This window comes from Pelobates fuscus, chromosome 5, assembly GCF_036172605.1.
Source record: "Pelobates fuscus isolate aPelFus1 chromosome 5, aPelFus1.pri, whole genome shotgun sequence".
Classification (NCBI taxonomy): Eukaryota; Metazoa; Chordata; class Amphibia; order Anura; family Pelobatidae; genus Pelobates; species Pelobates fuscus.
Window position 1 is genome coordinate 108229048 of NC_086321.1, and position 222711 is coordinate 108451758.

The 222711-nt window shown below is 38.6% G+C and overlaps 1 protein-coding gene across 1 annotated transcript; it reads left to right on the forward strand.

Annotated features, from left to right (window-relative positions):
* Positions 1 to 12876: 12876 nt before the first annotated feature.
* Positions 12877 to 133199, forward strand: PRDM6 (PR/SET domain 6). Its single transcript, XM_063456944.1, has 8 exons — positions 12877 to 13078; positions 15164 to 15632; positions 36787 to 37094; positions 87045 to 87172; positions 97317 to 97441; positions 103532 to 103874; positions 118409 to 118585; positions 132336 to 133199. The coding sequence occupies exons 2-8, from the start codon at positions 15173 to 15175 to the stop codon at positions 132448 to 132450; spliced, it is 1656 nt and encodes a 551-aa protein (XP_063313014.1). The 5' UTR covers positions 12877 to 13078; positions 15164 to 15172; the 3' UTR covers positions 132451 to 133199.
* Positions 133200 to 222711: the final 89512 nt, after the last annotated feature.

Consider the following 222711-nt stretch of genomic DNA (forward strand, 5'->3'; position numbering starts at 1 on the left):
ATATGCACATAAAATCAAAATGTATGGCACAACACCACCAATAAAATCATGTAAACTTAGCAACTGGTACAAATACTCTCCTTTTTCCATTTATATATGTTTATCTAAAGTAATACCACTGCAAACATATGTCACACGGATAATGATACTGTAAAATGAGAGACTCCCTATAAGGCAAAGGATGATGCAAAGATTCACGATGGTATTTAGGGTTCTGCAAATGGCAAGTTCTATTTTTATCCAGTGACAGCTCCCACATTATCAACTAATTAAGGCAGTTCACGCATGAATGTACACACATAGTCCACACAATTACTTGGTTAATTCACTTGAACGGATCCGATTATGTGACAAGTGGACCATTGGTAGTATTATTTTCTGTTTACTATCAATAGTTACAGTAGTTTAAAATTATAGGAAAACAAAAGGTTACACTGATTGTATTCTATAAATCTTTCTTTTATTAATGGTCTATAGACCAGAATGAACATTTAAAGGACCATCTCAATTAAGTGGTCTGGACAGTAGTGTATCCTGGTTTTGTGCTGCCCTAGGCATGACAAAACTCAGGCACCCCCTCCCCCCACCACCCCGCCTTCTAAATACACATTCACTGACAGACACATGTACACTCAGTGTCAGACATACACTTTCACTGACAGACACACATACACTAGCTAACAGACATACACACTCACTAACAGACATACACACTCACTAACAGACACAAACAGTCACTAGCAGACACACACAGTCACTAACATACATGCATACACTCTCACTAACAGACATGCATACACAGTAACAGACACACATACTAACACACTCACTAACAGAGACAGACATGCATACACACTAACAGACATGCATACACACTCACTAACAGACACACACACTAACAGACACACACACACACACAATTTAACAGACACACACATAGTAACACACTCCCTAACAGACACACACACTAACAGACACACACACACACACACACACTCACTAACAGACACACACATAGTAACACACTCCCTAACAGACAGACACACATACACTAACAGACACACACACTAACACACTCACATGTTTTTAATTCAATCTCCCAGCCTCCCTACCTTTGGGAATGCTGGGGTGGTTTATCACTTTTCCTCGTGTCCAGTGAGGCTGCTGGGTGGCTGGCCGGTCACTGCAGTCGGCGAGGGAGTACTGAACTTCCTGTTCAGCTCCCTCGCGCGCCGCGTAGGGGTGCCAGGGCCGGAATGACGTCATATTCTGGCAAGGAGGATTAGTGCTCCCTCGCCGTCCGCCCCCGGTGCCAGCCTGGGGGACCCTAAGGTGGCCACCCGGGACCCAGGACAAGAGGCTGGCAAGGCATTTGTCAGGGCAATCGGGGGGCGGCTTTTTTTTGCCGCCCCCCAGAAAATGCTGTCCAAGGCAAATACCTTGTTTGCCTCGGGGTAAACACACCCCTGGGTCTGGATGCAGTTGTTCTGGGATTTTAACCCTGCAATGCAAAACTACTATAGTTGCATTGCAGAGTAAACATACAACTAGTGGTTGTCTTCCAGACAGCCACTAGACGCGTTTCCTGTAGAACAATCGAAACATTGAATTCAATACTTTAATATGAGAAGCATTCACAGCGCAGCGGCATTCGCAGCGCATGCACACCAGTCTCCAATGCTCCTTTATGAGGAGTATTGGATTGCCGTCAGTGAGAAAGCCAGATGAAGTTGCGGGAAGCTCAGCAGCCGGCAGCACTTAGATATATAGATTTTTAAAACTGCCTATTGCCAGCAGACAGCTAAAAGTAAACGGACAAAGGCAGTCTCTGTGTGGCGAAATTTGGGTCCCCAAGGTCTACTGTGTTAATAGCACTATACCCACACTCCATGTGCAGTGGGGATGCGTTGACGAATGAGATACAGGTTCTTTAGGACCGCCTTTTAATAAATAGGCCTTTAATTATGTTCCTCTTAGTGCTGGACATTGTCAATTAAGAGAAGAACCAAATACAAATCTTCATTCTAAAGCTTCTCGTGGGGAAGAGGGGGGTAATTGAGATTTAGGGTTCAAATAATAGAATATTTTTTTGTGTGTTGATTGAAATGATGAGTTGCTACACAATGCTGTTGTGGAGTAAAATTCATATCAGGCTCAGCCAACAACTATGCAATTGTCTAGAGTCAGTCATTTCCCACTTATGCATTATGGCAAGTGGTTGCCTCACTATGCCATTACATCAGATATGAAATTTTACTCCCATCAGCCTCAGCCAGAGACTCATCGAGTTATCATGTACATAAGTAAAAACAACCTGAAATTAGTTATGGTTTTATCCTTTAGCAGAGAGCAAGAGAGTTAAATTGCAGGTCTATTTACTAAAATACATATTGTAGTGAATTCAAATTCAAATGGCAAAATCCAGGCTAAAGTAGTCAAGCTGTGGCTGTAGTTGTACTAAGATGAAGTTGCAGTAAACTAATGTGGTTATGATGCTAGAATGACCTTTTAAATGGATACTATAGTGCCAGAAATACAAAGCTGTATTCTGGCATTATCGCTCCCCCTGCCTCCTCTCTTCCTCGCCCGGATAAATAAATGGATAAAAAACCTTTATTTACTTACCTGATCTCAGCGCCGATGTCCCTTGGCGCTGTACTGACGCCTCGCACCTTCCGACCCTCCTAGACCTTCCCATAGGAAAGCATTGAATTAAAGTTTTTTATAGGGGGGGAAATCTGATGCTGGGTGTCCTCATGCAGAGCGTGAGAACGTCCAGCATCAGATACCAGACCAAAGTTCTGTTTCAATCCAGGAGGCACTCTAGTGGCTGACTTAGTGCTGCAATGTAAATATTGCAGTTTCTCCTTGGAACTGCAATGTTTAACATTACAGCACTAGGTGTAAAAGGGACACTGCACCCATACCACTTCAATGAATGTCCCTTTAAGGTAAAGGTCAGCGAAGGCAACCTCTGACACTCCAGGTGTTGAGGACTACATTTCCCATGATGCTTTGCTAACCTTATGGGACATGTAGTACACAACACCTGGAGTGCCATGGATCCAGCCCTTCTGACAGCATATTTGTGACATTCTGCTGAGCTAAGAAAAGAAAGTGAAGTCAAATGGAATTTTGAATTTAAAGGAGCACTACACTGCCCAAACAAAATCCCTGTTTAGAAGATATACCCCAGTGAAAACATGCATCCTTTTAATGCTGCATTTTTTTTTTCCATTGGTGGTATATATAAAAATGTCTTTATAAAAATAGCTTGCAAAAACTACAGATCTCTTTTCTGCACCATTTGCAAGCCCAATCGCAGACTTACCAATGCAGCTGAATGAGACAGGTGCATATGCCATCTAAGTTTTCAGAGTTTATTATTCAAAGTTGCATAATCACATACCGTGTTTCCCCGAAAATACACCCTACGCCGAAAATAAGCCCTAGCTGAAATTTCGGGGTGGGCTGCAATATAAGCCCTACCCCGAAAATAAGACCTAGGCATTGCACCTTTGCGGCCCGGCGGGACTTCCTTCTTCTATGAGGAGGAGGGGGAGGAGCGTTGCGGGCCGCGGCATCGCGCAACGTGATGACGACGCGCGCAGCGCCGTCAGTCTGCCTTCACAGATCTTCAGCGGAAGGATCCATTTCCGGGCGGTGAGGCACCCAGTGGTCGGACTCGGCGGGCAAGGAAGGCATCTTTGAAATGTGAGTAGATATTTTATGTCTGGGACTGAATAAATTAAAGGGGGGGGTTAATTAATTAAAGGGGGCGGTGAATTAATTAAAGAGGGGGTGAATTAATTAAAGGGTGGGCTGGATTAATTAGAGGGGGTGGATTTATTAAAGGGGGTGGATTTATTAAAGGGGGTGTATTAATTAAAGGGGGGGTGGATTAATTAAAGGGGGGTGGATTAATTAGAGGGGGTGGATTAATTAGAGGGGGTGGATTTATTAAAGGGGGTGGATTAATTAGAGGGGGTGGATTAATTAGAGGGGTTGGATTAATTAAAGGGGGGTGGATTAATTAGAGTGGGTGGATTAATTAAAGAGGGGGTGGATTAATAAGAGGGGGTGGATTAATTAGAGGGGGTGGATTAATTAGAGGGGTTGGATTAATTAAAGGGGGGTGGATTAATTAGAGTGGGTGGATTAATTAGAGGGGGTGGATTAATAAGAGGGGGTGGATTAATTAGAGGGGGTGGATTTATTAAAGGGGGCTGTATTTATTAAAGGGGGTGGATTAATTAGAGGGGGTGGATTTATTAAAGGGGGGTGTATTAATTAGAGGGGGTGGATTAATTAGAGGGGGTGGATTCATTAGAGGGGGTGGATTCATTAGAGGGGGGTGGATTTATTAAAGGAGGGGTGGATTAATTAGAGGGGGTGGATTAATTAGAGGGGGTGGATTTATTAAAGGGGGTGGATTAATTAGAGGGGGGGTTCAATGTACATACCGGTACCGTAAATAAATAAGCCCTACCCTGAAAATAAGCCCTAGTGTGTTTTTTGTGACTAAAATTAATATAAGACCCGGTCTTATTTTCGGAGAAACACGGGTAGCTGAAACGAGACTTGCGTCCATCAAGTTCAGCCTTTCTCACGTTTGATTTTCTTGTGTTTCCAAAGTAAGGCAGAAAGCCCAGTCTGAGGCACTTCCAATTTTGCAACAAACTAAAATCCTTTTTGACCCCAGAATGGCATTCAGATATCTCCTTGAATGAAGAAGCTATTACCCCACTAATTAAAAATTATTTCCCTGTATGTTATTTTTTCACAAGTTTTTATCTAATTGCCTTTTCACAATCTTTATAGACTCTGATAAAACCACCTCTTTAGGCAGAGAATTTCACATCCTTAATGTTCATGAATAGACTTTCAGACGATGGTTTGTATTGGCCCCGCATACATTTGTATAATGCTATTATATCCCCTCTGAGGCACCTTTTTTCCAAACTAAAGAGATTTACATTTGTTAACCTTTCTTCATAACTAAAATACTCCTTTCCTTTTATCAATCTTGTAGCCCAACTCTTTCTAGTGCCATAATATCCTTCTTTAGAAAATGTGCCCAAAATTACACAGCATATTCAAGGAGTGGTCTTAACAGTGATTTATAAAGAAGAATTAATTTGCCTATTTATACATGACAGTACCTTACAGGCCATAGCAACCGGCGATTGACATTGAACATTGTTGCCTCGTTTGTTGTCTATAACAATTCTCAAATCCTTCTTGTGTGTTGTTATTCCTAATTCGCTACAATTTAGAGTGTAAGTTGCTTGTGAATTCTTTACCCGAAGTGCATAACTTTGTATTTTTCTACATTCAATTTCATCTGCCATTTGAGTATCCATTCTGCCAGTCTATCTAAACCCATATGCAGCGACATATTATCTTGCTCACATTATATTACTTTACAGAGTTTTGTGTCATCTGCAAACACTGAAACATGTCTTTCGACGCTTATTTGAAGATCATTCATAAACATGTTAAATAGATGCGGTCCCAGAACAGAACCCTGAGGTATACCACTTACCACCTATGTCCAGCTTGAAAATTTACCATTAATGACAACTCTCTGTACTCTATCTTTAAGCCAATGTTCTACCCAAGAACAAGTATTTTCATCTAGACCGATTTCTTTTAGTTTGAACACTAACCTAGTGAGTAGGAAATAGAAGTGGGTCATGTATAGAGTCCCGCAAGGGGAAACTAACATGAGGAGAGCTCCACTGTATAAGAAATGAGGAAGGGGGGCCCTAACTTTAATCAATCTAAGGATAAAAAGGGATATGCAAACAAAAAGTATAACTTGAAAAAAGGGGGATCTACTAAACGGTGCCCAGGGGATCAATTGTCTGGAGTACTAGCTAGCATCTAAGTTCCAGTTCCCTTAGTGTCCAAATGACGGGAAGGTAGTGTAAACGAAGTTTGGGAGGGAAAGAGGCACAGGGTCTCCAGAGAACAAGGGACCGGGTAATTTGGTCTAAACGCAGATGAAAATAAATAGATCTCTCAATTCACCCTAAGAGTTACCTCGACACCGTGGTGTGACCACTAGTGTCTACCGGAACCAACTCTCCCGACTCAAGTTATAAATAAATAAATAAACACCTAAAATTCAATAACCATAGTGGTAACAAAAATAGAAAAGTGCTACTTGATTTTTGGGTGTTTATTAATTTAATGGACCCTCATGCATACATTTTCTATTTTTTCTTTAAGACTTTTTTTCTTTATGCTTTTACTATGCATTGAAAGCAAGCTTCAATATTAGCACTTTGACAGCAGTCTAAACTCTTGTTGTTAAAATGTCATAGTATTGCAGTAACCATGCCTTAAAACGTTTTTTGTACATATGTCATTCTTATCGCATTCACCTTATCCTGGTTCTGAAATGGTTATTAGGAAACGTATCAGTCATTCTAAATATATTTTCTATTCAAACCTTTTTCAAGAAGTATAATGAGTACATTTTCCTTTTAGCTGTATTAAGAAATCATATACTGAGGTTTTTTTTTTTTTTTTTTCTGATTTATAAACTGAAGATACATAGAAATGGATTTTCAGAATTAAAATTAGGTAATGGAAGGCTTCCAGAAGCAGTCCTGTTTATAAGAACAATCTATTAACCCCACTACCAGCAAGGCGTTTGGAACTGAATAGAGATGAATGCCCTCTAGCGGTAAACCTGTGCAAATACCGCATGTAAACTCACAGGTGCTTTGACAAGAGGCTACTAGCCTTTAAGGCCTGTCAATAAAAAGAAGAGACTCAGTGGTTTATTCACTAAACAGAGAATTGCAGCTGGTGTGAAAACTGGATGGCAATGTGAATCTTGTGGCTAGAACAGCTCAAGTAAAGTCACAGATTGGCTATTCTTGCAATTTGATCAATTTGATTTTCCCCACATTGTGCACTGCTATAGTCTGTGTATTCTCTATGTTTGATTGTCTTTTTCAAATTCTTGACTTTGCCAAGGGATGAAATGGTTTATATAGATCATATGACCTAGAGGGTTTCCTTAAAATATCACAGTATTTTTTCTGTTTAAACATATTGATTGTTGTTATGAATCTAAAATGTATAAATGTACAGCATTAATTATGTAAACCATGTGTGTCTATGTGTATGTGCGTGCTTGTGTGTTTGTTTTAAATTATTATACACAATATTTTATTTTGATAGAAATTGATGTAAAGCACAATTTTACATTGATACACGAGAATCTGAGAAAGAAAGAAAGAAAGAAAAAGAAAGAAAGAAAAAAAAAAGTGGCTTCATGGAGGCAGACACACAGAGATCAGACCGACAGACAAACAAACAATGCGGAGAAACATAATGCAATGAGAGACACCACAAGCAGAAAGTGAGAAACACAAACAGTAAGAGAACACAAATACAAACAGATAGAAAGAGCAGAGAGACAGAGAGAACAAATAGAATATAGACATGGAGAACAGAGACAGACATACAGACAGACACAGCCGAGGGACAGCAGAAAGACAAACATACAAAACGTTGAGGGACAGACTTACAGTCGGAGGAAGCAGAAATAAAAAAGAGGGTACTGTTGGACACTAAAGACACATTATTATTATTTTTTTTTACCAGTTTAGACAGCAGCACAGAGGTCGTGTTAAGAAATGATCACAGTCAGTAAAGTATACAGATATAAGACCTGAGTGACAATCAGGATTTGCATGTATGATTGATTGATTGCACCTAGTTTTTAATATCCAGGCTCCTGCTGTGAAATGGGTGGGACAAGGGACAGCACGAGGGCTGGGGTGACACGGGTCCCCATTTCTCCCAGTAGAATAAAATGTCTATATTAATGAATTATTAACTCTGCCGACCATGACCTTAAAACTATAATCAGAAGATGCTTTGGGGACAAAGGAAAAGCTGTAGAATTCTGTATTGGACTCCTGTCAAACGCCAGCAGCCCATTTGTCTTTGGTAGGATGGGGAGAATTAATTAATATGAAATGCAAACTTTTTAATTGAGTGTCAAACGAAATCAGATGAGATGGGACCCTGGATGGGAGCTGGGGTGGTTCTCCTGCGGGGTCTCTGCTCTCCCGGGGAAATGATAAATTCAAGGAGTTAATTTATTGATCCCATATCCTTTCTATGCTGCTGTTATTGTACGGGTCATAAATCAATGGAGAAAAAACATCCCCAGGTCTCCTCTCTGATCTCTCTCCTAATAATACACTTCCACACACCTTGTTTCTACAAACCAAATTTCCCAGCTATGTCCCTAATCGATCAGCTGGGGATGAACATTAGTTTAAGACTTTGATAGCCTGTTAAGTGGCCACAAGTAGGATTTTTACTCTGTGCTAGAGATTACGTGTTATATGGGAAGCAGCAAGTCAGTTCTCTAGTAAACGTTTAATAATAAAATGTAATATGTGAAAAGCGAAGATAATGGACAAGCTACATTTTAAAAAACAAACAAAAAACAACTAATCAATAGAACGAAACCTGCCATGTTTATATACCATCACTCTCAGCCAGCCAGGATCTCGCAGCGCGTGGTGGGAGTATTAGTCACTCTAGAGTGACCACATATTATATATCATTGGCAAGGATGCTGGTATATATCATATGTAAATAAATTATATCGAATGGGCCAAGTTAAAGGGGGTTTGAGAGGGATGAGGCATTAAATGCAAGACTTCAAGAAGGTTCTCCAGTGCATGACAAAGAGAGAATGGAATTAATTATTATTATTATTATTATTATTATTATTATTATTATTATTATCTTTACTGTGATTATTATTTTTATTATTTAACTCCACTGCAACGATTAACACATAGGAAACAAATACCATCAAATAAGACCGGGCTAGGTTGGATGATTGGTGTTATAGTCCTCGGTGGCTGGAATTTTTTGTTTTCCTCTAGCGGGGATCAGTCATTTTTATTAGTAATTGTATTTATCAGTAATTTCCACATATTGCAAAAGTTAAGAAGTCAAAACTAAGAAGATCCGCCTGTGCGAGATCGGTGATAGCAATGGGTGTAATACAATCAATCATGTTTACGCAGAGGGACAATGTATCAAGGCAAAGTTAGGGCAATATGCAGCAATCACCATAGTAACCAATGCGCCAGTGTGCAGTTTGCTCCCTATTTAGCATTTAGCGCCAGTTTTACCTTCACCATGGCCCAGGGAGGGCAGGCTAGCTATTGCCAATAATGGCCAGTCGTGTCCTCTGATATAGGAAGCTAGCAGCTGGGAACTTCTGGGTAACACTGCTCTAAATACTAACGAGGATCACCAACAAACTCAGCGGCCAGACGACATGAATACATATAATACAGTACACAATTTATCCCATCACACGTCTACCCTGTCCAACTCAAATACTTAGAGAGATTTATCAAAATCTCTGTTCTAAATAAAAATGTATACAAAAATGTTAAACAGAATGTGCCTGCAGGTTCCACTGGGTTCCATGGTGATTGCCACAATAATTTATACCACATTCGAAAAAAGAACACCTTGATAAATCTCCTCACTACTACACTATGTGACTGTACCACTATCACTCCACTAATGCACTATGTCACGGTCCCACTCTCACTACACCACTACACAATGTCACTGTTTCACTCTCACTACACTATGTCTCTGTCTTACTTTCACTCCACTACTACACTATGTCACTGTCCCCCTATCACTTCACTACTACACTAGGTCACTGTCATACTCTTACTGCACTACTACACTATGTCACTGTTCCACTATCACTCCACTACTACACTACGTCACTGTCCCACTCTCACTCCACCACTACACTATGTCACTGTCCCACTCTCACTCCACTACTACACAATGTCACTGTCCCACTCTCACTCCACTAGTACACTATGTCACTGTCCCACTCTCACGGCACTACTATACTATGTCACTGTTCCACTATCACTCCACTACTACACTGTGTCACTGTCCTACTCTCACTACACGTCTTCACTATGCCACTGTCTCACTACACTGGTTTACCTTCACAATGGATTACCCATATAAAACGTTACGTAATCCAACTACAATGTAACTATTCAGTCACAGTCGTTCTCTATGACATCACTTATACTCTCAGTACTTCATTGATAAATATTTATAATATGCTAAAATGAACTATCTCAGTGCTGTTTGACACCACAGCTACATAATACTCGACACTTTTTGTAATATTACCTACCATTACCACCATATAATAACACCTTCTACACAGCTCCTATACAAAGCTGCTGGGCTATACCGCGGGTGCACTCAATACTATAAATACTATATAATAAACACCATATGTAAAAGCATATAATAAATACTATACAAGTAAATGACATATATAATATATAATACTCACTGGCACCTTTTAATGTATATACTTCTAGTATTTATATCATAGGTTAGAAATTAGCTGTTATTTGTTACTCTTTTGCTGTCATTGTACAGACTTTCAGCCTCAATATGTCACCCTATATACCATTAGCACACAATACCAGCCAAGACTGCAAATATACCATCTGAAAGAGAGGAAATGCACACATACCGTACATATCATGCACCAATGTGTGTACTGTATGCGTTTTATAATTTGTACATAAAGTAACATTTTATTCCGTTTATTGTTTATAATCCCCAGCTATAATACTGAGTCCTGACACGTTCAATAAGATTTGTAAAGGGCTGAGTGTGTAGGATATATTATTTCTAACTCTTGCTGGGATTTACAGATCTGGGGTAACATTTTAAGCAGATTTAGAGAAATGCTAGAGAAGATTAATATATAAAAAATTAAACTATTAGGAAAAAAAATTATAAAAAATTTGACACAAATTTAGAGAAATTCCAGAACAGCTCGTTATAGAAAATAATTAAGAATCTGTTATTAGTTTGACTATAATTCAAAGAGTATTTGAGGGACATCATAGAGCAAATTGAATTGGAATTCAAACTTTAATTTAATTCAAGCTTCTGATAGTTTAGAGAAGATTGGAGAGAGAGGGGAATCAAAGCTGTGATGATAATTCCATGATTTAGGGAGAACTTGAAGGTGATCCTTAATTTGAAAGAGTAGCAAAAAAATAAAAAAAATAAAAAACACAAAACAGTATGACCTTTGCTGTTTCAACAGACTCGTAAATGATCCATACTGCAAAATGATAAACCCCCCACAAATAATCATGTAAAAATTACAATGTAAGGAGAATTATGAAGAAATAACTGAACAGTTTAATGGTCAAAATAACAAGAATTAAACAGATATTGGGGGATAGCAGACTAGGGAACCCATCAGGGAGAATTACAAGCTTAGTTAGTGTTTAGCAGACTTTGGACAAATTGCTGTAAGGGAAGGCAGTGTGCTGCTCGACTTTCAAGTTGGTTTAAGTTATTAGTGATTTCACTTGCAGAATCTGTCAACCCCCAAACTCTGTTTTCCTTGGTCATAGGTGTTATCAATCCACATTGAGGGAGACTGATCACCTTGTCAAAATGAAGGAGCCGAAACGTTTCCAGCAATGCTTAGTTCATATTTGTGCGAAAGGTGTCATAAAACAGAGTGTGAGACAACACAAACATTCCTTCTGTCTGTGTGTGCTACCCACACTAAAAAAAAAAACACTATGAGGGTTTAGATTTACTAGATTCGGAATATCCATCCAGTCCTATTTAAAATCTAGTTAGTGCAAATGTAGTCTAGTGGCAAATATTCTCCTTTAAGGTATTTTTTTAAGGAAACTGAAATAAACTTTATTGCACTGGTGAAATAAAATATAATATTGCATGTACAGTCAGTATATCATTAAGCTGTGCTGCAATACAATATTTTTTTTTAACTGGATAAAGATTTTTAGAACTATAATTCATGTGATTATATTAACTAATATATTTTATATTATTTGAAAATGTTATTGGAAATTCAGTTCCCACGATTTAGAATATTATACCAGTGACGCCCATGTAATATATTGTCATCAGGTGTGATATACGGGCCGTCTTGTAGAAATCAGCCTAATGTATAAATACGTACATATACAGTGAATTTTAAATATAAAGTGTAGTTTGTTCTATGCTCAGAAATGTCTATGTTTTACATTGTAGCAGCATACGTTATATTATGATTGTTATAACTGACATACTTGTATTGGACTGCGGTAACAATGCAATAAAATAACAATTTTCACAAGTAATGTATAATAAATATCACAATGACACATTTCCAAAGAGTCTTCAGATAAGAAATTAAATCTAAACTGTGAAGAAACTGTTAATTCAATAAATTGTATTATTAACGAAAGGAAATAAATTCACTCTCTCATAAATTAATTTAAAATAAATCTGATGTTCAATATTCAGCGTTTCAAATACATCTTTAAAAATAACACACACACACACACACACACACATATATGTATGTATACACACTCTATCTCTCTCTCCTCTCTCTCTCACACACACACACACAGATATATTCATACACATACACATACACATACATACTCACTCACACATACACACACATAATGTTGAATACATAGATGAGTAGAGAAATGTTTTTTGTTTTTAAATTCAGCTATATTGACCTACAGTTTATACAGAGTGACAGTACTTAAATATATCCCTAAATAAAATAAATCATAAGCTTTAGCTATAGATGAAGGTACAATTGTCCCAAATCGTGTTTAGTGGAATAGAAAGCAGAGCATCCATGGGAGCTATTAAGTTACCTGCATTACAGAGTGGTCCTGTGTTAGTGAAGGGTTAACCTCTCACTGTGTCCCCCCTCACTGTAGGGCTGTAGACACAGACACTGGTACAGCCCACGTGTGCAGCAGGAGTGTGTCAGAGAGCAGCACAGCATCCAGCACTGCACAGTGTGATCAGACCCTGCCCAGCTCTCACACAGCCCACACTGCACAGCCTGGCTCCCCATCAGCCTCCCCAGCAACTTCCCAACCAGCCTCCTCACCTCACTCTGGAGGTCCCCGGCAGAGATCTGGACTTGTACACGTTTCTGGGGGATATTTCTTGGAGGGATCACCCCCAGGTGAGTGGACACTGTGTGTGTGTGTGTGTAACATGTGACAGGGATCGGATTGCTGCCTGCTGATACTGTAAACAGAAACACTCCGTCCCTGGTTGTAGAATGACGTTGTAGCCAGGGTAGTGTGAAGGGTTAATGTGTGGAATGCAGTGAAACATCTGAGTTCCAGATTGAAAGATCCGGAGTATTCGAACGTTTTAGAATCTTTTAGGTTTAGGTATAGCAGTAATCGGGGATATCATTAGGAGATAGTAGGGTCTGATTACAAACAGACATGCTGTGCTAAGAGCAAGTCACTGACATGTAGTACTGCTAGACCCACATACATAGCTTTACTGATAATATGTGAATGGAGATGTATATAGTACTACTACACTCCACTGTATATGGTACTACTACACTTCACTGTACATTACACTGGGGCAATACCTCACAGCTGCTGAAGGTACAGAGCTGTTTTACTTTTCTCTGAAACACAAACAATAACACATGGTTACCATAGGCTGCTGCTCCAATAATCTAACTTCCAGCAAAACTAGGAATTTAGTGGGGAATTATTCCCATAGTCTGCTCATGGGGCACATGGACATACTTATATTTTAAAAATTGGATGTTATTATGTTTATTTACTAAACTTCGAATTTTAATGTTGAATGTATTATAATGACCAAGTGTGGGAATGAATAGAATTATTTATTGTCTGATTGTGAAAGGTATGGGATTATTATTGTGTGCATGTAGTGGGATATAATAATGGGGGCGTCAGATGTATTCTATGTAGTGGGAGATATAGTGCTGAACAGGGGATGCATGCTATATAGTGAGATATAGTGCTGAACAGGGGATGCATGCTATATAGTGCTGAACAGTGGCAGGCAGGGAATGTGCAATTTATAGTAGGGGCACTACATCTATACTTTATAGTGGGGGATTATAGTTCAGGGTAGGGAATGTAATCTGTATATTAGTAGATTATAGTGGAGGACAGTGAATGTAATTTGTGTAGTGGGAGATTATAGTGGGAGGTTATAGTGGAGGGCAGTGAATGTAACCGGTGTAGTGGGAGATTAAAGTTGAGGGTAGTGAATATAATCAGTGTATTAGTAGATTATAGTGGAGGACACTGAATGCAATCTTTGTATGGGAGATTATAGTGGGAGATTATAGTGGAGGGTAGTGAATGTAATATGTGTATTAGTAGATTACAGTTTGAGGACAGTGAATGTAATCTGTGTATTAGTAGATTACAGTTGGAGGACAGTGAATGTAATCTGTGTATTAGTAGATTACAGTTGGAGGATAGTAAATGTAATCTGTGTGGTGGGAGATTATAGTGGAGGGCAGTGGGTGTGCTTTTGTAGTGGGGAATTATAATTGAAAGCAGTGTATGTATTCTGTGTAGTATGAGATTATAGTGGAGGGTAGTGGATGTGATTAGTGTAGTAAGATCTTATAGTGGAGGGTAGTGGATGTGATTAGTGTAGTAGGAGATTATAGTGGAGGATAGTGGATGTGATTAGTGTAGTAGGAGATTATAGTGAAGGGTAATAGATGGGATTAGTGTAGTAGGAGATTATAATATATAAATGGGTGGTATTGATTACAGTGTGGTCACAGAGAGCAGGGGATGTGATTAGTGTAGTAGGAGATTATAGTGGATGGTAGTGGATGTGATTAGTGTAGTTGGAGATTATAGTGGAGGGTAGTGGATGTGATTAGTGTAGTAGGAGATTATAGTGAAGGGTAATAGATGGGATTAGTGTAGTAGGAGATTATAAAATAGAAATGGGTGGTATTGATTACAGTGTGGTCACAGAGAGCAGGGGATGTGATTAGTGCAGTAGGAGATTATAGTGGAGGGTAGTGGATGTGATTAGTGTAGTGGGAGATTATAGTGGAGGGTAGTGGATGTGATTAGTGTAGTAGGAGATTATAGTGGAGGGTAGTGGATGTGATTAGTGTAGTAGGAGTTTATAGTAGATGTAATGGGAGATTATAATATAGAGATGGGTGGTATTGATTACAGTGTGGTCACAGAGAGTAGGGGACTTGCCCTGGACTCAGGTATTGTTGTTGTGCTCTGAACAGGTCCTGGCCATGCTGAAGCCCGGTGAAGGTGGAGGTTCCGCTTTCCTGAAGGTGGACCCAGTGTATCTCCAGCACTGGCAGCAGCTCTTCCCTCAGAACCATGTGAAGAGCGGAGTCCTCAGTCATGTACCCCATTCTGAGCGGACCGGTCCCCTGCCAGAGAGCCCTCGCCTGCGCCCAGCCTCCCTCTCTTCCATCTCTTCCTCCAGCTCCTCCACCCCATCATCTGCACCTCCTGCCCCGCCTGCCCCCCTGGCACCCGGAGTACCTTCCATGGCCACAGTTATTGGATCACTTCCTAACCCAGAGCTCACAGTCCCCCAAAGGAAGGACTTGGGGGGCTCTAAGTGTGGAGAGGGGCCACTTGGGGGCTTCCAGTGCAGCCCTGAGGAGTTGGACTACTATCTGTATGGACAACAACGGATGGAGATCATCCCGCTGAGCAACCCAACCAGCGACCCCAATAACCGTATGTACCCCAATAACTATGTGTACCCCTAATAGCTATTTGTACTCCAATAGCCATGTGTACTGCAATCACCATGTGTACCCCTAATAGCTATGTGTACTCCAATAACCATGTGCACTCCAATAACCATGTGTACTCCAATAACAATGTGCACTCCAATAACCATGTGTACTTCTAATAGCTATGTGCACTCCAATAATCATGTATACTCCAATAACCATGTGCATTCCAATAACCATGTGTACCCCTAATGACTATGTGCACTCCTATAACCATGTGTACTCCAATAATTATGTGTACTCCAATAATCACGTGTACCCCTAATAGCTATGTGCACTCCAATAACCATGTGTACCCCTATAAACAGATAACACCTCTATCTCTGCAGCTCACATACACATCCATCCATCTATCATGGAATTACCTGCACTGGGCAAGAATACAGGCAGGCAGGACTCTCACCTGAGGCATGTGTGCGGCTCTGATGGGGCAAAGTGCTACATGTTAAGATAGATTCCATTGGTTTCCATGGTGATTGCTCCTTGTTTAGCTTTTTGCCCCGGAATAGCACCGTCATTTGCAGTAACATCCAAATGTTGCCACCGACATTAAACACAAAGGATTTACTGCCTGGTATTACAGGGTTATTTACTAAAGGGAGAATTCAAAGAGAATTTCCAGTTCAAGGCCAGAACAGACAAGCTGAAAGCATAGCTGAATTAGGGATTTCTTTTCCATTTTGGCTATTTTGACCTCAAATCTGAAATTCACTTTAAATTCTCACTTTAGTGAATAACCCTGTTAGTTTCCATAGGTTAAAAGGAAAAGCTATGAAACTGCTACAGACTAAAGTAGTACAATGTATCTCTAGTGACATAGAGAAAGACAGCTGTATGGGTGAGTGCAAAATGCTATATATTGGGACAAAGAAAACTGACATCCACGGATTGTGGGAGAGGATCATGGTTTTAAAAATACATTTTCTTTAAAAATCGGTATTTTCATTATGACTCTTGTATGTTATGATCATGCTGTAAATAGCAGGTAATTCTGATAACTGTATATTAATAGCATTGGTTTCTTTAAATTCTGTATAGAATGTGTGAAATATTACACAGGTGACTGTATGTGCATTGCTCAACGCCAGGTATAGCTATAAATGTACAGGCATCTCTGGGGTACTCGGGTTTCTATGGTGTAAATATATATTATGGAAATCTAGATTGTGTTCTCAGCAGATGGGTAGTTACACTTCTGGATGTGACTAAGTAATGAGAGAATATCTCACGTTTTCTCTGCTAGTAATAATTCTACAATATTTATTGGGTATTTGTTATTTTTAGGTTTGTGTTATTAGTTAGGTTTGTGTTATTTTTTTGGCTATTTGTTATTTGTTAGGTATTTGTTAGTAGTTAGGTATTTGTTAGTAGTTAGGTTTGTGTTATTTGTTGGGTATTTGTTAGTAGTTAGGTTTGTGTTATTTGTTGAGTATTTGTTATTAGTTAGGTATTTGTTAGTTAGGTTTGTGTTATTCGTTGAGTATTTGTTATTAGTTAGGTTTGTGTTATTTGTTGGGTATTTGTTAGTAGTTAGGTTTGTGCTATTTGTTGGCTATTTGTTATTTGTTAGGTATTTGTTAGTAGTTAGTTTTGTGTTATTTGTTAGGTATTTGTTAATAAGATTGTATCATCTCAGGCATACACAGATCGAATGCTTGATATACTGTATATATTTAAGAATACATAATACACACACACACACTTACGAAACTTGCTCAAAAGTAGCAAAATACGAATTCCCTCAGTTTAGACCTGCAGAAGGACATAGCCATGTGTGATTTTCTAACAGTATCAGTAAATTGTCAGTAATATGTATTGATTTGCTCAATAAGATTAATAATTTAAATATATAATTTAATCGGCTATTCGGTTAGTGTGGAGATAAAGCCAGATTTTTTTTACGTTATTATATCATTATTATAAGGCACTGGAGAAAGGAAGGACAGACTGACTGTCTCCTCGGTGGCCAGTACCTGCCGTGCACTACTACCAGGGGGGGGGCTGGCTGTGCTTCGTGGGAGTCGTAGTTCACAGCTGGCTGTTGTAGATCGTAGGGTAACGCGTGTGCTATACCAGGTGTCATGAACTAAGCTACTATACACAGCATGGACAGTGGGTACACTGACACTATTACATGGGAGATTCATTGTATTTTATTGTAGATTATAAATATAAGATGCGTTTATGTCACTGCCTTGACTTTCTTTTTACTTAATTTAATAAAGTAATTTTAGAATAATTTACTTGGCCTTATAATTTTTTCTTGTACAAAATTAATATTCATTATAATTATTAATAACAATAATAATAATAATAATAATAATAATAATAATAATAGTGGTGGTATTATTATCCGTACAGTATTTAAAATACCCAGTAGTTAATATAGGCTGGCATGCAACATATACATTTTTTTTAAATCACAGGGTATTAGTTTTGCAAAAGCGAATTTGATAATAAGTGTGGAGGGATTTCAGAGTTCCACCCAATGTTTATTGGACATTTTAGGAATCAGTGAATTGTCTTTACCCGCAAACTCTTTTTCTTATTAAATTCTGCTTAAATCGTCACATCATTTCAAATAGAAATTATAGCTTGTGCCATTCTTAACACCGAATGAATTTAAAAGCAAATTGCTAAATTTAGACCAAAAATTGCAGTCTGAAAAACAAAAACAAATTTACAGTATTTTTGCAACGCAAATCTTTCGGTTTATATACAATTCACTGTCTATTTAACAAACAATACAATAGTATATTTTTACATCAAATAATATTTGTCTAGTAAGGAATTATTAATAAAATATTAATATTTAACAAGACTGGGAAAAGAACAATCACTAATACAAAATAACCGAAAATGATTACTTTTTTATTTTATTTTTTATTATATTTATATTATTTATCTATCTATATAACACACCATCAAATATAAAACGTATACATATATACTGTATATATACCATACATCACATACTATGTAAAATATACACAGTAGATTCTGTCTTTGATGCTCGTATTTACGTTCAGACCTTATAAGTCCAGTACAAGATGTGATTAAAGTTGCATTATATCTAATAACGAAAAAGAAGACTTCAATCAATGTAATTGTAATAGTAACCGCTTACTGTAATTGCAATCCGGTGTCTTGTCAGAATGAGGTGACAGGAGGTGATTTGGGGACCATTATAATAATATATGACATGAAACACACTTACCTTATATTAGTTACAGTCTCATTATCTTACTTTTATTAAAGGGAAATCCGATATTTGCTCAATCCATCGCTCATAGATTTAATACCCTGAAATAATGTAATATTTTATATAATGTAATATAATATATGATACAATGAAACAATGTAATACAGTATCTTAACAATGAAAGCAAACATAAATATAAATATAATATAATATATGTATATATATAAATAAATAATTGTATATATATACTAAGAATAAAAGATAGACAATAATTAAACACACACACACACACACACACACACACACAAACACACACACACTCAAAAAAAAAAAAAAAAAAACCCAACAAAATGACTTTTACTGCAGACAGTTTATTTAAACGGTGTAGCCTGGGATCAGTCAGCTTACAGTAGAGATCTGAGTGATTGAGTTTAAAAATGTTGGTGCTGAATTTCAACTTGGATTTCACTGTTTGAACGTTTTCCTGAGCTGTTTCTTGAGAGTTCCAACCAGTTCTGTCAGTCAAGGGGTTAATTCTTTATCTCTCCATCCATCCTCATTGACGTCCTATCAGTCAGTCTGTGGGGCTAACTCTCATAGTAAATGGATAACAGATCATTTTCGCTGGCTCGATACACCAAGAAAGGTGCTAAAATCCATCATCTTAATTCCTAATGGGAAAAAAAAAATGTAAAAATAAATAAATAAATGGAAATTAAAATTTATCCCCATAATTCCTAATGAGATAAAGAAATTGAAAAAAAAATAAAATAAATAAAATCTATCACGAAAAAAAAAATGTGCAAGCAACCCCCTCTACCCTCCCCCTCCAGCTCTACCCCCCCCCCCCCACCCAAAAAAAGTCACAATACTTATTAATTTATTTAATATATTTAGAGTGATGTAGGAGTTTGTAACCAGGAATACGATTAAACACAGCGATATCTGTGATCCTAAGTATGTACTAACATGTGACTGCCCTGTGTGATATTTATGTTAGCACACAGTATCTGTACAGAGAGGTTGAGGAGCATTATAACTAAGCAGAGGCCAGGGGCCCAGACAGTGTGTATTAGCTGAATGCCCCCTCACAGGGCCCAACAAGATCTGTTTTCATGAATGTCAGTATGAGAAACCCTAACATTATAATAACATAATAGTTTTCATATTCAATCAGTGAATAAACCTTCAAACCCAATCTAATGGAATCATATTGAATTGGATTGATACATTTGATTATTAGTAGTATTATGCTAATTAAGTGTAAGTGTAGCAATATATTACATATATGTATAGATATAATTGTTTTCATTATTATTATTATTAGTAGTAGCAGCAGTAATATAGGAATACTCGATACCAATATTTATTAATTACATTAATTATTCTTATTAGATGTGTAGTAGTCAGGACTGGCATGCTATATATGTGATTTAACACACCAACATGGTATCCCAGGGGTCCTGTTAAAGTAACTACTGTATATATAGCAAGGCTGCGTGCTGGCTTCAGCCTACTTTATTGAAGGGTGATTATACTTTAAATCTCACATTCAAGATGTCAGTACACAAATTAACCCCTTTCATAAAAGCATTGCGATTGGAGAAGGAGCTAGGGGTTTGTTTGAACAGCTCGCCTTAACCAGTAGAATCCTGTTTGAATCCCTGAATCTAACACTATCTCCAGGCTTCTTCCTATCTCCTTTTTATGTGCCTGCCCTGTGCCTTCTCTCTGCCTGTAGTCTGGGGATATACAGCAAGATCACAGGGCAAGTGGACCAAAGTATCTCCTCGCTGCTAAAACCTCCATCTGTTTATCCAAGAGAATCAAACTGTGTGTGAAGCTAGCTTTCGTTCTGACCTGTATCTCTTCTAAGCCAGCAGCTCCCTGATGAAGTTATAGTATGGCAGAGGCTGTCCTCTCTGTTACTTGCTATAGAAGTAACTTGCCATATAAGTGGCTCTGTGAGATTACCTGCTGGCTGCATGCTGTTTATATTTGCCTGTAGACATGGATCATACAGTGTGATATTCTGATTTTCCAACCCCCTCAATAGCACACAGTGAATGCAGTCATATATTAGATTGAGGTTAGAAAAGGTGGTGGCTGTTTATTTAAGGTGATAAAATGGTCCATCAGCAGTAATCTCCATCGATATGTGCCACAAGGAGATGAAGGATGAGGGGACAAGCCACAATTAATTGCCCTATAGTTTTGTAGGACAGAGTGGAACCAGCACAGAGTCAGCATCGATTTATGTTTCCAGCTCCTATTCATCATTTCTACATTGTATATGGGGGTCTCTGAGGGGCAAGGAGCAGGGTTTATACACACAATATTCTAGTTTTAACCTTCTCACACTGACACCAAACATTTCATTCATTAATATAATCAATTGTAAGGAAAATAAATAAATAACTTTTCTATTTTTTCCCCTGCATTTACTTTATTTTGCCTTATTTATAAAATATAAACAGATGCAGACAGACCATTCTAATGCATGACATTTGTAGAGAAGAATTGTTGCATATGATCATGTCTTCATAATGTCCTGCTGTCAGGTCAAGCTACATACATCCACCATAAAACCTGATAAAAGGTCATTATGGATGTAAAATGATGTAACATAATATGGACATAAAATAACATGTTCCTATGAAATACTACAGGGTGATGGGTATATTAGTACAATAAATAAATTTATTTATGGATCCCTATAAAAGATGCACTTTGCAAGGCATCAGTGGTTTCTAAGCAGCACTACAATATTAACTTTCTCTAAATGTCCCCAAAATAAAACAAAATATAGCAGACATAAACATAGTGTATGAGTACATTGACATGACAGTTATATAGCACAATTTTAAGCAGATCATATTTTAAATGAGGATGGGATTCCTATACAAATATGAGAAATGATATTAACACATTTTTTAAGGAAATATAAACATGCTCATATTTGAATTGCCTCCCTTAGTACCAATTACTTAGTTCATAGTATTACTTGTGTTGGACATGGCCAATTGTAGCCTAAATTATCCAATCACCACTGATTTAACAGGACATATGCATATATTTTTATAGGAATGCAAAACCCTGATTACATCAGATGATGTAAAATTATATAAAATTCTCCTTTGGTGTAGAAACACGTGATCATGTGACAGAACAGGATGACTTTCAATTACACTGATATCGATTAAAGCAAATATTTCATTGGGAATTATGGATAAATTCACCAGTATTTAAAAAAAATGTATCATATAGTATTTAGACACAAAATTAGAGTTTTGCTGAATAGGCATACTCCTTTTAAATGTACAAATATTACAATAATATAGAAAGTACATACAGCAACATTCAATAAAGCAATACACTGAGTTACAAAATCTAAAGTAAAATAGACAAGCTAAGGTTGTTAAATAATTTTTTATAGATCAGCTGTTTTCTTTTTTATTTTGTTATTCAGATTTAATTTGCTACAAAAAACCTTGATAATATTTTGCTATAACTGGACATGCAGAAACAGAACTAATAAATATTATGCAGAGATCGTCTAGATTTTAAGCTCATTTGAGCAGGGCCTTCTTCATCTCTTGTGTCTGTCAATATATTTTAACTGTCAATTACTTGTCATCTAATTTTTTAGATATCCCTGTGTAAAGTACTGCAAGAAAATAGTGTTTCTATATAAATAAAAATAATAATGTTAATAATAATAATAATAATATCAGGAATTCCACAGCTCAGTCTAGTAACATGACCCATACTTATTCAACTGTCCAGCAAAGTGGACCTGTTAATGTTTTGACACCGATGTGTCTTCATCAAGCCCTATTATGGGCTTATATCATGTAATAATAAATACATTAGAATACATTGTGGATCATGTTGAATATAGACAATTTCATGACGACACTGCCAATAGCTATCTCTCTCTCTCTTTCTCTCTTTCTCTCTCTCTCTATATATAATGTAACGTAGACATACTGCACATTATAATTAAGGTAACTGAACAAGGCCCTATGTATGCATTTTGCAAATTAGAATTACATAGCACTACAGTAACACAAACAGCAGTTTGTGATTTAAATGATTTATACATCACTTGGAGTGTGGGGATTAACTAGAACTAAACTATGTTTTTTTTTTCTTTGCTCAATTTATGTTTAAAAACACTCAAAGACAGTTAAGTGCAATTTCAATAACATCACAATGTATCAAGTGAGCAGTTCTAACTGTACATTGAGAATGTCTAAATTAACTCTCCGCTGTCCACAAGCAGAATCAACTGAAGAACGCAATTTGGAAGACTCTCACCCCACCCACAGTAAACGCCAATGTTGGTGGAAAGTTCTTTCAATGTTAATCTACATGAGGCAGCATCTTGCTTTTTTTAACTTTGAAAAATCACAGGGGTGCGGGGTCACAGAGAGCTTAATTAAGATTGCACGAGATATTTTATGATGACTACAGTACCATGGCCTGAAATATAGAAACACTAACAAAACTATAAAAGGCAGGTACATGTCTGAAAGACTATAAAAACAAAAAACATAAAAAAAAAAGTTGAAAAATTACACTTTAGTAAATAACCCACTTTAAGTGCTAATTTTAATGTTAATACAAAGAATGTTTGCAAATGAGATTAGCTCGGCCTGATGAGGGCACAGTGAATCTACCCCTATGTGAGGGATGGAAGTGAAAAACTCGGCAATGCATACCATTGCATAAACACAGTAAATATTAATATATTATTTTAATTTTGGATTTACATATCTGCTAATATTTAAAATGTATTTATATTTCTTTTGTTAACACCATTTATGAAATTTAACTTTTCAGGACTGTGATAAAAGTTTTGCCTAATGTCTTATTACAAAGTGGTTAAAGGAGAACTATAAAGTTGGCTTGCAGTACATCATAAAGCACAGGGTCTAAGCCTCTTCTGCTAAATGGGAATCTATCTGTCCGTCTGTCCGTCTATCTATTTATCATTCAACCATCCATCTGCCCTCTGCACACGTGTTTTTTCACGATCTTAGTATGCCCTTAGTATGACCAAGCCCATCAGTGTTAGTTGGTTGAAATAGATGAGGTTGCAACTGCGTGTCTTTACCTTATAGCCACCTCGAAGAGTCTTCCCAAAACACCAAGTCTGTTTCTTGTTGGTTCTTTTTTTATTTTTTAGAAAATTTGTAAATACATGTGTATAGTAATACAATTTACTAACAACCCACTTGATCAATTTCATCTAGTGCTATACACAAAAACTTAGTAAGTACTCGCTAACATCTAATTTCTCAACACTTTTTCAGTGCATGTCTCTCTTTGTACATAAGCAGCACTTGATCATTGGGCTGTGGGAAACAGAATACATGACAGACTTGTGTAAGGCGTGTTGAGTTAATTTACTTTTCACTGAATTGAGAACAAAATTGAAATATGCAGCAGTGTTAGTTTTGCCAACTAACAATTTTAGTCAAATTTTAGTTGACTCAAATTTTTGAGATTTAGTCTACTAAAACTAGACTAAAACTAAAACAATTCAGATGACAAAATACGACTAAACCTAAAATGGCTGTTTAGTTAAAAGACTATGACTAAAACTAAATTGAAATTTGCCGCCAAAATTAACACTGCACAGAGGGGCTGTGGAAGGGGCGAAAGAGACAGACCAGAGCTTTGGAGAGAGACACCTAGAGGGGCTGGGAAAGGGGTAAAAGAGACAGATAGAGGCGTTAACTAAACCCGTTTTTAGTTGTGTCTACTAAGATCTACTAGAGATTTAATCGACTAAAAGTAGACTAAAACTAAAACAGTTCAGATGACTAAAATACAACTAAAACTAAAATTGCTTTTTAGTCCAAAGACTATGACTCAAACTAAACTGAAATTTGATGCCAAAATTAACACTGATATGCAGGCAAAAATTCAAATATGAAAATAGGAATCCTTGGTGTATATCTACATTTATATGAAAGGATCATTTCTGTTTAATTTTTAGGCATGTTGTTTGTTTTGCACTGCACGTTATAGGTGATTGTTTGTTTGACTTTGTGCAGGCAAATATCACTGATTTAATGCATTCATTTTTCAATATTTGTTTTTTATGGAGTTTATTTAGTAGTCTTCCTGAGCTCAGGCATGGTATTTAATTATCATTATATGAGTTATATAGTAGAGGATTATAGTTAAAGGAACTAACCAAATATTATAAAGTGGTTATGGTGCCAATAATGCCCTTGTGCCCCTATAGTCTGACTGTTATAGAAAGATTTGACTTATTACTTGGGGTACATGAGGTCCTGCTTACCAACGCCAGTACAGCCGACAGAAAGCCAGAAGCTTTGGAGCATCCATTAGTTCTCCTGAGCTAAGTCCTGTAGTGCAGTGCTATCTCTTTGGCCGAGAGCATCAGCTGATCACTCTCTGCCAATGAGCTAAGTCCTGCATACCTGGGCTTAGCTGAGACAGAGTGCTTTTGTCTTTCTGTCTGCTGTAGTAGAGCAGCACCCGGTCAACCCAAAGTATGAAGGCAATTATATTTTTGTTTTTTTGTTTATATTTAGGGCCTAGAAGATTGAGGCCAGATATTTACTCCAGTGCTATCTTTCTCTATTATGTTCCATGATTCATTAATTGTTGAGCTATTTTGCGTTAGTATTTTATGGAATAAGCGACTGGCTTCATAGTGTTGACGTATCTCTGGGCACCCCAAGCCTCTATCTTTCCTTCTTTTAGCTAATTGTTTTATTTTGACTCTTGGTTTTCTCCCTTTCCATGCAAACTTTATAAAGGCTGTGTGTAACATGTCTAACCAGCTTTCTGGAAAGTTGAGTGGTGTCATCGTCCATAGATAAAACCATTTTGGCATTATATAGGCCTTGAGTATGTTAATTCTTCCTGACCATGAAAAGCCCATTCCTCTCCAGTCTAACAAGTTTTTATTTGTCTGTTTTAGTAGAGGAATGAAATTTGCTTCCACTAAATATTTTAATTCTTGAATTATGGCTATACCTAAGAAATCCAGGCTCTTTCTCTTGTTTATTAAGCCTAGATTTCCTGTTAGATACTCTGTTACAGTCTTGGTCATATTTTTAGCAATAAAGGCTGATTTATCTATGTTTATTTTATACCCAAAGACCCTTGCATACTTGTTTATTTCCGTTAGACGTTCTGGGACCGAGGATTGAGGCTCTTCTAATGATAGTAAAATATTGTCTGCATATATGGTCACTTTAACTTGACCAGATTTTGATGTGTAGCATTTGATTTTGGGATTTTTCCTTATGGATATTGCCAAGGGTTCTAAAATCAGGATATATAAAAGGGGAGACAGGGGACACCTCTGTCTAGTCCTGTTTTTTATATTAAACCAATGAGAAGAGAATCGTGAGCCTCTAACTTTGGCCGGTGGAGATTCATACAGAGCTAAAATCTATTTCAGTACAGGGCCCTCAATGCCATATTTTTTTAACGCTGTCATCATAAAACCCACCTGACTCTGTCAAACACCTTTTCTGCGTCTGTTGGCAGAAGTGCAATTGGTGTTCCACTCCTCTCTATATAATCAATGATGTCTATTATTCTTCTTAAGCTGTTAATTGATGATCTTCCGGGAATAAAGCTGACCTGGTCAGAAGATATGAGAATTGGAATGATGTTTTTAATTCTTTCTGCTAGGATTGATGAAAACTTTTTTAAATCTGAATTGATCAGAGAGATTGGGCAATAATTGCTAATTAGCTCTGCATCCTTATTATTTTTAGGGATAGGAACAATGTTTGTTTTAACAGCTCTCCTGGGCATTTACCCGTATTCATTATTTGGTTGAAGACTTTGGTGAGTTTTAATTTAAAGCTCCCTTTTATCCATTTATAAAAAAATTTTGTAAAACCCTCTGGGCCTGGCAAAGTTTTTATTTTGAGTTTATCTATTGCTATCGTTATTTCTATTTCGGATATTGGTTGATTTAATTCTCTCTGTTGCTCTGGTGTAATTTTCTGGATTTTGATGTTTTTTAAAAAGTTTTCCTCATCCTGCTTATTCCCGAAGGTTTCGCTGGGCAGATTGTATAGTTTGGTGTGGAATTCTTTAAAAGCTCTGCCTATCTGGTCTAGGGCTAATAAGTATGTATCTTTATCTTTTATTTTCACAATTACTCTCCTATTCTTTTCCATTTTTAATCTGTTTGTCATCATTTGTTCTGGTTTATCGCCCTCATAAAGGACAATACATAATTTTAATTTGTGAGATCAATAATATAATTTTCCCTTTGGTCAACCTGTATGCACCAAACAAAGCCCCAATTAAGTTTATCACAAAAGTGTTAAAAATGATTGACCAGATTAAACAGGGAGGACTACTTATAATGGGTGACTTCAATTGCGTCTTGGACCCTATAAAGACAGAAATAATGTGGGGAGGAGAATAATAAAAAAATTGAGCTTCTAGGACAGGGGTCCTCAAACTCCGGCCCCCCAGATGCTGCTGAACTACAACTCCCATGATTCTCTGGCTATGTATGTAACTCAAAGAATCATGGGCGTTGTAGTTCAGCAACATCTGGGGGGCCGGAGTTTGAGGACCCCTGTTCTAGGAGGTTCTAAAACACATTGAAGCAGTATAACATCAGAGACATTTGGTCCACGCTACACCCTGACAAAATTGATTTTACATGTTACTCTAAAGCATTCAATTCCTATTTGAGAATCGACTTAATTCTCAGCAACGTTTCTATGCTTTATTTGAACAAAAAAGTTGAGATTAAAGATATCACATGGTCAGACCATAGTCCCTCGTTAACAGAATATAAAGATATTTTTTATTTATATCGTAGAGACTGGAGGCTAAACAATTATATACTTTAAAAAAAAAGTCAAATTTAACAGAGATAACTAATATAACAAAGCTATTATTTCTGGAAAACAGTGATAGAGAGGTATCATACGATATAGTTTGGTGCGCACATAAAAGTGTAGTGCGAGGCCACCTAACTAAAATGTCAGCTTTAGCTAAAAAGAAATAAGCTCCATTACTAGCAAAATCATATATTATTCTGTATGAGCTTAAAGCCAAAAATAAAAGGACAGCCTTAAATGAAACAGCAGAGAAAATAAAGAACATAGAAAATTCTATTAACAAACAACTAGCAAACAAAGCAGCCAGAAACCTAGAATTTTTTCTCAGTACAAGTTCCCTATTTTAGAACTGCACGGTAACTGAACATTGCTCTATATTTCAGTTTATTTAATTTTCCATAAACATTGAGGCTTTTTAATATATATATATATATATATATATTTTAAATAATACAAGTCAATATTTTGAGATCAAATTAAAGACTCCATTATCTAACAGTTTATAAAATCCACCCCTCAGTGAAAATTGTGTTTAGCAGTGAAATCAGTGGATTGCAGAAGTTTGTACGATGTCTTGTCCATACAGCACAAGATTTGATAAATAGCCCCCTAAGGATGAGGATCATGTTATGAAGTTAAATTAAAGACTAAAGAAATGAAACGGCTCATTGTGCATCACATAGTCACTTCTGTAACAGATTAACTCTTACAGTCAACAAGTAACTACCTCACTATAACCCGTGGACTACTAAAGGACACTCAGGGCTCACATTAACCGTTTGTTTTCAGAAGTGCCTCATTCATATTAATCCAGGTACACAGTGTCATATCAATGTCACATTTAACTATTTTAAAGGGCAATAACATTAAAAAAACATTTTAATATTTATGGTACATATTGATACATGCTATTTTAGAAAGTTGTGATTTCCTTAGCTATTTAATCTATTATACCATATGTGTTTTTGTGCTGGTTAAAGAGTCATTTTAAGCTGTATAACATATTTATATTAATTCAAAACTCAAGGTGCAGAGAGTACCTTGCACCAACTCTCAGCTACTAATTTGGATGGGTGGATTGCTTTCCTGGTGTATGGACAATATCTGGGTTTTGGAATCCAAAAACAAAAAAATGTTTATATTTGTTGGGGAGGATGGGGTATTCAAACTCAAGTGAACTACCCAGTGCAGCTTATACCTTGTTTGGATATCAGACAATCAATGCTCCAGTTTTGCATTTCATGATCTTCTCTTGTGTCTCTAACCGCAGTTGGACTTCAGGTGTGTGAGCAGGTGTTTGCACATCATCCGAGAGGTTAATTCCTTTTAAGGCCCCTATACTATACCTACAGGCAGTTCATTCTACATCTCGCTTGTGTTTGGCCCCATTTTGACCTATTTTCACAGACAACCATAAGAAGAGTTGTCAGATCCACCAGGCTTTTCTAGACACAAATAATATATACATATAGCTAGGCAACACATGCTTTGTTCTGTTCTGTGTGTAGAATTTAAATGTTGCAGGAGAGAAATTAAGGCCTTCAGTAATCCTTCAGCACATTAATGTTATTGACTGCAGGGCAGCTCTTTTCATGCAGTGCTTGTCAACAGGAAACAATAATATGCGACCAGGAAAACTCAGTAGATCTGGCAACTCAAACTATAAGCCAGAGAGCTTTTATATTTTTGATGATACATCAACACCAATACTCTGCTTGCTCGAACGCTGGTATACCTGGTACATCTTTCCATCTAGTACATAATTATATAGAGAAATGTGGGCCAAACACATGTTATGTCATGTTAATCATTTGATGTCAGAGAGTTTTCAAAAAATACTGCTCTTGTCTGACTGCATTATTTTAGCACAACTCCTGCAAATTATTACCCTGGTCCTGTACTTGGCACCAGGGTCTTGTGTTTGTGGCACTTCCAGCAGACATTTTATCAAATCACATACATCTAAGTTTTATTTACTGAACATGGAATTGTAGGGATGTAATATGGGAACTGCAAGTTTTACAACAAAGTAGCCAAGTTGGGAACAGATAAGTTGGTAAAAATGTTTGAACCAATCTAGGTATGCAGTTACTTTGCTAGTTCACCACTATTCCCAGATGAGTACAAACCTTCTAGTGTATGGATTGGAGTTTGGCAGGGCATAGTTGAATGGGCAATTTCCATATTTTGAAGAAACAGTCTGCGTGTTGGCAGTTTTAATAGGCCTGAAGAGATACTTTAAGCAACACACCAAATGCAGATCACTATGGTGGTTATGCAACCTTGAGTACTCTGGCAGGATACGCCAGTGCTCTCGGCCAATCAGTGTCCATTGGGTTTGATGCAGTAGGTGTTCATCGTATGGAAGTATTAATCCCCCATCATTAATGTGGCCGGGTTTGGCGCAACACCTTGGCACAGGAAAGAACTTACATTAAAGGGAACCTACGGACATCAGAATGAAGGTGTTATGGTGCCCTTTCAGCCATTTTTATAAATGAAATGTTTTTATATTACACTGAGGGACAGTGTCAGTGGACTCTATGTAACATAAGCACCACAGTGAGCAGCAGCAGTTATGGGGCTTAGAGTGCCCTTACATATTGCTTCTGTTCTGTAGATGTTTCTATTACTGTAGAAAATAGTAAATAAACTGTTTCCTGAATAGCGTGTATTAAGACCCATAAACATAACTAGGAACCCGTTAGGGTTCACCTAATGAATCCTGGTTTGGTAGCTGTTTGTTAGGACTCTAAGCCTCTATCTCCATTGGATGCCTTGGCATGTAACTCCAAAGATGGGAACCACACATTTTCTAGAGACATTGTCTAATCTTCTGGTCAGTTCTTCCCCTTTTCCGAAGAATCTAGCCTTCTACATGTAAGAGACAGCCCGAGTTTGCCTATGGTGGATCTTTTTCTTCCCTGTTCAATGAGATAGACATAGAGATGTTTCAAGTGTACTTGTGCATTCTAGCCACCACAAAGTAGTGTGATAATGACCTTAATTTTGTTTATTAGATATTTATAGATAAAGCAAGTGTCACAACTGGCAGCAACTGTCAAAACTTGACTATGAAAGGTAGCATTAGTATTTAATTTAAAAATATGCAACCCTATTACGAGGCATATATAATAAAGTATTTTATTTTTTAGTGTTTGACAAAAGAAATAATACATTATTATTATTATTTTTTGTTATACATACCTTTGTTATACATACCTTTGTTTGTCATACCTTTAGTAGCAGATGTCTCACTTTTATCTGCTTTGTGGTAAAAATAGTTTAGTTTCTTACGTCCTGTAAAATTTTCTGCTGTTTAGTAATTTTTTTTATTGTAAATTAAAGATTTTCATAGATTTTTTTTTCTGAATGAAAGAACTGGATATAAGTATCCTTTATTGACCCCCATGTCACCAGGAGTGTTCCTTCAGAGCCCCCTTAGACAATGTCTAGTTTTACTATTTTAACCTTAAATGTGAAATTCACTTTCAATTGACCTTGACTTCAAACCTTAGTGTATACACCTGACAGACTATTGCAAAATAACATAAAATGAAATTTGACAAAACAACAGGTGATAAACAAACAGAACTAAAACAAAATTCACACGGGTATACTCAATCTTAACAATAACCAAATAATGTGTATTAAATTATGTATATACATACTCTCTCTGGAGTAAAGTTATTTTGTATTTCAGTACCAGGAAAACCTCAAAATAAAACAGAAATACAACAAAAAAGTGTGTAATATGTCTTAATGGTTTTACAGACTGTTAAGTATATAGGTGTCTCACTCACATTTATATGAGCTACTGAGAGCTTGGGATATTTGTAGATCCACAATTTTATGTGTCCAGTATGACTCCAGCATATAGAATAAAACAGAGAGGGTCTAATAGTGCAATACGTTAAAATATCTAATATATATTTAACAAATTTCACTATTAGATCTACATATATACCAAGACGGGGATTGTACCGTCAAAGCGCTAAACAGCAGAGCTCTCAGTAGCTCATAAAAGTGTGAGTAAAACACCTATATACTTAACTGTTTGTAAAACCTTTAAGACATATTACACACTTTTTTGTTGTATTTCTGTTTTATTTTGAGGGTTTTCTGGTACTGAAATACAAAATCACTTTACTCCAGAGAGAGTACGTATATACATAATTTAATACACATTATTGGGTTATTGTTAAGATTGAGTATACCCGTGTGATTTTTTTAGTTCTGTTTGACGCGGTTTATCACCTGTTGTTTTGTCACATTTCTGTATCTTACGCAAGGTTTGGGAATCCTTGTAGATTTACTGCTGCCTGTTCACATTATAGCGAGTGCCTACACCTGCCTTTTTTCTGTACATAAAATGAAATTTAGCACATGAACACCCCCCTTTACCTTTCCTGCATCCAGTATAAGTTTTCAACCCAAAAAGTCATGTTTTTTTTTCCTTTACTTCATTCTTTTTTATGCACCTTATGGGGGCTGAAACATTGCTAGTGGACTCCTAATAAAAATAGTTTTTTTTTGGAGTTTGTGAGAACTTGTTCATTTGTGCTTCTTTTACATCAACATTGGAAGTGTCACCCTGATCCCTTGGACAATCATCATTTCCCTATCCAGTTGGTGAGTGGTATCTCCATTGTATTCTACACATTAATGCAATGACAGTCAGGGCTGGATTTATATATCAGGCACCTATAGGCACACAATTCCAAGGTGCCTGTAGTATTCTCATATTTGTTGTAAACCAATTACCTGTCAGAAATCCATGCTTCATTATCATTGGTCACTAACGCCTGTCAATCAAAATCACTGTAAAATTAAAAAATGATTGCCAGTTTCTGTCTGCTGCTGAAGGACAGCATCCTTGCTGTATGTTTACACAAGCTTAATAAAGTCTGCATGTTCAACTAAAGTTTACCAGTATCCTGTGCTTCCTTACACACCTTACATAAGAGTGCAAATATCACATGGTGTCGGAGAACAAGAATCACTTGAGCTAAGATGAATGCCGCAAATAATTTACCTGAAGCATGGCGCAAGCTTAGACAGCATGCAGAGCTAATGTTCAGAGGAACCCTGAAAAGAAATGGTGAGGACAAAAATGTGGTTGTCTTCTCCTGTGGGTGGACGAGTAAGGACAAGATACATGGCTATTGTCTACAGATGAAACAAGTATGTTAAAGTCATATTACGATTGCTTCACAGCAAATGTTGAGCCCAAAGTAAATGTGATATTTGTACGTTATAATCCCATGAGAAAATGCAAGCCTTATGAACAGTCTGTGACAGACATGCGCCTCCTTACTAAAGACTGTAATTATGCAAACAGTGACAAAATGATCTGCAACAGTATTGTGTTTGAGATAAATTCACAGAGAAGAAGGGGAAAACTTTTGATCGCGGTCTCTAAGTTAGCACTTGAACAAGCAATAGATGATGCTGGATCTCGCAAATTGGCTCAGACGCAGTTAAAGACTATTTCAAACAGCACAAGCACTCCACATGAACATGATGTGCACGCTATTTCCCACCATACATTAACAAGCACAGCTTTGAGGAAACATAATAACAAACACACATAGAAATACAGTGAACATTCACAATCTAGTAATGTTGCTTCAAAGAATTGGGCTATTGTGGAAACCTAGTCTCATACTGATTAATCCGTCTGTACTGCAAAAGGAAAGGTGTGTAAAATATGTGGGAAGTTAAACCACTTTGCAAACTTCTGTCGTTCCAGCCATGACAAAAGGGTCCTTGCAATATTTAAGGCAAAGTCAATCATGGGTGGGTGCAGAGCGCCCAGACACTTTGTAGATAGAGGCAAATCGGTGGGTGTCCAGTGCTAGACTCCAACCATCACATTAGGTCCCACCCCTCTCAATAGGCTGGCAAGCTGTTTGAGGCCAAAATTAGTGAAACATAGGATTAAGGTAAAGGGTTTATTCAGGATTAGACTTTGAGTGCTGGAGTTTGAAGAGTTATTTATAAAGTACTCACCCTCCTGTGTCTTCTGTAGATTAGTCAGATTGATGACATTAGAGCTACAGGAGTGGTTATACAGTTAGTATCACTAAAAGTTTCACCTGCTGCTCCTGCAAGGTATTTCCTGTGTGAGAAGCTGCTAGAGGGCAGATAGGAAATTATCCCTTCCACTTCCTGTCGAGCCTCTTACACAGACACTGGAGGCGCTGGGATAGCACTGAGTTTTACACCCTCTATAACTGTTCCTGCAGCTCTGAAATTAGTGCTGACTGGACTGCAGAGGACACTGGCCAAGGCTCCTGGTGCCTATCTCTCCCCACCAGCCTACTTAAGCTCAAAAAGGCATATTATAAGTGATGAAGACAGGTGCCCCATAGTGGTCAAGTGCATGATTTCCCATTAGGCAGGTACCTGCTTTGCCTAATGGGAAATTCTGCCCTGATGGCGGTATCATGCGAAGGAGCATAATCAGAGAGAGATACTGTTTATATCACATCTTATGGAACTGGGAAATTTGTTCCATTTTATTAAAAAAAAACATTTATGGAAATATAGTGTAAAAAGAATGACAAAGAGGACAATTGCATTGGACACAATACTGCTTTATGGTATGTGTGAGCATAAATGGTGTTGTGGTGCATGTAGGTGTCTTTAAGATAATTTGCATTAGAGGGCCTGCAGATGTTTCTGTTATGCTGTTGCTCAATTTCATGTAAAGTTATTGTCATAGTTGGATCATAGGTGTCCAGGACGGCAACCAGACCACATTACTAGCTCTAGCCTAAAACACAATCAGCATCAGTGCTACCTAGTTAGCCTTTCAGCCAGGCTTCCAGCACGTCCCAATTAAAGCAGTATTTTTTTTATGTGGACACCTGTCACTAACAAGTACATTGAGAAGAGCAATGGATTTTACCAAGGACTCTCAACAGATCTCGAGGGAAGGACAATGACATTTGATCACTATTGACCTGAACGGGATTGAACAGAAGTGCTTTCATTTGCCATATATGTTGACAGTGAAAAGCCATTATTTTTAAAGTCATTTTAGCAAACATTCTGCTTATCATGTGTCCAAAACAATGTATCAAAACAACTGATTAAAAAAAATATAATAATAATAATTACAGCAAAACATATATTTACTGCACCTTAACAAGTACTCAGATGTTAACGTAATATATATAAAAACAAAAAAAAAATGAAATAAAGACTTGTATGGAAAGAGGAAATATTTTTTTTTAATCTTCCTATTACAATACAGTCCTGCAAATATTGTTTACACTTTAGTTTTTATATTTAGTTTTATTCTTCAATTATGTTTGCCCAATCATAAATGCCCTAAGACTTAAGCTTTTCCATCCCTCTATTTCGTTTTCATCCTCAATTTGCACACTTTGCTGACATTTATCTCCTACATGTGCAGAGTCACAAGATGAAGTTGACAACATCATGCAGGATGACACTTTAATCGATGCCTAGCTATGTTTGTTAAGCACACTTGCTTAACACACACACTTGCTGTAACATTTATGATTCTGACTTTACATTGTTCCTCTGTTCTCATTGGATGACAGTTATTATAGACAGCCAATGAAAGGTTTTGGAGATTGTGAGACACTGTTATCAGGGAAAAAAATACTACCATTTAGGGGAAAAGATAATAGCTATTTAAATATAGACCAGAGACCGAAAAAGAAAAGGAAATTATGTGTCTGCTCAGTAACAAAATAAAACCAAAAATATTTAAAAATCCTGAGAGTTTTTGAAGAGTTACTACCATCAGTTTGTGAACTCAGGTGCCTCTTTATATATGAAAATTAAGCAGCACGCCATAACCTAAAAAAATAACAATTTAGCTGTCACATGTAAAATAAACAGAATGCTATGTTTAAATCCACAGCTTCATATCTTGTTTTCTATAAGTGTTTGGTATCAGGCCTCATTACCTGCCGAATATCTTCTCACTTAAATAGCATTGATTTCCGTCAGTATGTCTGTGTTTTCTAACAACTCCTGCTACAATAGTTTACTAGTCGATATCAGCTGTATTTGTTTTGCATCCATCACTACATTATCTTACCTACAGAATTCTTCTAAAAAAGAAAAAATGCCCATGAGAAAGCAAGGGGCCCATAGTGACAAAAGATAGACTTCCTACACAAAAAAAAATCACGGCTCCAAAGATTTGTAGGATAGATGATTTTTATATTATGTGTGTAGACAACATGTCTCCAAGAAAACCATTAATTACCATGAATTCATACTGTACGAACCTAATTTAATTCAGTTGAATCTCATTCTTTACAGAAATCAAGCACGCAATGTAACACAGAGAAATTCTAGATACTAATTGCTAGCACTAGATAGATAATATTATATATTATGTACTTTGAATAATACACATAATACCGCACACAGGAAACCAGATATAGAGTTACCTTCAAATTCCCATTGTAGTATAGAGCAAAATTAAGTACTCACAAGGCCCTAGGAAGGTTTCCAATTTATAGTCTCGCTCTTCATTCTTCCATTAGGTTGCTGAGTTCAACCCCTGTCTAACCCCAGGGATCTAGGCGACCATCTTAGCTTGCTTTATGGTTAATACTGCTCTGAGTATAAAGGATACTATGTGGATTATGTAACATAAAAACTTTATCGGAGCATGATGTTGGCAGAATAAATCTATCAGACAACCTTGAAACTGCTGGTCTTCCCATTATCATCCACAAACATTTCATATCACTTCCACCTTTTTTATATGGTTACCTCATGAGTAACTGTCTTTATACATTTTTGTTTTGTATTACTGCACTAGAGCATGAGGAGTCCTGAAAGCCAAGGATGGAGTGATATCTGACCCCTCATGTTGTAGACAAAATGACTGACTAATATACAATAAAAAACAGTTATTCTAATATTTACACCCAAGGCCACATAGAATTACATAACTGTGAATAAATTGTTGCATATGTATTCATAGTAAGAAACATATAACATTGCAATTATTTGTTTTTGTTTCATCTTTGAAGGCTGTGACATGTGTGCAGATAATCGCAATGGAGAATGTCCAATGCATGGGCCTCTGCACTCCTTGCGTCGTCTAGTGGGCACCAGTAGCACTGCATCCGTAGCTCCTCCACCTGAGATACCTGAATGGTTACGAGACCTTCCACGGGAGGTGTGTCTTTGCACCAGCACTGTTCCAGGTTTGGCTTACGGCATCTGTGCAGCTCAAAGAATTCAACAAGGTACATGGATTGGGCCCTTCCAAGGGCTTCTTGTTTCTCCTGACCGAGTGCAGGCCGGAGCTGTACGAAACACACAGCATCTCTGGGAAGTAAGTGAATTCTTATTATTCTCTTTAGCACATGAGATATTAAAAGGTCATATCACCAAATTATTATGCAAAATAAGAAAGTTTGAGAACATGAGTTTGTGAAAGTACCACCAGTTTTCACACAATGGGACTGAAGGGGACAGGGTGATTTCTTTGCAAAATAAATAATTTGTTCTGCTAAGACAAACATTATAAAAGAGTTATATCCAAAAGATTTCAACATCTGAATATGAAATATAATGTTCCAACATACCAAATTACAATAAGTGAAATTAATCTTTTACAAATTTTTGCCAAATATGTCCACTGAATATCAATGTTAGTCAATTGAATCTTAAATAGTGATGATTGAGATTTCGGGGCTATTCTAAAGTCTATCCAATGCAATGTGTCTACTATGTATATATATTCTGAGTAAACGCCAGTACATGGAAATAGAAAATCCTTGAAAATTGGAAAGAAAGCAAAGAACAAGGTCTTTCTTTAGATAATTAATTACAGAACAAAACAAAAGTATATAAAATACACTTTTTTTTCCAAGCGTTTTAGAGAGTTTTCTGAACAGATAAGCTTTAAACTAAAATCTCTAATAAAAGGTCACATCTGGGCATGTCATTGTACAATCTGGGAACTCGAGACCCAGCCATCAGGTTATATTTGGTGTGCAGATCATGGTAAATCAACAGCCAAATCTGTGGGTGATAAATGTATCTCGATGTGCCAATGTCATCGTGTGCCTATAGTCTTAACGGTACCTGTCCTAATGGCTTTAATGAAATATCTAGAAACGAGAGGCAGGTATTCATCAGAAGGCAATTTCTAATTTGCCATGCAAAGGTAGTTGAGGAATTAGAAGGGTTGGTGTTAGTTGTAGGGTGGAAAAAAAGTTTAATTGGCATGAAGTAGGTATATGAATTTTGGAGGGCCTACTGCTCATTGGTTTCCACATCTGCAATAATTTTGCAATATGTATTATAGAAATTGGTCTGAAAATCAAAGTCTTTATTCGGAACAGGTTCTTGTAATTCCTTCACTTACTAATGGGAGCACACATTGGGAGTAGCAATTAATTTGCTGACACAATCTGTGACAACTTTTCCCAATAAGTGATTTTTACACCCATAACATTCGTTCTTTGAGGTAGGAATGTTTTTGATAAATTCAAACGTAAATACGTTCATGAAAACATGGACCATAATTTGTAGTCTGCCTAGTTTATGCTAAGCTAACGCTATGATAATTTCTAAAATATAAAATAGATTGTTTTCTGAGTTATTTAATCCAATGCATTGATCATCAATGTTATCCACATAGAGATTGAATTCTAGAAGATGAAATCAGGTCTGTTTGTGCAGATTAAGAGACAGATTGTTTCTTACTTCCCTTGAGGCAGGAATTGAACTCTGGCCAACAAGTGGAAATCTATCTTTGGATCCAACATGGTAACATGATATTTATTGCTTTTTGTGTCCCATTTCAATACTTAAATGCAGTATCTGTACACATCCAAGAGACAGTTTGCCAAAAATGTAATGTTTTATTCTAGCTTTTCCTACAGGATATTTTAAGATAGAATGGATCATAAACCTTTTTCATACCAAGTACCACTCATTACTGTTGTTACTTGGTCTTAACTTGTCCTGGCCCATATCTTTATTATGGGTTTTTAAGCAGGACCCAATGGTGGGAGTCATCGCAATGTTTATCTGCTCTTAGAGTATGGGCTTGGTTAGCATCAAGTACATGTAGAGATTGCCTGTTACACTTAAAAATATAATTTCAGAATATTTACCTGCACCTTCTTTGTGTTAATTAATTTTTCACCAGTGTAATTATTTTGTATCTAGTAGACTGTTTATTGATCATGTTATTTGGTTAACAATTATTTCCAAATGTGTCGTTTCTTTTTTTTTTTTACTCATAAAACAGGCAGACCGGATTGTATGTTGCATGTCAGAACAAGACCCAGGCATAGCAGCCAAGTTTTGCTTTAGGACAATATGTATGTGTGACTGGTTTGAAGTACCGTAACTTCCAGATCAAGTGTTACATGTACAACCTTGATTAGGCAGATGCTTTTTGCTCACTAAATTGTGCTGGTTCTCTTATTGTAACAAATGTGGACAAGGTTTAAGCCCTGTGTCATTTAGTGCGAAAGAATAAAGTTGTGCACCAGTAGTTTGTAAAACTATAAGATTCACTTTTTAGCAACTCTTCATTGCATCTTAGATTCAAGCTCAAGGTTCTACTTTAGCTCTCAATGAGTCAGAGTTTTATAACAAGAACCCCACTCATAGAGATTGCTTCTATGCTCATCGCAATCAGTTAGTGACACGTAGGTAATTTGTAAAATGACTGTCGGTAAAGTTAGTGACTTGCAACTGTTTCCATGCTAGAAAATCCCACTGATAGTGATAGTGGCAACTGTAACTTTTAATGTCTCCCCATCAATTAATAACAAATGATAAACACTAGACTTGTGTACGGCAGAAATTTTTGGTTTGTTGGAATCAATCCAGACAAAAATACATTTCCTTTATTCTGAAATTTTTTGGTCCATTAGTCAAAATTCTTCCGATACTTTTTTCATAATGGCAAGATTAGGAGATAATTAGAGATCATTTCAGTCTTGCCAATGTAAATAGAACAAGGGGCAGGCAATTTACCGATTAAAAGTAGATCGAGTGGGTTGTTTGAGGGACTGGGGTTTGATGGAATAGAAGAAAAGGATACACCCCTTGTGGATTTGAGCAGAAGATTACTTTTTAATGGCAGAGGAGGAGAGAAAACCAATCAGAATAGGATTGAAAATGAGACGATATGTAGATCATGAATGTATGTAAAAATAAAATATTGCAAATTAAAATGTAATTATAATAGACTACAGCATAAGATTGTCTCATTCTGTTTTGTTAGGGTACATGACTAACCAATTCATGTACAATGAACCTGGGAACATTCATCGTATCAGCTGCATTGCCAAATTCTACCTTCTCTGACCTCATAGCAATCGCCTGACTGTACCACGAAAACACATTGCACCCATTGAACAAATTACCCTGCATTCATCAAAGTAATGTGACTTAGTTATATGTGCGTATGTATATATAACTGCATATGTTTATATTTATTTCAAAGAGGTCCCACCTGTGAAGGAAGTTTTTCCCGTTACCAGCATGAGAGCCGAATCACTTTTCAGCTTTTGACGAGTTGTGTTGCCATGGTTGTATGTTAAAGTCTATATGTCTATTTAAGGTTACATGCACATGCAGTTCAGTGAGAGGAGTTTGCTTTGAAAGATTAGTTTAATGAATGAATGTAATGCTTTGCCTGATTAATGTATTTACATTCTTTGGGTACTTAACATTGGAGGCTCGTTGCTACACAGTGGTCAAAATTAGATTAAAATGTTCCCTGGAGAGGGGTGGAATTTTTATTAAAACATGATTACAGTGGTCCTGCCATAGTTTTTGTCTCTAAAACTTGGTAAAACATACATACTTACTCTGGCAGTGGGATATTATGAACCCTGGAGCACTGACAACAGATCTCCTTAAAACAAAGTTACATTGCAATACAGATTTAATTTCACTGTTATTCTTGTCCTTTCTCCACCCCATCCATTACTGCTAGCTCTTTCTGTATCTTTTGATTCCAAGACTCCAGCAAACTTTTCTGCTCTCCAATTCTTTTATTTTCCCCATTTTCCCTTTTTGTGTCTATATCACGTGTGCTACTTTTTCTGTTGTATAAATTGCTGTTTTTTGGTCTTCCATGTCTCCCCGTGCAATAATGTATCTATAGTTTCTAATTTTATATGGTTCCCTTTTACAAACAATAATTATAGAGGTCATAAAATGCAGTTTTATATGAAACGATATACCAGTTAGCTTAGTGTCTTCACCCCTTCAGCCCAGTGCTCGAATCTACTACCCCATGTTTTTAATGTTAGCTTTAGTTATCCATTCTGGTATGTTTTCAGTATTCTCTACCTGTTTCTTACCGTCATGCTGAGTACACATTCAGCAACAGAGAAGCAGTTCAGATGGACGCCCTAGTACCGTAATTATTTCCTAAGTGCCTGTAAACTCTCTTCACTGTACAACCAGAAGGTCCATCCATCTGTGGCTGGTGTAAAGAGCCCAAAAGCTGCAGCTTGCAATGTAAATGTATGTAATTTAAATTGCATTTTGTGGCATTTGGATGATAACAGCAGTCTAATCAGGGTAGAATTTAGTAAGTTGAAAATTTGGGGGTGAGGGTTCTGATGTTCCTAACTTGGTAGCTAGTTCTATTTTAATGAATGCCATAGGGATAGGGCAGTGATATCTAGTCTAGCCTCACCAGGTACTGCAGACCATAATCTGTAACAGCTGGTTTTCCAAAGGTTGGCTATTACTGAGCCAATGTTTACCGCAGAACATATGGTAAAATCAGACCCACCATCCAAAAAAAAGACAAAATAAAAATACTAGTTAAAAAAAATTATAAATAGGAACAAAGGAAAAAATTGTTAGATATCCAACGTGGAAAGCCAACGAGATTGGTCCATCTTCCTAACGTTCCATTTTCAACAGATTTAAAACTTCATGTGTTATATAGAATCATAAGTGAAACCTCATATGTTTCAAAGGAAAGCAGTGTGGGGCACATTAAGCAAACATTCAGGCTGGATGCATGAAGTGTGTGCCAACAATACTTTTATGCTGTATGAAAATTCCTTCTCATTTTAATTTTGAAGTAATGGGAACAATCCTTCTCTAATGTTTGTACAATGGAAGGCAGAGACTTTCTCAGCAATTAGGCATTATGGATGAGTGTGAGATAATTTTCCCCTCCTGTGTTTGCTAATAAAGAATTGAAAAGGCACATTTGAATCCAGCATGTAGGAAAACATTATCTCAGTTATTAATGTGTCTTTATTCCCAGGAGATAAATTAATCTAGTTGCATATGGTTTACCCCTTCTGCTTAATATCACAGTTTTATAGGACTAGACTGCAGGAATGCACGCACTGTAGCTTACATTTCTTTTTGGGAAAAAAAAAAAATCCGGAAGTTTAACAAGAAAATAACTTACACTAATTGAAGTGCTTTCGAAACTGTTCAAATATATTTAAATGTTGGAATATTTAAATCTTAATATTTAAATATATTTTTGTGTTCAGGTATATGTATATATATTTATTTGGGTCATTTTCAGTGTCTCAAACATAGTCCCGATGAAGGTTTTCATAGATGAAAAGAAATGTCGGCCATTGTTTTTTGGATTTAAAAAGATTGGATTTTTTAAAGATCTCGACTGCTAGCATAAATTTGGACTAATATATATAATATAATAATTCTTGTTTTCAAAGTGCCAACATTTTTGCAGCTCCATCCAACAGTAAACAAAAACGTTCAAGTATATGATAAACAAACAAGTAGCACAGAGATCTGAAAAATTAAAATCTATAACAATTCCCATAGACTTTAATGGTGAGTTCTGAAGATAAATAATTTGGAAAGTCTTTCTAACGGTATTGAAACATTTGGAAAGCGTATTAAATCAATGCCCACGTTAAATGTCTTGACTATAATAAATGTGTTTGGAAATGCGTTTGTATAAATACATTAGTTGACATCTAAATTACTTTTCAGTTGCAACAATGACTAGAAGCAGTTCATTAAATTCCTTAATGACTACATCTCCAGCCTAAACCAAATGTTCCTCCTTGGTCGTGTGAAATGTTGGGAGGTGTGCTATCAAAACTAATATACGTCAGTAAAGTACAAATTACTGTTTTACTTGAGACATTTTCAATGTCTCAAACCTATTAAGACAACATTGCAAAATCCTCGACCATTGCCCTGCATGTCTTGGCTAACCATTGCGTAGCTCTTCAACAATTTCTTTACTATATTTTCCAAATACTCTGCCAAATATAAGCCAGCCTGAAGCTCTTAGATATGGAGCTTGGGTGCCAACAGTACCAAAAGTAAGACCAGTATTTTACTATCTAGCTTTCCCAAGTTGCTGTTACGTGTATTGACATAACAGCAATTTATATGCCCTGTAACAGTGGTCAATTAAAGAAGAAACGTTATCTGTCTCTGTAGGCAATTGTAGAACTTCTATGAAAATATAAATTGGTTACCTGTATATAAAGTGAGACTGAACTTTAAACCCCAAGTACACAATTTGACAAGTCTGTTATTTCTTAAAAATAATAAGTTTCTGAGACATAATTAAGGTGACAATATCTTTTTCAAAGGGACACTTATAGAAATTGTTACCTTGCAGAATGTTTCTTATAGCTCCTTCCAACATTAGGGCCCTTTATTACAATCCAGCAAAAGTAACCAATACGTAGCATTTTCTGAGTTTTGTGAATATCATGCAACCATTATTAAATTAATCACAAACCATGATGGGTCTGCCCGAAGATTTGGAAGGTCAACCTGGCATGAATGCATGGGAGGCTGCCCACCAATCATTTAGGCTACCCAACTAAGGGCAAGCTATGCAGACTACACTCTGAACTTGGTTCAAATGTGTTGATGCACTCATTCTATGCTGGGTGCTGTCCACTAGCACTCACTTGTCCACTCCACTCCTTACCTAAAAAATTGCAGGCAGAAACTCCTGGTATGACAAACAAAACAAAAACAAAATAGATGTGTATTATTCCACTTTACCATAAACACACCCACACACACAGTGGTACTGAACCTTTTTAAATTATGTAGCTTCACGGGTTCCCCCTACTCCCCCCCAATTTACCACCCATTATTGAACAACAAGATACACACAATGCTCTCACAGGAAATATAAGAACCTGGCGCCTTGGGATGCCTCCCCTGATCAAGGTTGGTGGGCTATCACCTTCTTGACCTCCTTCCATCAATTATATGGTACAGTCTGTTATGTAATCTGGGACAGAGAAAAGGTGGATATAGTTAGTGTAGAAGAAAGGGGACATACCACAGTGTTAGAAAGACCGAATCAGCAAGAGCAGTTGGACAGTGTACCAAGTCACCTTTACCTTTACTTATTTCATTGTCAGCCAGTCCACACAACTTTTGTTCTCTTAGATTTTTCTTAAAGGGACACTTTAGTCACCAAAACAACCTTAGCTTAATTAAGCAGTTTTCGTGTATAGATCATGCCAATGCAGTTTCACTGCTTAATTCTTTGCTATTTAGGAGTAAAATCAGTTTGTTTATACAACCCTAGTCACACCTCTCTGCATGTGACTTACACAGTGTTCCTAAGCACTTCCCTTAAAGTCATGTAAAGTTTATACTTCCTTTATCTAAAATTCTGCTTAATTTAGAATTTCTTATCTCCTCCTTGCTTGCTACACCCAGCAGGAGCCTCCTAAATGTAATTAAAGCTCAGCTTACAGAGCAGGAGATAAAAACTTTTAATGAAAGTTACATCTGATTAAAAGTGAAACCATTTTTTATCATGCATACTGTGTGAGTCACAGCGATGGGAGGTGTGGCTAGGGCTGCATAAAAATAAATAAAAGTGATTTAACTTCTAAATGACAGATAATTGAGCAGTAAAACTTCAGAGGCATGATCTATACACAAAAACTGCTCTGCTTCATTAAGCTAAAGTTGTTTTGGTGACTATAGTGTCTCTTTAGGTTTCCATACTTAAAGGGAAACTCCAGTGCCAGGAAAACAATCCGTTTTCCTGGCACTGCAGGTTCCCTCTCCCTCCCACCCCCCAATCTCCGGTTGCTGAAGAGGTGAAAACCCCTTCAGTAACTTACCTGAGGCAGCAACGATATCCCTCGTCGCTGCTTCTCCCTCTGCACCGCTCCTCCTTCTGACTGCGTCGGCCGGTGGGCGAGACTGATCCCGCCCACCGGCCGGGGAGACCTAATGCGCATTAGCGCCCTCCTTAGGAAAGCATTGAAAATGCATTTCAATGCTTTCCTATGGGGAAATGAGCGACGCTGGAGGTCCTCACACAGCGTGAGGACGTCCAGCGATGCTCTAGCACAGATTTCCTGTGCTAGGAACTAGGAAGTGCTCTCGAGTGGCTGTCTAGTAGACAGCCACTAGAGGTGGAGTTAACCGGCCGCAAGGTAATTATTGCAGTTTATAAAGAGTAGTTATTCTCTTAGAGTAGGGTTAAGAGTAGCGGGAGTTGGCACCCCGACCACTCCAATGGGCAGAAGTGGTCTGGGTGCCTGGAGTGTCCCTTTAATCCCCTCTACACAAAGCACAAAGAGCATGTGCAGCTCCATCATCCCCTGTGTTAATCTGACCCTGCTCACAAATGATTATTAGTATGTTTCACTGCAATGCTATACAATAAAAACATGAATTAGAAAAGAGGGTATAAAAGGCAGCACTCCGATAACATACTTCTTAAAATTGAATCTACCCAGAATTCATGTGCTGCAGATTTGCTAACCTGTGGAAGTCGATCAGACAAAAATACTGTGTCATTCCTCTATCCTTATAAATTAAGCCTAGACATGCCCCTTTAAGATAAACAACTTGTCAAGTTTATGTGTGTCTGCTTTATGTAAATTGCACTGCTGTCATGTCTCTGTGCATTTTTATGTTTTTGCTTCAGTAGAAGCACTACACATTACTCTATGCTCCCTAATTATTGCTACTTTAAAACACAGATTAAAATAAGGGTATTGATTATTTAATTAATCATAATAGTAGATAATAAAAGTATCCATTATGTGCTAAGGTTTTCTTAAGTGAATCGGATTTGACCAGGGCTAAATCTGTACTCTGACTTTTATGATTATTGGTGATCCCATAGAAACAAGATGCATTGATTTTAAAGGATTTCAATAGAAATGCCTGCAAATGAATCACGTAAATATAAACGAAAATAATTTGAAATATTTGCAAAGTATAGCAATGTAAAATCCATTATGATACTTTAATAAATTGACATTTAATAAGAGTTATAGTCAAATCATTCAGAAGTGCGTTTGTAGGTATTCCATTCACAAACGAAAGAGTATTTGCTGATGACAGCAAAAATCAATATCTGCATAAGTTGTTTATGACGTGATATGAATATTAATGCTAGGCTGGTGCCTTTGTTTTTATTTAACATTTTATACAGAAGTTTGTGAGAGCAACTGTGAAGATTCCATATGCTTCCAGTGCTTGGAAATCGATATAGAAGATTAAGATGCATGTATTTGTGAGATGTCAAAATCATCACATGTGCATGCTACATAGCAACTGTATTGTACAGCGCTACGGAATGTGATGGAGCTATATTAATAATAACATAACAATAAAATAATAACTGTATGCTTGCTATATAGAGCAGTGATTGGATGAAATTACTCAGCCACTTCCTGGTTGTTGTCTGCGTGAGCTGCATTGCTGCACATCATTTATATTTATGCATTATCTGCATAAAAATAAATAAATTAAAAATATGGCATCAAATTCAGCCTGGAGCACAGAAAAAAAACAAAAAACTGAAATCTAAATTAAATTATACTCTCATTATATATGTATTTGTTCATATATATTACAATAATCTGAAAATGTTGCACTATGCTAGGTTTTCTAAAATGAAATCATGTGTGAGGAGAGTAAGGAATGCTCGGGATTTCCTATAGCAACTTTATGTATAATTATAAGCAAGTGCTCACAAAATATATTTATGCCTTAATATGAGCTCAGTAAAAATGTTTAATATAAGCTTAGTTAGACGTTTTAAACACAGCTTGCTACATGTAATTTGAATGTAATGCTTTTATTTTTCTCCAAGCCGTTTTGTCACCTTTATTACACATGTGTGACAGGGATTGACCCGGAGTCTTGTCTGTGTAGGCCTCAATCCCCAGCCTAATAGCTTAAAGCCTGATTTACTTTCTATAATAAGGGCCAGGGTCAAACAGTTGTCAGGCAGTCTGCAGCAGTCTTCACATTGACTGCTTGAAGGCTGTTAACACAAAGCTTTTCAAAGGGAATTTACAACCCCTACTAGTGACAGCGGCCAATCAGTGCACAATAAATGTCACGTTACAGGGATTGAGCAGTAAGCAAAGCACTGACAGTTCCATGTTAACTCAGATCAATTACTCAAAGCCTCAGATATAGAAAGTGTTATTATTTCACAGACATCTCGTATTTAAATGTGGAAACATAGTTATCTGCAAAAGTGTTTGAATTGTTTTTTTCTATTTAGAATTAATATTGTTGATAAATAATGAAATGATATATTGTAGTCGTTTAATTTTTTAAATAAAACACTGATCCTCATGGTTGCCCCCTCTCCATTCTCATCATACGTGTGTTAAAGCAGCACTGGTACCCCCTCCTCCCTCTTCCGTCCACTGAAAAACGAGTACTTCATAAAGATAGATTGTTTATGAAATACTCATACTGACTGTGTTGGAATTTCACTTAGATTCCAACACAGTGTTAAAATATACTGAGACAAAGCAGGGGCTACTTTGTCTCGGTAAATTTAGTACATCTGACACTTGTAGACACTGGGTGGAGCTAATGCCGTCTAGAAGTGTCAATCCCCCAGCCGTCACCAGTGATGGATGCAGAGAATTGGTTATTCTATGAGGGATCCCGCAGTCTTGCTGTACTCTCACACATGCGTGAGATGTCCACAGTGATGTCGGATCCTGGCACTGAAAATGGCAAAGCCTTTGAGGGACAGGTTCAGGTAAGTAGAACTCACCTTTCCCTGCCCCCTGGCCACTGGACCTCCAACAGTGATGTCACCCTTGGGGGTCTTTGCAAATTATGCCAGGTCTCCAGACAGTGACGCTGCCTGTCCTCCCTAAATTCCATGTAGGTACCTTTCTGTACTTTTGTGTCAATTTGGGTCACATGATTTCAGATAATGAATATGATGAGTCATTAGATACAGATATCATTAGCTGTTGATTTCATTTGTTAGTTTCTAATTATATATATAAATGTATATTTGATCACTAAGTTTAGTTTACAATTTTTAGATTGATAAAAATGAATTAAAGATTTATAAAAAATTTGCTTCTTATGTAAAGAAATCCTCTCCACTCCTCAGGTCCACATACAGGGTCCTAGACGATGGGTACGAACTTCAGACACCCTAGTTGGGGTTTCTGGTAGCAGAAAAGATGATCTTACTAACCAGCCTACTTTACCATTCCTCACCATCTCAATCTCTGATAAAACAGATTTGAGAACAGCTTTGAAGAATGTTGGCTGAAAAGATAAATGGGTCTTGTCACCAAACAATGATTTGTGTTTAAGACCAGCTTGCCACAGTGTAGGTCAAAACAGCTAGGCTGGAAGAAATCATCAACTGAAACATTATTTTTTTTTTCCAAGTCAACAGTTTTGTCCTTATCTCAACCCTTTAGTAATTTTTTTTTTCTTCTGAAAATGTTATGTGTTCATGATTAAGGTTTTTATTGGGTCTGACGTTATTTGTTCCATGATACTTTCCCTCTCACATTAAGTGCACCCAGGTACATTACATATAATTTTTTAAAGACAGAGGTCGCTTTCTTCGAGTGCCATATATGTATAAACAACACAACCTTAAAGGACCACTCTAGGCACCCAGACCACTTCAGCTTAATGAAGTGGTCTGGGTGCCAGGTCCCTCTAGGATTAACCCTTTTTTTATAAACATAGCAGTTTAAGAGAAACTGCTATGTTTATACTGAGGGTTAATCCAGCCTCCAAAACCTCTAGTGGCTGTCTCATTGACAGCCGCTAGAGGCGCTTGCGTGATTCTCACTGTGAAAATCACAGTGAGAGCACGCAAGCGTCCATAGGAAAGCATTATGAATGCTTTCCTATGCGACCGGCTGAATGCGAGCGCGGCTCCTGCCGCGCATGCGCATTCAGACGATGACGTCGCAAGGAAGAAGGAGAGGAGGAGGAAAGCTCCCTGCCCGGCGCTGGAGAAAGAGGTAAGTTTAACCCCTTCCTCCCCCCCAGCTATTGCCAGCTCATCGGTCAACATTTAAAAACAATTGTTTGGCATATCAGGACATGGCACATTTTATATTATTTTGTAGATTGCTTGAGAGTGACAACAACATATCAGTTACTAGCAAAGGCATACGTGTCATTGAGTCATAATAACCATACTGACTAACCAAGCTTATCTGAAAATAGATCTTGTCTGACATATAATACCAAGGTTGAACACTTTGCTGATGTTGCATAATTTGCAAGACTGATTATAAACATAAAGTAAACTGGTGTTTTGTTTTTTAAAATAAAAAGATATGGTTTGCCGCGATGAGGTCATAAGTTGATGTAACACGTATTATGCTTAGGTAGTGTACGAAAGGGAATAACAAAATAATAACACTAATCTATTGCCATATATTAAAGAGATATTCAAGACATTTGTGCGGTGTCATAGCCTCAATAGGTGGTCCAAGGATGCCTATGGAGAGGTGCCTTCCTTAGCGTTACCTAGGAGGCTGAGTGTGCCCTCGCAAGTTGGCTGTTTTGGTAGTGTGAACTGTCGTGTGTTCGGTAGGTTGAGAATGGTGAGAATGGTGCTTTGACTGGCTTCGGTAAGCGTAATACCCCCTCTGTTTCCACTGCCTTCACCTGTTTGGGCAGTAGGAGTGCCATCAGGAGTTTTCTCACCAGATGTGATAGTTCTGCGTCAGGTATTTCTTCAGGTATTCCCCTTATCTTGATATTTAAACTTCGTTTTTGATCCTCCAGTGCTGCGAATCTTATTTCAGTATTGGCTTGTTGTTGCTGTAGCATGCCCACCGCCTGTTGGGGGAGTGCTGTGTGCTGTGCGTTTTGGCAGGTGTCTTGCTCCAGTGTTCCTAGTCGGCACGTCAGGCCACGCAGGTCTTAGCATAGCTGGGCCATATCAGCCTGTATTGTGCGCTGGAGGCCTGCCAGCAGTTCCTTGATGACAAATTAGCCGTTTAGTGCAGGGCTGTTCAGGCCGTTCAGGTTCGCTGCTTGACTCCGCCACCCAACTGGTATATATTAATGGTGGAACATGGTAGAATATTTTAACCCAGGTTAACCTTTTAGAGACCAATGCCCATGTTGGCACAATAATCAATTCTTTAAGGATCATTCTCAAATGGAATGTCCCACTGAATTAACAACTGCATGAGTAAATGGAGGTGCTAAGGCTAAACAAGTATGAAATTATTTTCTGGCATTGGATATTTGGGATTCATATTGTGATAATGGTTTGAGGGCAGCACATTATGCAATGAATATGCTACTACATTGTTTTGTAGAGAGGTATGTCCTAGGGGCACAAACCTACTCCTCCCCCTTATTGTACTGATATAATTACTAGACATTCCTACGCATAAGATATGTGAATGAACTATATCCTGACTTTTAGCTACATGTAAGCCAACTCACTGCATATGATGTTCAGAGACACATTGCATAGCTGAATGTGTCGTTTCAATCAAAAACACTTTGTAACTCTGTCTTTATAAATATTCTGTCAGGAATGACATGATCCAAGGGAGTGTTTAATCTATCTAATGTCTCAATCTGCAGCTAACTCCTTCCACATTGTGATGAAATTCTTAACAAATGTAATGACAGAGGAGCACATAAGGGCTTCATTTTTCTCCGAGTTCTGATATCAGCTAAACGTGCGTAGCGTGTACTTATAATTTGATTTAAATTCTGAGCAAACTCTCGGAAGATGAATGACTCATCAGGTCTTATTACTATCAGATTTGTGGTTTGAAAAAAAATCCTTTTCTGCTAGCCGTATGTGGAGAGAGTGAATTGTTTTCCTATATTGTAAGGCGTTCTGAATTTGTCCGTGTGTGTCTCACTAGAGATCTTTGTTCTCGTACTTGGACACGTTCATTCATAGCAATTTTCCATTTTTAGGACCTGTTTTCCAGGGTGGGGTGCAATTTGAAAGCTACAAAGGTACAGTCTGGAAAGTCAAAGTATGGCTTGGACCTTAAATGGACTCTATTGGCACCCAAACTAATTCATCTCAATGAAGTAATCTGGGTGCCATGGCCTGGTCTTCTTAACCCTGCAATGAAAACACTGTAAATGAAAACAATATTATGTAGGAATTGTGATATTTACATTGCAGGTTTAACATGCCTTCAGTGCCTATCTTTCTGACAGGTGCTTCCTCCTCAATAGCCGAGTTAAACTTGGTTAGTCAATCAGTTGACCATTTTATTGGTACAGTACAGCATTTTTCTCCCTATGTTTCCTATGGGGAAATATTTGATTGGCTGTGTTGATCAATGATGACCTCAGCCAAGGAGGCAGAGCTTTGACATGGACACCAGCACACTCATAAAATAAGGTAAGTATATCTTACCTCATAGGGGGACACATATATAGGTAGAAGAACACTATAGCGTTAGGAATACATGCTTGTATTCCTAACGCTATAGTGTTCCTTTAAATAGGATTTTTAATCTCTATATAGTTATCTGCACCTGAAGGGAATCTGTATGAATATATGCATTCCTTGCTGCTTTTAATTTATTTTCTCTGATTTTACTGTTCCATTACTGTACATACAACTCCCTTGCGAACATTCTTAAACCTTATTTTAAGAAAAGAAGGCAACTTTATGCAGTTTACGTCGCCTGCCTCTAACCATACAGTCAGTTTCTCTGCTCATCCTCCTCTGCTAACTCACATTGATAAATACAATTCTATAGCTCATATGTCCCTCCACCTACTCTAAACAGAACAAGTGAGAGCAATATGTTACCCACATATATCCTCCCAATAATGGATCCCATTGGAACAACTACAAAGAAGGAGAGGCGACACATCATTACCTATTCTGATTGCTGCGTTGTGAATGTTTATGTGTAAATTTAATTCCTCCATGACATATTTCAATATAGGCATTCTGGCCCTTTAAAGTTCATAAGGAACTGATATTGTTATCAGGGTAAGTATGGTGTGGTGAGAGATCAAGGACAGAACATTCAACCTAAAGTCTACATCTAGGTAAAAGTGTTTCAGTAAGGATGTTTTTCCATATTTGGATTATCACATGAATATCATGTACTGCTACTCTGAACATATCAAAGTATATTTGTCAACGTGTTCTGAAAATTCCACCATAAATGTGATCATATTTTTAAATAGTTTCTAAAGGTTATCTTAAAATCCTAGTCTTATCATACATTACACTTATTTGTATGTTTTTGTATTTTTTTAAGCTTCATACTGCGGCATATACAGACACTTCCACTGTATTCCTCTGTTGATGTGCTGGTCACATAAGCCCATATTCTAGCCTAAATGCTTACCTTACCACAAACACATGGGGCTAGCAGCTTCCTTTACGTTATTGGTGGATCCTGTGGCCTCTTGTACATTTATTCTGGGTCAAAACTTTCCTTACCTTACCACAAACACATAGGGTAAGTGAAGATCATGGAACTAGCTGCATCCTCTATTTTTTTTTAGAAGATCCTTTGGACTCCTTTATGCTTATTAGTGAAATCTCACAACTCAGGGTGAAGAGTGGGTGGCATTAAAGAGCCCTCAACATTTATATTAATCCCGAGACCACCACACATTTGGCAAGTGAAGCTGGTAGCTTCTTTATTGTAATGTGATAGCCCAGTGGTCAGAACTCAGGCCTTTATTTAAATAAAATGAGTATCTGGTAATGATGACACTAAACTAGAACTGTACTAGAAAATTAATAAAAGCTAAATATAACTTTTACATGATTAATAACTAGCTAAATAATTTGATGTTAGTATAGTTATTGGCAAGGTTAAGAAGGCTGAAGGAGATCTTGGACATTCAGAACCTATCACTCTACAAATATTTAGTCTATGTTCCGTGTGAACTCAACCAAGGAGAAATGCACTATTTTAGCCTCTTCTTTATTGTCTATTTTTTGCAAGAGATTTTTTTTCCAACATGACCAAAGGATTGACATGTCTCTTATGAATGAGTTCCTATTTGTCATCAACACATTGTTGACCTAAGGTTAAGATGCTTGTTCAAGAGGCTCAAGAACTGCTAACTTGTGCTTATGTACCCACTTCTAGCTGTCATACGAGTTGAAAGAAACAGAGGCTGTTACATAGAATCTCTGGATACAAGACCCGTTTGAAGAAAAGCTCTTAATCCATTGAAACATTTTTCAGTTAACCCTTTAATACCCCAGCATGAGCAATATACTTCACATTTCCTGACGCTGATAACTGATCATTTAAATGAATGCGAAACAAAGCTCTCTGTTCAACTTTAAAATAAAATAAAAATAAAATAACATAATTATGAAGCTCTTATTGAGTTTTTGATAATTATAGTCTAAAATGCAAAATACAGAAAAACCGTAAGCCATAAATTGGCTATAAAACAATTGACAAAATGTGAGTTGAAAATTTTAAATCAAGAGCTCCAGGGTTGCAGATCAAATAAGTATCAAGGAACTAATCCGCATTTGCATTAATTGCTAAGCTGTGCCAGGAAAACGTGCATTTTATACAAACAGAACAAAAAAAATACAAAAAGTAAACATGTAATAACAACAGAACTAAATGCTAACTTTTAGCTATAAGAATGTGCAATTTCAATCAAGAATATATTTAAAGGACCACTATAGGCAACCAGACCACCTCTGCTCAATGAAGTGGTCTGGGTTCCAGGTCCCCCTAGCTTTAACCCTGCAGCTGACAACATAGCAGTTTCAGAGAAATGGCTATGTTTACACTGCAGGGTTAATCCAGCTGCAAGTGGCCCTGACAGCCACTAGAGGCGCTTCCACAATTTACACTGAGTAAATCGTACTCTTTTGACGATGGACGTCCTCACGGAGTTCAGTGTCAAATAAGATCCCTTTAGGAAAGCATTGAATAATGCTTTCCAATGGGCGGGTTTAAATGCGCTGGACGCGCCTCTGGATGCGCGCGCGCCTCTGGACGCGCATGCACATTCGGCTCCAACCGGGAGCTGACGTTGGTGGGGGAGGAGAGGTCACCAGTGCCGAGGGAACCCAGCGCTGGATTTAGGTGTGTGACGGAAGGGGTTTTAATCTCTTCAGCCCCGAGGAAGGGGGGAACTCCAAGAGCTTAGAGTGCCAGGAAAAAAGGTTTGTTTTCCTGGCACTGTAGGATCCATTTAGATGTGCAGTAGTTAATATTGAATCATTTTTTTTTACCTTCTTTTGGATCAACAGCAGTAATACAGATATGGGAATTCCTGAACTTGACGGACGTGAGTATTTTTTCAGGTTATAATTGCTATGTAACTATGAAATAAAATAAACGTTAATTATTTTTTTAATCCCATTATTTTGCTAATGTAATATCAAATGGCCTGGTAGATTTACTTTACTAATAATCTTTTCACTTCATTTATCTCCCTGCATTATTTAAATTGCTCAGAACTAAATTGACACATTAAATATTAGCAACAAACCTCTTTAAGTATTAAGTAAAGTCCATTGATTTTAGGAGGAATTTACTTTGGAGATCATTTTCTAAACATGGCAAGTGAGAGTATGTCAAGCTGCTGGGAGCAGTTTATTTTATAAAGCTGTTGGAAGTACTTCTTTTCCTCCTTGACTTCAATGTGTCTTCCCAGCTTCAGAATTTTCACTAACACATTGTGGTCACATTGGTATGTAACAAAAATGCACAAAATCAACATATATAAATGGATATTAAAATGTTGTTTTTCATACCTAGGAATATATAAATCAAGTTTTGAGAAAGACCCGAGAGTCGTTCTTATTAGCATTTATTTGGTGCCAACATATTCTGTTGTGTTGTACAATCATGGAAAGGGAAAGTTCTACTCTCAATGGAAAGTTCCTATATTGTTAGCCTAATATTTACAATAATTCCCAAACTCTTTTACCCAGTGGTAAAATGGAGAACCGCAGAACCCCCTTTTGTTTTGTATATATTTGGAAGAATGCTGATGAGTTTCCAAACCCATTCACCAATGTTCAGCTCTATTTTGATTTTAGATTATTTTTTGGCAATATTGCATACAATTCCAAAAACTATATGTCCAATAGTGGAACTGCTGCTTTGAGACATATTACTACAAATTAAAAGAATACCTTAACTTTTCGAAAACAATACCAGGAAAACATGACTGTAATAATTGGAGCAAATGTTATATTGGTACAAAATCTGTTACTTGTGTGAGAACACATTATATCTATAATATCACCATGTAAAGCTATGCATTTCCACTATAAAGCGTTTGTCAGATATTTCAAATGTATGAACTCTGCAGCCTCTGTGACACACTGAATCACCAGTAAATATTTAGAGCTATATTTAACTACCTCATCTCTATCTCACATCTATATATAGCTAAACGTAGTTTTACTTTCTTTCTTCCTGTGTCCACTACTACAATGGCCATGTTCACCATCCATTCCAACCGTCTTCTGCAATCTACTGCAAATAGTTTATTTTTATTTTCTTTCAAGGTCATTTACTAATGTGATAATTATCAGAAATTCAAAGTAAATTCAAACTGATTTTCAAATTTAAGGCGAAAGTGGCAAAGCTCTATGTAGAGCAGACTGGGGGAATTTTTCCCACTATTTTTGCAGTAAATATAAATTAATTCTGCATACCTGCCAATTCTCACTTTAAAAAAAAAAAATAATAATAATAATAATAACAAAAATCAGTGTGTACTGTACTGAACATATACATTGTATAAATCCAGCTATCAGTGTGTAATGTACATATAGATTTCATGAACCCAGCAACAATCGGCGTGTACTCCTCATCAACCTATTGTTCTTTTGTAGTAGTTGGTCTCACCTGTTGTTAAAATATCCTTGATAAGGGGGTGGGGGTGGGGGGGGGGGGCGATTGCACAGACATCTAAGAGAGGAGCTCGGCTCCAGCATCGCAAAAAAGCTAAAAAATATACACTTGCCAGCTCCCACAATCTGACATTCCACGTCTCCACACTCAGATACCATTATGGGGCGAAAACATTAAAAAATCAGGTACCCAGAGCCACCGAGATATCTGGTTTTCATTTGTAAGGCCTACTCCAAAGGTTCCCTCCAAGATGGCGCCGGAGGCCCAGATCAAAGGAGAAGCCTCGGAGGAGTCCCGAGAAGAGGAAGAGAGGAATGCTTCATCGTCAGGTAACGGTATACAGCCAGAATCTGATTCGGAGGGGAATTCCTCGCCAGCAACACAAAGAGACATAACAAATCTCTTGCAGGACTTCAGGAAGGTATTGAGGGCTGACCTTCAGGAATCACAAGCAGACCTGGGTACGCTCAAACACAGAGTCAACAAAATCGAGTTCAGGGAAGCTGCACAAGACACCCAAATGTAGACCACCCAAGACCAACTAGAAACACTGACCAACCAAGTCCTGAAACTTACCCGGGTGTTTACAGTGCTAGACTCCAAACACAGGCACCAAAACATCCGCATTAGAGGTGTCCCCGAGAAAATTGGAGGGAATGAGCTGCTCCCCTTTCTGCAGTGAATGATGACCTCGATGGGCCTAAAGAGGAGAGAGCAACCCGTTTTTGGTATCTGCGTTCAGGATCTCAAATCAGTGTCGGCACCCACAGAAGTGCCCAAAGACCTCAGTGACAATGGATGTGGCAGCAAGATCAGCGATCATGTCCCGCTCCAGAGACATCTGCAACATCAGGTTAGAGGGCAGCACGCTCGCGATCTATGCGGACCTACCGTTCGCGGTGCTAATGGAGAAAAGGCAGCGGGCTCCGGTCGCTCCGGTCAAAGAGAAAAAAAAATCAAATACCGCTGGGTATAGACGGATCGCTGGAGGTCCCACAAGATGACACAATGATTACCTTAGCCTCCTCTGGAGACCCGGAAGCTTTTCTTCAGAGACTGAACCTGACAATGCCTAATCCAGGGGAGGTTGAGCCTGCTGGAACAAGTGAGCAGTGTACCTCTAAAGCCAGCACCCTGAGACATTACCAGCCGAGAACAGGGGTCCTTACCCAGTGCAGAAGAGTGGAGATAAGACGCCTAGTTCCTGCCTAATGTACTTACACCCACCTTTCAAAAGGCCTCTCAATAGCAATTAACCCCTATATAGGCCTCATAGCTTACATGCCTACCACTCTTGGTCAAAGTAAGACTAAACAGAATAGACATAGGTCTATCTCACCAGACATTCCCCACATGTATTGTAATGCTCAACCAAGTTTTAAGCTTGTTAGTTTATTGTGTCTCCTAATGTGACACTTATTGCCCCAAGCCCATATGTGAAGCCATACGATTGTCATGTTATTATAACTCAGAAAATGGAAAAGTGTTTTATTGCACATATAACACCAATAAAATACAAATTGAAAAAATAAAATAAAAATATGCTTGAAAATATTGTAAATTACTGTGGAATTTGTTGGCGCTATATAAATGGCAATAATAATAATAATAATAATAATAATATAAATACCAATAAAAATAATAGAGAATAACCCTGCTTACATAGTAGTTCTTAAACATATCTGAAACCCTCCAGCTAGAATATTATCCCTCTATCTTAAGGAAAAACCTTATATTTTAGGAAAATTATATTCTTGCATTCCCAACATGAAATAAATCACCTAGCATATGTTTCCTTTCACCAGCAAAAAGTCCTTTACCTACTATGTCTTTATTCAAGTTTATTTTTTGGCTGTTCTATATGTCTCTTCTATGTTCCACATTTGAGAGTTTCCTTTGTATACTTATCTATAATACATCATTATGGCATCTGTTTTGATTAAAATATATTACAATATCATAAAGATACATCTTTATTTTGTAAAATATATTCAGAGAGGAAAGTCATAGGTTATACCAATGTTTACATTTTATCTTCTTTGATTTTGCACTTCCATTTAAGGTATTGTAATTTTGATCCATTTTATTCTGCTTGTTAAAGGTGAAGGCAAAGGGACAACATATAGCATTAAGGGTGAATTTCTTAATCAAAAGTCATACCTAGCAGATAAACATGTTTTAATCATGTTTGTCTCTGTTTATGCAGCTCTAGCCACACCACTCTTAATTGTGACTCACACAACTTGCATGAAAAAAGGTGAAATTATTCCAGCACAATGTGCTTACTTTAGAAGTTCTTATCTCCTTTTCTGTTAGTTGAACTTTAGTCACACAAAGGAGTCTCCAACAGACTCTAGCAAGCTATTAACAGAGTAGGAGAAAATAAATTCAAAATTAAACACACCATGCAGTTAAGGGAGATAACATTTTTGACTGTTACGAAGTGTTTAGGGAGACTGTGTAAGTCAGGGAAGGTGTGGCTATGGCGGCATAAGCAAAATGATTTGGCATGACACCAAAACCACTTAATTAAACTGAAGTTGTTTTGGTACCTAGCATGTCCCTCTATTCCCGGGCACTAAAGATAATGTTGTACTAATCGGTACCTATTCATTTTTAATGTAAATTCTGAAAAATCTGTCCTCTTTCAATATATATCCTGAAGTACATTTTAAAATACTTTCTGTGCTCACCTGATTCCAGCAGCAATCTCCCTCGACGCTGGATTGCCGCTCCACCTCCTCCGACATCATCCGAAGGTGGGGCTAATGCACATGCGTGATGAATGCATTAGGCCCTCCCCATGGGAAAGCTTTGCCTCAATGCCTCCTATGGTTATTTAACTGATGCCAAATGGTCATTTGCAGAGCTTGAGGACGTCCAGCGTCAGGCGACCATAAGTCGCCTAGCCACCAGGAAGTGCCTATAGTGACTGTCTGATTGACAGCCACTAGAGGCAGTCTTAGTCCTGCAATGTAATCATTGCAGTTTCTCTAAAACAGCAATGATTTAAATTGCAGGACTAAGTGTGACAGAGACACTACACCCAGACCACTAAAATGAGATGTAGTGGTCCGTGTGCCTATAGTGTCTCTTAAGGAGAGGACATTATAAATATGGTAAAAAAAAATCATAAATCAAATACTATGCAGGTGTGTAGGCTTCAAAAAGCAATTCCTTATAAATATTTAAGTAAAACAAACAAAAAAAACCTGAAAATTTCCATATAACTTTACACTGTAAACGTTTAATTAAACAGACTACATTGTTTGTCATTCCTTCATGGAACAAAAGACTTTAAAACTTCCGCAGGCCTTTGGCACTTAACCTCTCAGTTTCTGTAAACCAGTCTTTAACAATTTTAATTCTGGATAATGTTGTAGCTGAAAAACTACATATCTTTCATAAAATATTATTTTTTTCTTAATAAAAGAAAGACACGTATAATTAATTTTTTTTTAAAATATGCTTTCTTGCCAAGTTACACTCAGATGGTATGGTAACTATTTTAAAAATATTTTGGTTTTCAATATCTCACATATAAGATAAATCTCTTTTACAAACATTGATTCTGACTGAGATGTCAGTGGTGTTCGATTAATGGATAATATTTTACAGGGTGATCAGGGGAATGGCGAGTGAGAACACAGTCAGCAAGGCAAGTATATGATGTTATGGTTGCTCACTTGGGTCAGACTATATATTATCTGAAGAAGTAAAGGTTAATTCTTTCTGTCACAGCATTAAATTTACTGCCTCTCTCCTTTACATTACTGAGTGATCTCCAATGATACGCTAACTTGCAGTTAAGAATGCCAACTGTACCGAAAGTGAACAGAGCTCTTTAATGAAGGACAAGGAGCGATCGTGTTACAAAAAGCATGATATCGGATTATATATCTTTTTATATTAATGTATTTCACTGAACAAGATATAACATTATTTGGGGGAAGATGTTTGGCAATCTATTTGTGCAATGTGGTATATCATCTATGTTGGTATGCTTAAATGTTTGAGTTGTGTTTCTTGGATTGTCCCGTATTTTCCCTGCTGACAGAGCACAGTGGAAAATTATTATCGAAACAAAGACATGGCAGTGTTGCTGTAATGAAATTCCTTGTATAAGGTTGCGTTTGTGTAAAATAATCCCAGCAATTTTCACCTCAGGACATGTGAGCGTGGGAGTCTTATGTGTGTAGCTGTGTGACTGTGAGTAAATGTCTGTGTATGTGTGTGTGTTGCTGTGTGTGTGTGAATATCCAAGAGTATTTTTGTATGTGTGTGTCTGTGGGTCTGTTTCTGTATGTTTATCTCTAAGTGTTTTTCTTCATAAGTGTATCAGTGAATGTGCCTGTATTCATGTGTGTTGGTGTTCTTCACGGCACTGTGCGATCAATGAAATTATATATTTTTGGGGTTCTGATGCACACCCAGTCATCCCCAGCTTTCTGATGCCTCATTATGACATCATATATGACATGGAACACTTCCATTGGTCTCCTTTTATAAAATCAGGCTATGTGGTCCTTTTTGATGATGTATACACACTTATGACATCATGGCTCTCTGCAACCAATCACAACTTAGTATAGGACATATACTTACTGGTTGTCCTTGTTTTCTTGCCCAGACATAGTCATAGTTATTTTTATAGTTACCTTAGAGTGTGTTTATACTGTGTATTGAATTTACTGTTTTCTGATCTCGGCTTGTTTGACCATCCTGGCTCTATGTTATCCTAGACCTACACTTGGCTGTCTCTCGTTCATTCTGCCGGCTTGCAGACATTTACTTTATCTTAGACTTTATGTCTTAGACACCATACCAACGACGGACCAGTTTGTGTTCCTTTACTATTTCCTTTAGGTTTGCTTGTTAGGGTATCTCTATTCCTGACATTCGGTTGGTATATGTGATTACATGTATGTTTGAGTTTGTCTATTTGAGTGTATGCATGTATGAGTATCTACCTGTCTACATCTGTGTGTGTTTTTTGGTGACTTGCGTCTCTATCTATGTGAAACTCTGAATGCCTCTGTTTAAATGCAAGTGTGTTTACATGAATGTGCTAGTGAGTGCTCTTTTTATTTTTTTATTTTAATTGTTTTCCATTTTTAATTAACACCCCTAATTTTGTTGACCCTATAGTTTGAAAGATAAATGTCTTGAACTTAATTTTACTCTACACTTTATTATTTTCTCCTAGGCTATATATGGTGGGTTGTTTATAAAATAAATCAACAAATGACCTGCGTGTCAATATAAAGAAATAATAAAAATATTTTTACCAAAAAAAAATCAACAAAAATAGCTTTTGTTGATTTTGCATATTAAAAATTTAAAGGGGGCAATGCACATGTCTGGGCGGATTTCATTTTTCCTAGTCCTACCCTGATCACAGTCTTTAACCCCTTAAGGACACATGACATGTGTGACATGTCATGATTCCCTTTTATTCCAGAAGTTTGGTCCTTAAGGGGTTAAAGGATTACTAATATTCACAAACGAAGTAATTATTTCTCAGTGGCGTCTATTCCCTGTGGTTCTTTGTTTAGTGAACAAACCTTCTTTAATGCATCTTGTGTTAAAGGACAAGGCTCCTTATAGGGGAGGAAACCAAGGAATGTGAGAGATGTGTTAATTTCTCTTAGATTAAACATCTTGTCCACAATTTTTTTATGATTGATAAACATTCATCAATAGTTCTTAGATTGATTGGAAGTTAATTTGATAACTGTGCACAATGCACAGAGGGTGCTTGTCACCTGCCCTACCAATGTTTTCTTTTCTTTTTTTCAACAAATAATTGAAGTTTCTGTTAATTGAGTATTTGCTTTAATGTCACTGTGCAGCATGTTTAGCCCATGTGCTGCAGAACATCTCTACACGACTGTATGTATGCAACCAGCGGCCTCAAATCCAGAAAATGAATGGCCTCATACACACAAGCAATGAATATAGCAATATTTCTGCATTTCACATAACTATAAAGGTTCATAACATTTTATATCCATTGGTATGGCATTTATGCATACCAAGTTTTTCATATTGGTTAATATAAAATTCTAGTCTTGTCAGTCCTCCCCTTATCAATATCTAGAACAATCTTTACTAACTAAAGATATAACAACAGTCCTGGATTAATGCGTTTCTCATTTCTGATCCAATAGATAGAAAACTGGATTGTTGATAAGCCCTGAGGACTGGGTTGGGAAACTCTGATTTAGATTAGCACTATTATTATTATATTACATTCCCAGCATGCTTGAAGGGTTACTACAACCAAAAAACAGTCTTTCCACATAGCATTGTTTTTGGTAAGTGCTGGTGCCCTCCAAATTAGAATAAAAGAACACAGCTAGGCCAAGAAAGGCCATGTTTTCCCCTCAGCCTTATTATCCACTACTTATGTCACTCCCCCTTTATTTGATTGTGGGCTATCAAGGTGGGTGTACTGAGGGGAGAACATGGGTGGCACAGAGATGCAGAGGCATGCCACCTTTTGGACAACCTATGTTCAAACGCTGAGCCTGATGGTCCCTCAGCCTTATCCTTCTCTGCTCACATCACTACCCCTTGCTAGAGGGAGTAGGATATCAGGGAGGGCAGACTGAGGGGAGAACATGGGCAACAAGGATACAGGGGGCATGCCGCCTTTGAACACCTTTGGACATAATGTGCGCTATGGAACCTGTTGGCGCTATATAAATGGCAATAATAATAAAAAATAATGACGTCAGATATCAAATTTGCACTGGATTAATATTAGCCAGCCGGTTCTCTTGTCCAAGGCTGGCAAATGAAGATCCCATGATGCTGGAGTTACACCCCAGGCAACAGAAAGGTTAAATTATGTATGTATAGCGTTTCATAGGGAAATGCTACACATATAGACTCCAGGCACCATGATCATTTCAAATCACTGAAGTAGTCAGGTTTCTTGGAGCAACGTTTTAATAGAATCTTTTATCCTTCTGAAGTAAATTAATAAATTGAGTACAATAAATTTGCATAGTAGAAACCTTTATTCCTAAAAAAAAAAAAAAATACCAAACTCTAAAAGTATTATTCATGGTAAAAAGGTTTGATATGAAAGCAGAAATACTTCCGTAAAGTGACAAATGCAGTTTCCAGATACAAATGAATGCACAAATTAGAATCCAGAACAAATAAATAGTTTTGACCAACACCTAACATTGCTAATTTGCTACGATCCTGGACTACAGAATACATGTGAAAGTACAAAACACAGAAGCATGCTTGATGGCAGATTCCCTTTCAAGACAGACATTTGACCACATTAGCATGTCAATTATATCTTTATCTCTTTGAAGGAAGTTTTACCAATCCTGTCCAGATTCTTTCTTGGCTGTCAAAGCACTGCCTTTTGTTACAAATGGGATCTTGATATCTCCAAGATCTGTTAAAATACAACCTGTCATGTGTTTGTTTATATTCTGACAGTATGATATACACCAACCAGGTCAATGGAGCAAAAAAGTGTTTGGGTGTTCATGTCAACTTAGCCTAAAGACCATTAATATTAATATATTTTTTTTTTTTAAAAAGCAATAATGGCACAAAGAAAAGTGATACGCTCATGCTTGACACATTTTGCTCTCTCTGCTTAGACAGGGCACATTTAAAAAATATTAATCAAAAAACTTTTCTGTGTGTTTTCTTTTCTTTTCTTTTCATCAATCCATTTCTTGTCGCAAGGAAACAATTTAACTCTCTGGGTGGTTAACATTACCCCCTCCTCTGTCTTAAGAAAGTTAACTCCACAACAGATAATAAACAAATACTTAAACATAACTCTTGCTAAAGCGATTAACATAATGACTGAAAGTTAACCTATACTGTACACAAAACAGAAAACCATTGAAATAAATTAACTGCTTCTGTATAATTATCTATCTCCTAGTGAAGCAGATATATAATGGACTGTATTGTTCTTAACCCTATTTGCAAAGCATAGTGTTGAATATTCAGTTAATATAACGCAGTCAGGGTTCTTCGTTTAAATTATGAAATTTAGCAAAGTAAGCCTGAACGGCATAATTGAATCTAAAATAGCTCGTTTTTTAAAATTCTCCAATTCGGCTTTAGTCGTAGCTAAGCTATTTTAGCCTCAAATTTACAAGATAGCCAATCATCGTACTTTAGATATTTTAAGTTCCATTTCTCATAATGCCAAATACTTCACAAAACAGAAAGCACATTTGCTATGCAAAGTTTAGTCATCTCTTCTCTACCTCTACAGCACACTACAATTCACTGCAGCTAGCCTAGAAAAAAAATATATTTTCAAAATGTCTTTTTTTATTTCAAGTATTAAATAAGTGTTTTTTTTTTTTTTTTGGTGGCATTTGAGTAATTGCACAGTGCACAAATGCTGTGATAATTATTTCTGATATGTATATACTGAATTATTATTTTTTACTATCACACATCAATAATTCTTCTATGAGGCAATTTTATTCTTAAAAAATATAAGCAAGAAGCATTAGACCTTTAAAAAGTATATACATTGTTATTCAACGAACAGAAAACAGTGGGGAATTGACAATACAATTTTGCCTAAATAGTCAAACTGTAAAAATTCTCCAAATTAGCTATATTTTTTAGCTTTTGGTTCCCTTGATAATGTCTTAAGAATTCCACAATATAATATAATTCCTGTTGGTATGGTGAATTTTTTTATATTGTATTTTTGATGTTTGATTTCCGCTTATCAATGTTGTTCTACCCAGTATCTAAGAAAGACATTAACATGTGACAAAAACAATCCCAAAACAATTCAAAAGAAACCATAAAAAAATAAGTTATTCAGTTAAAATATCATTTTTACTTGAAATAATGTTGCAGAAATATTAAATTTTTTTAGATGTCGAGGGCGATAAATTGAGGATGGGGGAAATTTGCTACACACTGACATTTGATGTATAGACACGTAACTTGCTAAATGTAAGTTACAATATCAAATTTGGGTAAGAAAGCTATTCAGTTTAGCTAAAATAGTGCAATTCTTCACATTTAAAAAAAGCATTATCTTTATTCAGTTAAGTGCAGCACAGAGCAATCTATAGCTCATGGTTGTAGAAGTTGAAAGCCAAGAGTATTATTTATAATGCAAGAATTCAGGGAGAAACATTTCCTGGCGTGTGAAAACAAAATATCATAAGTGGTTACGTATATATAAAACAATAAATACAGAAGAAATTGGAAGCGAGAGGGAGGGAAACTAATATTTTTGTGCTAAACTTTATTTGCCAGTTTTCACTTCACCGCAACTCACTGTTTGATGAATAGACCCTTTTTTTTATTAGTAATTGGTTGGTGTAACTTATTTAGTGATATCTCAAGTAAAAAAAATAAACAATCTTATCTCTAGTGAAAAGTAAATTATCTAATCTCTTGTGATAAATGTTTTTCTTGTTTTACAAGACAGCCATCTAAAAAGGAACAAATCCAAGAATAATGAGGCTTAACGCTTAACCCTCACATGACTAACCTAGACATATGCTTAAAAACTTCCTTATTGGATTCTATGAAATACTATACTAATAACTATTTTTTTTAAGACACAGCGCACAGAAATTTTTTCTCTTTTGTTTTTTTTCATCGATCAAGTTTACTTTTCTGTTCTGGTTTCAGAGTGAATTTTGGGATACTACATGAACATTTGCACCTTCTAAGATAGCAAATTAAACGTGACTTCATTTTATTGTTATAGTAACTTTGAAAGATAACAGGGGGATTGCAAAGTTCTAAAACCTCTTTGGGCTTTTGCCCATATTAAAACGCTGGATCCAAAGCTGTTCCCTAATTTCATCCCTTAAACTCTGCAGTCCTGTATACGTCACACCCAATCTTGTATTTTTATTCCCCTATCTCCCTCTACCTCTGTGTGTCTCTCTCCCCATGTCCCTAGCATCCCCTTTGTCTGTTCTCTCTCTTTATCCACCTCCTGTAAATCCCTGTGTTTCTCATTCTAACCAACTTTTTAAAGCTTCTTTTGTCTCTCTCTCTCTCTTTCTCTCTCCCCTAAGCCCTACTACATATTACTCTAGCAATCTGCTGATGTTATGCTCTAAGGCTTTGATTAGTTGCCTAGTATAAAATTATTCAAGGGACACTCCAATTCCCAAATACAAAATAAATAAAAGTCAGTGTTTAGTAAATATACTCCCCCAAAAAAGCATGCATGCATTTAATTATGCATTTTTCATTGGGGTATATAGAAAAACAGTTCTCTTATCTGCTGCATTTACAAACCCTCCCCTTCTAACCCCACCCACACTTTCTGTGTCTGTCCAATCACAGACTTCCCAATGCAGCTCAATGAGAAGTCTTTGCAAGGCACGTGCTTTGGGCAATTGCTGTCTCTTGAGCTTAGTTTTACTCAGCAAGCGAATCAGGAAATAACAGAACCTGCTTTCTGTTTGAAAGCCAATGGGATGTAACCAAATACATTTATAAAAGTGTCAATTTCTGTTGAAATCTGCATTTTTTTGCAAAATGAAAAAAAATAAAAATAAAAAGAGGACACACACTTCACACATTAAGTTTTTCAGCAAGCTCAAATGCATTAGGGGTCTAGAGTGTTCCTTTAAATTACTACTATCCTACTACCTGAAGAGACCCAGGGCTGAAAATGCTGAAATCCATGGCTTTAACCCCTAAATTCACCCACTAATTACTCCTATGATAGACATACTGGGCTTGATTTACTAGTAAATGTCTTACAAAAAGGGCTGCTGTTTTGGAAAAGTTAAACAGCTTTCCTATTTACTAGCTGGTCTAATCCTATAGAGGCTCCATAGGCGTGCGCACGGGGTGTGCCGGGTGTGCCTGGGCACACCCTAATCCCTGTGCGCCGCGCATGGATCGAGGCCGGCAGGGAAGATCAAAATATATCCCCTGCCGGCTCAAGCACAACAGATTAGCCCAGAGAGAGAGGCTCTGAAGTGCTCCGTTCCGTTTTGGATACGGAGCAAAGCGCCTCCAGGCTGCACGCAGGGCAGCCCTCTCGCGATCTACGATATTTTCAGAGCGTTGCCGTGGCAACGCTCTGAAAATATCGGAGATCGTGAGAGGAAGGCATGGTCTGTACCCTGTGGAGGTACAGACCACATCACTAGCCCACTGGATCACCAGGGATGATCAGCAGCTTGCTCCCTCTTCCCCCCTGCAAAGTAAGGTAATAAGGGGAAAGGGGAGTAAATGTGTAGTTTTTTTTTTTAAATTTAAATTCTGAAGCAATCAAAATTAATTATATAATCTATATCCCACCACTTACTCACTACACCCTATATACACACTGCACTTACACACACTATACACCTTATATACACCCCCTGCACCTACACACTATACCCACTACACCCCCTACACCTACAAACTATACTCCCTATACATCCACACCACACCCCCTGCACCTACAAACTATACCCCCTATACATCCACACTACACCCCCTGCACCTACACAATACACCCCCTGCACCTACACACTATACCCCCTGCACCTACACACTATACCCCCTATAAAACACACTACACCCCCTGCACCTACACACTATACCCCCTATACATACACACTACACCCCCTGCACCTACACACTATACCCCCTATACATACACACTACAACCCCTGCGCCTACACACTACACCCCCTATACATACACAGTACACCCCCTATACATACACAGTACACCCCCTACACCTACACACTATAACCCTATACATACACACTACACCACTGCACCTACACACTATAACCCTATACATACACACTACACCCCCTGCACCTACACACTACACCCCCTGCACCTACACACTATACCCCCTATGCATACACACTACACCCCCTGCACCTACACACTATAACCCCTATACATACACACTACACCCCCTGCACCTATACACACTACACACTATACCCCCTATATACACACTACACCCTCTGCACTCACACACACTATATACCCCCTATACACTGCACTCAATCACTATACACACACTCTATACTCCCTATAAACACACGTATTACACTGCATACACACACAAAAGCACTACACACTCTATACCCCTCTATACACCTCCTGTGCACCCACTGTGCCCCTATGCACACACAACTCCCCTAAACACGCACTACACCCCCTATTATTACCACACCAATACACACATGTGCACAACACCTATACCCATACACACAATGGCACCCCCTGCAATTCCTAGATACAAGAAATACAGTCCTTACATGCAAACGCAACACACCGCTAGGCACAAACACTCTCTAAAGGCCCTATAAACACACACACACATATAATATACAGCCCAAAAACACACCTATACACTACAGGCCCCAGCTACATATTATACACCACGAACAGACCCCTTTACACTCTACAGCATAACCGGTCTCCTCTACACACATGCAATCACATAAAAAACATCCAAACATATATAACACAGCAGGGAGCATTCCCACACGTGCAAAACACACTTTAACAATACTTTTCCACTTGTGTTCTCCAGTACCCACTACTGGGGACATCAGAGACAAGTCACTTGGACTTTTTTTCCATCAGACAGCACTGAATGCTCTGGTGGGGTATCACACTAACATAACAATTGAGAGGGCGGGGGGTGCTTGTCTTGGTGGCTGATATAACGCGCCACATTTATGGCCCACCTTTCCTAGTGGGCTGCTCTGTCTGGGCTGACTTTTTGTCCCAGTCCAGCCCTGCTCACCGGCAGGAGAGGACCAGGGGAGCTCTAGCCAGCAGTTCCGCTGGGTTCGTCTCGCGAGGTCACACTAGGACCACCAGGGATCAGGCATGGCAGCACACACACACACACACTAACAGCACCCTAACACACACACACACACCGCAGTGTATGTGTGTATATATATATATATATATATATATATATACATATACACACACACATATATATACACATACATATATACGTGGCATGTGTGTTTGTGCTTTAGGGTGCACACCCTAATGCAATAGGCTGTGCATGCCTATGAGAGGCTCCCATGTTAAACAGACTCCAGATAATGTCAATAAGATTTTACTAATTGGTGGAAGGATATATGTTCTGAAAATATAATTTGCTGTATATCCTCTGGCTCTCAGAACCCACAGCAAGATCCCGAGTTCCTATGCCAGATAGGTCTTTGCTGAAGAGGCAAGGAAACATAGGAACCTGTTGTCTTGCCCTGTCCTGATACAATTCTGGAAATAGGCTCTTGACTTGCTTAACCCCTTAAGGACCAAACTTCTGGAATAAAAGGGTATCATGACATGTCACACATGTCATGTGTCCTTACGGGGACATGCAGTTTGAAATAGACACAATCACACTGCTCCACTCTCCATGTCACAGGAAATATTAGAAAACCCTCACTAAACATCTTGCTCACCAGCAGCACTCAACACTGGTTGCGTAGAGGAGATTAACTCAATGGAGTCTCGTATAGCTTCACTAAGTCATAGCTCTATGCAATATGTAGCGATTTGGTCCACTTAAATCACATTTACTACTGATCAGATCGCAGCAGGTGTTTGAGTTACTGGATGTCAGCTTCCACCAAACTCATTATTTATTGGAAGGTTCATTCTGCCATGGATCCATAACTTCCCTCTATTTATTTTCTGTTCTCCTCCTTCCTATTCCAATAATTCAGGTATGTGGTGGCTTATTAATGTAATAAGTTCTTAACATAAAAAACAAACAAACATATCTGTCTCAGTCTTGATTGAAAATCTTTTTTTTCTTTTCCACTCATAAAATAATGGCAAAAACTTCCATCATATCCTGTTGCAGTTTTGGAATTGAAAAATAAGAAAAAAAAAACCCAAAACTTAAATAAAAAAATAAATAATAATAGATGAATATTATTAGATGAAATATAGATGATAAAAAGAAAAAAGAACTGTTCTGCAATAATTAGTATATAAATATATAGCTCAGACCTTCTAGCCAATGGAATGAAAGCTCTTCACGTGGCACAGGCTTTTACAGGGCTCAGTTGGCTTAAAAGTCGTGCAGCACATTGTGATTGGTGGGTTGCAATGCAACCAATCAAAGTGCATTTCCAATACCTCTTGGAGTGTATAGTGATTTGTGGGGATGTGGTAGTAGTGCCATTGTGATGTACAATTTTCCCAAGTTGACTATGTCACCCAAGTCATTTGACTTTCATATCCATGTAATACCCATCACCATTATTACAATACTTTATTATAAATAGAACCGCACAAATAACACCGATATGAGTAAGCTGACATATTTTATTTCTCATATGAAGGTTTTATTCATGAAAAGATCATATAAAGTTCAGCATGACATGGTGAAATATAATTATTTATTTAGAAATGTGATCTAAACATTGTGGTTTTGCTTCTACAATACACTTGATGCTGGTACTAGATTTGAAACATATGTAGCCGTATAAAAAACTGTGCTGAAAGCTTCACTTTGATCTCCGTAATTTTTATGCTTAGAAAAATGATGCATAAAAATAGAAGGTACCCAAAGAAATGTCAGTGTTTGAACAGCTGTGTTGGTTCACAAAACAAAGTTAAGGTGAGGTATCAGCACAGGAAAATACACATTACTGATTTAAATGCACTTTATTGTATCAGGTTTACTTGGTTGTGTTAGATTTTTTTTGAAGGAGAATCTTTGAAACACAAAGCTTTTCATGGAATTATTATAGCCATTTAGCAACAGGTGGTGGGGTAGGTGAAAGCCTCCCGAGAATAGATTCTTATTGGTTGGGCACTGGCTTATTCTAACTAAATATGGATGGATAATGAAGACATCAAATGTCACATTATCTCAGCTGTAGAAGTTTGGCAGGGCTCAGAGACCCGTTAAAGTCCCCATTTTAGCAAAGCACTGCAAAAACAATTTCAGAAAAACCAGAGGTAGTGCACCCAAAGATACCTTGCACCCTAACCAATAGAAAAAGCTTTGCTGCTCAATATGCCCATAGTGTCCCTTTAAGATACTAGTGCCAATAAAAACACTAATTCTGGGTGCAGGAATAAAGTTTGTTTTCTAATTGCTTATGCGGATTGCAGTTTGCCTTCTTCATTGCAATAACATTTGTGTTGGGATATTGGATTGACTGTTAGTTCCCCAAATCATAATTCATATTCCTTAAAATTATAGGAAATTCAACAAATGTATGTAATCCTTGAATTATTGGAGTTTTTTGGGAAAAAAACATAAGATATATCCAGTTTATAATCCAAATCTAATCTAACATTATGCTGCTTGTTTAAATCAATGATTGGCACTAGTTTAGATCCCAAGGCAAGCCATTTCTAATTGGTTGAATCTGTCTTTCACTAAATGGCATGTGTGTCTGTATAACATTTTTACCTAGGTTAACAAGTGCCCATGGTCATTTGGGTCTTATGAGATATCAGTAAAGAAAAGAGGAACATCCCATTCCTATTCCATTCTCATTATTCCAATTCTTATTTCCATAACTGTGTTTTATAGTGGTTATGGTGCTTAGACTGCACTTTAAAGGGAAACTTTGCAATTTTGCAAAGTGGTGCATGTGCATAGGTTGACACTTTAAGCAGAATTCTTAAAACATTAATTTTGGAATTCTTAAAACTCCAACTTTTTTAACAGATAGTGAATCTTCAATATCTCTTACTACCCTCCATGTTCTTGGGATTTTATATATTCTATTATTATACAGCAACGCCATTATTAAAAGGAGTGTTTTCAAAAATAAACCTCTACGGATTGATTAGATTAGATTTACTTTTCCTTAACCCCTTAAGGACACATGACATGTGTGACATGTCATGATTCCCTTTTATTCCAGAAGTTTGGACCTCAAGGGAGAGTGTTCAGTATCAGGGTGTTAGTAGAATTTGGGAACAATCTATTGACCTGTCTTCCAGATTCAAATTAGCATATATAAGCACTGATAATTATTAGATTTTTTTCAGACAGTTAAAATAATGTATTTTAGAAAGGAATATGTGAATGCTGACCATACCTCAATTTCAACACTTAATAAAAATACAGGGCCATATTACGTGGACTTCTGGCCAGCAGGATGCATTTTATTAAGTATTTCTAAAATGAAAGGAACTATAGACACCATTGCTGGCCAATAGAAAGGAGTCTCTACTGGTTCTGGCCAAACTGAAGGAAATGTAAAAACATACAAATTCCCTATTGTGTTAAAATTAGTCTTGTCTATCTAGACTGGAGACCACATGCCCACATGTCACCACCAGAGAGTGTTCATTGTCTCATATCCTGCAGAGAACATACACTTAATAGTGATATTTGCATTTATCTGGTATGTCAGAGAGCAAAATTATCAATCAGATGAGATAGTCCCTTTGATCTAATGATACTTATTAAAACATATCTATACTGTAACTTTGGGACCATATCATCTCATGGTAATAGATATTTATTCCACTGACCACAACAATATCTATACACTTTAATGCATTCAGTTTGCAGTGTTGCAAATGAAATTAGCCATTTAGCAATGGAAGCCTTCATGTTCAGCAGAGAAGGATTATTATTATAATCTATTTCACCAGCCTTACAAAAAAAGTTTCATACATTTTCTCTGTAGCTGAAGATTCATTTTTTTAAGTTTAGCAAATTCTCCCCTACGGGCTGTCTTTAGTGTCTGACATAAAACATGGTGATAGTGCAAAGGTCTTGCTATGATAATAGTCTAGTTCTACTGACACTCAAGATTCTTTTCTTAGTTTTTCTATAGAATTCTACTCACTCCCAGCATTCCATTGGGTGATATTGTAACAGTATTCGAGATGCAAACAAACCGAACATATAAGTTCATTTTAACTACTAGAACTGATTTTACTCTCTGATCATATGGAATGTTTTGACTAATACTTTTAAATATTGAAATTGTATGTCATCTGAAACTCAGTGTGCAAGAGGTAGATTTGCCAAAGTATGGAGTGTCTGAGATCAGTGCTTTTTTTTTTAATACGGGTGATGGAAAAGAATGCAGTCTACTTATAAAAACATAATAATTTAGAAAGTGGTGTTTCATCAGAGATATAAAACTGTAAGCAATAGCGAAAAGAAGTAAAACCACAGGAGACCATTACTTCAATAAAATAAACATTTCTCCGTAACTTTTCATGGTTCATGAAAGAAAGGTTGTTTCTCCATCATATTTTGCTGTCTGATTACAGCTCCATCTGATTGCAAGCAGGAAGTACTTACTCTGCCACCACTTGTCAAAATCTCACAATGCTCTTGATCTGTGAAATGAAGCCTTGTTTATATACATTTAAAAAAAAAAAAATTCTCATGAATTTTGGTACGCCTTACGTTTGGGTTGCTAAATTATGGATGGGAAATATGTAGCTATTCAGTTATTTCTTGTTTTTTACACTATGACTCAATCTCACTTAGAAAAATTCTTCATTGAATTCTTTGTATGCTAGCCATATAAGTCACTTCAAATTATACACAAAATATGTTTTTAGACATAAAAGACATTCCACATGACAAATACCAGTTTAACTCTACACATAAATTTAATTAAGCAATAATGACCAGCAAATATATTGATTTATAGAAATTGTAATAATAGAAAAAAAATCATGTAAAAAAAAAAATCTTGCACATATATCTCACTTAATATGTTCACTTATCTGTTATGGAATGATTTGCTGTTGAACAGACAAAGAGAATGATGGGTAGAGTTGGTCATTCTTATGACTGGATTTTGATGTGAAAATCGGCATTTTCATCCATTAGTCTGAATACCGAATAACAAATGGGGAGCTGAACTAATGAACAAACGAATGGGCACCAAACAAAATTCTTCCATGCGCCATTCGTTTATTCGTTCATTCACAAGTCACATTTGGCCTTTTCGGGCTAATACATTACAGACATACAGAGTACTGTCTAATACTGTATGTATTACAAACTGGCGAACGAGTCACCCGAATGTACAAATGGCTCATATATTTATTATTACAGGTATGATGGGTGTGAGTCAAACGATTGGTCGTGCTCCAAATGAACTAGCCATTCATGTATTCAGATAAAGGGTTTGTCCTTTTTCAATACATTGCTTTAGCATAGGGACATAGGATGGGAGAGTAATAAAATGGGTTCCCCGAAATGAAAATAATGTCCGAATTTTGTCCAAAAATTAATGAGTCAATGGATGAAATTTAGTTTTGTCCAAAGGTAAACGGAAATTTCTCTAATGCCCATATCTAATGATGGGGAGATGCACGTATGCATTGCACATCTGTGCTTCTGCCTCTTGTGTACTATTCTAAACTATGTACTAACTATCCGCAACTAAATAAAAGAAAGGAAAAAAACAAAACAGAACCCACATAGATACTTAATTTTATTATCACTGATTCACATGCAGAGAGATGGTATTTGATGTAACCCCCTTCTATCCACCCTGCTCACCTTATTTGTAATGTATCCATGAGGAATAGCCAGACAACACATTATATTAAAATGTTGTAATTACACTCCACCCCCCCCCCCCAGATAATAGAAAGAGCATTCTGATAGAGATGGCTGCTCAGTTGCTTGTTTTACATGTTTAGTAGACATGCCATCTGGAAGTTGGGGCATATGGAGGTACATTACCTCCATTGTAATTATATGGGAGTCTTGTTGACCCCAAAGGATTTTTTTTTAATTTTATTTATTTTCTTACTATTTTAATGTGGCAGCTGGCTAGCAAGCACTAGTCAGCTGCCATATAATTAATCCTGACTTTTAACTATTTTTCCGCTGGCTAGTTCATCAAATTATCAATTTCACTTGTAAAAAGCAAGTGAATGATTACATGCGAATGGGCAACCTTTCAGATGCATTCAGTGCTACAGATTGGTTCAAATGCAAAAATCACACATTTTTCAAACTCATTTGAACCAATGTTAAACCATCGTTCGACTTCAGTAAATAAAAGAATTTCCAATGCAGTCGGAATTCAGCCTGCAATAACCCTGTTAATATATTAATTTCGACCATGTTTTAATAAAATTCTTTTGATGGGGGTGTCCTAAAAAAATACATATAATTTAAGGGGCTGGATCAGGGGTCCTGGAGCATTTTTGTGTTTAACTCTTTGAAAAGAAAAACATAAAAAGATAATTTTCCAATTTTATAATTTGATATGAATTTTAAAAACATACATTTAGTTAGTAGTTGACACCAGTTAGTGAGTAGGCACATAACTATATCCAAGATTATTGACTATTGTGTTTATTCACTAAACTCTGAATTGTATTGCGTTCAAATCAGAAAGGGACAATTTGGACAATTCTTCACCTTGGCTAATGTTGCAATTCGGATCTACCATCTATAATTCTGAGTTTATAAAATTGAATTTCAATGTAAAATTTTAGGCCAAAACTACTAAACTGAAAACAGCTGAAATGGAGAATTGTTGGTAGATAAAAAAAAATTAAATTCACTTTGAATCCTCAACATTTCATACTATACTACATAAACAGGGGAGGACTGACAAATCACAAGGCCCACTGGCAATATGCAATCAAAAAACCCTCTTCTGGTGCAAGGATTTTAGGCTACTACTACTCTTCTCCCCCTTCTTTGTGCAACTCTCCCACTGATATTATAAGCGAGCGGCCCTGCACCCAGTGCACAGTCATAACTCCCACAGTCACAAGGCCAGATTTACTTTTAATATAACACTGATTTTGAATGGCGTAACCTTTGCTGGCATTGCTTCCTCTGGTATAATAAAGAAATAAAGCAAATCTAATGACACATTTTCTCTGTGTTTGCTGGTGACATCATAAGTAGGGTCCCCAAGGTGTGCATTACTACAAGTAGCCTACACATGCATTGGAGGCTACTTGTGGGTTGCGTGTGTGGGATGTTGTTTTTGATATTGTGTTCCTCTATGTCTATGAGTTGTTACATAGTTACATAGCTGAAAAAAGACTTGTGTCCATCAAGTTCAGCCTTCCTCACATTTGTTTTTTGCTGTTGATCCAAAAGAAGGCAAAAAAACCCTGTTTCAAGCACTACCAATTTTGCAACAAACTAGGAAAAAAATTCCTTCTTGATCCAGAATGGCAGTCAGATTTATCCTTGGATCAAGCAGCTATTACCCTTTATTGAAAAATTATATCCTTGAATATTCTGTGTTTGCAAGTATGCATCTAGTTGCTGTTTGAACATCTGTATGGACTCTGATAAAAACACTTCTTCAGGCTGAGAATTCCACATCCTTATTGTTCTTACAGTAAAAAAATATTTTCTTTGCCTTAGACAAAATCTTCTTTCTTCCAGTCTAAACGCATGACCTAGTGTCCTATGTAAAGTCCGGTTTGTGAATAGATTTCCACACAATGGTTTGTAATGGCCCCCGATATATTTGTATAATGTCATCACATCCCCTCTGAGGCAACGTTTTTCTAAACTAAAGAGGTTTAAATTTGTTAACCTTTCTTCATAGCTGATATGTTCCAGAGGAGGAGCTCCATCTAACCCATGCACCCTACATGTGGCTTTGCACTTTTGACCCCATATCACTATCTCTTTACCAGCCCCAATTTTCCCTTTCTAAAATATTTTTATGGAGAATATCTTCTGTCTTTGCTACCAGACTGCTGTTCCTTATTTTCAAAATGCTCACAGTCTAGGAGCACTCTGCAGAAATCACTCTGCAGGAGAGGAGAGAGCAGGCAGGAAGTGATGTCATGTCCCACCCTAAACTCCCTTCTTCCCGTCACAGAGCACACCACACAGGTAGAGCATGGAGGAGACCTGGCAAAAAGGTCTCACTGAGAAGCTGGAAGAGTCACAACCTTTTCCTGAAATTAATGTAGAATTATGGCTGCCTGGCTGGCGAGATCTCTGATCTCCCCAGTCAGACGATGGGTGTTCATTCGTCCCCTGACTGCCTCGAGCCCTCAGTCCATGACTGATGTGCCTGAGTGGTCAGTCCGCCCCTGTATATAAATCAGTTATGTTCTCAAACTAGACTTCTTATTAATATTACGTTGTGTCTTTTGATCATTGTAATATGGCATGATTATCCTTGAAATAATAAAAAAAGTATTATATCCTTTTAAACTTTACATAATGGCACAAAATTGTGCAACAATGACTGTCTTTTACTAACAGTATATGCAGCTTATGACGGGTTTTTTACTACTCTAGAACTCACACTTAATAAATATAAGCTGATAGAGATTTGAGTGATTCTTTTAAACTAACTGTTTATTTAAGCCCTCATGAGAAGTTTAACCAACTTTAAACACAGCCTGGTATGTAGAACAAATACATTTATTGCAAACAGACTACATATTTAAGCTAATATCACACACATTTTAATCCTTTGTGTTTATCTTTTCTCTAATGTATTAAAGGGACCCTGTCTTGACATGCGCTGCCAGAACCCTGCTTTTTAGTGGCCAGAATTACATATATAGATTGTGTTTCCCAATCAAAAAAAAATAAAGAATTATATTTATATGATTTTTGGGTTTACTCACTAAACACTGAACTGTAATAAATTGATATCCAAATTGCGTACGTTGGGCTGAAATAGTGGATTTGGAAAAATTCTCCAGCTACCTATTTTAGCCTGATTTGTTTTAGAAGATGAAACTGCACAGTCAGTTCTGGTATTTCAATGGTTTATTTGGGTTTATTATATAACAGTGTATGACATTTGTAGTTCAGCCATCAGACCAATCTGTTCGCAGTTGGTGTATTCATTAAAAAACACGAATGAAGAAATTTTTGTTCCAGATTATAGAAACCGCTGTAAATTTCCTACAGTCTTGCATTGTCCGATCATTTGTGAGTTTTTTTTATGTAACTCTTTATTTTTGATGTGCATGTATACATCATGGATATTGCTTATGTACAATATAAAAATCAATAACGTGAGTAATATCCAGCAAGTAAACAATAAACTGCACATTTTGTAAGAAAAAAATATACAATATTTGTTAAATGCAAAGCAATGATAATCAGAGATAAAGAGCAATGAAGCATATCATTTGCATTGTGTCAGCAACAGGTATTTTAAAACAAGCTCAACAAGCAGATAATTTCAACTGATAAAGCCTACTAGAGCCCCCCTCCGACCCCCACATCAGACAACTAACATTTCTTAAATTAGTGACCACAAGACTCATGCTAGAGGTAGTGAAATGCTAGTTGAATGAAATGACCCCTCAGCCGGGTGTGGAAGTTGGAGGAGGAAGCAGGGCGGCGGCCATCCACCCCACTCCTCTTCCATGTAGGCTACAGATCACCCTCATGGTCTCCAAAATTCCCAGTCTCGGGGTCTGCTGCAGCACCAATTGCTGCACTTTTACTTTGCTGCAATGTCTAGGCTCAGATTGAGCATATGAGCAGCGATTATTAGCCCAGAAGGCCGGATTCCTCAGGAGCCTCTCCTGCATGCGACTGGTCAGCATGGCGGTCCATCCCCGCCTCCCCCGTTTTTGGGTTTCTAATCATCAAAGTAAATTGAGAATAAGAGCAATTAATTCATTAAGCGGTAATCTTGTGAGTGTGTGTCTCAGTCCTTTAACATTTAAAAAAAAAGATACTCTGTAATTCTTGCTACACTATTTTCTTTATAGCCTGTATGTAAAAATAAAAACATTAAGAAAATATGAATTTTATGGCAAATCTATAGAAGACTCAACAGTTACCAATATTTTAACGACCCAAATGATATGTTGCCTACCCAAAATAAACCCATACCCTGACCGAAGATGCTAAAATGAGCACATATTTTACACACATAGAACAACTTGCGTTTGAGAATGAACTGATTCTTAAAACAAATTTAATAGATGTTTAGCAGTATCCAAATTCAATATTTACTTAAATTTTTATATGAAAACTCATAGTTAAAACAAAATGATTTATGCTTAAATCATTCACAAAATATGCGTCATAAACTAATATAATTTTTTTCAAGCAAATATTTACTGTAACTTATAACGTATAACATCTTACAGCAATAAAAGTAATATGATTAATTTGCAGTGCTGCTGTGTAGCCATGGCTATGTTGCTAACATTTCGAGAAAATTGTTGTCAGGATGAAGATGCAATGAAGATAAGCATACATCGCCTGACAAATGGCAGCAGTTCAATTTCTTGAAAAATTGCAAAAATGTCACTTTTAACAGCTGGATGAAGAAATATTTCACTTTAATTTGGAAGAATATAAATTTTTTCACAGCAGGGCACTTTCGAAAAAGCAGAACTTCAAAGAAAGGTTGGGCTCACTAGTCTAACATCATCTGGCTCCAGAGAGGAGCTAAATGAATTAACTGTCAAGACATTTTGTTTCCACTGGCCGAGTTGTTTTCCGAGAGAAAAATAAAAAGGTTCAGTGGCCTTTTCTGATCACAGACAAAACCCGCATTATAGAAAGTCTGTATCTGCTTCTCTTAAATAAAGACCCCACAAAATGGCTAATGTCAATACTTTGTTCTGAGGAATAACCCAAGATGATAAGTGAGATACAATAAGTGAAAGTGAGAGGTCACTGAACATTTGACTAATTTCAAGATGTGTACAAATAAATGCAACATGAATAATGGTATATAAAGCTTAAGGAACAGCAATCAATAACTACTTTTACCAGTAAATTTATAGATTACAAAGGAAATTCTAATGTTAAAAAAGGGACAGTCATGCTTTAAGATAAATTCAGTTTATAAATTACGGTAAGTTTATTTTGAGAGCTTATCATATGTTCAATGTTTATATCATTGTCACTCTTTATTTTGATAAAAAATGCTGCTCCAGTGGGGTTTCAGGGCAATCTTTGGGTTATTTTATTTGCATTTTCTGTTCACTGACTGCGGTTTGCATTCTATCTGTACTCCGAGAGACTGAAAGCATGAAAAGAATTTGACATCGAACGTTCCTGTTTCTTTTTCTCCTGGCTATCCCTGTTTTTTCTATTCATGCAGCAATATAAATATATGAAATTCCCATAGCTTTTACAGAAACTGTGTTCCAGAAATGTGCCCAAACGCTTTGTTTTGCAATGAACTGGGACGTAGTGACAGAAACATGCCATTTTAACATGTGCAACCTGTCTCATAACACCCCTTGTGTCATGAAATTACTATCGTAGGTAGCTTTAATTAATTCACAGAAATGTGTATTCCTGGCCCTATGGCGTTAAAAAGGCTGGCCCTTGCCTCCCTTACAAATTGTTCAGACTTACTGTAACTCAATTGTTAAAAGCTGGACCCACCCTGATCCGCTTACTTGGCTGTCATCATAAGAATAGATTATCTCAACCAATCATAATGCTTTTTCATATGAAAGCATTGGACTGGCTGAGATTTTAAGTTCTGATGATGTCAGCTAAGGAGGCGAGGCAGGGTGCGAGCCAAACACCATGCTGGCCAATCAGCATCTCGCCATAGAGATGCATTGATTCAATGCATCTCTATGGGGAAAGTTCAACGTCTCAATGCAGAGCGTGGAGACACTGAATGTCAGTGCCGCACATTGTGCAGAACTGACTCAAGAAGCACATCCAGTGGCTGTCTGAGTGACTGTCACTGAAGGTGTCCCTAGAGAGCAATGTAAACACTACCTTTTCTAAGAAAAGACATTGTTTACAGCAAAATGCCTGCAGGCACATACTATAATCACCAGAACAACTACATTAAGCTGTAGTTTTTCTGGTGAATATAGTGTCCCTTTAACAAAATGTTAAAGGAAAACTGTAGGGTCAGGAATACCAACATTTAACCCAACAATTCATGTCCATGTCATATTCTAAAAAATGTGATCTTTTGCAAAATTTTCTAAAAAAGTCAAATGCCTTATCATCATAGTGGTATTTTGGGTAATTCTTACAAAAGAAGGGCAGAAAGAATTAATATAATTAATTAACATAATGATTAAACCTATACATTGTGCACATTAAAGTGAAAGCAAATAGATTTAAGAAAAGGCTCAGTCTGCAATTTATTCAGCATACTTGCTGTACATTATATTTTGGGTTTCAATGTTGTGGAGATAAACCTCAGATAAACTTTTGCATAAGAATTCTGCTTTTTCCCCTCATTATAATGTGAGGGCACTGTCTGGCTTTTAAAAAAAAATATTTTAAGTTCCAGATCAATTAAGCAACACAAAATAATGGCAAAACTTATCTAGCGGCCGTTAGCTTGTGCATTTTATTTCAGAAGTCCCTGTCTATATTTAGGGTGACCTAAGGTTACCTCTATCAGGGATTAGCATATCTGTAAACTTCAGCATCAAAAGGACATGTTTATTTACCAAGTGGTGCATAACTGCTACACAAGAGGTTTTCTCTGGTCAAGATCCCAAACTGCTTGTCAAAGCAAAGACTCCCAGATATCTCAGCCCTGCCTGTTATCTGCTCAGGAGAACATTTCCATTCTTGAAATATTACGACGGACAAGTCAGGAACGTTTTATAATGTGATATTTATTCTGCACAGCATATATGACACATGCCAAAAAAGTGTCTTAATTGTTATACCTACTTTAAAACTAAACACGTTTAAAACACTGCAATAAAATAATAGGTTAGGCAAAAAGAATGGCTCGCTGGATTTAATATTTAGGGCGTAATTCATCATTGTCCCGAAGATGTAAGTTGAGGGATAATAACAAAAGTGACTCTGTGACACAGTATCATTCCTGGTGATATCTCAACTCGTTCCTCTGATAAACTTGATAGGGGTGTTGTTTTACTTGTGCTTGTGGTTGTTCTCCTCTGATTAATGACTTCCTAAGGTGTTCATTTATCAAAACCCTCAGAATCCAAGCACATGCAGCCACATGTAGTAACAAGGACAATAAAGCCACTGTTTTAAATTATACATTATTCACGAGTGGATCTCATTTCCAATGTACTACATACAAATTTTATCCTGTACAATGCTTTGGGATCTTTATTGTAATTCATGACATATTGTGGTCTTTCATTCACCACACGGTTTCAAGGGTTTCTAATGCTCTAGATAAATTGTAACCTTTGGCATACTTTCCTCCCCAATATAATGAGAAATCTAGAATGACATAATAAACTAATCATTTTAGTTGTCTTTTGGTTTCATTTATATATCAGTTTATATTAGGTATTTACATTTGCTATATGTTTATGGGCAATTAGTTATATAGATCCCAGCCATATAAATGTATATGATCTACTGCATAATCATAGTTACTATCATTCCTTTAACAGGATATCACACATTCGGTTTTCATGGAAGACAGCACAGTTACTGTCAATATATAGGCACCAACCTCATATATTACAGGAAACCTTCATATTGAAAGTATTTTACCACAAATTACTCCGGGGAAGCTATAATATTTGTAAAAACAAATCTACTGAGTACAGATATAATGTACCTATCTGTGCATGAGACATTACAATGTGTGAGGGACAATACAGATACATTTGGTAGACAATTGGGGTTATTCACTAAACACTGAATTTTGTCCAGATGGATAACTTCCAGTGAAAATCACCGAATTCTGACCGTATTGGCAATTCGCATATTTATTAGATCCAAATATGGTGGCAATTTGGTCGGCCCGAGCAAATTAGCAGTAATTGCCATGATGTATTTCGACTCCAAAATAAAATCAGTGCTTTCGCACATGAATCCCATACAAAGTATAGGATTAAGAAGATTCACACCTTTTAATAAAAATCAGGACTGTTTGCATTTGGCACTGAAACAATTTTTGGATCTGTAGTCCCTCAACATCTGTAGAAGCAAAAAGGCAAACCTTTTCAGAGAGCATTTGTAGTTTTGTAGTTGTGGCAAACTGAAGTTAAACATAGGGAATAGAATGTAAAATGCATGATGTGTTGAAGGTTACATTGGCATGGTGAACTGGCATAAGCACCTTGTTAAGCTATTGATGAATTTGTTTAGGAATGTTATTATGATCGAGGCAAAAAAAGTTGGAGTGTTGCTTGGATAGAAATGTTTGCCACACTAGTGAATTGTATAGACTAAGGTCAATATTTTATCATCATTCTTTCTTAAAGGGACACTCCAGACCCACCCCTAAAGTACTTTAGTTTGCTGAAGTGCATTATATGTGAAGAGTATGTCCTCTTTTTTCATTTTACAAAAAGTGTGGATTTCAATAGAAATTGTCACATTTATAAATTAACCTGGTTACACCCCCCTGGCGCTCAGTCAGACAACCAATCCAGTTTCTTCCTTGTTAGTTAGCTCAGTGGAGCTACTCTCAAGAGGCAGCACTTGCCCAGAGCACCTGCCTTGCAAATATGTCTGAATTTGGAAGTTTGAGATTGGACAGACACATAAAGTCTGGGCGGGGTTAGAAGGGGATGGCTTCAGGCAAGAGATTTGAAGCTTATGCAAACTGCTTTTAAATATACCACCAATTAATCAACTAAAACAGTGATTTTTGTTCTTTGTATATTTTGTATTTGTGCATTGTCACTAAGAAAAAGTGCATTTTAGTTTGTGAAATATTAGTTTTAGTTATAGATTTACATTGTATGAAAGGATGTCAAGGCATGGTTTCGCATATCATGTAAATCTGTTGTTTCATGATGTGTATGTGGCACACAATGGAAAGAGTACCCTGAGCATATTCAATTACCAGGTATTAAGGGAATAAATGTGTACGTCACCTCCTGGAAAGACAATTGAGATAATCTTCTTATGCTTACCACCACTACATACATTGCTTTTTGGCTTTACCAAGGTGTAGGAAAGATACTTTGTACATAAAAGTCATCTTCAATTACACCAATCTTTATCTTAAATGAATCTTTTTTTCCCCACAAATGTACTCAGAAATACAGAAGCACAAAAGGGGCAATATGGAATGTTCTCACACAAAGCAAGAACACTGATAGCTAAGTCTGGCCCCCAATGTTGTGCGTATAACATTTCCCATGATGCTCAATCCACATGCCTAATTGTTATAAAATCTTGGTCTCTACACCCTTCTTTCTAAACTACCACGGTGCCTGGACTGTAGTGTTATATATACTCATATTGTTCTATGTTACTATTTAATATAGATCAAAGTAACAAATCAATCAAAATAAAACACTTGAATGTTTTTTCATCTGGAATTGTGTTCTGACCATTGAGGGTACATTGTAATTACTGGCTGTAAAAGCGTGTGACAGATTAGCTGCCAAACATACATACATAGTTCATTAAAATAACCATATTAATTAAATAGCTAAGCTTTTACAAACTCTATTAAATACAAAAATAACCACAACATATAAAAACGCATGTTCTTGAATTTGGTATATTCACTTTAACTCGATTCTATTAACATATGCTTTATAGTGCTTTGCCATAATTGAATGCCAAGCCTGTGAATGAAAAGAATTTTAGAACCTGCCTTACTACGTTGTAATGCAGGGTGCTGATGGCTGATCAATCATTTGTAGCCAGAGTTGTATTCATGGAACAGTTAATTGTTGCAAAATTCAGGCAAGAATAGTTGATTAAGAAATAAATCTCCAATTCAAGCTATAGTCACCACTTGGCTATACAAGACCAACTTTTGGTTTTAGTTCAGCACAATTTCTTTTTTCTTAAATAGACACCAAAATAGGGATTTGGAATATGTACACAGAACATGAACACAGAACAAGTACACAGAACAAGTATTTCTTAATAGTGGTGCTGCTAAACTTGCATAATTGTATACAAAAAGAAATAGCACTCACAGTTTAGAATCTTTCTAATCTACCTAAAATTGCCAATACCAAGTAAAGAATATAGTTGATCAAAACATATGGCAATAATGTGTTAAGTCCACCAGCATTTCAATGTAGCACATTATTGGTGGGTCCTTCTTTAATTTTAACATATACAGTAAACATTTTATCTGCATCAATTACTGCATTAATTGGTCTCATTCAATGCACATGGTTCTCATGTCTACCTAATGCTGTATTTTGTTAGAGTATTACACAAGAGTTATACAAGAGATTATATTCTTATCTTTCTTAATAAAGTATTAAAAAATAGTGTTATCCTGCTGGTGGAACAGTCTTTAACCCCATTAAGGACCAAACTTCTGGAATAAAAGGGAATCATGACATGTCACACATGTCATGTGTCCTTAAGGGGTTAAAGAAATACTCCTACCCTCTTAAACTCAGCTCAATGAAGTTGTTATAAGGGCCGTAGTGTCGGGGAGCTGTATTACCTTCTGGAGTTACACTTTTTTTCATTGGTTTAACCATAGATGGTTGTCCCATGCCATCAGTTGATGCTCTCATCATATCACTGGCCGTCCATTGGGAGAAATGATATGGACAGATGCACAGGTTAGATATAGAGGGAAAGACATGTAGACACTAAAATTGAGCTCAAATAGTTTTCTATCTTTGATACTGGGGCTTATATTTTGCAAATCACTCTGTCACTCACCACAGCTTACTGTTTAGAAAATAATTCTTGTACTAATTCTGTAATTATTTTTGGAACCCAGAAAACACTGCCTGGATATTTTTTTCCTGATTTTCATTTAAAAGTAGTCTACTTTTCCAAAAAACACCTGTAGTGCATGTGTGTTTGCAAGCGTTTGTATATGCATGGACAGATGCCCAGGGATTGAATCCAAACTCAGCATGAAAAGGGCAGAGTGTCAGGAACATAGTCCAACTTTATGTTAATGAGGCAGAATATTGTGGATATTGTGGATATAATCCAAATGCAAATTGAATGGGAAGATTCTCACTAATTTAGTCCAGACTCATTGTGAACAGGCAGAGTATCAGGGATTAAGGCCAGTCTCAACATGAATGGGCAGATTCTCAGGGATTTAGTCCAGATTCAAGATAAATGGCAGATTTTTAGTGTCACTAAATCTGGAACTGACTTCATATTTTCTGCAATGACCTGATAACATATGGCCCTCACAGTTTGGTCCAACATTAAAAACATTTTGTTAAAACAGCTGACGATTTGATGAAATTAGTATTTTTGAGAAGCTACTAATGACTTTGAGGGATTCTTCAATTTATTAATACTTCAGTGCGTCCTCTTTATAATGTCCAAAGCAGAAAGGGTTGGCATAGGGTGCTTAGAAATCTTAATTTTTTTAAAGCATTCCTAGCACCATTTCAATACAACAGTTTGATGCATTTAGATAATTCCCTTTTCTGTTCCCCACGAATTTCAGTTTAGTGGGTAAACACAATTGTTATTCTACATGGGGGGAGCAAAAAAAAAAAAAAAAAACAGGATGCAAAAGAGTACTGAGAATGGAAAACAGCTCAAGATGCTTGCCCTTTGGTGGGTGCCTGCCATTACAAAGAGAACCCAGGCCATTTGCATTTCAGACTGATCCCATCCAAAAGGGCAGTCCGGAACCAAAATACAGGCCGTCTCTCTCTGCACAAGAGACACAGTAACCACAGATGATTGTTTCAGCCTTGTTATACCTCGTCAGTCGATACCCCTCTAGGCACCGTGAGCCAGGTGCCCACATCTGGATTACCCTTTAAACTTGGGGAGAGCAAAAAAAAAAAAAAACAGGAGGCATACATAGCATAACATTTTCTTAATTAGCCACATTGTGTTTCCATTGAATAAAATAGCAGTCCTTTACTTTGTAAAATGGCATGTTAACCCCTTAAGGACACATGACATGTGTGACATGTCATGATGCCCATTTATTCCAGAAGTTTGGTCCTTAAGGGGTTAATACTGTTATTTTATTGCACCTAGCCACATTCAGTTGGTATGATGCGCTTTTTCCAGCTATGTATCCTAAAACATCTACGTGTAGGTGCCATATTTTAGTAACTGCCCATTAAACTTTATTCTTCTCTGTCAGTTCATTATTTTACAGAGCGAAGCCAAAGTAAGTGCGTGGGAAGCATTGCAAGATATTTGACTCTCTATAAATATGTTTAATATAAGAAAGATTGGATTGATAAGACAAGATAAATTTATAGTACATCACAACGTGTTTCTCTCACGCATCAACCAATCCTCAGGATTCATCCATAAACTAATGACATATGTCGGAGTGATAAATTCTTACAAAAGATATATTGAGGCACTAGATACACTGTGAAAATGATTGCTGATGAGTTTTTCTTCTAACTAATTGACCTTTCAACCTCATCTTTAGATATATGACCAAGATGGGACACTACAGCACTTTATTGATGGCGGAGAACCCAGTAAGTCAAGCTGGATGAGGTATGTCCGATGTGCCAGGCATTGCGGGGAACAGAATCTGACAGTTGTTCAGTACAGGTAATGTGTTCTTTATTCTACAGAATAACAGTATAAAAAGAATGTAGCTCAAATAAAAAGGTTTATTGTCTCCCATTAATACACTTTTATCTTATTATCACTCATCAGAATATGGGGCTTACATGAAGGTAAAATGGGATTGAGCATTTGTAAAGTCAAATAGATCAGATAAAATTGTATATTGCACAATTGTACATTGCTGCAGAGCTTGTTGGTGCTATATAAATGTCTGTTAGTCCACCCTTTGTACAGCGCTACGGAATATGATGGCGCTATATAAATAATAATAATAATAATATAACGGATGATAATAATACTAATGTGACCCACCCTCCCCAAAAAACAACAAAAGGTACATAAAAATACAAACATGTTAATCTTATACAAAACTGGGTGTTATAGTTATTATAATAAAAAATATAGTAGGACTTGTTTTCAACCTTCTCACAAAGTTGTACTAGCCAGCTGCAACTTGTTAGATAGTAAGCGTTTGAGCAGAGCCCCCCTAACTTACTGTTTCTGTGTGTCAAAGTGTTCTGTTAAAATTACTTGTTTGTCTTGTTTTACCTATTGTACAGCGCTGTGGAATATGTTGGTACCAGAGCCAGACTCTACAAGTTATAACTTGACATGTGCTTTCAAAGAGCTTACCTGAGATATCTGTCAGTTGGGGCTACAATTAGTGAGCTCTTAGTGGCCCTTTAAATTAATTTACATACCAATGATTTTCAGTATGCCTGAAAAACCCTGGTGTGGCCTCTTTGCTTGTCCCTCTGCTCAATGATCGATGCTGAGTTTGCCAGCTGCCCCGCACTGATCACAGTTCCTGGAGCTGCAGTATGAGAGGGAGATCTCATGCGAAAGTGGATTAGGGGATGGATTACAAGTTAGATTATTGGATGAATTATGAGTTGGATATTGGGTAGGATTATGGTTTGGGCTATAAATATGATTTGGGATTGGAATAGGGGTTGGATTAAGGATAGGATAATTATGGTACCCTATGATGATAAGGGTTGGATTAAGAGCTGGCTGTGGGTAGGAATAGTGGTTGCATTACAGTTTAGATTAGAGGCTGGATTGGGGTAAGATTAGGGGAAAGGTATACATCTTTATAACACTAGCAGAATACAAATATGGGGTATTTGCAGTAGTGAGAAGCGTGGTTTCTATATTTCTCTAAAATAAAACACGTGTGAAAAAACTCACAAGATGAATTATTGTAACCTAGGTTTGTTATAAAATTGTTAAATAAAATAGCCTGGGGATGTACTTTCTACAAATACATACTTTTGTGTAGCGGTTTTGGATTCAGTGACTAGTATAACAGTTGGAATCTTAACAGGCCAAATTTTGCAAAGTTTTAGCTTGAAAACCATAATTTACTGCTTGCAATATTTATTTTTTTAACTTAAAAATAAATTATTGAAATATACATACTGGGCATTTTAACAATCATGACTACCGTAATTAGTCAATCTATTTAGAGTTAGTTTTTTATTTGCACTTGTGTGTAAAATTGTGAAATGTAAAACTGAGAAAAATTGTGTTTTTTCCATTTTTTTATATTTTGTTTTAATTTAAAATAATAAAATGTATACATATAGCGTATTAATGGAAAGCTATATTTCTCCTTTAAATATAGATATACAATATGTGTGGGAACACTTAACCCCTTAAGGACCAAACTTATGGAATAAAAGGGAATCATGACATGTCATACATGTCATGTGTCCTTAAGGGGTTAAACATAAAGAGTTAAATTGTGGTAGTATTAAAGCATGGCACAAATGCCGAAAGGTTTAAAAATTTAAAATGTTGTTTACCTTGTTTTAAACATAGTTTTTTTTAGAACTTTTTAAAGGAAATAATGTAACACATGGATAACTGCATCAGTTGATTTCTGTAATTTTCAACACTATTCATTTTATAAAAGGCAAAATATTTAGTTGCCAGTGATACTGATTCATGATTTCATGTGTGCATTACAATTTAGAAAAAAAAAGCATAATACAGAATATACATGAACATTGTGAATTTGAATTAAATACTACATGAAATTTGAGCAGAGAAGTGGAAATATACATATAATGGAAGTTTATTACACAAAAAAAAATTCCAACTAGTTGAGTTCAAATAGCAATTATTTGCCATCCAAAATGAAGTAATGCATCCACCGACTTACAGTCAGAGAGAGTGAAGGGGAGATCGATAACAATGTTAGACATGATGGAATAAGCTCTTCATATTTCACATTACATTTCAGTAGTTTTGGACCATATTATAGTGTATTATACTATGATATACTCCACAAAGAGTTTAAATCACTGACTGAAATATTTCACTAAACATGAAATTTATCAGGTAATCTCAAATTTTAGGCCAAAATAGACAAACAGAAAAAAAACTCTCAATTTCATTTTTTTTTTCCTTCACGGCTAATTTTACCTAAAATTTACAATATTCTGGTCAATTGCAGACAATTCGTACATAGTGAATCACACAATTCAATTTATTTACAAAATTAGTTAAGGTATAAGTTCACACAGTTACACACAGTTACACATGTTTATAAGATTGACACGTGATTCACTATTATCCCATTCTTTTAGGCCCAGGTCTTTTGACTCTATGGAAATTTTTATCAAACTGTCATTGACACTGTTACGGCTAATTTTCAGCTCCATTTTTTAAAATTTGTTGGATATTTTCATCTGTTTTTTTTTTTCTTCTTGCATACCTGTTATTTTTTTTAATATATATGACATTCTTCCCTTTTTTCACTTTACTCCACTCTAAATTTAGTGGTCTTCTGAAATGGAAATTTCTGAAACCTGTTATTTTTTAGATCACTGAAAGAACATAATAAATATGATTAAAATAATTATAACATTTTAACATAATTTTTCAGAAACACTTTGATATATATTTCCCTATATATAGACTGTTGTCTTTTGTGCAATTCCAACTTTAATAACAACTGACATGACTGACCACCCGAAATGTGGGTCATCCATTTTGGTAACATATTAGTGTAGGGGAAAAAAAACCCTGATGCCTCAGGTATTAAAGATAGAAAGGAGTGACAAGCTTCCAATTACATTGGAACATAAAACAGAAACATAGGAAATGCAGCCGCCTATTAAAAGGACACTATAGTCACCAGAACAACTACAGCTTATTGAATTTGTTCTGGTGAGTAGAATCATTACCTTCAGGCTTTTCAGAGAAAATGCAGTGTTTACATTACAGCCTAGTGATAACTCCACTGGCCACTCCTCAGATGGCTGTTATAGATCCTTCCTGGGTCATGGCTGCCTAAAATGCATCCAAACATTCAGTATCTCCTCCCTCTGCATGCAGACACATGCTGAACTTTCCTCATTGATTCAATTCATCTCTATGAGGAGATGCTGATTGGCCAGGGCTGTGTTTGAATCATGCTGGCTCTGCCCCTGATCTGCCTCCTTGTCAGTCTAAGCCAATCCTATAGGGAAGCATTGTGATTGGATCAGGCCACCCCTTCTGATGATGTCAGCAGACTGCTTATATTTTTTTTAGACAAACAGCATGCAGATCTACAGCTTCTGGCTTGAATACAGTAAGATGTTACTCTATTTATGGAGGCATGAGGGGGCCAGGGGGGTAGATGGTGGTTTTAACACGATAGGGTCAGCAATATATGTTTGTGTTTCTGACCCTATAGTGATCCTTTAAGTGCTCGGAATGGGCAAGCTCTCCATCCCTCAGCAATAAGGCTGATATAAGTCTGGAAGTTGATATGGCAGTTTAGACATATAGAGACAGAGGGAAAATTTACTTCCTGGTCTCTTTTCCTCCCTGGAGAAGCCATTCCGCAAGTAACTGCATTTACCGAGGAGGTTCTAAAACCCATATTTCACAAGTATGATGTCATACATGTGTTTAAAACCTGTCCATTCTATATTTGAAGAAAACATGAAAACATGAATAAATACATTACACAAATTTGTCTTGATTGTCTTTATTATTTATTATTGTAAGTAGTCTCATATTTGCGTTGAAAAACATACAATAAATACTAGTGCAAAAAAGTACGATAAAATATAATAATTATCTGAATTCTAAGAACAGTCATGACCTTTCAAAACAAAAAGCATATTGTATTATAAAAGAAACTAAAACAGTTCTATTAATCTGACAGCATTCTATAAATCTTATTGTTCTAATGCGATGTTAATAACTTGGTAAAGTATACAATATCTCTGATCTCAGAACAGTGAACCAAGAATATTAAATAAACTGTTCTCAATCACTAGTGAGTGACTTCAGAGTAAAAAGAAGCATAGACTATTTTTTCATATGATCCGTGGATGTCCATTTCACAAAAAGTCAGCTGGTTTGAATTCAATGTGTTATGATTTCTAATATCTAAATGGAATTTTCTTCAAAGAGCTGTGTGATTGATTGACCCTCGGTTGAACGTTTTGTTTTTATTTTGAGGCTGACAATAATGTCCGTTGGCATGTGTTCTACTTCAACAGCGTTGGGACGCCATGAAACTATCTTTATGAGTCATCCAACCACAATACTAAATACATGTCAGCAAAGGAAATATTATACGAAAAGAAAAAAAAATCCCTTTGATGTACTTCTGCATGCAGAGAGTTGTGCGAGTTTTGGAAGCATTTTCCGCTTAAAAGAAACGGTGTATACTTACACTATTTTTTAGCTTACTCCAACCCTCATAGACCACCCATTGCTTGAAAACAGTTCTGCTTTTTCAGCACCAAACTGTGTCTTTCGGCTTTTAGTACATTAGTTGCTACTTTGTTTTGTTTATGTTTGAGCGAGCCAAAGTGAAAGACGAAATGTTTGTAATGGTGAAGTACAAAGATACTTGATTTTTGACAAGTTTTAGAAGTCACCGTTGACATTATTTTCGTTTCGTTTTATTTTTACATTGTTAGTCAAGAGGATTTTCTCTGCAACAGTTTGAATTAGGGTAGACGTTGAAAGCAAAGGAGCTAAAACGGTCCGAGACTGGAGTTTTTGTCAGATATTCATAGAAAGCAGTAGAAAACAAACACTTTTGCTTAGCAAGCAGGGTCCTCATGAGAAAATATAGCTGTAAATAGAGAGAATAACAAGATAAATGAAAGTTTTGCAGCTGCAAGTAAAATATTGAGAATCTGCACTTTTTTATTGATCTTTATAATCCTGTTGCCAAGAGCCACTTTGCGGTGACAAAATATGTTGACAACTGCATATCTCACAGCGGTGAAAAATGTGGTGAGTGATTCCCCCATGTCTGCAGTGTAACACTATGAACAAATTGCTCTGTTACATTCAATTCTTTATGGAAAGTTGAAAGTTAAGCTCTAGCATCCACTTTTATCTTGAACTTCGGACTAATATTTGCAGTGGTAATTCTTCACCCAGAAAATCAGTGGAGGGATAACATTTTTTTTACAAGTCTGCAGTTTTTCCCACTTTCACAAGCTTGTGTAAATAATGATGTTTCCCTGAGCTTAATCATTCGGTAGGATTATCTAGCCGATCGTCCATTGTACCTTTTGAAAGAAGACATCTTGAAATAGTAGATGCAAACTTGTCTAACTTGTGCAAACCATAAATAAATCACAAAATAATTAAACCAATACTACAAATTGGCATAATGTCACTAACATTGGTTATAAGAAAATTAAAAGGCAACATGTGCCAAATGTAAATTCGTAATCCAACTTTTTTTTATTATTGTCACTGATTCTAGAAATTAAAGTCATTGATTTTAGAAATTAAAGTAAAAAGACAAATTAATAAATATATATTAACATTCTTTATTTTTGCATTTTTGCATGAATCTGACACAAAATACATAAACATAGGTACAGATCTTAATAACAGGATTCACTTTTATGAGATCTATATATATAAAAAAACAATACTATAATGCAATAGACCAAATCTACTGATTTACAATTAGCAGAATTTAGTAGTAAAGGTTGATTAAAATCTAATAATTGAAAAGGGAGGGACTACCCAAATGATGACCCAATACACCTAATGGCAACAAAAGCTCAATTTGGGATAAACTACTCCCACTATGGGCAAGAATATAGAAAAATATAATGGACACTATAGTCACCAAAACAACTACAGCTTATTGTGAATATAATCATTCCCTTTTTCTTTTCATCAGTAAACACAATTGTTTCAGAGAAAATGCAGTGTTTACATTACAGCCTAGGAATACCTCCACTGGCCACTCCTCAGATGGCTGCTAGAGGTGCTTCCTGGGGCATGGAGACACTGGACTTTCCTCATCCTCAAAGGTTTAAAAATAATATCAGGAAGTATTACTTTACTGAGAGGGTAGTGGATGTATGGAATAGCCTTCCAGCTGAAGTGGTAGAGGTTAACACAGTAAAGGAGTTTAAGCATGCGTGGGATAGGCATAAGGCTATCCCAACTATAAGATAAGGCCAGAGACTAATGAAAGTATTTAGAAAATTGGGCAGACTAGATGGGCCGAATGGTTCTTATCTGCCGTCACATTCTATGTTTCTATGTTTCTATGTTTCTATCTCTCATCTTCATCTCTATGAGCAAATGCTGATTGACTTGTGCTGGCTCTGCCCCTGATCTGCCTCCTTGACAGTCTCAGCCAATTCGATGGGAAAGCATTGTGATTGGCTCAGAGAATCACTTTGATTATGTAAGCCAAGCAGGCAGATCAAGGACAGAGTAAGCAGCAGCAGGCTTGAATAAAAGTACGATTTTGCTACATTTGTCAGGGATGTCAGGGGGCCTAGATGGTGGTTTTGACACTACAGGGTCAGGAATACATGTTTGTGATCCTGACTCTATAGTGTTCCTTTAAGAGAGGGAGTGCAGGACTCTTCAGTGAGGTATTTTGATCTCACTTGTGGCATAAGGAGGGCCCACTCAGAGCTGGAGTGCTAGGTCCAGACAGGGGCCCACCATGCCCCTGTATGAACCTAGGTCCTAGGTCCTAGAAAACCTCACCTAATGGGTAATCCAGCTCAGTTGATGAAATCACACATGATTTTTGCCTTATGTTATAATTACCATATAATAACATTATTTGATAATATTTGTTAGTGAGATTTTCATACATAACATAATTTTAATTAAATATGTTTTATATATATTCCCCCTGAAAGAAAAGAAAAAAGAAAGGAAGAGAACTGGAGCCAATGATTGCAATACCTCCTAGATGGGGGTTTACCCCTGTTTAATACAATATACAAATAAGAAAAAAATGGAGGATTCAAAACTTACATATTGGAATGGAATACTAAAATGGTGAAATTACCATACTGAATTTAAAACGTAACTTTTAATAAGTCTGGGTAAGATGCTAGTGAAAACAAAAAATACCCCTGACGCGCGTTTCGCTTTTTCAGCTCATGATACCTTTGCACTCATATTCTGTAATGCAGCTAAAGACCGATTACAGAGTTTTGTAACTAATCAATCACATTGTGTATTACTATTATTGCAACTTATTATTGGAGCGGATAAGCCCATAATATCTTTGCACCTAATTCTAACAATGTAATATGAATGATCATAGTGTCAAAACAAGTGCCTTATCAAGGTGTCTGTTGACAACTTTTATCAGTGGGCAATTACAGCCATTATATGTCAATTTATGTTTTTATGTATTTTTCTTTTCTTTTCAATAGTACTATTTTTCTCTTTCCTTTTTGTTTCCAGTTCTCATTGTATAGTCCACTAGATGGACCTTTTACCCAGACTTAATAAAAGTTACGTTTTAAATTCAATATGGTAATTTCACCATTTTAGTATTCCATTCCTATACAGGGAGTGCAGAATTATTAGGCAAGTTGTATTTTGAGGATTAATTTTATTATTGAACAACAACCATGTTCTCAATGAACCCAAAAAACTCATTAATATCAAAGCTGAATATTTTTGGAAGTAGTTTTTTTGTTTGTTTTTAGTTATAGCTATTTTAGGGGGATATCTGTGTGTGCAGGTGACTATTACTGTGCATAATTATTAGGCAACTTAACAAAAAACAAATATATACCCATTTCAATTATTTATTTTTTACCAGTGAAACCAATATAACATCTCAACATTCACAAATATACATTTCTGACATTCAAAAACATAACAAAAACAAGTCAGTGACCAATATAGCCACCTTTCTTTGCAAGGACACTCAAAAGCCTGCCATCCATGGATTCTGTCAGTGTTTTGATCTGTTCACCATCAACATTGCATGCAGCAGCAACCACAGCCTCCCAGACACTGTTCAGAGAGGTGTACTGTTTTCCCTCCTTGTAAATCTCACATTTGATGATGGACCACAGGTTCTCAATGGGGTTCAGATCAGGTGAACAAGGAGGCCATGTCATTAGATTTTCTTCTTTTATACCCTTTCTTGCCAGCCACGCTGTGGAGTACTTGGACGCATGTGATGGAGCATTGTCCTGCATGAAAATCATGTTTTTCTTGAAGGATGCAGACTTCTTCCTGTACCACTGCTTGAAGAAGGTGTCTTCCAGAAACTGGCAGTAGGACTGGGAGTTGAGCTTGACTCCATCCTCAACCCGAAAAGGCCCCACAAGCTCATCTTTGATGATACCAGCCCAAACCAGTACTCCACCTCCACCTTGCTGGCGTCTGAGTCGGACTGGAGCTCTCTGCCCTTTACCAATGCATCCATCTGGCCCATCAAGACTCACTCTCATTTCATCAGTCCATAAAACCTTAGAAAAATCAGTCTTGAGATATTTCTTGGCCCAGTCTTGACGTTTCAGCTTGTGTGTCTTGTTCAGTGGTGGTCGTCTTTCAGCCTTTCTTACCTTGGCCATGTCTCTGAGTATTGCACACCTTGTGCTTTTGGGCACTCCAGTGATGTTGCAGCTCTGAACTATGGCCAAACTGGTGGCAAGTGGCATCTTGGCAGCTGCATGCTTGACTTTTCTCAGTTCATGGGCAGTTATTTTGCGCCTTGGTTTCTCCACACGCTTCTTGCGACCCTGTTGACTATTTTGAATGAAACGCTTGATTGTTCGATGATCACGCTTCAGAAGCTTTGCAATTTTAAGAGTGCTGCATCCCTCTGCAAGATATCTCACTATTTTTGACTTTTCTGAGCCTGTCAAGTCCTTCTTTTGACCCATTTTGCCAAAGGAAAGGAAGTTGCCTAATAATTATGCACACCTGATATAGGGTGTTGATGTCATTAGACCACACCCCTTCTCATTACAGAGATGCACATCACCTAATATGCTTAATTGGTAGTAGGCTTTCGAGCCTATACAGCTTGGAGTAAGACAACATGCATAACGAGGATGATGTGGTCAAAATACTCATTTGCCTAATAATTCTGCAGTCCCTGTATGTAAGTTTTGTATCCTTAATTTTTTTCTTTTTTGTATATTTTGTTTTATAGAGTTTAAGATTTAATATAGTTTTTGACTTATGTATTCTAGATGCACAAAAATTAATGCAATTAAAACGTTTTATGTGTTTATTAAAATATTTTTCCTATTGCGGGACATTGATTACCACAGGCCTAACTAGGATATTTGGCACCTGAGGTGGGATTGCCTGTTGGAATGTTAACATCTTATAGTGTGTTACTCCACCCCCTGTGTGTCTCTCTGCACCTCCCACCATCCTATGTGTGAACTTCTACCATGAGTTAATGGAGTAGCTATATACCATAAACGGGATCCCTCCATATTTGTAGATATTGGTACTATAGTGATTAAAAAGTTGGTAAATGCATATTCAATGGAGTAATATGTTATAAATAAATGCAGTTATTGCACAATAGGTTTACATGGCATCTGATTATCAACAATCATAAATCTGTTTAAAAAAAAACAACAGAACTAATGAATGACTGCATTCCAGAGATATATGATTACATTTCACAGTGGCTATATTTTTGTGCAGAAAATATCGATATTTGTTGTTGAAGTATAAGCACCGGGGACGGATGGCCAATAAAAATGGTGTGTCACTGGGCACATTTAATAAACACAAATTTTAATATTTGAGCCACACAGGATTTTTTAATAAAATATTTTCCAATATTAATAATATACTTGATCAAATTTACAATCATTTTAATTATTGCTTTTTTTTTTTTTAACAGATCAAATATATTCTACAGAGCTTGCATTGACATCCCCAGAGGCACGGAGCTTCTAGTATGGTACAATGATAGCTACACATCGTTCTTTGGAATTCCACTACAATGTGTTGCACAGGATGAAAATTGTAAGCATTTCTGCATCCACACCCTCCATTACAATGCAGCGACTATTTAAAGGGACACCGTGTGCACTAATTGACCCACATTTTATTTCATTACTAAAGTAAATGTTAAGTGAAATGCTTCATGCTATAATATTTTCTGCTCCCAAAGTATAATTGGCATGATACCTTGCCAGCTAGTGGCAGCTAGTGGGCAAAGACTGGAAATATTAACCACAGCTCAGGGTGGTTGAGCATGAGAACTGTAGTTCCCAGTCACCAGAGATACCACGGTTAGGTATCACTACATAGTTACATAATTACATAGTTACATAGCTGAAAAGAGACTTGAGTCCATCAAGTTCAGCCTTCCTCGCATTTGTTTTTTGCTGTTGATCCAAAAGAAGGCAAAAAAGAACCAGGTTTGAAGCACAATTTTGCAACAAGCTAGGGAAAAAATTCCTTCTTGACCCCAGAATAGCAGTCAGATTTATCCTTGGATCAAGCAGTTATTACCCTACATTGAAAGATTATATCCTTGAATATTCTGTTTTTGCAAGTATGCATCTAGTAGCTGTTTGAACATCTGTATGGACTCTGATAAAACCACTTCTTCAGTCAGAGAATTCCACATCCTGATTATTCTTACAGTAAAAAAAACCTTTCCTTTGCCTTAGACGAAATCTTCTTTCTTCCAGTCTAAACGCATGGCCTCGTATCCTATGTAAAGTCCAGTTTGTGAATAGATTTCCACACAATGGTTTGTATTGGCACCAAATATATCAGTACTCAAGTTGTTCTGAGCTTATAAGTCAGAATCTTCCCTCCTAAACCAAATTTAGGACAGACAGTCCCTATTTTGGGCTAGTTAAGGTTTATTCCTTCCATCCAACCATCCATTCATCCATCCATCCATCAGAATGGGGAGTACGTTGTCACTGGCATTAGAAATATTAAGGAACTCTGTATAATCTTTTTTGTCAAATACTTTTTATTGAAAGGTTTTAATTTTTAACAATAATACTCACTGTAAAACAATGAGATATATGGAATAAAGAGTAAGAATACATGTAAATCAAACAAAGAGAAACAGGGGGTGGGTGGGGGAGGGGAGTATCCATCCATTATAAAATTCATAACGTATGCTTCATGAAAAACACTACATAGTGTCAAATAAGGTGTAAAAGCACTCCACATACTCCGGCGATAAATGGTGTACTAACAGTTGCGTATACAAACAGAACAAGAGTAAAAGGAGAAGCACATAAACTACAATCATGAATTGTATTTTCGTTTGACATTATCCTCCCATATGTTCCAGTGGTAAGTTAATGATTCTGTTGTGTTTAATGGCAATCTGAGGTGCATCTCATAGCACTTATTCTCTAAGGCCAGTGTAAATACCTCTTTAATAGCAGGAACTACATCAGATCTCCAATAATCTGGTATTACCATAGTGATCTCTATCAAGACATGGCCTGCCATTATCTTATCCACTTTGGTAAAGTCTTCAGGAAACGACTTGAATAAACATAGTTCTGAAGTCAAAGTCACAACTGAAGGAGTAATATCCCTGGTTATTGTATGTACATTCTTCCACAATATTTGTAAAGGTGGACAATGCCACCACATATGGGAATATGTGCCTGTTTGCCCACAGCCACGCCAGCAGAGACTTGTAGAATTGAGGAATATTTTCTGAAGCCTGGATGGAGTCAGATAGCACCAATATAAAACTATATAGTGTTTCTCCAAATGAGCCGAACACTAGGTGATACATTTCAAATTTAAAGAAACAGACAACCAGTTATCCAGAGACATTTCTCTCTGGAAATCCCTTCCCCATGGGACTATGCGAATATTAATGCCTAGCATTAATATAGGAATAACATAAAGATCTAGTATGTTTTCTTCCTGGGTTATCAATATAATTTGTTTCTATTTGGGATTTCTCTAAATAAGTATATTTTTGGTCAAGTATTGGGACTTCAAATATCTCACTTAATCTGGCAACTACAATCTCATATTTAGTGGCATTTGAATCTTCTACATCATTTTTTAATCTAAATTTGTCAAATGGTAACAATGAATTATTTGAGAACAAATCGTCCAGATTATGTAGAGAGAGGGACCCCCAGAAATCAACATCAACCCCAGGAGTATCATATTTTAAAATGGACACTGGCATGGCGTTGGACCACAAAACAGTTCATTTTATCTGCCTAAACATTATATCCCAGGTCTTTAACATTGTCCTGGTTGGGGGAAGTATTTTCCTGATTTTAGGGTGCAAATTATGATGTAACCATAACAGTTCTTTAATCGAATATGGAGGTAACTTTTTTTTTTTTCAATTAATAACCACTGAGGTAGATCGGCAGTCAGATTAAACTTAAAGGCCTGTGCGGCATTCGTTGCAAATTAATAACTTTGAAAATCAGGTACACCCAAACCACCATTCGCTCTGAGATGTTGCAATATAGACAATTTGATCATACTAGGTTTGTCTGATCAAATATGTTTTATTATAGCCAAATTAAGTTTCTTAAAAAAGGAAGGAGGGATGGACAGTGGGATGGCCCTTAAAAAGTATAGTATTTTCAAGAGAATATTCATCTTTAATGAATGTATTTTACCCAGACATGATATCTCCAGCTCCCTCCATCTGTCCATCTCCTGCTGTAGTTCTGGCCAGACTTTTGCCAAGTTACATGCATGCATGTTTGACAGGTTTTTGGTTAAGCTAATGCCCAAGTAAGCCACATGTGATTCCCTCCACTCAAAACTGAAGGCATCCCTCAGACCATCCACGACAGGCCATGGAACATAAAAGGGCAAAGCCTGTGTCTTAGTTTCATTGAGTTTATTATAGGAAACATCTCCAAATTGTTTTAATATGTGCATCAAGGAATCAAGAGACCTTTCTAAGTTTTTCCAGTGAGTATGCATTTTTGTTATACTATTTTGAAACTATTGATAAAGTTCTTTACCATTTTAGTAACATGTAGACATTTGCATCCTGTTATAGCACTCAGCATCTCTCTGCGGTGTTCATTGTGCTATATGTCAAACAGGGCTGGATTTGCCACAAATTCCTGCCAAATATCTCCCTTACTGGCCAGCCAATTCTTCTGCTGTGTGACTGAGGCCAACAGGGGAGATTTCCATGGCAGGCACCTGCAGAGCCAGTGCTCGAACAGAGGGAGGAAGGCTCTCCCTCGCCTGTATTATATTTGGAGCATTGTCATGGATTACTGTGGCAACGCTATGATACATTTCCTGGCATTGGACAGAAGGAGCTGTCTGCAACCATTGGGGGTGCAGACATGCGGCATCTCCCACTAGATCACCAGGGAACCGAATTCCCCTCTCCCTGGCCCAAGGTCAGCCTCAGGGATAGGGGAATACACCTTTACACAGCCCCTGAGACCCAACTCCAGTCCCTGTCACTCCAGTAAATCACACGTCATCCCAGTACAGTCTCTGCCACACCATCACAGTCATGTTACCTTTCAATCCACTAAAGCCACTTTAATCCCACTACAGCCCCTGCCATCCAAGTATAGCCCCTGTCATCTCACAACAGTCCATGTCACCATACTGCAGCCCATGTAACCTCTCTATAGCCTCTGTCACTGTAGAATAGCCCTGTTACTCCACTACAGCCCCTGCCACCACATAATCTTATATGGTCAGAGGAAGCAATAAACTGCATTAATAGCTGCAATCTACTGCATCTACAATTAATAGAATGAAAGGAGACTGGGGTCTCAATGCATCATAACCTACCAAAGGAGCAATGGAGAGTTCGGTGCTTGAAAATTAAAAAAAAAAAAGTAAATAGTTGTAAAATGGCCATATTACACAATACAGATTGGAAATTCTATGTATTAAGGTTATGTATTTCTGATGGCCTTCTCATTGGTGTACACTGCAGCCCGTATTATGTTGTGATGTCTTACTGTTGAGGTATTTAAATAATACAAACAGTATTGCCAGCTCCCTAGCACTTTTTGAGTCATGTGATGTCATATTGGCAGGCTACCTAGGGTAAATGATGATATCTCAAAATGCGCAAAGGTCTTCTGATTGGACGTATGTTTGGTTGTATTTATCAGTGCACAAGGTCTTGACACTGGTTGGCCTAGCCAGCCGATATTACAATGACCCTTCTTTGGGACTTGTCCTGGCCAAATTGGGACAGTTGCCAGGCGTTCAACAAAATACAGTTATCTCATTCAGAGGTGACATCATACTCAACATGTATCCTGTAATTTAACAGCAATGCCAATTGGCACAGCGTATGTGGAAAATGAAAACATAGCTATGCAGCAATGTGAGTTTGTGCCATGCCAAGAATGATGAATAATTAAAATAATATTTTATTTTCTATGAAAAATAGTAGCCCATACGTGGCATGCACAGCAGTGGGGAGTAATTTGCTGTGTGTTAAATAGCCAAATTCAAGTTTTTGTTTTAAATTATAATCCATCCCATTAATGAATATTTACTAGACTGTAAAGTGTGTGCAATTTATGACCCGTGCTTTTTCTTTTTGAACATGGATTAGTGAAACAAACGGATGGGTTTCAGAAATCAATAGTCTTCTATGACTTTAAGAGCATCGTTCAAAAATATGAATATGAAAAATTGGGAGATGAATATTTAGAACAAAATATGGTTACCCTTATCAAACATAGTGTAAGATAAACTTTCTAAAATAATTGTTTATTTAAGTAGTAGAATGGAAGCGTGACAGCGTGCACCAATAAAAATACAGGCTGAACCATCTGGCCTTTTACATTTCAGTAAATAAAGTTTATATCCAAGAACAAGTGATGTGATCTTTTTCAGTACTTGACATTCTTATATGGCAATGCATATGAAAGCCAACTTTATAGTGCAGTCAATATTTACTTTTTAGTAATCATAGGAATATGGGTACAGTTTGTTCCAGCCATCTGCTATACAATATAATATTAACTACACTTTCAATGACGTTTTCTAATACATTGCAGATTATTTTACCTTTTTATCTTTGTATTTTTTTTTGTTTTACCATGAATTATTTAATTCAAATTGTGTTGCTATCAGTAAATTTTGGGCTAGTATTCTTATCAGAGATCATTTTATGTCTGGCTACTAAAGGAACACTCCGAGCACCATACCCACTACATACCTACCCCATTCCCCTGATTGTAAGGAGTCAAAATGTTTTAAAACAGTATGACTTCATACCTGGGGCCCTCCAGGTTCCACCTGCCACCTCTAGAGCTGAGAAAGAGTCAAAAACTCTCACCAGGAGCTTTTTGCTCTCTGAGATAAGCCCCACAGTGTATAACTAGTGCATTGGCTGAGAGCAAACAATTAGCATAATATTCTTTGTTGGAAAGTAGGCAGGACATGCATATAAACAGTCGATATAATGCTCAGAAGTGCATAGGAATTTTAGTTAAATAAATTCAGCATAGTCTTTAAAAAAGGCATGCTAGACACATGGCAAGACTAACTGAGGGCAAATCTCCCCAAATCAACCCAATATGTGAATTAGTTTAGTATTTTCTATTCACATCCTTTGAAAATGTTATGCTGTGTGGACTGATTTTATAAGTAAGGATGCTCAACTCTCAATTTCTGATAAATTGCATATTTGTTTTGATAGGAATGTACTGACCATCCAAATGATCTACAGTCAACTCTACTCAATAGATAGGCAGTACAAGATCTCTATCAGAAACCCATTTCAGTACCATTCATGTTTATGTACAGGACTCCTGTACTGACAATGACCATGATCTGTAGTTTAGACTGAGTCATTATTGAATAATATATCTAAATAACCTAACTTAGTGTTTCTCAAATCAGTCCTCAAGACCCACAAATGGTCCAGGTTTTGTTAGCATCCCCATTGGAATAAAACAGGGAAATACACAAATCCTGGACTGTTGGTGGACCATGAGAACTAATTTGGAAACCACTGACCTAACTACTACTGAGACAAATGTTCGCAAACGTATAATTATTTTATTTTGCGTTTTATTACCAGCTGCATGTTAAATGTTATTTTACTTGTGTCCTCTTTTGAATGATGTCCAATTTCTTTCTATTTTGTAGTGAATGTTCCGGCTCCGGTTATTGAAGCTATGTCAAGACAGGAGACACTACAACCGTTCAACAAAAATGGCAAGTTGCCTTCTTCCCCATTACAAAGGTCCGTAGTTTTCCCACAGACTCCATGCAACAGAAACTATTCTCTCCTGGATAAGTCCGGGCCCCTGGATACAGTATTTAATCAAATGAATGTTAAAAACCAGAGAGTGCTTGCCAGTCCGACTTCCACAAGCCAGCTCAACTCAGAATTCAGTGACTGGCACCTTTGGAAATGTGGCCAGTGCTTTAAGACTTTTACCCAACGGATTCTCCTACAGATGCACGTGTGCACCCAAAATCCAGACAGGTAAAACAAGAGATCAAGGACAACTTTGAATATTAATTAATACATTGCAAACTGAGAAAGCTAAAAATAATAGAACAGATTTGTTGGAAAATTATTGTCAAAAGCTGTTTGTTTTCATTGTAGGTATAAGAGCATATGATTTACATACTGTATTAGCTGCAGTGGATGGGTTACACAAAAACAATGAATGTAAATTTAATTTGCTTTCACTTCAACTTTTGAATGTTAAAGTAGAATAAATTAATTAGTGCTGCTAAATCTCTTACTAAAGTTTATTTAGTAATTTTTCACAAAAATGAACTGTAGTGAAATGGAAACTAAATTGCAAACTATAGACCAAAATATCCGGGGCCCAGATGTAATTCCATCAGGTGTAAAGAGTTAATAATTATCATATATCTTCACAAGATATAGTCGAACCTAATAGATAGGTTGTCTGCTCAAGAAATAAGCTCTGATAAATGTGCATCAAAAGAACATTTATTGTCCCTTTTCAATGACAAGCTTATTTAGTCATTAAAAAAGAACAAAAATAAAAGTCTTTGGGAGTGAATATGACCCCTGTACTCAGGCACTTACAGCTGTCATTTATTTATGTATCTGTTTATTTCCTTTTAGTGTAGTGCCAATCGATTTGACTGGCACCATGTCAGTCAGCACGACTTCATGGCTGTGCATGTCTGTAATTATGTATGTGTGTATCTTTGAATGTGTATCTGTGCGCATGTCTGTGTGCATTTGTGGGTGTTTTTCTTTTTTTCCCCTGAGTGTTTATCTGAACCTGCATGATACCATTTAAGGAATCTCCCCCTCCACTACACAGCCCCTATCCCCCCACAACCTGTATCTCCACATTACAGCTGTTATTCCCACTCAACACACAACAGAGCCTATTCCTCTCAAACCCACACTACAGCCCCTAACCCAAAGGCGTAATTAGAAACCACGGGGGCCCCGGTGCAAAAATCGCCATTATTGGATAGGGGCTGTAAAATATAAAATTTGGGGGTGGACAGATAACTGTCTACCACCTTGCCCCTCTGGTGTGGCTATTATAAATAAGAAAGCATGGGGCATATAGTGCACCCCAGTGCCTTCACCCATGACCAATTTGTGGAGGCCCAAATTATAAGAAACCAAGTGACTTATTGTTCCTTCCACCACCTCACCCACAGGCAGTGGGTGGGGGCTATTAAATGAAAAACACATTTGAAGACTCTAATATCCCCCCAGCCTCCACCCATGGATGGGGTGAGAGCTATAATAAAGTATACAAGGGAGTGGATATGCCCTTGTATATTGTCACCCAGAATTGTCACCACCCTCACAAAGTACCCAACCTATCCACTTCACCCTAATAATAGTGAGTGATTCCCAATTAATATAATACCTGTAAAAAAATATGAAACTTAGCATAATATGTCTTCTTTCTTATAAATCTTATTTTCTTCAGCCACCCCCCCAAAACAAATCCAAATAAAATTCCTAAATTCATATGTCCCAACACAACTTTTAAAATAAATAAAAGAATTGACTAGATTGCCTCCTTCTTCTATATTAATTTAAGATACCCAGCTTGCTGGGCATAAGTGAGGGAAATTTACAGTGATCTGTCCACGCCCTGTTATTTAATTTGAAGCCCCCACCTAATGACTGATGCCAGGTCCCCCCATATGTTAATAACAACTTGGCTGCTAATTTATTATTACAGCGAGCATCCAATGGCTGCTCCCTGTTAAGAGGACATTCCACCACGAGCAGCATAGCGAGGAGGAGCATGGGGAAGCTGTAAAATGTCCATTGTACTAAAGTGAGACGTTATATTGACCCACATGGGCTTTTTTTTAACTATTGCAGCCAGTGGGCAACTAGTCAGGAAAATAATTTATCAACAACTTTTAGCTGTCAAATCCAATAGGCTCATTTAACATTTGCTATGTGACCGTTCGATGGAATGAAATCATCAAAGTCTCTATTTTGAATGTAAAATATAGGCTTCAGATTCGTTATTTGGAACAATATTTATCGGCTTCCAGTAAACATTTAATAGGAGGAATTAAATCGATCCGAAATTATAAAACACCTATCGGAAGCCGATAAAATGTTTCGGAGGTCTGAGTTAGAAATTACCCAGCTTGGCCATAATTAACACAGTGAAGGAGGAGACTATATTTAAAAGAAGAAAAAAACACCACAATAAGAGGACATAGTCTTAAATTAGAGGGGAAAAGGTTTAAAAATAATATCAGGAAGTATTACTTTACTGAGAGGGTAGTGGATGCATGTAATAGCCTTCCAGCTAAAGTGGTAGAGGTTAACACAGTGAAGGAGTTTAAGCATGCATGGGATAGGCATAAGGCCATCCTAACTATAAGATAAGGCCAGAGACTAATGAAAGTATTTAGAAAATTGGGCAGACTAGATGGGCCGAATGGTTCGTATCTGCCGTCACATTCTATGTTTCTATGTAATCACAGTTTAGCTATTTTAGCCCCAATCTTAAAATCCTGTTTTTGGTTCATTATATTTTACTATTTAGTGAATAGATCCTTATGTTTTACCATATTAACGGTGTATATCTGGGCAGGCCTCTCATTACCCTGTTAACAATTTTTCCTGTTTTGCCATATAAATTATGACAATAATAATAACATATGTCTCCATATGCACACACTTATATATGTATGTATTTATTTATACATTTTTGTAAATGCACACTGAATAGCAAAGCCTTTTCAGCCAATATGTACAGTCCTATCGCGACCATTTTTTATTCTCCAAGGGCAAGAGAAGGCCAGACCAGACTTAGCATGGGCTCTTGACGAGACCCAGGTAAGGTGTCAAACTATATTGAAATGGTTTAACATCTAACCTTGGGATTGCTCCGGGTAACTTCTGGCACCATAACCACTACAATGGAATGTAGTGCTTATGGTATTTGAAGTGTTAATTTAATGCATTAAGGTTAATAGATGTCATAAGTATAAAAAAAGAATAGGCAGACGAAGCTTTCTCAAATGCCTTTATTTCTTATATAGACAGAGCTAGCTTTTCTGTGGTTGTGTCAGAGACATTGCAGGGTTCACTTATGGTGTGCAGGGTATTTGAACTTAATTAAGTACTAAGAGGGAATGAATTGGAATTTTTTGCTTAGTGCTATTTTTCTTCAGAGCATGCAAGGCTATAAATCGTATGGAGCTGTCAAAAAGATATACCTGCTCTAGCAGTGATGTGGAGGAAAACAGATGCCATTTATTCAATAAACTAATATCCATACAGAAGAAAAATGTTGACCAGATACCTTTGAGTCAAAGATGGCTTGAACGTTTGTCAATACAGAATTTTATGGCTGTGAACAGAAGATGAAGTTTAGCTGAACAAGTGAATTAAAAATTCTGTTACTTTGGCTAGTGGCATAGTATATATATATATATAATATAGGCATTACTTATGCATTAAAGTTTGTTTATATGACAGCGCAGATAGCTGGTAACTCAGGAAAAAATCTAATTAATGTAATCTGAAAATTCTGCCTTCTTTGCTTTTTTATTCTGGAAAAAAAGTTAGCAGTTTCTTAAGAAAATCCAAAATGACAACAGCACCTAATTAGAAATGATTTAATAGATACAAGTTAATTCCATGCTCCATGTAATTGTAATAATTTCACATAATTTTACTATACGTTCCCAAACACTCAAGGCTGGACTTATCCCGCCTTCCCTTATCGTTTCAAATTATTTTATTTAATTTTTGAATAATGCATAATTTATATTTAATAACATGTATGATAAATCAATGAAGGGTATTTGGAGATTATGCATTATAAATGTGGCTCTCCTTGATACCTGTTAATCATCTATGAAATTACACTTGTACATTATCTGTACGAAGTCATTCAACTCTAAACCTTACCTGCCAGATTATAGGAGTGAGTGACTGTGTCTTTGTGTGAGTCTTAAAGAGTCCGTGAATATGGGATATCCTAGGATTCCAACAGGTCAGTCTCTGCTTACTGTGAACAGTAAGAGTTATTAGTTATACCAGTGGATCATTCCTTAAATATTTTTTGTATTCCCCTTTTAACAATAATTAATAAGTTTAATAAATAAAAAGGGGGTACCATTTGGGGGTACCATTCTAATATTTTTCACAGTACACCATAAGGCCATATAGGTAACTGTGTAATATTTGTTTGTTCATATATTAAACTTAGCAACCTTGTATGGACTGTAAAATAAACTGGCAAGTTGTGATGATAAACTAAATCAGAAAAAAATGTGAGTAAAAGAGCAGAAACCCAAAAAATGAAAATTCTCATCTAACAAAGAAAATATGACACAGATATTGGCACTTTTCACCACAGCCAATCACATTAATTTATTGTATATCATATCAATAAGTTGTCTGACCTCAGACTAAATTCCCTTTATTGGCAATAGTTACTCATTGGGTAGGTATCAGCTATAACTAAATACTATCCATCCATCCATCCATCCATCCATTTATTTATTATTTATTTATAAAATATTTTACCAGGAAAGATACATTGAGATTTCTCTCGTGTTCAAGTATGTCCTGGGTCCATCTATCTATCTATCCATCCGTCGATCGTAAGATAGATATAGATATAGTGTGCCAAGATTTTATATAATATAAGTCCCATTTCCATCACTGAAATAAAGTTTGTCACTGAGTGCAGGTTTAGTTGTCCACAGTGTAACTGTATAAAGTTAGACTGGCTTCTTAATATTGCTGAATGTACATAGGACTTCATGTTTCTTCAAATGACTAATGTTTCTCTACAGCTCCATAACACCAAAAAAAGGCTTATTGATTTGACAGTATTTCAATGAGAGATTTATGCGCACATTAAAATAACCACTGTTAGGAGCTAATTGTATGTGCCGACTGCATTACTCAGATGTGATGGAACACGATTCCCCACAGAGTAATATGATATAGGAGAAAATATTTTAGAAGCAATTTTTTTTCTTCGATAAACATTAAGGAGAAAAGCTGTGGGACCTCAGAATTAAACTGCCGACTTTGCAAAAAAAAAATCTTCCTAGGCAGAGGTGTAAAATCCTATAAATAAAATTGACTTATGGTTGCATATCTGCTATGTTTACAGAGACAGCATTTTCATAGAGAGTTACAATCAATACTAGAGAACTGTGATCAACTTTCCGAAATACTGGAACATTACATTCTTCATGGAGGATAATTTGAAAAAGTAACACTTTTTTTAAAAAGCATTTTGCCAAGTCAGTATAGCTGTGCCTCAGAGACAAAAAAATAAACTTTATCATCGAGAGTTGTTTTTGAAAAATACTAAAAAAGTTATTTAGCACCTGCGGATTGGCCTGCAACATAAATGTCTGGCACCTTAATCTTTATATGAGACAGCTTATTAGGACAGCTTATTTTCTATTTTTGACTAAAATTTGTATTTTGCGTGCTAGTTTTTTCACACTTTCCAATTTAGTAAAAAATTGTGTAATATTTTTTTTGGAATATATTCCTTTTAAATTTTATTTAGACGGTGGTTGATATGCCCTACTTAGCTAACAATCAAAATAAATATTGTGTACTGCAAAGCATCTACAATAACATTATTTGTCTTTTAGTACTCAGCAATTTGATCAGATGATATACATGAAAGTCATGGGTATTGTTTTCCTAATTATATAAAATGTTATATTCTGATTGACGTTAGGGCTTCCTGATATGTATCATATGAATTAAAAGTCTGATTCAAACCTGCAAAAGAAGAATACATTTATAAAACTAAATTATAACCACTAAAATATAAAACTATTTTGAGGAACTGGAAATTCTTGAGCATGCGCTTGACTGACTGCATAACCTGAGATCTTTTGTTATTTTAGTGCTTGCTACCTTAAGTATTAGAGAACATAAGTAACATAGAGTGCCAGATGCATATTGTGACTCTTCCTTATGTTTAGTGATTGACAACCTGTGCTCCTGACTGTTAACAGTATCATTATCTAGAATAACATATGTAAATATCAGCTGGGTCTAGCACCTTGTTTAGAATGACCATAAACTGAGAGTGGTAAGTAGTCAGATCTGAAAGGAGTAACAGGCCTGCGATAGATGCATTGGGCCTTGTGGTCTGGATCCAGTCACCAAAACTATTCCACAAATCCATTTGTGGTGCTGTAAGGGTATATTTAGACCGAGTAATTACATAAATCACCCCGTCTTTTAGTCCTCAGATAGTTACCAATGTTATAAAATGTATAATGCAATAAAAAGATTCACCTTCATACTTATTTGACTGAGATACGTGATTGGCTATGCTTCATCTTAAAAACCTGACCTGTGAATGGTCTCTGCAGGATATATATGGGTAGCTCTGACACAGTGTTTCCAGATGAAGAGCCTGGCTTGGAACCCTTGAGTTCATGCCAACAACACCATCACTGTCTCCATCAAGAAGAAACTCCATATCTGGTAATTAAATAAAATTATCAGTTGGGGTCATAATCCATGAATCTGCTTAGTATTAAAAGCATATTATATTTATTAAGATGAGAACATTGGCTTAATGTTTTAAAGACAATGAAATGCGCCTTATGATTCTCATTATTCTAGTTTAAATTAAACGGCAAAGGAAATCTGTAAGGAATTTGGAGAGGATCTCTGCAATTATCCTTGCTTATCTCTAAACCCTTTACAATTTTGGAAGAATGAGAATCTCAAATCAATAAAGCAATCTTAACTTGTCTTACAGTAGATACCCCTCCAAGTCAGAGTTTGGTTTTGGCTGAAACTGATGATTGTTATTTGCAGATGGGTGAGCATTCTTGGTGCAAAGTCAAACTACATTTAATTTCTAAATTAACTTTCCTGTATCAATATCAACATATACTTACAGTTTAATTTTAGTCCCAATGGCTGTACTGACTATGACGACAGACTAGTAGTGGTAGTCTTTTTGAGATTTTATTGAGTTCTATGCTGTATTTCATCAAAGGTGAAGAATTCTCTATATAAACACATTGGGTATTTTTGAAGATAGACTAATTAAAATAGGTGGTAAAGATATTTACAGTGCATTATCAGGTAGGAAAGCCATGGCAATACATTTTACCGGAGGTGCCTATGATTTAGCAGTATTATATTTCTATGTCTGTTGATGTGCCTGATCTTCTTTAGTTCCAAATATTAGTCCTTGAATACTATAAATGACATTTGTCTTAAACCATGCTTTGGGTGTTTCATTTGTCAATGTTGATATACAGATCTAGACCCAATTCTTAGCAGTAAAAAGTAAAAAAGGTGAGTGAAGTAGAATTTTTCATTCATGAGTTGCCGCAGCTCCGGAACCAAATACATGTATCTACTAATCCAAGTTATCCTTAATACAAATGAATAAATGCATATCATGGGTTACCTTCTTGGTGCTGGAATCCTGGAGGGGCTTCACTAACTTTTTTTGGGTCGGTTTTCTTGGTAGTGTCTCCCCTGTTCAGCATCTGCAGGCGATCCTGCTCTCAGGTTTTTTGATTTTCTGTATTTCGCGTTATTCACATTTTATTTATTTTTATATTTTTGGACCTACACAGCATACATGACTGCTTTCTCAGTGTGATGCCATATGTATTTATATTTTCTATTCAAATAAATGTGCATTTTTTTCATAACTTTTTTCCTTTTGTAATGTTGGGGATTACTCACGAGTGCGGATCAACAATTTGCTTTGTGTGAAGTATCACTAGACCCAATTCTCCAAGCCTGGTTAGGAGGTGATTGTCAGTAGTCCACATCTTAAACGTGTTTTCCCCATCACCAGAAAATGAAACACATCATTAATAAATAATTTAAAAATTCTGTTTTGATTTCAATATTTTGAGAAATAACTTAAAAAACATTAGCAAGTAAATTCCGCAAGTCACAAATATATTTAATTTGTTGCATGTAATAATTTCTGTTATGCAATCCTGGCAAACCTTCATCTTGTTTACATTGTGGAATATTGTGATGTGCGTATTGAATAAGATTCAGTACCACAATCCTACTAAAGACTGAAAATATTCAAGTTGAGTGAAATAGTTCAGCCCGAGCAGCTAGATTTTAAATGTGTTCGATTTCATATTGAGTTTACCTTAACGAACAACCTTATCCGAAGTGAGAAAGAAGTAGACGTGATGCATTAAAGCCATCCAACTTGCCTTAAATATAGTTCCTTCTATATTGCATTATTGGATAGAAGCTGGTCTACGGTAATTTTAGTTTTATTCTGCCAGTTGGAGTTTTTAAAAGAAAACAAAAAAAAAAACAGCCAGAACTTTTGGCTGACTGTCAGGTAAGCTAGGCAAAATTTCAGAATTAAAAAACTGACTAGGAAATCGAATCAGACGCATTATACATTTCACAGTTTATTTTCATAACTTGGTTTATAAAATAAATTCAGTTTAATCTTCTCTTGTGTTTTTTTTTTTTTTTTAATACAAGTGAAGATAACAATATTTAAGTAGAGACTTCCACTGTCATATGTTCCAGTACATTAGATTTTGGGATCGGTGACAGAGTAACTTTAGATGACTATAGATTAGGCAACAATATAAAGATGAAAGAAAATGGTTGGTGAATTATACGATTATATTACAGTGACCCGAATGTTTTCCTTTTTTAGTTTGTCAAAGACTCTCCTTTAATTCTCTCGGTGTTGAGTCAGGGTGCCCTTAACCTCTTGGTAACTGAAATTGTTCTTCAATATAAAGTAACTTGAGTTTAAAAAAAAATTGATATGCATAATATTACGAAAAAGTACAGGAATACTGGAGTAAAGAAATACATTTTAAGCTGTGTCTTTTTTTACTGCTGTATTTTCAATCTAGAGAGGTTTTACCCAAAGGGTTTGGTATATCCGGTTCTATATTGTGTTTTCTGATACAGTTTCTGACAGCATGCCAATATGTGACAAAGCTTAGGATACATATGTCTCGTGTGAATTATTGTTATATCACACCTCATTAATCAAGTAGTTGACCAACAGTTACAGTTTGAGGGATAAAATAAGAATTAGTGGATTTTATTTACAGTCACACCGTTTTCTTTCAGGTTGGCTAAGATTAGATAACTAGAGGTCATAAACGCTAATGGGGCTTGTCACCATTATGAAATTTATTGTGAAGAGGAAATGAACAATACCCATGGATATTAAAAGGAAAACACATATATTTTTTTTCTGGCTTTAAATGCATGTGTGCATTTATTTTTATGCCACAAATAATGGATGCAGTGCCTAAAGAAATACATGACACAGGACGACGGCGACATGATGTGCAGAGACGATTACAGCCATGGATAACTTAGTCTAATATATAATCAGTGAAAGGAATAGAAAAGTGATGGAAAAATGAGAGGATCGTAAGAGCATTGTTGCAATATTTCACTTTATATCATAGTGTTATGTAGTATAAAATGAATTTAGAAAATAAAATAATGGTAAATTTAATACTTTGGAATGTTGCGTAACAGTGCCCTAGACAACAGTGGATCTAAAATAACTTCCTGCTCAGTCCACCAGTCCTCTTATTAGACTTGAATATCCCAAAGGTGGTTCTCAACATAGAGAAGGCCTTTTTTGAATCCTTTAATTATTCTACTGGATGCAGGTAGAATCCTGTAGCTAGTCAGGAATTTCAAAGGAAATGCATTGTTTCTGTCTAAAGTCACAACAAACTTAATTAGCTGTCAAAGTAAATGAGATGCCAATTGAAATCATTAATTGAATAAATTAAATCGTCGAGTATACTTATCACTTATTCAGTTAAGACACTCTTTTCATTATTGTGTTCAATGGAAAAACACATTATACATTGATTGATTTAGAGTTTCTACATTCGAAATCTTAAAGGAACACTATAGCGTAGGAATAAAATCATGCATTCCCATCGCTATAATGTCCCTATGTAGAGTAGTCCAACCCCTTTCTCCCCCATGTGCGATAAAAATACACTACTCTATTCACTTTTTCCCCAATGTCTAGACTCCCTCGGCCCTGGTTAGCTATCCTGCTCAATCGCGTCATTGAGGAAGGCATGGCCTCTTCCAGTGAGGTCCAATACAATTCTCCTCTTAGAGGAGCATTAGGAGACTGAAGTGTATTTTAGATGTTCAACAACCCTCTCCTTTAACATGGTATCCATTAATTTCCCCACTACTGAAGTAAGGCTTACTGGCCTATAGTTACCCGACTCCCTACTATCTTTCTTGTGAATGGGCACAACTTTCGCTAATTTCCAATCTTCTGGAGCTACTCCTGTTAACAATGATTGGTTAAATAAATCTGTTAGATATATTAGATAGATTAGATAGATAGATTAGATGGATATGTTAGATTAGATAGATAGATAGATAGATAACATCTATGCCAAAGATTAAAAAGTTATACTATTACAATGATGTAGCTGAATTATTAACCACACGAATCACATAATGGACGAACATGTTCGATATGTTGTTTTGTGATTCAGAATTCCACCTGTGACACCAAAAAAAAGAGATGATTGATGTCTAGGGGCTAGCCACTAAATGTTGATTGTATTCACAGATCAAGTGAGAAGTGACCAATAGAGGAAACAAAAGAAGTAGTAAATACATCTATATTACATATTTTATAGATATATATATTACATAAATATTGATATTTTACAGTCCTCTTTTTTTTACCCTCTGTTGGTTACTTTTTCTCACTTGACCTGTGAACCAGACTACTGGAAAAAACGCCTATCAGAGTATTTGGGAATTTAGATCCAGAGTGGGAATATTTATAAAGACCCACTTAAGACATCGATTCCTCTATTTACTATATCACGATCTATATTAACTTTTCCTGTATATTTATTATCAGCAGCATCTGAGAACCTTCTATTGGGTAATGTCTAATAAGAAAGCAGTTTATACTATTTTTACTGCCTTTTTCAATATCCAGCTAATCTAGGATTGAGGTTTTGATCCAGACTATAGGGAGGATACTCTGTTTGATTCATGTCCCTTCCATAATAGAGATTCTGAATTATCTATGCAGGCACTCTCTGCCTATACTTTCTCTATGCTATTCCCAGGTAGTTATGTGGTCTAATTACCCTAAGTACTCTTTATACTTGTACTTAAGTCTCTCAAGCTAGACTTCATTTAAGATTCTAACTCAGTGTATTTAGCACTTTTTTCACGTTTTTCACTCATTTAGGGTATAGTATTTTTGGTTGTCTATCACCGACTTTTTAATATTTTTCTATTAAAGATTTATTATTTTTATTAGGTGCTCCCTATACCATGGGACTTGAATTATCTACCTTTATGTATGGGCACACCCTTTGTTAGCGTTTGTTGGAAGCTGGACCTTTTGCTCTCCCTTCCAAAAACTCTGACTTTTGGGAACTTTTCTCTACTGTTTATCGCTCTGGGTTATGCCCACATTTGTTGCCCATCTAGTCCTTTTCTTGACTCGAGGGTCAGTTGTATCTCACTCTGCAGTAATTTCTTCTTTATAGTGCAAAATATATATGCATAATAATTATATCATGTATACAGGGTTGTCTTTAATATCGATTGGACCCTGGGCAATCCTTTGCTTGGGTCCCCTGAACCTTACTCCCCACTCACTACCTGGCATGCAATCACTCACTCCACCCCAATGCATTAGCGGAACTAAAGTAGAAAGGGTGGCCTAAAGATAGATCCCTATCTGTCGTGCCACTCCTACAATGGGATCCATTTTCCCATGCTTGAAGGGTGGTATGTAGCCCTGAGCAGGGTTTGCGTGTTTGAATGCAAGCATATTTTTGTATGAAGTATGTTTGTGTGAATGTACGGGTGCTTTGTATGTGGGGTTGGCATTTGCATGAAGTGTTGGCATTTGAATGCAAGCATGCATTTATGTGTAGTGTTGGTTTTTGAATGCAGAGGTGTGTTTGTATGTAGTGTTGATGTTTCAATGCAGGAGTGTGTTTGCATGAAGTCTGAATGCAGGGGTGTATTTTTGTGCAATGTTGCTGTTTGAATGCTACCATTTATGTACATATACACATACACTGCCACATACACTGTGATACACACACACGCACACTGAAACACATGCAGATACACAGATATACACAATGACACACAGACACACATGCATATATACATACACATATACACACTGAGACACATGCAGATACAGTCACACTGACCCGCTTACAGAAAAACAGATACACAAGCTGAAACACATGCAGATATGCAGACACACAGATATAAACACTCACTGACACACATGCAAAAACTCAGACACACAGATATAAACACTGACACACATGCAGATTCACAGATACAACTGTCTACACACAGATACACACATTGACTACATACAGGTACACAGATACAAACAATGACAACATACATGTACGCATATACTGTCAGACATACTGACACACACACAGATGCATACACTGACAGAGACACAATTACAGACATACCAACACACACAGACACATACACTGACAGACATACTGACACACACACACACAGACGCACTAACATACACAATGATACACACAGACATATACACGGACAGACATACTAACACACAGACATACATACCGACACAAAGACAGACACATACACTGACAGACATACTGACAGACATACACACTGACAGACATACTAACATACACTGACAGACATACTAACACACACAGACAGACATACTGACACACACAGACAGACCGACACACAGACACATAAACAGAATATTCAAGGATATCATTTTTCAATGTAGGTTAATAGGTTCTTGATCCAAGGATTCATCTGACTGCCATTCTGGGGTCAAGAAGGAATTTATTTCCTAGTTTGTTGCAAAAATGGAAGTGGTTCAAACTGGGTTTTCTTTGCCTTCTTTTGGATAAACAGCAAAAAAACAAATGTGAGGAAGGCTGAACTTGATGGATGCAAGTCTCTTTTCAGCTATGTAACTATGTAACTATATGTAACATACACTAACAGACATACTGACACACACAGACACATACAATGATGGACATGCCAGACACACACAGAAAGACATACTGACACACACAGACAGATCAACACACAGACACATACACTGGCAGACATACTGATACAGACACATACACTGACACTGGCACACACACAGACACTGACAGACACACACACTGACATACTGAAACACACACAGACAGACATATTGACACACACAGACACTGACGGACATACAGACATATACACTGACAGACATACTGACATACAGACAGACATACTGACACACACACACACTGACAGACAGACAGGTACACACATGCAAAATGAAAAATATTTAAACTCGCCCTCCAGTTTCCTATATTTTACTGGAGGGTGGCTTTCCTGGGTTCCAGTGTTGTGCCTGAGTTTTTTGGGAGTGAGGGTCTGGCTCTCCAGCACCCATCCTCCCTGCCTCCTTCTCCCTCCCGTGCGGCTCTGTGTTTTATATGGGAGGAAGTGACTCGCAGCTGTCACGTCCTCCCAGCACTGACGAAAAGCAAAGGGGCCCAGTCACGCTGTTAAAGGGCCACAGTGCCCGACTGGGCCCATGCTGATACATGCCCACCAGGTGGCCCTAAGTGCATGGGCCACCCGGTGGGCCTCCTTAGTGTGTGGGTCACCAGGGGATATATAGAAATGAGGGCAGCAGGGCCCAATGGGGACCAAGCATTAAAGACAGCCCTGTATGTATATATATTTCCACAGTACACTGATTGGCCCTTCTTCATGCTCTTTTTGTTTGCCTAATTCGTTTTTTCCAAATCTTTTTTCATTAACAAAATTTGGGCAAGCCGAACCGCCATATGGGCAAATTTAGTCCATATTGAAATTTCTTTTAATTTTAGTTAAAGCTGTCCAGCTGAAATACATTTCTTGACCATGCACACTTCTAGTAAATGATTCAGTAATGTTTCCTTGGGTGAGGGAATAAAGAGCCGTCACTTGCAAAGAAGTGACAGGTCTGTTGTTAATTTATCTTTATGTGTTGTCAGTAAATTTCTGGAACTATTTATAGAACAACTTTTATTTAAAAAAAACTCTGACTTACCTGGACACTATTGATTTAAATATTAGTGCATAACTAACTATTAAACAACATATTTCAATTCCACTTACATTTTCCATCTTCTGTGTGTTCTTTGCTCTTTGCGTAATGGCTTTCAGTAGATTTCCACATCTCTAGCAATTGTAAATGTTAGGGGTGGGCACTCCAGATGTTGTGGACTACATCTCCCATAATTCTCTTACAGCCATAATGCTGGCAAAGCATCAGGGGACATGTAGTCCACAACATCTGGAGTGCCATAAGTTGCCTACCCCTGCCTTATGCAAATGAGTTGATCATTTCCAGAATACATTTTGCTGAGGGAAACAAGTCAAATCCTAAAAATAATTGTTCAATTTAAGTAATTTCTTTTATGATAAATTATATATAATGTTGATATATAGAAAACACTCACCTGTGTTTCTATCTATTTTAGACCTTACCAGTGTGGACACTGTTCTCAATCCTTCTCCCAACCTTCAGAATTAAGGAACCATGTCGTTACTCACTCCAGTGATAGACCCTTCAAGTGCGGCTATTGTGGGAGGGCCTTTGCTGGGGCAACAACACTAAACAACCACATCCGGACACACACGGGGGAAAAACCATTTAAGTAAGTAGTTAAGTTGAAGTCACACATTTGTGAATGCAAACTTCCTATTTAAGTCAAAAGTGGATAATTGGCTCCTAAAAGCCATTACAAAGAAGTATTAGTCATGTATCTACTTCACTAAGAAGTAAGTGATCTTACTTGGATTAGTACTTTTACTTTCTTGCTTCCTAAATGTCCCATTAAAATGTTCTCATTTCTCATCTTTATATTCCTTAGAATTTGGAATGTTTCTTAGAATTATCCTGTTCAATTTTTTTCACTAACAATAATTCTTAATGCTTATTCATTCCTTTCATCTATTTGCATGAATTAAAGAGAAACTCTAGCACCAAAACTGAACATCTGTAATGCATAGAATTTCATGCATGTATTACAATATGCACAAATATTTCCCAAGCCCTGCAACTAATGAAAATCTATTCACGTTTTGCCCAGCACTTACTTCATTGTTAATTCTGGGAATTGTCCAATCAAACGCGTCTCATAGAGAAGAATAAAAGACAGATTTTTTAAGCGGTTTGGCTACTTACAGTGGGAAGTCACCAGAGCCCTCCTGGCACCATAACCACTACAGAGGCTCAAGTGTTTAAGCTTTTTGGAGTGTTCCTTTAAAAGCACAATAATATGACAATAGCCACAATAGCCACATTAGACCCACATGGTTTTAAACTGTGCACAGTTCAGTTCATGGAAAGCATGAAATGGGAAAACCTGTTGAGAAGGTGAGATTTGGTCACACAAGTACATTTGTAGTAGCTTCCTCCTCGTTATATTCCCATATTTACAGACCCAGTACTGTGATAAATAGACGGCGCATCAAGCAGATATGTCATTGATTTCTTCTGACTGCTCTGTAAATAGATTTTAGTAATTAATTGAAGAGGTTCTGAGGTCAAAATGGGAAATAGATTTATTTTAATGTTTAGGTGTTAGTTATCTGTAGCTCTGTTGACTAAATTACTTTGAGCATTCTGTTTTTCTGTTTTTCCTTTCGTTTGATATTTTATCCTTTCACTTGTGATATTTTTGCTAAGAATGTGCAGGGCTTTTTCCTGTCACTGATCGTTACATGCCTTTTGTGTGTGTAAATTCCTGTTTATTGTGAATTGTTTTGTTTTTGTAATTTGCGATAAATCAGATTATTGTTATCAACATAACAGTTAAGTAGCAACAGTGTAGTGGTACATGCAGGTACCCAAAAAGGTCAGCTAATGCAGTGGTCAGTTAAGACTCGCAGGTCCATATAAAAGTAATGTGAGACTCACAGGTCTCGGCAGGTATAGATTAGTACATGCAGGTACCCACATATAAACCAGATAATGCTATAACCAGGGCCGGGTTTAGATGAAAAGAGGCCCTAGGCTATTCCACTTATGAGGCCCTTTCACCTCCCATTTTTAAGTTTGTAAATTACATGAGAGACAATAAAATACATCATTACTGTGATATATATCAATATGTTAAATGAAACATATTGTGATTGGTACTAACCTTTATAAAAAATGTGGCACGGATAATAAATTAAAAAAAAGTCGAGATGAGGAGGGGGGGGTGATTGTGAGAGGGAGGGGGGTGATGAGGAGAGGGGGTGATAGTGAGAGGGGGGTGATTGTGAGAGGGGGTGATTGTGAGAGGGGGGTGATTGTGAGAGGCAGGGGGTGATGAGGAGAGGGGGGGTGATTGTGAGAGGGAGGGGGTGATGAGGAGAGGGGGGGTAATTGTGAGAGGGGGGGTGATTGTAAGAGGGAAGGGGGTGATGAGGAGAGGGCGGTGATTGTGAGAGGGATGGGGGTGATGAGGAGAGGGGGGGATTGTGAGAGGGAGGGGGTGATGAGGAGAGGGGGGTGACTAAAAAAATTACCTTAAATCCCTGGTGCTCCAGTGGGGGCTGCCTGGTGGTCCGGTGGGGTCCCTGGTGGTCCGGTGGCCCTCATTTCCGGTCTGCAGCTCCGCAGAGCTGCAAACCATGGATCTCGTGAGACCCAATCAGAGCGTTGCCGTGGTAACCCGCGGCAACGCTCTGAATGGGCAGTGCACGCGAGATCCATGGTCTGCAGCTCTGCACATTGCGGAGCTGCAGACCGCCGGTCTCGGCGATCGCGGCAGGAGGGGCATTGCAGTCTGCTCCGGGCACCCCCCTAGTAAGTGGCACCCTGGGCGGACCGCCCCCCCTACCCCCCTCTTAGTACGCCACTGGTCATATCATATGCGTAGAATTTCTCCTTATTTTCGGTTCAGTGTTTTAGTGTTCACTGTTTTTAGAATAGTGTAATTTTTATTTTGCTAACAATTTGAATGTAGGCCCCTCTTGATCTTGAGGCCCTAGGCTGAAGCCTAGATAGCCTATAGGAAAATCCGGCCCTGGCTATAACCTGACAATTGTCTTGGGTCGCCCTGTTACAAGGGCCATACATCAAGGTGTGCTGACCCGGTGACTTTTTTGAGTTTCATTGTGTTAGAACTCTTCATCCAGTAGTTTTGTGAGCACTTCTTCAAGTTAAGGAGAATATCCTGAGTTAGTCAATCTAGCCAATATTCTCCATCACATTTTCTGCTTATCTATGAATCTAGTGTATCTAATTATTACAAAACATTATTATTTTTGGCATTAATATAGCACCAGCTTATTTCGCAGCGCTTTACAATGTAATAAAAGGGGGAAATTTAACAATAAATTAGACAATTACAAAATGTTACAGGAACAATAGGTCGATGAGGAACCTGCTCAAATGAGCTAGAGGTCTAATAATGATGTTAGTTAAAAAATGCAGTTAAAGGACCACTCTAGGCACCCAGACCACTTCAGCTTAATGAAGTGGTCTGGGTGCCAGGTCCAGCTAGGGTTAACTAATTTTTTTATAAACATAGCAGTTTCAGAGAAACTGCTATGTTTATCAATTAGTTAAGCCTTCCCCTATTTCCTCTAGTGGCTGTCTCACTGACAGCCGCTAGAGGCGCTTGCGTGATTCTCACTGTGAAAATCACAGTGAGAGCACGCAAGCGTCCATAGGAAAGCATTATGAATGCTTTCCTATGTGACCGGCTGAATGCGCGCGCAGCTCTTGCCGCGCGTGCGCATTCAGCCGACGGGGAGGAGAAGAGGCGGATCGGAGGAGGAGAGCAGGAGGAGAGCTCTCCGTCCAGCGCTGGAAAAAGGTAAGATTTAACCCCTTTCCCCTTTCCAGAGCCGGGCGGGAGGGGGTCCCTGAGGGTGGGGGCACCCTCAGGGCACTCTAGTGCCAGGAAAACGAGTATGCTTTCCTGGCACTAGAGTGGTCCTTTAATATTATTCTGCACTGATCCATTGTTAAGCCATCTTCTGACATCTCACTAGGACTGCACATTCTCTCTTAGAGAAGATCATTTCTCAAAGGCTGAACGTGTTTCTTATAGCCATGTTGAATATATGTTCTATTTCTTGACAACATAGAAAAGTGATTGTATAGAAAAGTGATTGTATAGAACTTGATAGAATCTCAATAGCGTTGTTGTACATAAAAGCAAGTAGAAAAAGAGAACATCAACAAGAAACCATCCAAAACATTCTTAGCTTCATATAATAAAATCAACACATAATAAAATGGTATAGGTATGAGTTACTTGGTGGGAGTATGCATGCTCAGCACTTCGAGGGAGCATGGAGGTGGCTGGTCGAGGGAGAGAGGAGGCGGCCAACTCAGACAGCGTCTAGCTGGGTGGCGAAGAAGCAGAAAGCTTCCTGCAGTTATTGCTCTGCTCCCTCGCGCTCACTGCTGTGATGTTGGGAGCTGGAATATGACTCTGGGCCCCGATTCACTAAATAGCGTACAAGTGCCATTTAGGAGTTTAATCAGTTTCTTAATGCAGCGCTAGTTACACCTCCCTGCATGTGACTTACACGGCCTTCCTAAACACTTCATGTAAAGTGAGCTCTAACGTTTACACTTCCTTTTTTGCACAGTCTGTTTGATTTAGAATGTCTTATCTCCTGCACTGCTAATAGCTTGCTAGACCTGGCAGGAACCTCTTGTGTGTGATTAAAGTTCAATTTATAGAGCAAGTGATAAAAACTTCTTAAGTAAAATAACATGTGATTAAAAATGAAAACTTATTTTTTCATGCAGGCTGTGTCAGTGACAGCCAGGGGAGGTGTGGCTAGGGCTGCATGGACAGAAACAAAAGTGACTTAACTCATAAATGGCAGATTATTGAGCAGGGAAACTTCAGGAGCATGAGTTATAAGCTAAAACAGCTTCTTTAAGTTAAAGTTGTTTTGGTGTTCCTTTAAGATGAGAAGAATAAAATATGCATGGTGTGTACATTTTAAATAGCTAATCATAATGTTCAGTATGAATTTTTTCTTATCTATTTATTTTTATCTGTTTCTCATTTTATTTTAAAAAGGTATATAGAAAAATAAAGATTCTATATACTTTGTATCTTGTACTGTTGTAGCCAATGCTAACAAAGTACTAAAAAAGAGTGCTAAATGTCTCAGTTCCAAGTTTGTCATGCAATAAAAGGTAGTATATTTTGGCACACCAATCCACTAACTAATCAGTTTTGTAATAAACAATCAGCAAAGCGCTAATGTGTCATCAGCACTTCAGACGCTTGTAGGGGATGATCTGCCCATAGACGTTAATGAATACACCAAAAATCATTAGGCAATCAATACTTCTGAGTTATTTTCATTGAGCTGATAGATCTGATACATTAAAGCTGACATTTTACATTTGTCAAGATCACAGTGCAGTTTTTTAACATTGGAACTGGGGGAAGGATATTCCCAGATAGACAATCAACGGATCACGACTTATTTATAATGATATGATAAGTTGCCTTAGTAGCTGCAGGGCATAAATATTTATGCCAAAACCTTAAGTTAAACAGTTTAAAACATTTTTTAATGTATTTAAGTGTCATATATTTTGTGCAGCGAGGCCGTTCAAACTGAGAACACAGGAAATAAAACTACATTTATCAACTTCTTCTCCAAAAATAAGTTAACCTCTTTTCCATCTGATCACTTGGAAATTCATAACCTGATCTTGGATCTTTAAAAAACAAACAATTGTTCTGCCAATTTTATGCCACTGACCTGTTTGTGCCAGGTTGTGCTAACCAATTATTACTTTATAATGTTCTATTACTCTCTTTTTTATCATTTTAGACATAGATACGAGCTAGAAAACACATGTGTGTGCGTGCGTGTGCGTGTGTGGGTGCGTGTGTGTGTCTGCATACTTGCATTAGTGCTCCTGGGGTTGTTACAGTACAAACTTTAATGCAAAATGAACCTATTATAGGCAAGTGGCTGTGAAATGATGGAGAAACCGGACAAATAGCTAGGAAAATGTGAAAACATTTTTTTAGAAATGAATACATTGTTTTTAAAAAAATTCATATTTAATATTTAATTGTTTTAATAAGTTGTTTTTGCTTTTTCCGCAATTTATATCCGGCTTCTCAATCATTTTACAGCCGCTTGCGGGGAGTACCTCCTAAATTGGTACAGTGCCAACATATTTCAGAGCCAGGATTACTAGGCTCTGTATCTAGTAAGTGTAACTTATATACAAATAATGTAATCTTTTCCTGCAATATTGTCCTATGCACATGTTTCTCCGTCTATGTATTTCCATATGATGAGGACTGAGAGCTACACTGATAAGAAGAAGGTGAAAGTGTTATCCTAAAAACACTGCCTCTTTAAACACCTATAGCCAAATCTACTAAATTGCTCTTTTTATGTGAGTGCACTACATTCATTAATTAAAAACATTATTGGATCAGCAATACTACACTATATACTTTTCTCATTGTTTTTTGTCTTTACACATTAAATATATGAAGAGAATATCTCCAAATAATGGACAAGTATTTTGCAGTGTGCCCCTTTATTGATTTTCACTTGACAATTATAAATGTGTGACATCACAAGACATGATTTCACCATATATTACTTAACATCACAGAGAGTGACATAAGAGCTGGGGACAAAAAACATTTGGAAGGGGATATTTCTTTTAAATGCTACTTATAATGTGTGTACTATGTCCGACTTTGTATATGCAGGATGATTTGGGGAGCTCCCTTGATGACTGGGGGCAGGATGATTTGGAGGGCAAGAGTCCTACGTACCTGGAGGAAGGGTGATTTGGAGGGCAAGTGTCCTACATAGCTTGGGCTGGTGGATGATTTGGGAGGCTGAGGTTCTCCCTACCTAGCTGGGGGCAGGATGATCTGGGCAACTGGGGGTCTCCATGCCTTGTTAGGGAATGGATAATTTGGTGAATAATCCTAGCCCTCATGCCTAGCGTGGGAGTAGGTGTCTCAATAGCTGGCTGGAGGGAAGATTATTGGGGGCTCCAGCTGCCAGGCCTAGACAATGCTGTCTTTTTCTATGGCTGCACAATGAGCTCCCTGCAGAGCCACCTAGCAGGAATAGAGATTTTACACAACAGATGGCTGCAGGATGCTGGCCTTGCCATGAAATGTAGAAGGATAATTTCTGGAAAATTGATTGAAGAAGCTCTAGAACTAACCATCCCATGATGTTCTTTATGGAAATGGAGATCTTTACCCACTGGATCTGCACAGTGGCTATGGCTTATGGATCTTGAACTCTGTGATTAGTCTGTTAAATGAGCTGGAATGGTAGAAAAAGCAGAAATTAATTAAGTACCATAGCCAGGGTAGAGTTTATAGTCCAAAGAAAAGAAAAATACTGGCCTTTGCATTGCCGGTATTTTTACCGGCATCAGCCAGACAGCTTCAAATACCGTTTGTAATACACTAGTAATAGTACTTATGTGCATTCATTTGCATCAATAAATGTAGTGTTGGTTTCACTCATGTGCATTGTTAGGTTTTATCATTTTTGGGGGGTTTCTGTAATTTTTGAAAACTTGTTTTAGTGGTTTATCAAGTTTTTTTGTTGTTGAATTGGAAAAATGTCTCATTAATGTGTTGAAAATTCTTATTATTGACTGATTTCTATCAGATATAGGGTCATTATTGATAACAATGACAAAAATGTTGAGTAATTCTGGAAAAGTGTGATTTTTTTCATTTTTATTTTTTTGAAGTCTTTATTAATGGGTCATTGGCAGGCCTATATTGGCTCAATTAATCTGAGCTATTTGTATCAAATTGATCCATGCCTAGACATATGAGTTTGCCCTCCATATTTTATTGCATCCTTAAATTTAATGTGAAGTAAATAAACTATTAAAATGCACGGAAGTAAAAGTTCCGTTTTAAGGTATGTACACATAAAGATGCCTCTCATCAAAAGTGACAGACTGTGTTCCGGTGCCACAATGTATGCGATTACCATACTTCCTGATGCAAGATGTGAATGGAAGGCAAGGCAGAGAATGCTAATCCGTGGCATTTGGGGAAAAATAAGGACTAGATGACTAATTCTTTTAATTTCAATGAAAATACACTAGGTTGTGCTTTTTTTTTCTTAACTCTGTAACTCTTTAAAAAGCTTTCCATGATCTTCTGTAAAATGATATATATGTATTTCTTCTTTAAACAGTTAATCAAGATTGTTAATCTGCCACAAACAATTTTGTAGCAATAATTCTTTCAAGTTACATAACTGTCTTGTAGTAAGACATTAGGAAATCCATCCCAAGTATAAGTTCCCATGAACTTCTAAAGAAGGGTCTTTGTTGTCTGGGAGTGCTATGTGATTATTTATTTGGTGTCGGCTGTATTTATGGCAGCGATGAGAGGGAAGCCCTCCAAATTATTCTGATTCCTTAAAGGGAATCTATCATAACAATTCTGTTATTAGCTTTCTTTTTTTTTTTTAAAATACAGACCTCGTAGGTGAGATATCATTCTGAGTTTCATGGAAATGTCTTGTGATTCTTTACAGCGATTTATGTTAAAAACTGAATTTGCAAATTTAAAGTTGTGATAATTAAAATTTAATTTGAATGTTGAAATAAGTAATGCTAAACAAATAGTCTATGCTATAAATTCCCTAAACAAAAGCAAAAAAAAAGTTTTGTTTTTTTTTTAAACTAGTCAACATTATACTTAAAAGAACAGTATAGTCATGAAAACAATCTTAGCGTAATAAAGCAGTTATGGTGTATACAACATGCCCATGCAGTCTCACTGCACACCTCCTTGCCATTTATGAGTTAATTTAATCATTTATTTAATTCATTTTGTTTATACAGCTCTAGTCACACCTCCACACTTTACGACTTACACACAATTATACTTCCTTATTGCACAGTCTATTTATTTTTGAATTTCAGAACTCCTGCTCAGTTAATAGCTTGCTAGACCCTGTGTGTGATTAAAGTTCAATTTATAGAGCAGGGATTAAAAACTTTTAAAGTAACATCTGATTCAAAATGAAACCATGTTTTTTTTCTTGCATGCTGTGCCAGTCACATCCAGGGGAGTTTGCTGTTTCATTAAGCTAAAGTTGTTTGGTGACTATAGTGTAGCTTTAATAACCTTATATGTATATATATTTTTTTTAAATTATTATAGAAACAATTTTAAAGGGACACTGTAGCCACCAAAACAACTTTAGCTTAATGAAGCAGTGTTTCAGTGTTAGTGTTTAGATTATGCCTCTGCAGTCTCGCTGCTCAATTCTCTGCCTCATGCAGAGCCTTATGCCTTATGCAGAGCCTTATGCAGCCCTAGTCACACCTACCTGCATGTGACTTACACAGCCTTCCTAAATACTTCCTGTAAACCGAGAGCTAATGTTTACACTTCCTTTATTGCAAATTCTGTTTAATTTAGAATGTTGTATATCCTGCTCTGTTAATAGCTTGCTAGACCCAGCAGGAACCTCTTGTATGTAATTAAATTTAATTTTACAGAGCAGGGGATAATAACTTTTAATGTAAGTTACATCTGATTGAAAATTAAACCTTTTTTTTTATGCAGACTGTGTCAGTCACAACCAGGGAACGTGTGTCTATGGCTGAATAAACAGAATCAAAAGTGATTTAACACTAAAACTGCTTCATTAAGCTAAAGTTGTTTCGGTGACTATAGTGTCCCTTTAAACCTCATAAATAAATGCATATGAGTTTATACTTGCCCCCAAAGTAGTCTGTTGATGTGCTGTTCCTGTTACGGCTATTTTCCCATAACTACATTTACCAGCTGTATGATCACTACCACATCACAACTGTATCCTTGATATGCAAAAAAAACTAATGCTGAATGTATTATCTTTTCGTTTCATTTCTTTCGTTTAATAGACTGCTGCAGGTGAATTAACCCCCACAGCACAGAGAAAATAACACTGCGCATGCGCGGAATAAAAAAGCAAGGAGGAAGCCAGCAGCACTACGAGCTCCCACCTTGTAATAAATATTAATTCCTAGCCCCCTACCTGCATTAAAACCTTTGGGGGGCACTATGACCCCCATATTAATAAAAAGGAGGTTAAATCCTGCCACATGCCCCTACTTGCGGCATGCCACCTAAACCGAGCAGCCAGTGGCTGCTCGCTGTCATTTAAAACCATTAGTGACTGGGCAGCTATAACTGCCCAGTCACTAGTGCAATAAGGGACACAGGTCCCCCCACTTCCCCATGGTGGGGAACCCAAATATCTAAAATGGGGGGCACATAGAATCATGACCGTCGGGTGGGGACCTTAATTAAATAAATAATGGGGGAACCTAATGTCCCCCTCAGGTCCCCATCCATGACCGGCGGGTAAGGACCCTAATTAATTAAATGGGGGGACCTAATGTTGCCCCTGGTCCCCACCCATGAGTGGCAGGTGGGGACCCTAAATAATAAATTATGGAGGGGACCTAATGTCCCACCCAGGTCCCACCCATGAGCGGCGGGTGGGGACCATAAATAATTAAAATGACCAAGGGATTCCAAGCCCCTAGTCACTCTCCCCCCCAATAAAAATACTCTATCTACCCACTCACCCTAATATTAGTGGGGGGGGGGAATAAACTAACACCCTGCGTAGCGGACCACCGGTAACCCGACCGGTTACCTCCGCTAGTTCCCTTCCTTCAGCCAGTCAGAAACCACTTAAAATGTACAGAGACCCATTTCCTCCTGCCAGTAACTGGACAAGACCGACTTCTGGAGGTACAACAACACTTTATTGGCCACACATGGCTTTTTAAACAAAACCCCATGCAAAGGGTGAACACCACACAATCATCGTGTCCCCTCCCAGGGGTCTTAGCGAGACACAGGAGTTCCAGTACCTTTGTTCCCTGTTCCCACCACTCAAATACAGGTTTCCCACTTCCGGTGACAGAGGGTCTTCTACCCAGGATTCCCTTTGTCCCCTGTTCCCGCCACCCAAGTACAGGGTTTCCCACTTCCAGTGACATGGGGGTCTTCTTCCCATGAACTTCGGTACCTGGGAGTCACAGCATGGGAAAACCACCTGCCTCTTTGACTCCCAGTTACAGAAAGCCCGCCCAACCCAGTCATTGTCCCCAAAGGATGCCCACACCAACCCCAGGGTCCCCCATAACGGTACCTGTCGCTAACAGCCTCCGTTCACGGGATTCCTGTGTAAAACCTGGCAAGGGAAGCGTCTCCTTTTGGGATAGAAATGCTCCTCCTGGTTAGCGTTCGTCTATACGAAGGCAGCCACCCAGGGAAGCACTCATTAATTACTTCCCTTGCTGTTTCACACTTATGTTGCGAATTGTTAACGTTCTAATTGATTGGTGTGAACATTCCAACGGGCACTGGGGAGATCCCCATTCGGAAACTGAACTAGGGGGGAAGCAGTTCATGAATGCTCCCCCTGGATGGCGTTCATCTATACGAACTAGCGGCCACTCAGGGGACAGCACGCTCAAGGCTTCCCTTGCGGCTTTGGCATCAGGTTGAGGTGAGAACGTTCGGGAGGCGAATGGATTCCCTTCGTGGAGGCTCTCCCGAACAGGGACCAGGCATTTTGCACGAACACACAGGGTAGTGTACATAATAAAGGCAGTGGGAATACACGAACAGCGGGGGTTCCGTCACACCCTGTAAAATTTCAGATTTACCATTAGATGTCTTCTTTCTTCTTTTCTTTCTTCAGACCCAAAAAAGGGCAAATAAAAATCCATAATTGTCCCGTGGAATTTATAAAACAAAAAAAAACCTGAGCACAAAAAATTAAATACGCCCCCCCCAAAAATCCAGACGGAATAAATAATCCATCTTCACCCAGCGAGAGCAGCGCACAAACTGAGCTCCGCAGGGCGGGGAAAGGCTTATAAAGCCTTCCAGCACCCTCCAATTTGACTTACAGCACTCTGATTGGTTGATTCCAAGCCAACCAATCAAAGTGCTCTGACAGGTAAATGAAGAGACTGACAGGTAAGTCTCTACATTTACCTTTCACAGTACTCTGATTGGTTGGCTTGGAATCCAACCAATCAGAGTGCTCTGAGTCTTTGTAAATTTCCCATGCTGTGAAATTTGACACTTTGATTGGTTCATCGAAAGCAACCAATTAGAGTGTTATAAGTAAAATTACACAGCATGGGAAAATTAAATTAAAAGCTCATTCTGCGCTGAGCCCTCCCTGGGTGAACATGGATTATTTTTTCCGTCAGTTTTTTTTTTTTTTGCAGTGCTTTCGTTTTTCTCTCCGATTCTTTTTTTTTTATATTAACAGTTGCAACGGGACAATTTGGGATTTTTATTTGCCCTTTTTTGGGGCTGAAAAAAAAAAGAAAAGAAAGAAGACATATAATGGTAAGTATGAAATTTTATTTTACAGGATATTAGTTCATTTCCCCCCTCACCATTATTAGGGTGAGGGGGTAAGTAGGGTATTTTTATGGGGGGGGGGGAATGACTAGGGGCTTGGGGGCCTCTAGTCACTTTATTATTTGCGGTGCCCATCTGCCTGTCATTAGGTCCCCCCATTATTTAATTATTTAAGGGGGGACATTAGGTCCCCCTCCTATTATTTATTTAATTAGGGACCCCACCTAACGGTCAAGGGTGGAGGCCTGGGGGACACACACGCGGCTCATGGGTGGGGGCACGGGAGGTGCACTATGTCCCCCCTATTTTAGTTATTTGGTTCCCCACTATAGGGGAAAGGGTACTAGCGACTGGGCAGCAGTAGCTGTCCAGTCACTAGTAGTTTTAAATGACAGCGAGCAGCCAGTGACTGATCGATGTCATTTAAAACTGGATTTAAATGTATCTTATATATAGAAGTGATGGAGAGCTATGGTAAGTGTATGTGTAAAAAGTTGCTATTTAGATCAGTAGCACAGCCTTATTGTGTTACTGATCTAAATAGCTACTTTTTCATATTGCAACATTGTCATTTCTTTTGCTATAACTATTGGTTACACGTACTCTTACCGTAACTCTCACTTCTATATAAGGTACTGATCTATTTATATCCAGTTTTAAATAACAGCGAGCAGCCTCTGGCTGCTTGCTGTTTAGGCGACATGCCTTTACCACACAGGGGGGACCTGGCACAGGTAGGGGCATGTGGGAAGATTTAACCTGTGCCAGGTCCCCCTTTATTGCACTAGCTACTGGGCAGCAATAGCCCAGTCACTAGTAGTTTTAAATGACAGCAAGCAGCCACGAGTAGGGGCATGCAGGAGGATTTAACTTTCCTTTTATTAATATGGGGGTCAGAGTGACACACATATAATAATTGGGGGGGGGGCAGTTGGAAGGGTTAATGTTTATTACAAATAGGGAGCTTGTAGTACTGCTGGATCCCTCCTTGTTTTTTGGGGGTTTTGTTTTGCACATGCACAGTGCTATTTTCGTCCGAATTATTTATATTTATAACAAATTATGGTTTACAGACAAAATTCGGGATTGACGAATTACATTTTTATTTAGTACGAAATCATTTGTATGAAATGAAAATTTCCCTGATGCACATGTCTAATAGATTTATAATCAACAATAAGATATTGCTTGTTTTTATTTTTAAATATTCAGGCACCTACATTTTAACAAATGGCTCTGTCTACTCATATGACTATTTACATCATTAAAACATCAATTGTCACACTAATTAAGTTCTCAGCGCACCATTAACCCTTAGGGAAAACAAGGCTTAGTACAATTATATACCTAAACCCCAGTGACAGTAAAATCGAGCAATATATCAGACAGGTAGTGCAAGGACACATGCCTCAGTATACACATAGAAGTGACAAAGATAGACAAGTCATCTACTTAATGGTATATTCATATGACATTAAAAAGATATGAACCTCAGAACATACACACAAGCTGGCTTCCTTTTTAATTAATATATTTTTATTTCTTTATAGATTACCTTCTCTTTCATTCATCTCATACTCCATTGCTGTTCAGGACCTCAGATATTGAATTCCAGATTTTAAATTAGCAGAAGGTGAAATTCTATTTGTCATCAATTTCTTTCTAGAGGTTACAGAGCAGAAAAACCGCAGACAGGCATCTTCTTTGATGGTACTCTCCTAAAAATCTCTTTTTATTCTTTATTTATTTGATGTGGCAGTGATCAGAGAAGGGACAAGACAGGTCTCTCTGGAGAAATCACCTCACCCCTTCATATTGACAGATTTTTCAAATCTGAATCAAACAGGCCATGGCCTATGAGAGTCACCAGAGCTCTGCTTGTAACCACCAATTAAACCTTTTTGGGTGGTGAAAGCTGAAGGCACTTTTGAGTGTCTTTTCTTATTAGGTAGGATGAGAAAAATTCCGTCACCCGAAGGAGAAGCTCACCATTCTCAATATCTGGTTTTCTTGTCTCCAATAGGTGCGAAAGGTGTGAAAGGAGCTTCACACAAGCCACCCAGCTGAGTCGACACCAGAGGATGCCCAACGAATGCAAGCCAATAACAGAGAACACAGAATCAATTGAAGTGGATTAACTGATTGACTGGTTTGAATTAAACTGCAAGGAAAGTCATGATTAAATGTCACGGACACTTAAGCAAAACCAAAGATTTCCTCTGAACAACTTTCAATCAGTCCCGGAAAACCGAAAGCAGTAGTAAAATAACTAAGATGTTAAGAGATATTGATCTTGGCATGGAAGCAAGACCATGAAAGACATTATTTATTTATGAGGGGGGGGAAGGGGGTGTGACATATTTCAAAGGACAAAGGGACTTAACCTTTTTCAGTCCCAACATATGTATAGCTTTATTTCTAAGTACTTTTTTAAATGAGAAAAAAATGTTATTTAATACCAAAGCATATGTTCTGTTAAGTACTTCTGCCTCTACCCACATATTTGACTCTGAATGCACATGGACATCTTAAGGGTTGCACTGTTGTTTTAGCATGAGATAATTTCTCTCGATAGGTGGGCCAGCACATTATCCAAAATATAATGCTCATATCCTGGACACAATAGACTTCGAGGAACCAGAGGGACTCCTGATTTTTGTTTTTCTGTTGACAAGATGATGATAGTCAAATTAATGTTTGGATATTCCAAAACAGGATCTATGTGTGAACCATTCACTATCAATCTTAGACCAAAGAGGACATTCAAACTCCATCATCTACTGAACTAGTTACAAATCATACTTTGTGCACTTTTCATGTAAACTGTTTCATAGACATTGTTTATGATGGTATGTGGGGTAGTTTGCGGGAAGTAACCATGTTGCAATATGCCAAATAAATAAATATATATATATGTATATAAACCCAGTTTTCTTCCTGTGTAGAATATAAATAAGTATAAGATCTCTTTTTTTTTTTCATACATTTTCAGTAGATATGTAAACAAGGATTGGGTTAACATTCAATATAAGTGGTTGTATGTGGACTATTATGAGATCATCTCCAGAAATCTCAAAAAAATACGTTATTGGTTAACTTATAAACTGTTTGTTGCTGTGCATTGATATCAGTTGTCATATGCAAAGTATGTGTATCTGCCCATGTGTGTTATATCGCAACTTCAACACTTTATATTTATATATAGTGTTAAAGTTGATACTGTAGCTGTATTTGTCCAGTGATGCATATTTAAAATAGCAGATGAAATTAGTATCTTGTAATATTTTTTTGGGACAGAATTTTGGAATGACAAACCTCTAGGAGAGCCTCCCTTTCTCAAATCTAAAGGATCTTAACATGTATATCTTGGAGGAAAGATGAGGCAGGGGAGATATGATAGAAACATTTAAATACATAAAGGGAATCAACAACATTTAAAAGAAGGAAAACTACCACAACAAGAGGACATAGTCTTAAATTAGAGGGGCAAAGGTTTCAAACTAATATCAAGAAGTACGACTTTACTGAGAGGGTAGTGGATGCATGGAATAGCCTTCCAGCTAAAGTGAGAGAAGTTATGTATGCGTGGGATAGTCATAAGTCTATCTTAGATATAAGATAAAGCCAGGGACTAATGTAAGTATTTAGAAAATTCGGCATACTAGATGGGCCAAATGGTTCTTATCTGCCATGACATTCTATGTTTCTATTTCGGAGCAATACAACACGCAGACTTTAAAGTTGAGTTGTGATACAGGGGTTAAAGCGACATCAGAACAGATAATACACAGATCTGATTTAGAGAAAGCAAAAAAAAAAAGTAAATTTTATTTTTTTTCTTTCTTACACTAAATCAGGCCTGTGTGTTATCTGCACTTCTGTTGCTTTAACCCCTGTATCACAATTCAACCTTGAAATCTGTGTGTTGTATTGCTCAGAAATGATTTAGACTCAACAAAGGGAGAATCTCCTGAAAGCTTGTAATTCCAAAATTCTGTTAGTCCAATAAAAAAGGTATTACATGATACTAATTTAATCTGTTATTTTACACATGTATAGAGAGAGCGAGGGAGAGGAAGAGAAAGAGAGCAAACGAATGAGATGAGGAGAAAGTGAGTGAGCAGGACAGGATTAACATATGGGCTGATAGAGCTCCTACTCGAGACCCATGCCCAAACATATACACACTGGTGGGCCAAGAGTGAAGATCAATGATTTCCCTCACATAGTGAGATAAAGTGATAGGAAGGAGAGCAAGAGACAATAGAGAAATAGAACAAGATAAAAATAACAACAAATCAAGAGGCAGACTACAGAATAACATTTCCAAACATGCCTAGCCTATAAAGGCATTCTGTATCGGGATTGCTATAAGTATTAGTGAAAGAGGTACCCTTTAGTCTACTGGAAACCAAATACAAGCACTGGAACACATTTTCTAAGTAATTGAAATACACGATTAGACAGACCAGTGTTTTGTTTTCAAAGTCACATATATCAGACCCTCCTAAAAGTTAAATGGTGTTTATTTGATTACAATCACTAATTATACCTCGTTCTAAAAGTGTTATTACAATCTCCAAGATTTAAAGATAGAACCCCATTAATGAATTCCCTGTCTATTGATACATTTGTGTTCCGGTGAGGAAATTATTAGACTCAAGGTAAAAGTAATATAATTAATTGAGGAGATAAACATTGCATGTAAAGTACTTAAATGCAAGGATATAGTAATCTATACAGAGAGCCATTAATACTAAAATATTACTCAAATAAATGTAGACCCATCTTCTTCCAAAATGCTCATCTGATCAAAATGGTGCGTATTGACCATATTGTATGATTCATGCTCCCCATTAAGAAATGTGCCTCTCTACTTAAATTGGATCTGCTGTGGCAGCTTAAAATGAGTGGGAGGAATGAAGATGTACTTAGGACAGGTGTCATAAATTACAACAAACAAAACGTGCAAGACAAAGAAGTGGAACGTTAACAAAGTCACATATTTACTAAACGATAGATGATATTTCACAGATGTAGCTATAAGAGCCTTTATATTACCTGAACAATCACCATCTAATTAGATATGAATATACGAACACTGTACACCGATAAATCAGCAAGGATTATGAAACACCTACCTAAATGTTTGGATCCAGTAGGGTTTGCTACATGGTTACAAATCATCCTGTTTTTTTGTTTTAAATATTTTTATTGTTATCACAATATAAATGCGGGTTTCAAGTATAATACGGTTAAAGCGGGTAGTCGCCTACGCAGAGGCGTGCGTATTAAAGTTTCAGTTAACATGGGGCAAACATATTGCGGATTTGCCTGAATATCATGTAATTGCCTACGCAGAGGCGTATGAGTCATTGTAGGCATGTAGGTAGGCAGTAATAAGATAAGCGGGTAAACGAGGGCAAATAAACTAAGAGTCAGCGCCAATGAACAGAACAATGTATAAGCATTATCCCTTATCATTTTTGCATCATTAACAGCAGGAGCATAGTTAGCACTCTGTATCATGTCAGTGCCTCATGGCCATGGTATGAGCTAGTCGTTTGTCGTGTAACAGCTCTTAAATAGCCATGATGCATGCATGCAATAATAAAGGAGGCATATTGGTTAAAAAACAACATTGATAAACATATTTATACGACTATAGTAAAGGCCATTAACGGCAGGTATCTAAACAGTTGTTCTGTCTATGTTTCGAATGCAGAGTGTTAAGAACATTTGCGAGTCAGACAGTATATAAGCTGCAGTGCTAGTGCTACCAACATTTCAAACACATTCTAATTATTGGGAATTGCCTGGCATAGTGTATAGTGAAGCTATCTGGTTGTCCAGTATGCAGAGATATGCGACTTTACAGCTTATCATGTAGCTGGCAGCTATTATGTATGCGGCAATAGGCAGCGTCGGTCTTTGGCCCCTAGGGGCATTATAGCATAGACTGGGTTCCTTTAGCATTTTAAGTTAGCATGGTAATGGCAAATTGGCATCAAATAAGCATAGTAAGTAAAAACTGAATGACAGTGTAGTGTCCTGTTGCTCGGTCATTAAGGTGTTTCACCAGTTATCGTTCCGTGGAACTAGTTTGAGAGTCTCTCCACTGGAGGTGGCGATGTAATGCCTGATGTGAAGCACTGTCCAGCGCAGGGCCAATGGACCCACCTGGTATAACATTGCCGTGGCCTCTTGCAGGCTTGTGTCCGGGTGTATATGCTTGCCTAGCTGGTTATTCAGTGCAGAGCCCCTCCCGCTCCCCCGGTGTGACCAACCCCCCCTTTGTTCCACTCCAGGTCTGCTCCGGCCGGTCGGCCCGGAGAGTAGCAGTGCTGTGGGCACTCAAGGACAGCAGCAGCCCGGCAGACTCCCACCCCTGAAAAGTCCTCGGGCCCCTCGTCCCCTGCACCTCCCCATCACCTGCAGTTCCCCGGTGAAGCTCCAGCTTCGTTGTGCCTCCCCCCTCTCCGGTCACATACTTGTCGCCGGTGTTCGCCTCCCCGGCTACCGGTCCGCCGAGGGTCCAGCTCACCCCGGCTCCACAGGGCTCTCAGAGTTGGGGGCAGGCCTCCCTGAACCACCACCAAATCCAGGGGTAAGAGCCGGCTCCGCGTCGACCTTTCTGCTGCCCGGAGGGGTCCAACTGTGGGATCAGTCTCCCCGGTAGGCCAGGGCGACCCCGCCTGATTCCCAGTAGTGTGTGCACAGAGTAGCCATCTTGGCGCCACGTGGGAAAGGGCTCCCCAGTGTGTAGGTCCTCCGCCTCCAGTCTCCGGAGTGTTGACTTGTGGGCCGGGATCACCTCCGCCGGCCCGAGGGGGGGGGGAAATGGGGCCTGATCCCCTCCTCTCCCTCAGCCATCCGATCTCGTGGCTCCTGCCATCCCCTTGTGCGGGTTTGTCCCATGGGCTCAGCTCGGTCGGGTCGTGCGGCTGTGGCTTAGCGGGTGTCACTGTAACTTGCTCCTGTGTCTCTCCCCGCTCAGGGCTTGATTTTGCCCCTTCTCTGGATGGGTTTTGGTGCAGTATTGTGGCGTTTTTTTTTAGCGTTTTTAAGCGTTTTTAGGCAATCCAGAGCCAGAGCTGACATGGCTTGCTGCCGCTCGGCTCGGCGGCCCGCCCCCGCCCCCTCCATCCTGTTTTTTTGAATGCAGCAGTATTTATGGACTTTATACAATAGTTTTTGATAACAACTAACACTGTTATATTTTATATTACTGTTATCATACATGTGGTTCCTGTTTCAAGGTTTATTGAGGAGTAAAGATATTTTTTTTTATTGTCATTCTTTGTTTTAATGTGATAAGATGGATATAAAATTGCAAACTTTTGCAATACAGACATGTCATCATGATCATCCACCAGAAAACTATGCATGAGACAATAGAAGAGGAAATATATTTATATGGGAAAGAAGAGAAGAAACATATATGGTGCATTCATTCATCAGATGTAGGAAAGGCATGGTTCCCATAATTTTTCTAATTAAGATTGGCATGTACTATGGCAAAAACTTTTTCCATTAATTTACTCGAGTTAGCTTTAGCTTTAATACGAGAAAGAGATGGGACAGATCCTATAAGGCAAAATAGTGCACCAGGAATGCTCTTTTCATACAAACATTTTTAAAGCAGCTCTGTAATTTATGGGGCCTTTGTCTTTTTGTCAATAGGGAAATAGAGATAGGTTGTTCACTTCTGCCTTTACACTTAGAAGAATGAGACAACTACATGTATAAAGTGGAAATAAAAACTCATATGTCAGCATTCCATAACATGCAACCTGGACTGTGAAGGGGAACGATCCAACTAGTTAATTCTGGTAGGTGTTGGAATATACAAAAGCTAAATTGCAAACCAAGTTGATTTTCTTTTCTTCCTAAATCAGCTCTTGTTATCTAAATTATGAAATTATGAAATTTGGGTTTCAATTTTGTAATAGGAAAACTGGGGTTTAGTCGTAGGCTTTTGGCTCAGACCCACCCCTTTAATGCTGTGTGTCCCATCTCCATGCCACCAGGTTCCTCCAGGAGCTATTGCTGCAACTCAGCACTACTAACTTTACAGCCTGAATTTATCAAAAGGGAATATCGCACTCTTATAGTGATCCCGGTGCTGCCTGGCCTGGGGCTGGCTACCCCCACTGCAATATTTAAACGCAATTATAGTCCAGGCACTCAAGGGTTAGCAGATGTATTGGAAAAAATAGGACAAACAGTACAACGTTTCGATCTCCAAAGAGATCTTTCTCAGGCTCTTGAGAAACATATAAAAATAACAGAGAGAAATGTAGATTGGTTAGCTCCCCCCTATCACTCCTAGGCATCCAATAAGCTATTTGCAAGCTATTGAATAACGGACAGGTTGTGTCCTCTCCTATATTATGCTATACTGTCTTTACTAGCGTTAGAACACCCACGAAGGTGTTGGGGGGAGTTGATAGGAGCTCAGAATAGTGGTAATTATTAGGCATTTTTCGCCCTTTATGCTACCATCTATACCACTGTATATACTTCATCCTATCACTCTTAGGCATCCAATAAGCAATTTACAAGCTTTTGAATAACGGACAGGTTGTGTCCTCTCCCATATTATGTTATACTATCTTTACTAGCGCTAGAACACCCACGAAGGTGTGGGGGAGTCGATTGGAGCTCTGAATAGTGGTGATTACTAGGCATTTTTTGTCCTTCATATGACTATTTATACCACTGTATATACTTCATCCTATCACTCCTAGGCATTCAATAAATTACTTGTAAGCTACTGGATGACGGACATTTTGTGTCCTTTTTTATACTATGCTACACTGTTTCCACTGATCCATCTGTCCAACTTCTAAAAGATTTCGAGATATCACATTCACTCTTTCATTCCCCAGTGGAGTACCCAATAGAAATATATCGCTACACGTTAGCATTTAACCTATTATTAAGCGGGTATTGGGATATATTCACTGAGGATGTCTAGGGTTTAAAGCATTTTCTGGACACTGACACATTGTATCCTCTCCACAGTCTGTTTAATAAAGTTACAGTGTCTCACTGTTTATGTTAGGATACATGTGTATCGAGTGTCTCTAATATATGCTTTCCCTGTAGATACGTGTGTTATCTTTTGATATACCTATTGGTACAATTTTGTATCAATCAGTGTTCTTTTTTAAATACCAGGTTGACTGGCGAGCTCTCCCCTTTCCCTTTCTAAGGGGGAGCTAACCAATCTACATTTTTCTCCGTTATTTTTATGTTAATATTAGGGTCCAAGCCCACATTCAGGTGGAACTGGTACCACCACCCTGACCTCTTACCCCACTCTCTGATCCATAAGTTCACGGACCAGAGACGACGGGATTCATAGCTTTACCTCTTGAGAAACATATCTTTGGAGATCGAAATGTTGCCCTTTTTGTCCTATTTTTTCCAATAAATCTGTGCACAAGTGACCCTAGAGTGTTTGGACCATAATTTCGTTAGCCTGAATTTTCTAAGCAGTTCCTCACAGCCATCAGCTAAGCACTGGATGGAGTGATTTATGGCACTCTCTAACACATATCCTAACACTAGACCAGTCAGGTCATACACCACAATGTTTACGTAAAAAGGAAGAGTGGAGACAGACTGTAACAAGGACTCTCCAGGAACAATGGGGCAGCACCCTGCTGGCACAATAATGATGCAATGATGAGGAAGAAAAAGAACACACAAAAAAATAGACACTCAATACATTTTAACTAAAGTCCAGCTACACAAAGTAGAATGTCCCAACCACTTTAAAACTGACTGTTAGCTGAAGTATCGCAGACCGCAGAGTCAAGTTTGCATCACCGGCTGTGTACTTCTTTCTCTAAATAGCACATTTCTAAGAAACAGGAGTATACAATGTCTCTACTCTGGTGAGCCCACATATAGACTGCCATAAACAGGATAAAATACACTCAGCAAGTTTATTCATTGGTAAACCAACCTATGATTTGTAAATTGGTTCTTCCCATGTGGCCACATTCTTTGCCTTTGGCCATTTCCCCATCACATGTATAAAAATGAATTTACCTTCGTTAATAAAGTTTGTAGTTTTTAAATATTAACCTTCAATTACTTTTGTTCCAGCATCACCATGTCTACAGCTATGTAGGTTATTACATTACTGTAACACGCACATTTGGCCCCATCCTGCATCAGCACTTCTCCAAGCAGAGTAATTCTATTCTTGATGCATCGGTTTCATTGCTAGTATATAGGCATATGAACAGAGTGACATTAGACTAGTGTAACAGAGGTTTCCCCACCTTTCAACAGCTGCCCAGTGGAACTGCTCTCCAATGTCAACTAGTGCCAATTAAACAAAGACGATATGGCTTGTGAAAGAGCTTGGAGGCTATCCTCCTTCCTAAAGACTACAGACCCTCTTTTATAACTGAAACTTGACTGTGGCTAGCCAAACGGTTTGGACTCTCTGTATTATGTGGTTGGACTTAAGCTCAATGTATTGAGTGTGCATTTTGTGTGTTTCCTACCTCCCTTATCCTTTTCTTGTTGTTTTTGCAGCAGGGCGTCATCCCATTGTTCTAGGACAGGGCTTTCAGACCAATTCAAACTGAGTTCCCTGCCAAACCCTAAAGTTTCCCATGTGGTCCACAGTCCTTGTAATTGTTTGCCCCATGCTTCCTTGTAAACAAGAATGAATTGACAGTTGGAGGAGGAACCTAGTTTTAAATGGACTTTCTCTTAAGTCTCCTAGCATAACATAAAGAGGAAATTTAATTTGCTTTTAAATTAAATAAATCTGCATGTACCATGACATAAAGGGTCATGACAAATACAATTGAATCTTAAATGATAGTGAATCAAATTAGATCTTTAATTGTGCTAGCAGAATGTCTCTAAAATCAGAGGTTAAAAACCAACCCTTTCCCCATCCTCTCACTCAGTTCAGTCAGTGCTGAACCTGTGCAAATTGTGCTAAGTCGTACGGCCAACTCGCGCTTGCAGGACTTCTCACGTACGGCTCCCTTTCTATGGAATAGCCTGCCTACCCCCATCAGACTCTCTAGTCTCCAATTGTTTAAGAGGTACCTTAAAACCCATCTCTTTAGGAAAGCTTATGGCCTCCCAGTGTAACCTCTACCTTACACACCTGTCTCGTGCTCTCTCCTATAGGGCAGCACTTCTCTCTCTCCTTCAGCTCTGCTTCACTCCCACCTTTTTTGATTGAAATTTCCTGTCCTAATGTGTTTTATACCCCACCTCCTATAGACTGTAAGCTCATTTGAGCAGGGTCCTCTTCAACCTATTGTTCCTGTAAGTTTTCTTGTATTTGTCCTAATTATAGTTACATCCCCCCTCTCATAATATTGTAAAGCGCTACGGAATCTGTTGGCGCTATATAAATGGTGATAATAATAATAATAATAATCAGCACAGAGATAAGAAGGCTGTGCTCTGCATGTCTGTTATCTGTTATGAAACCCTCATCTGGGAGTCTCTCCTGCTTGTATTCCGCCTAAAATGAAGCAAAGCATGCAAGAGAAAGTAGGGAGGAGGGGTAGGCTCTGTGTGAGAGTAGCACCATAATGGAGAGAAATAGCCAGAATGATTTATTGCAGCAGCTTGAACAGGCAATCTGAGAATGGTGAGAGAAAGAGAACAGATTTAATTTACACAAAGCCAACATAAAGTGTTGAGGACTTTTAACCTGTTATGGGAAGCAAGTCTGTGCTCCCCACACAGTGGTATGAAAGAAAGGTGTGTCGACTAGCAAATGTAACACCCACTGAAAATAGGGTTAATGGAAATAAATTACACTATGAACTTTTCTTAGTATTAAGGGAAGAAACACTTAATTGTATAATATGAGTCAGAACAGATGGTTAGAAAATTCCAACCTTATATCTGTCATGACAAGTTCACTTTAACCCCTTAAGGACACATGACATGTGTGACATGACATGATTCCCTTTTATTCCAGAAGTTTGGTCCTTAAGGGGTTAAATAAAATAAGGGGGGGGTGGGAAGATCACTGTCTGTGGTCAGCAGGTGGACGCTACTTGTTAAAATACATTTTGTTTTCCCACCGCCCCCACCCATTGGTGGCGGGGGCTATTTAATAATAAATAGGGATATACAAGGAATAGAAATAATGCACCGACTCTCATACAAACATTGTATGGAAGTCGCTGTATTTCCTGGAAATATCTGTAGTCTCAAGTGGAGTTGATGCAAAAATAATAGGATGAGGCAGAAAACTAAGGTAAATATGATTCACCAACAAAAAAATGTAATCACTAACAAATAAACTACTATGCCTGCAAATATGTATCAACTCAGTAAAAGGGGGTTTACGTCCAAATAGAGGAAATCTTTAGATAAAATGAGCTTCATTGCATTGGCTCAAGAGGTAGAGCCTCTATTGGATCCCCAGTAGATAGAAGTTAACTACATAAAGAACACACCAGGTCATCCCAGAGACTATCAGGGATAAGTAATAGCTATATTCTCTGCCCTAGCTGAGTAAACAGGAACATTAATTCCCAAATCAGGACAGGGTAGCCAATTATTATCAAATCACTGTGGGTAGATAGATGTAACTGAAATGTATCAGTTAAATCACTTAGTAAGGAGTACTAATAGTATATGTGTTGATGTGAGATAGACCTGGGAGACAGGTATTAGCCAGATATAGGGTATATACAGGAGGATAGTAGTAAAGAATAAGCCAGTCAAAAGTTGAACTGGCAATAGTTAACTAACACAGCCTCTCTCCCTGTTAAACGGGCTAGATAGGCATAGAAGGGGAAACTAGTAGAAAAAAGGATTACATGAAATTAATCAAACGTGCTTAAAAATAAACAGTGCAGTGCCCAGTGCCCATAACCCATAAGGAAGAACGCCCAACACGCGTTTCGGTGCAATACTGAGTGCACCTTCGTCAGTATTGCACTCAGTATTACATCGAAATGCGCATCGGGCATCCATCCTTATTAAAAGAAAGCACTAAATCACAAAAAAAATAAAACCATTCAGCAACAAAATTAAATCCACAAGAGCTCTGCAAGGGCTTTGTGCAGAATGGTGGGAAAGGTCTTTATTAATGCTTTCCCACAGCTCAGTGGAGAACTCTGATTGATTGGCTTATGAGCTAACCAATCAGAACTCTCTGACATGCAAGTCTCCCTTCTCTAGAGACTTGCCTGAGAATACACCGTGGCAACATTTTGTTTTTTGGGAGGGGGACAATGTAACCCCCACCTGCTGTCCATGGGTAGAGACTTGGGGGGGGACATTAGATCTCCTCATTATTAAATAAATAGTCCCACATTAGGGGGACTTATATCAATCAGTAGTAGATCACTGGATCCTTTTTTTTATTTAATAGCCCCACCAAATGACCATGGGTGTAGGCAGGTGGTGAACAGTGATTACCCTCTCCCATTATTTAATTTAAGGCACCCAGCTAATGTCCTATTTTAGAGGCTTCATACCCATGGCAATTCTAGCCGCTTGGCACCAGTGGCTACACAGTCAGTAGTGTAAAGTTACAGCGAACAGCCATGGGCTACTTATAGGTTATGAATATCCTGGATACTGCAGATTTTTGTGATATCAGCCCTGTGAGATATGTACCCAGGCTTCATTTTTGTCCCAGTCTAATCTTGGAACACTCATCAAAAAAACTTGATATCTGGTAACTCCATCGTAAACCTCCCACCTATATGGCTGTATGTGAGCCAAACACCTTGAGTTTCTAACTGAAATTCTGGAGTGACTGTTTTATTTGCAGTATTATTTCAATATTTTTTTTCATACTTCATATCAGCCTGTACAATAACCATTATTAACACAGTGTCAGTTATTATTTTTCAAGCCTTCAATATTGGTTTTAAAAGATAATTGAAACAAAAGCCTGTGTTTCTTTATAGAAAAAAACCCACAACAATAGATGTGTGTTTATATCTATTATCCATCCAGCATACAGTGTCATGAGCTATTGATTAAATAATGCATTCACATTTCATTCACTCATAAGTATTGTGTTTGAGCAATATAACATAATGCTGGTCCTTTTGAAAAAAAATAGGCAATCAAATGTAATGGTATTTTTATAGGTAAACACATTGCTGGACATTTCGATTCAGTTGTACCATGAGGAATAAAAGGACTTAATTTTCAATGAGTACATAGGGTGTTGGCAAATGTTCTGCTTTACAATGAATGAGCGTTCAATATAAACATTTATCAATGTTATAGTATAGTTTTAAACTGGAATAAAGATAGGATTAATTTATCAACGCAGACTTTTTTATGAGAATAAAATAGTGGATTAGATTTTGTATTGGGAGTAAAATGCCATTTACTTGAATGATTTAATCCATGTGTTCGCACTCCTTAGCCATCACTGTACAATCATAGCGTACATCTTATAAACATGAGCTATGATTTAATAATAAAACATATATATGCATGTGACATTCTGCATACAGTGACATATAGATTTCAAAAGCATCATCAAACTTACAAATTACTGTTATTACTAACATTAATCAACAGAGACAGAACACATTCAGCAGCACTAAACAAAGAAAGTACAATGTATTGCAAGTCTTAAATTAAATTGCCAGTACCATTTCTCTGAGCATAATGCAAGAAAGCTTTGTTGCCACCTATATATATATATATATATATATATATATATATATATATATATATATATATATATATATATATATATATATATATATATATATATATATAGCATGGCAAATAAACAATAGAATTATGGAATGGAGGTGTTTTATATGTTTTTATGTGGTGCTTAATCATAGGTCACCATAGGAAGCTATATTTTACTGTTCATCCCACTCCCCTGTTTTCAATTATCCTGTAATTATTTTAATGCATTTTTGTTAATATGTGCTAAATATCAATAAAGGCTCATCAAAATATCTTAAATTACAGGCCTGTGTTTCCACTTCCATCGTTATACTCTTGTTTAGGTGGAAACTCTGTAGAGATTACAGGAAGTCCCAGAACATATGCTATGATATTAGCCATAGCATCTCTATATCTCCATAAAAAAACAATTATAGGGAGTAAAAGTTAAATCAATTACGAATACATTATGACATTTTATTGCTGAGATGCTTTTCCATGCCAGTGAGACAGATATACAAAGGACTAAGGAGGGAATAAAGAGTATATGGAGACAGCAGAACAAAACTTTCTTTAATTCTACCTTGCCCCTCCATCTTTTGCCTCATTTTTTTTTTTAGATCTGGGTAAACAAGTTACTCTATTCTAGGAAGATCACAGAACCCGAAAAAAATGTGTTTGGTAATTTATTCATTGATTTGGAACTTAATAAGCCGAACGAAGGCAATGCCTTTGTACCTCCCACACATCATAAGCTGGCATGAACAAGATGCTATAGTCACATATCTTAACCCCTTAAGGACACATGACATGTGTGACATGTCATGATTCCCTTTTATTTCAGAAGTTTGGTCCTTAAGGGGTTAAATTGAAGTACTTTTTTTCCCTCAAGGCAAGACAATAGTACATATTATTAGTGTGTCTATGTTATGTCTACAAAACAAACTATTACAAATTTTTTTTAGTTCTTCTTAATTATTAATGACAAAAATGAGTATGGTTATAAGGATCCTCCTTTGATACTCTCAAGGAAATGAAAGGATGCCTATTGGATTTTTTTTTACAAGTGCTTTGGGAGAGAAAGACAGGGCTAGAGACTTGTGAACGAACAGAGAGTTGTTGGGACAATGGGGAAGATAGGGAGGTCCAGTAACATATGGAACAACAGAGAGGGTCAAGGAATTGTGAAGGGCATGAAGGGCTAGTGGTCTTTAAGAAAGAATCTGGACTACTTCTGTGCTGATAGCTCAATCATTTTGTGCTCCAACACAGAGCAGTGTGTCAGCAACATAACGGCGATGAGTGGAAAGAATCTTTGAGTTATGTATCTGTGGTCAACTGAGTCCGACTGGTGGTGAAATGTAACTGAGAGTTTGCTATTCAACATCACCCCCTACATTGTTACCTTTTGTTAAACATGAATGACATGAATAATAAGGTAGAGGGTGAACCTGATACTGACCTCACGTTTACAGTTGTTGCTGTTCTCTTTGAGTTGGTTGCTAAGGAGCTTTGATCATTAGATCTGATTACTTAAAATTATATATATGAGATTTGCTGCCATCATTTTATGGATAACCTGGACTACTTCTGTGCTGATAGCTCAATCATTTTGTGCTCCAACACAGAGCAGTGTGTCAGCAACATAACGGCGATGAGTGGACACCTATTGAGGTCAAGAAGGGGTTTAATAGAGATGTTAAACAGCACCAGAAAGAGATTAGCAGGGAATGTAGCAGAGATGCTAAACAATACCAGTAAGAAGGATGATCATGCAGGGATTCTGCTTGTCCCCTTAGTGGTTTGTGCAGATTTGTCACCCACAATCATTACTTGGTTGTAGATGACAGGATGGCTCTTGCTACCAACATGAAGTCTATTATTTCTGTTGTATATGTGATGATTATTCTGTGGTCAACTGAGTCCGACTGTGGGTAGGTCTATAACATTGGGGACAACAACATTACTATTCTAGCAAACATGCTATATTGTGTACCACATTACTGAAGTCTAAATGTTGATTCAACATTTCTATGCTATCACTGTGTGGTCTAAGATCAAGTATCTCAATACAAAATCATTAGTCTTATCGTTGAATTAGTCCACCATTTGCTGCTAAAACGCCCTTTACTTATCTGTCTAGGCTTCCATTAGATCAGGGGTTCTGAACTCCTTGCTCAGGAGATTCTATTATATTCATCAAGTCACAAGTAACTGCCCACAAATAGTTGTTAACTAGAGCAAGATTGCTTTCCCAGTACTATGGCCATTCTTTTTAACCCCTTAAGAACACATGACGGAAATATTCCGTCATGATTCCCATTTATTCCAGAAGTTGTGTCCTTAAGGGGTTAAACAGGGGAGAGCAAAATTAAGGTGTTTTTCAAAATGTACTTTAGTGTTAATTATCATACATTTGAAAAATGGTCCCTGATATAATTTTCGGATGGAGGAATAGGTGTCCAATGAGTTGCCATGTGTATAAAACTGGAGCCTTGGAATAAAAGAACCCTTGCATTAGATGTTGGAGCATTGCTCTGGTGACTTACAGACATTCAGCTAAAAGAGCACTAGGAGTCAGGCACACATGCTGGGCAATATGATGTGGCTTGTAGATAGTGTACTAAGGGCCAATGACCTTGAGAAACTAACATTTCAAAATAAGGACAGAGACATTTTATGGATCGAAGATTCTGAATACATTATGATTCCAAAATTTATGGAAAGAAACTAAGGTTTGAGATCTCATCAGTCGGACCAGCTTGAGTCACATTTGCATATAGCACTTTCACAAAATGAAAGACATTTTTATTTGTTATTTTTGTATATGAATGAGTTCTTTGTATCTAGAATAAAATAACTCACAATAACACCCAGGTTTAACATCTTCTCAAAGCAAAGCCAAATTACAGCTTTAGGATTTTTTTTAAGTTTTCCAGCTGTGATGTGGTTGAAATATTTACATCACTCCTGGGATCCTCAGAATAACATAACATAAGAAAATATGTTTTCACTTGAATTTCCCTTTATTTACACAGAATGAGGAATTATGTTGGTTTACATTTTTCCTTTATTTTTCATTCGCAAATATTACATGTGTAACTGAAAGAAATAGTAAAAGTATGTGCATATGTAATTTGAAATACTAACATTATAGTAATTAAATATATTGTCCCAATATCTGTAACCTGTTTTAATTAGTATTATCATATGTTGTTTATTTTATTCACAATAATTGCTTCAACGATTTGTAAAATTGTAGGTGAATAGGTAAATATAGAAAAAAGCTTTTACTAGACAGCTAACCTTCTATCACTCTATTTGCCCATATCTTATATAAGCAGTTGACTCCATTTGAGGAACTAAATTCCAACAAGGAACGACTAGTCAGGGATTTCTAAACACTCTACCAGATGATCATAATTAGTGAGGAGATTGTCCCGCTGACCCTTTGGGTGGAAACTTCACACGTGATGTTCTTGGACCAACAGTGGACTAAAATTTTTATACAAGCAACGTTTCGACCAATAAAGGTCTTTTGTTTGTTAAAAGAGCTATGTTGGTCGAAACGTTGCTTGGCGTTGCATTTTTTCCTAATAAATCTGCATACGGTTTCAATTTTGAGTGCCTGTTGTCCTCTCTTATTCGTGTATTATTCTGGGATTGCTGGTCCTGATCCGGAGCAACCTTGGCCGTTGGGATTGAGTGCGGTTCCCACTATCTATGTTGCGTACTGAAACATCATGGTTCAATATGCTCTAAATTTCAGGAGACCAACTATAAGATCCTGATATACAGGGATAACACATTACAGAGACTTAATAGGGGCCTGGTATCCTCAGCTTTATGCTGGAAGTGCTGATGGGCTATCAGATCATTGTTGCACAAATGATGGGAATATACAAGGTTATGACCCTGGTTGCAGATGAAGGCGTGTCTTTTCAACTACCTGACATATTATAGAATCACAAGATAGTTCGATATAAAAAGACTCTCTCCAAGCTGCTGAATTGCAGCTAGATTGCTGGTCCCTGCTCTCTGGTTTAAACCCTTGGAGAGTTGGTAACAATCGGTGGAGGAAATTATGACCATGGAGAAGTAGACTACGTGTTTGCAGGGTAGAACAGAAAATACTTAGAAACTTGGAGGATGTGACTATCCTACTTTTCATGATGAGCTGCCCCTATTTTTCATGCCCACAGCTTATAAATACTTTGACACTCTAATTCGCTCTTGCTCCATGCTCTGGTTTGAATGGTAATGGCAATGCCATCATGGTCCCTCCTTTACCCACTACATATCCTTCTTTCCTTTATTTACTTTATTATTCTGTCTATTTCTTTCACATTGCTTGGTTAATATACACATGACTAAGATGGTTGAGGACAAGTGTATATGTTAAAATGAATACAGCTTACATGAGCGCGCTGGTGCATACCTAATTCTATATTCCCTATATTATGGTCCTAACCATTTCTCTTGATAAACCAAAGTTAATATTGTCAAAAAAGCCAAATATAACAGTAAAAAATGTAAAAGCTATATATTTGTCAATAAATAGTGCTTTATATAATTGTTAATGATGCTAGATTAAAAACAAAAAGAACACAAACACAATAAACAGTGAACTTCTAAAAGTACATTTTTTATTTAGCCGTTAGCGGTTGGATTGTTCTATATTTGCATACAATGCAAATAAGCTTGAACCCCATTGCACAAAGCACCCCTGATCTGCAGGCTAGTCAGTTTGTTTACTATTATAACCTCACACCCCTGTCTCCTAGTTAATCCAAAATACATGTTCATAAATAATAATAACTGCTCTTTTGCTAATAATTCCTAGTGACAGGTCCCTCAAAAGAATGCATTGCTTTACTGTTTCCATAACTTGCCGTATAAAAACAGCTCACACAACAAATCAATAAAATATACAAATAATGAGCAATGGCTGCCAGTGGCAGAGGGTTCACTTACTAAACACCAAATTGTGAATTGAAATCTGACTTGTACAATAAATGCAATAAGTGCTAATTAGTCAAATTTGTATACACCACTTTAATCATAGTTTTGTTATTGAAGCCTCTATTTTTGCAAATCAGCTTTCAGTCATCACCATTCCTTGCTTAGAGAATAATCCCACAGTGATCAGAGGCTCCTAATGCCATCAACGTATAGTTTTATATTACAGTAATAACTGAATACTGAATATATTACTTTAATAACCAGCCTGTTATGCTGTCTAATCTTTCTGCTAAATATTGCTAGCTTCCAGCAAACCACTTACACTTGTCTGGAAACAGGTGTTTGATATGTTTAAGATACCTTTTCATAGACCAATAGTATGCATATGTAACCAGTACATGATATGTAAATATGGGCCTCTGTCACTTTATATATGTTGAAGTAAATTACATGTTAACACTACCTCTTTACTTACATTTTGTCTTTCTTTATAGGCACCTAAATGGTATAAGCAGCTAATTGAATATTTACACATTTTTTCAATTTACACTATGGATTGGAAAAGTAACAGTTTGAAGCACTTTTTTCAATACTTTTTTAGTATTTGGTTTTACATATTAGTATCATCCAGACACAGGAAATAATCAGCCTATCAGGATACCTTATTACTTTGCTGTAGGCCCTGTAACAAAACCCCTATTTTGCCTTCCCCAAAGCCATTCGCCTCCTCAGTTAGGAAAATTGTTCAAACTTTGGTTCTCTTATCCTCCTACCATTCGGGATTATAAAGCACCGAACACTGACCACCCCCTGGCTCCTTAAAGTCAAACAAACTGCAAAAATTAAGTGCTCTCTCTGTGTGGCCGCCGTTCATAATACCGAACGCCACGTGGTGGAGAAAACAGCGGCCATCTTGTCGCATGAAAGTAGGCAGCGGAACTTGGTCGGCAAGTGTCTGGAATTTTGAGGCGGACACTCGACAGCGTGAACACTGGTAAAACTATGCGAAAGCCTGCTTCTATTCTTGGCAAGCCAGGAGAGCGCTGTTCGTAGGTATATAAGTATATACGGATATATCACTATATATATATATACCTACATATAAATAAAAATTATTTTTAAAAAATATATACATATATATATATATATATATATATATATACACACACACATATATATATATACACACACACATATATATATATACATATATATATATATATACACACACACACATATATATATGTATATATAAATATATATATATATATATATACACACACATACACATATATATATATATACACATATATATATATATATAATTATTCTACGTATATATTTATGTAATCATTTTACATAATTAGGTCATTTTATTAATTACAATTTGCGGGACCTGCCTGACAACCCAGGCCAAAAGTATAGGGAATTTAATTTGCTAGCACTATATTTAACCCTATAACTTTCCAAGACACCATAAAACCTGTACATGGGGGGTACTGCTTTACTCGGGAGATGTTGCTGAATACAAATATTTGTGTTTCAAAACAGTAAAATTTATTACAACGATGATATCGTCAGTGAAAGTGACTTTTTTTTTTTCATTTTTCACACACAAACGGCACCAATATTATTGCTGTAATACTTTTTATTATTTTGAAACACAAATATTTGTGTTCAGCAAAGTCTTCTGAGTATAACAGTACGCCTCATGTACAGGTTTTAAGGTGTTTTCAAAGTTACAGAATCAAATATAAGACTTGTGTTTCAGTTTTTTCACATTGAAATTCGCCAGATTGGTTACGTTGCCTTTGGGACCGTATGGTAGCCGAGGAATGAAAATTACCCCCATGATGGCATATCATTTGCAATAGTAGACAACCCAAGGTATTGCAAATGGGGTATGTCCAGTCTATTTTAGTAGCCACTTAGTCACAAACACTGGCCAAAATTGGTGTTCAAATGAATTTTTTGCATTTTTCACACACAGACAAATATTAATGCTAATATGGACATATCCCATTTGCAATACGTTGGGTTATCTACTATTGCAAATGGTATGACAGCATTGGGGTAATTCTCATTCCTGGGCTACCGTATGGTCTCAAAGGCAATGTCCAATCTGGCGAATTTCAATGTGAAAAAAACGGAAAAATTCAACATGCTATATTTGACCCTGTAACTTCCCAAAACACAACAAAAAACCTATGCATAGGGGGTACTGTTTTACACGTGAGACATCACTGAATACAAATATGTGTATTTTATTGCAGTAAAACAGTATTATGACATTCACAGTTAAAATGTCACGTAGAACTAAAAAATGTTTTAAAAATCGTATTTTCTCAAATTTTTTATATTTTATTCATATCAAATTATGTTTCATAGCTAAATATCTGATGTTAAATGAAAGCCCTGTTTACCCTGAATAAAATAATATATAATAAGTAAAATAAAATGCACAATGCTGGAGCGCTTAGTGTATAGAAACTCTATAGGAGCAAAAATAGAGCTATTTATAGGCTATATCAATTCTAAAATATTTAATGGATACTAGCTACCACACTTCAAAGTGATCCCGTTTACCACATATAAAGTATTCAAAGTATAGTATTAAGAAGTGGAGCGATATCAAACTATAATGAGCCCCTCCCCCACATGCAACAGAGCTTTCAAAAAGGAAACGAAAATACTTATACTTCTCACTGGATGGTGTTCCAATTTATGCTCAGCATGTAAGAGAAAAATATAAAGAGATCATAGAACAGATCTGTATAGATTAACTGGCACTTCTTAAATAGTGCTAAATGTACATATAATTACTGAATCAGCTGGATATAAAACAATTTATTACCAGGTTATCACCAGTATAAAACATTATCAGATATAAAACAAACTATAAAAATGAATAGTAAAAAAACACAAGTTAAAGCATGTCACTGCTTAGTTAACAAACATAAAGCAGGTCATTGCTTAATGTGCAAACACAGAGCAGATCACTGCTAGATGTACAGAATATAGAATATACTGCTAATATATAATAAGTGTTTGTGCACTTAATATGAAAGAGGCGAATTACACCTGAACAGACATATAGCTCAAATTCCAGGTTTTGTTTACGTTTTGTTTTGATCACAGCGTGTACATTTGGCTCAGTCCTTAAGGGGTTAAACACAACAGTTTACCCCTTCATGAAGTTATGGCTCATGTTTGGGGGATTGGGAGCTATATTCACTATAATCACTTTTGCGCTTGGGACTTGGGAGCTTCATAACAGACACACTCAGTCTGAGTATAAGGGGTCTGTTACAGGCCCTTTCAAAGTGTTGACTTTATTCCATAAATGGACAGAGCAGTGGTTTATGGAAAGTGAGATTAATTCAACACCTTCTTCCTAATAAAAGCTATCAGAGGAACTATAACTCATAGAAACAATTGCTGGCCTTTTTGATTACAGTGATTGTCGTGGAATTTTTATGGGAACACCGCAGGTTGAGAAGGACAGGAAGTATTGTAGAATGGAAGTGGAAAGAGGAACAGAAGAGGCATTGTTTAGATGCAAAATACAGCAAAACTTTATCTATTTACAGAGAACTGAGCATGCAAAAATCAAGGTCTAATAATTCAGACCAACAGGTATAAAATGCATACAAATTGCGTTGGTGCTTAGAGTGTTCTATTCTATTTAAAGTAATCAGTAAGATGTGCCAGATTTAGTTATATTTTGATGCTACATTACTGAGGTGTACACATATTAAAGTACAGTTATTGCATGTTATCTTTATTGTGTGCTAAAAAGTGGATATTTTATTTTTTCGCCCAATAATATGAATTGTAAACTTTTCAAAAACAGAACTCCATCCAGTATAAACAGCCTAAATCAATGCTTCTAAGAATAATGTTAAATATACAGAGCAATCTAGGTTCTCAGTGTTTGATGTTTTATCTAGCCATACATTAAAGCCACTGGTGTTAAAAGAACAATACGATTTCTTGACATACATCACACAAAAATCAGCAGGTCATTGATATAAAATGTGTGTTTTATTGATCAACCAGTCTAACCTTTCAAAACATATAATTTTGTTCTATCAACAAACTCTTTCAAACATATTGTCTTACTTCAAAGGAACAGCAATGAGCTTTTATGAGAACTGGCAACAGTGAAAAAATAGGGCATGTAACATGTATGTTTCTTGTTATTTCCCTTTTGCCCAGTTAAAGAGACAGTAAGACAAATGATCACATTATTTATTATAAAAGAGCCAAACAAAATGATTTAAATTTTACAAGCAGTAACATTTTTGGCTTCTAAACTCCTGTGCCAGACCTCTGTCTGTCTCAAGGGGTCAACCAGTACTCCTTCAACTTCAGTCTTTTAGGCAGATTAGGCATTAGTTTCATATTGTTAGATATGTTTTTCAACCAATATAATATTTTCGTATACTCTTTTGAAATGATTTAATATGATTTAAAATATTTAAAAATATATATTATGTATGTTTTACTATTTTAATATTTCTAAAAATATATTTTAAAAGTTTATCCAAAAATATTAAACCGAGGCCTTAGTCAGATGGGTAATACATTGTAATATTTTGTAATACTTTACAAACATATGTAGCACCGAGGTCAATGTTTACTGCTGTAAACTTTTTTCTCTTCTCTCTGTTAACCCGTGAACTCCATTTGCAATTCCTTTTTTCCTTGTCAGTCCGTCTTATAGCCATCGTTCTCTGTCTGTGTCTTTTCATTTCCCCAAATCCCTTTTATGGCCTCCAATATACTTTGTATCTTTTTTTTATCTCCTTCTTTTTCTATTGTGTTCCTCCCTTCTAAACACTTAGCATTCCATACTTTCTTCTTTTCTCCTGCTGCTGTTGTCTCTTCCCTGCTTCAGCTACTGAAATTGGACTATCTGGGGATCAATAATTAGCATGGTGAAGTCATAGCATTGACATAATGATGTAACCATCATGTCCTTACTTCAATAACTTCTTCTATGAACATACACCTATCTCTCCCACCCTAATCATGTCCTCCCACCCTCTGTCCTCTTTCCTAACATGTCCCTCAGAAACAATGCCTATCATTATCCCTAGCAATGTACAAATACATAAATAAATAGATCCTATCCAAACCAGCCATGTCTGTGGCACTAACTATGCTTAGCTACTCGCAGTCTTCAACAGTTGTGTCTCTTATCGTTTCTCACTTACACTCCAGCTCAGTCCCTCAATAGTCATGGGTTTTTACTATCAATAAATTACTCCTTAGCCATGTCTCTGTGTCTTTCCACATCCTGTTGATCAAAGCCACATCTCTGTCCCTATCACTCTATGAACAACCTTGTCTCTCCCCAGCCATGTCTCAATCATTTTTCTTTCAGGGTCTTATCCTTGATCTCTTCGCCTCATTTTAGCTTTGTTCATATCTACCATCCTCAAAGAGATGTCCATGCCTCAATCTCTTTCGGCCTTGCCAGTGTTACTTTCTACAGCCATGGAAATGACACCCTCCTCAACTATGTGAACTCTCTCTCCCCAGCTGTGTTAATCAATATCTCCCCCTCTACATGGAATGTAAGAGTATGCTAGAGGCAGAACAGTCTGTTGGCCACCAGGTAGCAAAGAAGAGTAAGAAAAGCCTTCCATTTAAAAAAAAAAAGAAAGAAAAGGAGGGTGAGTGGTGTAGATGGCACCAAATGCCCTCCCTGCCTGACAAGGTGCAAGCACAAGGTCATCTGTGGCACCCACCCAGAACCTTCTATTGTCTGTTCTAAGACCTGAAACTGTAGACAGATGCTAATTCTTATATTAGGGAAAGGCTAACTACAGGTATTCATTTTGAGATCAAGATTTTTACACCAAAAACACTTCCATAATATTTCATACCAAAAATATGGAAATAAAGACAATATTGCAGCCACCACTGAAAAATGGGAGTCTAGGGGAATATCTAAAAAACTGAAAAGGAAAATGCAGGGGGAGCTTGAAATAAAATATATTATATCCGTTACTGCACAAATGGAAATAAAAATATACTATATAATCATAAGAGTTAAAACACTGCTTAGTAAAAGTACCCTCCGCAAGTAAAGCAATTGTATAAAGTGCAAAAATACCTTTCACCCCTTAAAGGACCACTATAGTGCCAGGAAAACAAACTCGTTTTCCTGGTACCATAGGGTATTTGGGTCCTCCCCTATAGGGTCTTTGGGTCCCCCCCCCACCCTCATGGCCCTCCTCCCGCCAGGCTGAAGGGGGAAGAAGGGGTTAAATTCATACCTTACTCCAGCGCCGGGCTCCCTTGGCACTGGGGACTCTCCTCCCTCTTCCGACGTCATCTGCCGACTGCGCATGCCCGGCAAGAGCCGCACGCGCATTCAATCAGTCCATAGGAAAGCATTTCTCAATGCTCTCCTATGGATGGCAACTACTAGAAGCTGGATTAACCCTAGTGTAAATATAGCAGTTTCTCTGAAACTGCTATGTTTACAGCTGCAGGGTTAACCCTAGATGGACCTGGCACCCAGACCACTTCATTGAGCTGAAGTGGTCTGAGTGCCTATAGTGGTTCTTTAAGGAGCTTCAGAAGTAAAAGTCCAGCATGACGGAAATTTCCGTCATATGTCCTGAAGGGGAAGAGATCTCTAACCTCTCTCTCTGCTCCGATCTTCCTGCCCCACCACTTGTTCCCTTTATCCTATTCCCATATATCTTATCTGCACTCTGTCTCCCCCTTTTGCTCTTCCACTCACTAAAATTTTCAATCTCTCCCTTTCCTCCGGCAACTATAACGCCTATTCTGAAAAAGCCCAACTTCGACCCCAACTCCCCATCCAACTACCGCCCTATATCGCTACTGCCGTTTGCCTCCAAGATCCTTGAGAGAGTTGTCTATGTGAGATTGACAGACTTCCTCAAATCCAACTCTCTGCTTGACCCGCTTCAGTCTGGATTCCGCACTTGTCACTCTGTTGAAACAGCTGTGACCAAAGTTTCCAACGATTTAATCGCTGCTAAATCTCGCAACCATTACTCTATCCTAATTCTCCTTGATCTTTCTGCTGCCTTTGACACTGTTGATCATCAACAGCTTCTTCTCATTCTCCGTAATCGTAGTCTACAACATACTGCTCTCTCCTGGTGCACCTCCTACCTCTCCCAGGGCTTTTTCAGTGTTTCTTTCTCTGGCTCTGCCTCTTCTCTCCAACCCCTTTCTGTTGGCATTCCCCAAAAGTTCTGTCCTTGGTACCCTATTGTTCTCAGTCTACACTGCCTCCCTTGGTAAACTCATCAGCTCCTTTGGCTTTCATTATCATTTATATGCAGATGACACACAAATCTACCTATCCTCTCCTAACCTCTTTCCGCCCATCTTGAATCATGTCTCTGACTGCCTCTCTGCGATTTCCAACTTGATGGCTGCTCACTTCCTTAAACTCAATCTGTCCAAAACAGAAATTCTAGTCTTTCCTCCCTCAAGTGTTGCTACTCCCACGTCTGTCTCACTCCAAGTCAACGGCGCCACCATCACCTCTACCTCGCAGGCACGCTGCCTAGGTGTTCTCGTTGATTCCGACTTCTCCTTCACCCTTCATGTCCAATCAATCGCCAAATCCTGCCGCTTCCATCTCAAAAACATAGCGCGCATCCTCCCCTACCTAATACCAGACGCAGCTAAGGTGCTGGTCTATGCCGTTGTTCTTTCTCGTCTTGACTACTGCAATCCCCTTCTCAATGGTCTTATGTGTTCCCAGACTGCACCGCTGCAATCTATAATGAATGCAGCAACGAGGCTCATTTTCTTGTCCGCCCGCACCTCCCACGTCTCCCCCTCTGTCAGTCCCTACATTGGCTTTCAGTTAGATATAGGGCTCAATTTAAGATTCTGGTGCTTGCTTACAAGTCCCTACATAATGCTGCTCCAACCTACCTATTCTCCCTAATATACAAGTATGTCTGTCGAGGCCCCTGCGTTCTGCCGAAGACCTACGTCTATCCTCTGTCCGTACTCCCACATCTGATGCTCGCCTCCAAGACTTCTCCAGGGCTGCACCTTTGCTCTGGAACTCCCTTCCCTTCTCCATTAGACTTTCACCCAGTCTCCCCTCCTTCAAGAAATCTTTGGAAAACTTCTTTAGGAAAGGATATCATTTTAATTGATAGCGGGGTTTCATTCACCCCCTTCTCAGTGATTACTTTTCGAACAACCTATTTCATTACCCCTACCTTTTGTGTCACTATACCCCATTCCCTCTAGCATGTAAGCTCATTGAGCAGGGCCCTCAACCCCTCTGTTCCTGTGCGTCCATTTGTCTGGTTTACAATTACATGTCTGTTAGTCCACCCATTGTACAGCGCTATGGAATTTGCTGGCACTATATAAAAAATAAAATAATAATAATTATAATAATAATAAGGGGATAATCAAACAGCTTTAATAATTAATCATGAATTTAATTTGCCCTTATCTATGGAAACCACTACAGCATGCACTGTGACTCTCTACTATCACCTTAATTAATCTTTTTTTACTTCCAAATCTTCACAATAACTCACGTACCCAAAGTTCTATAGTATATACAACATAAACAGATAATTTCTACTATTTTCTCCTTTGGTACTAATCTGCTCCAAACCTTTATCTGTGCATTGTTTCTCGCCTGCTCTACTGCCTCTTGGATCTAATGGGCAGAGGTAGTTAAACTTACTGGGAATTTTGATTATGTCTTTCACATTGTTTTCTAATATAGAATTTATTGGTAGTATATAAACAACTTATTATAACACATAATGTACATACGTATCTGTGGAACTGTTATGCACATATTATTTGCACATTTTTATAATGCTATTATACGCTGCAGTGCTGAAAGGGTTTATTGCATTATGGGGCACATTTTCAGTAGAACACTAACTCTGTTGCATTAGGTGTAAGATTTTTGCCAAAAATAGTTTTATTTTTACTCTCGGAAAATGTCATCAATTAAAATATGGAAATCCATTGTGATTTTTATTGCTTTCTGTGAACTAGCTTCCAAATACTTTTTTTAGTGTTATCATTGTTATTTATTAGGCGCCAACAATTTTCGCAGTGCTGTACAATAGATGATCTAACAAACAATAAGTAGTTGCAACAATACAAGTTAGGCACCCAGGAACAGAAGGTGCAGAGGGCCCTGCTCAAAGTAGATTATATTCAAGTGTTGCATAGATACACCACCTGCAGGATTATTTACTAGACTTAGTTATTCGTTTTCGGGTGAATACATATTCTTCCAAAAATGAATTTGCAACGGCTGAATACAAAACAAAAGGAAAGAAAGGGCGACCGAATTGTTGGATGAAATGTTGCTTGTTCATTTGTTTGTTGGATTTCTGAGACATCCTGGTCCCCGCTTGCCATTATTTGCAATACAGAAAATACACATCTGCATTACCAATTTTAATTTCATCCATATTTGGATGGCAACGACAGGCTGAGCCCTTCATCAGGAAAGTGGGCATAGTGCTTAAACTTTCCAATTAAGTGATATTAGCCTCAATTTAATATTTTTGGATAAGGTTTTCAAATGATTTAATATTATTGGATAAACTTTTTTAGCCTAATTTAATATTTAGAAAAACTTTGCTTATTTTTATGTTTTTTTTATTTCACTTGTATATATATATTTGATATTTTAATGTTTTGAAAAAATAATTTTAAAAGTTTATTCATAAATATAAAATCTTTGGATAATTATATATGTTTTCAAATCAGATAAGGAACCTGAATGTGATATTTCTTTCTCTATTTCTTAATTTCATTTATACTACACATCATCTTGTATAATTTAATTTTAAAAAAATCTAATAATTTGGGGTGAAATTATTCAAGCTATACAAAAAGTGTTTTTGGATCACACAGAACAGTCTTTACTATAAAATACAGAGTAGACCTCACACAAAGCCTAATAGTAGAGGACATCTAAGAGTGTTTGTGTCTGGACAAAGATAGAAGGAAAGAAACAAGAAGAGCAAATGATAAGCAAAACACAGATATTTACAAGGAGGTGTGTCAACATCGCCAACAATATAAACAATATTTAAGATAAGTGTTCAAAGCAGTTATGAAAAGTCTGTTAAGTCATCAAATGGTCTGGGTGAAATGCAAGCCCTGACATGGAAAGTGATCTGTAACATTGACCAGAGACAGAAAATACTTTAACAGTCTTATTATGTACGCTTATGGATGTATGCCTCAAACAGAAACACTGCATGCCAAGAGGTATTTTTTCCAACTTCTGTCTCTTTAAAAAAAAAATGAGAAAACAAGTGTAATGAGCTGCTACCCATGAGACCTCCAAAGACCATAGAAGGACACAAGAAGAGATCTGCTACATGTCTTTAATTGCATTTTACAGAGATGACAGTACATGGTGCAAAACTGACATCAGCCGTCTTGCCCAGAGCCGTTCTGTTTATCAGGAGGACAGAGAAAAAAAGTAGAACTAACACTAATAATTGTAATTGTTTAAAAGGGACCTCTCACTTCTCTGGAAATTACATCATCGAATAAACCATTGACTATCGCCTGTGTTCATTTGATTCATGTGCACTGGTTTCTTTTAAATTGATATTAAAGGTTTAGTAAATAACACTGTGATCCACGCAAAACCAGGGCAAATATTGCAAAGGAGGAGCAGAATTAAATGTGAAGGACAGAACTTATATCCATAATTCACAGTTCCTCTTTAAGTATAATCATGATTAAATTAGGTGGAGAGTATTATATGTGAAGCCATGATTTAATAAAAGGATTATCTGTTTAATGTAATGGCATATTTGGTAGGTTTTTGTGAAGTTATAAGCTCATATAAAGTATATTTCTATTTTTATATATAAATATACAATATTAGTAGACTGTGGAATATGAATATGAATAATACTAAACTGGTATTAAAAAGCCCAAAAGTGCGCCTTCACAGTTTGAATTGTTAAAACAAGGCAGGACCGAGCAAAGTATTGATGTTTTTGATGCCAAATTGTTACCCTATTATTTGCATGTCACAAAGGGAATAGATATTCTGGAGACTAGGCAATTTTTTCTAATCTTCTAGTGTTTCATTTTGGTACAACTGTGTCCACTGTAGTCTCATTTGTTCTTAACTGACAAGAATGGAATATTCTGCCGCTTTATCGAATCCAATTCAAAGACCAACATGTATGCTTTTTGAAATAGCACAGTTGTAATACATAGCTATTTCAGTTAGTGTCACACACAGTGGTGTATTTTGGATGTGTGCTGCCCTAGGCACGACTAAATTTGGACACCCCCAAAATCTTAATTTGCCCCCCCAATTCGTGTCAAGGCCATTTTTTTTACTGACAGACACATGGCATCATTGATACATGCACTGACATACACTCACTGACAGATACACAGTCATTGGCACACACAATCCGTCATTAGCGCACACACTGTTTAACCAACACACAATTTCACTGAAAGACACACACTGACACACCCACTGACAGGCACACACTCTCAGATACACATAAAATTACATACACACACTGACACACTCACAGGCACACCCATTCTCACACACAGACACACACTGACAGCTACACTCACTCACTCACAGTAAGGTGGAGAGCCCCAGAACACGAGGCAAACAAGGCATTTGTCTGGGAGCTTAGGGTGGCATTTTTTGGCGCCCCCCCCCCCCCAAAAGTGCCGCCCCAGGCAAATGCCTTGTTTGCCTTGTGGTAAATACATCCCTGGTCACACATGAGTTAGTTTCAACCTGTCAACCTTTTATTAGTGATATTGCAGAAGGTCTTGATGGTAAGGTGTGTCTTTTTGCGGATGATACTAAGATATGTAACAGGGTTGATGTTCCAGGAGGGATAAGCCAAATGGAAAATGATTTAGGTAAACTAGAAAAATGGTCAGAGTTGTGGCAACTGACATTTAATGTGGATAAGTGCAAGATAATGCATCTTGGACGTAAAAACCCAAGGGCAGAGTACAGAATATTTGATAGAGTCCTAACCTCAACATCTGAGGAAAGGGATTTAGGGGTGATTATTTCTGATGACTTAAAGGTAGGCAGACAATGTAATAGAGCAGCAGGAAATGCTAGCAGAATGCTTGGTTGTATAGGGAGAGGTATTAGCAGTAGAAAGAGGGAAGTGCTCATGCCATTGTACAGAACACTGGTGAGACCTCCCTTGGAGTACTGTACACAGTACTGGAGACCCTATCTTCAGAAGGATATTGATACCTTAGAGAGAGTTCAAAGAAGGGCTACTAAACTGGTTCATGGATTGCAGGATAAAACTTACCAGGAAAGGTTAAAGGATCTTAACATGTATAGCATGGAGGAAAGACGAGACAGGGGGGATATGATAGAAACATTTAAATACATAAAGGGAATCAACACAGTAAAGGAGGAGACTATATTTAAAAGAAGAAAAACTACCACAACAAGAGGACATAGTCTTAAATTAGAGGGACAAAGGTTTAAAAATAATATCAGGAAGTATTACTTTACTGAGAGGGTAGTGGATGCATGGAATAGCCTTCCATCTGAAGTGGTAGAGGTTAACACAGTAAAGGAGTTTAAGCATGCGTGGGATAGGCATAAGGCTATCCTAACTATAAGATAAGGCCAGGGACTAATGAAAGTATTTAGAAAACTGGGCAGACTAGATGGGCCGAATGGTTCTTATCTGCCGTCACATTCTATGTTTCTATGTTTCTATGTTTCTGTCTGGCCATTCTCCTCTGACCGCCTTCATTAACAACCTATTTCACTAGATTTGTTTGTTTGTTTGTTTTTGTTTTCTACATGATTCACTATAAACTCTTGATATACTTAGTGCAATGTGTCTGGCAACAACAACCATTTGATGTTTGTTTTGAACAACAACTGAACTGCCTGCCCATTTCTACATACTTTGATGTACTGAGTTGTTGCTACATAACTGGCTGATTAGATATTTTCATTAACACAGGTGAACCTAATAACGTGACCAATAACACATGTATTGGTGCTGACATAACTCCACAAATGGCTCCTACTTTTTTTTCATTATTATTTTTTTTACAATTGAAAGTAGATTGAAATAGTATGTCCACTGGCTCTCCAGGTCAAACATTACATGGGTCCAATTTAAAAAAATAAAATAAGAGAACCATGCACACATCAAGGTGAACTTGACATATATTTTTGATTTTGTGAAGCGTATAGACTCCACTGAACGTAGCTTTGCATTAATTCCCTGGCTACAACCAATTGAACAACACACCTGCAACACATAAACACCCAGCACCACGATCTATGTAAGTAATCCTTGCCAAGCTAACATTTACATAGGATCTGACAGACAAGTATCCCATTATCTACAACTAAAAGACAACATGGGAGAAATAAGTATGCTAGCCTAGTATTGCCCCAAGGGAAACATTTATATATAAATTGGTTTTAATCTCCATTACACTTGTTACTGTCAAGTTGTCACTACATAATTCTGAGTGGCATGAAACTGAATTGCTAGGATTATGTCAGATTTGATTTTGAATCCCAGGTAAACATAAACCCTCATAAACCCATAACTGGGAAAATAATCAGAGATGCAATGTCCACTGCTACGTATAATTGGCACAGTACTTTTTCATATACACATATTTTGGCTGATTCATTAGTGTGCCCACCATTGGAATGGCTGCACAGAATTTTGCTGCTATGATGTTTAATGTTTATGTATAACTATAGAGTATCTCTTACATCTTTCTGATGTCATTCCTCTTTCCATTATCTAAAATGGAGTCTTGGTTGCTGGAAAGGGATCCTTGTTGAGTTAAATAATTATCTGGTTACACTGGTTGCTATATATATATATATATATATATATATATATATATATATATATATATATATATATATATATATACACACATGTTATATTACATTGATTATCTCTGCCAAAGTTCCTACGAGGCATGAAAAGCATTAGGGGTATCCTGGTGGTGTCTTTCTCCCTACTTCTGGACCCAGCCATGATTTAAACTATGAAGCAATAAAGGTACCTTTTTTTAAATTCAGTTTTGCACTGTTTGGACTTTTTTGTTTCATAATAGTTTTAAGCTCAACTCATTACATTATTAAACACACTGAAGATCTAAACCAAATAAAACAATTTTCAAAACAAAACAAATATACATAAATATTCAGCACCTTTAATTAATAGCACGTAAATAAGCTTTGGTACAATATATTCTCTGCAGAAGTCACATAAGTGGAATGTAGTCCAACCGTATGTAGTAAAGTATCGTAACGTAACGTGATCTCAAAAAACACAAGTTCTGGAGGATCATGCAGTTTCTTAAAACACATTGTAAAACAAATGGCATCATGAAGACCAAGTAGATATTAAAAATCCAGAATAAACCTGGTCGTTTATAAAAATACAAGATAATCCTTGATCCCATGGAGCAACTTTAAATCCACTATTTAAAAAAAAATACAAAGAATATGACTCAACTGTGACTCACAGGAAGTCCCTTCACCAAAACTCTGTGAATGGGTAAGGAAGTCATTAGTTTGAGAAGCAACCATGAGGCAGGGGCGGCGCTACCTGTAAGGCGGTCTAGGCAGCCGCCTAGGGCGCCCCTTGAGAAGAGGCGCCGCCAGGAGCGCCGGCCCCCCTGATGCTGCAGCCGCTCGAGCGCTCTGTAGAGAGCCTCAGGCGGCTGCAGCTTTGCCCGGGCTGGTGCGTCCATGAGGGCGCACCGCCCGGGCGCAGCATGAGGAGAGGGGCTGACAGGAGGGAAGCGCTCAGTGCTCCCTCCTGTCACTCCCTCACTGTAGCGTGGCCGAGCCCTGTATGGTCCGCGGGTACAGGGAGCATCTGTCTCCTGTACCCAGCCGGACTAACAGGAAGTGAACACTGAGTGTTCACTTCCTTTTAGTCCGGCCAGGTACAGGAAACAAAAGCTCCCTGTACCCGGGGACCATACAGGGCTCGGCCACGCTACAATAGAGGTAGGGGAGGGTGGGGGGATAAATTGTAAGGGAGGGGGGGATTAATTGACAGGGAGGGGGAATTGAAAGGGAGCAAATAAAGTGACAGGGAGGAGGTGGGGGGATAAATTGTAAGGGAGGGGAGGGATTAATTGACAGGGAGGGGGGAATTGAAAGGGGGGGATAAAGTGACAGGGGGGAGGGGGGGATAGATTGTAAGGGAGGGGGGGATTAATTGATAGGGAGAGGGGAATTGAAAGGGGGGGAAATAAAGTGACAGGGAGGAGGGGGGGATAAATTGTAAGGGGGGATTAATTGACAGGGATGGGGGAATTGAAAGGGGGGGGGATTTTAAGGGAGGGGGGATTAATTGTGAAGGAGGGGGGTTAATTGACAGGGAGTGGGAATTGAAAGGGGGGGAAATAAAGTGACAGGGAGGGTGGGGGGATAAATTGAAAGGGAGGGGGATAAATTGAAAGGGGGGGAATAAATTGACAGGGAGAGTGGGGGGATAAATTGAAAGGGAGGGCGGGGGATAAATTGAAAGGGAGGGGGGATACATTGAAAGGAAGGGGGGATAAATTGAAAGGGGGGAATTGAAAGGGAGGGGAGGAATAAATTGACAGGGAGGGTGGGGGGATAAATTGAAAGGGATGGGGGGATAAATTGAAAGGGGGGGTGAAATTAAAAGGGGGGATGAAATTAAAAGGGGGGGAGAAATTGACAGGGAGGGGAATTGATGGGGGAGGAAGGGAGAATAAGAGTGGGGAGGGGAGAAGAGAGTGACAACGGGGGAGAAGAAAGTGACAAGGGAGGGGGGAGAAGAGAGGGACAAGGGAGGGGGAGAAGAGAGTGACAAGGGAGGGAGAGGGGCGAGAAGAGAGTGACAAGGGAGGGGGGAGAGATTGACACCCATCACACACACACACACACAATGCACCCCTTACACACAGAAAAACACACAATGCATTACACACACAGACACACACACACACAAGCAATGCATCCCTTACACACACAGAAACACACAATGCATTCCTTACACACACTCACAGACTCAATGCACCCCTTACAGACGCACACACTGCATCCCATACATACACAGAAACACACCTTGCAGCCCTTACACATACAAACACAGATTCACACAATGCATTCCTTACACATATCAGGACATCCCCTACACACTCCACCCCCTGTGAACAAACTTATTGGTGGAACATGAAGGTGGACCCTGGGACACAGACCTTGAGCGGTGTAAAGGGCCCCCAAAAAATGGAGCTGCTTCCCGTTCTCCCAGAACATTGATTTTTTTGACCACAGTTACAAACAGCCTCCAGAGAGCCTGTTCTACACCAGACCAGTGGAGCAAGACTGCAGCCAGAGCCCATCACCATCCTCATCTGATTGTAAGTAGGCAATCTAGCATATTATTCGTGGCACTTATCTCTAATTTACCTCACATTAAAGAAACACTATAGTCCCCAGAACCACTGCAGCTTAATGTAGTGGCTCTGGTGTCTATAGCCTGTCCCTGCAGGCCTTTTAATGTAAACACGGTGGCACTGCAGCACTGGCGTTAGTTAACATGGCAGCTCATATGGGTGGGGCATTGTGATGTCACATGGGGTGGGGGGGGGCGGCAAACTTTACTTTTGCCTAGGGCGGCAAAAATCCTTGCACCGGCCCTGCCATGAGGTCAATAGCAACTCTGAAGACTCTGAAATGATGCACAGAGGGGAGACACTGACCACGGAAAGGAATTTCATATGTTAAAAACTATGTTGTAGGCATTGAGTAAAATGCTAAATTTAACTTAATTCTCATCAAACTACATTCAAGTCATCTAAGCACATCCAGTGTTACAGAGTTTCACCAGGAAACAATTGTGGCATTTGGCGCAAAGCCACATTCTAGAAGCATCTGCTACTTCCAGGTTTCGGAAAAGAAATAACAAATAAACAAAGGAACGAAACTCAAGCAAGAATAGCTATTTTAATCCAAACAAAACATTAACAATATTAAACTAATAAACTGACCATGTGTTTTATTACTAGCTTAAACATATTGTGCTTATTTTATGTGTTTGTATTTTCAGTAAGGATATATTGCCAATACTCCTAGAAAGTGCCAGAACAATCCTTTACAATTATATTTAACATCCCAAACAATGTTTGTATTATTTTTTTTTCTATTAGATATGCTTGATTTAGACAGTTTACCTTAAAATGAAAATATTAACTATTTTATATAAGTAAAATGGTTGGTTAATTAATTTCCTTCTTAATTATTTTATTGATATAAATTAAACTATGGGCTAAAGAATGAACAAACAACGTAATAACAAAGTAATAACTAAAATCAAATAGTATATCGTTGCTGGAACTATTTGTTATGAACTCCCGAACAATATGGGCTTGATTTACTGACGTGTAAAAATGAGTTATGCTTGTAAATCAGTCAACAAATCTATTTACAAGAAGAGCTATAGTAAGTCTTTTCAGTAAATAGATTTTTCCAGCATAAGTAAAGATTTTCACAACACTGACTGTGACAACTCAGACTCCACTTATAGTCATGGTTGTATTAATATGTTAAACCCTTACTGTTAGTTTATTATGTTAAGCATAGGCTCAAAGAGAGAGAAGGACTTTTTTGGCACTGTTCTTTGGCAAGTGTGCTGGGGGCTTGTATGAGTAGGACATGTGCATTTGCCAGGGTTCTAACTGCCCCAGCTGTTGTTCTCTCTCTGAAGTGTCTGTGCTGTGTCTCTCTGGTTGTCAGCTGGCTAACAATATCCAAATAAATCGGAAAGTTTATAGTATAAAAACAGTGGTTCGGGCTCTGTTATTGGGTAGATGATATCTAAAACCCAGTACCCTTGACACTGACCAATTGGTACTGAAATATTAAAAGTGTTTTTTACTGTTGTGAACAGCACACCTCTTCTTCTTTGTGTGCATCTATAATGCCACCAGAAAAAAAATATAAAAACAAATATGTTGGGGTGAGAACCCTCCATATACAATAAAAGAGTCAAGCATGTCTCTTAGCCTGAGAGGGAGATGATTGGTTCTATCCTAAGTTCTTATAAAAATGAAAAAAAGAAAAACATAAGTCAAAAGACCCTATTAGTAAACATGAGAGGCCTTCCCTCTTTCTCGTCTGGAGTGACAAGGGCTGGAGCAAGGCTAACTGGGTGGGCCCAACAAAAGGTCCATTAACCATTTTACTACCCAGTAGGTGGAGGGATTCACGGCCATAATATCAGTAGGCAGGGGTGTCAGGGTACCTGAAGTCTCTACCTCCGAGAGAGGTAGAGACTTAGACGTCCATCCGTCCGGACGGGCTGTTTCCTCTGTTCCTCGCGGTCCATCCGGTCACGTAAACGCCGGCCGCGAGGGACTCACTTCCTTTTCTAGCATGACGTCCGGAAACCGACGTCATGACGCCAACCCGGAACGACCTGTCACTCAATCCTTCAGAGACTAATCAGGACTCGTGGGAGGCGTGTCTACCCTTCCGAGCCAGGGTATTTAAACTTGCTTCTCCCATTTGCTCATTGCCCTGTCGTGGTTCTAGTCTGCCTAGTCACACAGTGCTCTTGTATTTCTGTTATCCCTTTGGTTCTGACCCGGCTTGTTTGACTTACTCTGTTTATCTCTGTTACCCTTGACCCGGCTTGTTCCTCGCTTACCTGTCTTCTCGTTCCCTCGACCTCGGCTTGTCTTTGACTATTCTCTATATTCTCCGTACGTTAGTCCGCCCATTCTAAGGTCCGGTATACGTATCCTGTACCTGTTTGCACTCTGCGTGTTGGATCCCTGTCCCGATCCTGACATTACGACAGGGCCAATGGATCCTGCAAGTACAAACAGTCAGCTTGGTCCTTCTGATCCTAGGTTCGAAGCCATGGAGCACAGAATGGATCAGATGGCGCTAGCACTACAGGCGTTATTGTCTCGTGCTAATAACCCGCCAGAGGAGACGCGTACTACTTCTATTTCTCCTGTGAGCTCAGGTCTAGAGGCAGCCACTGTAGGTGCCTCTTCTCGTATTACACCACCAGTACGTTATGGTGGCTCACCTGAGAAGTGTCGTGGTTTCCTTAACCATATCAGTATCCACTTTGAATTACAACCTCGCTCCTATCCTACAGATAGGGCGAAGGTTGGATTTATTATCACTTTACTCATTGAGAAAGCTCTGAGATGGGCCAACCCATTATGGGAGAATGATAACCCTTTGGTATATAATTATAATGCCTTTGTAGCTGCCTTTAGAATAACTTTTGACCCTCCTGGTAGAAAGGTCAATGCAGCTAGATTACTGTTGCGCCTGAGACAAGAGAACCGAACTCTTGTGGATTATGCACTAGAGTTCAGGTCTTTGGCGGCAGAAGTTAAGTGGAACGAGCAGGCAGGGTAACTTGTCTTTACCCGTGTGTCTCATTTCCTCAATTCCAACTCTCTCCTTGACCCTCTTCAATCTGGCTTCCGCCCTCTCCACTCTACAGAGACTGCCCTTATCAAAGTTACTAACGACCTAATCGCAGCTAAATCCAAAGGCCACTACTCCATACTAATTCTTCTTGACCTCTCAGCGGCCTTTGACACCGTTGATCATGCTCTCCTTCTTCAAACTCTTCAATCGCTTGGTCTCTGTGACTCTGTCCTCTCTTGGTTTTCCTCTTATCTCTCCCAACGCTCATTCAGTGTCTCCTTTTCTAATGATACCTCCTCCCCTTGCCCTGTCTCAGTTGGAGTTCCCCAAGGCTCCGTCCTTGGTCCCCTTCTATTTTCTCTTTATACTGCCTCTCTTGGCAAACTTATTACCTCTTTTGGATTCCACTACCACCTGTACGCTGATGACACCCAGCTATATCTCTCCTCCCCGGACCTCTCCCCTGCCGTCCTGCAACGTGTCACTGCTTGCCTTTCTTCCATCTCTGACTGGATGTCCTCCCGCTTTCTGAAACTCAATCTCTCAAAAACTGAGCTCCTTGTCTTTCCTCCTCCTAATACTGATCCTCCTCTTTCGCTCTCCCTCCAAGTCTGTGGTACCAACATCAGTCCATCCTTGCAAGCGCGCTGTCTTGGCGTCATACTTGACTCTGGTCTCACCTTTGAGCCTCACATCCAGCATGTTGCCAAATCCTGTAGATTCCATCTTAAAAACATAGCCCGCATCCGCCCCTTTCTTGCACCAGATACTACCAAGGAGCTTGTCCATGCTCTAGTAATTTCCCGCATGGATTATTGTAACCCTCTCCTGATTGGTCTCCCCAATAGCCGTACTGCACCCTTACAGTCCATAATGAATGCTGCTGCTAGATTGATTTTCCTCTCTAGTCGTTTCTCTCACACCTCACCCCTCTGCCAGTCCTTACATTGGCTTCCTGTATGCTATAGGAGTCAATTCAAGGTACTAACTCACACCTATAAAGCACTGAACAACTCTAGCCCCTCTTATATCTCCTCACAGATCCATAGGTATGTCCCTTCTCGGTCTCTCCGTTCTGCCCGTGACCACCTCCTGTCCGTTGTCCGCACTCGTACGTCCAACTCGCGCTTGCAGGACTTCTCGCGGGCGGCTCCCTTCCTATGGAATAGCCTGCCTACCGCCATCAGACTCTCCCCTAGTCTTGCATCTTTTAAGAAGTGCCTTAAAACCCATATCTTTAGGAAAGCTTATGGCCTCCAAGACTAACCCTTACCTCACATACCTGTCTCTTGCCCTCTCCTAAAGGGCAGCCCACCTTATTTGATTGTAAATTCCTGTCCTAATGTGTTTTACACCCCACCTCCTATAGAATGTAAGCTCGTTTGAGCAGGGTCCTCTTCAACCTATTGTTCCTGTAAGTTTATTTGTAATTGTCCTATTTATAGTTAAATCCCCCTCTCATAATATTGTAAAGCGCTACGGAATCTGTTGGCGCTATATAAATGGCAATAATAAATAAATAAAATAAATATATAGATGTATTTTTGAATGGGCTATCAGATGTAATCCTCGACGAGGTTGCTACTAGAGAGCTTCCTGAAAATTTGGAGGATTTAATTTCATTCATTTCTCGTATTGATGAGCGTTTAAGAGAGAGACAGAACACTCGAGAGAGGAACCTTAGACCTTCATTTAAATTAGCTCCCGCATTTCAAAGTCCTGATTCCACTACCTCACTATGCCCTGAACCTATGCAGATAGGCAATACTCGCCTCTCAGAGGAGGAGAGGCAGTACAGGAGAAGGGAGGGATTATGCATGTATTGTGGAGTCAGAGGTCACCTACGCCTGAATTGTCCTAATCGTTCGGGAAACGCTCGCACCTAAGTTTCTCTAGAGGACAGGCCTTGGGTGTTTCTATTTTGTCCTCTACGCATAATTATAAAGATCACAGGCTTCTGCTACCAGTTTCTTTAACTTGGGAAAGGGGAGTACTAAGGACCATGGCTTTGATAGATTCCGGTGCTGCTGAGAATTTTATCGATCAAGCCTTTGCTACTAAACACACTATCCCATCCCAGTTAAGGGATACACCCTTGGCCGTTGAGGCCATAGATGGTAGACCTTTACTTGAGCCTGTTATCTCTCGTGAGACCATCCCAGTTAGCTTAACTGTTGGTATCTTACACGAGGAAAACTTATCGCTTATGCTTATTTCATCCCCTTCTGTTCCCATAGTCCTGGGTTACCCATGGTTAAAAAGACATAACCCTATTATTGATTGGGAGTTAGGGGAGATACTCTCATGGGGCCAGGGTTGCCAGGAGAATTGTTTACGGAGGGTTTCCCCATTGGGTGTAATTAACACACCAGGTAGTTCTACCCAGTCTACAGAGATACAGATACCGCCCCTGTACCTAGACTTAAAAGCAGTATTCGACAAAAAGAATGCTGATACTCTACCTCCACACAGGACCTTTGATTGTAAAATTAACTTACTACCTGGTACCATGCCTCCGAGGGGCAATGTATACCCCCTATCCACTAAGGAGAATTCAGTTCTAGAGGAGTATATTCGGGAGAATCTAGACAAGGGATTCATTAGGAGATCTTCTGGTTTTTTTTTTGTTAAAAAGAAGGATGGTTCACTAAGACCTTGCATTGATTACCGAGGTTTGAATAAGATAACCATCAGAAATGCCTATCCGATTCCCTTGATTACCGAGCTGTTTGATCGTCTGAAAGGCTCTAAAATTTTCACCAAGTTGGACCTCAGAGGGGCATATAACTTGGTGAGAATCCAGCAAGGACACGAGTGGATGACAGCGTTCAATACCCGTTATGGGCATTATGAATACACGGTCATGCCTTTTGGTCTTTGTAACGCACCTGCAGTATTTCAGGATTTGATTAATGAGGTTCTTAGGGAATTTCAACATGATTGTGTTATTGTATACCTGGATGACATACTGATACACTCTAGAGAGGTTGAGACCCACCACAGACAGGTCAGAAAGGTATTACACAAACTCCTGCAACATGGCTTATACTGTAAATTGGAGAAATGTAGCTTTGACCAGTCTCAGATAGACTTTCTTGGATACGTGATTTCTGGGGAAGGCTTTAAGATGGACCCTGACAAACTCCAGTCCATTTTAGAATGGCCTTTGCCTAAGGGACTCAAGGCTATTCAGAGGTTTATTGGTTTCTCCAATTATTATAGGCGCTTCATTAAGGGATACTCTTCTATTATTGCACCTATTACCAATATGACCAGACAGGGGGCTGACACTAAGACTTGGTCTAATGAAGCTCTCGCTGCTTTCAATACTCTCAAGGATCTTTTTGCTTCTGCTCCAATTCTAGTCCATCCTGATACGACTCTGCTGTTCCTACTCGAGGTCGATGCCTCTGAGAAAGGCGTAGGGGCTGTTCTGTCGCAAAGGTTAGGGGTGGATAAACCACTACACCCTTGTGGGTTTTTTTCTAAGAAACTGTCTGGCCCTGAAAGTAGATATGACATTGGCGACAGGGAACTCTTAGCGGTCATTATGGCCTTAAAGGAGTGGAGACATTTATTGGAGGGGACCTTACATCCTGTTACTATTTTAACGGATCACAAGAACTTGTCTTATATTGGGGAAGCTAAGCGACTGTCCGCCAGACAAGCTCGTTGGTCCTTATTCCTGACCCACTTCAATTATGTGCTTACTTATAGACCTGGTTCTAAGAACTCCAAAGCCGATGCTTTGTCTCGCCAATATGAACCTTCTACTATATCTGAACCGGTTCTTTCCTCTATAGTTCCGAAATGCAATATTGTCGCCAACACGAATCTCAGGATTCACTCTCCGTTACTTGCCGAGATCATTAAACTGCAACATCTAGCTCCTAAACAGACTCCTGAAGGTCGTCGTTTCGTCCCTCCTGTTCTACAACTGGAACTGTTGCAATGTTTCCACAACAGCAAGGTGGCTGGACATCCTGGTATTCGCAAGACATGTGCTTTGATCTCTAAGGACTTCTGGTGGCCTGATTTACGGAAGGATATTAAAGATTTCATCGGTGCATGTGAGGTTTGTACTAAGACCAAGCAACCTCATACCCTTCCCTGTGGATTTCTGCACCCCTTAGAGGTTCCAGAGAAGCCATGGTCCTGTTTGGCTATGGACTTTATTGTCGATTTACCTATCTCTAAAAAACAGACTGTTATCCTCACCGTGGTTGACAGATTCACCAAGATGGCTCACTTCGTTCCGCTGCCTAAACTCCTGTCTTCTCCCGAATTGGCGGAGATATTCGCAAGGGAGATTTTTCGATTACATGGGATACCCTCCCAAATTGTATCTGACAGAGGTTCCCAATTTGTTTCCCGTTTTTGGAGGTCCTTCTGCTCTCAACTGGGTATCAAATAGAATTTCTCTTCTGCCTATCATCCTCAGTCTAACGGAGCTGCTGAACGCACCAACCAAAAGATTGAACAATATTTACGTTGTTTTGTTTCCGAACACCAGGACGATTGGGTTGGTTTGATTCCTTGGGCGGAGTTTGCACACAACAATCTCGTTTGTGATTCTACTCGTTCAAGCCCCTTCTTCATGAATTATGACTTTCATCCATCTATTCTCCCTTCGGCTTCTTCTTCCCAGGGGGTGCCGTCGGTTGATGTTCATGTTGCCAATTTGAGGAAGTTGTGGGATCAGACTCGACAGATTCTTCTGCACAATTCTATGCTGGTTAAGAAACACGCTGATAAACGTAGAAGGGCGGCTCCGGTGTTTGTTCCAGGTGATAGAGTATGGTTGAGTACAAGAAACATCCGTTTAAAAGTGCCTTCCATGAAGTTCGCTCCTCGTTATATTGGACCTTACAGGGTGCTAACTCGCATTAACCCAGTTGCGTATCGTCTAGCTCTTCCAACTGCCTTACGCATCCCTAACTCATTTCATGTTTCATTGTTGAAACCACTAGTCTGTAACAGATTTTCCTCCACATCATCCTCTCCTCGCTCTGTTCAGGTGGAGGGTCAGGAGGAGTATGAGGTTAACTCTATTATCGATTCTCGAATCTCCCGGGGGAGAGTACAATATCTGGTCGATTGGAAGGGATATGGTCCTGAGGAGAGGAGTTGGGTACCTCAGGAGGATGTTCATGCTCCTCGTCTCCGCAGGGCGTTTCACTCCCGCTTCCCATCTCGTCCCGGTTCCTTCCGCCCGGTGGGCGTATCTGAGAGGGGGGGTACTGTCAGGGTACCTGAAGTCTCTACCTCCGAGAGAGGTAGAGACTTAGACGTCCATCCGTCCGGACGGGCTGTTTCCTCTGTTCCTCGCGGTCCATCCGGTCACGTAAACGCCGGCCGCGAGGGACACACTTCCTTTTCTAGCATGACGTCCGGAAACCGACGTCATGACGCCAACCCGGAACGACCTGTCACTCAATCCTTCAGAGACTAATCAGGACTCGTCGGAGGCGTGTCTACCCTTCCGAGCCAGGGTATTTAAACTTGCTTCTCCCATTTGCTCATTGCCCTGTCGTGGTTCTAGTCTGCCTAGTCACACAGTGCTCTTGTATTTCTGTTATCCCTTTGGTTCTGACCCGGCTTGTTTGACTTACTCTGTTTATCTCTGTTACCCTTGACCCGGCTTGTTCCTCGCTTACCTGTCTTCTCGTTCCCTCGACCTCGGCTTGTCTTTGACTATTCTCTATATTCTCCGTACGTTAGTCCAGCCATTCTAAGGTCCGGTATACGTATCCTGTACCTGTTTGTACTCTGCGTGTTGGATCCCTGTCCCGATCCTGACAAGGGGTCAGCAATCTACGGCACATGTGCCAAGCATGGCACTCAAGGTGCCTCTGAACGGCACTCAAGGCTGTTAGAGCCAAACATGCTCTGGCCTATCAGTCCTGGTGGGACTTTAGATATCTGCTAGTGCAAAAAGGTAAGGGATAATCCACAATTTACCATTCCAGCACTTGTGAACAGGAATTCATACTGGAGTAGAGCAGCCCCCACCAACTATAGCTGCTCCTGCCTTTAACCTGTACCTGTCCAACCTGGTCCCCAGTGAACCATAAAGAAACCACTCACTAAATATACACAGAACTGCAGAATAAGCCTCCATGTCATACAAATAATACTGATCGCATACAAACCTCACAAGCAGCCACACACACACACACACACACACACGCAGCCCCCATACACAGCCTACATTCATAGGTATCATACAAAATACCACAAATTACTCATGAACATGCCTACATGTGCACAAATACAATGTTACAAAGCAGCTTCAGCCTCCATAAATAACACAATCAGAATACGGCAACATACACACCTGCATTTAAAACATTTAGTCCAGCACACCAAGGGACTTCAAGATATTGTTTCGGCACAGTACTACTAAAAGGTTGCCTACCCCTGTCATAGGGTGTAGGGTTATCCTAATCTCTCTACCGAAATGCTAGTTCTAGTGCAGGAGGGTCCCAATCCCACTTTTTTTTTTTACTATAACTATAGAGTTAGAGGGTGCCAAATCTCTCTTTTCCTACTATACCATAGAATTGAAGGGTGCCAAATCCCCCTAGCTCTCCACACCCAGGTACTAATCAATAAAGAAATACGTTTAATATGTTATAGACAATGGTCAGTGAGTGAGGAATAAAGGTTCTTTCACACATCACCCACTGTGTGGCTAGGGGAGCCAAAATATCAGCTACTATCCTAATAGTATACTCTACCTACCTTTTCTAGAACGTATTAGCGAGATGGTATATTTGATAGAAAACAAAAATGCCATAAAATAACTATTTTGTATTAGTCGGCTTCTTGTTTGAAGTTCTTCTTTATTTGTTCTTATTTGTTTCCAAAACCATGAAAACATGGTCAAAACAAAAACCCTAAAAGCCCACCACATGTGTCACAAATTTAACAATTGATTGCAAACACTTGAAAATTTGAACCACAAAAAAAATGAATTAAAAGTCTTGCAAAGCAAACAAAAGGCTTTTAAAACAGACAGGGGAGTATGCTCCAGCAGACTGACTGTTGGGTATAGGTTAGATACATGGGAGTTGAGAATTAGCATAGTGGGAACACACCATATAAATATTTGGATGAGCAGAGGACGTAGTATACATTCCTCCTTTGACATCTGTCACTGAAGAGGAGAGTTTATAACTACAGGAACAAGGGACCTCCTTGCAACGTCACCTAGGCAGTGATTATAAATTATTGTGGTTATAGTACTTGGAGCATCCCTTTAACATTTCCTCTGGTATTTGCAATTGTTACAAGGACAGTCCCAAGTTCTGAGCTCCTGTCTGACATTGTGAAATCTATATCGCAGTACAGTTTAGCACCATAAGAATACCAATCATAAACTGTACTGCTAGGTGAATTTTAGGATAGGATAATCATTAGACATGCACGCTGCAGCAGGGACAGATGGGTCAGAGCCGGGTTAGGGGCATGTCAGTGATCTCGATTTTGTCATTGACATGTCCACTCGCTGCCTCCACCCCCAAACTCCTCTTCAGTCAAAACTTGCAAATAGTTTAAAAATGGCACTGTTTTCTGTGTCTACCATAATACAAATTAGCAACTGGCTGATATATATGGACTAAAGTGTAATGGAAAAAGTTGCATCAGTTTACACCTGATAAGAAACGTTTGCATAATGCTTTAGTCCCACTGTTGTTCACAAAGCAATGTCTGAGTGGATTAGTTAATGTGAGGTGAGGCTGGCCCAGACTGCATGTCTGTCTTCACATAAAACTGACTTGTATATACAAATAATGCTCGGATTTTTGGGAAACAAAATAAAGTTTTCTTCATGTTGTTTCTTTTTTACAATTCTCTTCTAGGAAACTGGCAACGTGTATAACAAAGAATTTATGATATCAGGAAATGAATCTAATGGGAATAAAAGTTATCTGCAAGGAAAATACAATTAAATCTTCAGACATCAATCTTAATTTACTACAGCATGGGAACATGGGAACTGTGCAATAAACTGGTAAGAAACAAGAATATTTACATTTGTGGTATTATTATTTTTTTTTGCTTTGTCTGGAATTTTTTTGTCTACTGGCACATAGATTACAGCTTTATTACTTAGTTATTAAGTTATACTTCTCAATAGTGTACGGGTACACTGCATGCCTCACATTGTCCTATTCTTGAAACTGTAGCACAACTATTAGTTAATAAGTGCTAAGAAATAAAAAAAAATACAAAAAACCTGTCCTTTAAAACTAATACAGGCCTTGATTTCATTTTTATTAGTCGTGCTTTTCAAATTATTTAATATTTTCGGAAAAACTTAAAATATTTTTTTCAAAATACTAAAATACAATATATGTATAATATATAAATGTATCAATAAATGTCAAAATATCAAAATATTAAAATATTTTCTAAATGTTACATTATTTAAAAAGTTTAGCCAAAAAATATTAAAAATCTCTCTCTTACCAAACAGTGAATAATTTGATGACACCGCTGGGCACCGATTGTGACGGACCGCCGTCACTGAGTTCCATGTCCACTGCTTATTAGTGTGTTTTTCCCCATGTAGTGTATGGTTCCCCATGTATTTCTATGTATTTTGTGTATTGACCATTTGTGAGCGCTCACGCGAACGGAACCCGTTCGTCTCCCGATTGTGGACCACCCCGGTATCCCTTTAGAATGTTCACACTGATCAATCAGAACGTTCGTGCCTGTAACATAAGTGTGAAACCGCAAGGGAAGTAATTAATAAGAGCTCCCCTGGGTGGCCGCCATTCATATAGGCGAACGCCACCCAGGGGGAGAATTCATATTCCAAAATGAGACATTTCCCTTGTGGGGTCTTTGCACCGGGGGTTGGTGGGGACACTGCAGGGGGTCTGTGCATAAAAGCTGTGTGTTTCAATAAAGATTATCAGTGTTTTAACCTCCAGAACTGTGTGGCGTCCAGTTACTGGGGGGGGGAAATGGATGCTTGTTGTAAGGGTTCCTGAACGGCTGTAGGAAGGGAATCAGAGGAGGTAACTGGTCAAGTGGTCCGCTACACTGATCTGTTGTGGAATCCCGTGGTCAGGAATTGCGGCCCACAGAGTCTGCAGGCTTGTCATTTGCGTGAGGCGGCTGCTCCCTCCGACTGAAGCACAGCAACCTCAAGTCAGTGCCGATATTCTGGTCCCCACTGGGGCAAGCTACTCCTCCACAACAGAAAATCTCTGAATCCCATCTCCCTCACAAACATAAGGCTAAACCAAGATTGCCACTGTACCGCAGCATCTCCTAAGTCCAGTGGGCTCAGGAGACCAGGCTTGGAGGGAAAGTTTTGAGGCAAGATTTGAGTAGCTCTCCAATAACTTCTGGAATCGACTTGACCTTTGAATGCCTGTACTTACGCCTCCCACACCGCCGCTCACTCCAGCTGCCGTGCCGGCTTGCAATGCCTCTTCTGGGCTGGAGGCCCACAGGGTGCTGTACCGCAGTTCACACACCCGAAGACTGGGACCTCTACATCCTCTGAATCCTGGACATCATGCAGCCTCTCCTAACAAGAACCGAACAGGATGTGGCAAGCGAGTCTGGCATATGGGACTGTTCCTGTGGCTTACACTGCAGGCTGACCAATATATGTATCGAGAAATAAGGATGGGGAAAGCAGAAGCAGAGCCTGGGTCAGCCAGCCTAGCAAAATTATTTCATTAGTACGTCTTGCATTGTATGACACACACTTGTTTGACTTGTTTGATTTTGTTTTGACTTCACAAAAAAAAACAGTTCATATTTCTGACAGGTAGAATATTTACCACTTCTCTTCAATATTGTTGCAAAGTCATTACCAACTGGTGTATCTATCACTGCACTGAAAAAATAAAGAATTTAAAAAAAAATGTTTAATTAATATATATATATATATATATATATCTATATATATATATATATTTTTTTTTTTTTTTTGGTTGATATAGAAGTATATTATGGGAAGCCATTACCCAAGAAGAAATATGCATAATAAGACTTATTTCAATCACCCTTTACATATTTATTACAAGAGTCGATTAGTGATGGAGAATCCCAGTTGTCTTCTGAAGGGGTTGGAGTACAAGGTCCATGATTCCAGTTGTTTCTAATGAACACTGACTTTTTTCCTGAGTCCAACAACAAGAGTCAGCTTCAGCAACTGGCTTTCTGAGCAAATAGCAAGTAGCAATAGTGTCAAATTGACCCGATATATTTAGGATTAATTAAAATGTCAGCTAAAAGCTACAGGAACAACTTATGACTTTTAATTTGTTTCTTCTTCACCACCAGGAGTTACTACCTCATGTGACTTGTCACCATTGACTGAAATTGACAACAAGAGGCAAAGAAGGGGTATAGAAATGGTACAGCATTGACCAAGATCGAAGAGAAGGACACTGAATGACAAAAGAAGGGAACTTGGACTGTAAAAAATGTGACCCAAAGGGTGAAGAAAGTGTCATGGAAGGAGACTCAAAAAGAGGGAGTAAGGAAAAGACATAACAAATGGATGAAAAAAAATCACAATTATTTATTTTATAGCCATTTTCTATTAGTCTGTTATGTTTTAGAGGATGAAACATTTTCTGTAAATATAACATTGCCCAGTTAAATATAGTCACATACAATGGAATTTCAGATATCTCTGACAAAATTTCAAAATTATAGCTTCCATTTTACACAGGAAAACAGTCCTTTTACAGCCCAGCCAACAGCATCTTGTCTGTAACTACACATTCAAGTTTATTTGAGAAAATAGATGAATGGCACTTTCCAACCAAAATAATACAGAGATAGGCCAAATGCATTACAAGATAAGAATGTTATGGTTGGATAAACCAACCTAACGATTTGAAGGCAAATGAGTATCAGAACACATTTTCACAAATCACAAAATGGCCAAGAAAAAAAAAAGGGAGTTGGGGGCACACCCAGAGCATGAATATTTACGAGACTAAAATGTATACAAAATACGGAATTAGGAACAACACACATAGACAAAAATACAGTTTAAAATTTTACAAGGCTATGTCAAACCTCATTTTATGGCAAAGAAATATGGGGATTTCGTTCCACCTTATGGCCATATCGTGTAAGCCCACCACTACTTCACAGTACCCCAATATCGTGGGGTCCTACACTAATTTTATGTGGGCGAGAAATTAAATAGTGCTAGTGCTATATGAACTAAAGCAACCTGTTGTACAATCATTGTGAATGTATATAATGCAAAATTAATGTGGTTAAATAACACAAATGAAAAAAATGCAGCCTCGAAACAAAACAATTAAAGTGATAATGCTTTGACGTATAGACTCACACTGCCAATCATATATCTGTTCTATATTAAATATAAATTATTATTAAAATAACATTTCTATCCAAAACCTCATCATATATATATATATACTTTCCTGTGGTCATCTCCAAAGGGACATCTGAACCTGAGGGGCATGGAGCTCCACGAATCTGGTATGGACAAACATAGACAAATTACATGTTAAGTAAGAATTTGATGTTAAAGGGACACTCTAGGAATCCTGACCACTTCATCTCATTGTAGTGATCTGGGTAAAGTGTCCCTGTCCCCCTTAGCCCTACAAGTAAACATTATAATTTTAGAGAAACTACAATGTTTATATTGCAGGTAGTGTTGTCGCGAACCCGAAATTTTCAATGACTTCAATGGGCAGGCGAATTTTAAAACCAACAGGGACTCTTTCTGGCCACAAAAGTGATGGAAAAGTTGTTTCAAGGGGACTAACACCTGGACTGTGGCATGCCGGAGGGGGATCCATGGCAAAACTCCCATGGAAAATTACACAGTTGATGCAGAGTCTGCTTTTAATCCATAAAGGGCAGAAATCACCTAACATTGACACCTGTCCTCAAAGCCCCTGATACACACTGACACAGAGCAGAATAGAGACTGCTCTTCTATTACAGTGAAAAAAAATGATTTCTTTAAAATCTAAAGCTTAAGCTATTGTTAAAACAGATATGAGTGGTGGCACTGACTGTGCAAATGGGCAAGGCATCCAACCTGACACAGAAGCTGGCAGGCAGGCAACTGCTCTTCTATTACAGTGAAAACAAATTATTTATTTTAAATCTAAAGCTTAACCAATTGTTAAAACAGATATGAGTGGTGGCACTGGGCAAGTAGGCACAGTATCCAATGTGAACCTCACACAGAAGCTGGCAGGCAGGCACCTGCAATTACATTACACAGGAAAAAAAAAAAAAAAAAGCAGCCTGATGTTATAGCCCTAAAAAGGGCTTTTTGGGGTGCTGTCCTTACAGCAGAGATCAGATAAGTCCTTCAGGATTGTAGTGGACACTGAATACCCTAGCCTAGCTATCAATTTCCCTATCTAATCAGCAGCAGCTAAACTTTCCCTCCTCTCACTAAGCATGCAGCTTCAGAATGAATCGAAAATGGATGCTGGGAGGGAGGTTGGAGGGTGTGGAAGGGAGGGAGTGCTGCTGATTGGCTGGAATGTGTCTGCTGACCGAGAGGCACAGGGTCAAAGTTTGCCCAATGATGACGAATAGGGGGCGGATCGAACCGCCCATGTGTTCGCCCGCGGCGGCGAACGCGAACACGCTAATCACTTCGGTACATCACTAGTCCATGGCATTATCTTATAGTTAGGATAGCCTTATGCCTATCCCACGCATGCTTAAACTCCTTTACTGTGTTAACCTCTACCACTTCAGCTGGAAGGCTATTCCATGCATCAACTACCCTCTCAGTAAAGTAATAATTCCTGATATTATTTTTAAACCTTTGTCCCTCTATGTCCTTCTTGCCCCCTCTCAACCATCCACCACTCTGTCTCCCGCCTTGAGCAGTTCCCGCTCATCTGCCCACAGTCATGTGTCTGTCAAGGACATGTTTGAGCGTAAGAAGCCAATGTCACCAAGTCACCCCCTTGCCCAGCGTCTGACAGCTGGCTTGTCCTAACTATTAGCCCGCCAGCTTTTACCATACAATCTGGTCTGAGGCGTTCAAAAAATTTGTAGCTATTGGGACACCGCAGTGGAAGGTACCCGGCCGGAATTTCTTTTCACAAAAGGCAATCCCCAACTTGTACTCGATTGTGCAAAAGGAAGTCATGGCATGTCTGGCACACAGTGTTGGGGCAAGGGTCCATCTGACCACTGATACCTGGTCTGCAAAGCATGGTCAGGGCAGGTATATCACCTACACTGCGCATTGGGTAAACCTGCTGACGGCTGACAAGCAAGGAATGCGTGGCATTGCAGAGGAGTTGGTGACACCGCCACGAATTGCAGGCAGTCCTGCTGCCACCTCCTCTACTCCTCCTACTCCATCCTCTTCCATAACCTCCTCGGCTGAGTCCTCTTGTGCTGCTGCGTCTTGCTCCACATCAACGGCACCCTCCCAGCTCCCCAGGTACTATTCCACATCCCGGATACAGCAGTGTCACGCCGTCTTGGGTTTGACTTGCTTGAAAGCAGAGAGTCACACCGGACAAGCACTCCTGTCCGCCCTGAACGCACAGGTGGAAAAGTGGCTGACTCCGCAGCAACTGGATATCGGCAAAGTGGTGTGTGACAACGGAAAGAATTTGATAGCGGCATTGAAGTTGGGCAAGTTGACACATGTGCCGTGCATGGCACATGTGTGTAATCTGATCGTACAACGCTTTGTGCATAAGTACACAGGCTTACAGGACGTCCTGAAGCAGGCCAGGAAGGTGTGTGGCCATTTCAGGCGTTCCTACACGGCCATGGCTCACTTTGCCGATATCCAGCGGCGAAACAACATGCCAGTGAGGCGCTTGATTTGCGACAGCCCTACACGTTGGAATTCAACACTCCTAATGTTCGACCGCCTGCTCCAACAAGAAAAAGCTGTTAATGAATATTTGTATGACCGGGGTGCTAGGACAGCTTCTGGGGAGCTGGGAATTTTTTTGCCACGTTACTGGACGCTCATGCGCAATGCCTGTAGGCTCATGCGTCCTTTTGAGGAGGTGACAAACCTAGTCAGTCGCAACGAAGGCACCATCAGCGACATCATACCATTTGTTTTCTTCCTGGAGCGTGCCCTGCGAAGAGTGCTGGATCAGGCTGTAGATGAGCGTGAAGAGGAAGAGGAAGAGTTGTGGTCACCATCACCACCAGAAACAGCCTTATCAGCATCGCTTGCTGGACCTGCGGCAACGCTGGAAGAGGATTGTGAGGAAGAGGAGACAGAGGAGGATTGTAGCTTTGAGGAGGAGGAGGAGGAGGAGCAAGACCAAACACAACAGGCATCCCAGGGTGCTCGTTGTCACCTATCTGGTACCCGTGGTGTTGTACGTGGCTGGGGGGAAGAACATACCTTCAATGACATCAGTGAGGAGGAGGAACGGGAAATGAGTAGCTCGGCATCCAACCTTGTGCAAATGGGGTCTTTCATGCTGTCCTGCCTGTTGAGGGACCCTCGTATAAAAAGGCTGAAGGAGAACGACCTGTAGTGGGTGTCCACGCTACTAGACCCCCGGTATAAGCAGAAAGTGGTGGAAATGTTACCGAATTACAACAAGTCGGAAAGGATGCAGCATTTGCAAAATAAATTAAAAAGTATGCTTTACACAGCGTATAAGGGTGATGTCACAGCACAACGGGAATCTAACAGGGGGAGAGGTGGAAGTCATCCTCCTCCTCCCACGACCACGCCGGCAAGGACAGGACGCTTTAAAGACGTGTTGTTGATGGAGGGCATGCGGACCTTTTTAAGTCCTATGCATCGCCACAGCCCTTCGGGATCCACCCTCAGAGAGCGACTCGACCGACAGGTAGCAGACTACCTCGCCTTAACTGCAGATATCGACACTCTGAGGAGCGATGAACCCCTTGACTACTGGGTGTGCAGGCTTGACCTGTGGCCTGAGCTATCCCAATTTGCGATAGAACTTCTGGCCTGCCCCGTTTCAAGTGTCCTGTCAGAAAGGACCTTCAGTGCAGCAGGAGGTATTGTCACTGAGAAGAGAAGTCGCCTAGGTCAAAAAAGTCTAGATTACTTCACCTTTATTAAGATGAATGAGGGATGGATCCCGAAGGGACTGACACTGGGCGATACATTCGATTAAAAAAGGCCTGATGAGATGAGCTGCCTTGGGCTAAAAATGGTCCACACGCTGCTGTATTTTAGCTCTGAATGACGTTTGACTTGCGTGACTTATCCGCCACCAACTAGGGTTCAAGCCGCCATGTTTTAGGGCACTTTCTGCCTGTGAAACAAACATCAATTCTGCAACAATACCAAATTTTTCAGGCATGTGTACATGCCTAATTTTTAGGCCCACTGGTGCAGCACTGTGGCTTCAAAAACCAAACCAAAAAAAAATCCTCCAAGATGGCACCAATATACCAGTGGTCTAAGCATCTTCCCACCTTGGCCTAAAAAGGGGAGGTGATTCAACAATTAAAAATCTCTGCCATTTACACGTCCACTGATAGGAGACGCGGAAGGTATTAAACTGATATGAACAATACTAAACTCACCACTCCTATCTGGTGGCACATTAGCTTGCCCGCGCAGTGCCCCAAATTTCAAGTAAGAGGACCGACCAAGCATCTTCTTCCATCTCCCTGTTACATAAATCAATGCCATATCCATAGAAATTGTAGAGAATATCCAGGATAGTTTTATAGGGCCAAATCATGTCGCCTGTTGAAAGAGGTGACCTTGCTCGGGTCCCAGGTGTGCGGTTCCTAAAATGGCTGCCATATACATGTCCTCTGATAGGAGACGCGGAAGGTATTAAACTGATATGAACAATACTAAACTCACCACTCCTATCTGGTGGCACATTAGCTTGCCCGCGCAGTGCCACAAATTTCAAGTAAGAGGACCGACCAAGCATCTTCTTCCATCTCCCTGTTACATAAATCAATGCCATATCCATAGAACTTGTAGAGAATATCCAGGATAGTTTTACAGGGCCAAATCATGTCGCCTGTTGAAAGAGGTGACCTTGCTCGGGTCCCAGGTGTGCGGTTCCTAAAATGGCTGCCATATACACGTCCACTGATAGGAGACGCAGAAGGTATTAAACTGATATGAACATTTACTAAACTCACCACTCCGAGTGCTGTTATTTATTAATTTTTTTGTGGTGAGACTTTACAGGACAGAGTGCTTCTCCACGGGACATGTTAACTCACGGGCAGCTGGCTCATCAAGGAACCAGAGCAGCTTGAACGAGGTGACCTTGCTCGGGTCCCAGGTGTGCGGTTCCTAAAATGGCTACCATATACACGTCCACTGATAGGAGACGCGGAAGGTATTAAACTGATATGAACAATACTCCACTCCTATCTGTAGGTCCGTCCCATTGTGATTTATGCCCCCCACCCACCGTGCAGGGATGGGGGCCGGGGGGGAGGAAAGTAGGCCCCCCATTGTGATTTATGGCCTCCACCCACCGCGCAGGGGTGGGGGCCGAGGGGGGGAGGACAGTAGGTCCCCCCATTGTGATTTATGGCCCCCACCCACCGCGCAGTGGTTGGGGAGGACAGTAGCTCCCCCCAGTGTGTATCATGGGCTTTGAGGACAGGTGTCAATCCATACCTGCCAAGTGACCCTATGTAGGGAGAACAGTCCCTATTCTGCTCTATGTCAGTGTGTATCATGGTCTCTGTGGACGGGGAACAGTCTCTATTCTGCTCTGTGTCAGTGTGTATCATGGTCTCTGTGGACAGGGAACAGTCTCTATTCTGCTCTGTGTCAGTGTGTATCATGGTCTCTGAGGACAGGTGTCAATCCATATCTGCCAAGTGACCCTATGTAGGGGGAACAGTCTCTATTCCGCTCTGTGTCAGTGTGTATCAGGGATTTGACTATCTTTATTCAGATTAAAAAAATTACAATTCCAGGAAAAATGTAACAAACATTTACAAGAACATGTTATGCACATCATAGAAACAACGTGAACCTCTTTAAAGCCACAAACTTAAGACAAAAAGTATGTACACACAATGTGTAAGGGTTTGAAAGAATATTCTGAATCCTTACATGTTTACTTTATCGTTTGTTTGATTTTTGTGAACCATATATAAACTACAAGCAGCGTGAAAACTATAAAAACTCAAGTGGCCATGCTGATCAAATTAAATAGTATGCTTTACACAGCGTATAAGGGTGATGTCACAGCACAACGGGAATCTAACAGGGGAAGAGGTGAAAGTCATCCTCCCCCTCCCACGACCCCGCCATATCTGCCAAGTGACCCTATGTAGGGGTAACAGTCTCTATTCTGCTCTATGTCAGTGTGTATCATGGTCTCTGAGGACGGGGAACAGTCTCTATTCTGCTCTGTGTCAGTGTGTATCATGGTCTCTGTGGACGGTGAACAGTCTCTATTCTGCTCTGTGTCAGTGTGTATCATGGTCTCTGTGGACAGGGAACAGTCTCTATTCTGCTCTGTGTCAGTGTGTATCATGGTCTCTGAGGACAGGTGTCAATCCATATCTGCCAAGTGACCCTATGTAGGGGGAACAGTCTCTATTCTGCTCTGTGTCAGTGTGTATCAGGGGTTTTGAGGACAGGTGTCAATCCATATCTGCCAAGTGACCCTATGTAGGGGGAACAGTCTCTATTCTGCTCTGTGTCAGTGTGTATCAGGGGTTTTGAGGACCGGTGTCAATCCATATCTGCCAAGTGACCCTATGTAGGGGGAACAGTCTCTATTCTGCTCTGTGTCAGTTTGTATCAGGGGTTTTGAGGACAGGTGTCAATCCATATCTGCCAAGTGACCCTATGTAGGGGGAACAGTCTCTATTCCGCTCTGTGTCAGTGTGTATCTGTCACGTTTAAACATTTCATATGAAGGAACACAACTGCAGATTTCTTATAGTTCGAATATTTATTAGAAGTAATTGGTATTGACTTTTATTCCAATATACAGGTACTGTAGCATTAAGCAATAAACGATAAATGAAGTCCACAGTTACATGCACTGTAGCTTTAAGGAGTAAACGGAACTGAAGCAGCAAGAGTCCTTTAGTAGTATTAGTTAATTAGATGATAAGAAGTTACAATAGCTGTTCTATAGACTTTAAATGAAGAAAGATAGATGCAGCTAACTGAGACAAGTATGAGTTGAAGTTAGCTGTAACGGTTGGCTTTAACGAAGGACTTTGGAGACAGGAAATAACAGCTTTAGATGCAATGCTTATCAGAGAAGTTTTACTTAGCTTCCGGCACATAGAACACTGGTTCCCGAGATTTCCTCAGAGGCGGATTATCCTGCATGGATAGAGTTCAGCTTTAGCCGTGGATGAGGAAAGGTGAAGGGAACTTTGCAGAGTCTTTCAGTCCGGTCTGGTAGCAGAGGCTTTCACAACGAAGTTGTAGCCGGGTTGTGAGTAAGGAACGTAGTTCAATAATCCAGCCCTGATCAGCTGGTGCAGTCAGATTAAATAGGCAGACCGTGTCATAAAGGGGTGTGGCTAGGCTCCGTGGAACCAGGAAGTAAGAGGATACCATAGTTAAGGCATGACAGTATCAGGGATTTGACTATCTTTATTCAGATTCAAAAATTAAAATTCCAGGAAAAATTTAACAAACATTTACAAGAATATGTTATGCACATCATAGAAACAATGTGAACCTCTTTAAAGCCACAAACTTAAGACAAAAAGTATGTACACACAATGTGTAAGGGTTTGAAAGAATATTCTGAATCCTTACATGTTTACTTTATCGTTTGTTTGATTTTTGTGAACCATATATAAACTACAAGCAGCGTGAAAACTATAAAAACTCAAGTGGCCATGCTGATCAAATTAAATAGTATGCTTTACACAGCGTATAAGGGTGATGTCACAGCACAACGGGAATCTAACAGGGGAAGAGGTGAAAGTCATCCTCCCCCTCCCACGACCCCGCCATATCTGCCAAGTGACCCTATGTAGGGGTAACAGTCTCTATTCTGCTCTGTGTCAGTGTGTATCATGGTCTCTGAGGACGGGGAACAGTCTCTATTCTGCTCTGTGTCAGTGTGTATCAGGGGTTTTGAGGACAGGTGTCAATCCATATCTGCCAAGTGACCCTATGTAGGGGAAACAGTCTCTATTCCGCTCTGTGTCAGTGTGTATCAGGGATTTGACTATCTTTATTCAGATTCAAAAATTACAATTCCAGGAAAAATTTAACAAACATTTACAAGAACATGTTATGCACATCATAGAAACAACGTGAACCTCTTTAAGGCCACAAACTTAAGACAAAAAGTATGTACACACAATGTGTAAGGGTTTGAAAGAATATTCTGAATCCTTACATGTTTACTTTATCGTTTGTTTGATTTTTGTGAACCATATATAAACTACAAGCAGCGTGAAAACTATAAAAACTCAAGTGGCCATGCAGATCAAATTAAATAGTATGCTTTACACAGCGTATAAGGGTGATGTCACAGCACAACGGGAATCTAACAGGGGAAGAGGTGAAAGTCATCCTCCCCCTCCCACGACCCCGCCATATCTGCCAAGTGACCCTATGTAGGGGTAACAGTCTCTATTCTGCTCTGTGTCAGTGTGTATCAGGGGCTTTGAGGACAGGTGTCAATGTTAGGTGATTTCTGCCCTTTATGGATTAAAAGCAGACTCTGCATCAACTGTGTAATTTTCCATGGGAGTTTTGCCATGGATCCCCCTCCGGCATGCCACAGTCCAGGTGTTAGTCCCCTTGAAACAACTTTTCCATCACTTTTGTGGCCAGAAAGAGTCCCTGTTGGTTTTAAAATTCGCCTGCCCATTGAAGTCAATGGCGGTTCGCGCGGTTCGCCGGTTCGCGAACATTTGAGGAAGTTCGCGTTCGCCGTTCGCGAACCGAAAATTTCGGGTTCGCGACAACACTACCAGGGACTAATGAAAGTATTTAGAAAACTGGGCAGACTAGATGGGCCGAATGGTTCTTATCTGCCGTCACATTCTATGTTTCTATGTTTCTAACCTCTAGTGTGCAATGGTATCAGTGGTATCAATCCTAGTACAACAATATCCTAGTAAGACCTTGTCTAGGTATCTTGGACATATCTCAGATGTTACCTTCTGTTTGTTGCAAGTTCATTTTCTAAATATTGGATATTGTTCTATATATTATCTGTATATTTCTGAGTTGATGAGGAACTTGTTTCCCTAGAATATCGGTCAGAGCCTTAAAGGTCTTATAATTGTCTCATGAATTGCCATCTTGCATTATCAATGTTAATCATCAATTTTATCTTTGTCAGGGTCCATGCATTTGGCATTATGGTGTAATTATGACCATTCCTCTTTCAGAAACACATGAGTGGTATTCTGCTAACTTTATACAACATTATACTGGGGTAGGCAGGAAATGACATGAAGTAAAATGATAACCACTAAAAAGCATTTTTCTTGAGGTACTATTATGATCTTTCAACTCGATATACTAGATTACAGTGAAACCTCTGTAACTGCTAAACTGAGTTATGCTCATCAGTTAAGAGTAAGATATGTGATATTTACTTTTACGACTCACAAGATGACTTCCAATCAACTCTCTCCCTAATTAGAGTCTGGGGTGTCACAGCCCCTAGCATGCATTAGTTAAACTTTTTACCTTCACTACCAGTACCACGGAAGAACACATTGTGTACACCTGCAGCCACAAAAGAATACATTTTACTGGTGCCTCTTGCTTAGTGAGACCATGCTGTTTGTAGTGCATACAAAAAACAAAAACACACACAAAAAAGTCCTTTTTACTGTAACAAAACAAAAGAGAATATGAGGACTCTAAGAATGGGCAAAAGTTTGGAGAAACCTCAATAGCTTGCCCTTCAGTTAGTCCCCATTCCGGTCTCAAACATGTTTTTGCTCACCAGTGCCATTACTGTATTACTGTATATATTAGCATCTCTTTCACAGTCACAAAGTTGAGTATCTTAGTAAAGGGGAGCAATGAACTTTTATTCCAAGCAAATAAAGAAGTAACTTTGTAGATTTGATAAAATTCCCTAAGAACAGGAAAAAGATAAATATATAAATATGGCTGATCATCATAGAAAATATAGTTCACTACTGCCATTGGTGCCTAAGGTCAGACATAAATTATAAATCACAATGAGTTTTTCAGATGCTGATATGTCCACATAGAATATGATAGCGTCTGGACAGACTTTCTCACCAATTGATAAGTGTAGACTTGGCAGACTTTTATGTTTTTTGATTGTTTGCAGATGTTCACTAGTCTTGTAAATTTCCACATTATTTCTGAAGAAAACATTATAGCAACCTTTATTTGTTTATTATCTGGGGGATTTTCAATATCTATGAATTGAAAATCTTGTGCGGTCTAACAAGATATTTGGAACAGGGCATACAATGCTGACATTTTTTGATGGAACACACAGCAATATTCTATACTATCAAAATATGTCACATGGACCTCTCATGATTTCACTATATTTCTTCTGTAAAATATATACACAAATACATATTAATTATTAAGACAACATTTTATTATGATAAAATGGATTTATTGGGTCAGAATATATACATCTCTACAACTATCCACAAGGTTTGTGAATGTTAGAAAATGAAATAGGGATACAGGTGTGGGAAAACTATTGGAATTTTAGGTAGTACACAGGAAGGATATTGTAATTTAGGATAGAAGTAGAATGATTTACATGAATAGGACCATTCATGCCCTAGTGCAAGCGTAAACAGTCTTCAGATGTTGGACTACATTTCCCATAATACTGTCAAAGCATCATGGAAGGTGTAGTCCACAACACCTCGACTGGCAAAGGTTGCCTACCCCTAGTTTGGTGAATACATCCCACGTTATACAGAATTATACTATCATATTTACCATACATCCCTCCCTAGACAACTATTAGAGCCACAGTTATTTGTGCTGCAACCTGTATGAGATGTATACATTTACAGGGTTATTCACTAGATTGAGAATTAAAAGTGAATTGCAATTGTAATGTCAAAATAGCCAAACTGGAGGGGGAGGTGGGGTGCGGAGCTTGACCTGGAGTGGACCAGACATGTGACTCCTTGGCTGATTTGGGGGTGCTAATCCCGGCAAAGGACCAATTCTGATCACTCAAGTGTGCTCCATGGGTCAGGGTTTCCCAGACAAACAAATAGAGATATTACTCATGACCCTACTCCACCGGGATCCCAAGCAGTTCTGTAATAGCCTGTTGTGGTTGGTGTTGGGAAGAGGCAGTCGATCTCCCTGCTCACCATTTCTCTTTGCAGAGTGGTAGGGCTCCTACCCTCCTCCCCCCCTTGGACCGACGCCCGGTCCCCACTGGACTGTTCCGAGCAACTTATGCCGCACTTACCTTGCTCTGAGCTGCCCCCGAAACATACTCCAGCCACCTACGACATTTAAGAAGGCAGCTGATCTTCATGATACTGGGGGCCTTGCTCATGCGATTACGTATTGCTGCATCTAGAGGGGCAAATCATCTCTACTTCAACTGCAGGGAGGTGATCGAAGGTGCAAGGTGCAGGAGAGGAGGGATCCCTCACAGAGCAAATCTACCTTGAAATTACCTCAACACACATGGGCCTGCCCTCCTGGACAAAGGGCTTCCCAAGGTACCTCCACGCAGCGACCACTCAAGCCAAAGCTCAAACACCGAAAGAGGCGCTCACCACCTGGTTCTTTCACCTACTCTGGCTGAGGAAAAGACTTGCCACCCACAAATCACCATATTTGTGGTTCCTGGATGCCAGTCCTCATTCAGGATTTTGCTGAGGGGGAGGTGACCTGCCCTGGCGCTAAGTTTCCGATGTTCCAGGGAACTCTCTAGGCAGTGCTCTACATTTCATGCCTCAAGGAATAGGCTAATGCCATCTTGTCTTAAATAATCTTCATGCCCTGCTATGGGTCACTACACTTAAATCTGTTGAATATATTTCCTTATTTTTGCATGTAGTGCAGCAATCTAATGTAGACCTAATTACAGTGGATTTACTCTTTGCAAAACTACTCTAGCATGATACCATACTATTATAGTTATGCTACTTATCATTAGCTTATATTATGCCTTAAATTCCATGATCATGTTTATATAATACCAAAATGTGCAGTATACAAGAATACCACACAGATTGTAATCGACAATGTTTTGCTCTGCTATACTCTTGATATCACTGTTGTGGCGATTAATACTTTCATGTATGCCTAGCAAATTATCTCTAACATAGAGAATTAAAAAAAAAAATAGCCAAACTGTAAAAAGTATCCAAATCTGCTATGCTTTCAGCTTGGTTAATTTGGCTTTCAATTTGAAATTAACTTTCAATTCACTTAGAATTCTCACTTTAGTAAATAACCCTGATAGTATTTCCACTAAAAATATATTAGGTCCTCAAAAGAAGAGAAGCTTGATTGCTGTTTGTGCAGGGAATGCTGTTATGAATTCTCAATTTTGTTTTTACAATGATTTGTATGGTTACTCGGAGGATATATGGATGAATAGGTAGTCTTTCATAAAAAATAAGCTCACACTGATGAAAAATAAAAAAGAATATGCACAATTTTCAATTTTCTAAAATAATTCTGTAGAGTTTGACCAATGGCCTGGGGAATTCCATTGAATCACATATTAAAAATGTTAGTTATCATATGGGACATCTAAAGTCCATGTTCCCACCCAACCTAAGTCATCATGGGTCATGCTTGGCTTTTGCTTTTTGAAAACTGGTCTTGGATTAAAAGTAAAAGATGATGGCAACTTATTTGATGCATTTGCATGTACGAAGCTCAACATATTCATACGGTTGTATAATTCAAGATTTTCCTAGTCTTGATGTCAGAAAATATAGATTTTATTAAAGACAGGAGGCGAGTATTATGCATTAACTTTCTTTACTTAACTCCAGCAGCAAAGACATTTTTTCAATAAAGTTTAGTGAATAAAAAAAGGTAAAACAAAAGAGTAACTGAAATGGAACGTTGGTAGCCAATCAGCATCCAGCATAGTCCATATAGTGAATGATCCCCCAATATTCTCCCTCTTTCGAGCTGCGAATGTAGAAGAAGTGTCTAGTAGAGTAACTCCAAGGATAGAATGATAAAACTCCAAACAGAATTAAGCTGAAATGTAAATAACAGGGTGTGTTAATGGGAGGGATAATACTCGCCTCCTGTCTTTAATAAAATCTATATTTTCTGACGTCAAGACTAGGAAAATCTTGAATTTTATAACAAGACAGGAGGCTCGTATTATGCATGTTCAAAGCTATGTAGTCATAATATAACATACATCAGAAGTTATTACAATATTATTTTTGAAACATGCTGGCTAGATCTAAAATAAAACTGTTTAAATGTAGATTCTGAAGACCAATCTGCCGTTTTTAATATATCTGATAAAGAGCCTCCTGCTTGAAACACTTTAGTAGTCATAGCTCCTCTTGATGAGTGAGCTCCAAACATTGAAATATTAATACCTGCCATAGACATGGTTTGTCGTACCCATCTAGCTAAAGATGTAGAGGAGACAGGTAGAAAAGGTTTACGAAAGGAGATTAGTAATTGTGAGAAATTAGAATTTCGAATCAAAGAGGTTCTAAACTCATATGTTTGAAGACAACTGACAACACATACAGGGAGTGCAGAATTATTAGGCAAATGAGTATTTTGACCACATCATCCTCTTTATGCATGTTGTCTTACTCCAAGCTGTATAGGCTCGAAAGCCTACTACCAATTAAGCATATTAGGTGATGTGCATCTCTGTAATGAGAAGGGGTGTGGTCTAATGACATCAACACCCTATATCAGGTGTGCATAATTATTAGGCAACTTCCTTTCCTTTGGCAAAATGGGTCAAAAGAAGGACTTGACAGGCTCAGAAAAGTCAAAAATAGTGAGATATCTTGCAGAGGGATGCAGCACTCTTAAAATTGCAAAGCTTCTGAAGCGTGATCATCGAACAATCAAGCGTTTCATTCAAAATAGTCAACAGGGTCGCAAGAAGCGTGTGGAGAAACCAAGGCGCAAAATAACTGCCCATGAACTGAGAAAAGTCAAGCGTGCAGCTGCCAAGATACTTGCCACCAGTTTGGCCATATTTCAGAGCTGCAACATCACTGGAGTGCCCAAAAGCACAAGGTGTGCAATACTCAGAGACATGGCCAAGGTAAGAAAGGCTGAAAGACGACCACCACTGAACAAGACACACAAGCTGAAACGTCAAGACTGGGCCAAGAAATATCTCAAGACTGATTTTTCTAAGGTTTTATGGACTGATGAAATGAGAGTGAGTCTTGATGGGCCAGATGGATGGGCCCGTGACTGGATTGGTAAAGGGCAGAGAGCTCCAGTCCGACTCAGACGCCAGCAAGGTGGAGGTGGAGTACTGGTTTGGGCTGGTATCATCAAAGATGAGCTTGTGGGGCCTTTTCGGGTTGAGGATGGAGTCAAGCTCAACTCCCAGTCCTACTGCCAGTTTCTGGAAGACACCTTCTTCAAGCAGTGGTACAGGAAGAAGTCTGCATCCTTCAAGAAAAACATGATTTTCATGCAGGACAATGCTCCATCACACACGTCCAAGTACTCCACAGTAGTGGCAAGAAAGGGTATAAAAGAAGAAAGGGTATAAAAGAAGAAAATCTAATGACATGGCCTCCTTGTTCACCTGATCTGAACCCCATTGAGAACCTGTGGTCCATCATCAAATGTGAGATTTACAAGGAGGGAAAACAGTACACCTCTCTGAACAGTGTCTGGGAGGCTGTGGTTGCTGCTGGTTTCACTGGTAAAAATAAATAATTGAAATAGGTATATATTTGTTTTTTGTTAAGTTGCCTAATAATTATGCACAGTAATAGTCACCTGCACACACAGATATCCCCCTAAAATAGCTAAAACTAAAAACAAACTAAAAACTACTTCCAAAAATATTCAGCTTTGATATTAATGAGTTTTTTGGGTTCATTGAGAACATGGTTGTTGTTCAATAATAAAATTAATCCTCAAAAATACAACTTGCCTAATAATTCTGCACTCCCTGTAGAAGAGGATGGTCAGAAAATGAAGGATAGAATACAGAACGGAGATTAGTTTTGGTACATCTAACAATTGAAAATGTAACACCGTCAGGAGTATATTGTCTATTATTTAAGTCTAAAGCCTTAACGTCAGAAACTCTTTTGAAAGAGATGAGACATAGTAAAGTGGTAAGCTTAAACGAAAGCAATTTTAAGGATAATGAATCATTGGCCCCCCATGATTCTATCAACTGGAGTACCAGGGTAACATCCCAGGTGGAATTATATTTAGGGCATGGACAGGGGCGGACTGACAGCTCACAGGGCCCTCGGGCAGTGGGTGATCAAGGGCCCGCCCTCCTGGTCCTGGTACAAGGTTTTCTGGTCCCCTGCTATTCTTCTCCCCCTTCTTTCTGCTGCTTTTACACATATATTATGTGTAGGCTGCCCAGCACACAGAATGGATGTGTGAGAGCCACACATCCCTGACTCCCACATCCCTGAGTGCCCCCCAAAATGGCCAGATTTACTTTTAAGGGGTTAATCCAACCAAAACCAGTGTTTTAATAAACACTGTGTTTAGATGGAGTAACCCTTGCTGGCGTGCCTCCCAGCAATTAAAATAAAGCAAATTTAATTACACACTTCCACTTATTTTGTTTAGGACATCACAAGTAGCATCCCCCACATGTACAACCTTACAAGTAGCCACATGTGTTTATAGTCTACTTGTGGGGTTGCGTGTGTGGGGATGTTGCTAGTGATGTTATGTCCCTGTATGTCAAAGTGTTGTGTTAGATTAATCCTCTCTCTTGTTTTACCTATTGTACAGCGCTGCAGAATATGTTGGCGCTATATAAGTGATTGTAAAAGTTGTGTGTGTGGAGGCTGTGTGCAGTATTGCAATGGTGAGTATGCTGTTTGTGATGTGTATGTGAAGGGAGGCTGCATGTAATTTTGTATGTGTGGGGATGCTGCTTGTGGTGTGTCTATACAGCGAGGCTCCTTGTGGGTTTTTGTATGTGTGAATGGGGCTATTTGCAGTGAATTATGTGAGTAGAGAGGGCTGGCTGTGTTGCAGTGTGTGTGGGATAGAATCTGTAGTAGGCATCTGGTGGTTATTGGGGCTGTAGTGTGTGCGTGTTTGCATAATAGAGGCTCTACTGTGTATAGGTTGGATAGTGGCTGTAGTGTGTGTGTGTGTAGGGGGATAAATGCTGAAATAGGTGCAGGGAGGCACAGGGGTTGTGGTGGGCACTGTGTGGCGTGGGGACTGAGGTGGGTGCGGGGGGGCACATGGACTGAAGTGGGGGTGGGACTGGACAGAGTATGAGGTGGGACATAGATGTTGTGGTGAGCGCAGGAGGGGACATAGGAGCTGTGGTGGGTGCTGAAAGGGATAGGGGCTATGGTAGTTGAAGGTGGCATAAGGGATGTGGTGGGAGTATAGGGGCTTGGGTGGAAACATGGATAGATAGATAGATCCTGGGGTGAGTGTTGGGAGGAATGGTGGCTGAGGTGGGTGCAGGAGCAGCTGTGGTGGATGCAGACGGGCCGAGGTGGGTGCAGGGGGAGCTGTGGTTGGTGCAGGGAGACAGGAGGCTAAGGTGGGTAAAGGGAGAGCTGAGGTGGTTGCAGGGGGAGATCTGGTGTGTGAAGAAGGAGCTGTGGTGGGTGCGGATAGACAAGGGGCTGTTGTGGGCACAGGATGGGACATAGTGGCTGTGGTGGGTACTGGAAGGCATAGGAGCTATGGTAGGTGGAGGTGGCATAGGGGCTGTGGTTGGTGCATAGGGGATTAGGTGGATACAGGGATAGGTAGATGCTGGGGTGAGTGTAAGGAGGAATGGTGGCTGAGGTAGGTGCAGGGGAACTGAGGCAGGTGCAGGGGGAGCTGTGGTTAGTACAGGGGGGCTGAGGTGGGTGCAGGTGGAGCTGTGGTTAGTACAGGAGGGCTGAGGTGGGTACAGTGGGGCTGAGGTGGGTACAAGGGGCTGAGGTGGGTACAGGGGGCTGAGGTGGGTACAGGGGGCTGAGGTGGGCACTGGGGGGCTGAGGTGGGCACTGGGGGGGCTGAGGTAGGTACAGGAGGCTAGAGGTGGGTACAGGGGGGCAGAGGTGGGTACAGGGGGGCAGAGGTGGGTACAGGGGGCAGAGGTGGGTACAGGGGGCAGAGGTGGGTACAGGGGGCTGAGGTGGGTACTGGGGGGCTGAGGTGGGTACTGGGGGGCTGAGGTGGGTACTGGGGGGCTGAGGTGGGTACAGGGGGGCTGTGATAGGTACAGTGGGGGCTGAGGTGGGTACAGGGGGCTGTGGTAGGTACAGGGGGGCTGTGGTAGGTACAGGGGGCTGTGGTAGGTACAGGGGGGCTGTGGTAGGTACAGGGGGCTGTGGTAGGTACAGGGGGGCTGTGGTAGGTACAGGGGGGTCTGAGGTGGGTACTGGGGGTCTGAGGTGGGTACAGTGGGGGCTGAGGTGGGTACAGTGGGGGCTGAGCTGGGTACAGTGGGGGCTGAGGTGGGTACTGGGGGCTGAGGTGGGTACAGGGGGCTGTGGTAGGTACAGTGGGGGCTGAGGTAGGTACTGGGGGCTGAGGTGGGTACAGTGGGGGCTGAGGTGGGTACTGGGGGCTGAGGTGGGTACTGGGGGCTGAGGTGGGTACAGTGGGGGCTGAGGTGGGTACAGTGGGGGCTGAGGTGGGTACAGTGGGGGCTGAGGTGGGTACTGGGGGCTGAGGTGGGTACTGGGGGCTGTGGTAGGTACAGTGGGGGCTGAGGTGGGTACAGGGAGACAGGTGGTGCTAAGCTGAATGAAAATTAGCTGACCTGTGCTGTCTGCCAGGCTGCTGCAGCTCCATATCTTCCGTCTGCTCTTCAGGCAGGGCAGGACGTGATGTCACTTCCTGGCCCCGCCTCTTCCTCCTCACACACAGCACCGCACGGCTGGAGACCTGGCAGCAAGAACTGAATACTCACTGCCAGGTCTCCCTGAGAAAGGGGAAACGGGTGAGGGGGGAAGGGGGTTAACTACAGAGTGATATGCTGCAGGGGTCCTGCAGCATATCACTGGAATAACAGAGAAATCATGTTGTTCTGGCTGAGGAGATCTTTGATCTCCTCAGCCAGATCATGGCTGTGCTGCCGGGCCCCTGACTGCCTCGGGCCCTCGGTCCATGACCGATCTGCCCGACCTGTCAGTCCGCCCCTGGGCATGGAGGACGTTTAAATCTGATACCCTTCATAAGTCTGCAGACTAGAGGATGTTTACCCACAGGGAAAAATTCAAAAGGGTCGTGATTCGCTGAGATAGCGGATCTATAGACATTAATGGTGTGATAAGCTTTCCCTGAGTCAAAAGAGGCTGACAAAAAATTTAGAATGTTTGCTAAATCTGAATGTATGGGATCCACTGCCCGTTCCATGCACCAATTAAGCCAAATTTTCCAGGCTGATCTGTAATTTGCACGGGTTCCCGGTGCCCATGCTTCTGAGAGAATGTTTTTAGTAGTGTTTGAAAATTCACTATGAGATTCGAGTGACCCGAAATAAGGGATGCAATCAGGGGTAGTTGGCCCGACAGTACTAGAGGATGACAATTTCCCTCTGGGTCGCGAAGAGAATCCCAACGCATCTGTATGAGTCGAGGGTAGTCTATCAGCATGCTGAGAAGCTGAGGGAACCATGGTTGTGATGGCCAGAGAGGGGTTATAATCACTAAGGTCGAATTCTGGGACCATGCTTTCAGAAGTACCCGGGATATCATCGTAAATGGGGGGAAAGCATAATTGACCCCTTCCTTCCAACATTGGAGGAAAGCATCTTGATCTACTGCTTCTGGATCCGGCCGCCAACTGAAAAAGGTTTCCAATTGGCGATTGAGCCGTGATGCAAAGAGGTCGTATTGAAATGGACCCCACAGAGCAAGTATTCGTTGGAAGATGTTGGGATCCAACATCCAGTCGCTGTAATCCACTAGAAAGCGGGAATTCCAATCTGCTACTGTATTGGAAAGGCCGGGAAGGTATTCTGCTCGTAACGTTATGTTTCGATCGAGGCAAAAATGCCATAATTCTTTGGCAATGTCGGCCAGTTGCTTGGATTTTGTACCTCCTAAGCGATTTATATATTGGACTGCTGATATGTTGTCCATCTTGAGAAGGATACAACAATGGGATTTGTGTTTCGCAAAACTGCGTAGAGCGAAAAACCCTGCCATGAGTTCCAGGCAGTTTATATGCAAATTCGTCTCTTCTAGAGACCATTTGCCTCCTGTGGAATTGCCTCCACAATGAGCTCCCCAGCCTAAACGACTTGCGTCGGATTCTATAGTTAGGTCTGGGAATGACGTGAAAATGTCTTTCCCGTTCCAAATTTGAACGTGATCTAACCACCAGGAAAGTTCTATTTTTGTCTCTGAAGTTAGAGAAATCTCGTCTGAATAAAGGAGACCATTGTTTAGATGTTCTCTTTTCAATCTTTGAAGAGCCCGATAGTGAAGGGGGGCTGGAAAGATAGCCTGGATCGAGGCTGATAAAAGTCCTACAATTCTTGCTAACGACCTGATGGAAATTAATTCCTTCTTTAGAACTGACCTGATCTCTTTTCGAATTGTTTTCAACTTCCGTGATGGAAGGCTGAGAGTGGCTAAATTGGAATTTACTAGAAATCCTAAAAATTCTATCTCCTGAGAGGGAGTTAAAATCGATTTTTTGTAATTTATTACAAAGCCAAGGCTTGTTAACAGATTCAATGTCCATTGAGAATGTAGTTGAAGAGTTTGCACACTCTGTGACATAATCAGTATGTCGTCTAGATATATTATCATTCTTATTCCCCTGCTTCGAAGTAGGGATATTACTGGTTTCAGTAATTTGGTGAAACACCAAGGTGCCGAGGATAAACCAAATGGCAATGATTTGAATTGCCATTTCTTCCCTTGCCATAGGAATTGTAAATATTTCTGACATGAATGGTGGATAGGTACCGTAAGGTATGCATCCTTCAAATCTATTTTGATCAACCAGTCGTTGAACATCAACAGGTCTTTGAGGTAATAAATTCCCTCCATTTTGAAATGGTGGTATCTGACAAAATTGTTCAAGTATTTCAAGTTTATGACTGGTCTGTGACCAGAATCTTTCTTTTTCACCAAGAATAAATTGCTTATGAAGCCTGGGCTGTTCATGGGCACCTGTATGATGGCATTTTTTGAATATAAATTTAATATTTCTTGATGCACCAGGGCCTGGTCTTGGGTTGAAAATTTTATCGGGAAAGGTATGTTTCTTTGGATGGGGAATGATATAACATCTATTTTGTAACCTAGAACCGTGTCTAGTATCCAAGAGTCGTTTGTAACCTGACTCCAGACATGGAAAAAACGAGTGAGTCTGCCCCCTAACCTTACTGGGAAAGAACGGGGAGTTGTCATACTCACCGGATGAAGATCGGAAGCGAGACATTCCTCGATGGCCTCTTGATCTCCAAGGTCTGCCACGTAGTGGAAAGAAAGGAGTTGATTGTTGGGTGTCATATGAGGATCTGGTGGGTTGAAAAGTGTTCTTTGGAACTTGTCTATGCTGAAAGGAACGGCTGGAAGAACGGTTCCTTCCTCTTCCAGCCCTTCCGAAAACCTTAGGGTTTAAAGCCTTATCAAGGGAACTGAATAGATTGACATATTTATTAATGTCTTTAATAAAGGATTCTCCGAATAGGAGACCTTCCGCAGCTGGACCAGGTTCAGAAGTAGCTAAATTTGACAGTTGAGGGTCAATTTTCATTAAAATAGACCTGCGGCATTCGCTGGTCAGCGCTGCGGCGTTCGCTGGTCAGCGCTGCATTAGCATTCCCCAAAAGACATATAATGCGTTGGGTCCAGCCTCTCAAAGTATCAATGCTGGGAGGATTCCCAGAAGCTGCTGCATATTCCAAAGTTTCAAACATTTTAGTCACAGGACCAGAAATGTCCATTAATTTATCTTGACAAGATTTCAGTGATCTGTCAAGGCCTTTATTTGGGTTCTTCCCTGATTTTGATAAAAATTGTACAATAGTAGGATCTAGATCAGGGGTCTGTGCGACTTTCTTTGATAAGGTCAGCCTAGGGCATTCAGCTCTTAGTTTATTTCTAGTCGCTTGGTCAAGGGGTTTCCTTAACCAGTGTTCAAGATATTTGGCTACATGAGCCATAGGGACCCATTCGGCTGACCTTGGGTGTTTAATATGGTCTGGGTCAAATAATGGTTTACCATTAAAATCCAAAATAATGTTTTCATCGTCAGATTTAGAAATAAGCTCAGGTTTCTCTGAGATATATGAATAAATTGAAGCAGAATCAGAGTCAGATTTTTCATCCTCTGAGATTGAAGATGATTCACTATCTGAGGAGGTTTTATAGGAATCAGGTTTGTTCCTGTGAATGGCCTTCCAAGCCCGTTTAACTTCCTCACGAGCAGAGGGTCTTTTGAGTGATTGATTACACTCTTCAGTTTTGCGTGAAGTATGCATTGTATTCTTGTCTTGGTCCTTCCCTCTCTTAATTTGCTTAGAGCCATTAGGGGATTCTGCAGGACCGTCAAAGCAATGTTTGTGTTTCTGGGTGGCCTTCCCAGACCTCCTAAAACCTTGAGCTAGGTTTCGTTCAGACTCCACAGATGACCAGAATTGGTCTGAAGGAGTATTAATTAAATGAGTCTTCTCACTGGGTTTTGAGTTATTCATGGCTTGAGCCACAGACTTTGCAATTACCTCCTGCATAGAGGACATTGCAGTATAAATAGCAGAAGAAACTGACTTTTGAACGGATAAATCCACCATATTATGTAAAGAATCCTCAGTGAGGATTTCACAGTCATGAGAAACACCAGGTTTTGGTGATTCAATTTGTCTGATCTCCTTAGAGTTCATAATTTCTAAATTGCAACAAATAGTAATTGTATCTACTATTCGTAGAATAGTTAAATAATAAATAAATGTTGCCAATAATGAGGGGAAATACTGACAGGAATTCAAATAGTTCAAATTATAATATTAATTACCATTATAGAGTAACAAGTTGTGAGGAAAACGCTGTCCTGAGGTAAAGTGGGCGGGAGAGTTAGCTGAGGACCAACTAACTGGTATTCCCGCCCATAAAACATCATCAATGTATAGGGGACTAACTGACAGAAAACGCGCGTGCAGCGGTTCGTGTAAAAAACTGCCGAAATGACTGAACAGTGAATTGACCGTTCGTATACAAAAAAAAACACGAACGCGAGAATAAAGTACATACGAAAGTAAATGGGTGTAATTCGTGTGAAAACGAACACGATTCATAGAAAATACTGACCTAACAGTTTAAAGACAAAAACTACCGAACGCGGACGAACCGCGATTTATTACCAGACAGAATTCATGAAAGACAGTGTACCAAATATAAAAATATATGTTTAAAAAACTATAAGAAACATAGAATTACTTCAGAAAAGCATATATTCCAATGAATACATACATATGTCAAACATATAATCAAACTAGAAGGTATGTTTAGAAAACAGTAGCATAAGTGAATATATATGATACTTATCTCTACTGGAGCAGCAAAGAAAGAGGGAGAATATTGGGGGATCATTCACTATATGGACTATGCTGGATGCTGATTGGCTACCAACGTTCCATTTCAGTTACTCTGTTGTTTTACCTTTTTTTATTCACTAAACTTTATTGAAAAAATGTCTTTGCTGCTGGAGTTAAGTAAAGAAAGTTAATGCATAATACGAGCCTCCTGTCTTGTTATTAAATTACATAATGTTTCTTATCAATCTATATAGAAGTGTGCATTTTTTTTTTGTATGATGATTATCTTCCCCTTTATTCAACTCCATTTGCTTTCTGCTTTCTCTTTTTACTGGAGCTGGAGGCAATGGCTTTTTTTTTGTCGTCCTGTTATGAAATTGCTCATCTCTGATCTGGGAACAATTTGACATTATGTTGCCTGTTGAACAATCATAAACATTCTTGACGATTAAAACAAATAATGAATATCTTAAATGTAATTAATCCTAACATATTTTGATATCTGATTAAATTTAGCAATTTCTGTGTTTCTGAGTTTCTTGTGATAAAGTATTAACAAAAAAAAAATATCAAACTTGGGGCCACTATATAAATATTTTTCTGTGCGGTTATTATAAGTAAGTATTAAAATGGGACACCCAAGAGTCACACTCTAAAAAAAATTCATATTAGAACCAGAGGAACATTTTTCTTGGGCAGGCGATACCCAGCTATCCAACACAAATACATCATAAGCACAACATCAACTGAGCTGCCAGCATTAAACTCATTGTAATTCTATCTACTGCCACAAAATTATGTGCAGAAGAGCTTCACTCTAAGAGGTGTAATGTAACACACCAATACATCCCTAATCAGCCGCATCACAATGGTTAAAAGAGGGAAATATGTGATTTATTAAAGCTTAACACTCAGGGAACAGATTGTTTTGGTAAATGTCCAAGCAGTTATGATAAGCCATATTCCCTCAGGTTGCGTGTATTTTAATGGCCACACAGTTAGACAGTAACATTTCAAGATTAATTTACTCGATTTTGTTTTGCAAATGTTTGTCTTTGGCCCGTTTCATCACTTAATCCAAAAATCAGCATTTGCTTGTTTTGTTTCTAAGGTGATACTTGATGTGAACTGGTGAATTCTCACAACACAACCACCATAATATGTGGCCTGTGGATGATGTGGAAGCTGTGGAATGCTGGCTGAATTCATGTGTTTGCTTGTTTAGTACAATATTAAATAGTGGTGTTTTTTTTGTTTTTTTTACTATGATTATTATGGTACATTACATTTATTATTTCTTTGATAATAGTATAGTTAAAATTACGGAATCTTTCTCATTTTTTTCTTTGAGAAATTTACCATTTACTTCTATGTAACACTTATTGACATCATGAATATCTTCTATTTAAATGGTCTCTTTCTAATAATAATTAGAGATATTTTTTCGTTCACTCACTTAATTTTAATTGACCTTTTTCAAGTCTTCCATCCTCCTTGTTCAGAGGAATACCGAGTAAATTCATAAACAGAATTTATGAATTATCCATAACACCTATATGATGGTGGGCTTGCAAAGACTTCAGACAAAAGAGCTGCAGCTTTTGCAAGCTGTTTTTAGATTTAGTCTAATGAAAAAATGCATAATCAATTACATGCACGTTTTCATTGGTGATATATCCACCAAAGAGGGATTATTTTTTTGTATTTGAGCTGTGGAGTGTCCCTTTAAGGATGGAATCAAGCATTATGAAGGAAAATAGGAACTATTAACAATATGGTCAATTCATACATGACGGGTATTGTAAAATAAATTTAAAAAATGATTTTATATATATATATAATATATAAATATATATATATATATATATATATATATATATATAGAGAGAGAGAGAGAGAGAGAGAGAGAGAGAGAGAGAGAGATCAAAAACATTGGAAGGCACTTCAGGATCTTATTTTGCCAATGCTTCAGTTTTGAGTTAAAGTTTAGGACAAGAGAATAGAAACAAATATATATACACATTACAAAAATGGACAAGAAAATTAGTTACTTAGCCACCTACTGCCAAGAACGCAATTGTTTAGGTTCATAACTAGATAGATAGATAGACAGACAGACAGACAGACAGATAGCAACAAAAGCAACAGAAATAGCTCAACACATAGAACATAGAATGTGACGGCAGATAAGAACCATTCGGCCCATCTAGTCTGCCCAATTTTCTAAATACTTTCATTAGTCCCTGACCTTATCTTATAGTTAGGATAGCCTTATGCCTATCCCACACATGCTTAAACTCCTTTACTGTGTTAACCTCTACCACTTCAGCTGGTAGGCTATTCCATGCATCAACTACCCTCTCAGTAAAGTAATACTTCCTGATATTATTTTTAAACCTTTTTCTTTTTTTAAATACAGTCTCCTCCTTTACTGTGTTGATTCCCTTTATGTATTTAAATGTTTCTATCATATCCCCCCTGTCTCGTCTTTCCTCCAAGCTATACATGTTAAGATCCTTTAGCCTTTCCTGGTAAGTTTTATCCTGCAATCCATGAACCAGTTTAGTAGCCCTTCTCTGAACTCTCTCTAAGGTATCAATATCCTTCTGGAGATACTGTCTCCCGTACTGTGATTACACTACCTGGACGGGGCAGAAAAGGGAATACATTGCTGCAACCAGATTTCTGAGAAGGCAGGATGTGAAAAACCCTCAGGTGACTGCAAAGACCTGCAGCAAGACTTGGTGGAAACAGGCACTGAGGTTTCAGTGAGCACAGTAAGGCACATAGTAAATGCAGAAGGTTTCCATGCCAGTACTCCAAAACATACACCACTACCCAAAAGCACAGGTCGGCTCCAATATGCTCAAAATCACATAAACAAGCCACAGAAGTTTTGGGTTTCTGTTCTGTGGATAGATTAAACAAAACTGGAACTTTTCTGTCCAATGGATCAGCGGTTTGTGTAGAGGAAACAGTATAAAGCATATGCTGAAAAAAACACTCTGCCTACAGTTAAGAATGGTGGTGACTTAGTGATGCTCTTGGGCTGCTTTTCATCCTTTGGCACAGGAAACCTGCAATGTCTGGAAAGCAATATGGATTCACTGAAATATCAGGAAATCCTAAGCGAAAAACGCCATGCCGTCTGTAAGAAAGCAGATGCTTGGGAGCAAAGGTATATGCATCTTACACCCGCATCACCAAGCTTAGCTGCCGTAAACACATAAATAAAGCTGTGTATGTGTTTTATACTAGTCTAAGAAACAAAATGAGCACAATACAGGGCTGCTGCCCATGACTTTAAAGCGACACTACAGTTGTTCTAGTGGGTATAGTATATCGCTGCAGACATTTTAATGTAAAGTGTTTACTAGGAACGCCTCTAGTGGCAGTCACTCAGAAAGTCACTAGAGGTGCTTCATAGGTCAGTGCTGCACAGTTGCAGCACTGACGCTCATCGTCTCCATACTCTGCATGGAGGTGCTGAATGCTCCCCATAGAAATGCATTGATTCAGTGCACCTTTATGAAGAGATGCTGGTTGGCACAGAGCTGTGTTTTGCCGCGCATGTAAAATTGATGATCTCAGCCAAGGAAGTTCAGCGTGAGAAGGGCCAGCCATGACGAGACCGGCGCAGCATGGAAAAAAAGTTGAGTAAACTACCTTTTTCACAGGTTGTAAGAGGTGCAGGACACCTAAACTGAGTTTTCACACATATAGTGTCAGGAATACACATTTGTATTCCTGACAATATAGTGTTCCTTTATGGGAACATAATGTAGAATAAAAACTTAGTTTAAATATGCAATATCATAAAAGGTTGACTTTGCAAAGATCCTATAAATAAAGGTGTTGGTTTTATTTTTGCTGTGTACTTACTATCAAATGCAAATTACAAATAAAAAATAAATAAATAATAATAATATATAGTTAAGCATATTTAATCTGCTTCCATGGCCTAAAAAGAGTAGCTAATATGCTTATTTTATTTAGTGTCAAAATTTATGAATAGGGCTGTTGTACTACAACATGACATTTGTAATATATTGTCATTCTAATACAAAGTAATATGTCTGTTTTCTGGCAAATACAACTCATCAAAATAAAAATGTACACACAAAAAGAAAATGCACGAATTGCAGTTAGTTTGGATCCGAATGCACTAAGTCTAGTATACAGAACATTTATAATAAACTGTCAACAGTCCTCGGTTTAAAATAAACATTTAAAAATAATGTAAATAATTGATTGCGTTATAGGAATCCTTAAAATGGTCCCAATATTTCACAAATACGGACGGTAGATAACAGATGAGACATGTTTATGACAGGGAATTAAAAGCTTATATGATGCATTTTAATATTACATTCATGGGTGAACCCATTAAAACCTCTGTGTTGGTAATGTGATGTTTTATCAATAAATAGATTATTGGCATTTTAGTTGTATTTATGTGGTGGGTTTTTAATTGCTGAGTGCACGGCATTTGTAGAAAAGAAGTTGGGAAAATAAATATGAGTATATAATTATTGAATAATAATAAACTATTTATATTACACGAATGGGTCACTAAAAGTTTAGTCTATCGTAGTATCAATATAAATGATTTATGGCATGTTTATATTATGCTTGTCTTTAACCAGCAGCAGTAAGAAACCCATTATATATATGTGTTGCTTAGTGCTTTAATTTAAAGGATTATTATACATTACACATGTGTACAACACACATTTAAAATAATACAAATTATCAAATGTCAATTATTATGCTATTTCATTCAACGCAAATACACCTAGTTAGTGTCGATCTCTTATTGGGGCAAATATACTGGTTTCTATATACCTATCTGTTGTGCTTTTTAAGTCAGCAGCTGACTCATTTGAGGAGAGAGTTCCCTATTTTATTATCTCTGATGTGAATTCTAAATTCACTTGGGTGTGGTAGATGTTACGGAGAGATAGAGTTACCAAGCGATAACTAGTGTGCAGCTTAAGCTATCCAACACAACCCTCCTCCAAACATGCATACACACATTTAAAAAATAAATCAATGAATGCAAAAAAATCTCCCTCTAATGACAATTAGCAATGAGGAGATAATTTCTAGTCTACCAGGATGGTAATAAACCTACTCTATATTTGTGCTATAACAAAAACTACCTTGAAAAACAATCAAACACACAGTACACCTCACAGTGAATGCACACAGAATATACGTATACTCTTTTGAGGTGTTATGGGAAACAGGTCTTCCTCTTAGTTAAAATACATCTTCTGGAAAACCTCTCTGTAATGTCTCACTCATGGCACAGACAGTTTGATGAAGTGTACCCCTGTGTCTACTAACAACAACTAAAGAAAGACTATATGGCCTAACAGGGGATTGGGATTTTCTTAAATAATTCAAAATGTGAGTCTACTTTAAATAGGGAGAGGGAGTTGGATGGCCATATATTGGGTCCTTAGAAAGTTAATATTGGATTCGGGGGTCGTCTTTGTTTTATTTTTTAATTCTACTGTTTGCACAGTATTCTAATGCGTGCACACCCAGAAAGAATTTATGAATTATGGAAAATCTTAAAGGGAAACTCCAGTGCCAGGAAAACGATCGGTTTTCCTGGCACTGGAGGGTCCCTCTCCCTCCCACCCCCCAATCCCCGGTTACTGAAGGGGTGAAAACCCCTTCAGTCACTTACCTGAGGCAGCGGCGATGTCCCTCGTCGCTGTCTCCTCCTCCGCGACACTCCTCCTGTCCATTGCGTCGGCCGGTGCCCACCGGCCGAGGAGACCTAATGCACATGCGCGGCAATGCCGCGCATGCACATTATGTCTCCCCATAGGAAAGCATTGAAAAATCATTTCAATGCTTTCCTATGGGGTTTTGAGCGACGCTGGAGGTCCTCGAACAGCGTGAGGACGTCCAGCGACGCTCTAGCACAGGTTTCCTGTGCTATGGACCAGGAAGTGACCTCAAGTGGCTGTCTAGTAGACAGCCACTAGAGGTGGAGTTAACCCTGCAAGGTAATTATTGCAGTTTATGAAAAACTGCAATAATTACACTTGCAGGGTTAAGAGTAGTGTGAGTTGGCACCCAGACCACTCCAATGGGCAGAAGTGGTCTGGGTGCCTGGAGTGTCCCTTTAAGCTTGGAAATTAATTCCTGAGCAATTCTTTAAATATGTGAAGCTATTATAGGGCCAAGTGGACTGAGTCCGCTTGGTTCCAGATAAATTCAGTCAGTCTGATAAATGATGGAGTGTAGTAAATCTAGTAGTGAACTACCTCTGTAATGTATCCCTTCAATAGCTCGGATTTCTACATAATCATTATATTGGGGAAGATTTAGGTTGAAATAAAAAAAAACTGAAGAAGCCTCAAACTCAACTCTTTTTTCATCATAACTCTGTTGGCCTTAATTTGCAATTCCCTTTCCAATTTCCCCATATTTCCCAATTCAGTAAATAAAGTCTAATACATTTTTTCCTTTGTACTTTTATCACTTTTCACAGTAGAATACTGAGAGACATGGCAAATTTCAAAGAAAATGGCTTCGCCCATATCCTTACAAAAAGCAGTAGACGCTATATGATTAGAAACCTTAGTAAAATATCTGGGTATTTATATATATATATACTGGAGTGAATGTTACATAAATTCTTCCATGCAAATATAAAATGTTCTTGTATTCTTAAATCCCCCTTTAATAATTACCTGATGAAATTGATGTAACATTGTATATGCAAAGGGTTATGAAAATGCTAGCCCATGAAGTCCTCCACTTAATTTTCCTACAGTAATGTGTGTTTGCAGCAATAAAACAGTCAGATACATTTTTAAACTTTGATTACGACAAGTTAAGAAACCTCATTGCTGCGTAACACACATTTCTGAACCATATATTTCAGACAAATGGCTGGATAAAGCATTATATAAACAGATACTATTTTACACTGTTGTTTTATGTTGATGATTTATGGTCATTTTGTTTTGCAGTTCTCAGACACGGACATAAAAGACATTGAGCTCTCTTCTATTTATTCAAGCTAAATCCTCTGTTTGTTCTACATAAGCGGGCTTGATTCTTTAATTTATTATAGACTTGGGCTACAGATGTGATCCTAAGGAAACTGTGAAATTTGATACTTTAAGTTCTGACAAGGCATTTATGGACAAATCTGAGAAACGTCACAATAATCTTGCAAAGTACGGCGCTGCATTTTTCTTTCCTTAGCAAGACTGCAGTCAGCTAGGGAAGGAGACTGCACTATTTTTAGTTTGTTTACTTGCCTTTTCAACCCAGTCATGGTGGGACCTATACATAAACACCGCAGCGGCTTGTCCTTTGTATGTACCACTGCAGCAAATGGACTTTAGATTATCTGAGTTCTACCACAACTTTCTGTGCCTCGCCTTGTGGCGGTATTATATGCATTGGATTTTTCTAAGTAAACATACATCTTATAAACTAGCGCTTTTTTGTTTGTTTATTTTTTTTTTAAAAAAAGCATTTTTTTAAATACCTGTAGTTAAAATGTTTAACCAGATATGCTTGTTTTAGATTTTCTTTACATGTACAGTATGAACATCATTCACAAAAAAAACCAAAACACTTTATAATTCTTGTGTTTAGCATCATTGCAAAATATCAAAGCCTTATTACATATTGCTTGACATATATTTACAGGGTTCTTCACTAAAGTTGGAATTCAAGGTGAATGCCATGGCAACAAGGGCGCCGGGCGTCTGACACAGCTCACAGTCGACCATTCACCGGCCGGCCCCAGTTAAGTGTTTAAAATGCAGAGCAAGTCAAGTGCATAGTGCATAGAGAGGCGCAACCGGGAATCCACTTATGGATGATATAGAGGTCCGAAACGTGGGGGCACGACGTCCATGTGCTCCATTGTATGCCTTTGGCACTATTCTGTGAAGCTACAATGCCATAAAAGAGGCAAGGCTATTTCAGTTTCTATAGTTAGAATATTTGTAGATGGATTTGACAGGCCTATGTCTCATTTTAGGGTATTATAGCAGTGTGACTGTTCAAATAACCCCCACAAAGGGCTTTCACTTGATAAAGCAAACACCCCAGGGTATTGTATATGGTGTATATTGTATTTTAACTTGTCACCATTTTTTCACCAATTTATGTCAATGTTTGTGGTACAGGGGAAAAAAATTGAATTTTTACATATATGCTGCATTTTTTTATTTCTTACACTTGATATGTACCACTGTCATAGAAAAAAACAAATTAAGCTCAGATACATCTTCTGAGTAAAACAATATGCCCAATGTATGACTAGACACTATTTTGTTAAAGGGACACTATAGTCACCTGAACAACTTTATCTTAATGAAGCAGTTTTGGTGTATAGAACATGCCCCTGCAGCCTCACTGCTTAATCCCCTGCCATTTAGGAGTTAAATCCCTTTGTTTATGAACCCTAGTCACACCTCCCTGCATGTGAGTTGCACAGCCTTCCATAAACACTTCCTGTAGAGAGAGCCCTATTTAGGCTTTCTTTATGGCAAGTTTTATTTATTTTTATTTATTATTGCTATTTATAAAGCGCACACAGATTCCGCAGCGCTGTACAATTAGTTGAGAAACGTACAATATACACATACAAATACAAGGGGTAAGAGAGCCCTGCCCGTAAGCTGAAGTTCTGTTTAATTAAGATTTTCTTTTCCCATGCGATGTTAATAGCTTGCTAGACCCTGCAAGAGCCTACTGTATGTGATTAAAGTTCAATTTAGAGATTGAGATACAATTATTTAAGGTAAATTACATCTGTTTGAAAGTGAAACCAGGTTTTTTTTCATGCAGGCTCTGTCAATCATAGCCAGGGGAGGTGTGGCTAGGGCTGCATAAACAGAAACAAAGTGATTTAACTCCTAAATGACAGTGAATTGAGCAGTGAAATTGCAGGGGAATGATCTATACACTAAAACTGCTTTATTTAGCTAAAGTAATTTAGGCGACTATAGTGTTCCTTTAAGTTACAGTGCTGTAAAAGAGACATGACAAGTTCAGGTTTTTAAGTGTTAATTTTCATGGAGGGTTTTGATGCGTCCGTGTCCCACTTTGGAGCACTTGAGCAGGCTACATATTACCACTATACCATAAAGGCATACCATTTCTTAAAGAAGACATCCCAGGGTATTGCAAAAGGCATGTGCTCCGCCTTCACAGGGAGCTGCGGAAGGCCTCCACTCAGTGAGTGTGAGGGTGGCGGCTGGTGCTCTTCAGTTGGTGACTCTGCAAAGTGGGAAACTGACAGCTGGATCCAAATAGATTGCGTCTTATTGACGGGGTGCAGTAGACTGGATAAAGGGGGGCAGGGGACTGATGAAGGGGGCAGGGTCTGATGAAGTGGGGCAGAAGATTGATGAAGTGGGGCAGGGGATTGATGGAGAGGGGCAGGGGACTGATGAAGGGGCAATAGATTGACGAAGGGGGCAAGGAATTGGTGAAGGAAGGCAGGGGATTGGTGAATGGGGGGCAGAGTTTGATAAAGGAAGGCAGGGAATTGATGAAGGGTGCAGGGGACTGAAAAAGTGGGGCTGGGGATTAATGAAGGGGGCAATGGATTGGTGAAGGGGGCAGTGGACTGGTGAAGGGGGCAGGGGACTGTGAAGGGGGGCAGGGACTGATGAAGGGGGCAGGGGACTGGGGACTGGTGAAGAGGGGCACACGAATGATGAAGGGGTGCAAGGGAATTGATAAAGGGGAGTAGGGGGCTGATAAACTATATATATAAAAAAGTTAGTGCATTGCAAACTAAATTGTGATTTACATTAATTGTGCATCAGACACAATTTAGATTATTATAAGAACTATTATATTAATCAATTGTTACTATAACTATAATTCTTTGGTAACTCATTGATACCGCAGCAATTGTCTCTGACATGTTGATTTGTTACAAAATAATTGCTTAGCAGACACCAGTTCTGCAAAATATAGAACTTAATACCTGTCTGCTAACTCCAAGATGCAAATAAGCGGAACTAACCAGCTCATCAGAGAGGCTAATGCCAAAAAGGCTAAAAGCATTTTATAAATATGTTTTTAATTATTCTTGCAATTACTAACATGCTTCTTTCATTAAAAATGTTTTAGGTAATAGTTTTCCAACAAAATGTTCTAATTTAGCTCAGGACAATAAGTTATCATTGAAACATATAATTAAATGCTTAGCTTATTGATAAACGGAAACAAACTTTTATGAGATGCATACCATCTTAAATATATAACATTATAATTTAGGAAATATAACTTAGATGGCACACGATAAAATATTTATTTAAATGGCACACCAGGCACCTATATTTTTTATGTATAATGTAGGTTACAGTTAGTAATTACACTTTTTTTATATAGTCTTTATGTTTTTAAATATATAGTTTAAATCAGGGTTGTCAAACTCTGGCTCTTAAGTGGTTAATGGACTTTAACTCTGAAAATGCTATCAAAACAACAGATGAACAGAGAATTATGGGAATCCAACAACATCTGAGAGGCTAGAGTTAGACAAACCTGGATTTAAATATATTGTTCCATATGCCCACTTATAACATCTTTACTCAATGTCTACAGTTTATTTTTCCCCCTCAAAAAACAGTATTTTTAAAATCTGTAAAACTTTTTGTGTGCGGTGTTCCTTTAAGGACCACTATAGTGCCAGGAAAACAAACTTGTTTTCCTAGTACTATAGTATTAATAGGTCCCCCCCACCATCATGGCCCCTCTCCTGCCGTGCTCTAGGGGGAGGAAGGGGTTAAACGCTTACCTTTCTCCAGTGCTGGGGACTCTCCTCCTCCTTCGGCTGAATGCGCATACGCTGCAAGAGCTGCGCGCGCATTCAGTCAGTCAGTCCATAGGAAAGCATTTCTCAATGCTTTCCTATGGACGCTGGCATCTTCTCACTGTGAAAATCACAGTGAGAAGCGCCTCTAGCGGCTGTCAGTGAGACAGACACTATAGATTGGATTAACCCATATGTAAACATAACAGTTTCTCTGAAACTGCTATGTTTACAGCAGGCAGGGTTAAACCTAGATGGACCTGGCACCCAGACCACTTCATTAAGCTGAATTCCACATGAATGCTCCAAGAATGCCCCACAGGCGACTATAGTGTTCCTTTAAGTTACAGTGCTGTAAAAGAGACATGACAAGTTCAGGTTTTTAAGTGTTAATTTTCATGGAGGGTTTTGATGCGTCCGTGTCCCACTTTGGAGCACTTGAGCAGGCTACATATTACCACTATACCATAAAGGCATACCATTTCTTAAAGAAGACATCCCAGGGTATTGCAAAAGGCATATTTGAACCTTAGCGTGGGATAATTTTTCCACTAGCTTGTACCAAGTGTAGTGGTAATAAGCATTTGTTCTGCCTTTTTGACACACAAAGTGATTTTGCACAGTATATTTTGCAAACCTTATGTGTGCTAAGACTGTATATTACTTCATATGATGCTCAGCTATGTTGGCTGAGTACAGCAATACTCCCGTATGTACCTTTGCCAGGTATATGTGGATGTTAAAGGGGGAAATTGAGACGCAGCCATTCAGTTTTTTTTTACCTTTGAAGTTTTACGCTGTGTCCGTGTTCCATTTTGGAGTAGTTTAGCTGGCTGGTGATTAAAACTAATTTTTTTTTAAACTTTTGTTTTAACTTTTTAAAGCTTTTTTTAAAAAAAACTTTTTTAAACGTTAACCCCTACCTAGTCTAACACCAAATCCCCCAATTCCCCACTAACTTTCACCCACCCCAGCTAGCTAAATATATAATTTTAAAATATTTAAATTAATTAATAAAATAAATTTAACCCCTGAGGGTTAAAAAACAACAACAAATTAACCCTCAGGGTTTTAAAGAAAAATTAGATTATAGTAAAATGTAGTCCCTGCCAATTGATCACTGTAGTCAGTGATCAATTGGCAGGGAAAGGGTTAATTTCTATTTAAAATGGGCAAAGGGGGGTGGGATTTTAAACTAACTTTATTTTTTTGTTTTTTACACAGGGAGAAGATCAGCAGTTATCCGTCTCCCTGCACTTTACACTGGATGTGGTAGAGCAGGGAGGCGGAGCGTGAGTCCCTGCAGCACATGTGCTCGCTCTGACAGCCTGTCAGAGCGATCACTGCTGCAGGGACAGCGCGATCAAGTGCTCCCAGTCTGCCTCGAATACCGAGGCAAACCGGATGAGCGTTAACCCCGCGATCGCTACGATCTGGGGTTAACTTTAGTAAATGAAGGAAATTTTCCATCAAAGGTCCTTACATTTCCGTCTTTGGTCAGGAAGGGGTTAAACATAGCAAGATGAATTGGAGCCATAGTGTATAGACATGGAAAAGGTTTTTTATACATTTAGTGGATTATTATTATTATTATTTTATTATTTATATAGCGCCAGCAAATTCCATAGAGCTGTACAATGGGTGGACTAACAGACAAGTAATTGTAACCAGATAAATGGATGCACAGGAACAGAGGGGTTGAGGGCCCTGCTCAATTAGCTTACATGCTAGAGGCAATGGGGTATAGTGACACAAAGGGTCTAAGTAGGGGTAATGAAATAGGTTGCTGGAAAAGTATTCACTGAGAACTTAGTAGGTTATTTTTGACAGCTGCAAGAGAGGAGTCTAGAGAGGGGGTGGGATGAAAATCCACTAACAGTTTAAATGATATGCTTTCCTGAAGAAGATTTTTTGAAGTAGTGGATACTGGGTGAACGGAGAAGGGAAGGGAGTTCCACAGAAAAGGTGCAGCCCTGGAGAAGTCTTGGAGGCGAGCATCAGATGTGGAGTACGGACAGAGGATAGTCGTAGGTCTTCGGCAGAATGCAGGGGCCTCGATACATTCATTATTTGATGTGTTAAAAGTAAACAGAAGAGGGCACCTCCAGTGTGAAGTCTCCAACTATTTCAATTAATAAACAATGTTTAATATAGCTAGGAGTATGAATAGATTATATAGGTATATTCTTAGAAATAATGTAATTAAATATATGAATATATATTGCGTGAATACCATTTGAAACAATGGACAACATTAGATGCATAAGGTAAAGATCGATGAGTTATTTAGAGGTAAAAAAATTTATTTAGATATGAATAATCAGAAGGTAATGGCTGAAGAATTTAACTAAGGGGAATTTGCAAAATCTGTTAGGGTATGTAGTATTTGGATAGAAGGATTTATGATCACAAAGTTACCAATGGCAAGACAAGGCTAGATGAGGCCAGGCAATGGGGAACAAAAACTCTATTAAAGGTGCTCAGGGGAAGTGTCGGGTATGGTTCAAATAAATATACAGTAGCACAGTTACCATGCCAACTGACACATTTCGTATTGTCATGGACAATTTCTTTTTCTTTGGTGGTCCTAATAGGGTAAGGTACGCTCTTCTCAGCCTGCCATTAATGGTATCACTTTCACTACTCTTGTTAAAGGAGTCTGCTGGCTAAAATTATATCGTTCTCTGTTCATGACAGACATGGTTAATACAGTTCACAGTACATGTGACTTTCCTGCTCCATTGAGTTAAAATAATGTCTCTCCCTAATCCTATTATGTAAGGTTTTGGAGTGGTTCCCGGCAGACTGTCATTCTTTGAGCATTGCTCTTGTGAGGCTATGCATGCTACAAATAAGATCAAGACGCTCAAGATGAAGTACATCACAGAGAGACGTTGGGATTACTGTTCTATAAACATTCGTCTGGATCCACTTAACCTTTGGAAATACCAACAGTTTGTGTAGAGTAGGGCCAATCCACAAAGGTACCTCTAAATATCCTCACTTTGTGTTATAGATAACACTCAAGGCACGGTGAGCTACTCTCAAAATACACAAATTATGAGGCATAATTAACTAGCTGTGTTATACAATTAATTCTTTACTTTCACTTTAGTTACAAGTTTTGTTACACAGATGCTCATAAGCGGAATGTTATATGGATAGGTCATTTATATATTATTTGTACATGTATATACATTTTGTTGACTGTGTTTAAGGCTCTGTCAGTTTGCAGCTCTCCTTTTAAAATTAACCCCTTTTGGTCCCTTTAATTTTTTCAATTCGTTATTTTAGTTATCCAGAAGAAAAAGTTGGGAGTACATTTTTTTTTACGGTGAACTTAATCTTCTGCAATTGTTTATAACTGGCAGAGATTAAGTAAAGTTCCAGCATATGTGCTAAAATAATTTACCCAAAATCCATCAGTCAAAAGTATCCCACAGAAGGGAAAACTGCAGACATAATGGACAAACAAAATGGCAGTGCCCAGGCATGCAAAGAAGAAAAGATAATGAATATAAATAAAAATTGCCAACTTTGTGTCTCTCCCCTTCCCTTGCTCCTTTGTGTACCCCCCAACTCCTCTGTGTTTCTCCTCCCTCCCAGCCCCACTGTGTGTCTCTTTGTCCCCCAAGCCCTCTTTGTCTCTTTTTTGCCACTCCAGCCATTTGTCCCTCTCTTTTTCCACTACAGCCCCTCTGTGTATCTCTTTGTCCATATGCCCCACTGTGTGTCTCTTTGTCCCGTCCCCCTAGCCCTCTGTGTCTCTCCTTGCTCCTCCAGACTGTGTGTGTCCTTGTCTCCCCAGTGTACCTCTCTTTGTCCACTCCCAGCCCCACTGTGTATCTCTTTGTCCCTATGCCCCACGGTGTCCCCCCGCAACCCTCCCTGGCTCCTCTGTGTGCCTCTTTGTTCCCCCTGTACCTTTGTGGTCACCTTCCTTTTTCCCTTGTTTGAGCCGTGTAACGCAGTAGAGTATATTCTGTATCCTCTACCGCGTCTGACAAGAAGCTATTCTGTGCACTCAGTGAGAACGTCCGGTAAGACTGGGTAGAGGATACACAAGCTCCTCTGCCACGGTCTGCAGCTCGGCCGTGCTACATGCAGTGACTGAAAGGAGGAAAGCACTGTGTGTGAGTTCCCACCCTGCCATCTGATTGCTCTCAGTCAATGAATGAGCATTTGTGCATAGAAATCTGAATATAATTGAGATTAGCCAGCCTGAAAATCAAGTTCCTATCTGGCTGATGACATCCCTTTGACACTTCTGGAGGTGGTTATAACTCTGGCAGCAAAGGGTTTAAACTTTGTATGTGCAGTGTTTCGTAGTGAAATGCTGCAAATAGAGACTCCAGGAACCATGACCAATTAAAATTACTGATGCGGTCATGATGGTTGTAACTCGTTAAGGTAAGCAGAAATCTAGCAAGAATATACATTATTTTAGCTGCTGTTAATTTGAAGTTCAGTAAATCCACTTAGTAAACTTCAGTAAGTAGATTTGTTGAACTTCAAGCTAGAATTACGCAGAATGATGAAGTATTAGGTATAATTCAGATTAAATAAAGTAAAATTTTGATCATCCACAACATTAAAACCACAAGTCTATTGTGTAAATGTTTTGGGCCATGGACTGCACAAGAGTTGTAAGGTGAGGCCTCCATTGGTCAAATTGGTTGTTCCAGCACATCCGACAGATGCCCAATCAGATTTAGATATGGAGAATTTCATGATAACACCTTGAACTCTTGTCATGTTCCTCAAGCCATTCTTGGACAATTTGTGTAGTGTGGCAAGATGCATTATCCTGCTGAAAGAGGTCACTGCCATCAGGGAACACCATTGCCATGTAGGGGTATGGTCTGCAACAATCTCTAGGTAGGAGGTACATGTCAAAGTAACTTCCACATGAATGCCAGGACCCAAGGTTTTCCAATAGAACATTGTCCAAGGCACAACACTGAGTCTGTCAGCCTGCCTTCTTCACGTGCTACCATCTCTTCCCCAGGTAAATGATGCACACACAACCTGCTATCAACCTGATCTAAAAGTAAACATGATTCATCAGACCAGGCAAAATTCTTCCAATGCTACATGGTCCAGTTCTGAAACTCAAGTTGAGAGGCAGTGACCTAACAAAGGCAGAGGGATAGAAGAAGCCTATTAGCGGACCCTAGAGTGGCCAGGCTTAACTTAAAGTAGGAACTAGAAAATAAAAGGACTAAATTATACAATATTTCAGGCCAGAGAGAAACACGAAAAACAACAGAAAATAAAACTGTGTACTGGAAAATATACAGGCTGTTTTAGGAACAAACATAGTCAAGCACGCCAAAGTCAGTATTACAGACTGGAACTGGTCGATGAACAAGCCAAGGAAGTGTAAACATTAGATGACTCTTTACAGGAAGTGTTTAGGAAGGCTTTGTAAGTCACATGCAGGGAGGTGAGACTAGGTCAGCATAAACAACATGCTTAAACTCCTAAATGGCAAAGAACTGAGCAGTGTGGCTGCAGGGGCATGATATATACACCGAAAATGCTTGATTAAGCTAAAGTTGTTGATTAAGCTAAAGCCAGGTATGGTACACAAACCAGAATGCTTGATTAAGCTAAAGCTAGGACTGGCACATATACAGGGTAGATATACAATCTAGGACTAATACACAAATACAGAAGATCAAGAATCGTCAAAGGATACGTTGGGTAAAAACCTATTAAAAAAGAGCAGGACATAAATATCACTAGGATTCTAGAACCAAAAAAGGGGCCAGACAGTCAGGAAACCCTCCAGAAATCACAATACCTTGTTGGCTATTGCTTGCTGGCAGCAATCAAGTCAGAAAGGTAGCACTTGTAATATCCACAGGTGCCCCACAAAAACAAGCAATCATAAAATCAAGTGATTAAGAAATAAAACAAATAACCGTCTAGAATGATCCCAGGATATCAGGTTCCACAGTGGCAAGCTGTGCACATGTATCAACTGTGATCTAGGGATTCAAGTTCCTCCAAAAGTAGAATTCCTGACATGGTGGACAGGGGTCATCATGGGCACTCTGACTGGTCAGCGGCTATGCAGCCCCATTTGAAGCAAACTGCAATGCAATGTGTATTCTAACACCTTACTATAATATCAACAAAAAAAGGTGTGCTATACTCACTTACACATGGTATCTCACTTTACTCACTTACACATGGTATCTAATAGTAACACACACAAAATGGGTATGTACTTAAAAGGGAAAATAATAAAAACATATAGAGTAGTACTGTTACATGTAATATTATATATGTGCAAATGTAATGCCACCCACAAGCCAGGAGCAGGTAAGTATGCTCAGACTGACAGAGCCTATCGTCACCTCCACCGTGGTGTAAGTAAATTGGTGGACCCAAGGAACGAATATATGGAGCAGTCAAAATCTCCAATCTCGGATTCATTTTTATTCTGTACACGCAGGAAAAATTAAAAACACTGCTGTATCATAGGTGAAAGCCAACTCCACAGTCTCTGCTTACTGTCTGACCCCACTGTTCTTTGTTTGGGTTGCCAGCATCCACAAGGCTTGATGGTGCGGTCTTCCGGGAGAGGCGGGGCAATGACATCCGACGTCTCTAACGTGATGACGTCACTCTTGATGGCGCGTTTCACCGATACTGATCAGTTTCATCAGACCTGCCCACAAACAGTCATTGTTCCCATTAAAGTATATCTCAGTGGAGTTATTAATTATAGAAAATAGTCCAGGCACTCCAACGAATTCCAAAATATAGGCAATTTTATTAGAACCAGAAACTACACAGCAACGTTTCAACCCCTCTTGATAAAGACCCTGATAATTCTAATAAAATTGCCTATATTTTGGAATTCGTTGGAGTGCCTGGATTATTTTCTATAATTAATAATTTTACATTTGGTCGATTTTGGTACTGGGACTTTGTCAGGGTACCTGTAGTCTCTACCCCTGAGACGGGTAGAGACTTAGACGTTTTTCCATCCAGACGGCATGATTCTCCCGTTCCTCGCGGTCCCCTCGCGCATGTAAACGCCGGCCGCGAGAGAACTATGCCTTTTTGTAACGTGACGCTCAATAGTCGACGTCATGACGCTATTCTAGCCCGACCTGTCAGTCAAATCCCGGACACGAATCAGGTCTCGGCGGAGGCGTGATTAGTCTCTAGAACCAGGGTATTTAAGGGAGATCTCAGCATTTGCTCATTGCCCTGTCGTGGTTCTAGCCAGCCTAGTCACACAGTGCTCTTGTATTCTCTTGTCTTTTGGTTCTGACCCGGCTTTGTTATTACTTACCTGTCTTCTCATTCCCTCGACCTCGGCTTGTCCCTGACCATTCTATACGTAGTATTACGTTTAGTCCGGCCATTCTAAGGTCCGGTATACGTATCTGCTACTCTTTGTACTCTGCGTGTTGGATCCCTGTCCCGATCCTGACAGACTTGTCCATTGGAGCACCCTGGATTCCTGGATGAAGGGTTGAGTGCACTTCCATTATTCTTTTATATCTATCTCAGGGGAGTGTCCCATAATTCCGCCCACTTTGCCATCCAATTGGTCATAGTCGAACACACTGAGCAGTGAGATTGCAGGGACATAATCTATACACCAAAAATGCTTGATTAACCCCTTAAGGACCAAACTTCTGGAATAAAAGGGATTCATGACGTGTCACACACGTCATGTGTCCTTAAGGGGTTAAAGGGAAACTATAGTTTAATTTCCCTGGCACTATAGCTTCCCCCTTTGTCAAGGCCCAATCTATGGTGCAGAAGGGGTTAATAACCCCTTCTGTCACTTACCTGGGTCCAACACTGATGTCCCTCAATGTTGGCTCAGCTTCTCCCACGCTCCTCCTCCGCCGGCAGGGGAGACCTAATGCGCATGCAATGGCCGCACTCGCATTAGGATTTTCCCATAGGAAAGCATTATTCAATGCTTTCCTATAGGGATTCCGGTGACGCTGGAAGTCCTCATGCATAGCGTGAGGACATCCAGCTTAGTTTAGGCAACCAAAAGTCGTCTAAGCATCTGGAAGCTCCTCTAGTGGTTGTCTGGTAGACAGCCACAAGAGAAGGAGTTAACCCTAGAAGGTAATTATTACTGTTTATAAAAACCTGCAATAATTACTACTTTAGGGTTAAGGGTGATGGGAGTTAGCACCCAGGCCACTTCAATGAGCTGAAGTGGTATGGGTGCCTACAGTGTCCCTTTAAGCTGAAGTTGTTTTTGTGACTTTAGTGTCCTTTAAGTTTTTCAACAATCAAAGTAGCTCTTCTGTGTAATTGGACCAAATGGACTAGCCTTTGCTCCCCGTGTGCATGAATGAACCTTAGGTTCCCATGACCCTGATGCTTGTTAACCAGTTTTCCTTCCTTGAACCACTTTTGCTGGTACTAAGCACTGCATACTGGGAACACACCGCAAGATTTGTTGATTTGGAGATGGATCCAGTTGTCTAGCCATCACCATTTGGTCCTTGTCAAAATCACTCAGATCTTTTTGAGGGACCATTTTTTTTTTTTTTTGCTTCCAACACATGAAATTGAAGAACTGACCTTCACGTGTTGCCTATTCTACCCCTTGACAGGTGCCATTGTTACAATATAATCAATGTTATTCACTTCACCTGTGGCCAGTGGTTTTAATGTTGTGGCTTATCAGTGTATATCAGTATATGCTATTATAAATATTATTCAATATAAAAAATCAAGTAATCATCAACAGCCTGCATGTTTTCTGTCATGTATAGTGGTCTATATTTGTATTAAAAGAAAAATGTTTTATGTTTTAAGAATCTAATCCTCAATATACATAGAATAGTTAGTTACGTGCTCCATAATTCACAGAAATGTTAAATATGCAATCTCTGGCTATTTGGTCCATTTACAACTA

What these genes read in the sequence shown, in the direction of transcription:
- PRDM6 (XM_063456944.1), top strand. Translation starts at nt 15,173, where the DNA reads ATGCTGAAGCCCGGTGAAGGTGGAGGTTCCGCTTTCCTGAAGGTGGAC. An exon ending in ACACACAGCATCTCTGGGAA is followed by an intron (nt 37,095 to 87,044) that starts GTAAGTGAATTC and finishes CCTCATCTTTAG; the next exon opens with ATATATGACCAAGATGGGAC. An exon ending in TGCACCCAAAATCCAGACAG is followed by an intron (nt 103,875 to 118,408) that starts GTAAAACAAGAG and finishes TATCTATTTTAG; the next exon opens with ACCTTACCAGTGTGGACACT.